At 38.5% G+C, this 270596-nt stretch overlaps 4 protein-coding genes, 2 long non-coding RNA genes and 1 pseudogene across 17 annotated transcripts; 4 read left to right on the top strand and 3 right to left on the bottom strand.

Moving 5' to 3' along the window:
- Window positions 1-2392: 2392 nt before the first annotated feature.
- LOC119621858 (uncharacterized) lies at window positions 2393-46310 on the top strand. 2 transcript variants are annotated; one of them, XR_012093455.1, is made up of 7 exons: window positions 2393-4204; window positions 4799-4973; window positions 5611-5729; window positions 25662-25889; window positions 26285-26315; window positions 29322-29509; window positions 45053-46310. It is a non-coding gene; the product is annotated as an uncharacterized lncRNA (long non-coding RNA). The 2 variants fall into 2 exon arrangements; XR_005238446.2 differs by having other exon boundaries at window positions 2393-4973.
- Window positions 46311-96723: 50413 nt separating this feature from the next.
- LOC103236291 (uncharacterized) lies at window positions 96724-98208 on the bottom strand (annotated as a pseudogene).
- Window positions 98209-110376: 12168 nt separating this feature from the next.
- Window positions 110377-119588, top strand: SCOC (short coiled-coil protein). Of its 8 annotated transcripts, none has more exons than XM_073017644.1 (5): window positions 110393-110483; window positions 110973-111085; window positions 116170-116241; window positions 116617-116700; window positions 118001-119588. In XM_073017644.1, exons 3-5 carry the CDS (start codon window positions 116220-116222, stop codon window positions 118141-118143), a joined length of 249 nt encoding a protein of 82 aa, XP_072873745.1. In that variant the 5' UTR covers window positions 110393-110483; window positions 110973-111085; window positions 116170-116219; the 3' UTR covers window positions 118144-119588. The 8 variants fall into 8 exon arrangements, with proteins under 8 accessions (XP_007998035.2, XP_037848207.1, XP_072873745.1 ...); XM_037992287.2 differs by having other exon boundaries at window positions 110407-110542; XM_073017645.1 differs by lacking the exon at window positions 116617-116700 and adding an exon at window positions 110703-110760 and having other exon boundaries at window positions 110444-110542.
- A 2727-nt stretch (window positions 119589-122315) lies between these two features.
- CLGN (calmegin) lies at window positions 122316-157987 on the bottom strand. 2 transcript variants are annotated; one of them, XM_007999845.3, is made up of 15 exons: window positions 157860-157987; window positions 149440-149592; window positions 147071-147144; window positions 146355-146413; window positions 142488-142629; window positions 138877-138958; window positions 137255-137447; window positions 135784-135973; window positions 133153-133266; window positions 132885-133035; window positions 130874-131089; window positions 129649-129774; window positions 129282-129441; window positions 127692-127792; window positions 122316-126353 (listed from the first exon to the last, which is right to left on the bottom strand). In XM_007999845.3, the coding sequence occupies exons 2-15, from the start codon at window positions 149581-149583 to the stop codon at window positions 126273-126275; spliced, it is 1833 nt and encodes a 610-aa protein (XP_007998036.1). In that variant the 5' UTR covers window positions 149584-149592; window positions 157860-157987; the 3' UTR covers window positions 122316-126272. The 2 variants fall into 2 exon arrangements, with proteins under 2 accessions (XP_007998036.1, XP_007998039.1); XM_007999848.3 differs by lacking the exon at window positions 157860-157987 and adding an exon at window positions 157725-157836.
- Window positions 157988-165309: 7322 nt separating this feature from the next.
- On the top strand, window positions 165310-183558 carry LOC103236296 (uncharacterized). Its single transcript, XR_498157.3, has 3 exons — window positions 165310-166576; window positions 168253-168364; window positions 181887-183558. It is a non-coding gene; the product is annotated as an uncharacterized lncRNA (long non-coding RNA).
- Window positions 171500-222597, bottom strand: MGAT4D (MGAT4 family member D). Its single transcript, XM_037992318.2, has 11 exons — window positions 222314-222597; window positions 211560-211718; window positions 208715-208852; window positions 204042-204175; window positions 201016-201062; window positions 196024-196137; window positions 193076-193151; window positions 190564-190678; window positions 186968-187098; window positions 181864-181971; window positions 171500-173553 (listed from the first exon to the last, which is right to left on the bottom strand). Exons 1-11 carry the CDS (start codon window positions 222405-222407, stop codon window positions 173545-173547), a joined length of 1125 nt encoding a protein of 374 aa, XP_037848246.1. The 5' UTR covers window positions 222408-222597; the 3' UTR covers window positions 171500-173544.
- Window positions 222598-240326: 17729 nt separating this feature from the next.
- Window positions 240327-270371, top strand: ELMOD2 (ELMO domain containing 2). 3 transcript variants are annotated; one of them, XM_007999850.3, is made up of 9 exons: window positions 240327-240449; window positions 241618-241768; window positions 243657-243685; window positions 252790-252887; window positions 254461-254590; window positions 257258-257391; window positions 259646-259714; window positions 260512-260645; window positions 266815-270371. In XM_007999850.3, the coding sequence occupies exons 2-9, from the start codon at window positions 241627-241629 to the stop codon at window positions 266958-266960; spliced, it is 882 nt and encodes a 293-aa protein (XP_007998041.1). In that variant the 5' UTR covers window positions 240327-240449; window positions 241618-241626; the 3' UTR covers window positions 266961-270371. The 3 variants fall into 3 exon arrangements, with proteins under 3 accessions (XP_007998041.1, XP_007998042.1, XP_007998043.1); XM_007999851.3 differs by having other exon boundaries at window positions 240328-240444; XM_007999852.3 differs by lacking the exon at window positions 240327-240449 and adding an exon at window positions 241123-241213.
- The last annotated feature ends 225 nt before the right edge of the window (window positions 270372-270596 follow it).

Consider the following 270596-nt stretch of genomic DNA (forward strand, 5'->3'; position numbering starts at 1 on the left):
GAAAGCAAACTCAGGAAGGGTCACAGAGGTGAGCTAAGAACCGAGCTCTGAGGACACTTTCCGGAGTCCGTGGACACGGTGTTGCTGGATTTTCATGCTTAGAAAGAGAAACAGGACAGAATAAGTCAACAGAGTCTTCTGTGATTGTCTGGAGGTCTTTTTCATGTTGTCAGAACCTAGACCTATCAGTAGGAAACAGGTTGAAAAGTCTCACAAATGCAGAGGCAAACAAAGCAAGGGAGTGGTAATTGTTTTCTTTTTTAAGAAACAGGGTCTCTTGCTGTTGCCCAGGCTGGAGTGTAGTGGTACAATCACTGTTCACTGCAGCCTGGAACTCCTGGGCTCAGGCAATTCTCCTGCCTCAGCCTCATGAGTAGCTGGGGCTATAGGCATGCACCACCATGCCCAGCTAATTTTAAAAACTTTTTTTAGAGATGGGGTCTCACCATGTTGCTCTGGCTGGTCTCGAACTTCCAGCTTCCAGTGATCATCCCTTCTCAGTCTCCTGAGTTGCTGGGAATTACAGGTGCCTGCCACCATGACTGGAAGGAAGCAGTGGTTAATGTGGGTTCTGGACTGCTTACTTTTGCCTCCCACCCCAATCTGCAACCTTGTTCTGTGACCTTAGGAAGTTACCTTGCCACTTTGTGCCTTGGTTTTCTTATGTGTGACAGGGAAATAATAATTGTACCTGGACCTTTATACATATAAAGCTCTTAGTTCCTAGCACTCTTAAGTTCCTCGCAGTTAGAATACATTCAAAAAGACTAGCTGAGAAACACTTGAGAGCATGGTTTCAATGCCCTTGAGGTCATTTTGGACATTTGCAGGGACTTCTTTTGGTTGTTACAAGGATAGGGGTACTACTATCATTTACTGGGTGGAGGCCAACAGAAACAACTCATCCTGTATCCCACATGACTTTTGAGTGTTCTCATCTGGGATGTACACATCCCGATAGGTGAAAAACCTAATATTATTGGAACTTAGAATCTAACTCAGTTTTTAAAAATTCCATGAGTTCTTTCTGCATTGTTTTCACATACACTGAATTTTGCATGATCATACCAATCAAGAAGAAGATTATACTCTGCTTTGTTTAGAGTGCTGTCAGGAGTGGTTCCCTACTTCAGAAAATCACCTCACTGATGACAAAAACAACGACCTGTCAGAGCTGCATTTGTAACTATTATGTTCCTAGGGCCTCTACGCATCTGTGAGGCCTCGTGACTTGATTGTGACTTCTAGCGTAGCTCTGCCTGGGCATATATATATATATATTGAAATGCGCATTATTTTATTATAAATATTGTTGTGTCTCTTTTATATCAGTTAGGGCATTGTGTTGATTTCTTTTTGAAATGTGTGAGGATGAGTTATGCATGTTAATTTTATTGAGGATATTAAAAAGTCATTATAAAAAGGAGGTGTTAGCTCTGATAGGTTTTTGGAGCTAAGCTCAGCGTAATCATAATGGTTGTAGCTCCCAAAAGTTGGTCCCTGAGTCAAGGAAATCAGAACCCAAAGAAAGGGTGTTTCACTTGCTCTCAGTTTGCCTCTGTTTTCTTTTAACCGGGTATTTAAATGCTTATGTGGTGGTCAGAGCATTTTGGTATATTGCTTGTATCTTCTGTTAAAAGAAAAACTTCAACTGCACTAAAATTAGAAGAGTTTAATTGAACAATGAACAATTTGCAGATCGGGCAGCCTCCTGAGCCACAATAGGCTCTGAGACTTCAGCGCAGCCACGTGGTAGAAGAGAATTTATGGACAGAAAAGGGAAAGTGACTTACAGAAAATGGAAGCGAGGTCCAGAAACAGCTGGATTGGTTATAGCTCAGCGTTTACCTTATTTGAACATGGTTTAAACGTTTGGCCACGTTTGATTGATCAAAACTTCATGATTGGCACAACAGTAGACTACGGTTTGTTTACACTTCCATGTAGGCTATAGTTCATGATGTACAGAGAAACCTTTAGCTTTAGGTTAAACTTGATTTAACACTACCCTCAATGATCTTGAAGTCTAGTTTCTGATTAAGATGTGGCCATCTGTCCCGTCTCTGTAGCACACTTAACTTCAAGAGGAAAGACCATCTTTTGTGCATGTGAACTCTTCTCTCTCCCACTGTGGGAGCTAGATCACACCAGAAAAGCCTCTTTCCAGGGCTTGGTGGAAAGACTGAGGCAACCAGGGCTGAAGGACCTACTTTGGCAAAGGTGCCCTCTGCTCTGTCCAGGGCTGTCTCCCCAGCTGAACGATGGTCTCAAGGGGTCCTGCTCTCTGCTGGGTAGGCCTGGTATAATTAATTCTGAGGCCCAATCTTTGATTTGATTGCTGTTAAGTCCTGTTGTTTGGGTAGGAGGAGCATCTATTTACTCCCTGACATGGCCACACAGGGAAATGGAGAAGTTGCAGAAAAACTTTGTGGGTAAGAATGTCATACCTAGAAGATGATTGTGTTGCCTGACAGCCATGGGGAAGATGGCAAGTAGAGTCAGCTTTCTTGGGGGTGTGAGTCAGTTTGGGCTGCTGTAACAAAAATATCATAGACTGGGTGGCTTATAAACAACAGAAATTTATTTCTCACAGGCCTGGCGGCTGGAAGTAGCAGATCAGGGTGCTAGTATGGTCATGTTCTGGTGAAGGCCCTTTTCTGTGTTGGTAGCTAAAAAGAGGGCTAAGAGCTCTCAGGACTCTCCTTTTTATAAGGGCACCCCAGAGAGTGAGGTGCTACACCTTTGTTACCTAATTATCTCCCAAAGGCTCCATTTCCTAATGCCATCACATTGGGGATTAGGAAGAACCTCAACATTAAATTCGAGAGGGCACAGTCAGTCTCTAACATGGGGATAGGGCCTGAGTTCAGTTTCTTGCTATTCATATATTAGAATATATTAGTAGTAAAGGTGTTAGAGTCTAGACTGACAAAATCAAGACAAAATAAAGAGCCATTAAATCTTTTAAGATTTAATCTATAATTAAGCTGTATTCAGAAATGTGCTGGTTCCCAAAGATTAAGTTTTCCTGTACTTTTCTAGGTACCAAAAGAAAATATAAAGGGAGGAAGGGAGAAAGAGAAAAAGTAAGGGAGGGAGGGACTCTTTGAGAAAAACTATTGATTAGTATTGAGGAGATCTATAAAGTCTCTGCATGGGACTGGTTGTATTTTCAAAGTTGTCCACAGCAATTTCTCTTACCCTTCAAGCTCTTCTGCAAAGAGGTGGAGTCTCCCTCCCTTCCCTCTTGAATGGGGCCTATCATGAGAGCCAAACACTATCTTCTGCTGGAAAAGAGAAAAGGATAGAATATTTCTGTGGTGAGAAAGAAGGTTATTTGATACTAAACCCAGACCACACCCACTAGAGCTGGAGTTCAGCTTACAGAAATGGATCTAAGATCAAGTCAAATCCGTAAAGACACTGGTGAGTCAGCGGGAACCACAGTGAGCTAAAGGTAGCACTGGGTGGGAGGCCGAAGGAGCGGGCTGACCGAGGCTGGAGATTTGATGGGAGTGGAGCCTTCATGAGGAAGGCTGGTATCCCACAAGGTTGCATCATCAGTGGCTTGAGACCTTTGAACCTGAGCTAGGGGTGGGTGTGTGCAGGGGCCTGGAGAGACTGCAGAGATCTGAGTGAGACCAGCTTTGCGGGGTTACTGGCAGTGCACATTCTGGCTTTGTGTTCCTGAGATCTGTTTCTTGCCCTTCCTCTACCCTGTTCTAAATCAAAGGGGCCTGACCCTTGTAGGTTGCTTTTCTAAGATCAGAGGATGATAGGAAGCACTGGATGGTGGAGGTAGAGAGGGAGAAACGAGGCCTTCTCCCCTCCTTCCCAGCTGCGTACCTCTCCCACTCCATTTGTTGCCAGACAGGTCCACTATGGTTCCAGCCTCCACTCAGTGACGCAGAGACTCCATGAGGCACCCTGAGCTCCGGGAACTCCGTCCTCCCTTTCCTCTGCCCTGCAGTGGTGTCAGCTTCCTGTCTTTGCAGTCTGGATTCCTCACCCCGCCCTGGCTGGCCTCTCAGCTCTTCCATCCCTTGTGTAATTGATCCCTGCATCAAAGTCCTGTTTGGAATTCTCTGGTGGTTTCTGTTTCCTGGTTAGATCCCGACTGATACACTGGCCTCGGTAGCTGGTCAGCTCTGATTCCTGGAAGAGAGCTGCTGAGAACCGGCCTGGGGAGGCCTTGCTGAAAGAGGTTTGTAGGGAAACAAGCTGACTTCAGGACAGCTCAGTGTGTGGCTTACTTGACCCCATTCTCTCCAGAACTACATAAGCTGTTATCTTAAGGGAGGGACTTTAATGGAGGAATTGATTTGGGATGGGGTGAAGGATTCACTAAAACAGAGGCATCAATGACACCAGAGAGCAGAGAAAGCTCATGTCCACTCAGTTTAGAAATAACCAAGTGTTCTGGTGGGGGCTCATGCGTCACTGAATTACTGTGGCATTCTTGGGCTCCATATCATGTTTGTATCTTGTGTCTGGTTCAAATAGAACAGAGAATAATGGAGTGAATGCCTCTAATTTAATATTCTTATATTTCCGTCACATCAAATTCCCACTAGGACAAATGTATACAAATGAATCATTATGATTTTTTTTCCCTTTTACCCTAGCTGAGCCACTTGGGCTTCTGCTAAGAAATGATGTTAAAAGTGATGAAAACAAAGCATAACATTATAATGTCATTTTAAAAAATAAAAGATTTCCAGGAGATCCTTTGTTGTGCAGGAAGAGCACGAGCTGCATGTTTAAATGACTTTTTGTTTTCCCTTTTGGATAATCACAGAGAGTAATGTAACCAAAATAATCTTGGACTGCTGCTGAGGTCATCATTTAGTTCCTGCTGACATGTTGTGCTGGTCACAGAGCACAGCATCTCAAAGGGAGTACAGCCCTGGAGACATGAGAGAAGGCGTCATTCAGACTGCTGGTGCTTCCCTTGGAGACAACAGGAGCATTGGGTTTGTATCTGGCTGTTCAGGCTCCCATCCCAACACTGGAGACACAAATGAGGAGCACACCTGTATCCCAGGCATTGTAGATTACAGTGGGAGAGAGAAATGCCAACCGGGACTGTGTCCTTGGGGGATGCGATTTTTCATGCTGTATAATGAACCTGCAGTAGGGAAGAGCATTTCATTGTGGGTTTTACTGCACTAGGCAATTCTGACAGGTATATGGATACTCATTCCAACTTACAGTCATAAGATGAAGATGGTCATGGGGAAGCTGCCTGGTTTCCAATGAAATATTGGGGAAGAGGATTCAATATCAAAAGTTCAGAACGGAGAACAGCAGAGTACAATTATAAAGCCCTAGGTCATTTGCTTATTTGTTTTATTCCCTTCACTAGATACAGTGCTACAATCACACATTATGGGATAGTTTAGAAATGTGGCCCACAAATTCTTTGACACTCCACCTGTGAAATGAGGGATTCATATCTCCTGCTCTTGAATCTGGGGAGAGGATGGGGGAAGCTTGTGAGTGTTTTGACGACCAATAGCATACAGTGAAACTGACCAAATGGGATTTCTGGGGCTGGATCATAAAAGGCCATGTAGCTTTCACCTTACTAACTGAAACACTCTTTCATAGAGCCCTAAGCTGCCATGTAAGGCATCTGACTACCTTGAAGCCACTACATTGGAAAGGTCAAGTGGAGGAGCTCCAGCTGACAGTCTCCATGGAGCCCAGCTTCGAGCCATCCCTGCAAGGTATCAGCCATATAAATGATTCAGCCCAGCTGCCAGTTGGGTGTCTTTGCACGACTTCCATCAATGCCTCATGAAACGGAAGATTGATCAGGCAAGCCTTGCCCAAATTCCTGACTCACAAAATCATGAGATATAGTAAAATGGTTGTTATTTTAAGCCACTAAGCATTTGTTATGGTTATGCAGCAATGGCTAACTAGATCATATTCCTAACTAGACAAGTTCCTAGTCTATTCACAAAGATACCTTTTTTCTTTTCTTTAGAGACAGGGTCTTGCTCTCTCACCCAGGGTGGAGTGCAGTGGCACCATCATAACTCACTGTAACCTTGACCTCCTGGGCTCAAGTGAGTCTCCCACCTCAGCCTCCCAAGTAGCTAGGACTACAGGTGCATAACCACAACACCTGGCTAATTTTTAAATTTTTTTGTAGAGACAAGGTCTTGCTAGCTTGCCCAGGCTGGTCCCCAACTCCTGGCCTCAATTTATCCTCCTGTCTTGGTCTCCCAAAGTTCTGGGATTACAGCTATGAACCACCATGCCTAGACTAGTCACAAACGTATCTTAATAGGTAGAGTTCACTATTTAGTAAGCTTTAATGTCAAATAGCCTTCAGCATCTTGTATTGAGTGCCTGCTGCGAGCCTCTTTGATATGAGGGATACAAGGTATAAGGTTTAGTTTCTGACCTAAAGGAACTGATAAAATAATAATTATGGGATACCATTTATTGAAGGATTACTATGATTAGGCTAATAATTCCCAAAGTGTGGTACCTAAACAATACATCAGCATCACATTGGAATTTGTTAGGGTTATTTATTTTCAATTTATGATTATTATTTTTTTAGAGACAGGGTCTTGCTCTGTCACCCAGGCTAGAATGCAGTGACGCAATCATAGCTCACTGCCGCCTCAACTTTCCAAGCTCAAGGGATCCTCCCACCTTAGCTTCCCTAGTAACTGGAACTGCAGGCACATGCCACCGTGCCTGGCTAATTTTTTAATTTTTTTTTTTCTAGAGATGGGGGTCTCACTATGTTGTCCAGGTTGGTCTTGGGATTGGATAGTTTGAATAATTTTAGCAGGCTCTGAGGCATAGGGTCTACCCCTCATTGGCCTGCTACCTGGCCCTGGCAGTGACAAGGACACAGGACTAGTGACCCAAATGTGATGAGAACCCAGAGAAAGGAGGTAATGTGTGGGTATGGGCTTTAGATTGGTTGGTTTGCATAGAAAGGCACATTCACAGATCAGTTGGTTACTATCTCTAGGAATTGGCCAGTTTTGGGAGCAGCAATCTCTCCAGGGTCAGCAAGGTCCCACACATCAGACAATTAGAATAAAAGACCTGTTTAATACAGGTAGATACACTTACCCTATATTTCAGATGGCAAAGCTGAAATCCCAAGAAGTAACCTGTTGTAAGTCATATCTTCACCAAGGGGAAGACCTAGATTTAAACCTGAGTCTGCTGGACCCCCCAAACCATGCTCTTACCAATGTGCTATTCTGCTTCTCATTGAGCTAATTAAGCATACATGTGGGCATCTATAATTGTATAAAAAGATAATTTACAGAGCAAATGAGGATGCTGAGTAATTTTTACAGAAAATAATTGCGCGAAGCAATGAGAAGGAGGAGGGATTGCTTGTAGTGGTCACAGAAGGCTTGTGGAAAAGGGTCATTCAGACTGCTGCTGTCCCCACTCAGAGACGATGGATGATGGGCATTGTGTTTGCTGGGTGGGTCTTGAAAGTTGGATAGAATGGGTCCGGGTAAAACCGGAGAGAAAGGACATTCTGAAAAGATGGGAATTGATGTGATCACAAGGCTTAAAGGCAGTAGTGTGCAAAGTCTGATGAAAACACCACGTGTTAATAGGCTGCCTTGGTTATTTGAAAGTAGATTAGGAGGAGAGAGATGGTGGATGCAGCTGGATGCCGCCTACTTTAATGAGCTAAATGCATCAGAAGCAGTGCATGGATGTGCAAAAGTTTGGCATTGTGGTCTAAATATCAAGAAAGTATCTCCATCTCAAAGTAGTGCCATAATCTAGGTGCCTGAGCTGGATAAAATGTAGAGTAAGAATCTAGCTGGGAATTTCCAGTTCGACATCTTGTGAGATAATACGTTAGGCTGGGAATCTGTGACCAACAGGGAGCACACAGACAAGGAAAGATCTTTCCATGTGGACTAAAAAGAGTGCCAAAGCTTTTAGGAAGTGAAATTGACAGCCATGCTTTGTTTAGATGTTTCTGAGCACTCATACTGTCCCAGGCAATGTGCTAGGGGATAGGGAGTTATACATCATTAGTCATCCTAATCAAACAGGTTCTCTGCCACTGAGGGACTAACAAAGTAGTGAGCTCACAATCTCTGCACACTAGAGAGAGCAGAGGAGGCGTCTGTGCAGTCCAGCCTTGGAAAGGTGGAACGAACAGGCGCCTGTCCATGTGGTGAAATTCCAGGAGGCACCCACAAAGATCCTGGCAGCACAAAGTCAACCCTCCTGTGGCTTAGCTTGCAAGTCTCCCACTTCTGTGGCAGGAGTCCACTTTCTATCATCACTTCTTTTTTTTTTTTTTTCTTTTTTTTTTTTTTTGAGACAGGGTCTTGCTCTGTCGCCCAGGCTGAAGTACAATGGTGTGATCATGGCTCATTGCAACCTTGACCTTCTCCCACCTCAGCCCCCACAAGTAACTGGGACTACAGGTGCTCACCACCATGCCCAGCTACCTTTAATTTTTTTTTTTTTTTAATAGACCAGGTCTTACTATGCTACCTAGGGTGGTCCCAAACTCTTAACGCTCAAGGAATTCTCCCACTTTGGACTTCCAAACTGTTGGGATTATAGGCGTGAGCCGCTGCGCCTAGCCTGTGTCATCACTTTCATACTTTAGTAGGGTCCAGATCACCAAGGGAGTTTAATAATGCACATTACTGGGTCCTACCCCTCACCAAAGATGCTGGTTCCCTGAATGATAAAAGAATACCACCTTAAATCCTCAATAACACCTTTAATACTTTTGTTATCAATTAATAACAGAGCAGCTGGCATTGATAAGAATTTAACTAGAATATAAGCTTCAGAAGGGCAGAAGTATTTGTCTATTTTGTTCACTGGTATGTCCACAGTGCCTGGCCATATTAGACACTTTAGTAGCTCTTTGTTGAATTTTGATTCTAAATGACAAAAACAAGTGAAGCATATTGAAACATAGGTGTGGAGGGCGCAGGGGAGGGGAAAAAAATAAGTCAAAAAGATGTGTCAACAAGAAGAAAGGGGTACTTTTAATATGGGAAGTGGAAAGATATTAAGTGCAAATTTGGCTTTTCCAAAGGTCTGCTCTATTTGGGTGGGGGAGAAAGCGGGGGAGGGGAAGCCTCAGGTCTTTACTCCTCTAAACTAAAATTATAAGTTGAATGATGCCTCCTAAACCATTGTTCTAAGAAATGTTCTGATTATGGAAAAACATCCATTCAGTGCCTTTCAAATTCTCCGAAGGCCCCTCTTTTCTTACTGTTTCTAACCTTCTGCCATGTTCAGAGAAAACAAACACCCAGCACTTCTGAGGTACAGGAATTCTCCGACGGGCCCACGTGCTCATTTTTATCGACGTTCCCCAGGTCACTGTTAATTCAGGCCCCAGCAACAGCTCAGGAATGCCCTGGCATCCCCGTAGCTCCTTCCTGAGGAGATGAGCAGGTCGGCTGGAAAGCACAATAGAATACAAAGGGAACAGATCTCAGAAAAGATGAAGGAGAAAAATCAGGACCCCTCACCAAGTTAAACAAACATCTGGACTGAAGGGCTGTGTAATCAGGTTTTATAAAATTATTTTCAATAGAAAATGATGTTTTACGCTATATCCATGAGGCATTTAGTTTTCAACACTAATTTCCCCCTGCATTCATATCCTTAGTTCTAATTCATTTCTCTGTTTATACATCTTCTTTGGAAAGATATTTTTTTTTACACACCTTTTTTTCTTTCTGATCATTTCTGTATTTGGCCTAATTTTCTCCTTTTGCTTTGGACCAGCAGTGTGTGGGCCGTAACAGGTAGACAGGAAAGCAGCTGGTCTCTTTAAAAGAACCAAGCAGATCACAAAATGTCTGTGAAATGAACATGTCTGCCTCAAGCTTCCCACTCTGACGGGGCTCAGTGCCGAGCTCTGATTTGCTCTGGTGAAAAAAAAAAAAATTCCCCTAATTTCACTGTCAAGATTTTGAGAAGCATTCTCATGGTTTTAAAGAGATTATTGCATAATTTGTTCATGTTTAAAGAATTATATTGTTAAATAAATTTAGCTCTCCAGATTCTAAATGACAAAAACAAGTGAAGTTACATCATTTGAATTATGAAGTGATAATGTCTTCCAATTCTGCCCCAATCAAAAGTGTAACAGTTTAAAGCTTATAATAATCATGTTCAAACATATTCAGATTATAATTACTTTTCTTCTGATAATGATAGCCCGTCTGATTGGATGATTACCTATTTGACTTTGATAAGTCTCAGAGGTCAAAAAAGGGATAATTGCAGACATCTGTTTTCTATGGAAAATATAATCTCAGAAAATAGTGTTTAAAGTGACATCTGCAAATATGTGTTTTAGAAAGAAACTCGTTGTACATTTAAAATCATAGGGAAAAGAAGCAATTCCTAAGCTACTATGTATCACACTGTCTTTGTAAATAGATGAACGAGTTTAACTTACTAGTATTCATGTATGCATAAGTAATTACAAGCAGGCATGATTATATTTTGTACAGGTAGAATTAGAAATAGACATAGATTATGGAAAGGAATTTGAAAGTGTTTACAATATGGAACGATAATGAAGACTTCCTCTTTACTTTTGTTTTAGTTCAATCTAGCCATATATAGGTGCAACCATTTTCTGGGTGGTTTTTTATTTCGAAACTGGAGCTGGAAGGTCTTGTTTCTTTGATTTCTTCTTGGAGATGACCTTCTCCAATTATGAGGGGGCTCCTGATGAAGGTAAAAGGTTCACTCATGGCTGCCATGCTTCTCTATGTAGAAGAGGTGCCAGTTTCTCTCTCGGCAGGTGCATCAGCTTCCCAACCTCTGAGAGAGATGCCAAGAACCTCTCCCTCCCTTCAGCCAGCAGCTGTGTTCTGCCGCAAAAAGGGAGAACTGTGTTTAATATTCCCTTCCATGCATGATAAAAATTCCTTGGCTTTAACTAATTAACTCAGAATCTTCTCTAATTCATGCAATACCTGGGTTATCACTTTTTCCAGATTCAGCTTCCTAAAATACAACTTTCACCCTAGCACTTCCCTTCTCAAAAGGCTTCAAGGTGTCTAAGGAAGGAATTCCAAGCTTCTTGGCAATTCATGATCTTTCACAATTTGACCTTAGCCTATTTTTTCTTATCTTTTTCTTCTACATAAAACTTTCCTCTTTTGTTAAATCTGCCTAATGCTAAAGGGTGTTAATCTTTCTTGCTTCTAGTCTCGATCTTTGGTGATTCTGGTACATTCACATGGGATTTTATCTTCCCCATCTCTGCTAATTAATCTTTTGTTGGTGGTGGTTGGTTGGTTTTTGCACCTCAGATGCGCTGAACAGTATATAACACAATTGTTGGTTCCTAACAAACTAGTATGATTGGTCCGTGCAAGTCTTCTTTTATATTTATCCATACATATTAAATTTTTACTCCAGTCTACCTTAAATCCTCTCATTTCAATAAGGTCTTTCCCTGTATACACCGATATAATGACCCTGTTAGGAGGGCTCTTTCTGTCTCTGAACTATTACAATGTTTATTGTGCAGTTTGTAGACGACCACTTGCATGAAACGTATCACATGCTGCCTGGTACCATCACTGTCTTTGCACATAGCTGCAACCAGTTAGTCATATCCTGCTATGCTGTTTGTCAGTGGCATGATCTCGGCTCACTGCAACCTATGCCTCCCAGGTTCAGGCGATTCTTCTGCCTCAGCCTCCCGAGTAGTTGGGACTACAGGTGCCACCATGCCTGGCTAATTTTTGTATTTTTTTGTTGTTGTTGAGACAGAGTCTCGCTCTGTTGCCCAAGCTGGAGTGCAGTGGTGCAATCTCAGCGCACTGCAAGCTCCGCCTCCTGGGTTCACCCCATTCTCCTGCCTCAGCCTCCTGAGTAGCTGGGACTACAGGCACCCACCACCACACCCATCTAATTTTTTGTATTTTTAGTAGAGATGGAGTTTCACCATGTTAGCCATCATGGTCTTGATCTCCTGACCTTGTGATCCACCTGCCTCAGCCTCCCAAAGTGCTGGGATTATAGGTGTAAGCCACCTTGCCTGGCCTAATTTTTGTATCTTTTAGTAGAGACGGGGTTTCACCATGTTGGCCAGGCTGGTCTCCAACTCCTGACCTCAAGTGATCCGCTCGCCTTGGCCTCCCAAAGTGCTGGGATTACAGGTGTGAGCCACTCTGCCTGGCCAAACTCTCCTAGGTTTTTGTTTGTTTTGTTTGTTTGAGACAGAGTCTCTGTTGCCCAGGCTCAGTGCTGTGGCACAGACTTGGCTCACTGCAACCCCTGCCTCCAGGGTTCAAGCAGTTCTCCCTGCCTCAGCCCCGTGACTAGCTGGGATTACAGGTGCCCACCACTGCGCCCAGCTAATATTTGCGTTTTTAGTAGAGACGGGGTTTCACCATGTTGGGGAGGCTGGTCTTGAACTCCTGGCCTCAGGTAATCCACCTGTCTCAGCCTCCCAAAGTTCTGGGATTACAGGCGTGAGCCACCTCGCCCAGCCAGTTTCCTAGTTTTAAAGCAAAAAGAACCATGTCTGGGAGTCCCCTCAGTCCCAGGCAAACTAGGATAGTTGGTCAGCTTAGTTAGAAGTCTCACAGACATATGAGGAGGGGCCATAGCTCAGAGGCAGAGTATTGGACTGCAGATCAAGAAGTCTCATGCACATATCAACAATGTAAATGCTAATATTACCCTCTCTCCTCATGGAGGTCTTTTAAGGATCACTTTTGCAAACTTAAACTGAATTTCTGTATATTTGATAGGGACTAAAAGAAAGTTCTTGTGAATTAGTCTGAATTTTAGGCTCTTCAGAATTTAATTTCAAAAAAGTATATTGTTATTCCCCCTAGTAAAAATTAGTAAGAGTTTGAAATGCAACTGGATTTCACTTCTCAGAGTGGGATTTCTCTTTTGTGAGCTTAAAGACACAGAGCTCAACAAAGACTCAAGCCTATGACCTACAGGCCAAGAGGGAATAGGGTAAGCCTATCACTTTCAGGTAGAGGCCACCCACAACTAGGCTGCAGAACCCCCTTCCCCCACTCTGTGAGTTGGGGGTAGGGGGAGCTGTTGTGAATCACCAAGTCTCTTTTGTGTAAAACCAGCTTCCTTGGGTCCTCTCAGAAATCTTTCATTAAAACTCTAAGAATTTTCCTATTCTCCATGCTATTCCATTTTTATTCCATTCCACGTCCATTGTTATGGAGGGAATATTTACTTGCTATTGAAGGAAGTCTTGTGGGATGTATAGTCAATAATTTCATCAAGGAGTAACTCATCTTTGTACTTTTGGTGGAAAAGGGAGGGAAAAAAGGTTCTCTTAAGTAGCTTATAAGCTTTTGAAGAATATGTACAAAGAGATATTTTTAGACAGACAAAGAGAGTATTATTTTCCAATTTTTAGTAAAAAGCAGAGTAAAAACAAACAAAGTCTGAAACAAAACAAAACAACAGGGACATGCCCAGAGAATGTGATGGTCATTGATTTCTGTATTAGTCACTTAACAAATACACACACAGAGGATGCATGTTTGTGTCTAGGGAAAGGTCCAAATGGAAATTATCCTGGATGTAACTTATATGATTAGAGATTTGTTGGCTCTTTCACTACCAAGGAGAGGAAGAAGAAGAAGGTAAAACAAATGCAAAAATAGGGAAACAAAGGTGGCAAAACTTCTAGCAAAAGCAAATCTTTGCCATAGTGGATTCTGGAAGCTTGAAACATTTGCAATTCACACAGTTCATGTAATTCTATGTGTATTTGCTTCTTCTGAGTTATCTAGGTGAACTAAGTATAGTTGGCTAAAGGTGTTGTCTTAGTTGCTCCTGTTGCTATAACAAAATACCACAGACTGGATAATTTATAAACAACAGAAATTTATTTATCACAGTTCTAGAGGCTGGGAAGCACAAGATCAAGGACTTGGATTCAAGATTTGGTGTCTAGTGTAAGCTCACACTCCTCTTCCAAGATGATGCCTTCTTGCTGTGTTCTCTCAGTGGAAAAGTGGAAGAGGGAGGCAGCTCTCTGAAGCCTTTTTTTTTTTTTTTTTTTTTTTGAGACGGAGTCTCACTCTGTCGCCCAGGCTGGAGTGCAGTGGCCGGATCTCAGCTCACTGCAAGCTCCGCCTCCCGGGTTTATGCATTCTCCTGCCTCAGCCTCCCGAGTAGCTGGGACTACAGGTGCCCGCCACCTCGCCTGGCTAGTTTTTTTTGTATTTTTTAGTAGAGACAGGGTTTCACCGTGTTAGCCAGGATGATCTCGATCTCCTGACCCCATGATCCGCCCGTCTCGGCCTCCCAAAGTGCTGGGATTACAGGCATGAGCCACCACACCCAGCCTCTGAAGGCTTTTTTATGAGGGCATTTATCCTTCACAAGGGTGGAGCCTTCATGACTTAGTCATCTCCCAGGGGCCCTCCTTCTAATACTAGCACTGTGTTGATTAGGTTTCAATGTATTCATTTTGGAGGGACACATATATTCAAATCATAGCAGGCGAGATTCCCTTTTATGCCAGGACATTGGCCTCCAGTTGACAACTATCTCCACTCCCTGCCATGCTGCCGGTCCAAATGATCATGATGTTTTGCCTAGGCAGCTGCAATCACTCCCCTGTATTCACTTTGCACCCCCCACCCCATCTGTTCTTTGTAGTACAAACAGAACCAATCATGTCGTCCTCCCCTTTCCTCTCCTTCTCCTTCTCCAGGGGTGAAGTACTCTGAGGTTAAAGACCAAGATCCTTAATATGCTCCTCAAGATCCTGTGTAGTTTGGCCCTACTTACCTTTCTACCTCATCTTGCACCAATCTCTCCCTGTTCCTCTGCACTTCACCCAGCCTCATGCAGTTCCTCACATTTTTCATGCTGCTTCTCACCACAGGACCTTTGCACATGCTGTTGTTGCCACCTGGAGAATATTCTCTCTCATTCTCCACTTTACTTAGTTCTTCTGTTCCTTTAGGGTGCAGTTCAAGCACATGAGCTCAGGAAAGCCTTTGCAGAGACCTATCCAGGTCAGATTCCTTTGTGACATATTCTTCTAAGTCCATGTTTGTTCCATCAAGAGAACTCGCATGGATATGTAATAGTATACTCATTTGTTTGTGATTAAGAAACTTCTATCACCAACTACAAGGGCCGTGAAAGCAGGGACTTTGTTTCTGCTTTGTATTTCATTCTCAGTGCTCATTGAAGTGATTGGCACATGGCAGCCACTAGTCAACTGCTTGGAATTTTTAAAAAGAATTTGTTTCAAGGACTATCCTTGTATAGTGAACATGCTAAATAATAAGTACTAGACTTGGAACATAGGAGGAAAATTTGAGCTTTGATTCTATTCTTGTGACTTTCTGGAAGATGTAACTTATTTGCCTTTGTTTCTACGTCTATAACCTAAGAATAAAAAGGTCTGCTGCCACCAGCTTCATTCCCTCAAATATGCTGTTCTCCCGTGATTCAGTGCATTTCACAGTATATTAGTTTAAACCTTAGGTGCTGTAACAAAGAGACCTAAAAATGCAGGGCTTAAACAAGACAGAACTTTATTTTTCTCTCTCTCCCATTTTTCTCTCTCCCAGGCCAGTATTCCAGGGTAGGTGTATTGGCTCAGTGATGTCAGCAACCCAGGCTTCTTGTATCTTCTTGCTCTGCCATCCTCAATATGTGGCTTCTCTCATGGGCCCAAGACGGATGCTCTAGCTTTCAACGTAGCAAATACATTTGAGTTATTGGGAAGGGAGAAAATAGAAGGGGAAAGTTGTTTATTTCCCTTTAAGGACGTGAACTGGAAGTTGCACATACTACTTCCAATTTCACTCCATTGGCAAGAGCTGAATCATATGACTACAGTGAGTTGCAAAGTACATTGTGTTGTGATTTTTTTGTTAGTTTGTTTTGAGACAGGGTCTAGCTTTGTTGCTCAGGCTGGAGTGCAGTGGCATGATCTCAGCTCACTGTAGCCTCAAACTCCTGGGTTCAAGTGATCCCCCCACCTCAGCCTCCCAAGTAGCTGGATTACAAGCATGCACTAGCATGCCCTGCTGATTTTTGTATTTGTATTTGCATTTTTTTGTAGAGACAGGGTTTTACTATGTTGTCCCAGCTGGTCTTGAACTCCTGGGCTCGAGGGATTCACCCACCTTGGCCTCCCAAAGTGCTGGGGTTACAGATGGGAGCCACCGCGCCTGGTCATGTTGTGATTTTTTACTGACCACTGTGTTTTCCCATTAGACTGGGTTTCTTGAGGTCAACAGTATTGTCTTGTTCCTCTTTATGCTTCTCTCTCCCTTTAGTGCCTACCTGAGAGCCTGCTACAGAGCAGTCCCTCAGTCACTGCTTATTTAATGAAGTAAATCAAACTTGGTGTGTGTCTAGAATAACTAAATGTTGGCAAGGCAGATGTTTGTCAAATGCCTGCATTTTCATGAACTCCTAAAAAGAGCTAATTAAGTCTTTTTGACTTGCTCTCTATGTATCACCTTATAAAATTCATCATGAAAACACATTGGACAGATTTTAACTGAGACCCACATATGGGCTTTAGGAAATGTGTTTTTCTGAGGAGACGCTTCATGAGATTTTTCAAAGTAATTTGTGACCTGAAAATGTTTAAGAACCCCTGACATGGATGTGGAGATTTGAGGGCTCCCAATACATTTGCAGAAATTCAGAATGGACAAATAAGGCAAAAGATGGAGACAGATGGAGGCCAAATTTCATCTATATTGCTACAAAAGTTGCTACTCAAGAAATGTGGCTTATATGTTTTGAGAAGTGGTCTTCCTGATATTGAATACTAGATTTATGCATATTTACTTACTCCACAGCACGCGGTGTAGGCATCTCGTCTCATCCTCTCTCTACAGGGGACAGAGTCTGTCCTGGAGCAGGCAAGCAGAGCGTGTCCCTCTGGGCAACTTGTTCCCCACAGAAGAAAAGAAGAGGAGGAAGAGGCGAGGTGGCACTCACCCAGGTTTTTCCCCCAGAAGTCCCCATCGTATTAGGTCACTCTTTCTTCCCTTAAATGAGGGAGAGGTGTGGGGAGAGAGGCCAGGAGTTTTATGTTAATGAGGCTCCTTCCACCTGGAGGGACACATCAGGTGTGGAGAAGAAGGGTTCTCCCTTAACAGTGAAGATGGAAAGACTGATTTCTGGTAATGAGTCCCTCATTTGTCCACAGAAAAATGAACAGGTTAGATGAAATAAGCTCCAAAGCCTTCCCCAGCCTCCACATATGGGAAACATTTCCAGTTCTAATACTCATGGCTTACATTTTTGATAGTTTGGGTTATGTGGGAAGCATATTTAGGCAGTGCTGTATTTCCTGCTTTGTGGCTTCAGTCTTTGTCATCCTGGGTCCCAGCTGGGAGCAGGTGCTGGGGAGCAGGTGGCCTTCCCCGTATCTCCAACTCAGGACCACCTGGGGCAGGGGGCGTGTGGAGTTTCACTTTAGCCTTCTCCCTGCTACCTCACCAGCTTACTTAGGAAAAGCAAGAGAAATGGGAAATGGGAGCTGGAAATGCAGCCAGTGAGCAATGGAAGAGCCTCTGGGGAACTCAAGGGGCAAGCGGGGGACATTAGTATCTCAGTGAAAATGCATTTTCCTGTTCTGAGGGCTCTCTAGAATGCATCTCATGTAAAAAGTGAGGAAATTGGGTATCCTATATACATATAAATAACACCCTTAATCATCATCGACCAAATAGGCTACACTGCTCCCTTATGTTTCAGGAAAGCAACCCGGGCATTCCCATGGCCTTTGGAGGGATTTTCCATGATTCTGTAAGTCCTTGAGTAATATTGAAGCTCTGTTATAACACCAAGCTACTTTTGCATTTATTTTCGTCTTAGGTTTGAACATTATTAGTTGTTTAAATTTTCATAGCATCCATGGTTCAGAAGAGTTCTGGGGAAGTCATTTAAATTCATCCTCCTGCAGGTCTCTTGGTAGGGCTGCAACTTGGCTAACAAAGACAAATGGCCTTCTATCTGATTCTGAAAGGTCTCCAGGGGAAGATTCCATAATGAACCACAGTAATCATGAATTGCTAACATGAATGTGCCCTACTTTAAGAAAACCTGACATGTGAAAGCCTATGTGGCAGGATAATTTATTGAGATACTAATCTGTGCTTTGTTCTCTGTAATTTACCTCCCCTGTCCCACCCCCATCCCCCATGAAGGTAGCCAGTTCTGTTTCCCTTCCCATGGAGGTGATAGAATTTACTTGTGCTATATTCCTTTTGCTTTATTAGACAGACGCGCAGAGAAACAGAACATGCTTGCCCACGTGCTAATTCTAAAGTCAAAGTCTAACTCCTCAAGTAGCAGTATAAGGAGGTGATGCTCCTTAGAGGATGCACCTCCACCTGATTCTTCATCGTCAGCTGTGTGTTCTTAGAAAATGGCTTTTATCTCTTTAACCTCTGTTTGATCATCTATAAAATGAAAGGTTGATTTAATGACATTCAGGTACCTCCCTGCTCTTGATTCTGTGGAATTATCAATCTCTTAAGCTCCGACTCCCAGGACAGCTGTGGAACATTTGCTTAAAGGCTTTGGAGTTGGGTGGCCAACTTCAGCAAAGGATATGCAATATTTGTGACAGGCTTATACAGAAATAAAATTTGCTCTTTGAAGTCACATTTAACTGGGCATCTTATATGTTATCTAGCAACCCTACTTGGGGTCACCTGCATTTGGGAGATGGAAGGCTGAGGTAGAAGAAGTTTGTTTCTTTTCATTGCCATCAAGATTGGATCTAGTATTCAAGAAACAGGTTTATATATTTTCTTTCTCTGTAAGCATGTCCATCTTATTTTTAAGTTTAGAGAATGGATGTCTTGGAATGAAAACTATCCTAGCACAATTTTCATTGAAATCTTCAAAATAAATATTTAACATGAAAAAAATAAATGAGATCTGCCCATTTTACTAAAAGCCAAATTTTCTATACCATATAAAAATTGGAGAGCAGACCAATGAACCCTAAAGCAAGAAGAGACCAACTGCTCAATTGATCAAAATGATAGAAGTTCTTCTACATCACCTCTCCCAGCGAGGGCATGACTGGTGTTACCGGTGGGAGTTATATTTTTCTCCTGTCCTCAACATTTCTATGACACAGGAAAGCAAATGGAGTCAAAGTTCTGATTACTTTTTCCTATAACACTACAAGCATTTTTTTAAAATGTCCTTCTGAACTCTCCATTTTAAATTTTGGAATTGCATTGAATGTCATCACACTATGATTTAAGGAAATCATCTGTGAATCAAAACAATCTTGATGATACAGGTTGGGCTCCCTGTGATTTCTTGACACAAAACAGGTCAGGATCTAAAACTGAATGTGGAAAGAAACATGATTTATATTTTGTCCAATTAGCCCATATATGACCTTCATGGGAAAGGAACATGGCCTTGGATAAAAAGACTCTCTCACTGATTTATCCCATTTTTAATCAAAGTAAGGTACCAACACATGCAGGATATAGTAATTCAGTCTCAAGATTAAATGCTGATAAAAATTTGCAGCAGTTTTAGCATCAAATATATGCTCACCCATAACAAGGAGGTCACTCTATTAGTGAGCAGGTCTGGGCACAAAAGTCCATTGTCCATTTGTCCACTTTGAATAATGTAGTGGAATCTAAAGCTTTGTGGACAAGAATGACTGACCCTGTAATGTCCTCGGTGCATCTGTACTTGAAGTGAGATTAACATAAGCATGATCTGCAGGAAATAGGTACCCTTTAAAGATACCTTCAGCTGTGTGTATGAGAGAGAGAGCGGGGCCACAGGGTGTGGTGGGGTAGGGGGAAAGAAGAGAGAACCTAAGAGACTGAGTGAAGGCAATTTACTTATCAATGTTCAGTTTTCCTAAATGTCAACTTGATCTCTCTCTTTTCGTACTTTACAGTTGAGAAATAGGTTTTGCATTTCACAGGAAAAAAAAAAATTGATTACTCTTAATTTCCTTTGTCAAGAGGTTTTGCTTTACTTGCATTCATAGGAAGGGCAAGTGGGAAGTATTTTGGGGCTATGAAAGAATGCCAGTGTGATGAGGCTAGGAAGTTTGTGGGCATGGTTCAGAACTCCGCTTCTCAGATCCATTTCAAAACAACTTAATATGCTCAAGTATTTTCTGAGGGGCAAGACTGTCCTACAGTATAGATTAAGTGGTCCAATTTTTTGCCTCTGGGAGAAGGAAAAAGATAATCCAAGTAGGTAGACAACTATTCAAAAGAAACATTTTATAGATGCTTAGCTTTGACAGTGTTCTGATGTTAAGCAGGGGTGGAGAGCGTGGTGCAGAGCTGCGCTCTGAAGCCTGGGGAAGCAGGGGCTGGGCTGAAAGCTGGGGAGAACTTAGATCAGATGTGATGCTGCCTAATCAAGGTTAAGACTTAGCCTGTTACCAGGGAGAAGAAGAAAGAGCCAGTGAACCTGACTACATAATTGCTATTTCTTTCAAAAAAAAAAAAAAAAAAAAAAAAAGATTGGGAAAAAGGGAGGAAGGAAAGGACAGGCTTAGACTCTGTAGGTTATTTCTGAATAATGGAAATATTTTTAAATTCTTGTTATAATTAATCAAATCTATGTTCTTTGGGAGTAGAAAACTAAATGAATGCATCATTAATGGCTTACTGTAAAGTACAATCATGCAAATGTAAGTCTCCTATTCATTCCAATTGAAAACTCTAATGATAATAGTTAACGTCTTGCACTGTCACTGTGTGCCAGCCATTGTGTCAAGAGCTTTCCGTGCATTATGTTCCTCACAACAGATGAGGAAACTGAGGCTCAGAGAATCGAGGCAAACTCATCACGTCTCAGTTTGTATATCAAGTAAACAAGAGTCGGGTCCCAAGGTCTTACTCCAAAATTGTGTTCAATAGCCATCATGTTGTATTTCTTCCTCTGCCTCCCTGCAATCGACATATCCTTGTAATCAGGAGCTGGTTTTTCTTAAGGAGCCAAAAGAGAGAAGAGATAATTTAGATGATAGGAGGAAAATTGTGGCAGAGCACATCTTTGTCACAAACAAGCCTTTGAAAATATCAGATGACTGAACTAAAATAAATGGAAGAGAGTGTACTTATTTGATGTGGGGTATGGTTTACTGCTATAGAAAACCAGCAATGGCCAAGGGACCAGTACCTCAAAGACGAAGACCAGTGACAGAGCTGGCAGGACAGGAGCTTTTGCTCACTGTATTCTAGGATGGGGTGGTAAAAGGCTAGGACACTTTGTAAGCATCTCTAGATTATAACTTTTGTCTTTTGGATTATGGAGATGCCAAGAGAAGCAGTACAGAAATAGGGCTTTTCACAATTTCAGGAGACACTTAAGTGAGAATGCAGCATTTCTCTTGTAATAAAGGTTAGGTAGGTTAGAAATCTCTTCCCCTTTTCAATGAACCAAGACATTGCTAAGTAGTTAGTACAGTGGCCATGTGTTTAACTGACACAGAGGGGAGAGCCGGACAGACTTGGTTTGCATCCGTGCATCTCTATGCAGGCATATCCTCCAATCTCCCAGACTCAGTTTCCTTATCTGCAGCATGGTGTTAGAATGCTTACACTGCTGGGCTGGGCATGGTGGCTTTCGTCTGTAATCCCAGCACTTTGGGTGGCCGAGGCTGCAGATCACCTGAGGTCAGCAGTTTGAGACCAGCCTGGTCAACAAGGCGAAACCCCATCTCTACTAAAAATACAAAAATTAGCCGGATGTGGTGGGCACCTATAATTCCAGGTGCTCGGGGGCTGAGACAGGAGAACTGCTTGAACCTGGGAGGTGGAGGTTGCAGTGAGCTGAGATTGAGTCACTGCACTCCAGCCTGGGTGACAGAGCGAGACTCTGTCTCAAAAAAAAAAAAAAAGAATGCTTACCTTGCTGGCTTGTTGTGAGGATCAGAGATCACATACAATTGTGGCTGGCATAGAGTAGGTACTTGATAAATGGTAGTTATTACCAGCCCACCGTTTTTACCAGGTAGGTGAAAGAAGGCTAAGCCAAGGAAGGGAAAAATGTTAAAGGCTGAAAAAAAAAAAAAAAAAAAAAACAGAGGGAGGGATAGGGTGGTGGCATCTGGCCTGCGAGCCCCGCTGTTGCCCCTCCCAAACTCTGTCCTTTTAACAAGCCATATGCAGCTTCCAACAGATGAGATCTGGTGTCTGCAAAGACAAAGCAGAGCCAAAAGGCGATGTAACATGAAATTATAGACTGCTTTTCCCTCTAATGAGCCAGCCCGCTCATTTAGAATGCAGTGCTGTTTGGAGCCCAGACTGGGCGGCATGTGCAGCCGTGCGCCCGCGCCGTTCCTCACGTGCACACGGGTGGCTTGAGCGCGCGAGCATGACTGCCAATATCACGGTTGGTTAGCTTCTGGCGCAATAGTGGGCGGTGTAGTGTGTGCAGGAGGCGGGGCGCTGGAGCCGCTGTCAAGGACGACTGTGGGAGTCACGCAGCCTCTAAGCTGCTTGGGAAATGGACTCTCATCAGTCAATACTCTCAAGATCTTGCTGAGTACAGAGGTACTTTGGGAGGGAAGTGAGAGAAAGAAGAGATACTAGCTTCCCCCAGAGGGCTTCCTGACTACCCAGCTGGAAGACCACACACACACCAGTAACACCTACTACATACACGCATCATGTGCACACGCCACACAGACCATGCATATACATGTACCATATACCACACATATGTACACACACGCTACACACATACCATGTGCACCTGCCACACAGACCATGTACATATAGATACCATAGATCACACATATGTACACACATGCTACACAGACACATCGTGTGCACATGCCACACAGACCATGCACATACATCTACCATACACCACACATATGCACACACACTACACACACATCATGTGCACATGCCACACAGACCATGCACATGCATATACCATATACCACACATATGTACACATGCTACACACATGTGCAATACCACACAGACTATGCACATACATATACCACATATCACACATATGTACACACACACACCAAACACATGGACACACATGCACATTACACACAGGCCACACCATATGTACACCACACACCACACTCATGTGCATACACTGTGTGTACCATGCGTGTAAACATACATACTCTATACATATACCACACACATAGACACACGTCATGCACATAACTGCCACACACAGACCACAGACATATGCATGCACACATATCACACCACATATGCACAACATATGTGCACACACTACATGCACCACATACGTGTGTGCACATGCATATCACACAGAGGGCACACATACCACATGAACACATACTGCATGCACCACACATGTACATACACCCCACGCTTTACACACATACCACACACATATGCCACATACAACACATATATACAGATCTATATTTATCACACACACACGCACATATCAATCCCATGCTGTACTCATGCACCACATACACACACTTTTACGTATAGATACCACATAGATATACTACACATGCATACAGATGACCTACACTCCACATCACACATCACACCTGCACACCCCATGTACATGCATGTGTCACACCCACAATTCTATACATACTATGTACATGTAGATAAACCCATCATAAAATACATACCTCCTACAGATCACATATATATGCATACATAAATATTACATGTCACACAAATATATATACCACACTTATACTGCACACTTGTACACACATGCAAACACCATGCAAATACCCCCCACAAAACACACACGTACACATCACACACATAAAAACACACTCCTATACACTACACGCATAAGTACACACCACACACACTACACACATACACAAAATCCTCCTATGCACACACACATATTCATACCACAAACATATATACACATGTACCACCCATGCCCCTGGCATATCACACATCACATACACACACATCATACACGTGCATACATAACACCAATTATATACACACAAAACACCACACAGCATACATGTATGTATACCACATATACATACATGTGCCCCTACACCCTACACACACATATACAAGTTACACACAAGTACACACACCACACACATCACCCTCATGCACATACCCCCTACACGTACCACACATGTTCACACAGTACATGTAAATACACACATAGTACACACATGTATCACACACATCTATATACCCCTCATACAAAACACACCCCCATACCACATACATACACAGCTCAACCACATACACATACCACACATACATCACATACATACACATGCCACACACCACACACCTGATCACACAACACACATGATGCACACACATGCAGAAATCTCTTCCACGTCCACACACATGACACATACACTCACTACTACACAACATACATGACCTCACACACAGCCCATAAACACAGATGCTAGCAGACACAAATGTGTCTTGCTGTGTCCCCTTGCAAAAGTGTATTCCTTTGGGGACCAGGACTCTAACATTGCAGAGCCTGGAGTTGTGGGGCAGGAAGTACCAATTGAACCAGTAGTCATAGATTTAAGGAGGGTCCCTGCTGCTTCCATTCATTGATTCCTGGACCCATGTACTTTTCCCACTGGGACACACCACCACAAAGGGGCCTCTGACTTAATGCACACACTGCGTCCTAGAGAATGATGTCCCATCCCCTCTGAGTCAGCATATCAGCTGCCCTTTTCGAGTGAGTTTTCAGGATTCCAAGGCTGGCTGTTTTTGGATGGTGTGACAGGTGATAGAGTGAGTGTGTCCCATGGCTCCACCCCCTCATTTGCTTCACTGTGAAGTGGGTCCCCTGTTGGATGCTGTATTACTTGAGATGTTGAGACTGTGGATCAGGGATACTGTAAACCCTTGGAGAGTGGTGCTGGCTGAGACTCTGTGGGCAGACAGGGCAAATTCATTTTGAGATTGGTACCCATACCTGTGGACTGCTGACTGTTCTAGGATAGCAGGGACCCAGTGTAAGTGACTTGTCATCACATGGTCCATTGGGCTCCTTAAGAACTACTGCCATTTCAGGGGCACTAGTTCCAACTAGTGCCAACAGGTTGTGCATTCAAAGGCAGCAGTATCCCGATCAGCCTTGTCAAGTGGAAGCCAGCAGTTTTGGGTCCATACACAGCCTCCATCTCTGTCCCTGTGGTGGTTCCATTCATGTGCTTCTCCTGCCAGCTCAGAGAAAGCTGATAGCAAAGACTGGCTAACAGCAGCTGGCTGCATCATTTTGTCTACTTGGTTGTTCAGTACCTCTTCTGTGAGGATTAAAAGTAACACCTATTACTTTCAGTGGGTATTAAAGTGTGGTGCAGCAATCTTGACACTTAATGCTCAATGCTATGTGTCCATTGACATGCCTCTCCCCCAGGACTCCCCACCAGTCTTTCTCCCAGGCTTCTGGCCAGCCCAGGAGTCTATATACAGTCGACCCCCTTATCTGTGGTTTTGCTTTCCATGGTTTCAGTGACCTGCAGTACCGTGCAATAAGATATTTTGAGAGACAATGTTCATATAACTTTTATTACAATATATTGTGATAATTGCTCTATTTTATTATTGGTTATAGTTGCTAATCTCTTACTATGCCTAATTTATAAATTCAACTTTATCATATATATATGTGAAGTTTGGTACTCTCTGCTGTTTCAGGCATCTTCGGAGGTCTTGGAACACATCCCCCAAGGATAAAGGGGACTACTGTATTCTCAGCTCAGGTCACAAAGTGGATGGTTAGGTGCACTGCTCACTGCTCACTGCTCTACCCATTGAGAAGTTTCCATTCTCTACTGTCTTTCAAGGCAACCCCCTGAATATGGCTGCATTTGTTCCAATGCAGTAATATGGACTGCATTTGTTCCAGCCCCTCTTCTTCAGAAGGTTTGTATCGTAAACGGCCTTGAAAGTTAGAGTTAGTGTCTCCCTCCAGAGCAAAGAGCAGGCATGCTTACTGCCCACTATAGAAGATTTGGGTTCCCCACGCTCAGGGCTACATTCCCCTACAATGTAGCCCACTGCATGTGCAGGTGTCACCTAGAATTTTTTTGCGTTGCTGTACAGGAATGAGAGCTCAGGGAACTGGTGTAAGAAAATGCTGATACTCTGGCTGCTGCGATTGTGCTGAGTAATAAAGTTCTTTGTCTCTGACCTTAAATCTTCTGCCAGCAGCCATACAACAGTGTCAGGATAACTTGTTAGCTTACAGGCAGGGTAAAATCTCAGACCCTTCACAGATCATAAACCAACCTTGGGCTTTCTCCTCTTTCTTTCTTCAGCTGGTCACGTGGGACACTCCTTCGACAAGAGGTAAGAGCTGGGGATAGTCGATGGAATTGTGGAGGGTGACAGGAGGATTTTTCTCCCTGTTCATGCAACTTACCCCATGCCTTTGGTTCCACTCATTTCCATCTTGCAATAGACTGCTGCTGAGCCTATGTGACCTCATGAATTGGCAGTTTCAAATGAACCTGGATTGAGTAGGGCGTAGTGGCTCATGCCTGTATTCCCAGCACCTGGGGAAGCCGAGGTGGGCAGATCACCTGAGGTCAGGAGTTCAACCAACCTGGCCAACACGGTGAAACCCTATCTCTACTAAAAATACAAAAATTAACCAGGCATGGTGGTGCGTGCCTGTAGTCTTAGCTACTTGGGAGGCTGAGGTGGGAGAATCACTTGAACCTGGGAGGCGAAGGTTGCGGTGAGCTGAGATCGGGCTGCTGTACTCCAACCTGGGAAACAGAGTGAGTGAGACTCTGTCTCAAAAACAAATAAACAAACAAACAAACAACCCCAGATCACAATGGACAGTCTGTATGCATGGTCACTTGATGTTCCATGGTCCAGCATTCCATTCTGAGCATTCCATGCTCAGAAACATGTGGGGGCTTTCTCAAAAAGCACATAATAATTTTGCTATAGATGGCATAACCTTGTTCCAGAACCCCAGAGGCCTGCATTATTGTTTTCTCATTGGGACTTGCCATAAACTCCATAGTATATCTTTTTTCTAATATTGGCTGTCCCAACACAATAGGGCTTGCTGGACCTTATGGCCTGAGTGGCAGGGCAGCTCGCCCCACAGCCTGGATCTGCTGCAGAGCCCATTCTTGCTCCTGGGCTTTCTGAAAGCTGGCAGTCTTCTGTGTCACCCAATATTCTTGAGTGTGGTATTGGTAGGTATGAAATGTGCTATCTCCAAAAGAAGCCAACGAGGCCTATCAGGTGCTGTGCTTCCTTTTATTGTGATAGGGGATGCAAGACATTTGTCTTTTACTTTAGAGATTATATTCTGGAGTCCTAAAGACTTCACGTGGTGGCAGCCTCCTGATTCTTCATATACTTTACCTTCTGCAGGGCATGTGTCTTCCCAAGGCCTCTGGTCTATAGCAACCTCTTATCATCTTGCCCAGTCAGCATGATGTCATCTTTGTAATGGCTCCATATGCCATTCTGCAGGATGTCCACAAGGTCCAGGTCTCCTGGGACTATATTATGGCAGAGGGTGAGTGAGTTTGAAAAGCACCAGAACAAAAACAAATTATAATCAATATCATTTCTTGGTCGCCAAATCAATGACCATGTACCATGTACCTGAGGCTTCTTAATATGTTCTGGGAATAAAATCACATCAGGCACTGCAGCTTTGATCAGGATTACTGCTTGACTAAGTGTGCAGTAGGCAATGGTCATTCTTCAGGATCCATCTGATTTCTCAACTCTATTGAGGGGGCTGTGATAATACTGCAGGTCTCCAGGTATCAACGCCAGCTCAGACCTTGTGTCTGATCATCCTCAAAATATATGATGAATTTCCTTTCCCCAGTGTGTGTAGTTTATTTAGGAAAGGACTAGAGAACTCATTATAGTTTATACTTGCCATGGTGTTATAGTGTCATTCTACTTGTGGATCCTGCCACCTCTTAGGTAAATGAGGCCCAGGTCTGAAAATCTTCTCAGACCTGGGAAATAGGTGAATGATGATGACTGTTTATTAGAAGGACCGCCCTCCGCCTCCTGCTCCTCTGTTCTTGCCTTCTTCTGATTGTGGCAGCATTCTCATTGACTGACCATCTCTGTCACCCCCCCAACTTATGTTCAACCACCTTGATCTTCCAGGGGTACTCTTCTGGTTCTTTTTTTTTTTTTTTTTTGAGACAGGGTCTTGCTCTGTCACCTAGGCTGGAGTACAGTGGTGCAATCTTGACTCACCGCAAACTTTGCCTTCTGGATTCAAGTGATTCTTGTGCCTCAGCCTCCCAAGTGGCTGGGGCTACAGGCGCGTGCCACCATGCCCAGCTAATTTTTGTACATTTAGTAGAGACAGGGCTTTGCCATGTTAGCCAGGCTGGTCTCGAACTCCTGACATCAAGTGATCCATCCACCTCGGACTCCCAGAGTGTTGGGATTACAGGCATGAGCCACTGTGCCTGACTGGTACTCTTCTGGTTCTTGATGGCTTATGCTAGCTAATTCTCACAGCTCTGTTGGGATATAATCTCCTTTTTCCTTATGAAACCCAACATATTCCTGACTGGAGTATGCTGAAATTTCATCTTAGTTATTGACCTGGAAGCCAGAATAAGAGATGGGACAATTTCTGAGGGGAGCACCTGTTACCTTGCTGAGGAGGGGATGTTGCTGTATCTTTCTGAATTGGAAAAATCCTAGTTCTTATTCTGGGGGAGCCACTTCTGAAAGCTCTGAGGCTTCAGAGGAATCTAGAGCAACAAAGCCCTTGGGACCATCCACCCCGATGTACCCATCCCAGTTTTTAGGGTCTCATGTTTCCCCAACTGGGACCCTGATTTCATAGGAGATCTGAATTAGTTTAAGCATCACTGGGGCTTTGAAACTGTAACTATCAGATTCCGAGTTGGCAGCTCAGCTGTGTCTGCTCTTCCAGTGCAGGAGAGAAGAGGCTTCCTATAAACTACCAGGAAGGTCCTCTGACTCCCACTCTTAGCTTTTATCTGTATGTCAACTGCTCTCAGTTTCTCACTATTCCCCTATAGGATACTTGTACTACTTAGTAGCAGCCAGCAAACTCCACTGTACGTGTAGCTTATGTGTTCCTCTTTCAGATGTCTGAGTCATTGCACATGCAAAGCCATTCTCCCCCAGCAGAATGTTTTCTCCCATGAAATCTTAAACAACTGGACTGCCACTAGGTGCCAGGGAATTACCGTACCCCGCATACCCCTCAAGATGGGCTCCTCCTTGTTGGGGAGGACCTGAGTAACCCAGTCGCAAAGCCTTATCTTTACGACCTGTTTCCTAACATCACTCCTGGTGTGTCCTGTGTCTTTTGAGCAGGGCATGCCAAGACAGGATTGGAGGTGTAAGCTATTTGTTGAGGTAGACTAAAAGAATAAGAGAGGAGCAGGAGCTGTCAGAGAGTCTTGAGACGGAAATGCCAGTCTGACACCTACTGAAGAAGAGACGGAAAGAAGTATTGGATAGGAAGAAAGGAAGGATTGCAATGGACCACAGTGCGGTTTTAGGTAAGTCTTGGCCAGGCCAATGGGAAGACCCAAAGCCATAGTTGCTGAGTAGAAAATTCCACATCAGTCAGGAATGGATGGTCCAGTACCCCTACCGTTCCCTGTCATTGGCTGGAAGCTCTCCAGAGAACCCCACAGTGTATCCAAAGGTGCAGCGGCTGAGGGCGGTCAATCAGCCATGTTCCTCACAGCAGATCCCCTTAAAAGGAGATCTGAGTGATCCACTTCCATGGCCACTGTGGCGATGGAACAACCCCATGTATAGGATTCATAGAGGCAGCCATCAAGGGGAGAGTAAAGCAGAGCCAGCGACTGGGGGCTCTTCAGAAAGGAAGGGGAAGATGTCCAGGCAGCAAAAGCTTAGGGTGAGGGTTCCCAGAAACCAACTTTTAACTTAGCTTTCCCCATTCAGCCATAACTTTTTACCGCTTTGCTAAGTTGGAAACAAGTTAAAGAAGGCCCTTTGGGTCCAAAACACATTAAAAAACAAAACACAGAGACACTTGTAACCAGGGCCTAAACTCAACACTGGCAGGTGTGGCAGCCACCATGGCATCCGAAGCGCCCATCATGCTGAGAGTGGCAGCCTCGGGGATGTCCCAGGCATGTCAGCCCAGGCCACTCACTTGGAATGCCATTTCCCTCCAACTTCCAGTGAATCTCTCCAGTGATGGACAGGAATGTGTGGAGGCAGAATAAGGTGGTGTCACTACCAAGGAAAGATATTGAGGAGGGGGCAGTAACCTGCATAATAATTCTCAGCTTACTTCTCATGGAAGTACCAGATGCCACTGTGGAAATTAAGTGATTCCTGAGCTAAGACATTATTGCTTCAGGGTGTGCCTAAGCATGAAAGTCCCCTGCATGCATGAATGCAATTCTCTATCTAAATACCCAACTCACTGTCAGGAAAAAATGGGCCCTAGTGAGTTTTCGTGGGTGCAAACAATTGTACCCAGCTGACCAACCGACTAAATGCTCCTATTCAAAGACTGGGAGGAAATGAGTACAAATATTGACAGCAGAAAATTTTAGTGGCCTGTGCTCTGTTTCTTAGGCTAGTGGAGACCGTTAAGGATTATTCTCCTCTCTAGGCCCACGTCTGGCCACTATGTTTCAAGTTCTAGGTTCATGGGATTTCAAGGTTAGAAAGGACCAGGTAAACCATGCCACCCAATCCAGCATGAGCTGAAATGTTGATGACACTGTCATGGAGAGGTACAGACCTGGTGATGACATCACATTTGCTTCCCTTTCTGCTGACCTGAAAACAGCTAAAAGTAGCTACTGGTTCATGCCCTGGCTCTCATAACTATTTCTTGTCCAAGGTTTTCTGTGTCCAAAAGGCTGTGATTTGAGGTTTTACACATTGTGTATAAGTGTAGTTATCATAATAAATTTGAAATCAAACCCCATACCAGGAATCGGCTGGTATACAGCTTAGGAAGTAGCCACACACCAGTTAAATAAAGCACAGTCAGGAAGCGTATCTTCTGTCAAGTAACCATGCAATTAATTTCAAAGTAAAAAAAAAAAAAATTGGATTATCTGTGTCGTGGCTTTCTTCATTAGTGCAGATAATTGGGAGACTTTAGTAGTATATTTCCTTCCTTCTTGAAGAAAATGCTTATAATATAATGATGGGGATCCCTCCCCTTCAGGTTTACACTTGGTGGGAGTTTGTAGGAGCTTACCTCTGATATCTTTAGTCTATAGGTAAGGGGTGAAATACCAGAAAAGGAACCATGGTTGCCTGGACCACGGGTTAAAAAAAGTCTCAGAAGGCCCATCAGCACGCCCCACCACTCCATGTGAACGTGACCTCTGCCGTACTTGGTCATGCGGAGGTTGGAGCCACACAGGGGTGTGCTTTCTAGAAGCCAGTTGTTAGGGTTGGGCTGGTCAAGTGAGATCTGACAATGGAGTAACAGAATAAATCCAAGCAGGAAAGCTCCTGGGGGCAAGGGCTGAGAGTCAGAAAGAACAGCAAGGAGAGAGGTGAGACCGCGTTGCCCCGCCTGCTGGCTGGGCTCAACTCAGGAGTTTCTTAAGTAGGGTCACAAGACCACCTGCGTAAAAATCACCTGGCGCTTATAAAACTGCAGGTGCCTGGGTCCCTGCCACAGACCTATTTACTCAAAATCTGTGGGAGCCAGGCCCAGGAATCTGCATTTTTAAAAGTTCCCTGGGTGATTCTTATGAGAATGAAGATTTCAGACTCACTGCTCCAGGCACATTGTTGCAGGGTCAATCTACAAGCCTAGGTGTGAATCATTATCTGGTTGTGACAGGCGCGTCACAGAGGGGTCTTCACAGCCCCCACTGGCATTAATATTCACAAAGATCAAATCCAAAATGGATTTAATGAACATGTTCTTAGTGAGAGATGCTGTTCGGAAACTCCAAACCAACAATGGGCAAAATCTCTGAAGGCAGAAAGCCTGAAAATAAGCCACAGTTATGTTTTCAGAACTGGTAAGGGTGGAGTGGCTGTCTTTTCTAGCTGGATGTGCTGAATAAGAACCATGCAAAACAAATACAGTTCCCCAGGGGCGCTGTGCATGATTTATTTCCAGATTTAATGAATGGCCACGTGCCTGGGTTAGTGGAAAATAACCCACAGACTGACTCATCCCTGAAAAGTGCAATGGAAAAGCCTCTCTCGCTGATGCCATTGAAGGACGCTGACCTGTTTCCACATCCTAATCTCCTGGTAAACCGGGTGACATAGTGGGTGAACGAGGTACGCAGGCTGCCTGCCTTGCCTCTGAGAACACAGTTTCTCGACATCCCCTGAAATGTCTATTGATCTGAGCACGTAGCTGATGTCAACACTGATTGTCTGAAGAGAGGTTACTCAATATCACAAGGTCACGATAAGAAAACAAACCTAATAATTCACTATCCCTGAACACAAAAGACTGGGCATTGTTTTCTTCCATCTTAACAGTATCTTTCTGTGGCTGCTGAGTGACTCTCCTCCTGTCACTGCCCTTGCTGTGGGATTTAGGTCTCACATTCGCTTTTATTTACCTATTTCTCTCCTGGCTTAACTTTTCAGATTCATGTCACAGCGAACACCTGCTTTATATGCTCTGTCCCTGCTGCAGTCTCACCGCATAAAAGGCTGATTTAACTCCTCAACAGAAAGCCCTAATTTCACAAGCCCTGGGACTTCTCTGAATCATATTTTCTGCCCTAAGTTAGGAGCACCATTTCTCCCATGAAATAATGTTTATTGGTGCTTAACTGATTGAATCGGCACCTGCCTCGCAGGTGTACTGTTGGGCTTCATGAATTCGTTGCTGTTTGCAAGGTTCTTGGAGAGACCTGGAGGGAATGTGCCGGAGAGGAGAGCATTCTGGTGACTGTGGGGGGGCGGGCACTGTTGTCAGTATCTGCTGCTGGAGCCCACGCAGCACTTAGAGATGAGTCACACAAAGCACTGCACCTCCCCGGGAAGGGCGGCCACCTCAAGGAGAAGCAGGTAGTTTTTCATAACATAGAGTCAGCTCTATCGTTATCTCTGGCTACTCAAAATTTTAAGGTGGACAAAGTTTGTGTTCAGAGCTACCACTCTCTTCATTTTTTGCATAGTATTTGGTCCTCTGATTCATTCATTCTCTCCTGCCCTCCCACACCCCTCCTTCTCCATCCTCTTTCTCCCTCCTTCCCTTGTGTAGGAAAAACATTTCTTGCTTGCACCCTGCTGTCAAAAAGCATTGGATAAACTGATGTATTAATATATCAAGGAATAAGTGACTAAGAAGGCGAACATTCCTCAATAGTATGTGTATGATCAAAGGAATATTTTATTTTATTTTATTTTATTTTATTTTATTTTATTTTATTTTATTTTATTTTTTGAGACAGAGTCTGCTCTGTTGCCTAGGCTGGAGTGCAGTGGCCTGATCTCGGCTCACTGCAAGCTCCGCCTCCCGGCTTCACACCATTCTCCTGCCTCAGCCTGCTGAGTAGCAGGGACTACAGGCACCCGCCACCATGCCCGGCTAATTTTTTGTGTTTTTAGTAGAAACAGGGTTTCACCGTGTTAGCCAGGATGGTCTTGATCTCCTGACTTCGTGATCCGCCCGCCTCGGCCTCCCAAAGTGCTAGGATTACAGGCGTGAGCCACTGCGCCTCGCCGGAAAATTTTAAATCAAAGGAAAAAAAACAATGTGATGCTGGAAATTCAAACACCAGCACAGAGGTGCAGGAGACAGTGGGGGGAAGGAGGCTCTCCATTGTTCCTGAAATTGCAAGACTCGTTAACTTCATTCTTGCCTTTTCTTTAAGGTTAATAGAAACCCCTGTTTCTTGGATCGCATGTCACAGGTATCAATTTCATTCCACATATTCAGATGTGTCTGAAATATAATTCTTTGTTTCCCTTTCTTTCTTTTTAAGCCTGCATTCCTCTGGGGTTGTAGAAATTCAATTTAAATTAATTTGGCTTCTCTCCCCACCCTCTCCCAGCCCCTTTCCTTGGGGTTGCATTTACATTTGGAGGCTTAGGCAGTGCCAGGTATTGGGAAGGGGACATCTGGTTCCCGGAATCGTTCGCCATCCATGCTGGCCTCCCCGGAGGTGTCCACCTTGCCATCTGGTCTTCAGTTATTGATTCACCAGGTGGCTGCTGAGTCATCCCTGGTTCCTGACCACAGGCTCTTCGCATCCAGCTCTCTCTCTCAGCTACTTCCAGGACTCTCCTGGGCACAGAGGTGTTATCTGTTTCTGCCACACAATTCTGGGCCTCAGAAATCTCCAAGAGACTGTCCAAAAGTCTTCCTCATTTCTTTGCCACCTGTATGAATCATACCAGTACCCCACACTAAGTCGGCACACAAGCATACCATTATTTTGTGGGATCATGTTGCATTCCTAGGCTCCAGCAGGGAACCCAGGAAAGTTCCTTCCTTCTGAAGACAGAACCAACCAAGGTGGGTAAGGAGGGCATCTGTCATTTCTCCCAACCAGTGACTCCTCTTTTCTCTAATTTTTTCCTGTGTTATCTTTCTTTAAGCCAAAAATGTGAAGTGACTGAATAGAGGGATGACCCAAGGGATGGAAGATAAAAGGTGGACAAGAACTGATTTTTAAAAATTTTAATTAATAAATTAATTCATTATTATTATTATTTTCTGAGACAGGGCTTTACTCTGTCACCCAGGCTGGAATGCAGTGGCACAATCATGGTTCACTGCAGCCTTGTCCTCCTGGGCCCAAGCGAGCCTCCCACTTCAGCCTCCTGAGTAGCTGAGACCACAAGTGCACACTGAAATGCCTAGCTAATTTTTTCTGTTTTTTTGTAGAGACAGGATCTCACTATGTTGCCCAGGCTGGTCTCAAGCTCCTAGCCTTGGACAGTCCTCTCACCTCAGCCTCCCAAAGCTCTGGGATTGCAGGCATAAGCCACCATGTCCAGCTTTTTTTTTTAATTTTTATTTTTTGTGGGTACACAGTAGGTGTGTATATTTATGGGTTACATGAGAAATTTTAATGTAGGCATGCAATGCATAATAATCAAGCAATTGATTTTATTTTAAAAATCCAGCAAACTTAAGAACACTGTGCTAGTCATTGTGAGGGATATAAAGTGTGGTAAAGCATAGGCCCTGTCTATGAGAAACATGCACAGAAATGTAGTGCTAAATGCCAACTCAGAAGTCATATGAATTCATAAGGAAAGAAAAATCAGTTCAGAATTACCCTCATACTTTACCATTCTTTTCTTTTTTCAGATTTTTTCTTTTAAAGAATTGGGACTGTTCAGCTGCCCCCTGGGAATTTCTTAAAGTGAGAAGCTAAATAGAACACTGGTCAGAGTCTGTATCAACAAATGTTACTATAGCTCAAATCTGTGATTTAACTGGAAATATCAAAGCTTTCCCATGGAATTTACTTACTTTGAGCAGTACTGGATTCAAATGAATTCTAAGACAACTAAAGCATTTGTATACCCCTCCCCTCTTAGAATGGTAACGTCATTTGCCTTTTTATTATTTATGAGCCTTTATTTCTAATATTAAAAATTTAGAGCAGTAGTCACACAATTTGGGAACTGATGTGGAAGGCAATGGTTGTAGTAGTGAGGGTGGGCAGGGCTGGCTGCTGCTATCATAGTCCAGCATCTCAGTGCCTTAGCACGACAATGCTTATTTTCCACCCACTTCACAGTCTTTTTTTCCCCCATAGTCACCTGGGGTCCACCCTCTGCCTTTAAAGCATGGCTGCCAGGTTCACCCTGGATATGAACACTAAGTCCACTAATGACGGTAAGAGAGTGTGCAAAATTGCATCACAGTCTTATAGGCCCAGCTTTGAGGTAATACACATTGTTCCTTCTCATTTTCAGTGGCCAGAACTCAGTCATATGGCTCTTCTAATTGAAGGGAGCTAGGAAATCTCATTGGCTGTGGGTCCTGGAGACAAAGGCCGCAGGTTTGATGAGCACATGGCATCATCTCCGCTTTATTTGTGAGCAAAATTCTCTAACTGCATAAGGCTTCCAGTGATTAAAGCTTTGCTAGCAAAGAACCAGATTTGTTTCATATCATAAAGACTGCTGGAGAGTCAGGGAGACATGGCCCTTCCCTCTGGCCTCCCTCACTTCCTCGCTCCCCTTCCTGATCTCAGTCTGCCCTCCTCAGGAGGATGGATCAGCAAGCCTAGAGCCTGCCTCTGCACACGCATGGCAGCTTTACAGGGTTCTTAGGAAAGCTGAGGCAATAGCAGTCACAGCCGGGCTTCTCCCCCAGGTACTCTCCAGTGCCCGACCTGTGCTGATGACAGCACATGAGTCATCAGCACTAAAGAATGCCAGCTGCATCACTGGAAATCGGCAGATTCTCAGAACAGCACTGGAGAGAAAGCCGGGTGGCTCTGCTGGGCATGTGGGGTGAAGAAGGAACTAAAACCTTCCGAGCATGTGGACAGAGGGCTGTCTGTGCCAGGAAAGTGTTTTGGTCTCTCTTGCATTGTTCAAGCCAAGCCCAGGCCCAGGAAAGCACTCACTTTGTTGATTGAAAGGGAATCCTTCTGAGACAGAAAATGTCAACAGTGCTGGTGGGAATTCTGCATCTGTTCTTTCATGTCTAAGTGGTTTTAAGGAAATGGATTAACCTGGTGGTTTCAGATGAAATATTATTTCCTGCCTTCAAGTACAACATGTGTATATGCAAGGCAGCCTTCTTCTGGAATGAGTCTCAGGACAGAGGGCTGGAACCTCCTCAGCGGCAGTGACATTGATATCCATGAATCAAGTGTGAGGAGCTGGTTGGTTTAGGCAGCCATCTTCTTACATAACATGCCTCAGAAAATGGGAGCCCAAGGAAGGGACCTTTGCCTCAACGAGCCAAACTTATAAAAAAGGAGCGAAGGTCATCAGCTCATGGTCCTGGGAGAAAGGCAGTGTTCACCCAAGAATGGGAGTGGTGGATGGAGAGTGACGGAAAGCTAACCTAGGATTTCAGATGGAGGCATGGTTGAAATCCTAGGAGGGAAGGATGAGAATCTGAGGCGGAATGTACAAGTGAAGGAACTCTGTTGTGCTTTCAGTTTTACTTCTAGTAAGTTCTAAACCAGTAAGGTGTCAGATTTTCCATTCCAGGGTCTTTCAGCAAAAAAACATGATCTGTCTTCAGTTGATCTCTGTGGAGTTAGGGGGAATGGGGTATATGAAATTTGAAAGTCTCTTCCCTCTGACACTTATATTCGTAAGCTGTACAAATATTAATTCCAACACACTCTTCACTGCTACATATAATTTCACAACCCTTTTATTCACCATAGAGGGTCAGGCTCTTAATTGCAGTATTCACCCCAGAGATGGCAGTGGTACCAGATGCTGGCTCCAGAGATTCATGCTGAAGTGTCTTCCAGAACACTGTAACCAACATTTCTGCTGGAGTCAGGTCAGAGTCCTGGAAACTTTCTTCTGGTAGGATTCTTGATCAGTCTTGCCTGGCTTAGAAAATCAGACAAGAGTCTGGGTCTCAGCTATGAAGTTACAAACAGTTACAGTTGAACATGCACATACTCAAAGTTTACATTTTCCACACACTGTTTCCCTGCCGTGGAATTATACAATCACTTTTTCTGAGGATTTATGTTTCTTTTTTAAAACGATGATTCTTATTATTGTTTGTTTGTTTGTCTTTTGGAGACAAGTTCTTGCTCTGTCGCCCCGGCTGGAGTACAGTGGTGCAATCTCGGCTCATTGCAGCCTTGTCCTCCCAGGCTCCGGCGATCCTCCCATCTTAGCCTCCCAAAAGTAGCTGGGACCACAGGTGCATGCCACCACATCCGACTAATTTTTATATTTTTTGCAGAGACAGGGTTTCGCCATGTTACCCAGGCTGGTCTCAAACTCCTGGGCTCAAGTGATTGGCCTTCCTGGGCCTCCCAAAGTGCTGGGATTACAGGCCTGAGCCCCAGCGCCCAGCCAGGATTTATATTTCTAAAAAGAAGCCTAATTGCCAAAAGCACAAGAAACATGCGTTTGATTTCTCACGTAATGATTTGAGTCAGCTTTCTTTTTTTTCAGATTATAAAACTGTGAGATAAGGTCGTTGCATCTCCTGCCCACAGAAAGTCAAAGGGGTCTTTGTCTTTTCATTCTTCCTACCCTCAACAATGATTTATTGTCGAAGACCTACTGCAGACCCAGGGATAAATTATACAAAGAAGGAGAGCCTTGTTGCCGAAAAGTATTAAAGATATAGTGATTTGAGATTCTTACCTTCAAAGAAGAGTTGAAGGAACCGAAGAAATTATCTGGAATTATGGATTTGATTTTTGGATGAACACTGAACTATTGTAAGACGTGGTAGAGTTAGTTGACAATCTGAGGCTTTCGTTCTCCCATTCATACATGGAACTTTAGGTAAAATGTACTAGAAATAAGCCAGATACTATTTCTAGTCCTGAAGTCATCCTGAATGGTGTCTTCAGAATGGATGTCATTCTCAATGATAATCAGGTGATTTGCTAAGATTAGAAGAGGAAACAAATCAGCTAAGCAAGGCTTATGTCATTCACAAGACACCAAAGTGAATATCAAGAACATTATCAAGGCAGGTGTTCCTATCTACGTATAGTGTTGTAAACCAGTAACAAAAGTAGACTGTATACAGAGTTACCCAGTTGAATATTTAAATGTATCCTTATTTGACTGTGCAATCACACAGCCAAATATATTCAAGGGCGGTTTATTTTATAAGAAAAAAAAAGTAAATGAAATGCTCAATGATGACATTAGCTCAATTTTATGTTTGAAAATTTACTTGCACCCAAGTGAGAAAATACAAAATTAAAGTTCTGACTGCAACAACAGTGGAACCTACTAACAAGGAGAGGCTGTGCCGCACATGCTGGGACTACATGGGGTGTGGGTCCTGAAACCTAGACCAGAGAATTGGCTGCAAATTTATTATTGCCCTTCACCTAGAGCTTAAAAACCAAAAAGCTTTCTCTAGGAGTTATGCAAACAGCCTTTATCTTGAGAGTTACACCCAGCAGTGCATCTTGGATGGCACCAACTGAAGGGTTTACAGAAAAAAAAGGTACTATTTGTTGAGTGTCCTGGTACTGGCTAGACTCATGTATGAATGTTACCTATGAATAATTTTATCTTTCTTTATCTCCTACCTCTGGCCTACCAAGACAACCCCATCAATTCAAAAAGATGAGACGATGCCTATGCGAGAATGGGAAAGTGGGACCTCAGGCCCTGTGGCCCTGCTGCCAACCTTGCTTGGTTATTGGAGCCCAGGGGTGACTAGAGAAGCCCCTGACCATGGTGACACTCAATACTTTTCAATGCCCATGGCTAGGATCCTGATCTATCTCTTTCCTTTATAGCTATCTAGAGCCTTGGGAATGCCTGGCATAGATTTTCCACATCCAAATCAGCCTAGAAAAACCCAGGTTCCTCTGTCCTTTCTATAGAAAGTTCTGAGTTCTTCAGTTCAGCTGGAGCTATGGGAACAATACTGGGAACTCTTACTTCCTTTGGGAAACGCCTGTGCAAATCCAGGTATAGGAAAATGGAACTCCGTATAGTGGAACAGAGTTTGAGGGCTGTTCAGTTAGAATTGCCCTGATGTGGCTTAGTCCCTTCCCACTATTTTCTGTTGTGCACTGTAGGGATATAGGTGATAAAGAAAACAAGCATTGCCGGTGCCACCTCTGTTACCTACATACGATTTACTCATTTAATCATTTATTCAACAAATTCTAATGGAAAGTCTATTATTGTGCTGTGCTAGCCTCTTTGGGACATTCAAAGATGGTTAAGACATGCTCTATACCCTAAAGTGAGCCATTGTATCATTTGAGAGATGACACACATACAACTATCCATCACATCAGCTAGATGTGAAGAGTGGTGCTTAGGGAGAAACCTAAGCACCATGGGTTTCAGATTCGAGGGGAGGCTTCAGAAAGAGAGTGATAGTTGAGCTAAGCCTGGAAAGGGAAGCAGATGACGCTGGGCACGGATAGCTACAAGACACTGGTGACAAGATGACAGTAGATCAAGAGCAAAAGCAGGTTTTTGTTGTTGTTGTTGTTGTTGTTGTTTTGTTCTGCAGGTAGTGGGAGGGTGAGGTAGCAGGTAGGAGGTGGGGGAGAGATATGGAGATAATGCCACTGATTCTGGACACGTTGATTTTGAAATTGTAGTTAGGTATCCTGGTAGGACTTTCCTGCAGGCCAAAAAAACAAAACAAAACCACAAAAATAGAAGACAGCAGAGTCTTGAGACATTTTAAACTTGGGATCATACATCTGTACAAAGAGGCCTGTTGTGATATTGGATGTTGCCTAGGAACTGGGGCTAAGCACTACAGTGAAGCAATTAACACTCTAAGCAACAGATACTAATGTCTTCATTACTTGCAGGCAGCCCATATTCCAGTACACAGGGAGAAACTCAGCCTGTTCTCTGCAGAGCTGCTGGGAAAGCTCAGAACTTTGGGGAAACTCTTAGCTAGATTAGAGCAGGAAGGCTGGTCTTTGGGAAGGGGATAATATTTGGGGCATTCTGGCGCAGTGTTCCCCATGACTAGAAACTGATTTGTCCCTTTAAACAAGCAAACCATCGAACCAACAAACCTAACCTGCCCTTTCTTCCTGATCCAGAACCGTTTTGAGGTTGACATAAGTACCCCTTTTCTCCTTTTGCTATCTGGTGGACTCCATCTTCTCAGAATGATGTAGACACGTGTTCTAACCCTTCTGTGATTTGTCCACTGCTGTGCTATTATAAGCATTATTGATCACACCATCCATTAGGGCACCATACACCATAAATAATTTATCTCTTCAGGCATGAGCTCGTCTCTGCCACAGATGCCATCAGCAAGAATCCCCTTCAGGAGGTTTGTTCTGAAGGAAAAACAACCGCATTGCAGATATAGTTTGAGCACACAAGGCCCAGGAAGAAATGAAAATAATGACTGAGCAAACCCTGTGCCTGGAGACTGCATTCTACTGGGGATGTTCTGTCAGAGGCAGAACAGGTCTGAGGGTTTTCAGACCAGCATTCCTCCTACAGAAAGCATGCTGTCTTGACAAATAGGTATATGCCTAGTCTTTCTAGCTGAGGAAGTTTGTTTCGGCAGCATGTCAATATTTGTTGAACATACTAGAGCAGTTCTAGATGTTATAATTGATGGGAACTGGAGGGACAGAGGAAGGGCAGGAACAGACAGCCAAAGAAATAGCAGACATTGTCTTATATCTGTATGGACCTTAAAATTCTATTGGCCAAACAGGAAAGCACATATAATCAAAACTGCAAGATCTCTGGCAAGAACAAACACATGAACAAAAGAAGGCAGGAGGATTTAAGCTCAGATTGCGCCTATAACTTGCTAACAGACTGTATAACAATAACAGTGCTCAGATTTTAGGCTTTAAGTTGGTTTGTCAAGGAGGAAGAGCCATATAGCTATATAGACAGAGAGGAAGGTAGGAGAGAGGTGGTCATAGGGGAGGACGATGAGTATGCAAAAGGCTGCAATTGGAAGCTCACGAATCACGGATGCCAGCAAACAGATTTCAGCTGGGGCAGAGGTTCCATGATGTAAAGCCAGAGAGTAACAAGTCAGCATTGTGGAAGGGAGCTGTTTTTTATGGCCTTCCCACACAACACTAGAGTCAGGGGAACCTTTCATAGGTAGAGAAGACCTGGGGAAAAATTCACCTTTTCTTCCTTTTTAAATCCTTCTTTCATGAGCTTCCTGGGACTTCCCTTCTACTGTAGGTTCTTGCAGAGAAAAAACAAACATTAAGCTCACTTATAATACATTTATATGCTAACAGTATTAGTCTGTACTCATGCTGCTAATAAAGACATACCTAAGACTGGGTAGTTTATAAAGGAAAAAGGTTTAATTGACTCACAGTTCCACATGGCTGGGGAGGCCTCACAATGATGGTGGAAGGCGAATGGGGAGCATAGTCACGACTTTCATGGTGGCAGGCAAGAGAGCTTGTGCAGGGGAACTCCCCTTTATAAAACCATCAGATCTCGTGAGATGTGTTCAGTGTCATGAGAACAGCACAGGAAAGACCCACCCCTTGATTCAATTACCTCTCATCAGGTCCCTCCCACAACAAGTGGGAATTAGGGGAGCTACAATTCAAGATGAGATTTGGGTGGGGATACAGTAAAACCATATCAGTACCCCTCTGAGTAAGTTAGGATGGAGACAAGAAAACAGCCCAAGTCAGGTAGTTCAATAAAGAAAATGAATAGGGAAACTAGCTACAAATGGGTTGTGAGAGCTGAAAAGCAAACAGGAGATGTAGAGGCAAAGATTAGCAATGGCAAGAACTAGAGGCATCAAGGAGATGCACCTTGACCAGTCGGACAACACTGGAGGCCTTGTGTGACCACAGGGGAAATGTGGACACTGCCAGAGACCCCCAGACAGAAAGAGGGGTGGAAATACTACCGCTTCTTTCTTTCCCCTGTCCTCTAATTCCTGCCAGGACTTCCCTTTGGCCTAACTCAACTGGAAGCCAGCTGGTCAGGACCCCTAGGAAGTGTGTTTGTAGGTATGAGCAGGAGAAGGTGGGGAATGATTGACATTCCCTTGCATAGTGTTTGTTGATGATTCTCAAAGAGAAGCAATGTTTGTCTCCAGTAACTAGATTTATAATGGTAGAATTAGGCATGAAGTGAGGCAATATTTGGGAGCGAGTTCTTCTTAGTGACTGCTGTGGTCTGAATGTTTGTGTCCTCCCAAATACATATGTTGAAACCTAGTCCCCAACATGGTGCAATTAAGAGATGGGGCCTTGGGAGGTGATTAATGGGGTCTGTGCTCTTACACAAGAGGCCCAGGAGATGTTGCTCATCTTTTCCACCAAACGAGGATGCAGCAAGAAGGGGCCATCTATGAAGCAGAGAGCAAGCCCTCACTAGACACCAAATCTGCTGGTGCCTTGATCTTGGACTTCCCAGCTTCCAGAATAGTTGCTTATACGTTTCTGTTGCCTATAATTACCCAGTCTAAGGTATTTTATTACAGCAGCCTAGTACAGTAACTCTGCAATTAACACTACTCAGTCCTCTGCTGATCTTCTGGTAGAGCATACTCTGCTAAAATCAGTGTGGTTCTGTAGGTAGGGAGTTGCCCAGATCTTCTCTGAGCAGTCTGAGGTTCCTTCCACCATGATTGCCTAAAGTTTAGCTCAGTGAAGAATCAGCAATCACTTGTCTTGACCCAAGAATACAAGAGCTAGGGGCTCAGTTAAAGCTCAGGAGGTGCTAATCAAAGTCTATGGTTTCTGCTTCTCTAACTCAGTCCTAGAGATGAAGGCTTATGGTCTAGAAAAGTCTACAGCCTCCCTTTCCTTACAAAGATCCTCTACTGTTGTTTATGAGCCCCTCTTGTTCCTCAGGGATCTTGCACATCCCAGAAGAACAATCTTGGCCTGTCTGAGTCTCTTAGGTTTGATCTAAGTAACAGATTCAACCACATATGAGTTCTATCAAGGCCGGATGGACACTCATGGATACTGGGTCTCTCACAGAAATCCTGTCTCCAAGGAGATGCTGTTTCATAACCTTTGGGGGTTGTATGCCTTTACATTAAATATTTCAAAAGTATTTCAAATGGTGGTCATGACAAGAGATGATAAAAAGAGGACAGGGAGATTCTATTTTATTTTATCCCAAGAAGCTAATGTTGATGTATATTGCATTGATTTAATATAGTTCACTTAATATGATTGATCAACCACAGGAAGATGGCCTTTATGAAGACATGGTTCTTACCCTTATGCCAATTTAGTCAGGGCTAAGAAGAGGGTGTCAGGTATGTGCTGGTGGTAGAGGCTGTGATAAGTTCAGGACTGTGCAGGCAGATCATTGCTTTCAGAGAGTGGGATATGATGACTGTGCTATTCATCTGTTTAGTGCTATTGCTGCAATTTGCTGGTTCTTAAACAGAGCTTTACAAAATAGGCTTGTTGTTAGGCCAGGCTGCTAATTGTGCTAGTAATTAAAAATTGGCAGTGCTGAGATTGGCCCATATTCCCTACCTCAAAACCTTCCAAGTCAGCGTTTGCCTTTCACAATGAGAAAAACACCTGCTATGTTTCCTCCACTCATTTTCTAGGACCTTCAAATGCTACTCAGTTGATGCTTTCACAGAGCCTGGAAGGATTTCTGGTGTTTCATTCAGAAAGACTGTATGTACACTGGAGAAAGCAGGACTATATATAGCCAGGGCCGAGCAGAGGGTGACCTCCGTGAATGCTCCAAGGAGCCAAGGGCATGACTGTGCTCATGGCCTCAGATCACCCTCCTGCCAAGATTCTTTGATGACACCAAGTTTTGCTAAGATTTTCTGGCTCTGGGAGCCCGTGTGTCGATTCTTGGAGGTTGAGAGCCACGTGGCAGCCTGCAGCTTGCCGGCTTGTCTGTGCATGCACACTCACGCACTCACATCCACTCAGAGTTGATGTGTCATCCTCCTATATTTATCCAGTTGCTGTTTCAGTGGCTCTGAGAAGTGTCTGGAGAAAAGCAAAGCTGCCTCCTCCTGCTATGCAAGCTGTCTGAGCTCCAGAGACGGGCTCTACTGTCTCGTTCTGTGTGTGTAGAGAAGGGGCATGCAGAGCATGGTTCCCAGAGTGCCTGGGTCACTGATGAGATGCCCTCTTTTCTCCCCCAGCCAGTCTAGAACTTACAGTTCAGGAGCAGGAAGCTTTGGCACTCTAGCCACAGCCCCAGTGTTTTTGCTTACGCCCAGTTAGGTCTAATCGGGAGGGCCATGATGTGAGTAGAATAAACATCTGGGTGCGGAGTTGGAGATGGCCAGGGCTCTGGGGTAAGAGAAAGTGGGAGCAATAGCTGCCGTAAGGAACAAGTATCTGGAAAGGTATCATTGAGCATAAGAGCTGAAAGGGATCATTGATACCATCTTCCCAAGACAGCTGCTTTACAGGTGAAGAAACTGAGGCCAAGTAGGTGAAGGGTCACGCAGCACCAGTGCTGATCCTGAAGTGTTGCACTTTTAATTCCAGAGCAGTGACTTTCCATGACCCTGTGCCCAGCAAGTGGAGCCTCACCTCACAACTGGCCATTGTCCGGCAAACATCCTGCAGAATGGAAGACCCAAAGACAACGTGCTGAAGACCAACCATGAGTCTCTGTCAGGGGAGCCACTGACAGGTGACAGGAAGTGTGCTGGAGAAGTGACTGCACTCAGGTCTCTGGCTTCTGCTGGGTCCCCTTCCAGCATAGCCTTGCCACCACTCTGTTGCTGAGGCATTGTCACATCCTGCACTCTGGCCACCTCCCAGGCACATCCTTTTACAGTCACCACTTTGTACTTTGTGGACAAGCACAGTACCCACAGAATGACTCACTCTAGAAAGATTCAAATAGATATATCCAAATAAATCTGGGCTTCTTTGCCATTCCTTAAAGCCTATTACCTCGTGATAACATATGCAAGAGAAAAACAAATACCATTCCAAATTCTTGAAGAATGATTAATATTTTGAAGCTTTCCTTGAACAGGAGTAAAAGAGAGTTACTCAGAAGTGCCTATCCAAACTTGCAACAAATCCACTTTTCCATTCCTGTCTCCACCAAACCCCACAGCTCATGGCAGCTACTGAAATTTCTCTTCTCTCTTTCAAAATCTCCAGCCTAAGGTGCCTCTCTTGACACTCCCTCTTTCCCTCGCTCTTGCTATCCTTGCCGAGTTCTAGATGTTTTCATTGCCTCCTTAGGAGGCTCCATGCCCTTTCCCATGTAGATCAAGTAAACCTCTCTTTACTTTCTCCCCATACTTTATCTTTTCTACCCATTTCTCTGACCAGCACACCAAAGGCGTCCAAAGGCATAGGAATTGGGCCACTGAAACAATAATCTTCCCTAAAATATGGTGAAGGGGATGATTGTAAATTCTTATGCTTTGTATTTAAAACAAATCTTCGTCACATAAAAATCCAAATCTGATTGATCTTCAACCAGTTGTACTTGGTTGGGTTGCTCCATTATTGAATTCCTACAGTGCTGGAAGTGATACAATATTAATTAAGGACTCTTTAAAGATGATGCTTCCTTATTTCAAATAGGCTTCCGCTGCCTATCAGCCAGGGGAAGTACCAGCTTCTCCCCTGGAGAACACTCTTCTTAGGATGTTATGGGTGCATTACCAGCTGCCTGTTGCCAGTGGGATTGGTGTCTCCTTTTTCACGAGGTTCCGGTCAAATCTTAAACAAATTCTGAAGAACAATAAACCCTTCAGGAACTTTCACTCTATGTGCAGTGTGTCTGTAAAGCAGGAACCAGTAGGCATAGAGCATTTGACATAATTTCTTGCATTGTAGGGAACCTTCTTTCTCCCTCTTGCGTTCCTGCTTTGGACCATATGATAGGAGTTTTCATTCTTTTGAAAGCATTGGGAAAAGTAGCTTCAGCCCCTCTCAGCCCTGTTCACTTTTCCCTGAGGGACTAGTCATGATTTAGTTGTCTGGTGAAGTGGGGAGTTTCTCCAGGCTCATGGGAAACTCTGCTCTTCCTGTCCCTTCTTCTTCAGATCTCCCCCCGAGGGTGGGTGTGTTTTGCTCGCCTTCTGTCTTGTGGGTGGCAGTCATGATGGGGCTAGGACCCAGCTCTGCTTCCAGGGCCAGGTCTCAAATCCTAGCTCTCACTTTGCTCCAATGTAGGGACATAGCAGACGCAGATGATGCAGCTGTTTTGCTCTGTGTGTGTGCTCTGTAGAGCCAACCCTTCCTTGGGTGAGATGTACCAAGTTTTAGACCTAGGGAAAAACATTAGAGAGTCTGCCTGTGCCACAGTTAACTCCTACTCTTCAATTCAACTTGTCCTTAATAAAACAGGTTTTTAGCCAGGCATGGTAGTGCACACCTGTAGTCCTAACTACTAACTACTTGGGAGGTTGAAGTGGGAGGATCACTTGAACCCAGGAGCTCAAGGCTGCAGTGAGCTATGATTGTGCTACTGTACTCTAGCCTGGGCAACAGAGTGAGACCCCTATCTCTTAAAAAAAAAAATCAGATTTTTTTAACCTTCACTTGTCTGATTTCTCCAATTGTTTCTCAGTAGCACTTGTGAAACCGTAGTATCTTCATTCAATTAACATAAAGTAATATTCAACTACCAATGCTGTAAATACCCCTAGGGAGGGAATACATTAACTCATAACCCCTTATGATGAGTGAACCTATGTCATGCAATTAGCATTATCCAGTCACCTACCATGAATGAGTTTAAAGCCAAGAAAAACAGCAGGATCATCCTAGATGAATTCTTAGGATGCTATCAAGGGTGGAGATGAGGACTCCACACCCCATGATACAACTTACAGTGTATTTTTATCTCAGTGCTTGGCAGACTGGGAAAATGCCCTCTTCCTCCTGGTGAGCCTGGATGTGTGTTGATACCAGCACAGTGGTGTGGAGAAGGGGGTGCCTTGGGGTCAGACTGCTTGAGTTCATCTTTTCTCTACCCCAACCATAAGACTTTGGGCTGCTTACTTAAACTCTTTTGGTCTTCCATTTCTTACCTGGGAAATTGAGATAATACCTAGTAGGATCATTGTGAAGAATAAAATGAAAGAATTGTATGGAGATCTTTGAACAATGCCTGACAAGTAGTCAGTGCTCAGTAAATGTCAGTGATTATTATGAATAGTAAGAAAATATTTTTCTGCCACCTAAAAATTTTCCTTGAGGACGCATCTTTAGAATGTGTCAGTGGGAAAGTATGCTGTCCTTTAAAAATAATTTTGTTTTGCAAACATTTTAGAACAAACACTTTTAGTGAGAAACAGCTATATTGCTTTCTGGCAAATATGAATTAGGATTTACTTGTTAAAAAATAGAAATACAACTTCTATTACTTTCTCCACCCATGCCATCTCCAGAAACATTTCTTAGCTACTTTAACCCAAAGACACACATCAGACCCAAGATCTAGTGACACCTGCTTCTGGAAGTTCTCCACACGGGCCCCTCAGTGGAGGCATTTCTAACTTTGAAATGAGCTGTGTGGTTCAAAAGCTCTATGCTTTCCAACAAGTAGATGATTGATAAGACTTTCTCGTTCACTGATCAAGCTTGGTAAAAAGGAAAAACAGGAACTAAAAATACCCTTTGTATTTGAACTGGGGGCACTGAAAGTACAAGGAGGCCAAGATTTACATAATTATGTATTTTATTTATTTATTTATTTATTTATTTTTGAGACAGGTCTAGCTCTGCTGCCAAGACTGGAGTGCAGTGATGCCATCATAGTTCATTGTAACCTTGAACTCCTGGGCTCAAGCAATTCTCCTACCTCAGTCTTGAGTAGATAGGACTATAGGTGTGCACCACCATGTCCGGCTAATTAGAAAAATATTTTTTTGTAGAGCTGGGGTCTTGGCATGTTGCACAAACTGGTCTTAAACTCCTGAGCGCAAGTGATCCTCCTGCCTCACTTGGCTGCTAAAGTCCTGGGATTACAGGTGTGAGCCATAGTGCCTTGTCCACATAATTGTATATTTAATTGGTAGTTTGAAGTAAAATTATCCTGAAATCTAGGTATTTTTGTTGTCACGTGTCATAAACTTGTAAATTATTGCTACAACAAGAATAGAATGCCTTTTTGCTGAATTTTTTTTTAAAAAACTCAACATTCTGGCCATTATACCATCTAGGAATTTTACAACCTATAGAACTATCAAGACAGAAATTAATTTGAAGGTCACATCAGCCTTCACATGAATTTTCTGTAAAATCGAGATGACATTTTACATGTTAACTAAGAAAAAGTGACATAATAAATGATGGTCATTTAGGTTCTGTTTCTCTTTTCCAGCTGGAAAGCCCATGTGAGAGGTACTTGAGGGAAACTCTCACTGAGTCAGTCCTCCACCTTTTCATGCCAGGGAATCCTGATGTTACTCAACGCATCATACATTGTACTTCTACTGAACAAATAAACTAAAAGTCACTAACCTGAAGCAAAAAGTTATCAGGCTGGAAATACGGATTTTTCTTTTTCTTTTTTTTTGAAACGGAGTTTTGCTCTTGTTGCCCAGGCTGGAGTGCAATGGCGCAATCTCTGCTCATTGCAACCTCTGCCTCCCGGGTTCTAGCGATTCTTGATTCTCCTGTCTCAGCCTCCCGAGTAGCTGGGATTACAGGCCCGTGCCACCACACCCAGCTAATTTTTGTATTTTTAATAGAGATGGTGTTTCTTCATATTGGTTAGGCTGGTCTTGAACTCCTGACCTCAGGTGATCTGCCCGCTTTAGCCTCCCAAAGTGCTGGGATTACAAGTGTGAGCCACTGCACCCAGTGGAAATATAGATTTTAAACTTAGCATATGAACGAATGTGGAGAGTAATAATGGCAGAAAATTGATATATTTTATTGCACATCTTCCATCTGCACCTAAGAGATAGAGGTCTCAGACCTAAGAGCCTAAGCTAGTGTCCTGGGTTAGACAGCTACTAAATTCAAGACCCTCTTGCTAATACACAAAGTAAAGCCAAGAGTAAAAGCAATAAAGTCATCATTTCATGAAAGAATCCAGTCCTTTTTTTTTTTTTTTTTTTTTTTAATGATTAAGAGAACATTTATTTAAGCAGGAATACAAACAGTTGGCCAGGCGTGGTGGCTCACACCTGTAATCCCAGCACTTTGGGAGGCTGAGGCGGGTGGATCACTTGAGGTCAGGAGTTCCAGACCAGCCTGGCCAACACAGCAAAACCCTGTCTTTACTAAAAATACAAAAAACTAGCCAGGTGTGGTGGCACTCGCCTGTAGTCCCGGCTACCTGGGAGGTGGAGATGTGAGAATTTCTTGAACCAGGAGGCTAAGGCTGCAGTGGGCAGAGATCACGCCACTGTATCCCAGCCTGGGTGACAGACTAAGACCCTGTCTAAAAACAAAAAAAAAAGAAAGAATGCGTATAGTCATCATTGCCGTTGCCAGACTTGACATGAGATGTTAAATGTTCAACCCAATTTTCCTTCCTGGATAAGTTTTTCTTTTCTATCCCTGTCAGTTTTGAAAACATAATGCTAGAAGAAGAGGGGCCCAATTCCACAGAGAGCTCCCAAGAGAGGGTTTTTGGGAGCGGGTCTGAAATCGGGATAGACACTTGCTGATCTTGCATAGGTCCAACAAATCAAGGCAGTATCTTGGATGAGCCCTTGGTGGTTAGGGTTGTTGTACTGAAGCAGTATTCCTGTGTAGGCCAGGCCCTTATGGCCAATCACTCAGCTTGTGCCCACTGGGTCTCCAGAGATATGTCATATTCAGCTGGGTCAAGGGTTGAGGGCAGAGTGGCCAGGCGCGATGGAGTATACTTTGGGAGCTACATCTTGGTGACCCAGCCCAGATTCTATTCTTTGTGTTCTTTTGGGATTCCAGTGCTTTCATGAGTAAGAATTCTCCCCGATAACAGAATCTTATATATTGGAAAATAGCAAAATATCCCAGGCAGATTCTCTCTTTTGCATATAAATCTTAAGGGGAGAGTGAAGCAAGAGTGGTAGACGTGGAAGTTGGCAGAGCAGCTAGCGAGGTGCACAGTGGAGACGCTAGCTTGGGGAGCAATGAGAAGTTGGCCTCAGAAGGCCATGAGATGTCTAGGGCCAGGAGTGCCACTGGGATCTGAGAGCCTGAACAACTATGGACGCCTCCCCCTACTCCCCAGTTCTCCACAAGGCGTGGTTGTGTAGCTGCTGAATGTTGCTTTCCATTTCCTCACTTTCTGGTATATTCTTACAATAACCCCCAACCACCAAATGGGTCTGTGTCCCTTGAACCCAAAAGAGTCTAACATTGGGTCACAGTTTCTATCAAGGATCTGAGGACTAGGGGCAATTTAGTGTCCCTATATGTTAGGACTCCCACTTAAAGAACTTGGTTTTTTGATCCCAACAAGTTCCCTGCAAAGAACTCTATATTCTCTCTCTTCAGTGAGTGAAATAATAAAAATGCAAATCTCTACTCGTCCCCTGTGTGTCAAAGACATTCCTTTTCAAGGAGGTTCATTCTGAAGTGACCTCTGAGTAACAGTACAAAGTAGTAGACAGTAGCTTAGGCATTTTCAAAGGAACGGGTATGCCTAACAGTGTCTAACATTTACTGTGTGGTTCTTTAGGCTCTGTACTGAATATACATTACCTAATCTAATTCTCACCACAACCCTTTCAGATGGGTATTGTCCTGTTCCCTGTTTATATTCTAGTAAGTGACTGGAGATCACCCAATTAGTTAAGTGGTAGAATTGGGGTTCAAATTTGGTTTTAACTGTAGAGCCTGAATTCTTAACCAATGCGCTATACTAGAAGCAAACTCTGAAAAACACATCTCATCCAATTTCTTGACAGGATATTTCTGTTCCCAGTAATTTATTCTATTAGCAGGTCCAAGTAGCTGAGCCTTTGGGCAACTCCCAGGCCTTTCTGCAGTGGCCTCCTGTGACCCCTGCACTGTCTGGTGGAACCAGGGTGTGTATTTTGTGTTCCACTCAAAAATCACAAGGGATAACCTGCCTCTCTCAGCTTGCTCTTTGAACGCTTTAACCCAGATTTTTCGAAGTCTCTACTTTTATCTGGTTCTTGCTTTTTGCTGCAATTTCCAAGGGATCCCTGCCTTCAGGCCTTTTTTCCACCCGGGGAGAGATGATGTGCTATCATATGATTTTATTAGATAAGAGAAATACACCCAACATGTGCTGTAGCTTTAAGATAGCAGGTTGCAGTGGCTTTTTCGGTGGTGAAACATTTCCAGAAATAAGAAAATAAGTCCCATCACCAGGTCTCTAGCTGTGTTTCTTCATACTGGCACCAGACAGAAGCTCTGGAAAATGGAACATATAATGTGTCATCCCCCAATGAGGCCTCATTGGCAGAAACACCAACAAAAAACACACAACTCTGTTATGATAATGTCAAGCATCTCTCATCAGTATGCCAGCTCCAGGGCCTCAGTCAACAGACATGAATGGAAGGATAGTGGTAATTCTCTCAATTGTTCACTTTGGGGACATTTTCATTCAGATGCTTATGTGTGTTTCACTTGATCCTTCTTACAACCTCAGTGGGAGGCTGGGTCAGAATGGGGACAGTTTCCCAAGCCAATAACGACTTCCTAGAAGGAAATCTAGGGATTTTTCTCTCTTAGCCACAGATTCACAAACATACCTATTCTTTAGTTGTCTGTAATGCCATTAACATCAATTATTTCAATCTATGTGTATAGCATTACATGTTTGAACATAGATATATTTGCTTTATATGCACCTTTGTGAGAACACACCTCTTGCTTAAAATAGTCAAATTGTGTCTTTGTTTTAGTGTCCTAATTGAAAAACATGCACATAGACCAAAAGAGGTGAACACAGATTCTCAGGGAAGGGGTGGAAAAAGGGAGTGAGTGTGTGGAGGGAGTCTTTTTCAGAATCACTTGGGGATTTATTCGAAGTGCCTTTCCCTTGCTGACCACCCCACTGCACCCCAGGAGGAATCATTACAGTTGAGGGCATGCTGAATCCCTCAGACACACTGGAGTGGAAAAATTCTTCACTTACTACAATATAAAATATTTTCAATGAAACTATGATAACTAGGTGCCTGGGAATGGATTACTTTTGTAGCAGGTATGATTCTCAGTCTACAAATTAAGTTATGCAAGCAATGCTAAATCTCTTTATTTTCCAGAAATCAATTAAATAATCTCTCCAGGCTCATGAGAAAATATAATCTGAGTCATTCTCCGGGCCTCCCTTCCCTTCTCAAGGTCATGTCAGTGCCCAGCATATTCTGCAGTGTGAAGGTGTATATGGAGACTCGGTGTTTTCGTCTGTTCCACAGGTTTCCACTAAGACTTACGTTGTCCATGATCTTAAGGGCTTTTCACGACTGCTGACATTTTGATGCTTCCAAGCCATGCCTAAGACAGGGGACTCTCTTGTAAGGTGACTTAGGGGTGTTGTTTGCCTAGATATTGCTTGCAACTCTTTCTCTATGGGTTCTTGTAAGGGAGGAGACCACCCCTCATACTGTTTTATGCCCAATTTCTGCTTCCAAAGAAAGAAGAAGTAAAAACTAAATGGCAGAAATGGATTCCACAGGCAGATAGCCTGGCACCACACCTGGGGCCTGGTAGTTAAAAATCAACCCCTGACCTAACTGCTTGTGTTATCTATAGATTTCAGACATTGTATGGAAAAGCATCATGAAAACCCCTGTCCTGTTCTGTTCCGTTCTGATTACTGGTGCATACAGCCCCCAGTCACGTACCCACTACTTGCTCTATCGATTACGACCCTGTCATGCGGACCCCCTTAGAGTTGTAAACCCTTAAAAGAGATAGGAATTGCTCACTCGGGGAGCTCGGTTTTTGAAACGTAAGTCTTGCTGATGCTCCCAGCCGAATAAAGCCTTTCCTTCTTTAACTCCGTATCTGAGGGGTTTTGTCTGCGGCTCATCCTGCTACACTTGCAGCATCTTTTCTTGTCTATTCCAAGGCCTCCCTTCATCTCCAGTTGTGGTGCAGGAACCTTTTTTCTACTCTAGGAAGCCTTCTATTCCTCCAGTTATCCTTTTTATTTCTTTTAACAAGTCTCCCATTTTTTCTTCTTTATTGTAAACCCTCTAAGTTTTACTGTGAGCTCAGGCTTCTGAAAACAAAGCCCAGAACTTCTTTTTTTTGAGACAGAGTTTCACTCTTGTTGCCCAGGCTGGAGTGCAATAGTGCAACCTTGGCTCACTGCAACCTCCACCTCCCAGGTTCAATTGATTATCCTGCCTCAGCCTCCTGAGGAGCTGGGATTACAGGCATGTGCTACCACACCTGGCTAATTTTGTATTTTTAGTAGAGACAGGGTTTCCCCATGTTGGTCAGGCTGGTCTCAAACTCCCGACATCAGGTGATCTGCCAACCTTGGCCTCAAAGTGCTGGGATTACAGGTGTGAGCCACTGTGCCTGGCCTAAAACCCAGAACTCCATGGAGTTCTTTCTGCTTTCTGTCCCACCACATAATTTCCTTGAGCCCATATGAAACACAGAGCCAGTTCCAAGTTTGACTGAGGGAAAGATACAGAAAAGAAAAAAAAAAATTACAATTTAGTGACCCCAAATTTCATTTTTTTTCTCATTTTTATATCATCTTTACTAGTGATTCTCAGTTCTAGTTTCCAAATATGCATAGAAAGATGGTTTGGGGCTGTTGCAAAAATTCTCTAAAACTTTCAAAATCAAGTTAATGCTGGAGAAATTTAAAATTCCAAAATAAATAATGGTTCTTGTAAAAGCTCAGAGATTTAAGAGGTTAGAAAAGTACTTCTCCCATTCTAACAATGAGAAAAAAACTAGATAAACTACAAAATTAACAACGTTTTTGAACCTATGGCAGAACTGATGTTATAGGCAAACAACTGTCTTAAAACCAAGAGAAACACAAGGGCCTGCCGGGAGAAACAGTATTCAAGCATACACTTACCTAGAACAGATGCTGCCAAATGCCATAAAAACCTGGTAAGGAGATTATGCTAGGGATGTTTAAAGAATTGCTAAAGGCCAAGTGTGAGCTCGTGTCAGAGGCATTTGAACCAGAGCAACTCCAAGGGGCTGGGTAAAATCAGGCTGAGACCTACTGGGCTGTGTTCCCAGATGCTTAGGCATTCTATGTCACAGGATGAGATAGGAGATCTGCACAAGATACGGGTCATAAAGACTTTGCTGATGAAACAGATTGCAGTAAAGAAGCCGGCTAAAACCCACCAAAACCAAGAGGGCCACAAGAGTAACCCCTGGTCGTCCTCACTGACACACTTTCACCAGCGCCATGACAGTTTACAAATGCCATGGCAACCTCAGGAAGTTACCCTATATGGTCTAAAAAGGGGAGACATGAATAACCCACCTCTTGTTTAGCACATCATCAAGAAATAACCATAAAAATGGGCAACCGGGCAGCCCTCCCTCGGGGCTGCTCTGTCTATGGAGTAGTCATTCTTTTATCCCTCTAATTTCTTAATAAACTTGCTTTCACTTTACTGTATGGACTTGCCCTAAATTCTTTCTTGCGCAAGATCCAAGAACCCTCTCTTAGAGTGTGGATCAGGACCGGTTTCTGGTAACACTAGCATGGCAGTGTGAAGTCCCGGAGTTTGCAGACATAGGAGGGTTCACACTCTCTTACAGTTTTTCCCTCCAAGAACAACAGGAGCTCACAGGGTAGATCAAGGAGAAGCCTCAGAAAATGTCCTCCAAGATGTTGGCTGGAGAAGGGAAACAGCAACCACTGCCCAAACACCATCCTGATACATTCCCTCCATCTTCCCTACCCAACAAAGCTTTAATCTGCAAAGGGAAGTCAGTCAAAACTGTACCCCTGGAAACTGACTGCAGCTAGGAGAGGAGAACATGAGGGAGAAGCAGCTTCACTTTGCGGGAGGGGCAGGAATATTTGTTAGGCCAGCACTACAGCTGGAAAAGTTGCAGGAGCCCCTGAGACCCAGGTTTTCAGTTTCTGCTAAGACTGACGCTTCATAAGAACATAAGAGATTGCCCCTCTCCCTCTCTTGGCCACCAAGCTAACAGGAGCTGCAGTGAAATATAGTTTGGAGAACTACATACAGACTCTCTCTGGAGGATAGTGCAAAGGGGAGACTCAAAACCAAGAGAAGAGACAGAAACAATATATCACTAGGGGAGTTTAAAGCTTCTGGAGCCCTGAGGGTAACCATAGCAATAACAAACTTCCAGTCCAACTCTGGACTAAATTAACACGAATTCCCACATTAAAAGTCTAGCAGAAGGAAAGGCATGCTCAGTTCCAAGCACAAAAATATTTACATAGTATCTACTGCCCTATATAACACATTTACCTTTCATCAACAAATCACATGGTACACAAAAAGGCAACAAAAAATACAGTTTGGAAAGGCAAAGTAATCATCAGAACCAGCCTCATAAACATGTTGGATTTATCAGGGAATTTTAAATAACTCTGACAAATATGTTAAAGACTAATGGAAAAGGTGGACAACATGCAAGATCAGATAGAAATTTCAGCAGAGAGATAGAAACAACAAGAAAGAATCAACTGAAAATGCTGGACATCAGAAACACAGTAGCAGATATGAAGACTATCTTTGATGGGCTTACCAGTAGACTTGATATAGTCAAGGAAATAATTAATGAAGTGGAATATAGGTCAATAAAATTTACTGAAACTGAAACACAAGGAGAATGGAGTATAAAAAAATAGAACAAAGTCTCCAAGAGCTATGGGACGATATTAGACAGTCTAACATATACATAATTTGAAATCCCAGAATGAGAAGAAAGAATAGGTAGAAGAAATGTTTAAGAAATAATTGCTGACAATTTTCTAATTACTGACAGACATTCTTATGTTCTGAATGTATCCCCCTCAGATTCATGTGTTAAAAACTCAATCCCTAATGCAACAATGTTGGGAGATGGGTCCTAAAGGGAGGTATTTAGATTACGAGGGCTCTGCCCTTGTGAAAGGATTAATGCTGCTATAAAAAAAGCTTGCAGGAGTAGGTTTGCTCCCTTCCACCTCCTGCCATGTGAGGATGCAGCAAGGAGGCCCTCACCAGATGCTAGCACCTTGATCTTGGACTTGCCAGCCTCCAGAACTGTGAGAAATAAATGTCTGTTTCCTTAAAATAAATTGTCTAGTCTGTGGTATTTTGTTATAGTAGCCTAAAACAGACTATGACAGAAATTGGTATGAGAGGATTGAGGTGTTGCTACAATAAATACCTACAAATGTGGAAGCAACTTTGTAACTGGGTAATGGGTAGAGAGGCTGAAACAGTTTTGGAGTGAATGCTGGAAAAAGCCTGTATTGCCATGACAATACATTAAGAGCATTGAGGGCGATTCTGGTGAGGGCTCAGAAGAAGAGAGGTGTAGGAAAATCTCCAGTCTTCTTAGAGGTTACTCAAGTGGTCATGAACAGAATGCTGGTAGAAGTATGGACAGTAAAGGCCATTCTGATGAGGTTGTACATGAAAATGAGGAACAAATATTGGAAGCTGGAGGAAAGGTCACCTATGTTACAAAGTGGCAAAGAACTTAGCTGAATTATGTTCACGTCCTAGAATTTTACGGAAAAGGCAGAACTTAAATGTGATGAACTAGGATATTTGGCAGAAGAAATCTCGAAGCTGAGAAGTGTTTTAGGATGCTAAGTGACTTCTCTTAATTGCTTATAGTAAAATGTGAGAAGAGAGAAACAATTTAAAGATGGAATTTACAATTAAAGGAAAAGCAGAACATAAACATTTGGAAAATCTCAGTCTGCCATGTAAAGAATAGGAAAACATGTTCAGGAAAGAAAATCACAGGTGTGGCCAAGTGACCATTTGATAAGGAAATTAGTAGGGATAGAAGGAATCCAGGTGCTACTCATCATGACAACAGGAGAATGGCCCTGAAGGCATTTTGGAGATCTTCGGAGGCCGCCATGCCCACCACAGGCCCAGACTGCTAGGCCTAGAAATATCATCAGAGTGATCAGATGAAAGGAAATAATATAGTACATAAAGAAATGCAATTGAAGTAGAAAAACTGTACATAAAATCAATGAAAGCAAAGCTGATTGATATAGTTTGGCTGTTTGTCCCCTCCAAATCTCATATTAAAATGTGATTCCCAGTATGATTCCCAGGGTTGGAGGTGGGGCTTGGTGGGAGGTGTTTGGGTCATAGGGCAGATCCCTCATGAATAGCTTGGTGCCCTCCCCACAGTAATGAGTTCACACGAGATCTGGTTGGTTAGAAAGGAGCCTGGCACTTCCTCCTCTGTCTTTGCTCCTGCTCTCACTATGTGACATGTGTGCTCCGCCTTCGCCTTCCACCATGAGTAAAAGCTTTCTCACCAGAAGCCAAGCAGATGCTGCTGCCATGCTTGCACAGCCTGCAGGATTGTGAGCCAAATAATCTCCTGTCTTTATAAATTACCCAGCCTCATGTATTCCTTTAGAGCAATTCAAATGGACTAATACATTGATTCTTTGATAAAGTCATAAAATTGATAAGTCACTGGTCAAGCTGGCTAAGAAAAAGAGAGTGAAGACACAATTTCTCAATATCAGGAATGCAACAACGGACATCACTACTGATCTCACAGATGTTAAAAAGATAATAAGAGAATAGTATAGACAACACTATGTCCATAAGTTCAACAATTTAGGTAAAATGAACCAATTGTTTGAAAGAGCCAATCCACCACAATTCACTTAAGAAAGATACCTAAGCTGGGGCTGAGCACAGTGGTTCATGCCTGTAATCCCAGCACTTTGGGAGGCTGAGGCAGGTGGATCATGAGGTCAGGAGATCGAGACCATCCTCGCTAACACAGTAAAACCCTGTCTCTACTAAAAATACAAAAAATTAGCTGGGCATGGTGATGGGTGCCTGTAGTCCCAGCTACTTGGGAGACTGAGGCAGGAGAATGGCATGAACCCAGGAGGTGGGGCTTGCAGTGAGCCGAGATTGTGCCACTGCCCTCCAGCCTGGGAGACAGAGCCAGACTCTGTCTCAAAAAAAAAAAAAAAAAAAAAAAAAAAAGAAAGATACCTAACCTGAATATTCCAATATTTATTAAAGAAATTGAAACTATAGTTTTAAAACTTCTAAAAGGGAAACTCCTAGTGTAGATGGTTTCACTGGTAAAATCTACAAAACACTTAAGCAAGAAATAATCCCAATTTTACATAATATCTTCCAGAATATAGAACATTTATGAATTCATCTGGTGAGGTCAGCATTATCCCAGGACTCAAACCAGCTTGCATATGGCCAAGAAAAGAAAACTATAGCCCAAGATACCTCAGGAAAATAAATGTAAAAAATGCTCAACAAAATATTAGCAAATCAAATCTTGCAATATATTAAAAGGATAGTATATAACCAATTGGGGTTTGTCTCAGATCCCAGGAAAGAAACTCTCGCTTAAATTTAAAAAATCAATCAATGTAATTCATTATATTATATACATTCATCTCAATAGAAACAAAAACAAAATCAATGAAATTCAACATCCGTTCATGATAAAAGTCTCAGAAAACTAGGAATAGAAGAGAACTTTCTTAACTTTATATAGGAAAGCTATGAAAAACCTACAACTAACATCATACTTAAGAGTAAAATACTGAATGTTTTACCCTCCAAAACTGGGAATAAAGCAAGGATGTCCTCTCTGACTATCCCTAATCAACACCAGACTGGAAGTCATAGCCAGTGAAGTAAGCCAAGAAAAACAAATAAACAGCATACAGCTTTGAAAGGAAAAAGATAAGACTGTCTTTAATTGAAGACAACATGGTTATCAATGTAGGCAATTCCAAAAATATACAAAACACTCCGAGAACTCATAAGTACATTTAAAAGGGTCAATATACAAAAACCAATCATATTCCTTATCACGCGCGTCCATGTAGAGAGACCACCAACAGGCTTTGTGTGAGCGACAAAGCTGTTTATTTCACCTGGGTGCAAGCGGGCTGAGTCCGAAAAGAGAGTCAGCAAAGGGTGGTGGGATTATCATTAGTTCTTATAGGTTTTGGGATAGGCGGTGGAGTTAGGAGCCATGTTTTGCCGGCAGGGGGTGGATCTCACAAAGTACATTCTCAAGGGTGGGGAGAATTACAAAGAACCTTCTTAAGGGTGGGGGAGATTACAAAGTACATTGATCAGTTAGGGTGGGGCAGAAACAAATCCCAATGGTGGAATGTCATCAGTTAAGGCTATTTCACTTCTTTTGTGGATCTTCAGTTGCTTCAGGCCATCTGGATGTATGCGTGCAGATCACAGGGATATGATGGGTTGGGCTCAGAGGCCTGACATTCCTATATTCCAGACGTGAATAGTTGTCATTTGATATTAAGAAACAAGATCATTTACAATTGCACTGAAAAAGTTAAGTACTTAGGTATAAGTCTATTAAAACATGTGCATGGTCTGTATGTTGAAAACGACCCTGATGAAAGATATTAAAGAAAAATCTAAACACATTGACAGACATACTGTGTTCATGATTTGGAAGCATTAATATTGTTAAGAGGCCGGTTCTCCCCAGTCTGATCTGTAGATTCCATGAAATCTCAATCAGAATCCAGTAAGCTTTTTATAGATGACGACAAGCTAATTTTTAAACTTATATAGAAAGGCAAAGGACCTAGAATAGCCAAAGCATGCTGAAAAAGAAAACAAAAGTTGGAGGATTCACACTCTAGGATTTCAAGACTTATTCAAAAGCTATACTAATCAAGACAGTATTGAATTAGCTAAAGGACAGACACATGGAGCAAGGGAACAGAAAAGAGAATTCATAAATAGATCCACAGAAATATTGTCAGCTGATTTTTAACAAAGCTACCAAGACAATGCAATGGACACAGGATAGTTTTTTAAAAAAATGATGCCAGAATAGTCCATTTGCAATAATGAATCTCCCTGTGCCTTAAACAAAAATTAACTAAAAATGGATAATAAACCTAAATGCAAAACATAAAACTATAAAATGTCTAAAAGAAAACATAGAAAATCTGTGTGCTCTTGGGTTTGGCAGTGGGTTGTTAGATACAACAATAAAAGCACAATCCATAAAAGAAAAAAACTGATACATTTGACTTTATCAAAATTTAAATCTTTGCTGTGCCAAAGATGCAGTTGAGAAAATAAAAAGACTGGCATAGAGACAAAGCACAGACTGGGAAAAAAGTTGCAAATCACATATTTGACAAAGACTTGTTTCCAGAGTGTATATATAATATGTTTCTCTCTATATATATACATACACACATATATATACACACACACAATGACATCTTAAAACTCAGCAATAATAAAGAAACAACCCAATCTTACAAACGGGCAAAAAATCTGAACAGATATTTCTTTAAGAAGATATCAGTGGCAAATAAATATAAAAGAGGTGTTCAGCATCATTTGTTATCAGAAAATGTAAATAAAAACCATAATGTGATAGAACTACATACCTATCTGAATTGCTAGAATAGAGAAAAACCTGGCAGTATGGTGAGATGCAGAGCAACAGGAACTCTCATTCATTGCTGTTGAGCATACTAAATAAATAGCACAACCAGGCTGGAAGACAATTTGGAAATTTCTTATAAAGTTAAACATATACTTCCCACGTGATCCAGAAATCCCAGTCCAAGGCATTTATCCAAATGAGTTGAAAACTTATGTTCATACAAAAACTCACATAAAAATGTGTATAATGACTTTATTCACAGTCATTCCAAACCAGAAACAGCTGCGATGTCCTTCAGTAGGTAATGGAATAATGAACTGTGATATATCCATACAGTGGGCTATTACTCAACAATAAAAATGAATGCATTATCGATTTACACAACAACACGGACCTTAAATGTATTCTGTAAGTGAAACAAGCCAGGCCCAAAATGCTATATATTGTATGATTACATTTTTATGACATCATGTAAAAGGCACAACTATAGGGATAGAAAACAGGTCAGTGGTTCAGTGGTTAGCAGGGTTGAGGGAAAGGGGAGAGGTTTTCTACAAAGGGACTGGATGAGGAGTAATTTTTAGTGTGATGAAACTGTTCTATACATTACTTGGGCAGGTGCATACCTGGCTCTATGCATTTTCAAACCCCATAGAACAGTAGTCTACAAAGAGTGAACTTTACTGTATGCAAATTGAAAAAAAAAAAAATCAATGAGGATGTTTGGGGGAGATCCCAACAGGAAACACAGAAAAAAGTTATTTGTTGAGCAGTAACTTTTAAAGAGCGCCAAAGAGTTAACCAAAACAAAACAAAAAAACAAAACAACAATAAATATAGTGTCTTGATTTCAAAGAAGTTCTTCACTTGTGTCCACTGCGGTGAATTCTGTCAGTGTGAGCACCTGAAAAGCAAGGCCTGTGTTTGTCTCCCTCTGTAGGCCCATGCTTTACAGTACAGCATTTCTCAAATGAGTTATATGCAGAACCCCTTACACTGTTAAGGAGAAAAAAACCTCCCATGGACTTCTAATGCTAAAGTCTTTTATCATCTTGTTTTAAGCATATGTTTAAACATACAAATATATAAATGCTTGTGTTTACAATTCTTATACACCTAGGAGACCATAACAAAATTATGAATTGGACACAAAGAACTGTAGCCCCAATAAAGCTCAATCTGATAACATTACATGGGTGAAACTCAATCACCGCTCACAATGTGACTGTGCTCCTGAGGCCTGTGTCCAGTCTTGGAAGTGGGCAGCCGTGATGACTGTTGGGACTCAAATGTTTCCGCCTTTATTCTCTCTTCTAATGATTACACAAGCATCATTTTCACAGCATACCCTGATATTGTATAGGATGGCTTGAAGAAGTTGAAAATCACTTCCCACATCAGCACCATCATAACTACTACTAGACCTTGTTGTGATTTTCTTGTTCCCACCTGCATCTAACCTGTGATAAACAAAATTTAGTTTATGTTAAATTTGGCCCTTGTCCTCTAAGGAAGGTTAAGTGTGAAGCCATCACAGTGTTGCTGATGAACACAATTTACCTCTGTTCAAAGAGCAAAGACTCTGTGCTTATGTGGGAAAGCTCTGCTGTCTTTGTCCTCAGTCTTTGCCTGCTTTAGCAAATTCTGATAGGAGGAAGATGCAAACACCACTCTCAGGTGGGATTTCAAAATCCTGCACCACCACACTGATCTGTTTTGGACTATTTGGAGCTCTCTAAGGTTACAATAATTCTTTCTACTATGCTTTCAGTACTGAAAAATAAATCACTTGTTAGTGGACAATTCAACCAGCAATTTAAATAGAAATATTTTGAAAAACATGCTTGACACATAGCCAGACATAGTGGCACATGCCTGTAGTCCTAGCTACTTCGGAGGTGGGGGCTTGATCCCAGGAGGTAAAGGGCAGCTTGGATAACATAGCAAGACAAAACATTTGTTTTGTTTGAAATGCTTGACAACTAATTATGTTGATTACCTATGATTTAGTGAAATTCATGCTGTAACAATGAACCGTCAAGTGTTCACTCTGGAGTAATCCAATGCTTTGCTGTATTCCATATGAAAATAAAACATGCCTTTGAATTTTTACAAGGGTGCAGTCAGCTTTTGTTTGAATCTGTGAGATGGCAAGTTTGGGGCTGGACTAGGACCATGTCAGGGAAAGAAGCTGCTTGGCATGTTTTTTTCTGTGGTGCTGAGCATTGCTGCTTGTTGGGCAGCTCAAAGGACAAGATATTCAAAGATCTCCCTGCCGGCAGGTGCCTCCAATGCCACACTTGAGAAGTGGACATGCATGAGCCGAGTCCTGGCAGCCACACTCACCAGCCACATAGTCCTTGGGGACATCACCAGACTCCTCGTGCTTCTGCTTCCTCACCAGTAATGGAAGAACAGTGGTGATGAGTTTTAAATGAGAAGATGCAGGGAACATGCTGAGAAGAAAGCTTAGCACACAGGACATGCTCTATCATGTTAACTCTTCTTACTGACACACTTAACATGTTGGATTACAGTCACCCATCTCCTATTTTTGCTTTAAACCTAGCTGGTCTATTAGTTCTTGAGGAGCAGGGACCACAACTTATTCCTCTCTGAATCCACAGTCCTGAGCATACAACATTCAATTGATGTGTTTTGAACTGAAGAAAGGGAATAGAATTGGAAAATTGTTCAAAAAAGAGCAAATTGATGAACACAACCAAGCAAGGGACAAAAATGAGTAATTTTCACTACAGAGTGTAGGATAGTAATATTTATGTGCCACCTTCAAGTCAACCTCTGTGCCCAACATTTTTTCATCTCAATGCGTTTAACAAATTATGCCTCACAGTTTCTTTGGGTACTGGCAGCAATTCTGTAATTACAAGTTGTTTTTCTGCTGCAAAATTGACCTGAATGCTAATAAGCAACACCAACTAAAAAAATTCTTACCCTGAAGTTCTGGAAATGGTTTTGATCTGGGTGTTGGATACATATTATGTATCTGTACTCTTATAATTTGCACACTTTATTGTTTGTATGTTATACCTCAATTAAACATTTTTAAAAGCCCTTTGACTATCAAGAGTGATTCCATCTGACACATGTCTACAAGATTGTCACTGCCACCCTGGCTATCCCTTCCTTTGGCACCTCCCAGCCTACTGCTCCCAAAAATGTCCTGTATCTACTTAGCTTGTAATCACAGGAAATCTCCTGTATGCACTTTGAATAGCAAAGCCCTCAAGGCTTCAAAAAGTTGAAGATTTTACAGAACTAGAAAAAAATCCTAAAATTCATATGGAACCAAAAAGAGCCCACAGAGCCAAAGTAAGACTAATCAAAAAGAACTAATCTTAAGGCATCGCATTACCTGACTTCAAACTATACTATAAGGCCACAGTCACCAGAACAGCATGGTATTGGTATAAAAATAGGCACATAGATAAGTGGAACAGAATAGAGAACCCAGAGATAAACCCAAATACGTACAGCCAACTGATCTTTGACAAAGCAAACAAAAACATAAATTGGGAAAAGGACACCCTATTCAACAAATCGTGCTGGGATAATCGGCACATGTTGGAGAATGAAACGATCCTCGTCTCTCACTTCATACAAAAATCAACTCAAGATGGCTCAAAGACTTAAATCTAAGACCTGAAACCATAAAGATTCTAGAAGATAACATTGTAGAAACCCTTTTAGACATTGGCTTAGAGAAAGACTTGATGACCAAGAACCCAAAAGCAAATGCAAAAAACACAAAAACAAATAGATGGGACTTAATTAAACTAAAACACTTCTGCACAGCCAAAGAAATAAGCAGAAGAGTTAACAGACAACCCATAGAGTGGGAGAAAATATTTGCAAACTATACATCTGACAAAGGACTAATCCAAAATTGACAAAGAACTCAAACCAATCAGCAAGAAAAAAACAAACAATCCTATCAAAAAGTGGGCCAAGGACATGAATAGACTATTCTCAAAAGAAGATATATAAATGGCCAACAAGCATGTGGGAAAATGCTCAATATCACTAATTATCAGGGAAATGCAAATCAAAACCACAATGTGATACCACCTCACTCCTGCAAGAATGGCCATAATCAAAAAATGAAAAAATAATAGATGTTGGCATGGATGTGGTGAGAAGGAAAACTTTTACACTGCTGGTGGAAATGTAAACTAGTACAGCCACTGTGGAAAACAGTGTGGAGTTTCCTTAAAGAGCTAAAAGTAGACCTACCATTTGATCCAGCAATCCTGCTACTACTACGTATCTACCCAGAGGAAAAGAAGTCATTATGCAAAAACGATACTTGCACATGCATGTTTATAGCAGCACAATTTGCAATTGCAAAAATATGGAACCAGCCCAAATGCCCATCAGTCAATGAGTGAATAAAGAAAGTGTGATACTTTCTTTTTACTCAGCCATAAGAAGAAATAATGGCATTTGCAGCAACCTGTATGGAATTGGAGAATACTATTCTAAGTGAAGTAACTCAGGAATGGAAAACCAAACATCCTATGTTCTCACTCATATGTAGGAGCTAAGCTATGAAGATACAAAGGCATAGGAATGATACGTTGGACTTTGCGGACTTGGGAGAAAGACAATTACTTTGTGTACAGTGTACACTGCTGGGGTGCTGGGTGCACTAAAATGTCAGAAATCACCACCAAACTACTTATTCATGTAATCAAACACCACTTGTTTCCCCAAAGACTTACTGAAATAAAAAAAAAAAAATTAAAAAGCAAAAACAAAATGCTGAAGCTTTTTGTTAAAGAGCACTTAAAATTAATGTTCCCATAATTTATCCACCAGAGGGAGCCAACAAAGCCACAATAATAGGAACATACTGACCTTAGTGAGCTACAAATCAAGATTTTCAGACAAGGGCTGCAGAGTTTAGACATAAGCAAGTATCAATTGCTTGGTTCAAGGAAGGCATGTGAAATTTTATTGAAGTCAGATTTAATTCATGGCTTTGTTTTCTCAATAGTAGACATGTTTCAATAGTAAGAGTCAAATGACTTTGAAAGTTTTAACACTAATAAATGCCTTGTAAGGATATAGACATGAAAGTAAGAATAACTCACCTTTAAAAAACACTTCACAGATTCTGAATAATTTTCAGTTGGAGAGTTGAGTGCCGGCAGTTCTCCTCGTTAACACAAGGATTTAATTGATAAATACAGTTCGTGCCCGTTGGGATGAAAAAAACAGCTTTTATCGCATCAATGCAGTGTATGGCTGGTATATATGCAAATTAGGAAAAGGCACACCTGGGAGGTTTAGGGCATGGTTTGGTGAGCAGAGCATGGGATGGATTTCAGACCCCACTTCCCCTTATCGGGCAGCTCTGTGCAAGGCTAATATCCATATGTGGCAGCCCTCAAGTCTGGGCAGTGGTGGCTCCAAGGGGATGCTTGGGAGAGTTTTTAATCCTTCCTCTCTCCAATTCTTTGATAAGGACAATAGCATTTTCTTAATTAATATAAAATGCATCTCCAAGACTAGTTACCCACCTGTCCTCTTCCAATCAGAATGTTGACCCAGGTTCTTCCTGCAGAAAAATTCTGGATTCACCACTGAACTATGAAAATAAGCATTCTCCATCCTGTTCTCCTCTGCTTCCAATCCACCCTGCTGGAAAAGAGTTGCTCATAGTTCCCAAGTGGCCTTTTGCTTTAGAGTTTCCATTTCCTGATCACTTCCCACTTCCTTATTTTTGTAGCCACTATCTTCATCAGATTTTCTGGCTGGTTAGAAACTGAAACCGGACATTCATTTAAATATCTTACATGGGATCATCCCTCGTCCTTACCTTGTTTGATCTGACCACTTAACACTGTTGATCACTCTGTCGTTTGGAGATAATTTCCTCATTTGGCTTTCAGAACATGGGTCTTGTGCTTCTCCCCCTTCCATATTGGCTGCTGCTTCTCAGTCTCCTGGTTTCATTCCTCCTCGTCCTTCTGATTTCTAAGTGCGGACAGCTACAAGGAAAAGGTGTCTATACCTTTGCCTAAATGATCTCATCTGTCCTGTGACTTTACACACCCTCATAGCTCTCAAGTTTATATCTCCCCTAGCTTCTGTCCTAAACTCCAGACTCATCTTCACCTGCTCACTGAACATTTCCATTTGGATGTTGTATTATCTCTTCTCACACTGCTTAAAGAAACATCTGAGACTGGGTAATTTCTAAAGAACAGAGGTTTAATTGGCTCACAGTTTCACAGGCTGTACAGGAAGCATGGCAGCATGTACTCTTGGGGCGGCCTCAGGGAGCTTTTACTCATGGTGGAAGGCAAAGCTGGAGCAAGCATCTTACATGGCAGGAGCAGGAGGAAGAGAGAGATAGGAGAGGTGCCACACACTTTAAAATGACTAGATCTCATGAGAACAGCACTAGCGGGATGGTGCTAAACCATTAGAAACCACCCCTACGATCCAACCACCTCCTACCAGGCTCCACCTCCAGCACTGGGGATTACATTTCAACATGAGATTTGGGTGGGGACACAGATCCAAACCATATCAGGTGTTTAAAGGCATCTTATACTAGACATGCCCAAAATCAAACTCTGAAGTTTCTCTTTCCATGTGTTTTTCTCATAGTCTTTCTCACCTGAGCTAATGATACCTCCCTTTTTAGTTGCTCATGCCAAAAACTCTGGAGTCATCTTTTTTTTTGAGAGGGAGTCTTGTTCTATCACCCAGGCTGGAGTGCAATGGCATGATCTCAGCTCGCTGCAACCTCTGCCTCCTGGGTTCAAGCTATTCTCCTGCCTCAGCCTCCCTAGTAGCTGGGACTACAGGCGCGTGCCACCACACCTAGCTAATTTTTGTATTTTTAGTAGAGACAGGTTTTCACCATGTTGGCCAAGATGGTCTTGATCTCTTGACCTGTTGATCTGCCTGCCTCGGCCTCCCAAAGTGCTGGGATTACAGGCATAAGCCACCGTGCCTGGCCTGGAGTCATCTTTGACTGATCTTTCTCTTACTCTCCACATTGGCAAATGCCTTTGGATCCAGATTTGAAATACGTCCAGAATTTGACTACTTCATACCACCTCAACAGTGGCCACTCAGGTCCAGATCACAGCACCATCTCTTGCCTGGATTACTGCAATAGTCTTCTAACCTCACTTCCCTGACTCTGCCTTCCCCCACCCCTCACCCTTTAACCAGTGTCTATTTTCTTCACTACAGATCAGAGTGATCCTGCTATAACCAGAAGTCAGATCATGCCTCTCCTCTGCATAACGTATCCCATCTCACAGATTGAAACCCAAGGAACTTAAAACGTCCTGTGAGGCTCTACGTGGTCAGTCCCTGATATATTTCCAAACAGCACTCAATCCTCCCTATTATAACACCTTATTTGGGCATGCCAAGCCTGTTCATGCCACCTCAAAGTCTTTGCACTTGCTAATCTCTCTGCCAGTGTTCTTCCTTCAGACGTCCTCGGGCTGGCTTCTTCAACTCCTTTAGTCTCTGCTCCAATGTCATTTCATCAGCTAGGCCTTCCTGACACGGTATATAAAATAACACCCACACTCCTGTTACTCTCTGTGTGCCTTACCCTGCAATGTTTTTCTTCATAGCACTTCTCTCCTCTCCATTGGATGTGTGTGTGTTTAGGTATACATACATGTGGTATATATATTTGTATAGAGATATAGTGTATATATTTGAATACAAATGTAGTATATATATTTGTGTATGTATGTCTATCTGTTTAATCATTGTCTGTCTTCTCTGCCAAAAATGTAAACTCTGTGATTAAAGTAGTTTCTTTCATTTATGTTATAACCTCAGTGCCTGGAACAATGCCTAGCACATAAATAATTGTTGAACAAATGTTGAATGAATCTAGGTAACTTACATACTGATTAAAAGTTACATACAATGTGTAAAATAAAATGTGTTAAGCTTTGCCTTAAAATTTTCTGTGTTGCCCAAGCAGAACTGGGCATCTTGGAAGGCATTTAAAGAAATACAGTGTTTACCCTGAAAGCACAGTGGATGCCACATGAATATTTGATAAATAGTGGAATGAAATCTGACATCTTGTTGCTGGAGTAGATGGCCTAAAGATAATTGGATAAAACAGGAAGCTACAAATCCACATCATTTAACCCCTTGTTGTTATGGTGAATTACAAAACATTATATATACTGCATTTTATTTTTACCAATTGCTGCCAAATTCACTTACTATTATTGTTAGTATTTTTAAGAGAAAGCATTTTGCTCTGTCACCAATACCGGAGTGCAGTGGTCATAGCTCACTGCAGCCTTGAACTCCTCGGTTCAAGTGATCCCCCTGTGAGTAGCTGGGACTACAGGCATGCCACCACGCCCCGTTAATTAAAAAAATCTTTTTTGTAGAGATAGTGTCTCACTGTGTTTCCCAGACTGGTCTCCAACTCCTAGGCTTAAGCAATCCTCCTGCCTTGGTGTGTGCTACCATGCCCAGCCAAATTATATTATTAAACAGAATGTTTATGCATTATCTGCCTATCTAAATAAGCATATTATGAATGTCATGCTTCATTATTGCTGATGCTGAAGAATTCAGACTGATGTCTTGTAAGAGAATATCCATCAGTAAAGTCAAGAATTGTGTTTCTATTTATCACTTTATTGCCAAAGCTAATTGCGTATGTAAAGATTGTTATCTTGATGTGAACTGTTAGCATATTAAAGTATATTTACTAAAATTGAATCCATAATTTAAATACACTTGTGAAAATAAAAAGGTAAATTCATTTAAAACAGAATATAATTAAGGGAAAATTTTAATTAAAAAAACACACTAATAGCGAAACTGTTTCTTTTTCCTAATTTTTATTTTATTGTGGTAGCAGCGCTTAACATGAAGTCTACTGTCTGAACAAATTTGTAAGTGTACAGTACCATGTTGTTAACTACAGGCACAATTTTATGCAGCCGTTCTCTAGAACTTATTCATCTTGCATAACTATAACTTTTTACCACAAAGCTACAGTAATCAAAACAGTGTGGCACTGGCATAAAGGTAGATGTATAGCCCAATGGACTAGAAATGAGATTCCAGAAGTAAACTCAAACATCTATGGCCAATTGACTTACAACAAGAATACTAAGACAATTAAATGTGATAAAAATACAAATTTTCTTCAATAAATGGATTTGGGGCAACTGGATATCCAAATGTAAAAGAATGAAGCTGCATCCCTACCTCTCACTCCTATATAAAAATTAATGCAAAAGAAATCAATAGCCTAAGTATAGGAGCTAAAACTATACAACTAGTAGAAGACAACAAAAGGGAAAATATTCACCATGGATAATTTAAATCCACAGATAATTCTCTACCTCAGTTAAAAGTGAGCCTCTTTTCCATTATAACTTTTGCTCAGTGAATATGGGGATGGCAGCAATGCTGACTAACTTTTCTTTTTTTTTTTTTTTTTAGATGGATAGTCTCGCTCTGTCGCCCAGGCTGGAATGCAGTGGTGAGATCTCAGCTCACTGCAACCTCTGCCTCCTGGGTTCAAGCAATTCTCCTGCCTCAGCCTCCCGAGTAGCTGGGATTACAGGTGTGCGCCACTATGCCTGGCTAATTTTTTGTATTTTTTTTAGTAGAGACAGGGTTCCACCATGCTGGCCAGGCTGGTCTCGAACTCCTGACCTTGTGATCCACCCATCTCAGCTTCCCAAAGTGCTGGGATTACAGGCGTGAGCTACCACGCCGAGCCGAGTTTTCTTTCTTTTCATTCCCTTATCCATTAGGATAGACACTTCATAAGAAATATCCTTGAAGAATATCAGAAAGAAGGTAAAGAATCAAGTGCTTAGTCAATCCTAACAAAACATAAAGTTGGCCATAAGTAATAAAAATAAAGCAAAATATATGCATTAAACCAAATATACCCTTTGGTTTATAAATTCTTTTACTAAGTCGATTAACTCTTCTCTTGCATCCTCTCCCTCATGTGATAATTTTATTATGAGTAGATAATGCAATGGTTAAGAGCAGACCCTACAGCTGTAGGGCATGAAGTCCAATCTTAGCTCCACTGCTTGCTTAGCTGCATGACATTTTGTCGCTTTTTAAACTCTCTACATGCCTCAGTTCCCTCATCTTTAAAATGGGAATAATATTAGTGCCTACCCATAGGACTGTCGCCTAGCACATAGTAGGCATTTTAAAAGTGTGTGCCATTATTTGTAGGACTGACAGAAAACGGATCAGCCACGAGAGGAATTTTTATGCTTCCTAAAATACTGGTCCATGATTATACACAGAGTTGCTAGAAAAAATAGCTCATTTGGTTGCCTTGAGTCTGTGCCTTGTAGACCTCCAACTACAGGGAGTGTAACTGATCAAGGACCTCAGCTACTGTGCTCTGAAATCTGTAACTACATTTGCACTGAGGTCTCACTTTCTGCCAACTGCTCCCAGCCAGTAACTAAGTGCTGCATGAAAACTAAGGGAGGCCATTTCTGAGAGATATGGGACTCCTCTTATGGTCAACTTTGGCTCAAGTATTCTTTGACATCCTTGTCAAAATTTCTTTATTCTGAAGATCAAGCTGGACCTTCCATTCCACTTTGTTTTCACTCCAGGTCAGACTTGCATCATGGTCTAATGTCCCTCCAACCTTTCTGCCTCACTCCCTATTTTATCTCATCCTTTTAATCCCATCTTGGTGTCTGATTCTTAGAGGACTTGAACTAATACAATCTAGCATTCAAACCTCTCTTAGATATGACATCCTATTTTCCACTGTATCTCCCACCTCTTATTTACCTGTATCTTATACTCTTGGTTTCTGGATGTGCCCAATGCCTTCCTGTCTCTGAGCTTTTGCCCATACTCCTTCACTGAGAAAGCACTCACTACCTGGCCATTTTTGCCTGTTGAATCCCACTTTTCATTGATCATGCATCTCAAATGTCCCCTTCTCTAAGCCTTTCAAGGTCCTGTCAGCTGCGTATATTTTTTCCCTTCTGTAAACCTCCAGCATTCTTGTTTTTGAACTCTTTTATAAGCTTATTAATAGCAAATAAATAAACCTCTGACTTTGAACCTCCAAAGTGCTCAGCTTATATAGAATAGGCACTCAGTATATGCAGAATATAATAATATAATTGAAAAATTAGGGGGAAGTCTATTCTAGTGAACTTAATTTTTAACTTTCAGGATTTCCAACAGCTCACATCCGTTCTGCTTGATACAGTAACAATGAACTTGCCTGAATTAAAAAAAAAAATTCTGTGTATCAAAGCACTTAGTGAAGAATGAAGCATGTAGTAACAATTTTAATATCTGCTTAAAGTGCTTCGTCGAATTTGGGTATTTTTTTACCCAAAGGATTGATTATTTGAAATTCTAAAATAGTGTTGCTTTGTGTCTGTATATGAATGTGAACTAGGTCACCTGGGTAAATAGTTGTAAAGAAATACTTCCTCCTCAAACAAAGGGTCCCTGCCTAAGGGCTAGAGAAGCCAACATCTCTTCTCTTGGGCTCAACTCCAGAAACACAAAAGGGAGACCTTGTTGTTTCAATGAACTTTTAAAGGATGAGGTGTCTGAACAGTAATATGAGAGAGTACTGATGAGCTCAATATATAATCTTATTTCTTCATATATGCCATATAGCGAATCTTATTTCTTTATATATGTACCAGACAGTTTCCATTTAATCCTCACAACAGACTTATCCTCATATTACAGGTAGAACATTGAGGCTCTGAGGGGTTGTGACTTACCCCCAGGTCATGCTGTGGTCATTGATACATCCTTGAGAAGTTTATCATGGGTATCCAAAAGATATGCTAATCATATAAAGTCCATTTCTTCCCTCAACCTTCTCCTTACGCTTTTTGGGCAATTTCCTTGCGCAATTCAGCCTAAGGAAACTTGAAGGCAGGGTTTGGCATCTAGCCAGAGTACAGCAGCCGTGCCAGCACAGCAGTCTCCGGTCAAGGGTTGTAAGTCTTTAACTTGGGTCTCCTACCACTTCCGGTTAAGAATGCAACACTCAGATAAGAACTTCTCAGGTGGAAAGCAGGAAGAGGGTGGATAGTGCAAGGTTCAGATAGCACCTGCTTGGACGTTCACTGATTAATAATTTAACAAGGGCGGTCACATGGGACAACTGCTGCTTTTCTCGGCCCTCATTTTTCTTACTAACAGGTCTGAAAATTGAACAAGATGGACGAGTCCAGGAAAGAGGAGGAGGAAGACAGCACGTTCACCGACATTTCTCTTGCAGATGACATAGGTAAGGAAGAAATGGATAAATTCTCAAACATACAATTCTGCAACTACTCAGTTTTTTAAAAATATAACTTTTATTATTTTCAGTATAATGATAAAGCATACTCATTGTAGAAAACTTGAAAAAATCTAGCTATGAAAGCAGGTTTTAATTAAGAGCTGTTTTTCTTTTCCTTTTAAATTAAGTGATAATTTTAAAGTTCCTGTCATCATATAACATATACTTTTTAAAATAAATAAAAACATAAAATATTCCTAAAAGTTCAGGAAACATGACCTCAAAGTTGCTACGAAAACAACCTATAATATCGCCATGTTTTGTTCAATTATAGTCAGTTTCTTTTCTATCATGTAAAATAATTGCATAATTTCTGAAAAATGAACTAGACTATGCTACAATTAGCATTAGGGATTATTGCAGAAAATGGCTGATTTTTTTTTTTTTTTTTTTTTTTTTTTGAGACGGAGTCTTGCTCTGTAGCCCGGGCTGGACTGCAGTGGCCGGATCTCAGCTCACTGCAAGCTCCGCCTCCCGGGTTTATGCCATTCTCCTGCCTCAGCCTCCGGAGTAGCTGGGACTACAGGCACCCGCCACCTCGCCCGGCTAGTTTTTTGTATTTTTAGTAGAGACGGGGTTTCACCGTGTTAGCCAGGATGGTCTCGATCTCCTGACCTCGTGATCCGCCCGTCTCGGCCTCCCAAAGTGCTGGGATTACAGGCTTGAGCCACCGCGCCCGGCCAAATGTCTGATTTTTAAGGCTAAAGTTTGCTGAATTCAACAAGAGAGAAGGAACCACGTGGGAGAGCAGTTCTACAATGCTGATGGAAAGGATAACCATGGTTCATTCAACATCTTGGAAAAAATAGACAGTGCTGAATTGCACAATGTTAACTGGATGGAAACACTTCAAACCTATAAGCACCCAAGTCCTTGGGGGTGTGCGGTGGGGGTGTGTGTGTGTGTGATGGTGGTTGTTTTCTATCCAAGTTCCTTTAGCACAATCATAGTATGAAGCCAGCAAGACTGCGGCTAAGCAATGGGGGTTACTAATTTTGATTAACAGAGAGCAAGAGCATGAATATTTAACATCAATTGCTCTTTCATACAGCCATGCTTCTCCACTTTCTCCCTAAATGCTTAGATTCAAAAAGCGTTTTTCTAAAGTGCAGCCAGACAATTAACACAAACCACCAGCTGGAGCTAAGCTTCCCTCCTGGCACTGCATAAACATGCTGGGGTCTTTGGAAATCAAAGAGGAGTATTTTCAGTCTTTATAAGGGAAGGAAAGGTACAAGGTACCCGGCTGTTGAAGAAATGGGATACCGCTGTCCTTAACATGCTCCCACCAGGGTGTTTTAGAAAACAGACAGAGCTGCAGAAGGCAGTGAAGGAAACAAAGACAGGGGGAAACCCATGTTTCTTAGCTTTGGGAGGTGAGATGAGCATGCGCATGGGGAGCCCTATATGCTGTGGGAAGATGCGGTTCATGTAGAAAGCTTGCTTGCTTGGAATGTGACTCAGCCCAGAATTTTTTCTGGGTGTGCTGAGCCTGAAAGTGGGGACTGTTGGTGGTGCCGGGCCTTTCTACAGCGACTCTCTGACACACCCCATGACACCCCTTCAACTCTCCTCTCCATGTCTCATCTTCTGCCACTTTCACACTTCCAGTGGAGGAAAGAGCAAGAGGACAGGGAATTTAAGTTCAGGTGTCCAGTACACTATTGGCACTGGTTTTGAGAGGGACTCCATTGGAGCTTATTGCTAATGGAGCATGGGTGTGTGGGCATGGGCACTGAAGAACTAGGAAAGAGTGAGCAATGCTCTCTGGTTGGTAGTGAGAGTGCCGGCAACCACACGAGAGGACCAATGTCTCCTTGCTCCCAATTGCCACTCCTTCTCCTTTGTTAGACCGAGTCAGAAAATCTCAGTGCACAAAAGGCCTTTGGAGCTGGTCCAGCATAATAACCAGTGGTGGACTCAGGAATTAGTGCTAATTTCTGCTGTTTCCATATTTCAAAATGGTAAATGGAAATTGTTCATATATTTGTGACAAAAATGTGCCAGTTAATCAAAACACCATGTTTCTTTGGCTTTTGGAGACAATTTTATTCATTTGACATGGTAACACTGGTTCGCCCTTGTTAATAAAACGTTCTTGGGCTTTGATAACTAAAAATAGGAAAACATATAATTATTTAAAAAAATGGAGCTTGTTTAGCAGACATCATTCATTCAAATTGTGGAATCCTTGCAAAAGTAGAGCATTAAAAAGGTATTGCTTATATTAAAAGAAAGTTTAACCCAGTTTCTTACTTTTCTTTCTATAATTACACATATGCATACATATGTGTACACACACATGTGTACATATATGTATATATATGTAAGGGAGGCCCAGAGAGTCTAAGTGCCTTGCCCAAGAGCACAGAGCCAATAAGAGGCAGAGCCAGACTACCTAGAAAGGAAGGATTTCTTAAACTCCTATGTTCAATAAATTCATACAGTCAACATTAAATGCAATGGTTTCAATACATTTGCTGGATTCCAGATACAATGCTATGTCCTTTTAACATCGTATTTAATCCTTACAGCATCATCGTGATATTATGGTCCTATTTTACAGATGATAAAACTGTAGCTCATATTTTTTTAGCAACTTGTTTAAGGCTTCTCCAGGAAATGATAGAGCCAAAATCCCAATCCAAGTCTCCTATGGTTGTGGACATTCCATCTGAGCACCCTTCTCATCTTACAGTTTCTGCATGGATATTGAGTGGAGGTGGCAGTGTTTGTTCATGCTGGGCTTTTTGGTAGTTTGTTGGAGCTGGATACCAGAGAAAACCTGGCACCTTTTCGTGAACTCTAAAAGCTGTAAGGATTTCAGGCCCTAATGGGTTGGCCTTGGTGATTATCCAGAAAGACATCGGCTACTGGATGCCAGCCGAGCGTGGTATTGGAAGCTGCTGGATACGGAGGCTCTCACACAAGGACCGATGATTTCTTTCTTTTTTTTTTTTTTATTATTATTATACTTTAAGTTCTAGGGTACATGTGCATAACGTGCAGGTTTGTTACATATGTATACTTGTGTCATGTTGCTGTGCTGCATCCATCAACTCGTCAGCACCCATCAACTCGTCATTTACATCAGGTATAACTCCCAATGCAATCCCTCCCCCACCGCCCCCCATGATAGGCCCCGGTGTGTGATGTTCCCCTTCCCGAGTCCAAGTGATCTCATTGTTCAGTTCCCACCTATGAGTGAGAACATGCGGTGTTTGGTTTTCTGTTCTTGTGATAGTTTGCTAAGAATGATGGTTTCCAATTGCATCCATGTCCCTACAAAGGACACAAACTCATCCTTTTTTATGGCTGCATAGTATTCCATGGTATATATGTGCCATATTTTCTTAATCCAGTCTGTCACTGATGGACATTTGGGTTGATTCCAAGTCTTTGCTATTGTGAATAGTGCCGCAATAAACATACGTGTGCATGTGTCTTTATAGCAGACATTTCTCAAAAGAAGACATTCATACAGCCAACAGACACATGAAAAAATGCTCATCATCACTGGCCATCAGAGAAATGCAAATCAAAACCACAATGAGATACCATCTCACACCAGTTAGAATGGTGATCATTAAAAAGTCAGGAAACAGGTGCTGGAGAGGATGTGGAGAAATAGGAACACTTTTACACTGTTGGTGGGATTGTAAACTAGTTCAACCATTATGGAGAACAGTATGGCGATTCCTCAAGGATCTAGAACTAGATGTACCATATGACCCAGCCATCCCATTACTGGGTATATACCCAAAGGACCGATCATTTCTAATTCTGAATAGAAAGGCCTTGAGTCCCCGGCACTGATTCCCGTGTGACTGGTCAGACCTGTCGCTGTCTCCTCTTACCCCCATCACCTCCCCCTTATACTGCTTCTTTTCTTATTCAGAGGAAGGCAAGAAGAAGGCAAGAGAAAGGAGAAGGAAGTTTTTACTAACTCTTGAAAAGGTTTGTTTGGGGAAAGGATTGAAGGCATTAGTCAAACTTTCATTTACTTTGAATTTTATTTATTTAAGTGATTCTACTTCCTGGTAGTATGGAGCAGTGAGAACAGGCAATGCCAGTAGTTACTCAAGTCACAAACCAGTTGTGCTTCATAAATGTATTTGTACGTGAGTTACATGGATTTCAGAACAAATGTCCCCAAAGACACAATACAAATGACAGGAATCCAGACCAGTCCATGCTGTCTAACCGCATGGCTCCCAAACTGTGTGCCAAGATGCTCTAGGGCACCGCAGCAAACTCACGAGGGTTCCATGAGGGCATCTCAACCTCTGTCAGACACTGAGAGGACTACTGGCTGGTGGTCATTCATTGTTTCACACTAGACTGAGCTACGTATCTTTCAATGACATCATCTCTTTCAATGCTGGATTTGCTGCAACTGCCTTGATAAAAAGCAAGTTCTGTATGAAAGTCAGCTGTAGAACAGGGAGTAAGGGTGGCAGTTTGAGAAGGCTGGAGAAGTTATGCAGTGCCCAACGGGTGCACACATCCCATAAGTAAGTGTGTTCCTTTAAGAATGAAATAAAAATATATCTTCTTTCAATTTGGGTATAGTAATTTTTTTAATGCCTACTAGGTTTTTAAGACATAACAATGTTAATAAGATGTTTGGATCTAAACACTTAATATATGGAACTGTTTGGTGTTTCTCTTGGCTTTGGAGCACTATGAAAAAAATTACTGAGACACTAAGGGCACCATAAACCAAAAGATAGTTTAGGAATCTCTGGTCTCAACTGTACTGTAGCTGAACTGGCCCAACTGCTGGGACCTTAGAGGTGGGAGCCATACAGTGCAGGACAAAAGACATTGGACGGCATTGATCTCTCCTTCCATCCTATGCTTCCGCTCCCCTGGCTTTGATGCCACCGCACAGCTCAGGTTCCTCTTCAGCCTCTTTCATCTATCATCTCAGGCTCTTTCGGGAACCTGTGTCCTCCAGCGTTTCCCCAAGACTGTCCTTGGCTACTGTTCTTTCTCTGGACACACTCTCTGGATGATCCTATCTACTCCTAGTTCCAGTCTCACCACCCGTTGCTATATCCCAGTGACTCTAAAACAGAAATTGCAAATTCAAACACCTTCAGGGCCAGGCAATGTGTATGTGGAAAAGAGGCAATGGTATATCATCATTTTTTCCACTACTTTTCTAAAACAAACTATTGACATTTCAATTCTGTTTTTAGTTTATCAAATTTTTCATCATGCATCTTTTACATATACCAGACACTGCTCTTACTATGGTTTATTTCACAACGGCATCTCAAGGTTAATTCTTTCAAGGACATGCTTTGTTTGCATGTTAAATTTATGGGAACATTCTTCATTTCTCACCATTTTCCTTAGGAGACACAGTCCTCTTGGACTAGATTTCATTTTCTACTTTTTTCTTATTTACTAAATACAAAAAAGATTTGTATATGTTTATGGTTTATGGTGTACATTATATATATATAATGTAGTGGAATGGCTACATATACATATTTTTTATATATATACATATATGTAGTGGAATGGCTAAATCAAGCTAATGAACATATAATTTACCTCACATAGTTATTTTTTTAGTGGTGAGAACACTTAAAATCTACTCTCTTTGAAATATTTAAGTATACAATACATTGTTTTTAACTATAGTTGCCATGATGTACGAAAGATCTCTTAAATTTATTCATCTTGTCAAATTGAAATTTTGTATCCTTTGGCCAACATCTCCGCAATATCCTCACCATCCAACCTCTGATAATCATCATTGTACTCTCCGCTTCCATGAGTTTGACTTTTTTACATTCTACATAGAAGTGAGATCACATAGTATTTGTCTTTCTGTGCCTGGCTAACATAATGTCTTCCAGGTTCATCTATGTTGTTACAAATGGCAAGATTTCCTTCTTTTTTAAGGCTGAATTTTTCCACTGTATGTATCACATTTTCTTTATTCATCTGTCGACAGGCATTTAGGTTGTTTCCGTATCTTGGCTATTGTGAATTATGCTGCAATGAATATGAGCATGCAGATACATTTTCAATATTCTCATTTCAAGTCCTTTGGATATATACCCAGTAGTGGGACTGCTGGATCATATGGCAGTTCTAGTTTTAATGTTTTGAGGAACCTCCACACTTTTCTATGGTAGCTGTACTAATGTACATTCCCACCAACAGTGTGCAAAGATTCCCTTTTCTCCACATCCTGGCCAACCCTTGTTATCTTTCATCACTTTGATAATAGACATCCTAACAGTTGGGAGATGTTATCTATTGTGGTTTTAATTTGCATTTCTCTGATGATTAGTGGTATTGAGCTCATTTTCATATACCCATTGGCCATTTGTATGTCTTCTTTTGAGAAACATCTATTTAGGCTCATTACCCATTTTTAAATTGGGGTATTTGTTTTCTTGCATTTTCCACTTTTGACTGAAGTAAGGGAACAACATAGTTTACTTTCCTCTTAACTCTGCAGTAAGAAAACAACAGAGCAATTGTGATGATAGAATGACAACCAACACCGAGCCTTGGGTCCAGCCAAGAGGGTTGAGGGTTGAGGCTCCCTGGAGAGCATGTGCCCGGCTGAAAAGGCAGAGCCGCTTTCTGTTTCTGGTTCACTATTGTCATGGAGGGATAGAAATGCAAATAAGTGGAAACTTTAAGAGACACTGGATATTTCATTTTTTTTGTACAATTTCCTGGTTTTTCCATGTTTTTCACCTAATCCTAATTTTAAAAACAATAGCACAGAGATCCAAACAAAGCACATCTGCAGGACAGATGTGACTGCAGAGGAAAACTATTTTCAGACTTCTGTTCTCGTATCTTATCACTTGTCTTCACCTCTCTTCTGAGTTTCTGATTCATAATCCAATTGCTTGCCTAGGTGTCTCCCAGGTGTCAAATAAATTTATCCTCTCACCCCAGTCTATTCCCACTCCTATATTCATAATTTTAATTAATGGCCCCACCATCCACCTAGTAACAAAAGCTAGAAATCATATGTCCTTCCTTCTTTCCCACAATCTGATCAATCGACGATTCTTGTTGACTTGACCTGGGAAATATTTCTGAAATAAATCTGGCCTTCTCCATCCCTGCCACCACCTCCCTCACCAGGTCCTTATTACCCCCAACATAAACCACAGCACCCACCTCCCAATGGTTTATCTTATTTCAAATTTTATCCCTTCAAATCTATCCTCCACAGTGGCCACATCACCACCTTTGCCTCTAGGGAACAGTTGCAGCCCCTGAAGGATGAAGTCCGATTCACTGAGCATAGCATTGAAGCACCTGGCTCTCCCTATCTTTTCAGTGTCATTTCCTGCCACACCATTTGAGCTCAGTAGGAGACACTTAATGTTCCCTCTACACAGTGCTTAGTTCATGCCTCTGGAAGCTGTGCTGCTTCTCACTTGGTCTGGAATAACACTATTCACCTTACTCTTTGTCTGGCCAATTCCTACTCACCCTTTCAGACCCCATTCAGGCAATGCCTCTCCAGGAAGCTTTCCCTGGTCTTCCCAGTTAGATTTCCTTTCTCCTCTCTGAGAACCCCTAACTTACCTCCATCTGCATTTTTTTTCATAGCATATGAACAGACTATTCAACAGACTGCGAGCTTCTAAAACACAGCCTGGGTTTTCAAATACCTGTATTCCCAGCACCTAGCACAAATCGAACGGCTTAACATCTTTTGATTAAAGAATTCTGATGGAAGTTGTGTGTGTTGGGATAAGTGCCGGTTTAGGCAGGTCAGCCCCTGGCTGAGAGTTGACTTCTAGGGTTGGCTTTCCTAAATGGTCTCTACTTTTTAGAGCTTCTTTTCTATCCACACTTCTGGGTAAGTTTAGTTCTGTTTTCAGAACGCATTTATTGAGCACCTACTGTCATATGCCAGGTAGTAGGCAGGACCTGGTTATTTGAAGAATTGGCACAGGGGAGTGTGGCAGGAAGGGCTTGAACTTAGAAGTCAGGAATGCCTGGATTTGAATCTGTTAGACTTTGTACAAGCTATCTACCATCCCTGAGCCTCCATTCCCTCAGCTGCAAAATGATCATAAGAATAAGTCTCAGAATTGTTTTGAAGATTAAATGAAATAATAAAGGTGGTGTCTTGAACTAGCCTGGCATAAAGTGAGTACTCAGTACATTTTCCTTCCTCCGCTGCCCATTTCAAGGAGCTCACACAAAAGTTTCTTAAAAGGCTCTGAGATCTGGGCCAGGCACAGTGGCTCATGCCTGTAATCCCAGCACTTTGGGAGGCTGAGGCCGGCAGATCGCCTGAGGTCAGGAGTTCGAGACCAGCTGGCCAACATGGTGAAACCCTGTCTCTACTAAAAATACAAAAAAAAAAAAAATTAGCTGAGCATGGTGCCAGTTGCCTGTAATCCCAGATACTTGGGAGGCTGAGGCAGGAGAATCGCTTGAACCTGGGAGGAGGAGGTTGCAGTGAGCCAAGATCGCGCCATTGCACTCCAGCCTGGGCGACAAGAGCGAGACTTTGTCTAAAAAAAAAAAAAAAAAAAAAAAAAAAAGAAGGCTCTGAGATGTGGCCACATCAGTTCTCATGGTAACGGCAGTGTCCTGTGGACATGGCACTGTAAGCTGGGACTGCCTGTTGACGTCCCCCTGATAAGGAAGGGGAGGTGGATATGAACGAACTCTTTATACAAGAGCACGATTCTTTTCTGATGAATATAATGAAGCCACTCTTTTCCCTCTTCATGCCAGCCCTCGCCGCCTCCCCGTCGATGTCCTTCCCGTCGCTCCTCTCCTTTATGCCTCAGCCTCCGTCCTGACTCTGCTCTCTAAAACCTCTCCTGAATAATATTCAAAGCTGTGTCTGCGTCTGCTTTTGGTGTCGGCCAATTAGCCCTCATTGTAAGGTTGTAATATGCTTCCCAGAGAAGTGGCACAATTGTTGTGTGCTTTTATTCAGTGATGCTTCCTACCACTATATGGAAAATGTAACAATACCCCCTCACGCCCTGCTGAAAGCAGCCCGGGTTTGAAAAGCTTTCAGAAGGCCATCTGCCGTCCCCTCAGCCAAGCAGAAGATCAGACACGAGGCCCTGCATTAGTTAGCACTCTAAGTAAAAGGTATCAAGGGTCTGTATTCCTTTTCATCTTATCCTCCATTATAATATGGGCTAAAGAAGGAAATAGACTTGTGGCTCCCCAGCTGAGAGAACACTGAGCCATAGCAGGAGTCTTGTCGGTGAAAAGGGAGCAGGCCTTTCTTTTCTGATATGAATGGAGCCAGTGTTTGCAGCCAGCGCCACGCTCCCAAGTGTCTGCCAAGCGACTATTGCCAGCTTTGCTGGGTTACACTGGACATCTTGGGAGACAACGGTGCAGATGAGAGTCCCAGAGTGGGGGCATGGTTAAATAAGTACACAAGGATGTGGCAAGTGCTGGCTGAGGGTGTTCTGGTCAGGACCAGAGAAACCCCTACCATCAGTGTCATTTCTCTTTACGCCCTCCAATGAATTTGGCTATGAATACTAATTTAAAAGATTATTCCCATATCCTTAAGGGTATCGAAAAAGATCATCTCTAGTATGTTGGAAATGTTGTTTTTAGTGAAATCAAACAAGTACATTAATTGCACCAGCAATGGCAAAAAGTTTCAGCAAATCTTAATTGGCATTTGGGATCTATATAAGTATGGATAATGCCATTGGCAGAGTAAAATATCTGTTCCTGTAAGCTAAAGATAATATGGACAGTGGCATTAGGAATACCTCCCCTGGACCAGCAAAATGCCTTAGAGACTGAGCATAAGAGATTCAATAAGAAAAAGGAGATTAACTCTGCTTCTCAGCAGCTTCTGGGAGTGGTATGGCTCTAGGGTCACTAATGTATTGCTAGAAATTGTAAGTGCTCTTTCTGCAGAAAAATCTTCAATCAGAAGAAATCCACTTAACTGAGACAAATGATCTAGCATAAAGCAAAAACTAGTTTTAGTAAACAAGCGTAAGAAATGTTATGTTAGCGTAGTATCTAATGTTTTCAGTAATCGAGAGTGTTCTCTAATTTTCTCAGCAAAGGATAAGTATTAATATTTTGACTCTTCCTTTCAAAGACAAAAACCATCCATTGGTTGCCTATATGTTTTTTTTCTTCATCATTAGAATAATCACAAACAAGGAGAGGGGGGCGTTAGAATTTTCTCATGTTAAATTTGTACAACATCCTTCACAGTTATGGTGAATTTTTTCCAGGGAGAAATCCAGAGGAGATCCTGAAAATCAGGGTGCATTTTATTAACCTGAGCTCGTGAGCTAATAAGATGCTGACCTGTCCCAGGTCTGCATTCCTGAAGAGGGGGCAAGGTGGCTGACACAGGGCCCTTCATTTCACAAAGGCCCCAGTTGGATGGGATCAGCTTTGGACACACTTTCCCTCACAGGCTTCCTGCCTGCTTGACTTGTTCAGAATTTCAGAGTCAAAGCCTGGTTTCCTTAGAGAACTTTAAGGTTCCTTTGGCCTTCAAAGATAGTCTGGGTGCAGAGAGAAGGAGGACATAGGCCCCAAAAGAACAGGACGAACCAGATGAATCAGCTTCTATTGGGCTCCACGAACCTAGAAATAAACATTTGAAATGATCCAAAAGCTTTATAAGTGACACTGCTGAAAGAATATATCCACCAATCACAGAATCAAAGTTATTGTAAAAGTTGTTCCAGAAAAAGGTGTTTTGCTTTCCTAGATAGGCTTTAGTATTCATTTTCTTTCTTTCTTTCTTATTTTTATTTTTTTTGAGACGGAGTCTCGGTCTGTTGCCAGGCTGGAGTGCAGTGGCATGATGTCGGCTCACTGCAACCTCCGCCTCCCGGGTTCAAGCCATTCTCCTGCCTCAGCCTGCTGAGTAGCTGGGATTACGGGTGCATGCCACCATGCCCAGCTAATTTTTTTTGTATTTTTCTAGAGACGGGGTTTCACCATGTTGGCCAGGGTGGTCTCGATCTCTTGACCTCGTGATCTGCCCGCCTCAGCCTCCCAAAAGTGCTGAGATTACAGGTGTAAGCCACCGTGCCCAGCCTAGAATTCATTTTCAGTCCTCAACAGTGGGAACATAAAAGACTCAGTGGTAGCTCACATGAATGGTCTGGAAGAACAGTGAGCCTCTCTTGCCGCCTTTCTGTTACAGTGACCTGGGTCTTCCCTCCACCAGCTTTCTTGGGATGCACACAGTCAACAGCAGGCTCTTTTCAGCCCTTACTCACTTTCTTCCCCATTTAATCATTGTTCCCTTCTTTCTCCATACACATGTTTCATTGTCAGCTTAATGACTTTAGCTCAGAGCGCTTGACTGTGCACATGCGTAGTTTTCATTGCTGGTAGTGTGACGTTAGTAAAAGTTGTTTGAAAAGCTTGTATTTTAAAACACATTCCTCTTTTCTTATCCCTCTTGAAAATCTTTACTACCTTTTCTTACCAGACAAAAGGCTCTACTATTATTTGTTCCTCCATGTGAATATTTTACTTTCATCTTCATTTGTGGTTACGAGGTTAGCTTCCTTTATAAAAATGTTTAGAAGATTTTTTTTTAACAATGTTTCTTATGATTCTTTTTTACTTTGGAATTTTAAATGACTTGAGCTTTGTGCTGGTACAGTGTTTCTCAACTGACACAGTGGATTCCTGTCCTTTCTGCTTTGAGCCCTTTACCATACTGTAAAAATGGAATTTCTGTAATAAAATGTTATAATTTGAGAGACTCTTTAGTTTGCAGTGACTGTTGACCCCTAAATGCTGCATTTCTCAGCCAGTGTCTCTCTGTGAAATATTTAGTGATTGTCAAGCATACAGTTGCCCTGGGAGAGCCTATATTTCAAGGAATTTCTCAAAGAACCCTTTTTTTTCCCTCCAGGCTATTTTTTATCAACACAAACAGTAACTCTTCTATTTGTCCATTTTGTAGGTTGGGACATTTATGCTTTTTCTGTAACGTGTAATCATTTGACTGTGAAAGGAATTAGACAAATTCATAACTAATTGATTATTTTTAAAAAGCAAACTGCATGCTCCAATGATTACACCCTTAAGGTTTTGTTTTTTTTTTTTTAAACCTTTTTGAGGGAGGCAGATTGATGCAGGAGTCGGAAAGAATGATTAATCAAATGTCATTCTAGTTTTCCTATAGATTCTCAATTCTGATGACAATTAGAAAATCAGTTGGTTTCTCTGGAAACCCTAGTTAACTATTTGGATACTATTTCTATCTAAAAAGCAACCCGTCATCACTTATCACAAATAAAACTAAGAGTCTCAAATGTTTGGAGTAACCCCACACTTTACTAACTAGTCATGTGTCTCTGTGATGGTTAATACTGAGTGTCAACTTGACTGGATTGAAGGAGACTAAGTAGTGATCCTGGGTGTGTCTGTGAGGGTGTTGGAAAGGAGATTAACATTTGAGTCAGTGGACTGGGAAAGCAGACCCACCCTTAATCTGGTGGTCACAATCTAATCAGCTGCCAGGGAATATAAAGCAGGCAGAAAAATGTAAGAAGGTGAGACTGGCCCAGCCTCCCAGCTTATACATCATATATATGTACAAAAAGCAATGATTTAGAACAATGATACCCTGACTAATACAGTCTCTTAGGTGAATAATGATAATACGCATTCATTAAAAACTTATTATATGCCAGGCACTGTGCTGAAAAATTTATATGCATTATCTCAATCCACACAAATATCATGCTATTGATATTTTCCCTGTTTTTCAGATTGAAAACTGGGCTCGGAAAGGTTTAGTACCTTGAACAATGCAGAGCTGGGATTCAAGCCCAGGTCTAGGTGACTTCAAAGCCTCTGTCAAATGACAATGCATCAGAATTGAAATAACTAGATAGATAGCATTTCTGCATTGTACTGACTAGGTAGAAGCAATAAGGTGCCTTCATTGCAGGTATTGAATAATGAAATATGGTCCTCTAGTTATGTTATGAGGTCATTGTTTCAAAAATGTAATCATAGAATCAGAGGGCAAGAAGAGCCCAGAGGCTCTCTACCAATATTGGAATATGCTCCGACCTGAAAGATAGAATATAAAATTGTATCTATGTTGTGATTACAACCATGCAAAAGTAATTTATATATATGGACTAGAATGGGAAGGGAACTTGGAAAAATGTATATATTAGTGTGAAGGGATTATAGGTTATTGGATTTTCATGTTATATTTATGCAATTTTTTTCATAAAAAATGAGATTAATACTAGAGTTTTTCTAATATATAGAACTGAGGTATTAATCCTAACATGGGTGATAATTTTCAGAAGCATGTGAAAATATAAGTGGTTGGATTATGGACATCTATCACAACATCACTATGGTGATGCATGTGAAAAGTTGTTTAGGAAAAATAAAATGTAGAAAGTGGCAAATTTAGCTACAGGATATTCAAGGCATGCATGGAGGGCGGAGAGTAAAGGAGACATGGCACAAATTGTAAATGCCACCCTTCAGCACAGTCATGTCTTTTGCATTTTATCCCTTATTTTGAAATAATCTCAAACTATAGAAAATTTTCAAGTAACCTAAAAAAGATTCTGTTTTGTTCCTAAGTTATTTGAAAGTTGCCAATGCTCTATCACTCCTAGATACATTAGTGTGTATTTCTTACAAACAAAGACTTTCTCCTTCGTAACCACAATACAACCAATAACATCAGGAAAATGGCATCCCTACATCACTCTCACCCAATCTTCAAAGCCCACTGAAGCTTCACCAGTTGTCTTGATGATATCCTTTACAAAAAGTATCAGTTTAAAATCATATGTTGCATGTAGCTGTCACGTCACTTTCATCTCCTTCAATCTGGAACACTTCCTCCATCTTTCCTTGACTTTCATAACTTTAAAAGATTATAGAGCAGTCATTGTGTAAAATGGTTCTCAGTTTGTGTTTTCTGATGTTTCCTCATGATCAATAAGTTTGGCAAGAATATAACAGAATGATACTGTCTTCTTCTCATTGCGTACTGTCAGGTGGTATATAATTTCTATTTCCCCTTTACCAGTGAGGTTTACTTTGAGCTCTTGATTACGGGTGGTGTCTGACTCATTTTTCCTTCAGTAATTAGCAAGTATTTTAGAGGGAGATATTTTGAGACTATATAAATATTTCATTTCACATCAGAGTATTTATTTATATCAGAATAGATTTACGTTTTCTCAATTTATTAAGTGAGTTATAATCCTCAGTATATCCTTAGAAAAGGAAAAAAGGAAGAGATACCTAGTACCTTAATATCTTTTATTTATTTATTTATTTATTTAGAGACAGGGTCTCACTCTGTTGCCCAAGCTGGAGTACAGTGGTGCAATCTCAGCTCACTGCAACTTTCCCCTCCCAGGTTCAAGCAATTTTCCTGCTTCAGCCTCTGGAGTAGCTGGGACTACAGGAGCCCACCTCCACACCTGGCTAATTTTTTTTTTTTTTTTTTTTTTTTTTTTTTTTTCAGTAGAGACAGGATTTCACCATGTTGGCCAGGCTGGTGTCAAACTCCTGACCTCAAGTGGTCCACCTGCTTCAGCCTCCAAAAGTTCTGGGATTATGGGTGTGAGCCACCGCACCCAGCCTTAAAATCTTTTATATATGGAAATCAGGTGTACAGAGATTCTATTCCTACTGCCTTGAATTATTCAAATTTACACTTATATTCACTTTATTTCTTCTCCAGTAAATTTGTCTTCAAATTTTTCTCCAGTAGAGATAGGGAAGGGCAATCAACGAGGAAAAGTGGAATATTCCTTTATCCATTCACCCATTACGTACCCAGCTGTCAGTTCAGTGCATCTGATTTGACTCTCAGGCTGGCACCTCCTGCAGTGAATGCCACTGGATGAAAGTGGGTATAGACAATGCATGTTCCCATTGCCATGTGGCTGGGCTCCTGAAGTTGTTAACCTTAATTTCCCTAAGGAGATAAGGTGTTTATAAACCAAACATTGATATTTTCACGTGGATCTCAAAGCCGGGGCTCAAATTAGGATTATGACCTTAAATTCTACATATCAGATATGCCACTTTGACAAAATGGTGACACAGATCAGAGCTGCCTTTGCCATCTTACTATACTACTTTTCCTGATCCATCGTAGTTGGTATTATTTTCATCATTCTAATAAAGAATGACGAATAGTAGCATCTTTAATTTGTTATACCCCACACCTTCTCTTTTTCTCCCCTTTTCCTCATTCCCTCAACAAACGTTTTATCCACTGTGTCCTTTGTTGTAATCTTGCCTCTGATCCTCTCTTGAGTGCTCTCTATGGCGTGTGTCGTCTTTCCATTGCTGTGTTCTGTCTTCCCTCCCTTCCTTTCTCTCTCTCTCACCTATGCACTCCTAATCCCTTTGGTTTCTCGCTCTGGTCTCAGGGCCTGACCTTTGCACTCTGCTCCTCTGTCCTTCCCCTGATTCACACTCCCTATTGTATTGATGGCCTACAGGTTTGGAGATAAAGCAACACCTCACTAATCTGAGTTGAATACTTTTTAAAAAAGTTTTAGCTTTATTATTTTAAGGAAAAGGAAAAGGAAGTCTTTGGCTCAGATAACTTTGAGTTTACGCACTTGTAATTTGCATTACCAGATAGTTACAATCATTGCTGCTAAATCCATTACCTGTTCACATACAAACATTGCTGCTAAGGCAAATATTTCACTGGTTTATTACCCATTTATAGAGTATTTTTCTTAGGAACACTGAGTAATGACTAAGTTTCCAAGCTCTAGAGTTGAAGTCCCTGCAGTCAAACCCTGGTTCAGGTTTGGTGTGGTAACATTGTGCAAACATCTCTGAACTTCAGTTTCCAGTTGACAACGCTACTGCGTGGCTGAGTTAGCCTATAGTGCCTCCCAGCTTTCTCAGCCTGGGTTCTGAGAGGGAACTAAGCCTTTCAAAGGTGTTCATTGTATGCAATGAATTAAATTATTTCCTTGCATCTAGAAAGGTACTGGTTATTAAACACCCTTGGGAGAATTCAGAAAGTGGTCACTCACATCCTTTTCTGTGTTCTGTGGTTCATTTGGGGAAATCTGGTCGAAAAACGCTAGGATTCTGAAATAGAAAATTCCCTTTGGAAAACTTCATAAAATTTACTTAGCCTTCTTAAAATAGAATCACCATTCCATTTTAATCACCATTCTATTAAATAGAATCACCATTTCAAGAAAGAGGAAGAACTTACATTTCTGTCACCTAGAATACCTATTCATTTGGACCAAGAACTCTGATTTATGAAAGTTGAACAGATTAACTGCAATTCCGCCAGTATTTAATATGTGTATGTTATTTTGCATTTTCATCCAGTGTTTGTTACCGAATGAGAGAAATGTCTTTAAGAAACTATTTGTTCTGTATGTTATTGCTGTGTAACAATTTACCCCACAAGTTAGTGTTGTAGAGTGACACCATTTTATTTTCCTCACTATTTTGTGACTCAGTGATTCGGGAAGGACTTAACTGAGCAGTTCTCCCTTAGGGGTCTCTCCTGCAGCTGCAGTCAGATGTAGGTGGGGGCTGCGGTCATCTGAAGTTAGACAGGCTGTGTAACCAAGGTGGCTCACTCACACAGCCACGGTGGAAGCTGGCTGCTGGCTGGGAGCTGAGCTGGAGCTGTCATTTCAAGCACCTACAGATGGTCTCTCCAGTACAGTGGTTTGGGGGGAATTGTATTTCTTCTTGGTGGCTAGTTTTCCCTAGAGCAAGTGTTCTAAGACTGACAAGGAAGGTTGTGTGTCCTTTTTATGACTGATCCTTAGAAGTCACACAGCGTCACTTCCATTACACTCTCCGGGTGGAAGCAGTCCCAAGCCTGTTCAGCTTCAAGGGGAAGGAACGTAGGAGAGGATGTCTATGAGGGCATGTCAAGGATTTGTGACTACTTAAAAAATCACCACAGCTGGACACAGATTATTTACATTCTTTCAAACGCAAAATACATTTACTCTCTCAAGACGCCCCAGAAGTCTCATCCAATATGACGTCAGACTCAGGCTGGAGACATGGGATCTAGATGCCCATGCAGATATGGGTGAGGCTCCTCAGGGATGGTCCTTCAGATGCTTTGTACTCTCTCTGAAGACCTGTGAATTAAAGGCTTCTCACACACCCAGGATACAATAGTGAGGGATAGGACAGCGTCCATACTTTTCCTCCGCATGGAACTCTAAACAAGATCCCATTTTCTCTTTAGTTGCTTGGCTCCTACTACCTGGCAGGCAGTGCACTAGAGTCAGAAGACTTTTTGTCGCCCCACTGTGGTGAGGCTTCAGGCAAGCCACTCGACTCCTCTGGATCTCATTTTCCACGTGTAATGAAATAAGACTGATAGATCCCTTGAGAACTCTTTCAGCTCAAAAGTTCTGTGATTCTGTGAAATGCTAAAATTGTACTACTTGGATATGAACAGACACAAATCATTGTGCATAATTAAGAACATTCCACAAGTAGAGAATGTTACTAAATAAAGGATAAAATTAAAGTATGAATTAATAAAGAGGTAAATTTTGTGGGAAATAGAAGCAGATTTTGAACCAATTTTGCCACTAGAGGTCACCAGTATACCATCTCAAAGAGAATAAATAGGCTTTTATCACTAACAGTTCCCTGTGTAGAACCCCTAAGTGGCATTCACGGTGTCTTTTTGTTTACTTGGAATATCTCCTGACAGTTGTCAGAGACGTATGTTATGATGAGGTGACTTCAGTGTCCCTCTAGGTGATGTTCCAGGTGTGCCTAATGTTCTGTAAGCGTGAAGAGCCACTACCGCAACAGTAAGGAACTAGGATTTTCTGCTTTCTCACTGGGATGCGATGAGGGGCAGGGAAATAACTTGATAGGAAGTAATATGAGCTCTGAGGCGAAAAGGCACTGTGGAAATCCAGTGTCATCCTTGAATGCGGCACAGACGTGTCAGCTTTTTTATGACACAGAGAAAGTACGGACTGGGAGCAGAGCACTTGTTTATTCAGCCAATGTCTGTGGACCTGCCTTCAGGCGCTGTGCTTGTCAGGGGCTACATTGATGCAGAAGATGCAGTTGCTACCGTCAAGGAATTTAAGAAATGAAATACAGGAGGTTTCTATTCAGATTCAATATTTTAATAAAAAATGTTTTTATTAATGGCCATTGACTTCTACTGATGCTTCTTGAATCTCCGGCTTATGTGGTTCTCTTCCTTTTTGAACTTTAGATATCCAACCAACATCTTCTGTGACATTCTGTAATATTTCCCTTAAGATACTGTATAAAGAAGGAGGAAGAAAAATCGGAATTTGACACAGAACTAAAGATTATTCCATTTAGAGGTTTTTGGGAGAAGCAGGCTGGGATGGGCCCTGAGTTTCGCTACATATTTTTGCTGGTATGCCAAGAGTACTGACACCCTGCCAGGCAACTTCTCTCAGATTTTCTTATTTTATCTTGTCGACAGACCTGTAGGATAAGCACTGTAATCACCATTTCTGCCAACGATCCCTTGCAGCATGGCAGTGGGTTTTTTTTTGTTTTTGTTTTTGTTCTTGGAAAGTGATGCTAAGAGTACACATTGGGCCTTTTACATCAAATCTAGAACTGACCGTCACATGAAAATGTTAAAATGCTGAGTTCAGTTGCGGCCAATGGTGCTTGTTAGGAAAAACTCTATTAAAATGTATTTTAGGCCAGCACAGTGGCTCACACTTGTGATCTCAACATTTTGGAAGGCCAAGGTGGGAGGATCGCTTGAGCTCAGGAGTTTGAGACCAGCCTGGGCAATATAGTGAGACCTCATCTCTACAAGAAATAAGATTAGCCAGGCATGGTTCTGTGCCTGTAGTCCCAGCTACTTGAGAGGCTGAGGCAAGAGAATCACTTGAGCCCAGGAGGTTGAGGCTGCAGTGAGCCATGATTGTGCTGCTGCACTCCAGCCTGGGTGACAAAGCGAGATCCTGTCTCTAAATAAATAAATAAAATAGTGTATTTTAACATAAAATTCTTTGGGTGGGAGAAACAATGCTCCAAGTGAAATTAATATCTTGAAACATAAAGAGTCATGGAGATCTCCTGTGAGTGACAAGAATGGATTCAGAATATCTCTGAGGACTATATCTATTTTCCCCCAAAATGAAAGCTACAGGATACTTTCTTATAATGTGCTTCATGTAGTACAAAAAGAAAATCTGCAAACTCCAGAACTCACAATTCTATAATAAAGAATGAGTTGCAAGGAATTCTGGGATCTTTCCATAACTTGAGGAGCTATTTCTAAGGCTTAAGGGGACTTGAACTTGATTTAAACTAGTTGTCATCAGCCTTTAGAGCAGACACTGAGATTGATTCTGAGCAGGACACAGTCACAGCCCGTATCCCTTAGTAGCAAGGCTTTCTTTAGCTTTCTGCCTTCACTGGAGAAGGAAAAAGAGAGCCTGGCCATATCTTTGCTTTACACTGGGGATGATTTGCTTCACTGCGATGAGTGTTACTAACTATACTGGCAATTATTAATTTTAAGCAATTGTTTTAAAACAAACTAAGACAGGCTGAAGACAGGCTTGTCGTCGTCTTCGTCGTCGTCGTCGTCGTCTTCTTCTTCTTCTTCTTTTCTTCTTCTTTTTTTTTTGTGACAGAGTCTCGCTCTGTTGTCCAGGCTGGAGTGCAGTAGTGTGATCTTGGCTCACTGCAACCTCCACCTCCTGGGTTCAAGCGATTCTCTTGCCTCAGCCTCCCAAGTAGCTGGGACTACAGGCCGAGCCACCGCACCTGGCTAATTTTTGTATTTTTAGTAGAGACAGGGTTTCACTATATTGGCCAAGTTGGTCTGCAACTCCTGACCTCAAGTGATCTGCTCACCTCAGCCACCCAAAGTGCTGGGATTACAGGCGTGAGCCACTGTGCCTGGCTGTTACTTCTTATTGTTGTAGAGTTTGGTCAAATAGTGGAAAAGAAAGGTTAGGGAGAGAGCTACAAAAATACTACTCGACTTATTTTAAAAATATTTCTGTTAATGGTCACCGACTTCTACCGATGCTTCTTTAATCTTCAGCTGGTGTGGATGCTTCCTTTTTAAACTTTAGATATCCAACCAACACTTTCTGAGACATTTTGTAGTATTTCCCTTAGGATACTGTATAAGGAAGGAGGAAGAAAAACAGGAGTTTGACACAGAACTAAAGATCATTCAACTTAGAGGTTTTTGGGAGAAGCACACTGGGATGGGCCCTGAGTGTCATTGCATATTCTTGCTGGTATGCCAAGAATACAGGCCCCAACCCAGGCTTTACTCAGGTATGTTTGCAGAGAGCAACTTTAAGCGATGAGGTAATGCCTCTCTGGTTAAAGAACAAGCTTGCTTACACTTGCCATAAAAGCCAGAGATTCCCCAAACTCAATGTTCCTCTCCTATATCATAACCCACTGCATGTGCAGGCATCTACAGGGGCCCTCTGCCTCATCCCTGTGGGACTTGGGAGACATAGGTAACAGCAACAAATCAGCACGAAGCTCATGATGAGCTGGGAGGAAGAGAGTCCTTGTACTCTGACCCAGACACCTCATGTCTTCCACCAGCATTCATGAAACAGGCAATCGTTAGCTTGCAAGTGCAGTTGACCTTTGAACAACATGGGTTTGAACTGCATGAGTCCACTTGCATGCATTTTTTTTAGTAAATATAATGGAAACGTTTTTGGAGATTGTGACAATTTGGAAAAATTCACAAACTTCATAGCTTAGAAATATATTAAAAGATTAGGTATGTCACAAATGCATAAACATATGTAGATTAGTATCTACATATGTGTTATTTATTACCATAAAATAGCACAAATTATAAAAAGTTAAAATTTATCAAAACTTATGCACATGCTTACAGACCACACATGGCACCATTTGCCGTTGAGAGAAATGTAAACAAATGTACAGATGCTGTATTAAATCATAAGTGCATAAAATTAACTATAGTACCTACTGTACTATTGTAATAATTTCACAGTCACTTCCTGTTGCTATCGCTGTGAGCTTAAGTGCTGTGAGTATCCACTTAAAATGCCATAGGACGCTAATCATCTCTGTGTGAGCAGTTCATCTCTCTGGTAAATTGCCTATTGCAGTAAAAAGTAATCTTTTTTGGTTCTCTAGTGATTTTCATTGTGTTTAGTGCAATACTGTAAACCTTGAATAACACCATGGCACCCATACAAAGTGCCACTGTGAATGCTGGAAGTGCTCCCAAGAAGCAGAGAAAATTCATGATATTACAAGGAAAAGTTGAATTGCTTGATATGTATTGTAGATTGAAGTCTGCAGCTGTGGTTGCCCATCATTTCAAGATAAATGAATTCAACTTAAGAATGATTGTAAAAAAAAAAAAAAGGAAATTCATGAAGCTATCACTGCAGCTACACCGGCAAGCATGAAAAACTTACACTTTTTGCAAAATACCTTTTTGTCTAGTATTGCAAATGCAGTTTTTCTGTGGGAATGCAGGATTCCTATAAGAAATGCATACCTATAAACTGTGATGTGGTTTGAGGAAAAGCAAAGTCATTATATGACAACTTAGAGCAAAAGGAAGGCAAAGGATATAAACCTGAAGAATTTAATGCCGGCAAAGGATGGTTTAATAATTTTAGGAAGAGGTTTGGCTTTAAAAATGTCAGGATAATGAAAGAAGAACCTTCTGCCAACCAAGAGAGAGCAGACAAGTTCCCAGATGCCATTAAGAAAATCTTTGAGACAGAATATCTGTCTAAACAGGTTTCTAATGCAGACCAAAGTGCCCTGTTCTGGAAAAAAGAATCCACAAAGGACATTTCTTAGTAAGGAAGACAAGATAGCACCAGGATTTAAGGCAGGAGGGGATAGGCTACCTCTACTGTTTTGTGCAAATGCAAGGAGGGGGGTTATGATCAGGACTGCCCTTATCTGTAAAGCTGCTCATCCCTGAGCCTTGAAGGGAAAAGAAGAACATCAGCTGCCAGTCTTATAGTTGTACAACATGAAGGCCCAGATAATGAGAACCCTTTTTCTGGATTGGATACATCAGTGCTTTGTCCCTGAAGTCAGGAATTACCTTGCCCATAGGGACTACCTTTAAATTTTTTTCTGATATTTGACAGTGCCTCTGGCCACCCAGAACCCCATGAATTCAACACTGAAGCTGTCAATGTGGTCTACTTGCCCCCAAAAACAATGTCTTTAATTCAGTTTCTAGATCCTTGGCTCCTAAGAATCTTTAAGCCTTATTACACAAGGTACTCAATGGAAATGATTGTCAATGCCATGGAAGAGAACTCTGATAGAGTATCATGACAGTCTGGAATGATAACACCATTGAAGATGTCATCGTTGTTATAAAAAGAAAGGTGTGGAGGTCATCAAGATTGAAATAATAAATTCATGCTGGAGAATACTATCCAGATATTGTGTATAACTTCACAGGATTTACCACAGAGCCAATCAAAGAAATAATGAACGATATTATGGCTATGGCAAAAAAAAAAAAAAAAAAAAAAAAAAAGTGAAAAGTGAAGGGTTTCAAGATCTGGATCTTGGAGAAATGTAACAGTTAATATACACCACACCAGAGGAATTAACAGAAGAAGATGTGGTAGAGATTGGTGCTTCCAAACCAGTGCCACTTGATGAGAAAGAAGACATAGAAAAGGCAGTGCCAGAAAACAAATTGGCGTTAGACAATCTGGCAGAGGGGTTCCAATTATTCAAGACTGCTTTTGACTTCTTGGACAAAAAGAATGACATGGACTCTTCTATGATGCAGGCACTGAAACTTCTTTGACACAGGCACTGAAACTAAAGCAGTGAAAGAAAGGTGTTACCATATAGAAACATTCTAAGAGAAATGAAAAGAAGCAAAAAGTCAGCCAGAAATTACAATGTATTTTCATAAAGTTTCACTGAGTGTCCTGACTCCCCCTCCTCCCTTTCCCTCCTCCATCTCTTCTGTCTCTGTTGCCCCTGTGTCAGGAAGACCAACCCCTTCTCTTCCTCCTTTTCCTCAACCTGTTCAATATGAAGATGAACAAGATGAAGATTTTTATGATGACCCAGTTCCATGTAATGAAAAGTAAATATATTTTATCTTCCTTATTACTTTCTTAATAACATTTTCTTTTCTCTAGCTTACTTTATTGTAAGAATACAATACACATACAAAATATGTGTTAACTGACTGTTTATGTTATTGGTAATGCTTCCAGTCAACATAGGTTATTAGCAATTACACTTTGGGGAAGTCAAAAGTTATACATGGATTTTCCATTGCACAGGGTATTTGCACCTCCTAAGCCCCACATTATTCAAGGGTCAGCTGTAGGATAACATCCCAGATCTTGACAAAAGCTGACAGAGGAACTCTATCAAGTTGATTATTTTTATCATAAATGGTTACTAGGGAAACAAAACTATAAGGTTCATGTTTGTATAATGCAATTTTTAAAATCCATAAGCAGTCTAGCATTTTAGAGCCTTTCTTGTAACTCGGGTGCCTCCTTTCCTTTCTTTCTTTCTTTTTTCCAAATAGAACTTTTATTACTTTTCTAATCACCTCTTTCTTGCCAAATGCTTTTGGAGCAGGTGCTTTCTGGGCTGGAGCTTTCTGACCCTTCTGAGCTTTTGGAGGCAGCGCTGCCTTCTGGCCTGTGGCTTTCTTGGCAGGAAACTTCTGAGCTGGAGATTTCTTGCCCGCAGTGGTTATCTTTTTGCTAGAACTTTAGCAGCAGCTGCAGCAGCAGTAGCACCCTTCACAGCAGGTGGTTTTTTGGGAGAAGCTTTCGGAGAGTTGTCTTTTGAAGCTTCTAACTTCATTCTTGATTATTCTGTTCCTCATTGCCTTTACAACTTTAAAATGATCAAAATCTGTCATCTCGGCTTTCCTTTCTCCGGCTTCAATCTTCTTGGCCCCATCGTGTGACTGTCCATTTTGTATTGATGTTTGCTTTCTGCCAGGCTTGTTGGACATACTTCTGGTGGGCACTGTGTGGAAACCTGAGGTTGGAATCAGTGAGCTGCTTGCACTTGAGAGGCATGGTCTGGCTGGGCGCGGTGGCTCACGCCTGTAATCCCAGCACTTTGGGAGGCTGAGGAGGGCAGATCATGAGGTCAGGAGATCGAGACCATCCTGGTTAACACCGTGAAACCCTGACTCTACAAAGAATACCAAAAAAAGAAAAAATAATAATAATTAGCTGGGCATGGTGGTGGGTGCCTGTAGTCCCAGCTACTTGGGAGGCTGAGGCTGGAGAATGGTGTGAACCCAGGAGGCAGAGCCTGCAGTGAGCTGAGATTGCGCCACTGCCCTCCAGCCTGGGAGACAGAGCCAGACTCTGTCTCAAAAAAAAAAAAAAAAAAAAAAAAAAAAAAAGAAAGGCATGGTCTGTCTCCTCACTTGAGTGCAAGGTGCATCAATCAAAGCCCTGTTCTGATCAATAACATCTACAGTTGCGACCAATTTTCCTGCACGAGGTCCAGAGGAGATGTAGTGCACACGACCAACCTCCACGAAGTGCCTGAACACCATGTTGGTGGCGTTTGGCAAGAAGGAAGAAGGCCAGGTGCATTCTTTTATAAAATATTAGTTATCAACCAGGCGTGGTGGCTCACGCATGTAATCTCAGCACTTTGGGAGGCCCAGGTGGGTGGATCACTTGAGGTCAGGAGTTCGAGACCAGCCTGACCAACATAGTGAAACCTCATCTCTACTAAAAATACAAAAATTACCTGGTTGTTGTGGCAGGCACCTGTAATCCCAGCTGCTCGGGAGGCTGAGGAGGAGAATCACTTGAACCCGGGAGGTGCAGGTTGCAGTGAGCCGAGATCGCACCACTGCACTCCAGCCTGGGTGACAGAGCAAGACCCTGCACACCAGTCTGGGTGACAGAGTAAGACCCTTTCTCATAAATAAATAAATAAATAAATAAATAAATAAAATTATTAGTTATCACTGTAACCCTGACTTCTATGCTCTTCAGAGAATTACTTTATGCTTGTTAAAAACAGAATCTCCTTTATCATTCCAGACACATATGATTAATCCTGATTTTAAAGCCAGATTTTTTTTTTTTTTTTTTTTTTTTTTTTGAGATGGAGTCTTGCTGTGTCGCCCAGGCTGGAGTGCAGTGGCGTGATCTCGGCTAACTACAGCCTCCACCTACTGGGTTCAAGCAGTTCTCCTGCCTCAGCCTCCCAAGTAACTGGGACTACAGGTGTGCACTGCCATGCCTTGCAAATTTTTGTATTTTTAGTAGAGACAGGGTTTCACCATGTTGGCCAGTATGGTCTTGATCTCCTGACCTCATGATCCACCCGCCTCGGCCTCCCAAAGATTACAGGCGTGAGCCACCGCGCCCAGCCTAAAGCCAGATTATTTTTATAAAATTTTAGTGAACATGTACCCAGCTGACATGACTGAAAATATAGATTCGTGTTTAGAGAATCACAGAATCACAAAATCACAAATGCTAGAATGAGGTGGCTCAATGACAACTCACTCAGGAAATACACTTTTAGAACCTGTGACAGGCAGCATGCCAAAAGCTGGATGGTCAGACACAATCTTACCAGCAAAGATTGACTCTTAAATCTGGGGAACCATTCACTCTAACTCACTGGTAGTGTTGTTTGATAAAGTTCTTAATGTTATTTTACACCATGTTAAGAAGCTAAATGAACTCTCTTCCAAGCCCTCACTTGAGGAAACAGGGGTGGACAGGAAAGTGACTAACTCCCCGCAGTCTGATGGTTAATTTCAAATATTTGAATGCTGCATAATATCTAGCTCACGATAGACACAGAACTAAACTTTTAAATGAGTAAAGAATGGAATGAATTGAATCTAGGCTGAGCCAGAGCAAGAACCCAGGTTTCTTCTTCTTCAAACCAATGTTTGTCACGTTGTTGGTAGATCTGAGTTTTCTGAACCAGTCATTTGCATACCAACATCATGATTTTTGCCACATTAAATTAACCATTTAATTAAAATCAGTTTTGAACCTAGCTTTATTCTAAGCAACATGTTAACATCTGTGAATTGATAATTAGTTGTATTATTCATATTTATTATAATAAAATAAATATGTAACTATTTTTAAAAATTCATCTTGTACAACCAGAGGTATAAATACCAATTCTGGGGGAAATGCTAATTTTAAAATATTATCTAGAGAAAAATAAGGACTGTAAACCAAAAAGTATCTGAGATAGGTCTCAATCAATTTAGAAGTTGATTTTGCCAAGGTTAAGGACATATGTGGAAGAAAAGAACACAGCATCAGAGAAACAGGCTGTGGTCTGTTCCTTTATCCAAGGATGACTTTGAGAGCTTCAGTATTTAAAGGGGAAAAGTGGGCTGGAGAGGGAAGAGCGAGGGTATAGTAATCTACATGTCGCAGGAGAAAAGGCGCAGGTAGGGGAATGGTGAATGACGTATTCATCTTGCGCGCAGCAAATCGGCACTTTACATGAGATAGGGTGAACATAGAGTAGCTACCTATAGAGATATTTAACCTTTTATCTGTAGTTATCTGCTTAAGAACAGAAGGAAAGGCAGTTTCTTGCATGACTCAGCTTTCAGCTTATTTTTTTTCCTTCTGGCAGAGTGAATTGGAGTCTTGAGTTTTTATTCTCCTTTCACAGCACTGAAACTGCACAGAATCATTCCTAACTATTTCCATTTTTATGATAAAGTCCAAAGGTTGATTCCATAAGGACCTTGAAATCCTTTGCAATTCTTGCTTGAGAAACTCTAAAAGTACATGGGTAATTTCTTACATTTTCTCTACCTATTGAACAAATAAATGAAAATGACTGATCAAATTTGTTTACTCTTGGTTATTATCAGAAATTATAATCTTGAGAAAAGTATACATGAACACCTTAATTTACCAAATAGCTATATGGTATACTGTTGAGTACAGTATACTAGTCTGTAGTATACAGTTACGTCTAGTTTTGAAATAGTTTTAACAAATAGGTTATATTCTTTACTCATCAAATTCAGAACAGCATTCTCCAATGAATTCAATAACCTTTCAAGTGAAAAAAATGAGTAAAAAAAAAATGTGAGTTCTTATTTAGGAATGAAATGAAACATGTTTTGCAAATTAATGAGCTTAAAGCATCAGAGAACACACCTGGTTATACTTGAAAGTTATCAAAAATGCTTCCATTTAGCATATTTCACCTTAAAATATCCACAGTATGTTTAGAACCCTCTAATTACTTAAGACAAAATAGCAGCTTGTATGTGCACAATGAGAGTGTGCCAGACTGGAACATCAAAAAGATCTTGGAAGTTCTCTGTTTCATTATTTATCATTTCTTCCCCCACATAATACATTGCCTCGTACAGGTTTCAATTAGGACTTCCCACATTCTCTATGAAAAAAATTTTAATTTTGTGCCTTTGTTTAGATGAACTATATTATCAATATTCACATAGTTCAGGTCACATGAATGTTCACCTTATAATTAAATATTCCGATGCAGTTTCAGTGGTTTCTATTTCTACTTATAGCCTTTCCGTATTCAGAAGAGGGATTTTTTTTTTCTTTTTCTTTTTTTCTTTTTTTTTTTTTTTGAGACGGAGTTTCGCTCTTGTTGCCGGGGCTGGAGTGCAATGGCGCCATCTCGGCTCGTTGCAACCTCCGCCTCCCGGATTCAAGCAATTCTCCTGCCTCAGCGTACCAAGTCTGAAAGCTGAAAATAAGCTGAAAGCTGAGTCATGCAAGAGCTGCCTTTCCTTCTGTTCCTAAGCAGATAGCTACAGATAAAAGGTTAAATATCTCCATAGGTAACTACTCTATGTTCACCCTATCTTATGTAAAGTGCCGATTTGCTGAGCGCAAGATGAATACATAATTCACGGTTCCCCTACCTGCGCCTTTTCTGAAATCCCTCCCAACGGATTACAGGCATGCACTATCACTTCCGACTAATTTTGTATTTTTAGTAGAGATGGGCTTCCACCATGTTGGTCAGGCTGGTCTTGAACTCCTGACCTCAGGTGATCTGCCCACCAAAGTGCTGGGATTAAAGGCGTGAGCCACCACGCCCGCCCAGAAGAGGGAATTTTTTTATGGCCAAGTAATTTTTAAAACCATTTTTACTGAAAAATATAATACAAATGTAGAACCTGTATAAAATAAATATGTAGTTTAATAAAATAAATATGTAGTTTAATGAATGCTTATTTCATGATCAGTTTGTCAAAATTTCAACTTTTTTTTTATACCCACTTACATGTACTATTCTTTTAGGCATCTTTTGGTCATTTCAAGGTGGGTTTCCCCCCCCCTAATCATTTAAGGCACATCTTAATGATCAGCAACACTGTTTTATCAAATTTGAACATCTTGTGAAAGATATATTACTTTCTAATCTTACAGTTATCTTTTTGTATGTTATCTTTTTTAGATAGAGTTTGTAAAGACTTATTTTAAAGTTTAAATTAGCAAACATAATTTGGTCTGGAATTTGAAAAAGGTAAACACTCTAAAATAACTATATCCTGTCTTATGGCAATCATTTTTTTGCATTTTAAAAATAGTTTTATCATCCAAAGGTGCATCCAAAATAAACCATAGGTTTTTCTGTCTATTTTTAAAATACGTATTTGTGAACCCAAAAGTATCTGAGACAGGTCTCAATCAATTTAGAAAGTTTATTTCACCAAGGTTAAGGATGTGCCCATAACACAGCCTTAGGAGGTCCTGATAATATGTTCCCAAGGTGATCGGGGTACAGCTTGCTTTTATACTTTTGAGGGAGACATAATACATCAGTCGATACACATTAGATGTACATTGGTTCCACCTGGAAAGGCAGGACAATGCAAAGTGGGGACTGCCAGCTTATAGGTAGATTTGAAAATTTTCTGATTGGCTATTGGTTGAAAGAGTTATTATCTAAAGACCTGGAATCAATAGAAAGGGATGTATGGGCTAAAATGATAAGGGATTATGAAGACCAAAGTTTTATCATGCAGATAAGCCTCTAGGTAGCAGGCTGCAGAGAGAATAGATTGTAAATGTTTCCTTTTTTTTTTTTTTTTGAGACGGAGTCTTGCTCTGTTGCCCAGGCTAGTCTTGGTTCACTGCAAGCTCCGTCTCCCAGGTTCAGGCCATTCTCCTGCCTCAGCCTCCCAAGTAGCTGGGACTAAAGGCGCCAGCCACCACGCCCAGCTATTTTTTTGTATTTTTAGTAGAGACGGAGTTTCACCGTGTTAGCCAGGATGGTCTTGATCTCCTGACCTTGTGATAGCCAAGATGGTCTTGATCTCCTGACCTTGTGATCCGCTCGCCTCAGCCTCCCAAAGTGCTGGGATTACAGGCTTGAGCCACCATGCCCAGCCAATTGTAAATGTTTCTTATCAGACTTCAGGTCTCTGTTGATGTTAATGCTGGTCGAGTTTTCCTGAATTCTAAAAGGGAGAAGGGTATAATGAGGCATGTCTGAACCCCTTCATATCATGGCCTGAACTAGCTTTTCAGGTTAACTTTGGAATGCCCTTGGTTGAGGGGTCCATTCAGATATTTGGGGGGGGGCTTATAATTTTATTTTTGGTTTACATATTTTAAATGTCTTTAATCTACAATTTTCCTTTCCACTTCTTTTCCCCCAGTGCAATTTATTTTTTCATTTTTAAAAAATTTTTTGTGGGTACATACTAGGTGTATATATTTATAGGGAAGTGCAATTTATTTGGTAAAGAAAAGGGTTTTGTTTGTTTTGTTTTTAAAATCTGTGTCCTGTAGTGTTTTTCATAGCTGGATTTTTTTTTTTTTTTTTTTTTTTTTTTTTTTTTTTTTTGAGATGGAGTCTCACTCTGTCACCAGGCTGGAGTGCAGTGGCATGATCTTGGCTCACTGCACCCTCCATCTCCTGGATTCAAGTGATTCTCTTGCCTCAGCCTCCCAAGTAGCTGGGATTACAGGTACCTACCACCACACCCAGCTAATTTTTGTATTTTTAGTAGAGATGAGTTTTTGCCATGTTGGCCAGGCTGGTCACCTGACCTAAGTGATCCCCCCACCTCAGCCTCTCAAAGTGGTGAGATTAGAGGTGTGAGCCACCACACCCAGCCTCATAGCTGGATTTTGATAATTTTATGCAGGTGGTAGATTTGACATATTTATCAGTTCTCTGTAATTCCTGTTAAATTGATAATTTATGGGCTTGATCAAGTCAGGCTTCAATTTTTTTTAATCAGACATTCACAGGTGATGGTATATTCATTTTCCATTAGAAAGTAAATGATATCTGTCTCTCTTTGTGATGTTAGTAACATTGATGCTCAGAGTCTAGATAACTGTTTCTAGTAATCTTTTTAACTATACCCCTCCCCCTAGGGCCTTTTTAAAAAAAATTTATTTATTATTATTATTATACTTTGAGTTCTAGGGTACATGTGCATAACGTGCAGGTTTGTTACATATGTATACTTGTGCCATGTTGGTGTGCTGCCCCATCAACTCGTCAGCACTCATCAACTCGTCATTTACATCAGGTATAACTCCCAATGCCATCCCTCCCCCCTCCCCCCTCCCCATGATAGGCCCCGGTGTGTGATGTTCCCCTTCCCCAGGGCCTTTTAATACATTTTCTTAATGAAACTTTTTCCCTATGAGATTGTCTTTTGCCATACTTGGAAAACGTTTATTTCTTCAAACATTTTTCAGTACAATACTATTTTTCCTTTCTTTCTGGGACTCTGATGACTCAAATGTTAGATCTTTTTTGGCCCTCAGATTCCTGAGGTTTTGTTCATTTTTTGTTTCAATAATTTTTCTCTCTGTTGTTCAGATTGGATAATTTCTACTGAAATTATCAAATTCACTAAATCCTCTTTCATCTCCATCCTGCCGCTGATTCTTTGTAGACAGTTTTAAATTTCATTAAAATTCAAAAATGTAATTAAATAATTATATTATTTTTCAGTTTAAAAATTTCCATTTGGTTTTTATTTATATCTTCTATTTATGTTATTCATACTTTCAATTATCATTTCTATCTTGGGATTTTTCTTTTTTTTTTTTTTTTTTTGAGACAGAGTCTCGCTCTGTGCCCCAGGCTGGAGTGCAGTGGCGTGATCTCGGCTCACTGCAAGCTCCGCCTTCCGGGTTTACGCCATTCTCCTGCCTCAGCCTCCCGGGTAGCTGGGACTACAGGCGCCCGCCACCTCGCCCGGCTAGTTTTCTTGTATTTTTAGTAGAGACGGGGTTTCACTGTGTTAGCCAGGATGGTCTCGATCTCCTGACCTCGTGATCCGCCCGCCTCGGCCTCCCAAAGTGCTGGGATTACAGGCTTGAGCCACCGCGCCCGGCCGATTTTTCATGATTGCTTACACAGGTAAGCAATCTGTGTAAGCAGCTTGTAACAGCTGCTTAAAATCATTTGCAGATAATTTTAACATTTGTGTTATCTCACTGTTGGTATTTGTTGTTACTCTCACGGGAATTGAGATTTGCATGGTTCTTCATAAGCAGAATAATTGTGAATTAGATCCTGAATATTCTGACTATTATGTTATAAGTCCCTGGGTCCTGTTTAAATGCTATGGAGAATGTTGATACTTTTAATTTAGTAGAAACATGAGTTGGTTAGGTTGAGGCTCCAAGTTCCAACCCACCTTCTTTGGGTGGTGGTTCTAAAGTAATTTCAATTTGGAGTCTTTGCAGTTATTTATTTTTATTTAATTCTAGCAATCCTAGTAACAGTTCAGTAAAGCAGGTATTATGATACTCATTTTACAAATAAAAAGATAGGTTTGAATTCAGACTATATTCACTAGTTTTATGATATTGGACAAGACTGTCTTTGATCCTTTATTTCCTACCTGTAAAATGGAATTGATAATACATAGCTGACTGGATGGTTTGAGGACTAAGTATAAAACAACACATGTAGCATACCTAGGGCATTGTAGACTCTGAAAAAATCATGGCTAGTTCTTGACGGTTATACTGAGTGTCAACTTGATTGGATTGAAGAATGCAAAGCACTGATCCTGGGTGTGTCTGTGAGGGTGTTGCCAAAGGAGATTAACATTTGAATCAGTGGGCTGGGAAAGGCAGATCCACTCTTAATCTTGGTGGGCACCATCTAATCAGCTGCCAGTGTGGCCAGGATATAAAGCAGGCAGAAAAACGTGAAAAGGCTAGATTGGCTTAGCCTCCCAGCCTACATCTTTCTCCCATGTTGGATGCTTCCTGTCCTCGAACATTTGGACCCCAAGTTCTTCAGTTTTTGGGACTTGGACTGGCTTCCTTTCACCTCAGCTTGCAGACAGCCTATTGTGGGACTTGTGATTGTGTGAGTTAATACTAAATAAATTCCCCTTTACACACATATATATATAAAATATATATATATGACTAATAGGATATATATATTCTACAAATATATATATCCTACAAATATATATATATATATATCCTATTAGTTCTGTCTCTCTAGAGAACCCTAATACACTAGTCTTCTCATTTTTTAAAAATGATCAATTTTATTGAGGAAAAATTAGTATCAAATGCACACATTTTAAGTTATGGAAGATGACTTTTGACATTCACATACACTGTGTAATCACCACACCAATCAGTCAAGATATTATAGGACATTTCCGTTGCCCCAAACAGTCCCATCATGCTCCTTTGAGTCAGCCCTCCTCTCAGCTTCCACCCCAGGCAATCACTGATCTGATTTCTGTCACAACTGATAAGGTTTATCTGCTCTAGAACTTTACATTAAGAAAACAATAAAGTCTGTACTTTTTGTATCTGGTTATTTTCATTCAACATAAATATTTTAGATTCACTTATTACCAACAAGTTTGTTCTTATGTATATCTCAGAAATTTATTCCTTTCTAATTGCTGGCTAGTATTTCTGTATTTTTGGAATGTTTTCCTATTATTGATTGAAATAGCTCTTAGATATTCTGAATTCAAGTCGTTTGTTAACGTATTGTGACTATTGTTTTTCTCAAGCCTGTGAATTATCTTTTCATTTTCATTATGATGTCTTATAGAGAGCAGAAAACCTCAACTTTTATGAAGTTCAATTATTTAAATTTTTTTAATATTGTTTTTTGTGACCCATCTCAAAAAATTTGGCCAACACCAAGGGGATGAAGGTTTTCTTCTCTGTCTTCTTCCAGAAGATTTATAATTTTGGCTTTTATGTTTTAGACTCTGGTCCATTTTGAATTAACATTTCTGTGTATACTGTGAGGTAGAGCTTGATATTCATTTTTCCTGCATATTGATATCAACTTGTTCCAGCAACACTTGTTGAAAATACTAATCTATCTATTCCCATGGAATTACCTCGGTACCACTGTGAAAACCTAAATTATCAAATTTATTGCCATAAGATTTTTCATAATATTCCTTTTAATGTCTTCAGTATCTATAATATGTCCCTGCTTTTATTCTTGATATTGGTTATTTGTGGTGCCCCTCTCCTTTTTTTTTCCTGGGTAAGTCTGCCTACAGTTTTAACATTTATTATTCCTTTAAAAGAACCGCCTTTTTGTTTTACTATTTTTTCTATGGTTTTATGATTTTCAATAGGATTGATTTTTTTGCTCTATATTATTTTCTCCCATGTGCTTGCTTTGAGTTTAATTTATTTTTCTTTTCCTAATATCTTAAAATGAATGCTTAGATTCTGGATTTGAAACCTTGTTTTCTCATATAAGCATTTAATGGTAAAAAAAAAAAAAAAAAAAAAAAAAAAATTCCCTCTAAGCACTACTTTAGCTGCATCCCACAACTTTTGATATGTTTACATTTTAGTTTAAAATTACTAATTTTTTTGTGTGTGACTTACCCTGTGACCCATGGTTTGTTTAGAAGTACATAGTTAGATTTCTAACTATTTGGGGATTTACAAATATCTTTCTGTTACTGATTTCTAGCTTAATTCCTTTCTGGTAGAGACAATAATTTTTATTATTTCAATTATTTTAAATTTGCTGAGATTTGTTTGATGATACACAGTGGAGTCTATTAAAGAAAGTGTGTTCTTCAGTTATTGGGTGGAATGTTCTACAAACGTCCATTAGGTCAAGTTGGCTGATAGGATTGTTCAGGTCTTCTATATCAATAGTTCAGAAATTTGCCAGCCTTTTTTCAAAATCAGCTTCTTAGCTTTCAAAAACACTAATGCCTGTATCTCACTCCTTAAGATTGTAATTTATTTTGAGGTGTGGTCTGTTCACTAGAATAATTAAAAGATTCCCAGGTGATTCTAATATACTGAAAAGTTTGGGACCTGAGTTCTGTATACTTAGATTTTCTGTATACTTGTTTTACAAATTGCAGAGCAGGAAGTAATGAACTGTTTGAATTCAATTAATTTTTGATTCATTGCTATTTTTTAGCACTGTGGTTAGGATTTTGTGTCTTCTTGATGAATATGCCCCTTTATCTAATTGTTTTAATGTTATTTTACCTAATTATTAGTGAAGGTAAACATTTTTTAAAAAATCTTTCTGGCCATTGAGTTTTCCTCTTCTGTAAGTGGCCTACTTATGTTATTTGAATATATTTATCTTGAGTTGTCTTTTTCTTATTGATGTGTCTGAATTCTTTATATTTTCAGAGTTTTACTATATTCTGCCAACCTGTGGCTTGTTTTTAACTTGATTAGAGATGGCTTCTCTTCTGTTCGTAAAACTTCTAAATTTTAAAATAATATTTTCCATCTTTCCTTAATGAATCATGCTGTTTCTTCCCTATGGTGATATCATAAAGACATATGCTTTTCTTCTAAAAGTTTAGAGTTTTGTTTCTCACATTTTGGGTCATTATTTCATTTGGAATTTAGTTTTATTTCTGTTGTATCAGGATCGAATTTCTTATTTTTATATAAATAGCCAATTTAACTAGAACCAATAAAATTTGTGTCTTCTATATCCTACGAACAGTTACTGTACTAATTTACGTTCCCAACAGTAATGAATAACAATTTTTTCCCACGACCTTAGAAACAGTTATTCCTCACCAGACATCTTTATTATATACCAAATTCCAGGTATCCTTTTTGTTTTTTCTAATTTTCTTTTTGTCTATTCTTATGTCAATACCAGTTTTTAAAAAGTTGCCTTAAAATAGAACTACCATATGATTCAGCACAAATTAATGCACACTTCTGGGTGTATATCCAAAAGAACTGAAAAGAGGGTCTCAAAGAGACATTTGCACAGCCATGTCCACAGCAGTATTATTCACAATAGCCAAAAGGAGGAAGCAACCTAAGTGTCCACTGATAGATGAATAAACAAAATGTGCTATAATGCACATAATAAATGATATATAGAACTATTCAGCCTTAAAAAGGAAGTTATGCAATATACTATAAAATGGATGAACCCTGAGGCATTATGCTAAATGAAATAAGCCAGTCACAAAAGGGCAAATTCTCTATCATTCCACTCACGTGAGGTACCTAGAGTAGTCAAACTGATAAACAGAAAGTAAGATGATTACTGCCAGAGGATGAGGGGAGTAGGAAATGAAGAGCTGCTGTTTAATAGGTAGAGTTTTAGTTTGGCAAGATGAAAAGAGAGATTGGTTCCGGAGACTGGTTGAACAACGATGTGGAATGTATCTGATACTACTAAGTTACAAATGGTTAAGATGGTAAATTTTATTCTATGTCTATTTCACTACAATTAAAAACATTTAAAAATACTATTCTAGCAAAAAGTTGCTTTAATAGTTTCTCTTGATCTTTGGTGTCCTGCAATTTCACCATTGCATAGAATTCTTTATATCAATCCTGCTCAAGAATAACTACTTCTTGAAACTGAAAATTCAAATAATCCACAATCTTGGAAAATTCTTAGTTATTACTCTTGGAATACTGCCTGCATCCATTCTCTCTAGTCTCTCTTTTTTGGCACTCCTATTAGATTTATGTTGGAGTTTTTTCATTTATTTAGCTCCTACACTGCATTCTAGTAAATGTCCTCAAATTGAGTATTGTAATCTCAGCCAAATGTACAGTTCTCAAAACACTGAATGGAAAATCTCTTTATATAGCTCTTAAAATGATTAAGGCGATGTGTCAGCAAACTGTGCCAGAAGTAAAAAGTCAAGAAACAGGGAGACATAAGGCTTGTCTCTACAGTTCAGGAGACTGTGCCAAAGCCAAAATAATAATGCATTGCTGTGGATGTCTGCTTTGTACTCAACGAATATTAAAGCAGGATGCCTCTTTGTGTCAACTGCTAGATTACGATGAGCAGTGTCACGAAGAACACTCTACACTTGATACCGTATGTGTGACCTTGAGCAAGAAACGTATTCACGCTCAGGCTTCAGTTCCTTTCTGTGGGTTGCTGTGAGGCTCCAACGGGGTAAGGTGAGCAAAAATGCTATGCCTCAGTACCACTAGGGTATTTTCTCAGTTCTAAAATATTAAGTGGCCACGCACTACAGATTTAATAATAGTTTGGGAGGAGGGGCGTGAGAAGAGGAACATTCCACTAGCGCAACTATAAGCTTTCCGATTTCGGAAATAAGAAAAATACGAAAAAGTCTGCTTTTAGAATTGAGGAACCACGGTGTCGCGTTGACTTTCTCTGCTCGGTTCGCAAACACTCTTTTCTTGAACTTGAATGACTTCTCTGTCGCTCAGACCAACCTCTCTCCTGATTTTCCACACTGGGATTCTCACTCCAATTCTCAAGGTTTCCTAAGAGACACGATGAACACCTGGGCGGTGTAGCTTCCTTCTTTACTGTCATTGGCTGTCGCTCGTCCAGGTCCCGCCCACAGCGACCTCAATTCTGATTGGATGTCAGTGTCCTTTTGTGATGGTAAAGCTGGATCCCGGTGCTTTGAGATTGGACGACTTGGGGGAGGCGGGCAGCTAATGCGCAGGCGTCTTTCCTTGAGTCGGGATTGGCGGGCGGGGTGCCGGGACGGGGCGGGATTCTTCTCACGCACATTCTGTGGGCGTAGTGGGCGGAGCTGCCGGCGTCAGTTGGTTCAAGTGTCCCGGCCTGAGGTGTCTGCTTGATCCCTCCCTCTCCCGGCGCCTCAAGCGGAAGGTGAGGGCCGTCCTGGGCAGCAGAGGGCTTGGCCCCAGGCGACTAGAGCTACAGCCTCGGTACCTTCGACGGCCTGGAGGGCGGGGCGGGCTGGACGCGGCCCTGCGCACCGGGGGCCTGGGAGGAGCGGTCTTGGGCCTGGGCGTCTGGTGGGCGGCGGAGGCCTGGCTCCCTGCAGAACCCCTGCGCAACCTCTTTTTCTGCTGTTTTCGTTGTCAGGCCCAGGCGTTCTTTGGGAGAAGGGCCTCTCGCGGTCCCTGACGCAGACATCGTGCAGGTTTCTCCCCGCAGGTCCTGGGTCGGGAGCCGCTTTGCAGCCCCCGGCTCTGGAATTGGACTGCGGGAGTGGCGTTTGGGTGGAATGGGACCTGGCTCTCCTGGACCTGCCCGTGGCTGCTTGCTCTGCGAGAGCCTGAGAGTTGGGAGGGGAGGCCAAGGTGGGGAAGGAGCCTAGTGAGCCATAAAATAAGGATTGGAACGTCTTTCCAGGCGGCGAAAGCGGCACCTGGGTGTGTTGGTGAATCGTCTTCTCCCCAGAGTCCTGCTGAACAAGTTTTGGGAAGTAAGGTTTGGAAAGGAGAAAGAGGATACATTCCTGAAAGGCAAGGCTTCTGTTATACAATGTGTCAACCTCAGACTATTACGCAACAATAAGGACAGATGCCATTCCAGGTGTTCCCAACACGCTGTCTATGCCCGAGGACCCAAAGCTATGCCCATGTATTCTGGTACCTGTATCCCTGATTAAAATCAGTGTAGCTAGCCATCCTCTGAAGAGTATAGCTTCCGTTTAAATCCTCATTTGGCCAAACAATTCCTTGGTCTTGTGGAATTTGAAACTGGATTATTTAACCAGGACAAGTCAAAGCAGAACTTGAACAGAGCTGAACAGACAAATTATGTTGAAGTTGATGTAGCCTAAAGGGAATGGGGTTTATCGTGATTTGGTTAGTAAAGATTTCAGAGGGGTTTGACATCAGTGGTAGCAAAATGTTTGGCAAACTTAAGATTAGGGCCATATTAAAGTTTCTTCCATTGCATAATGGAAAAAGCGTGGACTGTGAAGTTAGACCTGTGTTCAAATTCTTGGTAGAGACGTTGGCTGTGAAACCTCTGAAACAGCCTTTCTGAAATTTAGTGTCCATATCCGTAAATTGCAGTTTCCTTCTGTTGATTTGATGAAATAACATATGCAAAGCATTTAGCACATTAATGCACGAAGATATTATTTTAGCCGTCTTACTAGTTCTCTAGTATGACAGATGGTGAAATCAATTTTAGATGCAGAAAAGTTGAGTGATGAAGATGGACGGATATTAGGAAAAGGTCTCAAAATCTGCAGTCTCAGATGTGACAACAGCTGTGGTGGAATGGTGGAAAAAACACTTGGGCATTTGTTGTAGTCTTGGCCCTGTTGCTGACTACTTCTGTGGTCTTCAGTAAGCCATTGTTGTCTTTGGTCTTGATTTATCTGTAAAATGAAGCAGCTGGACCAGATGGTTTTCTTTAAATTCTTTTTGTTGCCCAAATGAGAGCTAAAAGGTAGAGAAGATAATAGCAGACATCTATTGAATACCTACTATGTACTAGGTACTGTTGCAAACACCTTGTATCCACTAATTCTCACAACAAACGCATGAGATACGTATGGTTATTATCCACATTTTACAAATGGGGAAACTTAAGGCCGAGGTGTTAACCTTGCCCAAGGTTCCAGAGCTTATAAATTGCAGAGCTAGGATTTGAATCCAGGTAATCTGAGTTCATGTTGTTAATCATCGTGCCAAACTGCCTCTCGAGGAGAGTGATATTGTGAATATTGTATATTATTAGAGATACTATAAAAGAAGATAGGGGAATAATTGGTAAGATGCTCGTCTTTGGTCACAGGTGTGTGTGCATGGCAAAAATTATTAAATGCATCTTGTCCTAATGTTTGCCACATTTCCTGGTTTGTATTCTCTCTCTGCGTTCTGCCTCCTGGACTTAAATAATCAAAAAATAATTCTAGATTCCCTTCCACTGACCAAGGCTAGATACCCAAATTTACTGTGATTTTTGAGAAACCTTTAAAAGGTCTGACCTAGGCATACATCAGAGCTGAAGAATCTCAGCGAACCATATCCATTTCTGGGTTACGGTGATTTAGGATAGGCACAGCAGCCTCAGCACCCCAAATTCATTTCAGTGTTCCCATGCTTCAGCAGACTTGGTCTGAATTTTCTCGTTTTTCATCAGATTTGTGTTTATATGTAGGAGTAGAAGGAGTTGAAAGTGAACTTTTAAGAGCATATTTGACATGGAATTAGATTGATGTTATAGCAACTATAGGTAAAAAAGGATTTTATAGTTGAAAAGGTTGAAAAACTCAGTATTAAGTACCTATTATGATGTAGTACTGTGTTAAATGTAGACTTTGGGCAGTTTGAGGATCAATACTATTTTAAAAGAAAAAATCCGTGGCTAAAATACTTTGACATAAAGAACTCAGCAAGTCTTTTGATCCCATATGTAAAACAAATCAGTTTATTGCCCTAAATCTACTGAAAGACTTTGAATATATATTATTACAATAGTAGCATTTTGAGGTGGGTCTGTTTGATCTCATCACAATAAAATACAATTGCTTCTTGTTCTTTTGTTGTGGAGAGGCAGCAGGTAATGCTGTGGTCCACTGTACTAAAGAGTAATGCCCTTATGCCCAGGGCTGCCAGAAACAGTGGGCAGGTTTTGCACTGTACAGCACTTGGGGTGCAATCTTACATAGACTGGTGTGAATTGTACTCTCTTATGTTGTATATCCTATAGCACTGTTCTTGTGGCACTACTTTTGTGCTCCCGCCTTCGCCCCAATCTTGAGTGTGAGAGTAATTTTTCCTTTAATAAGCCCTCTCCACCCTGTTTTTCTGCTTCTAATTTTCTTTCACTTTTTAAGATGAAGTCACTGTTGCTAAACCACGCATAGGTTTTCTATTGTTTGGATTATATGTGGTCAGAATTTCAGAAACTGGCTTCTTTTTCTTTATCTCTTATATTGGTGAGTTTGGAACACTTGTGCTTTTGCAGACTTTTTGGTTTAATTTAAATATTAGTCTGAAACATAAGCAAAAGAAGACTTCCCAATCACTCTATTATATCTGACTTCAAAATCAGCTGTGTCATTCTCTGATTATCTGTTGTTTTGGCTTGTATATCTTATAACTCTTAGCTATCATGAAAATTTGTTCCAGCTGTAGCCTTAAAAGCACTGGCTATGAGAAATTTGAAGCACCTTTAATTTATTATTTAGCAAATACAGTTGCCAAATTGCAGCTTACTCCTGCTGAGCACTCCCATGATCACTTTTGCTTTTGGTTGTTGCCTCTCTCATCTCACTCAGACCTCTTTCAGCCAGATCAGTGGTTGAAATGGTTTGAAAAGAGAGCGACTGGAGCACCTGGTTACAAGTGTGCTTCTCTGTCAGGGAAATGTCAAATCAAGGTTTCACTAACACTCTTCCTCTTCAATTATAAGAGACATGTTGATTCAATGGAGAGGAATACTTTTTGGAGTGTGGTCTTTAAATACTACAGTAGGTCGAATAACTTTAAAAAAAAAGAATTATTGGAAACATTTTAATAATCTGAAATGCAGAGAACCTGAGAAACCATGTGAGAAAGAGGTCGGGCAGAGCAACTTTAAGTGCGGTTTTAGATAAGGGGAAAGATGCTAGAAGACTTGGAGTCGCTTTATTCAGCATCATTAATTGTATACCATTTGTAGTTAATTATTTAATAAATGTTATGCAAGGGATATTACATATTTTTTTCTTTTTTTTTTTCTGAGACGAGACTCGCTCTGTCGCCCAGGCTGGAGTGCAGTAGTGTGATCTGCAAGCTCCGCCTCCCAGGTTCACGCCATTCTCCTGCCTCAGCCTCCCCGGTAGCTGGGACTACAGGGGCCCACCACCACGCCCAGCTAATTTTATTTTGTATTTTTAGTAGAAATGGGGTTTCACCATGTTAGCCAGGGTGGTCTCCATCTCCTGACCTCATGATCTGCCCGCCTTGGCCTCCCAAAGTGCTGGGATTACAGGCGTGAGCCACTGTGCCCAGCGCTACATATTTTTTTCTAGACTAGTGAGTGCTATCTTACTTGAACTATAAACTTGAAGTTTGTGTATATGTACACTGGGCACTTTAATTTGAAGTTCTTGTTAGTATCTGAAATGTAACAAGATTTATGTAGATGTTCACTGGGCATTTTCAAATTTCGTGTTAGTATCTGTAGTATAACAAGATTTGTATTAACAGAAGCTGTGAGAGAATGTGTAATACACTGATACCTCTTTATTGTGATTCTAGTTCTAGTATGTAGATATCCTTATTTAATAGGTCTGCTTTCTACTGTTTAAGATATGGAGGCATAACAATGCCTTGGGCATAGAAGATATTCAATAAATACTTGTTGAAAGAAAAACACTGACAAGTCTAGGTCGATTCAATGTAGTAGATTAGATTGGGTAACAAATCTGTTTTCAGTGATAATCTGGTAACATTATTTACTATATTTTGAACACATTGAATGAAATGATTGTTAGCAATGGAGCAGAACATGTTTTATAGAAATTTTTTGTTCTAATATTTAGAAGTGTTTATTGGAATAATAAAATGTTAGTATTTATTTACTTATTTACATCCTGATTAGTCTGTTTTGATTTTACCCTGACTAGGAGCTGATGAATGGACATTTTTTCATTTATTCTATATTACTATTTTAGATGGTCTAAATAGTAATTTTTCTTTTGAATTTTATTTGTAAAATATTAAACAGTATATGTAAAGCAATACTTTAATGAAGAATATTTGAAAAAAATTTTGTCCTCATCCATACCATCATCCTTAATATCAGAGCATTTTTTCATTTTCATGTTTTTATGCATATTTATGTATATTTCATATAATTTACATCAGTGAATATACAATTTTATACACATTGTTTCATGTACTATAGTCATAATTATTTTCAGTAGCCACTCTATTAGAAATTATAACTGTACTCAGGAGGCTGAGGAGGGAGGATTGCTTGAGTCCAGGAGTTTAATACAGACTGGGCAACATAGCGAGACCCCCATTTCTAAATAAATAAATAAATAAAAATATATCTTCTTAAAAAGAAAATCACAACTGTAATTTGCCAGACTTTGAGTGGGCAGTTATGTTGCTTCTGAGACTTGGTTGTAAATAAGATTGAAGTGATTTTTATGTATATAACTTTCTTTGCATTATTGTCCTTAGCCTAAATTTCCAAGAATAAAATACTTAGTTAAAAAATATTTAAATATTTTTATGAATCTTATTATCATATTGCTTTCCAGAAAGAGTACATATTTAACAGTTGTGTCCAATGTTTGCGTATTTGTTTTTCTGTAACTCTTTGCTAGTATTGATCATTACCTCCTTTAAAAAATAATTATACCGTGGTATTTATGTATTTTTTGATTATCAAGAAGCTTAACATTTTCTCTCACTCAAACTATTTATATCCTTTGCTTATTTACCTATTAGGCATTTATTTTATTCTTAAAAATAGTAAAGCATATGAAAAGTCCTGCTATGTCATATTTAACAAAATCATCCTCCTTTGAAAAACAGGCTTATATTTTATTGCTGTGTGTATCTATATTTCTAAATTTTTCTTATTGTAGACCATTCATCAAGGATTTTGTATCCAAGGCACAAAAGTTTGTTGCCCAAGATGATGAATGCTGACATGGATGGTATGTTCTTCATTTTCTTTTTTGTATACTCCTGGTTTTGTGGATGTTTTGCTTTATTAAGCAATGGAAAGGGCAGAGAAACAATGTTTAGAAGAGTTGGATCTTGGCTAATTCCTTATTTATATCTCATCTAGTGTCAGAAAGGACCAACCAAAGCAGCTTTCATTCCTTAGCTATGAGAGGTTGGCAAGTTATTTTTATCTTCTTTACCTTGGTGTCCTTATCTGCAGTTTGGGGATACAACATTTTATATCACAGGGCTCTTGTATAAGTCAAGTAAGAATGAATATAAAACATTTTGCAGATTTTTAAGTGCTACCCTACACAATAGTACCTAATGTTAATTAATAGTAAATTTGAACCTTTATATTACAGCAGTTGATGCTGAAAATCAGGTGGAACTGGAGGAAAAAACAAGACTTATTAATCAAGTGTTGGAACTCCAACACACACTTGAAGGTTAGCTTGCATTTTGTAGTTTATTTGAATGACAGCCAATTAATTGAACTTGTAAGCATTTATATTGCTAAATTTTGTTAGAATGTATAATTTTTTAAAAGAATGAACTTCAAAGTTTATATATATATGATCTTCCTGCTTTGGTAGTTTAAAGAACAGATACACTTCAGTCAAGTCAAATGGTGTTATTATGCTTCCCTCTTTAAAGCCTAACATAATGCTGGCTAGTGTGAGACTCCCTTTTAAGTCCCCACAATGTGTTACTAAGTCCGCTTTAATAAAACTTGTTTTAAAGTAGAAACAATGTATTAGCCTTGGAGATTAAAAAGGAATTTACCTGAATTTTTTCATTTTCTAAGTCTTGCATAAAATTAATACTAACACTGAAACATCTTTTGAGTTTTAATAAAATTAAGAGGTTGTGTTTTTGGTGCCACAGTGAGCAGATCATGTCCTCAGAACCTCCCACTGACTTACATTTTACAGAGTTAATAAACGTCATCTGTGACTTCCCTATTAGCTTGCTTTCTTTTTTTTTTCTTTTTTTTTTGAGATGGAGTTTCACTCCTGTCGCTCAGGTTGGAGGGCAATGGCGCAATCTCATCTCCCTGCAACCTCTGCCTCCTGTGTTCAAGCGATTCTCCTGTCTCAGCCTCCTGAGTAGCTGAGATTACAGGTGCCTGCCACCACGCCTGGCTAATTTTTTGTATTTTTAGTAGAGACAGGGTTTCACTGTGTTGGCCAGGCTGGTCTCAAACTCCTGACCTCATGATCCACCCGCCTTGGCTTCCCAAAGTGCTGGGATAACAGGCGTGAGCCACCATGCCCAGCCAGAATTAACTTCTTATATGATCATCAGGAACTGCATGTGTTGAATGTCTTGATAATGTTACAAGATGATCAGTTGCTTGGAAACTGACTGCCTGTATTCAGTATATGAATTCAATTGTGTTAACCTGATATATATCTTAAACATTTCTAGTAAAGATCTTATGGTTTTATGTTGATAAGACATAAAATGTGAACCAGAATTCACATTTTAAAAACAAAGTCTTTTTTGAAAATTAACTACCCAACATTAATGCTATTTACAAAGAATAACATTTAGCCTAATGTGAAGTATTTTTAGGAATTTGTCTACTAATTTGCACTCAGTTTGTTTACCTTGCTGTCTCTAAAATCTGAATTCTTAAAATTTAAGGATTGTGTTACCTCTTTTAAGAATGAATCCTAAGAATTTTGTAATACGGAATCATTGTCATTGTTATATTGATAATGGGCATTTTTATTTTTTATAAAGATCTCTCCGCAAGAGTAGATGCAGTTAAGGAAGAAAATCTGAAGCTAAAATCAGAAAACCAAGTTCTTGGACAATATATAGAAAACCTCATGTCAGCTTCTAGTGTTTTTCAAACAACTGACACAAAAAGCAAAAGAAAGTAAGGGATTGACACCCTTCTGTTTTATGGAATTGCTGCTGATCATTTTTTCTTTAAAACTTGGATAGATTCCAAAAGTTACAGTACCTTTGTGGCTTCATTGAATATTTATGAAGAAAATGTCAGATGTAGACAAAAATAACACAATAACAGGAGGCTTCCATAAGTTTGTGTATTATGTTAGTCTATGAAAACGTGCAAATGTATTGTAGAGACTTTATATTAGAATTGCATATATTTATGAAACTTAAAGATGAATGTTTTATCAAATTTGTAGGTTTAGCACTGTCTTTTATTATAGGATTAGTAAGATATAGAAGAAAATAACCACCATGTTGTGAAAAAGTGACCAAAATCATGTACTAAATGCACAGCTTTATGTACCCTGTCCACCATCTTGTGCCTCTTTTCCATTTGCCTCTTCCTTCCTATTTCCCTTCCCTTAAGGAAAAAAATTGGTGTCACATTTGTAAAAGTAATTTTAATAGTTAATCATCTCTGAGAGTAACCTGTATTTTCATTGTTGAAACTTAACCAAAATAAGATACTGTCTCAGCTAGGGTTTGTCATTTGTGTATTTAGTATTAAGATAGGAATGCTAGTGTCTCTTTAATTAATTGGAAATAGATGGAGGCTAAAAATGAAGGTTTTTCTTTGAAACTGAATTAACTTGAGAAATTTGTTGTTAAAAACTTCTTTTTGCACAAAATAACTCATTTTGTATTATCTGAAAATATATAATTTCTGGTCATGTGTATGTTTAAAATAGAAAATTTTGAGGAAAAATGGAAATAGGGTGGAAAAGTACTTGGTAAACAGTAGTAACCAACTTCAAATATTTTCACTCCAGATTTGTGTTTTCTCTGGCACAGAGTAGATCTTTTGGGAAATATATATGATTAAGTTTGACTACCCTTGTGTAAGCCACATCTGGATGAGAACAGTTACAAAGAGTTTGGTCTCTAAGTTGATTCGTACCCAGCAGGTCAACTTTTGCAAAATTCCGTAACAGTGTGTTAGTATTAGAATAGTGAATAAAATGGGAGTTTTACATGTATACTTATTATCTTGCTCAGTATTTTATCTCACTTGTTCTAGAATTTTCTGTAAACCTGCTACTGGGTTTGAAGAGTTTTAGTCATCCTTTAACAATTTTTAAAAATTTAGCTTGTAGATTCCATTTGGTAAGGAAATCAGTAATGGAAGTAATGCTAAAATCTTATAATATGAAAAGAGATCCACTAATATAGCTTATGGTTATTTGATTTGGGCTACTTTTAATCATGGAATAATCTTATGTATTGGTGTAAGAGTTGATGAATGACTTTAGCTGTGTGAATATATAATAGTGAAACTGCAAACATTTTGCATCTCTTTTGTGACCTAATTTACAGACATTTAAATTGTGTTGCAGTTCTGCTTTGCTGTTTAATAAAAAGCTATTTCAGAGGTTGTGTGTGTTTTGATATAGTTACCTAAGTAAATGGGGTATTTAGGTTTAGTGGTGTATCCAGGGTTGTTCAATGCCATAGAATAGTGTATCTTATTTAAGTACACAGTTACTGATTATTTAGGGGAATAACATTTTTATTAATAAAACTGTAACTGGTTATCAATATAAATATCATAGACTATTAAACATTAATTTAGAGAACAAAAGCAAAGCACTCAAAGGATCCAAGATCTCCAGGGAAAAAGGAAGTTGTATTTTTTAGGGTAGGCTAAGCTACTTTAGCAAGAGACCCAGTGATAAAGAATATAAATACAGAAGTTTCTCTCCCAACCAGTGGTTCCAAGGTCAGCATTGCAGGCTAGCAGCCCTTGTTCACACAGTTACTCAGGGACTTTGGCTGAGGATGGTGCTGCCATTTTAAATCATGGCTTTCAAGTCACTCTAGTGATTACTCATCTAATTTGCAGGAAAAGACCATGGAAGTGTACATATGCAAGGTTTTATGGGCTGTGCCTGGAAATGGTTCATATATCTTCTTATATTCCAGTGGTGTGGAGACTTAGTTACATCTAGATACAAGAGGAGCTGAGAAATGTAGTCCATGGCTGGGAAGCCATATTCCAGCTATAAATACAAGATTTTGGTGGCCACTAGCAGCCTCAGCCACAGCTCTTGTGCTGCTAAGTATCTTCCCTTACATAGAGAGTAATCCCTCTTCATCCAGCTAGTGATTCAGCTCACAATCTCTATTAAAAGTCCATCCCTTTAGATGTGGCTTCTAACAGTCTGACAATCTCTAAACTGATAGACAAATTATTTGCTCTCACCCTTACTGCTGCCCATTTATAATGTAGTGGGGACAGGATGGCCAAATAAAAAGTCTCAATTTGGAAAATGGAATAAAGGGAAACATGCAAAAATTGTGGAATGCTCCTGGGAGATGTATGAAGATTTTGTCCCTAGTAGTGGAGAAGTACTTTGATTCGACTATGATTCTGATCTCTGGCAGGGGACTCCCTTGTTCGTTGAACTCCATGGTTTCCCCTCTGGAAATTTACTCCCTATCCATTTTCTATGGCTACCTTGGAAGTAGAGGTTGGGTGTTCACTCCCTGGGAATTGTGAAGACAGTCCACTTCCTGCTGGTGTGAACTTGGTGCCCATTTTAAGGCCAAGCTCATGTTTCTTGGGAATATGAGTCTCTTAAAAACTCAAGCCTTTTTATCAATATGCTCCTGATTCCATATGCCACGGAACCACAACCAAGCTTTTGACCAAATTCTCAAAGTATGTATTATTTTTGCCTTTCTTTAATGGAGGCTATCTTGAGATCAACTGAAAAGAAGATTGCACTGGGAATGTTACATGCAGATCATCACTGCAAGGCTGGGTTCCTCTGGCTTAACAATTGGTAGAGAAGTCTTCATGGGCTTTCCCCCAATCTCCCACACCTCAAAAATAATTTTGAACCTTTGCTGCTATTCAGACTTCAGAAACAATTGGCTTACTTTTGTGAGGTTCCTTGTATCTGAACTTGGTCTATTCCCTTCCATCTCTGCATGAAAATGTCAAAATTTTTTGATAACCTTGCTGAAGGCAAGGAATAGCCAATTCATTTAACATTCTGTCTTTTTCCAACTAGAGCTATCAGCTTAGTAGGTGTCAAAATATATCCCCACTGCTTGTCATGTTAATGGTAAGCTAATGCTATATACTTAGTTTTTGCTATGCAATACTTCAGGATAATTTCTTCATTAGAAATATAAGTGGTACACAGTGTGCACAGGGACTGTGTCCAGCTTCTGGAAAAGACTCGACCAAATTTTAGACAGGCTCCTTTGAGCCCTCTTCTTCACTAGTCCAGTTTTAGCAGAAATCCTGCTAAATCAGTTTAGAGAGAATCTCATCCTCAGTAACATGATCATCAACCTGGACTGTCTCTGGCAAGAATCATCCTACTCTTGATGTCCCCACTTAGTAATTTTCCATACACTGACCTCATCACTACTCATTGACTATAAATCCTCAGCTGTATTTGCTGTGTTAGTTGAGCCCGGTTTCTTTCCCTTATTGGATGATGGTCTTAACACATACAGTCCTGAGTAGTCTTCTTTACTGCTTTAACAAGTGTCAGAATGGTTTTTTCTTTAGTACTTCCTAGCTTACATGCTGGTAGAATAATATTTGGTAGGGAAAAATCAGCATACTCCTTGTTATGGACTGAATGTGTCCTCCCAAAATTCTTAGGTTGAAATCCTGACCCCAAGGTGATTAGGAAGTGGGGCCTTTGGGAGATAATTAGGTAATGAGGGTGAAGCCCTCGTGAATGGGATTGTGTCCTTATGCAAAGAGACCTCAGAGATTTCTCTTTCTGCCACATAGAAGACAGCAGTCTGCATCCTGGGAGAGGGCCCTCAACGCTGATCTCAGACTTCCAGCCTCCAAAACTGAGAAATACATTTGTTGTTTACAAGCCACCCAGTCTATATTTTATTATAGCATCCCAAATAGTTCAAGACACCCATTTTCCCCACTGTTTCCCAGGAGGAATTTCCCCAATATTGACACTGCCATTCTATGCAAAATGTGTCCTCTTTATATTCCCTTTGGACTCACAGCAGGTTACTACAAATCACAGTTCCTCGTCTGAAACTTGCAGGGCCAGATGTTTTAGAATTTGGAATTTTTCAGATTTTATAAAATATTGTGACTCAGACACCAATATGGTTTGGCACAACACGTATAATTAAGTATATTAACATTTCTGCAGCAAAATGAGTATTAAAGTAGGATAAAGAAAGACTATATATATATAAAATCTTGCTGAGCAAGTCAGGCTCAGCTACCAGGTGAGTTTTGTTACCAAAATGCTGGGAAAAACCTTTCACTTTTCAGAGATTTCTGGTTATGGAATTGTAGCAACAAAACCTTTTGTAGAAAAGTAACCAAAATCATGTATGCATTTAGTTCCAACCAGTTAATATCGTATCTCTATTCCTGTCCCTATTCCCTGTGATCTAGTCCCTTTTGTAAAAGAAAAATGATAGTTGAATTATAAAATCTAAAATTAATTTTATGGTCCAAAGAAAAGCGAAATTGTTCCTAACTTTAGAATGTAAAGCCATTCTTTACTTTGCCCAATAAAAATTTTGTTTTTCCCTGAACACTCTGTGGTGGCTGTCATCAGATTCTTCAATGTGCATGTAACCAAAATTATTACCAGTGGATACCAGAGATTAGTTGTTAAGAGCATTTGTAAATCATGAAAGAACAGATAATGTGAAGATATGAAAGGTTAAGAATTGGAAGAGACTTAATTCCTTCTTACTCTTATCAGAAAACTAGCTGCAGTTTATTTCACTGGAATCAGAGATTAATGGTATTTAAAAGACAAATTTACAAGGCTAGGTGTGGTGGCTCACACCTGTATTCCCAGCTCTTTGGGACACCAAAGCAAGGGGATTCCTTGGAGCCTAGGATCTTGAGACCAGCCTGAACAACATAGTGAGACCGTGTCTCTCCAAAAAAAAAATTTTTTTTTTAATTAGCCAGGCATGGTGGTACTTGCCTGTAGTCCCAGCTACTCGGGAGACTGAAGCGGGAAGATTGTTTGATCCCAGGAGTTCAAAGCTGCAGTGAGTTACGGTACCACTGCACTCTAGCCTGAGTGACAGAGTGAGACTCTGACTCCTCAAAAAACAAAAACAAAACAAAAAAGGCACATTTACTGTAACAAGGACTTTATGTTGGCCGTTAGCCTTTGGACCTATGAAAGGGTGGGTTGAGAGATAACAGAAGCTGAAGTTGTACATTCATTGTAATCAATTTTATAATGTATCTTGTTTTAAAATGTATACATTATAGATGGCTTATCAAGTGCTATTAAAACTTGGAAATACCCCCAAATTTTACCAAAAAGTATTCATTTAACAAACACAAAATATGTGATAACTACGTTGGGTGGTAAAAGCCCATTTTTCCAGTTGTCATGTTGCCCATCTTCTCTAAAACTACCCTACTTTTCCATGCATTCTCTTTCCCATCAATTTGCCTCATATCTGACCTTTCAGAATAAGGGATAATTTTATTTCCAAAACTCAGCTCTCATACTATGGAAATACATGGGAGTTATATACTTTTGAGGGGGGAGAAATTGTTGAAATGTATGCAGAAACTCTTTTATGTTTTAATAAATCACATATAAAAGATTTAATTATCTTACTTTAGCCATCTTATAATCTTTAAATCCTGCTAAAGTTAGAACATATAGCCACAATTAAAAAGAGAACAAAACATTGTTCACAGATGCCTAGAGTGTAATGTATTTATGTTTTAACTATTCTGAATAGTTTCTACTGAAGACAAAACCATTTAGGGACTAGAATTCTGAAATTTTAAAATACATTAAATTCATTTCTAGTGGTTCATTTTAACATGTAAGCAGTTCCATCATGTTTCTCCTCCAAATGTGGTCTGATAGCTCAAAAAGACTAATTCTAGAAACATGATGTTTTCTTGGAGAAATGATTAATGGAAGCAAGACCATCAGTAAAAAATATTCAAGAAAAGGGACGTTACTTTACACTGATAAAGTTTAAAAGCCTCTGAAAAGGCAAACTAAAATAAAGAAAAGCAAAATACACTATTTTTCTCCTTTATGGATAAGATGTAAGTCATTTTGAACAATAAAGTCAGATTAGGGAGTAAAAGGAAAAAGCCATTTGATTATTAAGAAAGACTGTCTATTGCATGGATATAGCACAGGTTATACATTAGAGTTTTAGTTTTGTTAAACCTGTCAGTTACGGTACATCCACAAAGGAGTATGTGCACAGGATTTAGCAGTGATTTGGCAAATTCAGTTGCTCAAATTTTACCACTGCAAGCTCATGGAGTTTAACCAAACAAATGAATCTGCAACCAAGAAAGTAAACAAAACAAAACAAAAAAAACCCCAAGCTTTAAAGAGTCTTTAGAGAAAAATGTTCACATGCAAGAATCTTGCCAGGCAAGAAGGTTTTCATTAAATTAAAAAAGAAGTTATCTCCCGAAGTAGTGGTTTACCTTCAGAAATATTCTCATCTAGGGTTATTACACTCCAAATGCAAGGTGAGCTAGAGAGGGAGAATGCTTGCAAGATGTGTGCAGTTCATAGTAAATAAATACAAAGTATGGCTAAATACTATGTATTAAGATTTTCTACCACCAATTTATAGAAGTTCAGAGTATAACAATGGAGTAAATAACTTATTTTCTTTCTCAATTCACTCTTTGAAGTAAGGAGTGAATAGTATTAGTGGCTATGTTTGGCTTCCTTCAGTAAAAGCAGAAGCTAGAGACTTATTTTCCTTATTCATAAGTTCTAAATTTACCTACTGGGGAAGGAGTTGTATGAGAACCTATAATAGTTTAGGGCTTGCCTAAAGATGGGGTATGTGTACGTCTATGAAGGAATCCAAAATCCTACCTAACATGTGGAAAGTTCTCTAGGTAGTTAGTATTCAAGTAGTTCTGTGGTCTCAAAGATTTAGATCCTCTTCCAAAGAGTCTAAACCTGTTACCCAGACATAAGAATTTCATAAATAAAATATTTTAAATGGAACAACACAACTCCATTTTAATATAGTCCAGTGACATGGTAACTGATTTAAAAAGAAGAGCAATAATAATACTTGCTCCTATCTACCTCAGTGGCAGCTTTGAAGCTATTCATAGATGAGATGACAGACTTAAAATAGACTGAAACTTGTCAGGAAAAAAGAAAAAAGATAAAAATACAAAAGCATTCCAACCCCACTGGAAACAAGAAAAAAAAATATAAAAACATGATGGATTGAAATCAGCCATTAGAATCTCTTAGTAATAAGGAAAATAATATAAAGCTTCCCCAACAATAACCTGTTAAATAGGGTATTAAGGATGAAAAGATATTTAAATTTTATTTTCAATAGCAATGTATGCATAAGAAATTTTGTGAATGGGCTACTCTGGCATAAAGCAACTATAAAAACTTGAAAAAAAATCTGTACATCATTTTGTTTTGATAAAACCCATTATCTTTGTATTCAAATGTAAAATATGCTACAATATAATCCAGTGATTTTATGAACAAGGCACCTCTTTAAAGGAATCTATAATTTAAGCGAACAACTGACCATAACTATAATTTGACACAAACTATGTAAATGTGGGTCATATACAACACTTTCAATTGTTGATAGAATCAAACAACCATACAGAAACTTTATTGCATTGAGCTCTGTACAACAGAACACATGCTCATTTTTATTATAGAACCTACCAGTTATATTGTTGTATAGCCATTTAAGTGGAAATTCCAATAACTGATTTTTTCCAACAGCAATGAAGCTGCTACATATTATTTTGTTCTGTACAAACCAAAACTATCTCCAAACAACTAAAACTGTGTAACTTCTAATGGTATTAATCTCTTAGATCCGATATGTAATGTGCCACTTTTATTCTAAATTCAAAGACCAGGTAACTTCAAAGATGCTTTTTTTTCCCTCTGAAATGAAGGACTAAAATAAATGTCTGAAAGAAAAATGTTGCTAGATATTAGAAACAGGATGTGCATAGATTGATTAAAGTTCAAGTCTGGCATGCTGATTTTAGAATGCCAAACATCCCTCTCAGGAATTAAAAATACTTGAATCTAGTTTAGTCCTTTCGTACTCTTCTTTTGCGTACTGACTTCATTGGCCCATCTCCAGATCCTGTGCTCTCATCTGCTTCTTTCATCTAGAAAAAATAATTATGAAAAGGTTTCTTTTAGTATAACAAGTAACTAGTAGATAGTAGTAAACAATATATTTATTATTATCTAAAATATATGTGCTATCAATCAAGTGCTATTATGAAGGTATTATATGAAATAAAGTTACAGTTATTTCTCAAGGCTATACAAAAATCGATGTATTCTAGCTCACTGAGACATACACATAAAAAGACAGAAAGACTGAAAGATGTAATTAAGATATTTCTGAAGGTACACAAAGTATTTTGTAACATAAATGTAAATAGAATACATATTCAAGTAAATGACTGCAGGTATTATTTTAAGAAAGTCACAGCAGAAACAATGATTATTTAAACCTTGGCTCTGGAAGAAATTGTCTTCACCTAGGTCTCCCTAAATATGGATATTCATACTAGATAATGGTCCCCAAAGTCCCTATAAAAACTCAGAGGGCAGGAAGATCAGCAGCCAGTATGTGTACTGATTGAACATTAGGAAAGACTTAACAATAACTGCAAATTTATTTGGAGGATTTCTTCAAATAGATAAAATACAAAATTTAATCACATGCAACAGCAGGCAGAACTATACTTTTATCCTACCTACGTGGTTGAAATGTAATGTTAGCATGGTGACTCTGTGTGGTAAGGTTATGTAGCTCTTTAAGGGCCAGAGAAAACTGGTTTTTGGTTTATGCTGGGTTAAAAAAAAGAAAAAGAAAAAGAAAAAAGAAAGCTCTGGCTCTAATTATACTCTGGATTTCTCATTCCATAATAACTTACAAAAAAAAAAAAAAAAAAAAAAAGCATTGTGCAAAGTTCCATTTTGTATCAGGACACAAAACAGGGTAGACTGATAGGGGTGGGGGAAATTCATTAAAGATTTGAGAAAAATACCCTATTAGGCAGATAGTACTCAACTACCCAGTGAATGAATATTTCAAAACATGAGAGTAAAATGTTGAGACATTAAGGATGTTTTACAACAGCTACAAAAATTATAATAATGACAATTATCTTTTAAATATTCAAACAATGTGTTTATTATGCTTTTCAACAGAATTTCAATGAGAAAGTCATAATTTTGGATACATATATTCTATCTTCATATTTTGTAAGTCACAGGCTTGCTCTATACTGTTTTATTAGGCATTGAGACAATATAAATTATAGTATTTGTCTTTCCTTCCTTATGGATATGTTTTAAAAACAATATAGAGGCTCTTATAAAAGCTGAGAGAAATATGGCAAAAATTCTTTCATAAACCAGATTGGTGCTTTTATTGAAAGAACTTTTTATGGATAACAACTATACATAGAAACCAGTTTATTTTCTGTTACCTCATCCTCTGATCCAGACTTATTTGATTTATTACGTCCTTCTTGCCCTTCTATGATTTCGATTTCTTCTTCACTCTTTTCCTCAGGTTCACTTTCCTCTTCTAGAATACAGATTTTATTAAAAGCAAAGACTCAATAAATTAGAATTTTGCTACTGAAAAGTATTAAGTACAATAAAGGGGATTTATTTAAATTCCAAGATTTATTCCAAGATTTAGAAGAAACTTCTTCCATTCAAAATTTTAAAAATTATAAATACTCATTATATTGTCATATTTTATAAATGAATCATCATATTTGAGTTGGGGGACAAGTTTTAAAAACTTCTTAAGCATTCAATCTGTATGTAATATGAAAACCAAAAAATAATCATCTTTCCTGTGTTCCTGTCTCGGGAAATACTTCCTTTAATTTTTGGTGATCTTTTAATCTTCAATATGTTATTTACTTATGTTTGTTCTCTGTGGACATAATCAGGCATTTTTTCAGTTACTGACCCTCCTTAGGATTCCATTTAGCAGAACCTCCAACTTTTGTCATCATTGTTAACCAAAAGATATTAAGCATGTCCTAGGAGCTATATAAAGTAAAAACTCCTACCCCACCAAGAATGGGCTTTGGGGAAAGGGAAGTTGAAAAATCAACTCTACTTCTTCCATGTAGTTCCAGTGTGGGACTACATGTATAGGTGAAAGTACCTTTATACAAGCAGGCCCTTCTGATACTTAAATGTCCTCTAAATAAGGTTGATCCAGACATCAATATACTAAGCACTAAGAAGTTACAAAAATAAGGCTGAAAACTTACAACCTGAAGTATTTGTTGTTTCAGATACCCATCCTAATAAATACATGTACATGCATTTATACATGTATATGTGTGTATATATATACACTGTCTCTTAAAAAAATAGACACACATGTGTTTTTAAGTCAACTGTTTCATCAAGTGAGTTAAACATTGTGCTTCAAGACATTTGACTTGGGACACTGGGCAAATCAACAGTTTTATTTTTACCTCATGTAAGGAGGTCTCAGTGGAGAGCCACCAAATGGTGACTTCAGTTCTAACATCTTCAAGAGTTTAATATGGGATGGGAAGGGGATATAGGTTCAGCAATCCTTTCAGAAAATTAATTAAATTATTTATTCTATATGGTAAGCATCTGATTAACAATAGCCATTGGAAGACTTGGTGTTGATTTTGTTGCTGCAATCACCTGCTTTATATCTATTTCTTTTCTATAGAAGCCATTATATATAACCTCTATCACCCTCCATCTCATCTTCTACACTCCCAGAGCCAAGAAACATCCTTGCAAAAAGCTATGGCCTATGGGATTCATAACTGCTAGGCTCTGAAGCAACTGAACACTATTTAAATCTCCTTCTTCCTAGAACACAAAAAGTATAAACAGGGTGACTGCTCAGATGACTATTACTCCTTCTTGCCATAGTCACATATTCTTGGGAGATTCAGATGTATAAACTTGATAATAAACAAGTGTTAACACCTAGTTATTTCAAGGCAATATACTGTTTTATGAGCTTTACCCAGGGTCTCCATTATAAATCACTCTCATTGTCTTACCTTTTTCAAGCATTTCACCATCACTTTGCTTTTTTTCCTCTTCCAGGTCCATCGGTTTTTCCAGGGCTGCTTTTTCTTCCTTTCCTTCTTGCTCTAGTATTCCTTTTGTTTGTGGTATACATATGTCGGTTTTTTTATACTCTGTATCTTTATATTTCTTCTGTGGTAGTTAACATATTTTTACTAAAGGCAGAGTGCTATTTTGAAAAAGTTTTTTTTTTTTGCAATAATTGATAACATACATAATGAAAGTAAAACTTATGAGACATTTAGTTTATTACTCTTAAGAATCACTTGCTCAATTTATAGAACTCCTAAACAATAAGAAATTTGGGGGAAAAAGTTGAAGGAAATCAATTTTCTTTACCTTTACTTTTCTTGGCCAACAAAATGAAGTAATTAATGCTATTGGCACTCCTGCTGTTATGAGATAAATCAACCAAAGCCATGGGTGCCCTTCAGCAGCTGCCATTAACTGTTTTAATACACCAGGCTATAGATGAGATAAGCACAAAAATGCAATTCAAATTTTACAAACCTTTACTGGGTAACACAAGATACAAAAAACTTATTTACTCAGGCATTTTACATTAACGAGTGATGAACTTGTAAGTAAGTTTCATTTTCCCACCTTATACTTTGTAAAGTCTAATTTAATTATTAGCATGCATCACTGAGTGAGACTTGATAGCAGAAGATATGTTATGACAAAAATGGAAACTTCTAACATACTAGCAAGAAAAATGGTAATTTTCCTTTTTGGTAAATTTCAGAATAGAACTACCTTTTATGGATGTATTACCTGGTTTATTTGAAGTGATCATTCATTCTGTACTTTTAAAGAACTTATTAAAATCATACCTCAGAATTGTTTTCTTTTTTATATAAACACATGTCACATACAAGACCCTCAATAAGGATATTATTTCTCTTATTAAAATAAAATTTAAAAAATCAAATGTTTTAGGTACAAGAGGTTCAAAACGAGAATCCCTCTTTACCTACTCTTTTGAAGGTTTTTCGCTAGTGACCCAAGGAACCAAATGTAAGGTAAGAATTTTTCTTTATAGCAACTGAATTTAAAGATATATTTTCTAAGATGCAGTGTGTTGAAATATTTAGCTTAACCTTTTCTAAACAGTGTCAAAGATTTCGGGAAAAAACTGGAACAGAATTTAATAATGTTAAAATATAAATTATTTGTACATTCCTCTAACTAAAAAATAGTTAAAATAAATAAACAGTAATATTTAGATTATCATTATCACTTAGGTCTTGAATTGGCAAGATGACAAAGATATTAAGTAATCTTCTTCTATAAACAGTAAATAAGCATTAAATCCCATTAGAGATATTATAATTCAATGAATAAAATGAGGACTTACATATGCATATGTAGTTCATAATGAAGTAACATAAAAAGCAAAATATTTTATCTGCATAAACTTATTCAAACACATTTCCTTGGCATTTAGTAATTATTGCACATTTATTTGCCTTTAAAAGAGCCATTTGAATAACCTACAACCAAGACCAAATCTTACTATCATTATTCATAGTTATATCACTACTGCTATTGGTCAACACCATACCTCATTAGCATTTGCTATCATTATTTTCCATCTCCAACCATCTGCAGCCCAGTGATCTGCTACTTCCTTTTCCGAACAGATAATAAAATTATCAAAGTAGATATCAGAGGTCATAGACCAAAGCTCTAAACCAAGAGCACTAAAAGAAGTCAGAAGAAATGGATGATCATCTTCGAAATAATCTGGATTAGGAATTTTTCGAGGACTCCAGATTCCCTGGAAGAAAAAGTAATTGAAGACATTTTCAAATAAAATAACTTCATTATAAATGCTGCTTAATAAATAGCTGCTGTTGAATGAAATTCACAATGCTAACTGGAAAAAAGAAAACTTTAACTGATATTAATTCATTAGTAACATACTGGAAATAAAATCTTGTTTCTTTTTGCTGTGTACACGATGTTTCCTATGAGGGATAATGATTTTAAATTCTGCAAAAAAAGGAAAAGGGAAAATCCAACATAAACAGAAATGTGAATAAATTTCACAATTTGTCTATTTTAGACAAATTTTTAGATTTAGTAAAATTCATTGCAAAATGTTACTCAAGTTGTCCAAATCAGAAAGATTATTGTATAGCAAAAATGGAGTTACTCCATTTAACATATACCCATGACAGATATCATTAATCAGGTATGGTTGAATCTCAGCACAACTACTCAACATAAAATTTCCATTAGATCTTAAATGATTAAACTGTCAATTAAATCAAATACATTCAACAATATCATTGCTCATTGAGTCACTCCGCCATCACATGTATGTATTCTGGACCAGGCACTATGCCAAATGATGGAGACATACATGGTTCTTGTATTAGGGAGTTTAAAGTAGAATAAAAGAGACAGACATTAAACAATATTTACCAAAAGAAATATTTTGTGTTAAATGCTTTTAATAAAAACTCAGTGAGTAATTAGAATATGAAACTGTATATATATATAATGTTAGAACGTGTCCATAAATAATTACAAAGATAAAACTAGAGGGTTAAGTGGATAACATAGAAACTTTTAATATAAAAAGCTAAGTACACTCAAAAGATGTCTGATTGATATCAGAAAAAAATCAGGGCCGGGCTCGGTGGCTTACTTCTCTAACCCGAGCACTTTGGGAGGCCGAGGTGGGCAGATCACGAGGTCAGGAGTTAAGGAGACCAGTCTGGCCAACATGGTGAAATCCCGTCTCCACTAAAAATACAAAAATTAGCCAGGTGTGCTGGGGCGCACCTGTAATCTCAGCTACTTGGGAGGCTGAAGCAGGAGAATCGCTTGAGCCCGGGAGGCAGAGGTTGCAGTGAGCCAAGATCGCACCAGGGGTTTTTTTTTTTTCCTTTTTTTTCTTTTTCTTTCTTTTTTTTTTTTTTTTCTGAGTCTTACTCTGTTGCCAGGCTGGAGTGCAGTGGCGCGATCTCAGCTCACTGCAATCTCCACCTCCAGGGTTCAAGAGATTCCCCTGCCTCAGCCTCCCGAGTAGCTGGGACTACAGGTGTGCACCACCACGCCCGGCTAATTTTTTGTATTTTTAGTGGAGACGGGGTTTCATCATGTTGGCCAGGGTGGTCTCCATCTCCTGACCTCATGATCCGCCCGCCTCAGACTCCCAAAGTGCTGGGATTACAGGCGTGAGCCACTGTGCCCGGCCAAAAATCAGAATTTTAATAATACTAAAGAATAAGTACACTAATTAAGCACAGGCATTAATTACTAAAATGTACAATGTGTGTCTATTTGATCAGAATTTACTTCTTATATTTACTTCTAAAATAGAAGTTTATTTCAAAGTGAACATCAACTGATAATTCAGGAAGAATATAGTACGAAGTGATTTATTTCCCCAGAAAATTAAATAATTGATGCTCTACTTTTAAAATATAAATTAGTTGGGGTCTATTTTCTCTGACATCTTAAAAATGAAACTTCCAAAAGTTAACGTAGATAATTAGATATTTAAACAGAAAAGATCACAACCTTTTTAACTTCACTAAAGAATTGGAACAAGCGGTTGTTACCTGGTAGTTAGGATTATCGACCAGTGGAGGTCTCCATACTCCTTTGTATTTTGGGTTATCTATCATGGGAGGTTTCCACTCACCACACCCAATCCGACATGCTGGATTAAGAATCTGAGGTGCCTCCCATTCTCCATCCATGTCTTCATTCCTTAGGATATTAAAGCAAATACAGTAACCTCAAGTCTCAGATCAGTCATATAAACTAGTAACAAAAATGCATGTAAGAAACATTTAAAATCGACATTTGAAGATGAAAAGTGCTTACCAGTCATCAGGTTTTTCAGCATTAGGATCAGGGATAAATTTTGGTTCATCATCAAGCCAGCCAGCAGGTTTAACAGCACTTGAATCTTCTATTTGGGCAGGTTCACTTTCATCCCTGTAAATACAATGTTTTATATTAATTACTAATTGTTCAAAAAGTTTAAAAATGCATATGTTACAACACTCAGAAGGTACCACATAAAAGTATTTCCCTCCCTTTTGTTTGTGCCTGTTATTTGTCCTCATCTACCACCCACCTAAATCTTCTGCTAACTTGCCAATTTTTGGTACATATTCCCCGTTGTGCTCTATGCATACATGCACACATGTATACATTCTTTTTTTATACAAATGATAGCATTCTATACATAATATATTAGACCTTGCTTTTGTTACTTAAAAACTCATTCATCAAATATATATTGCATGCTTACTATGTGTCAAGACTGTTCTAGGAGCTCCATTATTATTATTGTTTTTTCACTTGAGATGGAGTCTCACTCTTGTTGCCCAGGCTGGATTGCAATAGTGCGACCTTGGCTCACTGCAACCTCTGCCTTCTGGGTTCAAGCAATTTTCCTGCCTTAGCCTCCAGAGTAGCTGGGATTACAGGCACTTGCCACCACGCCCAGCTAAGTTTTTGTATTTTTAGTAGAGAGAGCCACCATGCTCATGCCTGGCTGGAGCATATATATATATATATATATATATGCTCAAAGATAGACACATATATATATATGGCTTCATTCTTAACAGCTGCATAGTTTTCTACTTGAGGATATACCATAATTTATTTAGCTTATGTCCTCTTGGAGGACATTTAGTGTTTCCAAAATTTTACTATTATTAATACAAACAATGCTATAGTGAATGTCCTAGAATATATGCCATTTCTTACCTGTGAAAATATAATTGTTAAGATTATAGACATTTTAAATTTTGATAGTAGCATCCAAATTACTTTCTATAATGGTTACACTCCATTTCCAGTTCTACCAGCAGCATGCAAAAGTACTTATTTTCTCCTGTCTTTGTGAAGAGTGTTACCAAACTTCTTGATTTTTGCCCATGTGATAGGTGAAAATTGGTATCTCACTGAACTTTGAATGTACATTTAGTAGCATAAGTGATATATAAAAACTATTTTTTCTTAGCTCATCACCTTTATATTAAGAAATTAGCTCTCTGTCAGCTATATGATTGAAAATAATTTTTCCTGGTTCTTGTGTGTTTTTTGAAATAGTTTAGGGAGGGTTTTTTTTTTGTTTGTTTGTTTTTTGCAATATATACAAATCACTTATTTTCATGTAGTTGAACTTATTTTTAAAGGATTTTTGGATTTTATATTTGGAAAGTTCTTCCCTATTCCAATATAATTTTTAAAATCCCGCTTATTTAATTCTAGTATTTTCATTTTAAAAACAACACTCAGGCTGGTGTGGTGGCTCACACCTGTAGTCCCAGCACTTTGGGAGGCTGAGGTGGGCGGATCACGAGATCAGGAATTTCAGACCAGCCTGACTAACATGGTGAAACCCCATCTCTACTACAAATACAAAAATTAGCCGGGCGTGGTGGTGCACGCCTGTAATCCCAGCTACTCAAGAGGCTGAGGCAGGAGAATTGCTTGAACCCAGAGGCAGAGGCTGTAGTGAACTGAGATCGCATCATTGCACTCCAGCCTGGGTGACAGAGTGAGACTCCGTCTCAAACAAAAACAAAAACAAAAACAAAACACTTAGTAAATTCTAAAGTATGTAAACATAAAGTACTGAACTACTAATATAATTTTCATCATTACAGAAAGATAGACATTTTAAACAAGAGGCCACTTCATGATTTTCCAAATGAATTACAAAATAAACAGAAAAAATGAACTCTACAAATGTACAGATTTGTGTTTGCCTGATATCAATGTCATCTTGAGTCTCTGAGTGCTCAGAGCAACCAAAAGTTAAAACTTAATGGAGCATTTCTTTTAGTACTTTGTAAAACAAATTCTAACACATTTCAACAATCAGAATGAGGCAGTTATATGTGGTTTCTCTCATTTAAGGGCAAACGTACTTTTTTTTTTTGAGATACAGTCTCGCTCTGTCGCCAGGCTGGAGTGCAGTGGCACGACCTTGGCTCATTGCAGCCTCTGCCTTCCAGGTTCAAGCAATTCTCCTGCTTCAGCCTCCCAAGTAGCTGGGATTACAGGCACCCGCCACCATGCCCAGCTAATTTTTGTGTTTTTAGTAGAGCCGGGGTTTTGCCATGTTGGCCAAGCTGGTTTCGAACTCCTAACCTTAGGTGATCTGCCCACCTCGGCCTCTCACATACGTACAATAAAGATCAAACTAGGACTGAAAATTAAAGCACTGGTATTTTGGATTTATGAACTTTTTTATCCACAGCAATGAAAACATAAAAAATTGAAAAATGCAACATCATTATCAATAGAAATAAAAAAATATTAACAGGGAGGGAAGTGTAAAATCTATTTTAGAATATATTTCACCCAAAATACTAAACATAAGTACTTCTGATGTTTAAAACAATAAACTTCATTGGTTGTAAACTTCACTTACATGTTGTTTCATTACCCAGTTATGCCAAATAATGCTTTGCTACCGAATTATGTGCTTACCAGTCTTCTGGTTTGACGGCAGAAGGATCAGGAATTTTTGCTCTTTCATCCCATTCTTCAGGTTTTTTGTCACTGGGATCTTCAATTTCTTTGGGAGGGTTGATAGGAGGAACCACATCCTCGAGGAGGCTTCCTTTGTTTACAACTGTTTGATCAACTAACACCTCAAATGTGTCATCTGGATTCATCACTAAGGACAAATTTAAATATATTATAGTTATCATTTTGATGTACACTTTAAAGATAATCTTCTAAATAATGTAACTACCCTTAACTCCATGGGTAAAGCTTTTTTCCCAACCAGAAACAGAGGAATAACCAATGTAGTAAACCAAAATATTCTAAAATCACCAGATATATTTCCTAAATAAAGATAAAATTTTGTTTTAAACTGCATTTTTTACAATAAAATGCTCCATTACTTCTCAAATAAAGAATAATACCAAATAGCTCTGTTCTGGGACTCATAACAAGTCAGCTTCACTCTTTTATAGTTACAAGATACAAGCTAATCTTTTTCAGCATTTAATTTTTTTGATACAATCTTAAAGTGTTATAACACAAACAATTCATTTATTCTGTTCTAGTTATATTTTCTCATTATTTCTACAGTTTACTTGGTGTTCCCCAAAATGCTGTTTTATTTTTCAATTATTTCATAAAGATGCTTATTATATCACATCTGATATTGAAGATGAAATGGGCATTGCCCTAGCAGACAAAATGAATGTTTCTACAACTGCAGCATTTAGGGAAACAGATTGAAATACTTTAATCTTGGGTGGAGTTGAGACGTGAGAAAGGAAGCCGATAGGGCCATTTCAAAATGTCCTATTAGGTTCCAATATGCTCTGATTTTGATAGTGGCCCAACAGAGCTCTACAGACATTATACTTGAGAATGGGAGAAACAACTCCTTATAATGTCCCTCACCCCCATAGCTATGCAAATTCCTATTTACCTAAGTATATTAATATATGGCTGCTCAATGCTTTTCCTTTCGAAGTACATGCCACAACCAACACGAGGTAGAACATAACAATAATCACAACTACCTACAGGATAAAGTCTAAACTTTTTAGTCTGGCATTAAGGGCGTCTTCCTTTTTATTTTCTAGTTTTCTGTTCTTACAGCACCACTGTCACAACGTCTAAAATGTCCTTTCACCCTACTGTCTTCCACATTCTATCTGTACTTCAAGATGAGCTCAAATATAATCTTTCCTAGCTTTGTTCCAAGTCTCTAAGCTGGAAGTAATATTGCTTGTGAACTCTTAGCTGTGCCTTATCTCTCTTTCTTATATGGCACTTTATTTTCTACCTGTGCTGTCATTATACATGTCCTATTTTCTGAAAAAGATAAGCTCCTTCAGGATGGGGTGCATGTTTGTTTTCTCGTAAAGCACTTGCCATGAATATATCAATAGTCAGCAAATATTTTTGAATACATGAATGAATTGAAAGGGTATACCAAGGGTATAAAGATGAGTCTTCCTGTCTGTAAAGAACTTTTTAAGGTCTACATCTGGAGGTTTGGCATGTTTCTCTTCAAAAACTCCAGTTTTGGGATGTTTATGTCTGAAGATAAAATGAAGTTTATAATCTTCTCCGCATTTATCTGGTCCAAACATAATGATATAGGATGTTCTATCATAAAAGTTTTCCTTCAAAGAGAGATGAGTGTTGGCATTAGTCCAGAATCAAAGAGTATTTAATGAATTTCTGTATTCTATCCAATGGGTAGAGTTTACAAAAATATATTAAATGATAATTCACCAAAGAGCTAGCTATTTAATACAAGTGACAATAAAGGACGTGGAAAAACGACAAATTTTACTTGAATATAGATTTTTTAAAGTACACACTACTTCCTGAAGATGTAGGAAAGAAGCTGAAAATACTCTAGCAACATCATAATATGCTTCAATTCTCTATGTAAATCTATATTACTAATATTTTATTGAGAGAATTGGGCATTAGAGGAAAGCATATTTATGGCCTTAAGACTAAAATTGTTACCCATTACTATTATTTAGGAAGATATCAGAAAATGACCCTCTGAGGACAAGATGAAGAGAGATTTATTCAGACATAAAAACAGACAGGGGGACATGCATTTCTCTTTATTTGGCATGGCACAGTGGTTAACAGCATGGGGTATGGAGTCAGATACTGGGGTCCAAATCCTATCACTGCCACTTAAACTAGCTGTATGTCACCATAAGTCAATTTTTTAAAGCTCTCTGTACCTCCATTTCATCACCTCTGAAGTATGGAGATGATAGTAATACCTACCTTACAAGAGTTCTCTGAGAATTAAGTGAATTAATCAGATAAAGTGCTTATAGAAATACTCAGCATTAGATTTTTTTGTCATCCTACCTTCAAGTGTTCATCTAAAACAAGAGCTTCAACATATACTACAATGGTCTCTCCTTCACTTGATCCTAATAATAATGAGTAGTATATGAAAAAGTCTTCCATCCACATTTCATAGCTTATGTACAGACATGTGTTCTGAAAAACATACCCCTGATGTCTCATCTATTGTATTTCTGTTATATGCAGAAAGTCTGAAACAGCCATTTACAGGAGAAGGCTATAAGAAATATCCCCAACCTTCCAATGTTCCTAATACAACCTCTTAGAAGTATAAAGCTACTTCATCATGAAAAGTTTTAAAAATTAGTTACTTTCTATGGGTTACTAACCCCTTTTAATTTGGTTCTTTGGCCATTTTGTTTCACTGCTTTACTTTGTTATACTTCTCTAAACAAACGAGTCTTATTCTGTGAAGAAAATAACTCTAAGCTATATTTCAAAAGAATTTATAAGTACCACGAAGTTTTTGTCCTACAGACATGGTAAACTTTTTCATGTCTGTAAAGATTATAAAATTGATGCCTTCAAGTAACACAGCTTTTTATAAAACTTGAAGGCAAATTGTAAGAGCTATATAAATTCACATTGAAAAAAGATATCTACAGTTCTTTTCAATTTCAGTTGAAGATAAAAATGTTCACTTTTATCAACTGTTCCTTAAAAATACTTATTAACTTTAATAAGGTTTTCTTAAATATTAAAATATCATACCAGAATCAAATCATCAGTGTCTGCTAGGAGTTTAATGTATGCACCTCCACAATCAATACCATCTTGAAAATTTACTTCATATCTGAATAAAGGGAAAAAGAACCGTGCTACTGATAAATAAAAATTACTAATTGCTCTTTAAAATCCAATGTTATTATTTTCAATTCATGTAAGTATAAATTTTTTTACATTATCAGAAAGCTCATATAAAGCATATCTACAACCTATAGGAAATAAGCAAAACAGTTTTCTACTACTGTAATACAAGACACACCATTAAAATATTAAAAATAGAATGATTACAATCAACTGCAGACAAACTAATCAATTTGTTTAAATTTTTTTCCATCAAAACTGATAAATTAAGAATAAGATACTGTGACTAAAACTACAACAGGAGATTTCAAATTCTGACAAGGTAGGCACTATACTTATACTTTATAAACTGAAAAAACAAAGGCCATAAGAACCACAGCTACAGCAAGATTTCTAAGAAATTGCTAATGATCTTAGATACCTAGAGTTCACTACACCTTACCATGTTAAATAAGTTGTACATTTAATTAAATAGGTCCAGCAAAGAGATTCATAATCTCAATCAATAAGCTGGCTTTCAGACCTAAATAGCCAGGAGATATGGGAAATTTTCACTGTTTAGTATAACAGCTAAAAGAATGAACATGAGAGTCTCTTACGAATTTACAACACAGTGTAATTCTCAGCAAAGTTTTTTAAAATGTATTGGTAATTTTTAAACGGAAATAGCCTTGCTACAGCAATGAGGCATAGACTTACTGAAGAGATTTTTTTTTTTTGGTTAAATTAATGAATTATATGTGACAGAAATCAATGAGGAAATGGTTGTCAAACAGTAAAAACAAAAAAGGTTATGATTTCATTAAATGAATGAAAACAAAAAGACATGAAAACTAGAGAAACAACCAGAAATGATGATCATTTTAATAAAGGATTATAGTTGTAAATGTTTCTGAAGAAATTTAGTGACAAGAAGGTAAAACATGATAGCATACAAAATTTTAACAATTTGAACTCAATTGGTGTACCTATTTTGTATTTAAAAACAGAGGAAACAAAATTTTAAGTACCTCTGATTTGAAAGGGGTGATTTTCCCCTATACTTTGTTCCATGCTTTATTTCTTAAGCTATCTACAACAGTGGCTACATGCATGTACTTTAAAGACAAAATGACCTGAGAGTTATTCTTGATTCTGTCATTTACTCTAGTGACTCCTTGGGTAAGGGCAAGTCATTTAAGCTCTAAGTCTCTATTTGCTCATCTATAATATGCAGACATGGCCCATACTTACACCTTAAAGGATTGTTATGATGATTAAAGGATATTATGCCCCATGAGGGGCAAATACATGTTCAAATGCTTCTATGATAATCAGAAGGAAGGTATTCTTTTGTTCTTTTTCATTTTTTAAATAGAAGACAGTTTGTTTTCCTCAAAGTCTTCTCTTTATTTTAATCAATAGCTGACAAAATTTTGTTTTTCATGGAATTTAAGTATTTGAAGACTATAAGTAGAAGACATGGTGCATGATATGACTTAAAGGTCAATGTTTTCAGGAAAAAAATTAAAAAGATTTTGCTTTATAATAGGTTATCTGAGGACAGAGCATTCTGTAAAAAGGTAAGAACTGGAAAAAATGTTTTGTACAGTGGCTTCATAAGTGTGAACATAGTTTCATTGCTCCATTATGCCTAGATTCAATCACTTTGTCCATTTCTTACACTGTAAACTTTCAGAGTTTTCAAATAATTAACTTTTACCTAGTATAAATGATTCACAATGGATTAGAGGATCAACAAAATGTTTATCATACAGCTTGACTGCTGCTAAACTTCCAGTCACAGGAAAACCAAGGACATATGCATAGTATATGGTAACCTTAATTTCTTTAGAGTATCATTTCTCAAATTGTACCATGAAATAGCAGTTATTGTTAGGTGGGAGAATAAACTTATGTGATCAAACGTGTTTGGGAAACACAGTAGTAATGCTGAAAACAGGTTTTCATGTGCAGAACTTCTCAGTCTTTAATAAGCTAACATACTTCCTTTTATAAATTTAAATTTAAATTTTATTTATTTATTTAGAGATAGTCTTGCTCTGTTGCCCATTTACTCAGGCTGCAGTGTAGTGGCGTGATCTCGGCTCACTGCAAGCCCTGCCTCCTGGGTTCATGCCATTCTCTTGCCTCAGCCTCCCGAGTAACTGGGACTACAGGCACCCACCACCATGCCCAGCTAATTTTTTGTATTTTTAGTAGAGACGGGGTTTCACCATGTTAGACAGGATGGTCTTGATCTCCTGACCTCATGATCCACCTACCTTGGCCTCCCAAAGTGCTGGGATTACAGGTGTGAACCACCATGCCAGGCCTTTACTTCGTATTTTTTTAAGTTAGGATATTCTTCATCTTATTCATATATACTAACATGTACACGATTTGGGAAAAGCAGCTTTATAGTAAAGTTATGTTGTAAATCAGCATTTATAGCATTTAATATAAATCTCTTCATTTTATTTACCCCATTTCATTTTATCAATATTAAGAGGAGACAAACATTCACTCTCCTTTGAATTGTTTTTAAACATGAAAGACTGCTATTCAATTCTTGGTCCTCCTTTTTTTTTTCTTTTTTTCTTTTTTTTGAGGCAAGATCTCATCTGTCACCCAGGCTGCAATGCATTGGTGTGACCTTGGCTCACTGCAGCCTCGACTTCCTGGGCTTAGGTGATCCTCCCACCTCAGCCTCCAGATTAGTTGGACTACAGTTGGGCACCACCATGCCTGGCTAATTTTTTAAATTTTTTGTAGAGCTGGGGTTTTGCCATGTTGCCCAAGTTGGTCTTAAACTCCTGGGCTCAAGCTATCTGCCCACCTAGGCCTCCCAAAGTGCTGGGATTATACACATGAGGCACCATGCCAGGCATAATGAGAAGGTGGAGAGGTTGAAGGAAAGGATTATCTATAAGAATGTGACCTTTAAAAGGGGTCCATGCTTGAAAGACACTGGTATTCATAAACATTTATTTTTGAAATAAACTTTCTGCCTTTGAATCTTATCACTGGTTTAATAGCAATATTTATGATTCTAGTCTGAATATATTAAGTTTAATATTTTGATAAGAAGTAATTTTAAGAGTAAAACAAAAACGGTGATTTTTACTATGCATTATATAGTTTATGGCAGCAGAATTGTATATATTACAGTATATATCACATAATTTTTAAATTTTTTTAAGAGAGCCAAACTATTTACTCTTCATTTAGTCAATACAAGACTCAGACCAAAGGAAATACACTGCTTAATAGCCCACATACAATTCCTTGAAAAAATATAAATATTAGTTCTAGGCCATAAGAATGGTTGATCTTTGTATAATTTTATCATTTACCTGCTTTTCATTAAAGACACGGGTATGTTTGTGCGTATATGCACATTTGTGTATTTAACTAAGTGAAACAGAAAAGGAAGATCTAGATTTTTACATCCATTTTCAAAATACAAGCTATATTCAGAAGCCAAAGCTAATACAAAATTCAGAAAAAGTATTCCAAAATATAGCAACACTTACTGAACTATCAAGGGTTTATCAGCAAAAATGAAGGGTTTTGCTAATACAGCAGATATTGCATGATGCTTTGCTCTAGATTTTAATACCAGTCCTCTGTCACCAGGTACCTGGTTTTCTTTCAACTCTTCAATTTCCCATCTTCCTAAAAAAATAAAGCAAAGCAAATTAAACTAAAACAGAAAACACCGACCTAAGAATTATTCATCAGCAGTTGTGAGCAATAATTTTTTCCAGGAAGGCTGACTTGGGAAAAATAAAAATTTTAAATCAGGAAATATCTTCAACTATATATGTATGCCTGCTCATTTATCTTTTTTTTTTCTATCAAGGAATTATTTCATTTTCTTAACTAAAATTGTGAAAACTAATAGCAAACACTATAGTGTCTAATTAAGTCACTCTTAAAGCTGAATTAGTTTGGTTTTTCTATGAAAGAGTTTTTTAATCAATGAAATGTGGTTTGTCTCAATATGGTCAATATTGTATTTTTAAAATGACGTATTTATAACTGCATATGACACAAAGAGCATCCTTAACACAAAATGAGTAGTCTATTTATTTTGAAATGCATAATACTCATCAGCTACTTTTCTTAGTTGCAGCAGTCACTGTAAAGATTTAAAGTTCATTTTGAAAACTGCATGCTTAATTCACACAAACCCTTCTCAGGCTACACTAATCAGTTCTCAGAACTTTTGGCCAGGAAGGCAGCAAAGCACCGCATAAGCACTAAGCTATAATAAGGCAAAACTGAGTTAGGCCTTCTCTGGTTTACAATTTTCCATGTTAAGATCAGGACATTCCTGAAATTAGATTATGGGCCACATACAATGCAAAGCTAGGTGGGCTACCTGTAGCCCAAAAGTTAGGTGTTGGACTTTACTCCTTTACCGGTTTTAGAATAGAAAATCGACTCATATTAATTTGTGTAAAATCTTGTGTTTTGAAAATTATAGGTATTGCCTATTCCAAGAAAATTCAATTCAGCAAAAACTGGCCATTTTCCAGTATTGTGTCAACTCAAAATATTCATTAATGAGCATTTGTGAATTACAAATGCTCTTATATCCTTTTGTTTTCTTTCTAAGAAAAATAATGCAAGAACCAGACACAGTCTTATAAATCAAAGAGGGGTAATTTTTGGTCTATAATTGTACATACATTTTTAGACTTTTAAAAATGTGTGTGTTTTTATTAAGTTTCCAAGTTTCTTTTCTTCACCACCCCCCCTGCCCCCCAATTTGGTCATATTATTTTTTTTTGAAAAAGATAAATGTACTTGGTTTCTTTCTCTCACATTGACGGTGAATTGTATTATCACTAACTTGTAGTTTGCCCCTCGCCTGCTATAAAGGTCTTATTTTAAGAACTAACAACTTTATCTGGAAGTCCTAGCCAGAGCAATCTGGCAAGAGAAAGAAATAAAGGACATATAAATTGGAAATGAGGAAGTCAAGCTATCACTGTTTGCTAATGATATGATCGCATACCTAGAAAACCCTAAAGACTCATCCAATAGACTACTAGACTTGATAAATGAATTCAATAAAAGTCTCAGGTTACAAAATCAATGTACACAAATCAGTAGTACTGCTACATAGCAACAACGACCAAACTGAAAATCAAATCAAGAACTCAATAACTTTTACAATAGCTGCAAAAAAAAAAAAAAGAAAAAAAGAAAAAACTCCCTAGGAATATTCCTAACAGAGGTGAAAGATCTATATAAGGAGAACTATAAAACACTGCTGAAAAAAAATCATAGATGACACAAACAAATGGAAACACATCCCATGCTCATGGACTGGAAGAATCAATATCATGAAAATGATCATTCTGCAGAAAGCCATCTATAGATTCAATGCAATTCCTGTCAAAATACCAACAACATTTTTCACAGAATTAGGGAAAAAATCCAAAAGTTCATATGGAACCAAAAAAGAGCCTGAAGAGCCAAAGTAATCCTAAGCAAAAAGAACAAATCTGGAGGTATCACAGTACCTGACTTCAAATTATACAAGGACATATTATCAAAACAGCATGGTAATGGTCTCAAGTACACACACAGACCACTGGAACAGAATAGAGAACCAGAAATAAAGCAAAATACTTATAACTAACTGATCTTTGACCAAGCATACAAAAACATAAATTAGGGAAAGGACACCCTATTTAATAAATGGTACTGAGAAAACTGGCAAGCCACATGTGGAAGAATGAAACTGGACCCTTACCTGTCACCTTATACAAAAATCAACTCAAGATGGATTAAAGACTTAAACCTAAGATCTGAAACCATAAAAATTCTAGAACACCAGAAAAACTCTTCTAGACATTGACTTAGGCAAAAAATTCAGGACCAAGAACCTAAAAGCAAATGCAACAAAAACGAAAATAAATAAATGGGACCTAATTAAACTAAAAAACTGCTGCACAGCAAAAGAAATAATCATCAGAGTAAACAGACAACCCACAGAGTGGGAGAAAATATTAATAACTTGTGAATCTCACAAAGGACTAGTATCCAGAATCAAGAGACTCAAACAAATCAGTAAGAAAAAAATTAATCCCATCAAAAAGTAGGCAAATGACATAAATAGACATTTCTCAAAAGAAGATATAGAAATGGCCAATGAACATGTTTAGAAAATGCTCAACATCACTAATCATCAAGGAAATGCAAATTAAAACCACAATGAGATACTACATTACCCCTGTAAGAATGGCCATTATTCAAAAGTCAAAAAACAATTGGCATGGATGTGGTGAAAAGGGAACATTTATACACTGCTGGTGCAATGTAAATTAATATAGTCTCTATGGAAAACAGCATGGAGATTTATTAAAAAACTGAAAGCAGATCTACTGTTTTTCCAGCAATCCCACTACTGCTTCTACTGCCTTTTCTGTGCATATGAGGTGGTGTCCTTTTTGGACTAGATAAGCATATAGACATATATACACATACACACATATATATATGTGTGTGTGTGTGTATGCACAGGGGATTTGCTGGGATGGCGAACACAATGCAAAGGAAGACATGCAGGTATGACCTTTATCTTACACTAAACAGAAACTATGAAAAGGAATCAGACAGCTGACATCCAACATGCTATCTATTTTGCTGTTGTGATGTAACTGCTTATTGGGGTCTGAGCGCAAGGTCACATGTTTATGAGTATGAGGTCCTCTGAAAAAGAAGACATTACCACTATCAGTCACTGTGAGAAGATCACAGTGTTATCACTGTGATCGTGATTCAGCATATAACAATCAAGGAGGCTGGTTTTTAGATCACAAAGAAGAAAATATTTGGTCATACTCTAGGGTAGTCCTGTTACGGAAGACAATATGACCCCTGCCTATAGGACATTTCTTTCTAGAGCTAAGACTGAAGATAATCCTATTAGACACCCTATGATAATGGATATAGGCCTGGAGATGAGGATTCCAGAAGTAGCCACATATCTTGTAGCTCTCATTAGTTATCCTCTGCTTTTTACTTGCTAGGAGAATCTTACCATAAATTATAATTTGATCTACGTGTGTCTAGGCTTGAGATGAAACCATAGAGACAACAGTAGCCTGGGAAATACTGCTTCAGGAAACGCAAAAGACTAACCAGCAGTAGAATGAAAATTCAACTGTTCAGTTAGAAAACTAGATTAACTGGCTTAAGAGTGAGATTTTCAGAAATAGCGAAGGGATTTTCAGAAATATTGAAGAGGGACAAGATAAAAGACTGAACATTTTATTGCGAGGCAGCATGGGGGACTCCAGCCAACACAATGTAACAAAAATATAATCTCAAAGGTTAGTGAACTCCAGGCCATATCGGTTATATCTAATACTTAAATATTTTACCATCGTATATCGAAATCTCCTCATCCATGTCATCTTTCTTTGCTTTTGATAAGACCCATCTGTAAATAAAGTTGAACATACATATATGTCATTAACAATAAAATCAGCAACTTATAGATATAATGCATACAAAAATACAACAAATTATCACCCAATACAGTCACTTTTCATTCAACAATAAATTCATACTTAGATGCTAAATAAGGATGCCTTCACCACATAATCCTGGAGGACTAGAGTTAAACTGAATTTGGAATCTATAATTTACTAACTGTATGATCACAGGTAAGGTACAAGAAGCCTCGGTTTCTTTACTTGTAAAATGGGGATTAAATATGGTAATTATCTATTTTTTTAGGACATCTGACACATAATAATCATTTTAATATTAACTTTTGTTTTTCCCATTATTGTAGTAGAACTGTACTCATATTTGTCATCTGAACTTAAAGAGTGTTAATATCTGTCCTACAGAATGAATAAATATGATAAATTTCATCTTTACATTCAGAATTAGTATATTTTCTTTGAATAAATAACTATTCAAATTAAACATTCTATCAATTACAAAAATATACTAAGTACTGATTTACATTGTCAATTAAACTACTTTAAATTTTTTTTTAGATCTGTAATAGAGGTAATTTTCACAGGTCAAAACCTAATAACTTCAAAAAAGCTAATAAATCAAAACATTCTCTTGAATGAATACTCACCCAGCCAACCTTCCACTATCAAAAGTTTCTGCAAAATATACTTCTCCTATAGGTTGAGGTGTCTTATATTTAATCTAGAAAAGAGATTTTCCAAGTCTAAAGTTATTCATTTTCACAAATATTTCAATTAAATAATCTTCCTAGTGAAGAATATAGTATGCAATGCACATACAGGTAATACAGATATAAGGTGACAAACTCATACCTGTACAAAACTTTGTATCCTAGTAATGATAAGGTACAAGAAAATATAAGAAATACCATGATGACAAAAATACTATACATACAAACAGTGGATACACTGACCCCTTCTAACACAGAAGGAACAAAGGGACTCTGACAAGTGACAATATTTATGAATAAAACTCTTTGGGAGCAAAGGAAATAGCATAATAAAAAGCATATAAGATGTAGAGCTTAGTAAGCACATAGGCTTTTAAAATTAACTCTTAAGTTTTACTGTTAGGTACCCTAAAATATAATAATATAATTTTACAAGATTAGGAACCCAGAGAATGAAAAGATTCTGTGGAGATAGCATTGCAAAACAATGATCAACAAAGCATTGTTTCAAGTGCCTTTGAAGTGTTAGCTGTTAGGGTGGCAATAATGATGACGGTGGCAGTGGTATTACTGGTGATATAGTGGCTCCTTTAATTCTTATAATATTCCTATGGGGGAAGTACCATTAGTGCCCACTTTATATATGATGAAACTGGGACAGACAAAGTAACTTGCTTACTGCTGTCCAGTTAGATAATTGTAGGACTTATATATAAAGCCAAAACTGTCTGGCTCCAAAGCTCATACATTTTTACTACATGATACAGAATTTACCAACAAAATAATTTAAAAGAGTAAAGACTGATAAACTATCAAAAGATAATTTAAACTGAGGACCAATAAATAAAAATTTGCCCACAGTAATAGGTTAGTCTGGATCCTCTCAGAATCAGCTTGTTGTGATTGTATCTGTATGACTAGTGAGATTTCTTCCATTAGGCTTTAGGGAAAAGGGTGCAGAAATACTTTTTCTATTTTCACTGTCCCTATCCCACCCTGATAGTAAAACACTCCTTGTCTATTTAAGGGAGTAAAATCGGTAATTACACAAAATTCCACATAATTACTGACAGGGTCAAGATTCAGCTACCTAAACTGCCAATCTTCTATGAAGTTTACTGAATTACAACTTTACTGTTCTCTGTATTTTTATAGATTGACAAAATGGGCAACGGTGTCACAAGAGACTTCTTTCTGATAGGCCACCCCTAAAATCAGTTTATTTTACCCTTTATTTATACTTCACCCTATGTAGATTACTCATGCTATAAAATTAGCAGCATCAAAAATAATTCTTTCCCACTTCTTATCATATTCTCAAAGTATCACCAAATAAGTCAAGAGTGGTAGTTACCTGTCAATTTCTTTGAAGTATTAATATTAACCTTCAAAGATCCTGTGGTAACTGTATCTAAGTCAGTAATTATTAATACTTAGAGTACTTACTTTCTGCAGATTATAGAACTAGGCTTAAAAAAGTTGTCCTTACAGAGCTTAAATTTAACAGGGGAAACATACTATTCACCTTAGACAGTGAAATAACACATTTGCAAATGAAAAATTCTTAATAAGAGGAAATGAAGTAAAGAAGTCTGTAACAACTACATATTATTCCCTTTGGCCCTTCAAACAGTAGCTGGCACAATACAATTAATGCTTTCTCACCATCAAAAATATTTCTGATTATCACAAGGTTAGATATGAATATTTCTCAATGTAAAAGCTCTTATGTATCATCAAGGTATACAAAAATTCCTGCAATTTCTCAGACTCCTGTTAATCACTACTTCAAAATACATGTTTTAACAATGCTGAGACAGAAACACGAGTCAGGTTTACCAAATGCTCACCCCCCACCATCACTTCCTTTTCTAATTCATCCTCCTTCCTGGCATTTTCTTTTCTCAGAGAAATAAAGACAAATACTTTACTTCTTGAAGAATTGCAAATTATATGGCCTTTTATTTGAAAAGATCTAGCAGTGTCAGAAATATGAATAAAAACCTTACTACTAGCTTAGTTCTCTGTAATCAGTGACAAATTCCTGTTTTGATAGTAAAAACCTCACCCATATTTATTTGTTTAAGAAACTGTGCTAGGTGTTTCTTTTGCTAGGCCATGAACAAATTTCTGAAGTACGTGGGCTCTCTAAAAAATAAAGTAATAAGACGCTTAGAAAAAAATCAATGTTTTTCTATCTGTCTTTAAAATGAAGACTACTAGAACTGAAATGAATCATCAGAGGTCTATCACTTCATTGTACTATGTAAAGGAACAATTTATGACTCATTTCTCAATAACCATACCTCTGAGGAAAGTTCACCTTCATTAACATCAATTTCTTCTGAATTTTCTTCTAAGTCTTCCATCTCGACATCATCATCCATAAATTCTGCATTAATTGAGATGAACAGAAGACCCAAGCATAGCCAAAAGGCTTGGAAACGCATATTGATTATCTGTGAAATTAAAAGTAATTAGTGAAAATAAAACAAAGTTGTGAAAATAAGTGTTAAGTATATGTAGAAATAAATAATTTCTCCATAATAGCTCCTTTATTCTAGGATGGCTTTTAAAACAAATCACTGACAAAATTATTTAAAATATGCTTTGGGCAAGTGAAAATACAAACTTGAAATCTTTTAGGAAACAGATTCTATAGCTGCAGGCCTTTGTCCAAAAACAAAGAGCCAACGGCACAAAATCTAAAGATAAAGACGATAGTAATTATCAAACACAAATAATATGTAGACCTCTTTAAAAGAAAAAGTATCATGATTCCTAAATGTTCACTGAAATTGTTTTTATTATAATGTTGCTTATATAAACATAAAATGGAAATTTTATAATTATAAAACCAAAATACATTTATATCTAAATGCTGAAAAAAGATACAAAAAATGTTTTATCACAAATTTAATGTGGTAGTGTTTTACTAAAATCAAATCACAGTCAAAAGATCAAACAAATATAAGGTTTATTGTAATCAGGTAGACTGCTATAGAGAAAGTTCTTTTGCATTTATAATTCCTATAATTTCATGATTACATAATTACTTATATATTTATGGACAAAGATAACACAAAAATGATGGATGCTGTCATTAATTAGGAGACTTTGATCTCTCTAAATCACAAAAGAGGTATAACTGGGATAGGAAGTAAATGTAAAGGGATCAATTTGACACAATGAAATAGGCTTATTTCCTTAATTTCCTAGTTATTGGCACAGAAATTTATATATCTGCAAATTGCTTATTAATTGTGAACTCTAAAAGCTTCATTATTCTAAAAGTCTAAGATCCTTCCATGTTATGTAGTAAAAGGTACTTTACTTGACTTGCTATTAATCATTTTTGAGCAAAATAAAAATGCATAAACAGTAGCAATAATGAACATTAATATAACTTTAGACCTATATCCTCTCTTTCAAATGAATATACACTTTAGGTTCCAAATAATTAATTTGTTGAAAAAATACATTCTAAGTGCTTTGTTTGAGCTCTGGTGTATTGGGCTGCCAAAGAAGAGTTAAGAGGAAGTCAAGCAGGCAGTGCTCTATCTGGAACTCTACTCTTGATTCAACCAGAACACCCCAATTTCATTTGTATTCTATATTATGGTTTTTCCTGACTTTTCCTTAGAAATAGTTGCCAATGCTTCAGAAAAAAGTTCAGAAAACACTTTATCTTGAAAGTTTGTTTCTTCTTTAAAATTCTATGGTCTTATATTTATATAATATAACTAGCTAATTTAATCTTTGCAGCCCAGGACATGAATAGAGTAGGTACTATTCCCAATTGACAAAACAAAACCAGAGATTTTTAAAGAACTGCAATCAGTTACAAGGCATCCTGTAGACAATGCAGTTCTATTGTTTTTATTTGTTCTTTTCTTTTAAAAAAAATCAGAAATACAGACTTCATACTTTCTGTGTAATGCTGCAGTATCCTATCATTTTTCAGTGCTGCACCAGCTGACAATCGAGAATTAGATCATGAAATTCACAGTATTGAAGTCTATCTCAAAATGGTGCCAACATGTTATCAGTTCCAAACAAAACTATGAGGTTTGTCACATGTCATTTCTTAGAGAGAGGTATGCTACTGACAAGTCTGTTCTGAAACTCTGAGAGGCCAGATGCTGGGGTAATACTACAAGAAAATGAAGTAGTTAATTTATGCATTTAAAATTGTTTTAAATCGCATGCTAAAATATATTCTCATTGTTGTACAACTAATTTCCTAAACTTTCTTCGTGCTCTAAAACTAAAACTCTATACACATTTAACAACTCCCCACTACCCCGTCCCTCCAGCCCCTGGAAACCACCTTTCTGATATCTATCTCTATGATTTTGACTACTCTAAGTACTGCATATAAGTGGAATCATACAGTATCGGTCTTTCTGTGACTGGCTTATTTTACTTAGCATAACGCCCTCAAGCTTCATCCATGTTGTAGCATGTATCAAATTTCCTTACTTTTTAAAGCTGGACAGTATTCTATTGCATGTATATACCACATTTTGTTTATACATCCATCCGTCAGTGGACACTTGGGTTGCTTCCACCTGTTAGCTGTTGTGAATAATCCTACAATGAATATGGGTATACAAATAACTCTTTGAGACCTTGTTTTCAATTATTTTGAGTATATACCCATAAGTTGAATTGCTGGGTCATATGATAATTCTATTTTTTTTTTTGAATCCTCATACTGTTTTCCATAGTGGCTTTACCATTTTACATTCCCACCAACAAGGCACAAGGGTTCCAATTTCTACACATCCTTGCCGACATTTATTCAAAATTATGTATTTTTTTTTTTTGATAGTAGCCATTCTAATAGGTCCTAATATGGGGCATCACATTGTGGTTTGATATGCATTTCCCTGATGATTAGTGATACTGAGCATCTTTTCATGTGCTTGTTGGCTATTTATATATCTTCAAGGGAAACATGTCTATTCAAGTCCTTTGCCTATTTAAAAAATCAAGTTTTGTTCTTGTTTTGAGTTGTAGGAGTTCTTAGAAATTCTGGATACTGACCCTTTATCAAATACATGATTAGCAAATATTTTATCCCATTGCATAGGTTTTTCATTCTGTTGTGTTCTTTGATGCACAGAACTTTTTAATGTATTTTACAATTTATTCGAGTTAATTTTTGTCTGTGATTTAAGGTAAGGTTACAACCTCATTCTTTTGCATGTGGATAGCTAGTTTCCCCAATATTATCTCATGAGAAAACTGTTCTTTCTCACAAAATGGTCTTGGCACTTTAAGAAAATATTTGAACATATATGTGAGAATTTATTTCTAGGCTCTTTATTGTATCCCATTGATATATATGTCTGTCTTTATGCCAATCTCACACTGATTTGATTGCTATAGCTTTGTAATAAGTTTTGAAACATCGAGATATGAGATTTCCAAACTTTTTCTTTCCCGAGATTGTTCTGGCTAGTTGGGGTCCCTTGAGATTCTAAATGAATTTTACTCTTCCTGCAAAAAGGGCTATTAGGATTATGATAGGGATTGCACTGAATCTGTGGATTACTTTGGGTTGTGTTTCTATTTTATTAAGTCTTCTAATCCCAATGAACATAATGTCTTTCCACTGATTAATATTTGTTTCTTAATTTCTTTCAGCATTTCATAGTTTTTCATGTACAAGTATTTTACTTCCTTGATTAAATTTGTTCCTAAGTATTTTATTCTTTTTGATGTTGTTATAAGTGGAATTGTTTTCTTAATTTCCTTTTCATTGTTAGGATACAGAAGTGCAGCTAATTTTTGTGTGCTAATTTTTTTACCCTGCAACTTTAGTGAATTCATTTGTTTGTTTTTTGAGATGGGGTCTCACTCTGTTACCCAGGCTGGAGTGCAGTGGCACCATCATGGCTCACTGCAGCCTTGCACTCCTGGATTCAGGTGATCCTTCACTTCAGCCTCTAGAGTAGCTGGGACTACAGGCAAGCATCACCATGCCCAGCTAATGTTCTGTATTTTTATGTAGAGATGGTTTTTGCCATGTTGCACAGGCTGGTCTTAAACTCCTAGACTCAAACGATCTGCCTACCTTGGCCTCCAAAAGTGCTGGGACTACAGGCATGAGCCACCATGCATGGCCTTCATTTATTATTTCTAACAGATTTTTGTATTGTGTTTGTGATATCTTACGTACAAGATCATGTTATCTGCTGAGATAACTTTACTTCTTCCTTTTCAATTCGAATGTCTTTTTTCTTTTTTTTTCTTCCCTAATTTCTCTGGCATGGGAGAGTGGAAAAAGCAGGCATCCTTGTCTTATTCTAGATCTTAAAGGAAAAGCTTTCAGTCTTTCACCATTTAGTCTGATGTTAACTGTGGGCTTTTCATATATGGCCTTTACTATGTTGAGGTGGTTTCCTTCTATTCCTAGTGTACTGAGCGTTTTTTTACTATGAAAGAGTGTTGAATCATGTGAAATACTTTTTCTGCATGAATAAAGATGGTCATGTGTTCTCCCCTCTCTACATTGTTAATGTGGCATATTACATTGATTTTCTTAGGTTAAATCATCCTTGAATTTTAGGAATAAGTCCAACATGGTCATAGTATACAACTCTTTTAATATGCTGCTGACTTTTGTTGTCAAGTATTTTGTTAAGAATTTCTGCATCAATAACCATCTGGAATATTGCTCTGTAGTTTTCTTGTAGTGTCTTTGGCTTTGATAACAGGGTTATGCTGGCTTCATAGAATGAATCTGGAAGTGTTTACTCCTCTTCAATATTTTGGAAAAATTTGAGGAGAACTGGTGTTAATTCTTCTTTCAATGTTTGGTAGAACTCACCAGTGAAGTCACCTGGTCCTGGGCTTTTATCTGCTGGGAAGTTTTTGTTTACTGATTCAATCTCCTTACCAGTTATAGGTTTGTTCAGATTTTCTACTTCTTCATGATTAATCTTGATAGGGTGTGTGTTTCTAATAATGTATCCATTTAATCTAGATTATCCAATTTGTTGCCATACAATCCTTCAGCGTATTCTCTTATAATCCCTCTTATTTCTGTAGAATCAGATGTAGTGTCCTTTCATTACCAATTTTAGTTATTTGAGTCTTCTCTCATTTTTCTTAATCCAACTGAAGGTTTGTTATTTTTTGTTGTTGTTGTTGACCTTTTCGAAGAATTAACTCTTGATTTCACTTGTTTTCTCTCTTGTTTTTCTATTTTCCATTTTGTTTCTCTCTGCTCTAATCTTTATTATTTCTCTCTTTCTTCTAACTTTTGGGTTTCATTTCATCTCTTTCTAATTCCTCAAGGTGTAAGTTAGGTTGTTAACTTGAGATCTTTTGTCTTTCATGTAAGTGTTTACAGCTATAAATTTCCCTTTTAACACTGCTTTCACTGTATCCCGTAAGTTTTGGTATCTTTTGTTCTTAATTTTCATTTGTCTCAAGATATTTTTCTAACTTTCCTTAAGACTTCTTTGGCTCATTGTTCAAGAGTGTGCTGTTTAATTTCCACATATCTGTGAATTTTTCTTGTTTTCCTTCTACTATTGGTTTCTAGTTTCTTTCCTTTGTGTTCAGAAAACTTACTTTGTATGATTTCAATCTTTTAAAATTCATTAAGACTTGTTTTATGGTCTAATATGGTCTATCCTGGAGAATGTTCCATGCGCAGTTAAGAAAAATGTGTGTTCTGCTATTGTTGGGTACAGTGCTGTCCATATGTTTATTACGTTGAGTTGGCTTGTGGTGTTATCTATTTCTTTATTGATCTGTATGGTTGTTCTAAATTATGCAATTTTAGTACAGCAAGAATTTGTTTATATGGTATAGGGTAGAACATTTAGTGCTAATGTCACCCTCTTCCCTCCTTATAAATTAAAAGGTAGCATGCCCAGGGTTCCAAGCTTCTTATGTATTCCTCACTCCATGAGGCTTGCTGAGATCACTAAATATCAGTTGTGCCTTCATAAGAAGGGAGGCACTAAAGAACTGCATCCTTCTGCACCAACACGTATCTTTGATCTCATGTATGTTCTCTGCACTGCTTCTGTGCTAGTTCAATAACAAATTGAAGCACAAGTAACTTTATCCATGAATGAGATACCATTCTTCCCAATCTTTGAAATCTAGATCAAGTAGTCTGGTCTACTTTAAATAATTACACCAATATTACCTAAAAACCCTACTGGATCTCCACTACCACCCCCAAATTACAAATTATAAAGTGCAGCTCATGTACTGGTATTGAAGTAAAGCTCACTGTCACATCAAAGGTAAGTAGGGCACACAAAGAAAAGACAATCACAGGATATGTAATATCTGTTGTAAAATGTGGGAGAAATTGCTGGCTGATCAACAGGGTAATTTCCTTGGCACTAGATGTGACCAGGTAACTGAATTCCAGCCAATAGAATGTAAAATAGAAGACCCTGTATGCCACTGTCAGCCCTTGCCCGTAAAAACTTCCCACAATTATGATTTATAATTCTTTATGATCTTTCCCCATCTGGTTTGATGCAAGTAATTTTGAAAATCATGGTTGAAAATGGCAGAATTACAAGGTAGAAAGTTGCAGAATCCCTGAATCATTACTTGGAGGAGAGCCATTTTATTAGAGTTTATCAGAGAAACAGAATCAATAGTGTGTGTGTGTGTGTGTGTGTGTGTGTGTGTGTACATACAGGCATACCTCATTTTACTGCACTTTGATTTATTGCATTTTTCACAAATTGAAGGTTTCTGGCAACGCTGCATTGAACAAGTCTACAGTTGCCATTTTTCCAACACTATGGTCACTTTATGTTTCTGACACATTTTTGTTTCTTTTTTTTTTCCTGAGATGAAGTCTTGCTCTGTCACCCACGCTGGAGTGCAGTGACACAATCTCGGCTCACTACAACCTCTGCCTCTTGGGTTCAAGGGATTCTCCTGTCTCAGCCTCCTGAGTAGCTGGGATTACAGGCATGCACCACCATGCCTGGCTAACTTTTGTATTTTTAGTAGAGACAGGGTTTCACCATATTGGTCAGGCTGGTCTCGAACTCCTAACCTCAGGTGATCCGGCCGCCTTGGCCTCCCAAAGTGCTGGGATTACAGGCGTAAGCCACAGCGCCCAGCCTTCTTTCATTCTCAACACACCTATTTAACACACTTCTGTACATGCTATTTCTTATAACTGCGATGCCTTTCTGCTGTTACTCAGTTTTAATGGCTGACTGAGGATGGGACCAACACTGGCATATCCCAGAAGCGGTGTTTGACAATCACCTATTATTTAAAGTTTTAGTTTTCATGTGGCGTCAGGAATGCAACGCAGAATGATAGAATAAAAAGTACACTGAACATGGCACCACCGCACCAAGTTTCTAGTTTTATTATTAAAAAGGGAAGTGATTAAAACTGCTCTGCACCTGTTTTCTCATTTGTGACATGAACTAGACAATCCAAAGATTCTTTAAAGTTCATAATTCTAGTTTTCTATTTAAAAACACCAATATTTATTAGGTACTTAGTACTACAGCTAACTTACAACACTGTTCAATTTCCAGACAGATGTATCAACATATTTACATCATTTACACACAGTAATTAACCTTATCAACTAGCTAAGACAGAGAGTACAGAATATCTTGTTCTGAGGATTTGGGGATGAGATCTAAATGTGACTGGAAGATCAAACCAATACGACGTGAAGGCCAAACTCCAAACTGAAAACAGGTCAAACTCTCAATGACCCAAATGAGGGCTACCTCGAGTGATGTCGACATTTGTAAAGCAAGCAAAATCATCAGACGAGATTGGGATTTTGCCTGCTTTTAAGCAACAAAAAGTTTCTATGTTAATGAACCCTCTTCTAATTTGAGACTTCTTCCCGAGGCCACATTATTTACCTTTTCTCTCCTAGTCCTGAGCTTTGGTTGCCATTTGCTTTTAACTCCCAAGCAAATACCTCCTCCTTGTTGCTTGGGCAGCTGCTATAAATAAAATCAGCGAAAGTGTCTGATTGATGGTACACAGGCCTGGGGCGATAATGAGTTTAGTAATTAGGGCCTCTCTGGATTCAACCCAGCCCTTTCGCCCGCCCCCCCGGCGGCGCACACTGGGCTCCGCGCGGGTATCCAGGGAGGGGCCGACAGTCCCTGGCCCCACCGCGTTGAAGTGGGGGGTCCCTTCGCTTCCACAGAGGTGGAGACGGCGATAGTCGAGCCTATTTTGGTCTCGTTTGGGTTTCTGTGAGGAGCAGTCAGCGAAGTGAGCAGCGCCCGGACGCGCCCCGGGCCCCCTCCACAACCCTTGGGAGAGCGCCCCGGGGCTCGAGCGTGGAACGGGGCCGCAATGGCAACCGCTGGGATAACGGCCTCGGCTCCCGGTGGCTCCTCAAGCCAGCAGGGGAGGCCGTCTGGGCTGGGAACCTAGCTGTCCCGGCACCCGTCCGCCCCAGCCCGGGCGCAGCAGGTGGACGCGGCGGTGCAGGAGACACAAAAGGACCCAGGTGGAACCGACCCCCTGCGTCCATCCACGGGGCCGCCAGAGCCCAGTCAAGACCCTAGCTCGCTGCAGCCCCATCGCCAGACTCAACATCCACCCTCACCTGGCCCCGACCGGTTCAGCCCTCTGGCGGCAAAATAACTGGGTGCCTGGGGAAGCAGCAATGATCCGCTTCCTCACCCCAATCCGCGCGCAAAGGGCAGCGGGACAGCGGGAACGCGGCCTGCTGCTCACGCACCTCTCTTATGGCCTGTTTTCGGCAGTAACAGCCCAGATGTCCGAGTCGCTGCCACTTGGTCCCCGCGTCTCTTCAGACCTATCCCGCTGGCTGCCGCCCAGCAGCGACTACTAACTGCGCATGCGCGTGCGGCGGCAGGCGAGAGGCGGTGGCTGTCCCAGGCGCGTGCTGCGCGCTCCTGCTCCGAGGGGCTCAACCGCCTCCAGGGGGAGCCGCGCAGCGAGCCTGTGCCGCCGCCGGCAGGTTGTGAAGTGAACCCTGCTCCCGGGTTAGCTGAGGAGGAATTCCTCCTGCAAGTCCGAAGACTTTTCCTCTGAGAGCCCGCCCTCTCTGCAGACCGTGCGGTTCTACCTCCTGTTGCTCAATGCTTGGGTCCTGAATTTCATGTAAATCATATTTATGAACAACGTCCAGTAATAAGCGCAGCAAGATTAGGGCTCTAGGCTTTCTCTAGAGTTCTAGATGTTAACAGATCTGCGGTCGTGGTGATTAATAAGGAGCTTTCCTGTCTAGTGTGTGTATATGACAAATACAGATATGTTAAGTGTTAATAAATACATTGTATATAAAACAATACGTTCTTTTTCTCTCCAACAACACTATTAATAAGAGCTGCTAACATTTATTGTGTTCATTGTGCTCTAAGGGGCTTACATTCATTGTTTAACCTTCATAGCAACCCAGGTGATGAAACTGATGATAACTTGCTTGAAGCTACACAACCCGTAAACAGTGGAAACGATGTAAATCAGGTCTGTCTCTCCCAGAGCCTGCAGTTTCAATCACATTGAAATAAAACTACAGCATAAACGCAGTGTTCAATCACAAGCTGCTTTGCCTTTTATATATTGGATCATTCAGCTTTTACTACTTATATTTTATAGTAAATCTTGACTTTGAATTTGGTATAATAACAATTTAATTTTATCAGAAGATTAATTAATAACGTTTGATTGACTTGTGAGACTAACACCTTTGTTGAAGAGTCTCAGTCTTGAGGGGTTGGTGGCATTCCATGCACACCGTATCATTACTGGCTGGGGTCAAGATCACTGAGTTTTTTTTTTCACATTGCTTCGCTAATTAAGACCAGCATTTCTAAACTTTTGACTTTGTCACCTCTGGGAGAGTGTTTGGATAGTGTTAAAATTTACTGGTTAAACAAACATTTGAGATACTTTGTAACAATATTATACCCTTTCTTTCTTTCTTCCATCCTGACTTCTATTATTCAACATACTTCTGTGGCCCATAACAAATACACTTGAACTGCTAGAGAAGGATTTTTTAAAGGATCCATTCAAAGTTTGCAGTGAAGAAGCTGAAAACTAAAAATGTAAGAATAGTGAATTTTTGCAAGATTTAGTAGTATCTTCTTGGTCACATAGTACTCAAAACCTTGAGAATTTTTTTTTAATTTTTTTAAATTTTTTACTCTTTGGCTGCTACATTCACTGCCTCCATAAATTAAACTCTATCTCCATAAAATCATCTAAAAGAGGTCCTCACCCCCTTCAGCTCCTGTGCTATTTCTCTAGATTTTCACTCCTTTAGAAACTGTTGCTCAGAGTTGTCTAACTAGTTGCCCCCCTTCAGAGCCTCCCACCTACACTTCATAGTTGAATCCTCAGCTCATTCAATAGTTTCCAATGACCATTACCCACAGAATGAAATCTAATCTCTTACCTTGAAATTTAAGGCCTTAACATATTTCCAAAATTATCTGCCACTTATTGAAAGGATGATTGAATATAATATTTATAATTTTGTTTAATAGGCAACTTTTCATCAGAATAATACAGTGTGATAATAATGTCAAAGAATAATGTGAAAATGAGACCAGGGTATGACTTTTTGAGCATGAGGTAGTGTTTAATAATACAAGGGGAGGAGTCTCAGAAGATAATGCTGAATGGTAGAGTTGTGAAGTGTTCTGACACATCAAAGTTGAAGAGAGATTTGGGAAGAGACCAAGGCGATGTAATCAAGATTGGAGGGACCAGAGTAATCAGAAATCTAGAAAAACATAAAAAGCAGGAAAGGTGACGTGGCATGGTGACTCATGCATGTAATCCCAGCTCTTTGAGAGGCTGAGGCAGGTAGATCGCTTGAGCTGAGCTGCCTGAGACCAGCCTGGTCAACATGATGAAACCCCATCTCTACAAAAAATACAACAAAAATTAGCTGGGCATGGTGGTGCATGCCTGTAGTCCTAGCTACTTGGGAAGCTGAGGTGAGAATGGCTTGAGCCCAGGAGGCAGAGGTTGCAGTTAGCCCAGATAGTGCCACTGCACTCCAGCCTGGATGACACAGTGAGACCTTGTCTCAAACAAAACAAACAAACAGAAAAAGGCAGAAAGTTTCATGCTACTTAATGGAACGGAGTGATGTCCTGTTGGAAGCCTGTTTTGTAATCAAAATCAGAGCGGTGTTTTATTAATGGTCTACTATGTGCAAGTTGCTATATGCAATTGACCCACAGGTATCATCCTTATTTTACTTATAAGGAAATAGACCCCAATCAGTTACGTAACTTATTCACACAGGCCTTAAGATGTAGAGTGAGGATTCAAAGCTTGTGCTCGTTCCACAACACCTTGCCACTTGAAAAATGCAGAATATAGGAAATGCCTCTGATTCTCAGGATTAAAGAACTATGTAGAACGAAGTTTTAACTCAAATACAATGAGTGGACTCAGAGCCTAGATAATTCAAATAATACTTTAAAATGTTTGTATAGTTTCATATATTTAGAAATGTGCTTTTTAATGGTGCAGAGAATAGAGAAAAGGAAACAAGTATTCCACAAGTATTTCCAGTGGGTTGATTTTTATTTTTAAGGTGTATAATTATGTCTATGGCAGAAAATAATCTTTTCTTTCTTATATTTATACTTATATTCTGAGATTTTTTCCCTCATTGCTTTAACAAAAATATCAAACAATAGTAAATAATAGTAATGACAATAGTCATCGTTGTTTTGTTCCTGGCTTTTCCCAGAATTCGTCTGGTTAAACTATATAGTTGGCAGAATGAGCCCATGCTGAATTTTTATCTTGTGTCTCAAGATAAAGTCCCCCAGAAATGCTACCTGACTTCAGGATTTATAGAATGATATACAGTCATAGTTATCAAAGAGTTATCAAAGAGTATTAGTATCAAGGCAAATCAATGGGACAGAATAGATTCTATATGGACTTACATGTGTATGTATTATGGCCTGGATATGGTTGCTTTGTCCCAACTAAAACTCATGTTGAAGTTTGGTCCCCAGTGTGGCAGTGCTGGAAAGTGGGGCCTAATGGGAGGTGTTTGGGTCATGAAGGTCCTGTCCTTGTAGGTGGCTTGATGCCATTGCAGTAGTGAGTGAGTTCTTGCTCTGACAAGACTGGATTCATTCCCATGAGAATGGCTTGTTATAAAGCTAGATGCCCCTCAGGATTTTCCCTCTTTGCATGCTCTGCTTCCCCTTTGACCTTCTCTGCCATCTTTTGGCCAAGCACAAAAGCCTCACCACAAGCCAGAGCCATGTCCTTGAACTTCCCAGCCAGTCAAACTGTGAGCTAAATAAACCTCTTTTCTTTATAAATTACCCAGTCCCAGGTATTCTGTTATAGCAACACAAAACAGACTAAGACAGTGTGGACAACTGGTTTTCAACATAGGTACACATGCAGTTGGTAGAGAAAGAATAGTCTTTTCAACAAATTGTGGTGGTACAATTGAATTTTCACATGTAATAAGTAAATTTTTCAATCCATACCACACAGCATATATAACAAAAGACACTAGCAGCAATTTCCCCTTGCCTTAGATATTTGTGGAACTTTGAACTTGAGGGAGATGATTTAGGGTATCTGGTGTAAAAAATTTCTAAGCAGCAAAGCACTCAAAAGGTGACATGGGTGTTATTAGAGGCATTCAGTTTTAAAAGGGAAACAGAGGATAAAAGTTTTGAAAATTTGCAGCCTGATAATGTGAGAGAAATGAAAATCCCCACTGCAGAAATTTTCATAAGTAACAAGAAGCCAAATGTTAATCCATAAGACAATGGGGAAAATATCTCCATGGCATGTCAGAGGTCTTCATGTAAGTCCCTCCCATCACAGGCCCAGAGACTTAGGAGGAAAAGAGTTTTGTGGGCTGGGCCCAGGGCCCCCCTGCTCTGTGCAGCCTAGGGACTTGGTGGTCTGTGTTCCAGCTGCTCCAGCCATGGCTAAAAGGAGTCAAGGTGCAGCTCAGGCTGTTGCTTCAGAGGGTGGAAGCCCCAAGCCTTGCAGCTTCCAGGTGGTGTTGAGACTGTGGGTACACAGAAGTTGAGAATTAAGATTTAGGAACCTCTACCTACATTTCATAGGATGTATGGAAATGCCTGGATGCCCAGGCAGAAGTTTGCTGTAGGGTCAGGGGCCTCATGGAAAACCTCTGCTAGGGCAGTGACGAAGGGAAATGTGGGGCCAGAACCCCCACAGAGAGTCCTTGTGGGGCACCACCTAGTGGAACTGTGAGAAGGAGGGCCACCATCCTCCAGACCCCAGAATGGTAGATCCACTGACAGCTTGCACTGTGCACCAGGAAAAGCTGCAGACACTCAACACCAGCCTGTGAAAGCACCTGGAGGGAGGCTATACTCTGCAAAGCCACAGGGATGCAGCTGCTGAAGACCATGGGAACCCACCCCTTGCATCAGCGTGACCTGGATATGAGACGTGGAGTCAGAGGAGATCATTTTGGAGCTTTATGATTTGACTGCCCTGCTGGATTTCAGACTTGCATGGGGCTTGTAGCCCCTTTGTTTTGGCCAATTTCTCCCATTTGGAATGGCTATATTTACCCAATGCCTGTACTCCCATTGTATCTAGGAAGCAACTAACTTGTTTTTGATTTTACAGGCTCATAGGTGGAAGGGACTTGCCTTGTCTCAGATGGGACTTTGGACTGTGGAATTCTGAGTTAATGTTGAAATGAGTTAAGACTTTGAGGGACTATTGCGAAGGCATGATTGGTTTTGAAATGTGAGGACATGAGATTTTGGAGGGGGTGGAGCGGAATGATATGGTTTGGCTGTGTCCCCACCTAAATCGCATCTTGAATTGTAACTCCGACAATTCCCAAGCCTCATGGGAAGAACCTGGCGGGAGGTAATTGAATCATAGGGGTGGGTCTTTCCTATGCTGTTCTTGTGATAGTGAATAAGTCTCATGAGATCTGATGGTTTAAAAAAAAAACAGGATTTTCTTGCACAAACTCTCTTCTCTTGTCTGCCACCATGTGAGGTGTGACTTTAACCTTCTGCCATGATTGTGAGGTCTCTCCAGCTACGTGGAACTGTAAGTCCATTAAACCTCTTTCTATTGTAAATTGCCTAGTCTTGGTTATGTCTTTATCAGCAGCATGAAAATGGACTAATAAATATATAAACCAGTGGGGTCATCTGGGTCTACATTTGGGGTGGAAAGATTTAGAGCTGGGTTTTCTACCATTTTACACACACACACACACACACACACACAAACACACACTATTTTAATGGAAATAGAGACCTAAACTTTAAAAATTATAGAAGTTTTATAATATAATTTATGGGACTATATGCTTGATGTGGGTAGGTAGGTTGTTTCAAACAATATAAAAAGTGCAAAAGTCATAAAAGAAATTATTAATATATTTGACTATCTCAAAGTTGAAAACTTTATGTCAAGAGACAATATAAAATAAGTTTAAGACAAAAGACTTTCTGAAAAAAGTAATTTTCCCATATACGACAAACTATTAATATTTGGTTTGGGAGTTTAATTAGGTTCCTGCATGTGTTTTAATAACCTCACATTTAAATGAAGAAGAAGAAGACAAATAGTTCATTAAAAAATCAGGAAAGATATAAATATGTGAGAAAATTTAAACCCTACTTGCAATTAGAGAAAGGCAAACTAAGACTATAACAAAATACTGCTTTCACTAGACTGGCAACAATTTCAAAGCTCACTAATAGCAAGGCTTGGGAAAACTGCTGCTTTCAAACACTACTCTTGAGGATACAAGTTGATATGGCAATTCTGGTGGCAATTTGGCATTATCTGTTAACATTAAAAATGTTCATACCCTTTGAGTCAGCAATACCAGTTCTGATTATATTTAAAGTAGGAAAAAGTCTCTATGCTCAAGTAGGCACACAGAAGAGTGTTCATTGAAACACTGCTGTAACACTAAAAAAAAATTAAATAGTAATGGATCAATTTCTGCATTAGAGAAGGAAATGCTAAATAAATTATGCCTATTCATATTTTGGAATATTGTGTTGATGTTGAAAAGAAAGAATTAAATCCATGTTGGTGACACAGAAAAAAATTAAGTAACAAATATTGAGTGAAAAATCAACTGACATTTTAACCAAAGGCTTTTAAAAATCCAAAGCAATACCACATATTTTAATAAGTACATATGTATGTAAATGCATAGGAAAAGATACGGTAGTATTCATGCCAAATTGAAATCAGAAATAATTTCTGGGAAAAGGACTAGGATTTTGGTTGGTTGTCAGGTAGAACTTTTGCCTGGCTGGTAACAGTTTTTTTTTTTTTTTTTTTTTTTGGTAATAACAAGGATATATTTATGCATTAATTGTACAATTAAATAAATAACATTAAAATTATCATAGTATAATATTGTTCTTTACTTGAAATGAATTTCCTATTTTTATTTTTCAGTAGTTTTTAATGGTTAGAAATGAGTGTTGAATTCCAGTACATGCTTTTTCAACCCATGTTGAGATTATTAATACACAAATTTCCTACATTTGAAACAATCTTGCATTTGGGGAATAAAGACAACTTCTACGGTCTGAATGTTTATGTCGCTTCAAAATTTGTATGCTGAAATCCTAACCCCCACAGTCTGGTATCAGGAGGCCAGAACTTTAGGAGTTGGTAAGGTCATGAGAGTAAGGCCCCATGGACTCTCTTTCCCCTGCCATTATATAAAGACACCGTGAGAAGGTGCCATCTTTTGAGGAGCCAATCCCTCACCAGACACCAAATCTACCAGCACTTTGATCTTGAACATCCCAGCCTCTAGAACTGTGAGAAATACATTTTTGTGGTTTAGAAGCCACCTAGTCTACGGCATTTTGTTATAGCAGCCAAACGGAATAAGACACCAACCTTTTCATAACTGATTATTCCATCATTTTGTTTCTCAGTTCTATTTATGAAGAGTTTCTTTAGCCTTTTAACATATGTATCCATAATTGAGATAGTCTATAATTTTTCTTGCCTGAATCTGGTAACAGAATTAAGTTTATTTTATATAATGAATTAGGAAGTTTTAAGAATTCTCTCATGCTCTGGAATCATTTATATAGTATGAAATTTTATATTGTTTTTTGAAATTTTGAAAAGTTTAACTAGTATAAATTTATGGGCTTTTGGTGGATTGGTTCATTGAATTTTCCTGAGTTATTACTTATTTCTTCAGATTTTCCACTTTCTGCTATATAATTTTAAATACTTTTTTCCAAAAAACCATTCATTCAATGAGATATTCAAAGTTGCTGGATGCACGTTTGTAGTAAGGGAAGCCTGTTTTCTTGAGGAAGGAGCCTACAACATCAATAGTCGTGTATATTATGATTCTTTCCCCATATTTTCCCCAGAGCAACCAAGGAGACTATGCACTAGCTGAAGGGAAATATCCAGACCTTCTAGAGTTTTTAAAATACTGTTTCTGAACTGACACTAATTCCTAAAGACTCCAAGCACCATCATGTACTTCTGTTCAGCTTGCAAATTTATGGCGGTCACATGCTAGATGGAGTCTTGGCCTAAGTCCCCATGCCAAAGGAGTCCAGTGAAGTCACAGCCCCCTACCTGTAGTATTTATCTAGTTCCAGAATATGTATTAGGGCTAAATATATGCAGTAACTAACAGAGTCCCTCATGTTTGTTCCCTGCTCCATGGAGTGAGGGCTATGACAAGATATCACCTCATGAGAAACAAGTTGCTGTACTCTGGGCCACCCCCCCAAAAAGAAAGAGACACAACACTTGGCAGGCCTCCTCAGATTTGGGATATGACATACACCACATTTGGACAGCTTGCTAGGACACATTTCCTGGGTATCTATAAAACTGCCAGATTTGACTGGGGCCTATAAGTTGCCACAGGTTCAGACTACAGAAGGAGTGTCCCTACTACTTGGGCCTCATGACTCAGGAGATTCAGTGGCATCAGAAGTGTAAATGGCCGATAAAGACATGGTGAGGAATTTCTGGTAAGTTCTAATAGGAGGATCACAGAACATACCACTAGGATTTTGCAGTAAGAGATGCTCTCTTCTGCTGACAACAATTCTCCATTTGAAAAGCAACTCCTGGTGTACTACTGGATCTTGATAAATACTGAATGCTTGCCCGTAAGACATAAAGTGGCCTGAATTGAGGTAATCTGATTCACCAAGTCACAAAATTGGAGAGATGTGATCATGTCTAGGAAGCATAACAAAACTGCATATGCTGGTGGCTCGGATTCACACGGCTCTTTATTGTTTCTCTCTCACTCTGCAGCTATGGCCTGATGAAGAGGCCTCTATGACCAGTCAACAACGAAGGAAAAAGTACCACCTGATTTGTGGATGGATCTGTCCTGCCATATTTGTAGCAGTGAGAAGTGGACAGTTGCTACATTACAGCCCCACTCGAGGAAGTCCTGGAGAGACAGGGGTGAGCTGAAATCATTCCAGTGGGCAGCCTTAATGTAGATCTTCACTAATATGGGGACTAGCAGATAGACTGGCTGACCTGGGATGTAGAAAGAACAAGAATGATATACTGATGGCGAGGCAGGTTGTAAGAGGTTTGTGGATGGGTTTCTTGGAGGGGGCACAGAGTGTGAAGATACGTATGTTGCACATAAAGCCCCCCTACAGGTATCCATTGAGGAAGTTCTTAAAATCCAGATGGATAAGAATATCCACATCAGCCTCTTTGGTCATCAATGGAAGCTCAAAGGCCCCATATAGAAAGTGATCATGGAGGCATGGATTTAATAAAATGGGCTCTAATTCACAAGGGTGATCTAGCTACCAGTGTAACTGAATTCTTAACCTGTCAACAGCAGAGACCAATGCGGAACTCTTGCTGGAATTATCTTTTATGGGGATCAGGCAGATGTCTGGCAGTATTTTGAGTATCTGGAATTCTTTCATGATGGAAGAAGCAGCTATTTTTCCTCACAAGGAGAAATACACATTCTGATTGTGGATTTGTCTATTCCCTTTCTGCCAGAGCTACCATTTGTGAACTTACAGAATGTCTCATCCATTGCCATGGTAGCCCACACAATATGGCTTCCAACAAGAAATACATATTATAAGGAGGAACTGCAATAATGGTCTCACCCCCATGGATTCACTAGTCTGACTATGTACCACATCACCTAAAAGAAGTTGCCTTGTTAGAATCATGGAATGGCTTTTGGAAGACTCAGTATGGCTCCTCACGAAAATAACATCTGGGAGATTGGGGTGCTGGTCTACTGGATTTGCTGTGTCTTAATCTAGTGACCAATGTAGGAAACAAGGGTGAGGGGAAAGTGTTCCAATTACGTTACAACATATCCTCTCCTGAACACAATTTTTGTTCTTTTCCTCATGACTTTCAGCTCAGTGGGTTTGAAGGTCCTAGTGCTCCAGGGAGGAACGCTTTGGGAAGGGAACAGTCATAGTTCCATTAAACTAGAATCTGAGGCTGTTTCTTAACAGTCTGTACTGCTTAACCAGTAGGCAGGAAAGAAAGTTAGTGTACAGTGTGATTGATCTTGATTACCAAGGAGAAATTAGGTTTCCGTTACAAAATGGGGGCAATAGAGAACTATATCTAAAACCCAGCACTTCTTAGTAAGTCCTTACTCAACGGTATTGATCAATGGAAGATACGTCCACCAAGGACCCAAATTCTACAGGAAGAAAAGTTGAGTCACACCAATTTTCATACTATCCCTTCCATTCAAGAATCGGGAGAGGGTAAGAGGACCATAAAAGAGTTATCAAAGAAGGAAGTTTGAAAATCAACCCAGGACTCATCACAAACCTCAGAATGGGTCTCGTGATCTGTTTACTTTGGCTTCCTTTTTTTTTTCCCTTTGCTACTTTTGTGGAAGCACAGGTGGTAGCTAAGATTTTAGGTTTCAGGTAAGAGTATAACTGACTTGGCATCACCTCATAATGATATGTTACTGGGGATTTTGTGTGAATACATTTTTCACCAGGGCAAGATATATGAACAAGAATATATGCTAACAAAGGGGGTGAAATATGCTAGATATTTTCCGTTTGCCCCACTATATGCCACTATATGTAGTCTCTATCCTCTTTCACTTTGCTCTGTGAGCCATGCAGGTGGCCTTTATGGACAACATTAATGGTTTCTGTGGAGTCAGTCAATGAAAGGCATTGACAAGAAACTGGAGGAAGGAAGGATGAAGCTTTTCACTAGGCTTCCTCTCTAGTGGTAAGTACACCAATGCCGTCACATATGGTTCTTTTCATTGAAGATCACTTACAGGCTTTTTCCTATACCACTAGATTCTAATGTAATTGGCACACAGAGGTAAAAGAAAGCATCAAGGAAAAGCTTCTCCCTAAGAAGCTTTCATGAGGACATTTTTGCCTTTTACATTGGGACCCTGCTTTCCTTTCTGCTTGCTTCCGCTCCTGACCTTCCTTGTTTGCGGCTATCATTAAATCAGCCAAGTCCTACTCTTGCTTCTAGTCTTGGCGTTTTAGCTCAGAAAGTGAGCTAAACAGATCATTAACCTGACCCATTGATGTGAAAATTTGTAAAACTCCAAGTTTGTGATGTATGTTTAATTCTTATTCTCAGTTTGGAATGTTGTTTCAGAGGGTACCTATTTATCTATTTTAATGAATATATTAATAAGAATTCAGAGTGGAAGACTCATGTACTTTTATTTGCTTCTTACTAGAAGTATTAACAAACATTTATTGAGCATCTTCTGTGTCTTAGGCAGTGTGCAAAAATTTTGACTGACAAACACATGGCTCCTGCTTTCAAATAGCTAATAATGTAGTTAGGGAAATAGACAAATAACCAAATATCTATAATATATGAGAAATTATATAATAGTAGCATAGACAAAATGTTATGGGAACATAAAGTATGTTGTTATTCATTCTTCCTAAATGAAGAAAGCTTCATCAAAGAAGTGCCATTAGAACTGTGTGACAAAGGCACAGGAAATGGACATTCTGGCTATCATGGTCACAGCATGAGGTATTCAGAGAATGGAAACTAGTCCATTGTAGTTAGATGTAGAGGGCATGAAAGTGAATGTCAGAAAATAATTCTGGAATAGTACATTGGGGCCAGTTTATTAAGGAGCTTGAATGTCAAGGCAGATAATTAAACTGTATTCTTCAGATAGAACCGTCAGATTATTTTAAACAGCAGAGTGACAGGATTAACCCTAAATTTCAGGAAAATATTTAGTAGCAATGTGACATATTGAGTGGCATGCAATTTGATGACTTTTGATATATATACCCCCAAGAAACACTACAAAAAATAATGAACATATTAATCACCCCCAAATTTTCCTTGCCCCCATCCCTAAGCAATCACAGATTTGTTTGCTGTCATTATTGATTAGATTGCCATTTGTAGAATTATATATAGATGAAACTATATAGATGTACTCTGTTTTGTCTGGCTTCTTTCAGTCAGCATAATGATTCTGGGATCCATGAATGTGTTTGTGTGCATCGATAGTTTGCTCCTTTTTATTGTTCGGTAGTATTCCACCATACAGATACGAAACTGTTTATACATCCATCTCTTAATAGACATTTGGATTGTTTTTAGTTTTTGGCTGTTATAAAGATGCTGATATGGCTGAAATGTGTGTCCCCTCCATATTTCATGTTGAGATGTGATTCCAGTGTTGGAGGTGGGGCCGAGTGGGAGGTAACTGGATCATGGTGGCAGATCCCTGATGAATGGTTTAGCACTATCTCCTTTGTGATAAGTGAGTTCTCAGTTAGTTCATGTGAGTTATGGTTGTTTAAGAGTCTGGGACCTCCCCATTCTCACTCTCTTGCTCTTGCTCTCACCATGTGACATGCTGGCTCCCCTTCACCTTCTGCTATGATTGTGAACTTTCTGAGGCCCTCATCAGGAGCTGAGCAGATGTTGGTGCCATGTTTATACAGCCTGCAGAACCATGAGCCAATTAAACCTATTTTATTTATAAATTACCCAGTCTCAGATATTCCTTTATAGTAATACAAAAAAAGGCCTAATACAGAGTTATTTAAGTCTCTTGAATAACTAGGAGTGGAATGGCTGGGATGTTTTGTAGATACACGGAATTGTATCTTTTTTTATTCCCACAAGCAGTGTATAAGAGTGTTTATTTCCACATGTTAAGAACAAATTCATTGCAATTTTCTTTACTTTTTTATAGGAAATAAGTTGAACTTTTTCAAAGGCTTTTTAAACATCTGTGGAGGTAACCATGTGATTTTTCTTCTTAGTCCTATTAGTATTGTGCACTCTAATAGTGGGTTTCCTAACAGAGTCCTAACAGGTTCTTGCATTCTTCGTATAAATATCAAGTCATGGTGTGGTGTTTTTTGTTTGTTTGTTTGTTTGTTTTTTTTTTTTTTTTTTTTTTTTTTTTTTTTTTTTTTTTTTTTTTTTTTTAGTGTTGCTAGGGAATCTATTTCTAAATCGTATTTTGGATTTTTGCATCAGTTGTCATAAATGATGTTGCTCTATACTTTTCTTTTTTTGTGCTACCATTACTATGATTAGGTACTGATGTTATATTTACATCATTAAAATAATTTGAGAATTTTCCTTATTTGCCATGCTCTGAAACAATTTAAAAATATTGGGACTATTTGGTCTTTAAAAGTTGGGTTGAATTTCCCTGTGCAGTCATCTGGATCTGGTGTCTCTTTGTGATCATTTGTTTTTTCTCGATAATTTTCTCTATTTCTTCTATGAAAATTGGTTAGTTTAAGCTTTCTGCCTCTTCTGGCATTAATTTTGGTAAACTGTTTTCTAAGAAATTATACATTTTATCTGGGCTTATAGAAAGAAGACTAACATCAGCACAACAAAAATCTGTCAGCTTATATAAATTTTCTCATAATTCATCACCTGAACTACCACTAAAATGAACACAGTGTCTAAAAACGTAAAACAAGACTATTTTTTAAAAAAGGAAACATAAAGAGATGTGTTCCCATGGGAATGCCTGCCCAGATTTATCTTGGTAAATTTGTTCACAATTGTCACAATCCTACCACAGGGTGAAAGTTCTTTGCAAGAATACACAATTAACTCTGAGACATTTTTACACACCTATGTTAGTAGAGGGTATCTCTTTCTCCTCTACCCAAGAGTGGAGCCACATTGACTATTTCTATTAATTACTAATTATTAGTAGTAATATTTGTACACTGCTATTTACTCATATAGTCAATAACAAATAATACAGATGTTCTTGGCTTTTTTATCTCAATACTGGAGAGAAATTTTGGCAATAGAGATAATTTTACTTATATCTCTAATGTTTGCAGAGCTTCTATTCGCTTCAAAAGTTGTTTTACGAAAAAAGATTTCAGGAGAATCTGGTTTCTAAAACTTATTTATTATACATCATCATTTGTCTTCATGTAGGTTTGAAGAAGAGTGATTTTTAATGAAGCAAAATCAGCATAAATGCTATAAAACAAATGCTCAAACCAACCAATGAAGCACTGTTTGCTCTGCTCTACTCCATGTTACGTGTCTGGGGTTCTCCAAATCTCCCCTTCCTCGTGTATCTCAGACTAATGACCATGGTGGTAAATGAGATCCTCCAAACATCCACATTTGCAAACAGCAGGGGTGAGGATGGAAGTTAGGGGACATCTCTTCTGGCTACATTAGAAATATTTTCTAGAAATACTTTGTGCTGACCACCCAAACACTCTTAATCATGAATAATTTCTTCAGGGACTGTGGTAATTGGTTTGGACTTTTAAGGCTGTCTTTAACTTTCTTCTCCCTTGTTTCTTCTAGCATCTTTCACTCTCACTGTATCTCAGTCAGGGTTCAAATGCCTCTGAGCACTGCAGCAGCATTCCCTTGGAATCATCTCAGCTTTCTCTTGACATTCAGTAGAATGTTGGAAAGGCTTTTTATATATTTATCCCAGCTTATGGTGCCAATCGCTTAGGTATTTTGTTCTAGTCTTCAACAGGATAAGAAGTCCAAGTAAGCACCTTTTCAAGGAATGTTGCTCTTTTCAAGAAATACTATTCTGGGACTTTGTTTCAATTCTTCATATTATCTGGGACTATGCTCTGGCAGATTTAACTTCCAAAGTTCAAAATTTAAGTCAAATTTTAAATCTTTGTAACATACATACAATATCTTATTTTCTTCTCAAAAGTGAGAATGAAATGGAGACACAGAAATAGTTCATCTTTCATATTCTCTTTATAAATTGGTATCTGATACAGTTCACACCGAGGCGAATGTGTGAGATCTTGGCACTCAAGAATAAGGCAACGGTGTGAAATGAAGAATTTCACAATATTTGATTAAAGGATAACAAATATCTCTTATTATTGCTCAAAATAAATAATATCTTATAAAATAACATCAAGAAGAAAAATAGATTTTAATGGGCCCCTGTAAGAAACTGATGGATCAACCATGTAGAAATTAGTAAGGAGTGAAAAGATTTCAACGACCAAATTAAAAAACCTGATATAAGAGAATCTTGTACTCAATAGATAGGAATATTTTTAAAAGATATTTTTAAAGCACAAAACCAACACTTTTAAAAACAAATGAATATAACATGTTTAAAAGGGAGTATACAGAAACTATACATTCTTTCCAAAGTCATGTGGAACATAAGGATTCACAACATTTCTCAAAATTTTATCACATAGATAAAGTTCTATAACCACTATGCAAGTAATTTAGAAATTAACAATAAAAGATGGAGAAACCAATATATTTGGGAAAAAAACTCGCAAATAATCTGTGTGTTAAGAAGACAATAATGAGAGAAACTATGAAATCTTTAGAACTAAATGACTATCAAAATACATATGTATCAAGATGTTTGATAATCAGTTCAAATGGCACATAGGGATAAGTGTGTAGTTTTAAATGCATTTATTAAAAGATAAGAAGACATTGTGGCATTGTCAGATCCAGGCTTGTTTAAATTTGTGCTTTCTATTTCTTTATTTTCTTTATTTTCTTTGTGTTGTAACAAAACGGGTAACAGCATATACCAATTCACCCAAAACTTCTCTGCGACAATAGCAAGCTTTCGAACTTTTAACTATTTATTGAAATTATGTGATGGTCTCACTATTGGAGTCAATAAAGTATGGTTCTTAATTAAAAAAAAAAATCTCCCCTGCCTTTAGTATTTTTAAATTAAATTGCGATAGGGTAAAAGCAATATAAATCAATGTTCTATTTTTTTCTTGACGTAAGAAGTCATTTAGTACTTTCAAGTCTACTAGTTTATTCATTGTTTACTTATCTGCTAGATAATTATGTATTTTTATTACTACAAGTTCTGAAACATGCCATTAGAAATCAAGGTTATCTGAGGTTCCAGGTATTATGGAGTTTCTTCTTATGCTTCTTTATCTTCATATTTTCTGAAGTAAAAATAAAAAATATAACATATAGAAATAATATATTAATTCATAAAGATGAAATTATTTTCACAATTTCTTAATCATATTATCTCCTTATTGTATCCTCTTTGACACCACCCACGCTTTTAGTATAGGGAAGGTAACTTTATATTGGGAGAAGATAAGATTCTTAAGATGTATTAGACAATGCCAATTTTAATACTCTCATGCTGTTAAAATGATTGAAAACAGATTTCCATCTGTGGGATTCCAGGGAAATCTTTATAGTCAGACTATCATTACAGCCAACAAGGCATTGTAGGTAATGTACAAATAGTTTAACTCATTTATTTGATTTTTATAACATAAAATAAAAATATAGAAAAGATTTAGGGTAATTTAAAGTGAAAACACAATAATCCTTTAATAATAATATATAAGAAAAAGCCAGAGATTAAATATAAAATAAGGACTGAAGAAATTCTGCTTTTAATATAAGATTATATGGATACTACATATCATATGAAATGAGTTTTGAATTTCTTGTTACTAAAAGGGGAAAAAAACCCACACAAAACCAAAGAAATCATGACAGTTTTTTGAGAAATATCTTTTCCTAGCATCAAATTCTAAAAGAGAATTGTTGCATGTATTTTCACATAAAAGAGAATCATAAAACTTTAAATAACAGTTTTGAAGAAAATGCAAAAATGTCATACAGTATTAATATATCATCCTTTAATAAAAGTCAAGGGCAGCCGGGCGTGGTGGCTCACGCCTGCAATGCCAGCACTTTGGGAGGCTGAGGCGGGTGGATCACGAGGTCAAGAGATCGAGACCACCCTGGCTAACATGGTGAAACCCCGTCTCTACTAAAAATACAAAAAAAAAAAAATTAGCCAGGTGTGGTGGCGGGCACCTGTAGTCCCAGCTACTGGGGAGGCTGAGGCAGGAGAATGGCGTGAACCCGGGAGGCGGAGCTTGCAATGAGGTGAGATGGCAGCACTACACTCCAGCCTGGGCGACTGAGCAAGACTCCATCTCAAAAAAATAAATAAATAAAAATAAAATAAAAATAAAAGTCAAGTGCATGACCTTAAGTAGTAATTCAGTTAAAACTTTTTTTTTTTTTAACTTTTATTTTAGGCTCAGGGGTACATGTGTAGGCTTGTTATATAGGTAAATTTTTGTCACAGGGGTTTGGTGTACAGCTTATTTTGCTAACCAGGTACTAAGCATAGTAACTGATAGTTATTTTTCCTGATCCTTTCCCTCTTCCTACCATCTTCCCTCAAGTAAGCCCCAGTATCTGTTGTTCACCTCTCTGTGTCCATGCGATTCTCATCATTTAGCTCCTATTTATAGGTGAGAACATGCAGTATTTGGATTTATCTTCCTGTGTTAGTTTACTAACAATAATGGCCTCCAGCGGCATCCATGTGCCTGCAAAGGACATGATCTTGTTCTTTTTTATGGCTATGCAGTATTCTGTGGTGCATGTGTACCACATTTTCCTTATCCACTCTATTGCTGATGGGCATTTAGGTTGATTCTGTGTCTTTGCTATTGTGAATAGAGGAACATATGTGTGCATGTGTGTTTATGGTAGAACAATTTGTATTCCTTTGGGTATATATCCAGTAATGGGATTGTTGGGTCAAATGATAGTTCTGTTTTTAGTTCTTTGAGGAATTGCCACACTGCTTTCCATGATGGTTGAACTAATTTACACTCTGCACTGTGTAAGTGTTCTCTTTTCTCTGCAACCTCACTAGCATCTTTGATTTTTTTGCCTTTTTTTTTTTTTTTTTTTTTTTTTTGATATGGAGTTCTGCTTGCCTAGGCTGGAGTACAATGGTGCAATCTTGGCCCACTGCAACCTCTGCCTCCCAGGTTCAAGCAATTCTCCAGCCTTGGCCTCTGGAGTAGCTGGAATTATAGGCACCTGCCACTACACCCAGCTAATGTTTGTAGTTTTTTTAGTAGAGACGGGGTTTCACCATGTTGGCCAGGCTGGTCTTGAACTCCTGACCTCAGGTGATTCGCCCACCTCGGCCTCCCAAAGTGCTGGGATTACAGGCGTGAGCCACCATGCCCAACCCTATTTTTGACTTTTTAATGATAACCATTCTGACTGGTGTGAGATGGTATCTCACTGTGGTTTGGGTTTGGTTTGCATTTCTCTAATGCTTAGTGATACTGAGCATTTTTTTCATATGCTTCTTGGCTGCATGTATGTCTTCTTCTAAAAATCATCTGTTTGTGTTTTTTGCCCACTTTTTAATGGGGTTGTTTTTTGTTTGTAACTTTGAGTTCTTTACAGATCCTGGATATTAGACCTTTGTCAAATACATAGTTTTTAAAAATATTTTCTCCCATTCTGTAGGTTGTCTGTTTACTCTGTTGATAGTTTGTTTTGCTATATAGAAGCTCTTTAATTAGATCTGATGTGTCAATTTTTGTTTTTATTGCAATTCTTTTTGGAATCTTCATCATAAGATCTTTATCAGTTCCTGTGTCCAGAATGGTATTTCCTAGGTTATCTTTCAGGGTTTTCATAATTTCAGGTTTTATATTTAAGGCTTTAATCCAACTTGAGCTGATTTTTATATATGGTGTAAGGAAGGGGTCCAGTTTCAATCTTCTGCATGGGCCAGTCAGTTATCCCAGCACCATTTATTGAATAGGAAGTCTTTTCCCCCATTGCTTGCTTTTGTCAGCTTTGTTAAAGATCAGATGATGTAGATGTGTGGCATTATTTCTGGGCTCTCTATTTTGTTTAATTGGTTTATGTGTCTGTTTTTGTTCCAGTACCACTGAAAGCCTATCATGTGGTTTTTGTCTTTAGTTTTGCTTATGTGACAAATCACATTTATTGATTTATGTGTATTGAACCAATCTTGCATACCAGGGATAAAGCTTACTTGATTGTGGTGAGTTAGCTTTTCGATGTGTTGCTGGATTTGGTTTGCTGGGTTTTTGTTGAGGATTTTTGCGTTGATGTTCTTTGAAGATATGGGCCTGAATTTTTTGTTGTTGTTGTCTCTGCCAGGTTTTGGTATCAGGATGATGTTAGCCTCACAGAATGACTTAGGGAGGAGTACCTACTTTTCAATTTTTTGGAATCGTTTCTGTCGGAATGGTACCAGGTCTTCTCTGCACACCTAATAGAATTTGGCTGTGAATCTGTCTGGGCTTTTTTGGCTCAGTAGGCTATTTATTACTGATTAAATTTTGGAGTTTGTTATTGGTCTATTCAGGGATTCACTTTTTTCCTGGCTCAGTCTTGGGAGGGTGTATGTGTCCAGGAATTCGTCCACTTCTAGATTTTCTAGTTTGTGTGCATAGAGGTGTTCATAGTAGTCTCTTATGATTATTTGTATTTCTGTAGAGTCAGTGGTAATGTCTCCTTTGTCATTTCTAATTGTGCTTATTTGAATCTTTTCTCTTTTCTTCATTATTACAATTAAGCTAGTGGTCCATATGTCTTATTAATTTCTTCGAAGAACCAACTCCTGGACTCATTGATCTTTTGAATGGTTTTTCGTGTCTCAGTCTCCTTCAGTTCAGCTCTGATTTTGGTTACTTCTTGTATTCTGCTAGCTTTGGAGTTGGTTTGCTGTGGCTTCTCTAGTTTTTTTGTTTGTTTGTTTGTTTGTTTTTTAGCTGTGATGTTAGATTGTTAATTTGAGATCTTTCTAGCTTTTTGATGTGGGTATATAGTGTTATAAATTTCCCTCTTAACACTGCCTTAGCTGTGTCCCAGAAATTCTGGAATGTTTTACCTTTGTCCTCATTAGTTTCAAAGAACTTCTTAATTTCTGCTTTCATTATTTACCCAAAAGTCATTCAGGAGTAGGTTGTTTAATTTCCATGTAATTGTTTGGTTTTGAGCAATTTTCTTAGTCTTCATTTCTATTTTTATTGTACTTGGTCTGAGAGCATGGTTGGTATGATTTTGAGGTTTTGTTTTGCATTTGCTGAGGATTGTTTTATGTCCAATTTTGTGGTCAGTTTTAGAGTATGTGCCATGTGGTTATCAGAAGAATGTATATCCTGTTGTTTTGGGGCAGAGAGTTCTGTAGGTGTATGTTAGGTTCATTTGGTCGAGTGTTGAGTTTAGGTCCTAAATATGTTTTGTTAATTTTCTGCCATGATGATCTGTGTAATACTGTCAGTGGGGTATTAAAGTCTCCCACTATTATGTGTGGCTGTCTACATCTCTTTGTAGGTCTCTGAGAGCTTGCTTTATGAATCTGGGTGCTCCTGAGTTGGGTGTATATATATTTTGGATAGTTAGCTCTTCTTGTTGAATTGAACCCTTTACCATTATGTAATCCCTTCTTTGTCTTCTCTGATGTTGTTTTAAAGTCTGTTTGGTCTCAAATTACAATTGCAATCCTTGCCTTTTTTCTGATTTCCATTTGTTGGTAGATTTTTCTCCATCCCTTTATTTTGAGCTTTTAAGAGTCACTGCATGTGAGATGGATTTCTTGAAGATAGCATACCAATCTCTTGAAGACTTGCTTTTTTATCCAGCTTGCCACTCTGTCTTTTAAGTGAGGCATTTAGCCTATTTACATTCAAGATTAGTATTAATATGTGTGCATTTGAGCTTGTCATTGTGTTGTTAGCTGCTTACTACGCAAACCTGTTTGTGTGGTTGCTTTATAATGTCACTGGTTTATGTACTTAAACATGTTTTTGCATTGGCTGGTAACAGTCCTTCCTTTCCATATTTAGTGCTCCTTTCAGGAGGTTTTGTAAGGCAGGTCTGGTGGTAATGAATTCTCTCAGCATTTACTTGTCTGAAAAGGATCTTATTTCTCCTTTGCTTAGGAAGCTTAGTTTGGCTGGATATGAAATTCTTGGTTGAAAATTTTTTTCTTTTAGAATGCTGAATATAGGCCTCCAATCTCTTCTGGCTTGCAGGGTTTCAACTGAGAGGTCTACTGTTCGCCTAATGGGATTCCCTTTATAGGTTATCTGCCCTTTCTCTCTGGCTGCCTTTAACATTCTTTCTTTCATTTTGACCTCTGTAAATCAGATAATTATGTGTCTTGCGGATGATCTTCTAGTATCTTGCAGGGATTCTCTGGATTTCCTGAATTTGAATGTTGTCCTCTCTAGCAAGGGTGGAGAAGCTTTCATTGGCAATATTCTGAAATAAATTTTCCAAGTTGTCAGCTTTCCAACCCTGTCTTATTCAGTGATGCTAGTGATTCATAGATTTGGCCTGTTTACATAATCTCATATTTCTGGGAGATTTGTTTATTCTTTTTCACTCTTTTTGTTTATTTTGACTATATTATTTCAGGAAGGCAAGCTTCAAGCTCTGAGATTCTTTCCTCAACTTGGTCTATTCTACTGTTAATACTTGCAAGTGCATTAGGATATTCTTGTAGTGTGTTTTTCAGCTCTATCAGGTCAGATTATTTGTTATACTGGCTATTTTATCTGTCAGTTCCTGTATTGTTATATTTTGATTCTTAGATTCATTGGATCAAGTATCTGCCAGTTCCTGTATTGTTATGTTTTGATTCTTAGATTCATTGGATCAAGTATCAACGTTCTCCTGAATCTTGAAGATCTTAATTTCTATCCATATCCTGAATTTTATTTCTGTCATTTCAGCCATCTCAGCCTGATTAAGAGCCTTTGCTAGAGAACTAGTGTGGTCATTTGCAGGACAGAAGACACACTGATCATTTGAGTTGCTGGAGTTCTCGTGCTGATCCTTTCTTCTCTGTGTGTGGTATTCTTTTCAGTTAAAGCATTTTTATGGGAAGTATCCTTCTACTCCCTGTCCCTTCATCACCTCCAACTAGGCTTGTCAGATTTAGCAACAACTACTACAACAACAAAACAAATGAGACATACATGAAAAAAAAATTGTTTAACTGAAATTCAAAGTCAATTGGGTGTCCTGTATTTTATCTGGCAACCTTAATTACAGTACATTTAAACAATTGGCCCTATGCCCAGTGCACTGTAATAAATAGAAAATGACTTTTTGTATACAATGGAGAGGTAGAAAATTATAGAAATACACACTATTAACTTATCAACTAAGAAAAATCTTTCTTTTAAGTATTTTATTGGAATTTTCAGAAAGTATGGTTTTGTTAACCAGTTTGGAAATATGTTAGTTGTTTCCAAAAGAAAATTTTATGTTTATCATAGACCTAGAATATGAAATGATAAACAGCATTTAAACTTACAATCTAGGCAAATTTCAAAAAATTTAAAAATTAAGAAAGTTCATCACTAAAAAGGCATATTTTTGTTTTATTAAATTATTATTTTTTGAACTACAAGCTGGATGACTAGAGATAAATAAAGTTATTTTTCTGCTTAATAAAATTGTAGAAAATTTATCTTACAATTTAAAAAGTTTTATCATGGCTGGGCACGGTGGCTCACGCCTGTAATCCCAGCACTTTGGGAGGCCGAGACGGGCGGATCACGAGGTCAGGAGATCCAGACCATCCTGGCTAACACGGTGAAACCCCATCTCTACTAAAAATACAAAAAAACTAGCTGGGCGAGGTGGCGGGCGCCTGTAGTCCCAGCTACTGGGGAGGCTGAGGCAGGAGAATGGCGTGAACCTGGGAGGTGGAGCTTGCAGTGAGCCGAGATCGCGCCACTGCACTCCAGCCTGGGCGACAGAGTGAGACTACTTCTCAAAAAAAAACAAGTTTTATCATAAGGGTAAAAGAAAATTTAACTGGTTAAAGAACAAATTTTACCTAAAAGTTTTTAAAAAAGACTTAAAGAAATGAATATTAAGGGAAACACAGTAGTAAAAGTTGAACATTCATAGAATGTAATTTAAAATAAAATTAATAAATATCTGATAATTGTCTATATATTTATATCAATTTTCTTATACTTACCACTTTATTGAAGGATTAGTATTTTAAAATATGATGTAGTCTCTTAAGAAATTTGATAGTCTAATCCTTATTATGCCATTATTTCCAAAGAATGATTTTGATACTTTTTAAAGAAGCTTTAGAAGCATGAAACTCCTAATAATAGACATCCTGTTAAAAATTTTAAAAATAATTTGAATATAAACACATTTGACATATTATTAAATTGTTATTGAATTCTATTTTGTGTGGTATGAGGTATAAAAAAGGAAAAAAGCCAGCATTAAAACATCAAAATATGAATGTTCGTGTCTACATTTCCTTAATATGCCATGAATTTACAAAGGTGAGGTTAAAATATCATATCTGGCCAAAAAATATAATGAAAGAATCCCATTATAATAGCGTCAAAAAAGAGAATGGTATAGACCAATTTATTTCTGCATCGTATCTACAACTGTATATTCTGATGGTGTGACTTTTTGCACAAAGATTCACAACAGTTACATTTTCATTGTTCCAGGCACATATTTGTCTTGTTTGGCACATTTTCTTTGTTGGATTCCACTTTGCTTGATAGCTACAGCTAACATTTACTGACTTCACATTATGTTCTAGGCATGGTTCCAAATCATGCATTACAATACACAAAGCAGAAAAAGCAGAAAGAGGGCGAGTCATGAATGATGGGAAGATGTATATGTCTATTTCTCATTCAATTGACAAAGGATTAAAGCAAGCATTTCTTTCATAGTGTAAAGACACTAAGGGTAGAGGTGTCGAGGGTGGAAGAAATCTTAAGGATCATTTAAACTCTTCGAAGCTTTTATAGATGAAGAAAGCTCAGAGGAGTGTTAGAGCTTGCCCAGTATCATATATGTACTCCCTAGTTCACCAGGACTGAAAATTAGGTGCTTTGACCTTGAAATCTTTGTTTCTTCTACTACACTAAGGGGCTGAGTCAATTATCAATAATATTGTATCTGAAAATGATGCAAAATTTTAAAAATGACTAAAATCCAAGCAATGCTAAATTTTTCTTCATCTGGTAAAACAGAGGTCTGAAATAAAAATTCTGATACATTTAAATTAAATAGTAGAGGGATTTTATTTTTGAAATATTATAGTATAATTTTGAATTTTAGACTAAAATAGTGAATTTTATTATAATTTTCAAAGCACTTTTTTAGTCTTCTTTGAATTGCACAACTGGGAACAGTAAGGCGAAATAGTTTATGTAGGCTGAATTCTTCTTACCATGATAGATAACTCGGGGCTTTAAAAGATGATTGCTTAATTTATAAATGTTCTTCACAACATACAGTTCTACCATAAGATGAATTCTGCTTAAGCAACCATATTTTATAGTCTCTTATGTCACCACTCTTTTTCTAAATAGTATTTTATAAGTTTATAAAATATTGTATGTTACTAAAGTTACATTTCAAAATCTTACTTTTTCATATTGTTCTTTTCCAGGGAATGATGAATGTATACCAACATGCTGGAAAAGAGAAGGTTTATACCGAATACGTATTTGCTTCTTTCGTTTTATACAGTTTCCCTGTGGAAAAAGAGAAACAACAATCTTCTGTAAAAACCCAGATATTGCTTTGTATTGTGTTTGCTGAGGGTAGAATTTTTATATATTAGTTTTTGCTAGAGTTCTATTTTCATATTTAAAAATATAAACAAAATATTTAATTCTTAGCTTTTTCTTCAAAAGAATAGAGCAAAGGAATTGGGGTAAAAAAAATTTTCGTTACAACATGTATTTGCATGAACTCTATCTTAGAAAACCAGGTTAGTGTTGTACCAACTATATTTCCTCTCTTTCTTTTAATTATAATAACTCAAATAAAATGCTTGGTATTTTTCTATCCATATCTGTCAGACTACAGTATTCTTTCACTTCCCATATTCATTGACTAATTTCTTTATTGAATTATATCACCTCAATTTCTTCTTAGAGAGTAAAAATGTGATATTAAAACAAAGAACCAATTTATAGTCAATGAAGAATAATCTGGATAATTTTCTCAAAAATGAAAATAAGAAGGATGACCTATAGAACCACTCCTATTAAAAACAAACATTTGAAGGCTGGGCACAGTGGCTCATGCCTGTAATCCCAGCACTTTGGGAGGCTGAGGTGGGAGGATTGCTCAGGAGTTTGAGACCAGCTTGGGCAATATAGTGAGACTCCATTTTTAAAAAACAAAAACAAAAACAAAACGAACAATAAAAACCCCACAAACATTTGAAATAATTATGATCACTGAGAATTATTTTATAGATTTCTATACATAGAAGATTCAGAAAAATAAATCTAAAATTTATATATATAGTAATTTTTTTACATAACAGGTTTATTTAGATGCATTTCTACCCAGTACTAACACATAGGAAATATGGTCTAGAGTTAATTTAATTTGAAATAAAATTAGCATCAGATAAAATGAGTTTAGCATATAAAATAATGGCTCGGTAAATACACCCTCAAAACAACCTGTTGATAAAGCTGAGCTTATTTCATATTGCCGTAAGGACAGTCATTACTTTTATGGAGTCTGGATAGTGTCTGTTCAAATCTTTTGCCCTTTTTAAAATTGAGTTGTTTGTTTTGAGAGTTCTATACATATACTGAATACATGTCCTTTGTCGGATATGGAATTTACAAATATTTTCTCCTAGTCTGTGGTGTCTTACCGTCCTCTTAACGGTACCTGTTTGCAGCACAAAAATTTTTAATTTTGATAAGGTCCAATTTATGAATTTTTAAAAATGCTTTTAGTGCCATTTAAAAAAAAATTTCACCCAGTCCTAGGTCCTGAACATTTTTTTCTATATTTTCTTCCAAGAGTTTTAGTGTTTAGATAGATGATTTTTTGTGTTTAGATAGATGATTTATTTTGAAATAATGTTTGTATAAAGTGTGAGGTTTAGGTTGCAGTATGGTTGAGAGATAGGGCACCAGTTGATCCAGTAAATATTTGTGATAAGATTATTCTTTCTCCATTGAATTACATACACTTCTTTGTAAAATATCAGTTGGTTATATTTTGTGGGCCTATTTCTGGACTCTATTCTGCTCCATGGACCTTTATGTTTATCCTTTTGCCAATAAAGGTGGCTTGTCTTGAATACTGTAGCTTTTTCGTAAGCTTTCAGATTGAATAATGTGATTTTCCCAACTTTATTCTGCTTTTTCAAAATTATTTTAGTTGATTTATTTCCTTTGTCTTCTCTTAAAAATTCTAGAGTCAGTTTTGGTAGAATACCTACCAAAAAATTCCTGCTGGGATTTTGATTAGAATTGTGTTAAATCCATAGACCAATTTGGGGAACATTCATACCTTTACTAGGTTGAGCCTCCCAATCTATGATCATGGTATGTCTCTCTGTCCCTTTCATTAGCATTTTAAGGTGTCCAGCATATAGACAATGTACATATTTTGTTAAATGTATACACATACAGATACATAAACATTTTATATATAATATTTTTTAAATATTGTAAGTAATTTTGAAATGTTGGTGAGACCGTTTTTCTCTTTGTCCCCACCCAAATTTCATGTCAAACTGTAGTTCTTACATTTCAGGGGAGGGAGTTGGTGGGAGGTGATTGGATCATATGTGTAAATTTCCCCCATGCTGTTCTCATGATGGTGAGTGAGTTCTCATGAGATCTATTGGTTTTATGTGTGGCAATTACCCCCTGGCTTTCTCTCACCTGCTGCTATGTAAGACGTCCCTTGTTTCCCTTCACCTTCTGTCATGATTGTAAGTTTTCTGAGGCCTCCCTAGCCATTCAGAACTGTGAGTCAATTAAGCCTCTTTTCATTATAAACGACCCAGTCTCAGGTAGTTCTTTATAGCAGTGTGAAAATGGACTAATACATTTGGTTTTCAACGTTTCATTGCTATTTTGAGGAAAAATGATGGATTTTTGTGTGTATAGACCTTGTATCTTGCAACTTTGCTCAAACTCATTTATCAGTTCTAGGATATGTGTGTGTGTGTGTGTGTGTGTGTATTCTTTGTGATTTGCTGCATAGACAATCATGGCATTTGCTTTTCAATTCGTGTGCCTTTATTTTTCCCTTTATTGCACTGCTTTGAGCTTCCAGTAAAAGGCTGAATAGGAGTGGTGAGGATGGACATGGTTACTTTTTTCTTAATCTTAGAGAGAAAGCATCCAGTTTTCAACAATTAAACATGAAGTTGGCTATGGGATTTCCCTAAATGCTCTTTAACATGTCAGAGAAGTTTCTTTCTATTCCTAATTGGCTGGGAGTTTTTATTATGTATGAATTTTGAATTTCATCAAATGATTTTTCTGTATCAGTTGATATTATCATGTGGCTTTTCTTCTTTAGAATCTTAAATTGGTGGGTTACGCTGTATGATTTTCAAACATTAAACCAGTCTTGTATTCATAGGATAAATACCAATTAGTATGGTATTTTTCTTTTTACATATTGCTAGATTCAATTCACTGTTACTTGGAAGATTTTTCTGTCTGTATATTTGGGGGATATTTGGTCTTGGTTTCCTTTTTTGCTCTGTTTTCGTCTGGTTTTCATGTCATAATGCCGACCTCATGAAAAGAATTGGGATGTACCCTTTCCTCTTCTATTTTGGATAAGATATTATATACAATTGTTATTATTTCGTCTCCATTAGTAGAATACACCTTTAAACCCTTTGGATGTGGAAATTTCCTTTTGAGGATTTAAAAATAATAATTTAATTTCTTTAGTAGATATAGGACTACTCAGGTTACCAATTTCATGTTGGATGAGTTTTGGTAGTTTACAATTTTTGATGGATTTCATTTTCAAGTTGCTCTTTGAATATGCAAGGAAGTGCCTGCAGTATTCCCTTATTATCCTTTTGGTATCTGTGGAGTATGTTGCGGAACTCCCACTTTCTTTCTAATGTTGATAAGCTGTAATTTTTTGTCACTTTTATTAGAAACTTAGCAGTTTTATTGCTTTTTTAAAAAAAATTACCTTTTGGTTTTATTGGTTTTCTCTGTTATTTTTATGCTTTTAATTTTCTGTTTTCTTTTATTATTATTATTTTCTTCCCTCTCTTCCTTTACCTTTTATTTTGCCCTTCTTTTTCTAGTTTGTTAATGTGGAAGTTGAGATTATGAATGTGAGATCTTTATTCTCTTCTGAGATACAGATTTAAGTCTATAAGCTTTCTCTCTAAGCAGTGCTTTAGCTGCATTCCAGAAATGTTGAAACACTGTATTTTCATTCATTTCAAAGACTTGTCTAATTTCCTTTAAAACTTCTTCCTTCATCTAGGGCTTATTGAGAAGTGTGTATGTTTATGTTGCTGATTTCTAATTTGATTCCATTGTGGTACAAGAACATACATTTAAAAATTATTTCAATTTAAATTTGTTAAGCTTTGTTTTATGATCCAAGATGTGGCTATTTTGGTGAATGTTGTATCTGTTTTTTTTTTTTTTTAGAGAATGTATTTCTTACTGTTATTGGATGTAGTGGTTTTTAACTGCCAATTAAATCCAGTTGACAGATGGTGATGTTCAGTTCTTTTATCTCCTTGCTGGTTTTCTGCCTATCAGTTCTGCTGATTACTGAGAAAGAGAAGAGTTGAAATCTCCAACTGTAATTGTAGATCAATGTATTTTTTCTTTAAGTTCTGTCAGTTTTTGCTTCATGTATTTCAAGACTCTGTTGTCTTCTTGGTAAATTAACCCTTTTATTATATATAATATCTTTCTCGATACCTAGACTGTTTTTTTTCCTTTGCTTTTAAGTTTATTCTGATATTAATATAGCTACTATAAGCTGGACGTTGTGGCTCACCCCTGTAATCCCAGCACTTTTGGAGGACAAGGTGGGCTGATGGTTTGAGCCTAGGAGCTTGAGACCAGCCTGGGCAACATGGCGAAAGCCTGTCTCTGCATAAAATACAAAAATTAGCTGGGCATGGTGGCATGCACCTATAGTCCCAGTTACTAAGGAGGCTGAGGTGGGAGGATCACCTGAGCCCAGGGAGGTTGAGGTCGCAGTGAGCTGTGATTGTGCCACTGCAATCCAGCCTGGGCTACAGAATGAGTCTCAATAAATAACTAAATAGCTACTACTGCAAATCTCCTTTGATTTGTGTTTGTATGGTATGTATTTTTTTCATCCACAGTTTTAACCTATCTATAATATTTGAACTGAATATTGACTTTAGTGGTGGCATCATTTAAAAAATTGACTCTGACAAACTCTTAATAGTGTACTTTAATCATTTATATTAATGTAAGTATTGGCATGTTTGAATTTATGTCTACCATTTTTTTCTGTTTGTTCACTCTGTTTTTGATCCTCTGTTTCAACTTTTCACTACATTTTAGGGGTCTCTCATTACTTCATTTAACAGGTAGAAAGATCAAAATTGGGGATATTAGAAATTTAAAATATTGATGTATTTATCAGATTTGGTTTGGTAAACAAACTTTAGGTAATTACATTAGATAGATAATATTTTTCCTAAAATATTTTTTATTCGTAAAGTAAATAAATACTCACAAGATCTTCTCCTGTGTCACACACCTTTATCTGAAAAATGTCATTCAGGAGCCAGTCTATGGGTTTCTCTTTGTAGAACATTAAAAAAAACCGTACAAAGTGAGTTAAGTCCTCAGATCTAAACAGCTTTCCTATGGGAAAAAATATAATTAGATGCAAATAATTCATATATAGTTGTTCATTCCTTTAACATGGGAAAAAAGCAAAAGTTATTAAAATTTAAATATGTCCCATTCCTTAGCACTAAAGATTAAAGCACTACTGAAGTTGGACAATGATAAAATTGAACACTATATCTGCTTAAGTATCAAGAATTACCACATCTGAAGGAGAATATAAGCAGGTTTAGAATAGTCAATACTCTCAGGAAATCAATTGTGATAACTAATGTGGATCGATTGCCTAAATCAAGTGAAAGATAAGTGAATAGAATGAAACATATAGGCGCTGTAATCTTTTACTTAATTTCGTACAAACTGTATTTTTTACCTGATTTTTGTAGCACTTTATTAATCTACCACATTTTTCATTTTTAGTACTTAATTTTATTAAAGTACTCTCTTATTTCAATATTTGAGAATTATTTTAACAGGATGCTATTTTTTTTTATATTTGTTTTTTTGTTTTTTTTTTTTTTTTTTGAGACGGAGTCTTGCTCTGTCGCCCAGGCTGGGGTGCAGTGGCCGGATCTCAGCTCACTGCAAGCTCCGCCTCCCGAGTTTATGCCATTCTCCTGCCTCAGCCTCCCGAGTAGCTGGGACTACAGGCGCCCGCCACCTCGCCCGGCTAGTTTTTTGTATTTTTTTTTAGTAGAGACGGGGTTTCACCGTGTTAGCCAGGATGGTCTCGATCTCCTGACCTCGTGATCCGCCCGTCTCGGCCTCCCAAAGTGCTGGGATTACAGGTTGGAGCCACCGCGCCTGGCCTGTATTTGTTATTCTTAAATATTTACTATATTTTAAAATATTATTCCATTAGGTCTAATAATTTTTTTCTAATATGCTGCATCTTTAATTTTAAAATGAAGTTGAAGGGATAAGATTCAGGTACATATTCACTTCAAAGTAAATAATGTAAAATACATCTAATGATTTGATAAATATGAAAGTAGGATGTAAGCATGCTTCATTCTTCACTAGGACTTCAGTTTATACGGGTCACTTACTAAAATGTATAATTGTATTTTAATGTTTTGCACCCATTTGTATAATGACCAAAGCAAGTGATTTAATGATGTATAAAATAGCCGATTCAATTCCTAACCTGCTGTCACCATGCTGTAAAATTCTAGTTGGCAAGCTCATATTTTTAGCAAATAATGAATAACCGAATTATGATAACTAAAAGCAAACTTTTGTAAGTTTAAGCTTGAATAAGATCTGGCATCCTGTAAATAGTACACCTTGTTCAATGTGCTCTTGTGATCAGAATGTAAGTATTCTCTATGTGTCTCCTACTTGACTTCGCTGAGAAAGATAAATTTTTTTGAGAATTTTAAATTCTCAGACTAATCCATCAGCAAGATTATTTTGTCTCCATGCTTTTCACTGGGTATTATTGTTAACAAAAATTTTCCTTCTTATTTTAAAAAAGGCTGAGGAAAAACATTTGGGCCCTTAAAATTTTACAGAAAACATGAAACACAAAAGTCATCGAGTGAGTATATGAAAAACAGATGGACCTCACCAGCAATCCCAGAAATGCTTTATACTGAGAATGGCAAATATATGCATATAATAATAGATAAAACCAAGTGTTGTCAAGCATATGGGGAAGCACGAACTTTTACGCACTGCTTATGAAAGCATAAACCGCCAGGCGCGGTGGCTCACGCCTGTAATCCCAGCACTTCGGGAGGCCGAGGTGGGCGGATCACAAGGTCAGGAGATTGAGACCACGGTGAAATCCCGTCTCTACTAAAAATACAAAAAAAAAAAAAAAAAAAAAAAAATTAGCCGGGCGCGGTGGCGGGCGCCTGTAGTCCCAGCTACTCAGGAGGCTGAGGCAGGAGAATGGTGTGAACCCGGGAGGCGGAGCTTGCAGTGAGCCAAGATCGCGCTACTGCACTCCAGCCTGGGTGACAGAGCGAGACCCCGTCTCAAAAAAAAAAAAAAAAAAAAAAAAAAAAAAAAAAAAAAAAAAAAGAAAGCATAAACCATATAACCAATCTGTAAAGCAATCGGCAGTACTTAGAGCTATGTGAATCCTCAGCGGTCCACTCCAGGGGACATATACGTCACTTCATTTTTTCATGGTAGTAGAACATTGGAAGCAATTAAGGTCTGCCACTCAGGAAATAGATAAACCAAATGTGAGTGATAAGTGATAAGTCACTTCTTTCAAAGTTCTTTGGTGAGTGGTCACTGTGCATCCAGTATTTAGTCCACTTGTAGACAGCAAAATGTGTGGTTGTCTTGCCTTGCCTTCTGGTGATAAATCCACATGACATTTAACAAAAGTAGGTCATCAAAAGAAGGGACTGACTGGATGACAGATGAAAGCACAGAAAGTGAACGCTGGAAGTGAATTTGGATGTGACTATAAGACAGCTGATCGTGGGATTGTTGATGTAAAGAAATTAAAAGCAGGTTACAGTTTTATATGCATGACCTCTATGTGCAAAACTGGTAGTCCTCACTGCACAATTCTGAATGCAGAAATTTCAGTGGCCATCATTATGCAGCACTTACGCAACAGTAAAAAAACCAATAAACTAAATGAACATAAAAAAATGCTGATAGTTTAGAAATCAAGTTTTGAGGACAAAAATATAAGGAATAGGAATATACAAATATGAAAAGCATCAAATAATTTACATGGATATTGTATATTTATAAATGTATTTTGAACATATTAGAGTGAACAATATATTGAAGAATGGCAGGAAGTGGGTGTAGGGATTGGGAATGAAAGAAAAGAATAAATAAGGAAGAGTTCCTGCATGAATCAATAACGTCATGTACCATAAAATGAGGAGTATGGTAACTTAACTTGGGGCCTTGAGGTTCAAAGGAAAGAAAAAAGCATGGAAGTGAAGAAAGAAAAATTGAAGAATTTGAAAGGAAAATCTATGGAAGAATAGTAAAAAAAAAAAAAAAAAAAATCTCTTTATGGGCACAGTATTTGGAAATTTTCTGCGGTGGATATAATTCCTCTTATGTTTTTACATTTTTTAAGACTGCCAGCTTTAGCATACTGGAAATTGCAGCAGCTGAGTTAAAATCCCTTTCTCTACAATTTTAATTATCTGAGTTTCAGTACTCTTATAAAGCAGAGAAAAGTGCGTCTTAGCCACTGAGCTAACATGTGTGCCAGACTCACAGCAAGCACTTAATAAATGGTAACTCTTTTATGCTTCTATAACTTAAGTGTCTAAATGTCAATTTTATCTCTCTAGAAAAAAGTTTGGTTTAAGAAAACACATTATCTGGAATTCAGGTACTTGTATCTGATTATACTGTTAAGATATTCATATCTTTATAAAAATCATGCCATTCTTTTTCCTTTAGTAATAAACAAACTGATAAACTCTTTTAAATGTTTTAAATTATTGTGTGCTAAAAAACTTGATCCAACAAAGTAGATCTATTGCTTACCTATGAATCCAAGCATTGAAAACTCAATAAAAAACCAATTATTTGAACTGATGTTACCTACAAAATCTGTTATTTTTGTAAAGTACATCTCTTTAGCTATGATATCATCTTCTAGCTGAAAAAAAAACCCCAAAAGACATTAGTACCTTCGACGCTTTCATTGAGTAAGCTACATTAACTTGAAAATAAAAAATACAATAGAATATACTGAAGAAAATGTTTTTTATAAAATAATAATTTTATTTCAGTTTCAATCAATTGAAGGTATTTACAGGTATTTACAGTTAGTTGATCTCCTTTTTTTTTTTTTTTTTTTTTTTTGACAGGGTCTCACTCCATTACCCAGGCTGGAGTGCACTGGCATGACTGCAGGCACGTGCCGCCTGCCTAATTTTTATATTATTTGTAGAGATAGGGTTTTACCATGTTGCCCAGGCTGGTTTCGAATTCCTGGGCTCAAGTAATCCTCCTGCCTTGGCCTCCCAACTCCTGGGCTCAAGTGAGCCTCCTGCCTTGGCCTCCTAAAGTGCCGAGATTACAGGTATGAGACACCATACCCTGCTCCATGTTTGATTCTGAGATTAACCAGACAAGAAATTATCTGTTTCTTTCCTAAATACTAAACATCCCATCTAAATCCCTCTTTGAAAGAGTCTCTTTATCTAACTCCACTTTCATCCTCACAAATACTTCAGTTTCTAGTTTAGAACTGTCTTAGTCCATTTGAGCTGTTATAACAAGATACCATATGATGGGTAGTTTATAAACAACAAATAGTCCTGGAGCCTGGGAAGGCCAAGAACAAAGTGCTAGCAGGCTTATGTCTGCTGAGGGCCCATTCCTCATACATGATGGCTTCCACTGTATCCCCACCCAGTAAAAGGGGCCAGCTAGCTCTCTGAGGTCTCTTTTACAAGGGCACTAATCCCATTTATGAGGCTCTGCCTGCATAATCTAATTGCCTCCCACAGGCTCCACTTCCAAATACTATCACCTTGGGGGTAAGAATTTTAACATATTAATTTTGGGAGGGAGGCCAGGAGCTGTGGCTCACGCCTATAGTCCCGGCACTTTGGGAGGCTGAGGCAGGCAGATTGCTTGAGCCCAGGAGTTCGAGACCAGCCAGGGCAACATGTCTAAACCCTGCCTATGTAAAAACTACAAAAAATTAGTCGAGTGTGGTGATGTGCACCTGTAGTCCCAGCTACTTAAGGCTTCAGTGAGCCATGATTGTGCCACTTCACTCCGACCTGGGCGACAGAGCGAGACATTGTCTCAAGAACAAAACAAAACAAAAACGAAACGTTGGGAGGCTTTGGGAGAGATGCGAACATTGAGCCCATAGTTAAGACGAAGGAGCTTCACGCTCCTGATGAAAGGTGCCACGTTCTAGCTCCAGATATTGTGACTGACAAAGTAGTTCCCAGCAAAGAGAAGACAAAAAGCAACCGGCTCTCTCACCCACAACTTCACAACTAGCTGGTTAGAGTCATGGTGTAAGCCTAAAAATATCCTCCATAAGAAAGAGAGGGCAATGGAAATGAGCTTTCTTTTTTATTTAATATATATTATGCATAATCTGTAGACGAAGAGAGCCTCATAAGTAACAAAGAAAAATGTGGCCGTCCTCAGGCACACTATGAGGACACAGAATAGAACTGTGGTGTTTCAAATTGGGAAGAGTACATTGGCTGGATCTTGTGTTTTCATGACATTGCCACTAACTAGGAATCAAAAGGGACCTTTTTTTTTTTAAATTCCAATAAAAGAAAAGACCTTGCTTTAGGCGTTTCTCTAACTTTCTCTCTAGTCTAGAACTCTCTTCTGCAAATTCTTCCAATAAGTGCACATTGTCTATGTAGTGAGGTCCATACTTACTATTTAGAAACACAACATTATTATTTAACAATGTACAAGGATTTAGAAGGTACAAACTATATATAATTGATTCACTTTTACAAATACAGTAGACACTGAGAACTGTGTTACTCATAAAGTATGAGTAAATTTAGGGTAGCAATGATACGTGTATATACAATGTCTGACAAATGCTCAAAATGCATTTGCTTAATCTAGTAAAACTGTAAGCCAAGAAACAAATACAGGCGCTACAATTTCTTTTTTTTTTTGAGATTTTCTTTTCAGTTTGCTTCAGGTAACTATACTTTTCTCTATAACCGTGAACCTAGTAAGAATATTCATATATAGTCAATTTTAAACTTCCTTTGCCTTTTTATTATAGTGAGTATTTTCTATTTTCTGAGTATAAAGTATGGTGGAGGAACACAATGAGGAAGAAGAAATTATACGAAGGAGGGAGAAAGTAACACTTTCAATTTAAATTATATCTATCTACAGATATAATTGGTGTGTACATATATATGTGTGTGTGTATATATATATATAAAATTGATTATATATGAATATTCTTACCAGGTTCACGGTATATATATACACACACACACACACACACATATATATACACACACACATACACACCCCAATTTCTTACCTGTAAATAATACTTGGCCTTGGGTTGGGCATACAGCATCAAAATGCAAAAATCCAATACTTGCTTGATTCGCCAACTAAAGGTAATCAATAAGATCTGTTAATATTTGTCATTATTATTTAATTTTTATTTATAAGAATATTAATTTAAAACTCTTTGGCAATTTACTAACAGAGTACTAGCTACAATTAAGTAATTAATTTTACTTAATTAATTTCAATTATGTAAAATTGAATATACTTATACTAAAAAGTTTTCCATCTTTATTCAACGAACAGTGTCTATCATTGCTAAATGAGGATAAGCACAACCCATTTGTTTTACATTTTTATCTAGGTAAGTTTTGATCTAGATAATAGTGTTAATATTCTTTCTGATTTTAGGTCTTGTTTAAATGAAAGTATAAAGAAACTTTATTCTTTTTTCAGTGTCTCTTCTAATAGCTTTCTTTAATGATTCTATCATCCAAGAGTTTTCTCCCCAATTCTTAGGGTTAACTATCTGCTACAGAGTATTAATATTTCTTTTTATGGGTCTTTAAACCATTTCCCCTAAGTCTTATCCCTCGGTTTACTCGGAAGGGAAAGGTTGCTTTTTTTGTTTTTATTTTGAAAGTAGTCTCCACAAGCCTCTGGAACTCTTCATGGCCTCTTGAAGAAACCCAATGTAACTCCCTTCACAAGTTGACTTTATGTTTGGCCACACATTGCCCCAACTCTCCCAATCCTAGGGAATGGAGTAATTATATGAATTACTACTCTCCAGCTGATTGATTGTGGCCAGATTTGGGGCAATTTGAACTCTAGGGAGTCAAATATTTTGAATGATAACTGAAAAGAATTAGAGAATTACAGAAAAAAATGGCAGATACGAGACAGGACTAATGTGCATCTCCTGCTTGGCCAGGCAGAACAGTGCCTGGAGACGCACATTGTGAAAGTTTGCTCCAAGAAACACTGCAGGAACATACCAGGAAAACCTAAAGAATTCACAAACCCTTTGAAAGAACTGACTTGACACTGCAAACTCCATGAGATGGCAGAAAAACTGCGAGTTCCCAAAGTGTAAGGGGGGAAATGTTGGCCTCCATACACACATCCCCACTGGGGAACCTGAAAATTCAGATCACAGGAGAAGGATTTAACCTTACTCTAGTAGAGCTGAAATGGATTTAGGGAGCCAAGAGAAATATAAAAGTAGAAGCAGTGGGAAGAGCCCTGTAGGCACCCCTCGTCCCCAGCTCCAGACCAGGGACGTCATTCCTGGCCTTATCTCACAGAGTTCCTTGGGGAAGGGAAGGCAGCCAGTGAATTGGGGATGGGCCACAGGGTGAAGGAAATTCCTAGCTGAACTTTGTAATAATTTTGACTGAGCACAAATTTTCTTGAGCATAATCTGTAGGCAGGGTGAATGAGGAGTGCAGATATGAGCACAGAAGCCACTGCCGAAGGTGTGGGCAGGCAGGGAGGGGTGAGGCATGAGAGCCCTGCTTGCTTTCTTAGTGGGGAGGCTTGTAGCCTGGGGCAAGGGCTCATCCCTGCTCATAGGGCTGCCTGGATATAAATTCACCAAAGCAACTTTATTCTCATACAAAGCTAGATACCAGGCCAGGTCCTGAATATACAAACAGCAGTACCCAAAGTCATTCTTGCCCTTCTGAGTCTCATAACCGCCTATGAAAATAGTAATAATAATAATAAAAATAATAAAATTACAATAATTGGATAAGTGCTATATGAAGATATCAACAATGTTGGCTATCTTACAGTAAGTTTTCAAAGATGTGGAAAGGGTAGAAGAGCATGCCACTTAATTTTAGGGCACAGAGAGCTGACAGAAAAAAGTTGATGATTGCAAGGTTGGCAGAGACCAGATCATGAATGACATTTTATGATATGTGGGAAACTTTGGACTTGATCTCATATGAGAAAATATTCTTCTGGGTATAGCGTGAAGAATGGATTGTAAGAGAGGCTAGGTTAGGCTAGGATTAGGGACTCTGTAATGGTGAAGGCCTGAACTAAATCCAACCCAATGGAAGGAGGATGAGAGGGATAATGTGTAGAGAGATTTTAAAAAAGAAACAACGACAGAGATATAAAAGGCTGAAGGAAAAACAAGGATCCAGGATGACTTCCAGCTTTGTGACTTTAAAAACTGGGCATAATGTGGACCACTAATTAAAAGCAAAACAAAACACTTAAAAGATTACTAGATTCTGACACACTATTTATAATTTTAAAACAAAAGAAGACTAATCAGTTTCCTGGGATAAGGCCTTTTTCTAATTTCTGGCATGTCTTTTTCTTTATTAAGTTTCGAGGGACCAAATTATTACATTTCCCATAATACCTACCACACTAACACCCCAAATTATAATCCTTTGTATGTGTATGGAGCTTTTAATTTTTTAAGATTCTTTCATAAATATATTTTATTCTCATAATGACTCTTGCAATAATGCAATGTAGGTGTCATTATATACACTAGAAAGTTAGGAAAGCTAAGGGAAAAAAAGGTGAAACTACCTGCCTATAATGACCAGCAAACAGAACAGCTGGGACTAGAATCCAGCTGTAATGATTTATAATCACAGGCTCCCCCCCTCCTCATTATGCTTTACTAATTATCGTCTATAAACGTGAACACAGACCATCAGTGGTGTGCTGGTAAATATTTAACAACTGACTTGGGGGTGGAGGGATGGACATCTTGCTTTGTAGCCTTTGCCCATTTTCATGGTGTAAATATTCCTACTGTGGTTCATGCTATCAACTTGATGTTATTGAACACAGAGTTGGGAAGTGATGCACAAAATTGGGTCTTGCAAACCAGTAGGAGCCAGCTCCAGATGACCGTGTCTTAAATAGTTTCTAGTATGAGTTGATTCCAAGATTTTATCAGATGAAATTAGTTATTTAAGGCTACTATTTTCTAATATGACATACCTGGCTAATTTTTGTGAGGCCTCAGCTAACTGCTTGGCATTTAACATACTTGAGTATAAAAAGGCAGGTATTGAAATGACCTCTAAGGATCCAGACCTCACTTGCCTTTTGAATCTATAAATAGAAGTAAATGTAGACTTATAATTGAATATTTAATTTTCCAGAATAATATACTTAAAAATAATTTTCTTATGCATGTTTACATAGTATTTGATTTGAATTATATCACATGTTGATACACGATACCAGTATCATAAAACTAGCCAAAGGATGTTTTCTATAAATTAATAACAGACATATTAAAATACACAACGTAAAATCAGTTTCTTCTTATAAAAATGACAGGTACTTTGACTTTTTAAAGTTTCCAGTCAGATGTGTACTGTGACATTTGAAACAACTAGGCTCATGGGTTGTGATAACACAGTCACTGTGAGACAGCAAGAACATTAGATCATTTTTAAATGCATAATTTTGAATTGAATAAGAGTCCCACTGAATAGCAATGTGGCTCCTGAGACTAGATTATTACAGCAAGCAAGGATTTAGTCAGACTCTCGTCCACAACTCATTGGAGGACTATGTATACTCTTTAGCATCTTTGTTTTTAAACGTTAATGTTGAGAGACCAACAAGGACATCAATAAACTACATAAAATATGATTCACAAAAATTCAAATATAAATCTTGTACCATCAAGGTAAAGGATGGGAAATCAAGTAGAAAATTTTAAATGGTCTTCCTTTAGAGATATGTGATTTTAAATGAGATTGGAATTTAGGCATTACATTATTCATTAACATGTTAAAAGTTCAAGGAAATGTTTATTTTGTACTACGTAAAAAATTTAAAAGGTTACAGTTTTATATGCATAATCTCCATTATGTGCAAAATAGGCAGTCCTTGCTTTGCACAATTCTGAATGCATAAATTTCAGTTACTGTGTTTTTGTTAAATAACACCAGTCTCCTGCAACAACACTGTAGTCATGATATATTGTGAATAATTGTGTAAAGTACAAACTTCACTGCTAGCTCTTTAGTGCACAAATCACTATATAAATAGCAGATGCACATCATCATTAGTGACTAATTGGATCACTTCTTTCAAAGTCTTTTGGTGACTGGTCTCTGTACGTCTGCTATTTAGTTCACTTGTTGACAGCAAAACGTGTGGTTGCCTTGCCTTGCCTCCCAGTGATAGGCCTACATGATATTTAACAAAAGTAGGTCATCCAAAGAGGGAAGTGGCTGACAGATGAAAGTGCAGAAAGTGAATGCTGGAAGTGAATTTGGATGTGCTATAAAAGAGCTGATCACGGGAACATTGACACCTCCTCTGTCTGAGAGACTCTAGAGATGCAACAAAGGGAACTTAGTGAAGGTGAACTTAAATGACAAATAAGAAAAATGGTTGTGGTGAAATTATGTCACATAGGAAATGATGCTGCTGAAAAACTTCACATTAAAGGAACTCTCAGAGATATTTCATGACACTGAAAACGCAAATGATAAAATGCTGTAACTGATCCAAACTTAGAAAGGAATATAACAATTTGCTGAAGCATAGAAAAGACATTTGCTCAGTGTTTTAAGTTCTATGATAAGAAAAAGGCAAGGACCATTTAAACGACTCTTGATAAAATTTTTAAAAGAAATCAAATACTTTAATACTCAATAATTTTAATGTTTTAAGTTACAGTGTAATAAATTAGCTTAACAATATTTTAAAGTTTTCTATGTATTTATAGTTGACAGAAAGTAATGTTTTAACACATGTTTAAATGTCATGGAACAATTGTGATTTTTTTCCCATTGTTAATATTGGCTTGCATGGTTTAAACTTGCACAATCATTTTTATGGCCCCACGCTATCTTGCAAATCAAGGATTGCCTGAGCATGTATAAAGACACACAAACACAAATGGAAGAAAGCTCATGTTTTATAACGGGTATGTATCATGAAAATGGGGTTGGAGTAGTATACTGTGCTAGAGATAATATATGGGTATTAGACGTAGAAAAGTCTCTGTACCAATTTTGCTTCTTTTACTTCCTAACTTCGAGCAAGTAATTTATTTTTTCTGATCTTTAATTTCCTCATCTATAAAACTGGAATAGCAACTTAAAAACTTTGGGGGGAAAGAACTGTTCAAAATACATGCTGGAATTCTTCCAGGCTCTACACATTAGTGGAAAGGTTTCCGGCCATTTATTTTGGTGGGAGTGTAAGTGGAGGAGTGAAAGGGATGAAAGTCTTACCAGCTGCCCTCTGATTTTATGATATATCAAATGAAAAGATTTTTAAAAAATGAATTCTAATATGTTCCTTGGGGAATAGAAAATACTAGTATGGAAAAAAAGAATGGAGAGTTTGGTTGGTTGTTTTGTGGTAAAAGTTAGTAACATGATATCTAAATTTTCAAATGAATTTGTGTAACTTTCAACTACAAGATCTCGTGCAGCAATTTAGTAGTGGTAAAGGGAAATGACATCAAGTTGCAGCATACACAATCATCAAGAAGTTTAGATTACAGAAATACACGAATTTTGATCTCTAGAAAATTCCATCCAAAGTCCAAAAAGCACCAAAAGATACAACAATTTCTACTTTGATGATATAATTTCCCAGTCACGATGGAGAGAAAGATTCAAGTCTTGGTTTTATTCAATCTGTTTTAAGCAAGAGACTCGAAATTTTGTGTGTTGACACCTTTCTAGGACTCTAAAACTTTTATAGCTTGTTAGGTTATTTATATACAGCATCAAAAGCCCTTGACTTAATTATACGAGAATTGCTAGTTTCCAATGACTGGAGAAAATAATATAACTCTAGGTTGTTGCCATTGAAAATGAATGATTTTACCTTATAGTCATACAAGAGTAGAAATCTTACAACTCTATAGGTTTATGTAAAGTACATAGTTATATACAGTTTCATATAAGGTTATATACAAACATAGATGGGTCCTTTAAAAATTATATTTTCAATTTAGGACTAATCCAAAAATAGAACAATTTCTCATTAACCTAATGAGAAGATCTAGGAAAAGGGTTTTTAGCTAAATTAAATAGGCAAAAGTTGAGACACGTAAATTTAAAGTTATATGTCTATATTATCTTAATGTTTTAAATTAAATATTCACTAACGTGTTAATTTTAAATTATTGCTTTATTCTACTTTCACAAAAATAATTTTATTCCAACTGTTTATTCTGCATTGGTATTATCAATATAATTATCACCTCTAGAATCACTTTTTGAATCACCTGACATAGTTTTCCAGTATCCTTGATTTTCAATTCTAATTACAATACAGCAATTTCTAAAACCAGTGACATTGTCTCTGAAAATTTTGTAGCAAATCAGAACTATTCTCATGCATTAGGTAATGTTTTCATTGGAGATCTTTACAAGTAACCACATACTCTAATTTTTTTAAGTGATCTTCAAAAGGCTTACAATGATGTAGTCATATACCCAGGAATCGTTTTACACCTTTGCCTTCTTTTTAATTGATTATGTCAGGAGTCTCCTATAATAATACCAAACTAGCACAGATTGAGGCCACTTCAGGATAATGTGTCTTCTCTAAATAGTAGTTTATTATTCAGAATAGAGCAAAATAACCGAGAAGGCATCCTTGACTAGGAGAAGATTTTAAGGGTTCAAGTATAAGGTAACTTTTTTCCTGGGGAGCCTTTCAGGGGAAATACGAGATGTGTATGGTGTTTTATTTAGTCTTTATTTAATCCCTCTCCCTTCACATAAATCACCTATTTCAAGCCTTCACTACCGTAAGTTCCTTCACTGTCAACAAATCCCTCCTTCTCAACACAGGGACTTACCTCCTTCACAGAGAAAAGAAAAATCTTTAAAAAAGGAATTTTAAGGTGATTACACTGTCTTTTCCCCAACAAATTAATTTTTCTACTCTTTTACCTGCTCTCGTCTCCTCTCTGGTCTCATTCCTGTCTAAAGTTCCCTCCGCCTGAGTCTCCAGTTCCCTCCTGCCTTGCTTCATCAGCCCCTCCTTTCTTTACTACAGCACAAGTAAAAACTCCAGGTGCTTCCACCTCAAAACCTCCCAAACAGTATTTGTCTCCCTCAAGACAGTGATAGTTTTCTTCCTATCAGCTGAACTTACTGACAATAGTCTGCATTCAATTCTTTAAATATGTATTATAAAAACTACCAAACATCCACAAAAATAGAAATAAAATGGGTGCTGTTTTTTTTTTAGTAGAGACAGGGTTTGGCCATGTTGCCCAGGCTGATCTCGAACTCTTGGGCTCAAGCAATCCACCCACCTCGGCCTCTCAAAGTGCTGGCCTTACAGGTGTGAGTCACCATGCCTGGCCCTCCTTTTCCTTTCCTTTCTCCTTCCTTCCTTCCTCCCTCCCTCCCTCCCTCCCTCCCTCCCTCCCTCCCTTCCTTCCTTCCTTCCTTCCTTCCTTCCTTCCTTCCTTCCTTCCTTCCTTCCCTCCTTCCTTCCTTTCTTCCTTCCCTCTCTGTCTCCTTTTCGTTTCTTTTTCAAGTTGTATCACCCATTTGAACATAGGATTTGGGAGGCAGGGTCCATTCTACAGCATCTTGCTTGATAAAGAGTTTCATATTGGTTAATCCGCATGTGTTTCCACTGCTTATGGCTGAAGAAGATTATAAGCAGAAGTGGTGAAGTAACTTCATACAGTAAAGGATACAGGAGTGTTTTAAAAATAACTCAATAGGCTTCTCTCATACTAATGGTTATCATGCAGGATAAACAGTATAACATGAAAAATATAAATTCTAATTGGTAGATATCCAACAAAATTGGGGAAAACCATTAAGCCATACTTCATTACAGCTTAGAAAGGACTACAGGTTCTTTCTGCACAGCTATACTCATTAAAAGGAATATGATCACTAAGAAAATAATTATACAATTGGACAGAAAAAAAGACAGAAAAATGAAAGTGGCTAATTAAAAAATATATCAGACAGTACTTACTTTCTTGTAATCATTTTAACAACAGAATGTAAATAATCTTCATTACTCTAAAAATGAGAAACAATATTTTACTGATACTAAGCATGTCTCATAGTTCTATTAATACAACATTTTTTGCTATATATAAATCTAATTTGTGTGTGAAATGTTATTATATACTAATAATTTTAGTGTTTTCGGTTTCTATTAAAAGATTTAAAAATATCCATGTTCTCAAAAAATTTGACTTGAATACAGGAAATATTTCATTCTTCTCCCTTTGCCACAATGTGAAATATTACAATCCAAAATTTACCCTTAAAAATTTACCCTTAAAATTGTATACCCTTTAGATATATAAGATTACATAAAATATTATATATCTAAAGATGTTTTGGTCTAAAAATGGTCATCTGTGAATGGCTTATTTCAAAGAACTACTCTTTTTGAAAACTACTCTTCATTTCCTCAGTATTATAGGACAATAAGCTTACTTCAAAATTACGTCATATTTCTCCAGACAGTATTACTCAGCTTGATTCCCATTTACCTTTCTGACAATAAACTTTGTGGGCCTGCTCTTCATTGAACAGTGTGCTAGATTAGATGACAGACTCCTGCAAAAAGCTTTTGATGGTTTACCCTCTTGGGATAATTTTTTAAAAAGTAACATGGCATTTACAAGATGTAGCCTCAGGGCCCATAAGCATTTCCAATATAAAATTTTGAAAATATTTTCAACAATGACAGTTCTATTGTTGAATCCGAGTACTCTGAAAGGCAACTCTGGATGTATGTACTCAAGTTTCTTGTTTAAAAATATCAGACATGATGTAGATAAATCTATTATAGTACTGGAGGCTCTTAACCATAAATTGAATCACTGGCTATTTGTCACACACTGAAACATATTATATTTTAAACACAGCATCAAAGTCATATTTTGTAAGCATTTTATATTCCATTTAAAAATCTTCCTCCAATGTTTTATTACAAATGTAAACATTTTAGACAGACATGTGTTGTGCTAACAGCAAGGAAATAAAGATTCTAATATAAAAAATGAGGAAATAGGATGAAACATTTTGGAGATTATGTGCATGCTTTCTTTTAATATTAATAAATTAAACCTGGATGCAATGACTTGAATCTTTCATTTCTATTTTTCTAATAGTTCTTCTATTGCTTGTTTTGTTTAGAGTTTTTTGTGCATTCAAAGACATCTTTATTATAGAAAATTCAAGCAATAGCAAAAAGAATAAAGAGAAGACAACAAAGATTTCTCTTAATCCCAGCATTTAGAGATAACCATTATTTATATTAATGATACATTTACATAATTCCAAAGTTTGCTCATTTTCTGTTTTCTTCATATGTTTCATTTGTTTCTGTGTATTTTTCCCCACCCTCCATCTTTTCCTTCCTTCCTTCATTCCTATTTTATATAGATAACATTATGTTAAACGTGATGCTTTACAGCTTTTCTTCACTTAACAATAGGACGTGAACATCACTTTATATCAGTGAGTATAGATATTCATTCTTCTTTCAATGCCTACAGAGTATTACATTGTAGAGATATATAACAAGGTATTTTATCAGCCTCTTATGGGTAGATATTTTGTTTGTTTCTAATATTATGCTTTCATAACACAACGGTGCACTGAAAATCCTTGAAATAATTATATGTTGAGCACTTACTCTGTGCCACACATCATTCTAAGTACTTTCAATATATTAGCTAATTTCATCCCCCAACAACCCTATGACATAGGCAATATGATTATCACAATTTTAGGGATAAAGGAAAGTGAGGCATAGAGAAGTTAAGTAAGTTGCTCAAGTTCACTGATTGGGTAGTAGAGAAGCTGGCATTTTAACCTTGGTCATCTAAATCCAGAGTCTGTTCTCAACTTCCACACTATACTGCCATATTTTTGCTGGGTTTTTGTTTGTTTGTTTTTTGAGACAGGGTCTCGCTCTGTAGCCCAGGCTGGAGTGCAGTGGTGCAATCACGGCTGACTACAGGCTCTATCTCCTGGGCTCAAATGATTCTCCTGCTGCAACCTCCCAAGTAGCTGGGACTACAGTTGTACACCATCATATCTATTTATTAATTTTGTTTTTCAGTAGAGATGGGGATCTCGCTATGTTGCCCAGGCTGATTTCAGACTCCTGAGCTCAAGTGATCTTCCTGCCTCAGCACCCCAAAGTGCTGGGATTACAGGCATGAATCCCAACCATTTTTCCTGTTTTTATACACTTGCCTGATTATTTCCTTAGGATAAGTTCCCAGAATTTGAATTCCTGAGATAAAGTATATATACATTTAAATTTAACACAGGTTGCCAAATTTATCTCCAAAAAGTCTTATGGTGCTGACATTCACACAGTACTTTATAGTTTTAAATGGTGTTAGGAACAAAGTGGAAATCTCTGGAGCCATTAAAGAGACCTAGGCTTGAATCTGCTCTATTAATTACTGCGCAAGTTACTGACCTTCTTTAAGCTCTAGGTCCATTATCCCTAAAATCAGGACAGTAATACTTACTTCACAGGGATGTAATACAGGTTATAAATGTCTATAAAAATCATCTACAATCTCTCAAGCATAAGAAAGTCTCTAATCATAACTGTTGTTACTTAATACAAATTATCTCTTGATTCATATATGAACCTCTTATTGGACTGGGCACATTTTATTACTAGCATCGATTTTAATAATTTTAATTTTGTTTGTAAATATAACTTCTGAGTCACATAGTAGTCAGGGATTCTATATTAAATGCAATTAAAATTTAGCAATCTTATATTTCCCACATGAAGCCATTATGTTTTCTTTTTAGATTTACATGTTTAATTCCTTCTCGGCAGTATTGAAGAAGTATTAAGTATATTGTCTGGGATCCAAAAAAAGGCATCTATGGGTTGCTTTTTAAAATTAAGAAAACAGTTTTCAACATGGTACAATGATTATTACCATTGAGGAAGGGAATTTGGAGACCACAGGGTGAGAGTAAGGAGAGCTCCTTATTTTGTATACATACATCTGCGACCGAGACAATCACTACAGAATCCTTCTCTTCGGAGAGCGTCATCCTGGAGACAACAGAGGTCAGTGTCTGTCTCAAGTAACTATAATTTCCTCTATTAACAGTGGAAATACCCAGCGCAAAAGAAACTGTGGACATAGGAGTATGAAATCATCATTCCGTACCACAGAGAAAAACACAGTTTAGCATGCATTCTATGCTTATTCCTATGTTTGGGTTAGTCTTATGGTAATAAAATGAGTGCTTGAAACTGTATTACAAAAATAATCCAAACTGTGTTAATTTTTATCACATATTTCATTTTCTTTTTGAGGAAATTTGCAGTGGATTGTTAGTAAAAGCACTAAATAGACTCCAAGACGTTCTCATATTAAAAGGTTTTGGTGTCGCGAAAATAAAACTAACCACTTTCCACTTACTATAGCTTCATCTAACTGGGTATAAAAAGTCCTATATTGGTAGATTCTCTCTTCTTTTCCTAACAAGGCACTGGGACTCAAAACAGGAAAAAATCACTATGAAATATTTTCATCTGTGAAAAAAATGTATGAAGTAATTTCTAAATGATTTGATGGAATGAATCCATACCTCTAAGTAACTTTTGTTGCCCAAGAATAACTGGAGCACTAAAGCTCCAAGATGTACACATCTTGGATGTACGGGTGCAGCTAAGATTGAAGCTACCAATCCTAACTATACCAGTGCCTGGCCGTATGGGCTTAGGCAAGATATACAACCTCTCCAGCCTGACGTCCCCAACTTTAAGATAGGGATAAGGACTTCCAGAATGGCTAAGTGAGAAGCTCAGAAAATCCTCTTTCTAGAAAGCAGTAATAAAACTGGAAAAAAAAAAAAAAAAAAAAAAGGTCAAAACAGTCATTTCAGTGCCCTGATAAACTGAGAAGTATTTATTTTAAAAAAACCATGGAACTTTGGAAGGAACAGCAGGAATCAGTGTTTCCCTGATTGCCACTGAGTTTGAACATATTTTCATATGTTTATTGGCTTTTTTTTTTTTTCTTTGAGATGGAGTCTCACTCTGTCGCCCAGGCTGGAGTGCAGTGGCGCAATGTCAGCTCACTGCAACCTCCACCTCCCAGGTTCAAGCTATTTTCCTGCCTCAGTCTCCTGAGTAGCTAGGATTACAGGCGTGCACCACCATGCCTGGCTAACTTTTGTAGTTTCAGTAGAGACAGAGTTTCACCGTGTTGACCAGGCTGGTCTCAGACTCCTGACCTCAAGTGATCTGCCCACCTCGGCCTCCCAAAGTGCTGGGATTACTGGCATGTGCCACCGTGCAGGGCTACTTATTGGCTTTTGGATATTCTCTTTTGTAAAATCTTTGTTTAAGCTCTTGCCCATTTCTCTAATGAGTTGCCTGCATTTTTCTTGTTGATTGTATTGATACTCCTTATATATTCTGAATACGAGCCCCTTGTCAGTTATATGTGTTATTGTTAAATATTATCTCCCACTCTTGGTTCCCTTTTCTTTGTTTTGCCCCCTGATGAAGAGAAATTCTTAATTTTTATGTAGTGCAATTTGTCACCCATTTTCTTTATTGTTTGGGTTTTCTGGGTCTTATTGAGAAATCTTTGCTTATCTTCAGGTCATAAAGACATTCTCCTGAGTGATTTTCTAATCGTTTATTGTTTGCCTTTCATATTTAGAGCTGCAATCCACCTGGAATTGATTTTTATGGATAGGTTGAGGCAGGAATCAAGTTTCAAGCTGTAAGCTACAGTATAAAGGCAATTCCTGGAATGGCTTCCTATGTCTTACAATGCATTTACAAGAGTTTAAAAGACTCTTAGTGACCTGGTCCTGATCTATCCCTTTTTTTCAACTACCTACACTTTTCGAATTGACCAAATACCACTCTTACCTCGAAGTCTTTGCACACGCCATTCTTTTTGCCTAGAATACTCTTCTTCGTCTAGTTTCCTTTGATAATTCTACTTATTTCTCAGGATTCAACTAAATATTAGTCATTTGATCACAAATTGTTACTTAATCCTTTCACCAGCTATGCATTCTTACCTTATCTTTCATAGTACTCATCACCCCTTTGGTTGTTACTCATTCCTATCTAGAACGTCAGCTTGGTGACAGCAGAGACACCTTCATGTGTGCTTACATTATAAATCCAGCACTAACATAAAGACTGCCACATGGTAATGATAATAAGTTGAAAATGAACAAACAATAAATGGGCAAGCCCCTTTATTATTTGGCCTGTGTCCATGGTCTTGCTACTTATACCCTCCAGCCCCAATTGTGCATGCAAGACACACATCCTTTCTAGGCCTTCTTGCCACCTGACTTTTGCACATTTCTTTTCCTCTGTCTAGATGACCACCCTCTACTTTCCGCTGTCCACTGCCCACCACTTTCTTACTTAGTCTATTCCAATTCTTTTACCCTTTGTGTCGCTTATATGACACTTCTTCCAGAAAGCATAGCATAGGATTTTGGCTCCACCCTGGTATTTCCCTTATCACAGCACTAGTCGCTTTATATTATAATTACCTTGTCATTTGTCTGTATGAAGGTGGGGTCTATGTCTTGTTCACCCCATATCCCAGGGCCTAAGAAGTGCCCAGAACAGTGTAGAAGCTTATTAAATGAGGAGACATGGAAGAATTCACAGAGAAGTTGTCATTTAAGCTGAAAAGTCATGTTGGATAAGGGAGTCACATTACAAATCAGTTTGGTTTGCCAGAGGAGGTATGTTCATTATAGGCAGTGGTTAGCACATGCAGAATATATGAAGCTTGTCCTATCTGTTCTCACAGAGCTTGGCCTATCTGTGAGAACTGCAAGTGGTTTGTGGTTTCTGGAAAGGAGAGGCATGGCAGAGACTGAGATTTGAAAGATATAGTCTTTTGTGCATATACCCTGCCAAGGGGCTAACTTCACCTCATGTGCACTGAGGGTCTACTGAAGGATCTTAAGCAAGAGTCAAGTATGATCGGTGATGAATTTTACTAACATATCTTTGAGGAAAGTATGAAGAATGGATTGACTTTGGTGATACCAAAATCACGAGAGAAATTACAAATATGTTTCCATAAACCAGGCAAAAAATGATGACGGGCTCAATAAAAAATAGTTATAGAGGGGCTTCAGAAGGCAGAAATTATCTGAGATCTATTCAGAATACAGAATAAACAAGACTGATGATGGATTTCCTAGTAGACCTTGCCACAGGCTTCAATCCTCTTACATATGTTTCATGTGTTAGGAGTTTTTTAGTTGCCTATAACAGAATCTTCCTTAAATTGCTTCTGGTAATTGAGAAAAGCCACCAAAAGGGCCTCAAAACAAGGATAAATATATACATCATGATGGAAGATCAGGAAATAGTTGGGGAATTAGAAAATTTTTCTGGATTTAACACAGCTCCGATAACTGGATTACCTCAACCCTCCAACTCCCTATACAAGAAGGTCTATTGCTTCTCCCAAACACCACCCTGTCTCTCCCTCCTTCCTTTCACTCTGTGTCATGGGCTTCCACTTACATTTGATGATGCTTATGCAAGGCTATGCTTATTCTTGGTATCTAATATCTTATTACTTCTATGCATTGTTCTTCTTGCTTGTGTCTTTCAACTTTTCGTCATCCTACAAACTGTAGCTTTTGCACTTTCTCATACATTCACACACACGTATGCATGTATTTGTATATACAGGTAAAGAGTTTTACAAGTATGAACTCAAGAAGTTTCTTAATTTCTCTAAGCCTCAGTTTTTTCAGGTGTAAAAAGAGATGACAATAATAGGCCCTATTGCATTGGATTGTGAAGATTAAATGAGATAATGTAAGAAAACATAGAACTCAGTAAGTGGAACACAGAATGCAGTAGATAAACGAGGTCATCAGAGGCATATGATACAAAACAACACTACTTATTCCTATGGAACTGTCTAGAGCAGAAGTCAGCAAACTTTTTTTTTTTTAAATAAAGGGGCAGATAGTAAGCATTTTTGGCTGTTGGGTTATACCATCTCTGTTGCAACTACTCAACTCTGCCACTGGAGCACAAAAGCAGATATAGACAAGTAAATGGATAAGCATAACTATGTTCCAACGAAACTGTGTGTTAAAACATGGAGCTAATGGGCCTGGCCTAGAGCGACTCACTCACTGGAATGAGTGAGGTTTATAGGAATGGCAGGTATCCTGAGGCTTAGCTTAATATTCCTGCTTCAAACTCCAAAGCTTCTTGTCTTGTATACCTGGTGAACCTGAACTTATGTGTCAAGGCTTACCTCAAGCATCACCTGTTCTATAAAGCTATTACTGACCTTGGTCTCCAGAAAGATTGGGAAATAGGAAAATAACCAGGTAAGCATAGATTTACCAAAACCAAGGAGAAAAAATTTGCCAGACATTTGGCATATGCTTAGTTATATTTGACTTATATTTCTTATTTTCAAAGCATTTGCATTACGCTAAATTTGAATTTAAGTCACCAAATGTTTATGAAACTATTATTTTCTGCCAGACAATATACTGACTTCCAGTAATCCAAATTAATGCCAGATAGGCTGGTAGTCTGCGTATCAATCTAATATATTAATGGGTTACATCTTAAAACTTAAAAGTATGTCCCCAAAGATCAAAATACCTGTATTTAATTTTCCAGTTCTAAGTTTTCTTACCACCAGTTTTCCCTTTGCCAATGATTACATCAGGATAAATTCTGCCTTCTTTCCTTATATGAGGAAAAAAGAACTTTAAGTCTTCAAATGTATTAGATATTGTTTCATTTTTATTTAATATGTCTGCTTTCTGTGCAACTGAAAGAAAAAAAAATAATGCTTCTGAGTATATGATTATAAGGATTTTTCTCCCTCTGGAATAATTTTTTTAAAGGTGTGTTAATAAACTCACAGATTCATTTAGCATTCAATATATAAAATAAATACTCCAAAATGTAAATTGTCAAAATAATAATGCTAAAAATAAAGCTCAACTACTATTGATTCATATTTATTTATAAAGTAATATTTAATTTAAGCCTAGAATTATAAGATACACGGAGGACAATAGAACTGTCAGTTCCAAATGAAAAAAGTGTAACTAAAACATGCTGTAATTGGTTTATTCTACTACTTTGATTAATATCACTTTATTAAATTTATATCTTTACACCTTTGCTTTGTAGCCCCTAAAATTTAATGACTGTATTTGTAACCTTCATTAGAATTTGCTTCTACAATTTTGAAAAAGAAAATGTTAGAGGACGCACATTGCCCAATTTTAATTCATAATAAATAACAATGTAGTAAAAACAGTGTCATATAAAAAAATAGATATATAAACAATGGAACAGACCATAGAATACAGAAGTAAGTTCACAAAAATATGGTTGACTGACTTAAGACAAAGTTGCAAAGGTAACTGAACGCAGAAAAGACAGTTGATAAAGGTATTTGAACACTTGGACATCTATGTGGAAAAAACTGAACATTGACTTGTTTTTTATGCTGTTTATAAAAATTAACTTAAAAAGTTCATAGACATAAACGTAAAACATAAACCTATGAATTTTTAAAAAAGAAAAACAAAAAAGAAAACCTTCATGACCCTGAGATAGGTAAAGAGATCTTAGATACAATATAACAACACAAAAAACAAAATACATAAAAGAAAAATTCACAAATTAGACTTCATCAAAAATTAAAAATGCTTGCCCCTGAAAGCATCATAAAGAGAATGAAAGAGTGTCACCAACTGGAAGAAAGTATTTCTAAGTCACATATCCATCTGATATGTATCCAGGATAATGTGTAGCACTCTCTTAAAACTCAGTGAGAAAACAAAATCACCCAATTAAAGAAACTGGCAAAACAGGAGTTTGAGAACGGCATGAGCAACATAGCAAAACCCCCATCTCTAAACACACACACACACACACACACACACACACACACACACACACACACACACAGTGGGGCATAGTGGCATGTGCCTGGAGTCCCAGCTATTCAGGAAGCTGAGGTGGGAGGATCCCTTGAGCTCAGAGGTGAAGGCTGCGGTGAGCCATGATTGTGCCATTGCATTCCCCATTTGAATGGACATTTCACCAAAGAAGACATCTGGATGGCAAATAGTAAAAATGTTCAACATCATTAGTTTCTGGGAAATGCAACATAAAGCTATGAGATATCATGGCGTTAGAATGGGTATAATAGGACAGGCATGGTCCCGTAATTCAGCACTTTGGAAGGCTGAGGTGGGAGGCTTGCTTGAGGCCAGGAGTCCAAGATCAGCCTGGGCAACATAGAGAGACCTCATCTCTACAAAAAATAAAATTAGCCAGGTGTGGTAGCACATGACTGTAGTCCTAGCTACTTGGGAGACTGAGATAGGAGGATTGCTTGGGCCCAGGAGGTGGAGGCTGCAGTGAGCCATGATTGCTCCATTGCCCTCCAGCTTGGGCAACAGAGCAAGAGCCTATTTTTAAAAAATGGCTATAATAAACTGGAGTGACTAAAACTCTCATACATTGCTGGAGGGAGTGAAAAATGGTATAGCCACTCTGTAAAACAGTATGGCAGTTTCTTATAAAGTTGAACATATACTTACCTATGCCCTATCAATCCTACTTCTACATATTAATTCTAAAAAAATTAAAACTTATCTTCATACCAAACACATATCATGAATGCTTATAGGAACATCTATTTTTAATTGCCCAAACCTGAAAACAACCCAAATGCCGTTCAATTGGTGAGAGGATAAACAATATGTCCATTGAACATTGATACAATGAAATCTACTCAGCACTAAAAACAGAACAATTGGTCACAGGACAAGTTGGGTGAATTCTATGCTAAGTGATAGAAGCAAGTTTCAAAGGGTTACGCATTGTTTGATTGCATTTGTATGGCTTCTGGAAAAGGCAAAGCAATAAGAACAGAGATCTAATCAGTGGTTGCCAGGGATTAAGAGTAGGGGGAGGACTGGAGTACAAAGGGGATGCACAAGGCAGGAATTTTTGTCCTGGAGAAATGGAAAGCCACTGAAGGTTTATATGAGAAAAATTAGCTGTATGTTACTAGTCACTCAGATAAAGCCGGAAGGTTGCCTGACTAATGTAGCAGAAATGATGATAGAAAATGTGGACAAATTTTTGAGATAGATAGAATGGTGAACCAACCAGGATTGCTTATTACTGACATGGAAGTATGCAAGAGGCAGAGGGAGGGGTCAGAGATGATCCTCAGGTTTCTGGTTGCATCTATTGAATGGTTCGTGAATGGTGGTGCAATTCACAGAGCCGGAAAGCACAGGAGACTACTTCCTGGTCGAGATGAGAGAAAGTAGGTCAGTGATATCTCTTACCTGATTTTTGCATGTCTCACAATAAAAGAACCAGTACTGATTTAGTTAAGTTTGTAGAGAGAAGATGCCCTAAAATCATAAGACATTGAATCTACATTTCCAAAAACAAAACAAAACAAACAAATCACAATATACAAAAAAAAAATCAACACAAACCTAAGTTTCCTGACAAATTTTCTCTCTTTGTAATTTCATACTTTATTCGATTCAAAACTTTCATCATCTCTTGGCTATTTTTTTCAGTTTTGTTTCTTAAGTGTAGCATATTTTCTTTAAACTCCAAAATATGGTTTCTACAATTAATTAATCGATTATCTGCAATGAAAATATATGTATATATTTGTACATGTAGCAATGGTGTCACACAATTTTCTATAATAGATAAGAATGTAAAATACAAGTTTCAATATAGTTATATATAGTACTATATATGTATTATATGTATATATATATACAATATACATATAGTATATACTACATGTGTAAATACATGCATAGGTACAAATATAAAAGACTGGAAAGAAAGAACAAAATGTTAAATATAGTGATATGCAGAAGGTGGGGTTATCAATGATTTTTTGCTTTATTACTCTGTGCTCTTCTTTTTTTTTCCAAATTTTCCGTGGTGTGCGTATATCAGATTTGTATTAGAGTGTAATCCCATTAACCCCCCAAAAATACATCTAAGAAATTATATGAAGAAAATTATGAGGAATATGTACACATATTTGAACTAAGGATATTTAACATAGGCCATAGTATTTAGCAATTTTTTTTTAAAATTGGAAACGACCAAAGTGCCCAACAGTAGGAAATTTGCTAAATAAATTACAGAATATTCTTTTAAGAGTTCTGATGGCTCTGATGTCAAATCATGTATAATATGTTTAATATTTGTGTTATCTGGTGAAAATTACTTAATTTCTTTTGCCTCTGCTCCTTTTGGTGTAAATGCATACATAAAAATCCCTGCCTCAGAGCTGTTGTGAAGAGATGTAATGATGATGCACATAAACTAAAGTTTCAGGATACAAAATCAACAGTAGAGTTTCTATCCACTAACAACAAGCTATCCAGGAAAGAAATCTATTAAACCACCCCATTTACAATGGCAACAATAAAATACTTAGGAATAAATTTAATTAAGGAGGTGAAAGAGCAGTGCACTGAAAACTATATAATCTGGGTGAAAGAAATTGAATACACAAATAAATGGAAAGATATCACATGTTCATGGATTAGAAGAATATTGTTAAAATGTCTATACTACCAAAACAATTGACAGATTCAATGCAATCCCTTTAAAAATTCCAATTACATTTTTCACAGAAACAGAAAAAGAAACCCTGCAATTCATATGAAACCACAAAAGACCCCAAAAAGCCAAAACAATCTTGAATGAAAAGAATAAAGCTGGAGACATCACACTGCTTGACTTCAAAATACATTGCAAAGCTATGATAATCAAAACAGCATGGTACTGGCATAATAAGCGACACATAGACCAATAGAACAAAATAGGGAAACCAGAAATAAATTCATGCATTTACAGTAACTTGATCTTTGACAAAGTTGCCAAGAACGCACAACAGGGAAAGAACAGTGTCTTCAATAAAACTGTGTTGAGAAAACTAGATATCCACATGCAGAAGAATGAAGTTAGATCTTTATTTTAACCCACATACAAAATCAACTAAAAATGGATGAAATGCTTAAGTGTAAGACCTGAAACTGTAAGATTAATAGAAGAAAACATTAGGAAAAAGCTTCATGACCTTGGTCTGAGCAATGATTTTTCAGATATGACTCCAAAATCACAAACAACAAAAAACAAAATAAATGAATGGGATTACATCAAGTTAAACAAGCTTATGCACAGCAAAGTAAACAATTAACAGAGTGAAGAGACAACATGGATTGAAAATATTTCAACCCAAGAGACAATCTATGGGTTCAAATTTGTCCAGTGGGAGAAAATATTTGCAAACCATACATCTGATAAGAGGTTAATATCTAAAATATGTAAGAAACTCAAACACTCAATAACAAACAAACAAAAAAAGTAAAACATCAGCAAAAGATTTGAATAGATATTTGTCAAAACAAGACAAACAAATGGCCATGTATATAGAAAAGTGCTTGATACCACAAATCATCAGCGAAATGCAAATTAAAACAATGAGTTACCACCTCACACCTGTTAGAAAGGCTATCATCAGAGACAAAAGGTGAGAATATGGAGAGAAAGAAACTCTTGCACATTGTTGGCAGGAATATAAATTGGTGTAGCCATTATGGAACACAGTATGGAGGCTCCTTAAAAAATTAAAAATAGAAATGCATAATGCAGCAATCCCACTGTTGGGTATGTATTCAAAGGAAATAAAGTCTGTATGTTGGATGGATGTTATGGTTCACACCTGTAAACCCAGCACTTTGGGAGATCAAAGTGAGAGAACTGCTTGAGCTCAGGAGTTCAAGGCCGCAGTGGAGCCATGATTGTACCACTGCACTCCAGCCTGAGCAACAGGGCTAGACTCTGTCTCAAAAAAAAAAAAAAAAAAAAAAAAAAGGCAATGGTGATACATTTGGGTTGAAACATTTAATATTTTTTCATTCATCTGCTTTGTCTGAACCAGAGTGCACAAGTGGATAGCCTGTGGCAAAAATTGGATAATTCCTCTCCCCTGCTCCAAACCCTCCAAAATATTTCTCGTCACACTTAAAAAAATAACCAAAGTCCTTACCATGACCCACAAAGCCCTGTGTGATCAGTCCTTGAGTTCCTCCCTGGTCTAATTTCCTACCCTTCCTGCCTCACTGTGAGGGAGCCCAGCATCACCCACACTGGCCTCCTTGCTCTTCCTCACGTGAACCAAACACTCTCCCACCTTAGGGCTTTGGCTTTTGCAATGTTCTCAGCACTGAATGCTCTTCCCCCATATCCTTTCATTGTTTTATTACATATCCTGTTGTGGCAGGAGGTCCCTAATTTCATTCAGTTTTCTGCTAAGACATTACCACCTCAGGGAAGCCCACCCTGCCATCCTTTGTAAGATAGCACACCCCTCTCCTTCCCTTATTCTTTTTTTTTTTTTTTTAAATACTTTAAGTTCTGGGGTACATGTGCAGAAGGTGCAGGTTTGTTACATAGGTATACATGTGCTGCAACCATCAATCCGTCATCTACATTAGGTATTTCTCCTAATGCTATCCCTCCCCTGGCCACCCATCCCCCTGACAGGCCCCGGTGTGTGATGCTCCCCTCCCTGTGTCCATGTGTTCTCATTGTTCAAATCACTTATCACCACCTGACTTCATATTATGTATTGACTGCTTTGATGTTTCACTCCAGAGATTTCTAGAATGTAAACTTGAGAGCAGCAAGAACTTTTTACTACTAAATTCCAACTATCTGAAACAGTGACTTGCATGTAGCTCTTATATGAATATTTGCTTAATGAATAAATAAATTAACGAAATGAATGGACTTGTCAGTATAAGAACTAATTTTAGTGATTCTTAAACTGAATCATGCTTTAATCAAAAGAACTGCACCTATCCAGACAAGCTTTAAACATTCATATTGTAGATACTATTTGAAGATGTTTACAAACCTCAGAGGGGGATGTAGTTTAAGCCCATGATATTAGGGTTTCCCAGGTAATGTTCTCTTTGCAAAATGGATTGTGTGTTCTGAGTTGATATATCATGGGTGATGCAACCTATGTGGGAATTCTACATTGTAGGTCAGTCCCTAGGGATCAATTTAGTAAACACGAAAAGAAAGTTTTCTCTAGAGGAAGCAGTATTTACAGCAACAACCATAAACAAATGTTAAAGGACATAATCTCTAATCTTAGATCTGCTTTTTGTACATTTTTCCCTGGTAATTCATTCATCAATATTCTATTTAAAATACTGAAATTACTTGCATATTTACTCAGGTATTTAGTGAGGATGAAATGTTATAACACTGTTTTGCAAAGGTTTGAAATAAACAATAATGAGATGCTTTGAGTCAACTGGGCATCTCTGTAGTGAAACTGTGAAAACAAACACCAGTTCAAGTGTGCAGTGGGTGAATGTGACTTCTGCACATTAAAAATAGGTTCCAGGCTAGATCCTAAGTGCCACTGCTTTGTGCCTCTCACAGCAAGGCTCCAAGGCATTGTGTTCCAGTAGAAATAAAATGCAAGCCACATCTGTAATTTAAAATTTTCTAGTAGTCACATTTTAAAAAATAAAAAGAAACAAATGAAACAAGTGAAAGTAATTTTAAACAATGTATTTTATTTAATACGATATATCCAAAATGTCTCGACATAAAAGTAAACAATGGGCTATTTCACATTTTTGTACTAAATATTCTAAATCCTGCATGCATTTTACACTCACAGCACATCTCAATTCAGATGCTAACTTTTAATAATTATAGTGAAATGTAATCCTACCAAAACAGTACAGTTTTGCTTAATGGAGAAATACTTTGCACAATTTCAGTTATTAAATGTAGACTCAAACTAGTTAAAATAAAATAAAAACGCAGTTTCTCAGTTGCACTCACTAGCTGCACTTCAGGGGCCTCAAAGCCACCTGACTATCACGCTGGATGGCATAAGTCCCCAGCATCAGCTATGAGCTTGTTAGAAATGCAGTATCTCAGGCCCCACGCCAGACCTACTAAGCCAGATTGTGCTATTTAATAAGATTCCCAGTTGACTGCTATGCACATTAAAATTTGAGAAAGACTGTGGCAGACTACTTTCATGGTTTTCTCTTTATCATCATTGATACTACCATAGTTCAAGCTTTATTGCCTTTAGCTGTACTATTATAATTGCCTCTTAATTGGTCTCTCACCTCCAATCCCTGATGAATCTTCTGGAAACACTGCTCAAAGACTATAAATAGTTCCCTGAGTACTTACTTGCCTTGGTCTACCAGGTCCTATACAACATAGCCATGAACGTGACTTGACCTCACTTCATTCACTAAACACCTCCAGTAACAAGCAGCATGCTGAGATTTCTATTCTTCCATTACATACTTGCCATGTGCTATGTGGTAGGTAAATAAACATGAATAAAACCTGGTTCCTGCTCTAAATTAAATTGATACGAATAAAATCTGGCTCCTGACAATCAGGCTGCAAGGAATGTGGGAATGGTGCATATTTTTAAACTGTACTAATTATAATATATTGTTAAAATGGAATTATTCTCAAAGTGCCACAGGCACAGGAAGGCAGGAATGATTAATTCTTAAGGAGAACTGAGGAGTAGGGGAGGTGGAGACGGTTTCAGAGAAGAAGGAAGACTTGAGAACTTGTCTGCACAGAAGCTGGCCTACAGCAGAAAGAAGGGAAGGGCATTCCAGCCTCAGAAAAACACACTGTAAGTGCATAGAGTGTGAAATGGTATGGTACGTGATATAGTTTGAATGTATGTCCCCACCAAATCTCATGTTGAATTGTAATCCCCAATGCGGGAGGTATTTGAGTCATGGGGAAAGATGATCCCTTATGGCTTGGTGCTATCCGCATGATAGTGAGTTCTACTGGGATCTGGTTAAGTGTGTGGCACCTCCCTGCCACTCTCTCTCACTCCTGCTTTTGCCACGGGACATGCCTGCCTGCAGCCTAGCCTTCTGCTATGAGTAAAAGCTCCTTGAGGCCTTCCCAGAAGTCGAGCTTATGTCGGCACCATGTTTGTAGGGCCTGCAGAACCAGGAGCCAATTAAACCTCTTTTCTTTATAAATTACCCAGTCTCAGATATTTCTTTATAGCAATGCAAGAATGGCCTACTACAGTTTATCTTGGGGAACGTATGTAAGTCACTCAGGGGGTAGATAGAAGGGCAAAAGGTATAATGTTAAAGCATTGGTTGGTCACTTTAAATTTGTTATTAGTTTACTTGTACCCAATGTAGTTCCAAATAAAGAATATCTAAGGCAATTACTAGAAGATGAAACTAAAAACATAAAGGACATTTCAGATTACTCCCCCCATATATGCTTTGCAATAATCAAATCAAACTATGTACTAAGCCCTTTAAATTCTCTCTGAGTGGCTCCTGTATGCATTAGGTTTTATTGTGAAATATATTAGATATTACAAAGAGTATATAAGACAGTTTAAAGGATAATAATAAAAATGAACATCTTAGCCTTAGATATTCTACCTGTTTCCTTCCCAGATCCAATTCTCCTTCCTCCCTAGCCCCAGATAAGCAGAATCCTGAATTTCGTATTAATCATGTATTGCTTTCCTTTACAGTTTTACTATTTTTGCAAGCTGACTTACACTTGGCTTTATACATTAGTAAATAAAACTCTGTACTTGCTTTTTAAGCTCAATTTATGCTTTTGAGATTTATTTATATTGATGACTCAAGCTGTAGTTTATTCATTTTCATGGATGTAAAATGTTCCAGTGTTCTGAATATACCACAACATGTTTGTCTCTTCTATTGTTGGTAACAATTATAAGAAATGCTATCAAGAACATTCTGGTACATATCTCCTAGTAAACATGTTCAAGAGCTTCCCTAGGATATATCTGGTGGTAGAGCCATTATTTAAAATATTTAGCCACATGTATGGTACAGGTGCTGATCAGGAAGAACAGACACTGGCCATAAACCATTGATAAGGCTGTACACTAATTTCAACCCTACCAGTAGTGGAATTCCTAAGACATAGGAAAGGCATATTTTTCATAACAGACGTGACTGAATGTATACTCCTCCAAGGGAAGTTTGAATTCCCAAAGCTCCATATTCTCACTAAGTGTTTAATTTCCTAATTGAAGGAACAGAGTAGCATGAACTGGTAACTCATGTTTCAAACTTGCATTTTCTTGATTGCTAGTGGTTTTTCCATGTATATTCAACATTTATGTTGCACTTTGTTTTAGAGTCTACTTTGCTGGTATTAATATAACCACAAGACCAGCCCAAACTGGACCTACTTTGTTGAAAAATGTCCAGTTAGCTTGTAGGTGTAACAGAGCCAAAAACTGCAATTCATACAGCCTGGGCAAGTGCAATAGCAAAAACTTTGACCTCCAACCACACCCAGAACCAGTGAATCCTCCCTCTGAATCAAGAAGCCTGGGATATGACCAGAACCTGAATGCTGGAACTCTTTCAGATGTGAGGGGTTTGTTGGCCCAGAAGATCTGGAGCTGAAATTTGCCTCAACATACCTTACCATCAATGGCCAGATTGGAAGCCCTCCAATTAGACCCTGCCAAGCTAACGTTCCTAAATCTTTTCCCTTGTCCTATGATCCCTTAAAACTTGGCCCAGACCCAATAAAAGACACAGATTTGAGTCTGAGTCTTATTTTCTTGCTGGCTGGTTTTGCAAAAACAAAACAAAACAAAAAAAATTCTTTTCTCAAAAGTCATTGTTAAAGTTACTGGCTTCTGTATGCATTGGACCATGGGCCCATTTGCTTGATAACATAATATAGCTACATCAACTTTATTTTGGTTTGGGTTTGTGGGTATTTTTCTATCCTTTTTCTTCCAAAATTTCTGTCTTTAAAATTCAAATATGTCTCTTTTAGTAATCATCAAGTTGAATTTTGTCGTATATCCAATCAGGAAATATTTTAATTTCTTTTTTGGCACACTTAATGCAATTAGTGATATAGTTGTGTTATTTTACTTTATTTTAGTGGTTCAACTAGATACTTCAACATGAATCCTCAATTTAATAGTCGAATTCCAATTCTTACAATCTCACTTCTCAATAGTTCTACAAGTCTAGTGCAATTTAACTCCATTTTCTCTCTCTTAACTTTTCTTGTAATTGCTGATGTGCATTGTTGTTGTACATATATTTTAAATTCCACAAGACATTTCAATTATTCTCTGAAATAACCCACATTTGGACCTTGGATTCTGCTGACTTACCGCTGCATCTAGGAGCTCCTCCTCTGTCCCACGGACAGTAATAACAATCTATTGGCATATTCCCACAAGGTCATACACATTGGTGAAACCCTTCCCCAACTGGATGGGGATGAGGGTGTTTTCCCTCCATCAAGGGAAGAGAGAAAGATCTCCAGGAAATAAAGTTGGGTGCTCTAGGATGAGCCCTCTTGTCACTCATTCAGGGGCTGAAGAACATTTTTACCCTGAAAATTGTGGAACTGCTAGACCTACCAAAATTCTCATGCCGCCAGATGAAAAGAGGCAGGAGAAAGAAAGAGATGCGACTAAGCCAAGAGCGGGATCATATGAAGTAGCCTGCAGGCATGCAGCTTGAAGCGGCAAAGACATATGAGTCAGCTGTGGCTCAAGTGAATATTGCAGGCCATCTGCAAGAGGGTCTTCTGCCAGGCAGAAGATTCCCAGCACCAAGGGGCTGTGGCAAAGGCAGAGGTAGGGAGGAAGAATTCAAGCAGGGGATGGATATCCCTTCAGGGAATAGATAGCAGAGACACCACAGCAGGTGCTCAGAAGCAGCCACAAACTACCCCTACAAGAGCATTAGGTGTCTGCCACATCCAAGTGTCTTCCAGAGAAATTCATGGAAGAAAACCTCTGCCCCCCCAGCTCTTTCCCACCCTAGTACCACAAGGGAAGCACAAGAAAGGAGGAAGGGGGTGCAGCAGACTGTTTCTCCAAAGATGACCTCCAGGTCAAATAGTATTGTGCACTTTGACCTTCCCAGTCACTCATGAAGAAGTCAATTTCTCTACCTTCTTGAATCTGGGTTCACCCTGTGACTGCTTTCACTACAGTAATATAGAGCAAAAGCAATGGAGTACTAGTTTGGGGTATAACCTTTAACTGGCTTGGCAGTTTCCACTTCCTGCCTTTTAAAAGGTAGTTGCCTTGTGGGGGCGGAAAAAGGTATCATTTTGCTAAGACCACAATGTTGTGAGGAACAAACCCAAGCCATGAGGAGAGGCTTTGGAGGATGCACCACTGCGTGGGGAGAGGAGAGAGAGATGCCAGAGCTGTGAGGGAAAAAGACTTCTTAGTAGTAGAGTCTTCAGCTCCAAATGTCCCAGTTGACACCACCTTGGATTATAGACAAACTGCCCAGTAGAGCTCTTCGTGAACTCCTGATTACTAAATCAAGAGTTTTTAAAAAGAGATTGTTCGAGGTCAGATCGAGACCATCCTGGCCAATATGGTGAAACCTCGTCTTTACTAAAAATACAAGAATTAGTTGGGCATGGAGGCACGTACCTGTAGTCCCAGCTACTCAGGAGGCTCAGGCAGGAGAACTGCTTGAACCTGGAGGCGGAGGTCGCAGCGAGCCGAGATCGCGCCACTGCACTCCAACCTGGAGTGGTATTTAATGGCATTAAAACTTCTGATGTTAACATTCTAAATTACCTTCCAAAATTACTAGACTGGGTGCGGTGACTCATGCCTGTAATCCCAGCACTTTGGGAGGCAGAGGTGGGTGGATAACCTGAGGTTAGGAGTTTGTGACCAGGCTGACCAACTTGGTGAAACCCCATCTCTACTAAAAATACAAAAATTATCCAGGCGTGGTGGCACATGCCTGCAATCCCAGCTACTCAGGAGACTGAAGCACGAGAATCGCTTGAACCTGGGAGGCTGAGGTTGCAGTGCAGTGAGGCGAGATCGCGCCACTACACTCCGGCCTGGGCAACAAGAGCGAAACTCCACCTAAAAAAAAAATTACTATAAAACTTTACATTTTGCTTTCTAATTACAAGAAATCATTTATTTTTTGTTATAAATGTGCTTATTGTTCATTGTGCTAAAATAAATAAAAAGACATTAGGATAATGTTCTTTATAGAAAATGAAGAGGAGGGAAACTTTGTCAAATGACTATAAAGATGAGTAGACATATTATAATGCAGATAAATTAATATACATTCCTTATCTTTGAAACAAGCAGGATATAGAATATTTTGTGTATATGAGGATAAAATCTAGTCTTAGCTGGAGAGCTAAAACATGAAGCCACTCCCAAACTTCAACCTCAGCACTCTTGCCAAGATTACCTTGTGTGCACTTAAGTCACACATGTGTAAATAAATGAAAATTTAACTGAAAACAATGTAAGAGCAATCGTGGAATGCTGGGATCATAATTTACAGGATTCCTAAGTCTTAAACTGAGAAATTCAACTACTTGAACGATAAAATTTTACACCGCGGACAACTAGGGTTGAAAGATCAAGTATAGGATGCCTGGTTAAATTTGAAACTAAAATAAAAAAGATATAAATATTTTAGAATAATTATGTCCCATGCATTTTTTATACCAATATATAATTGTTTATCTGAAATTGAAATTAAACTGGGCAACCTGTACTTTTGTTTCCTAAATTGGCACTTCTATAGGCCAGGCGAAATTACATCTTGAGTGTGTGGGAGCGGAACGCAGGCCGGCGGTCCATCGGAGAAGTCCAGACTGTGGGCCGGCGCTGTAGGCGGTCAGTGACATCCCTCTCCTTTCTACCACCTCTTTCCAGCTATGCAAAAAACACTCCAGGGAGGAGGGAGGCATGAAGCGTGGCCTGATGATGTAACCTGGACCACAAAGGAGGAAAGATGCGGAAAGACGCTGGCTGTATAAGAGCAGTTCTTGGGGTCAGACAGTTATAGTTTCGAGAAGGAAGAACAGGAGAGGGGAAAAGCAGGGCACAGATGGGGCCCTTGAACCTTTGAGGAAAAGGGAGCGGTGGGGAGCCCGGGCCAGATCCGTTAGCGCGCGCGCAGGCCGGTTACAGCCCAGCCACCGCTGACCGGAACGTGGGCACCGACGCGGGCCTCCCAGTGGCAGCGCAGGCGGCCACCGCCAGCTTCCCGCATCGCCCCCGCACCCGCCCACCCCGCCCCGCCGGCATCCCTGCGGCCGGGAAGCCCCCGAGGCGGGAAAGGAGGCGGGAGGAGGGCCCGCCGCTTACTGGTTTGAGTTATCCTGTAGATGCAGAAACAAGAGAAGCTGAAAAGCGCGACGGCGACCAGGGTGATCAGCAAGTTCACCTGCTTGGTCCTCATGGCGCTGACCTGGCTGCGGGAGGCCGGCGGGTGGAGGCGGCGAGCAGTGCCCGGGACCGGGTTGAGCGCGCAGAGTCCCCTTCCCGCGGTGCCGCGTGGGTCCCCAGCACACCGCCCTGGGAAGCCGCCTTCCCGCAGAACTTCTGCACCCTTTGCTTCTTGCTCTAGGGCTCAGCGCGTGCTATAAACCGCTGCCAGGTCGTTAAAAGCGATAAACTAGGGAAAGCACCCCATTGCCTGGCACGTGGTGGGTGCGCAGTACCTGTTGGTGACTTTCCTCGAGTAGCTTATCAAACTTTTACCCAAGCTGAGAAACACTAGAACATCAGTAGCATGAGACTCTATGGACTCCTTGATCTCTCCCCTCTAATCTCTCCTCTCATTGAGGACTCACTGGCAGTCTGGTTATAAACATTCTACTTCAAATCAGCCCTGCAGGTTGGAAGGGCTCGCGTCTGTCCCCTTGAGAGGGAAGAAAGATTTGAAGATACACCAGCCTGAGGATGCCATTACAGCCTACGTGTTCTCATGTGCTAATGGCTAGGAGCTGTGACTTTCCATGGGCGGGGACCCAGCCAGATCTCAAAATAAGGAGCCAGGAGAAAGAGACACCTCAACTATGTTCTCCTTCACCGCTCCAGTCTGTTGCCGGTGCTTGCCTTTGACTGAACTCTACTGAAAACGGGAAGACAAGAAAGTTCAGCTTGATGTACTAGATGGTCCAAACTTGGCTTCTAGGCTGTGGAGCAGGTTGGAGAAAACGTAGGGAAGATTAGGGTGGAAGAAGGAAGCTATTCAGCACAAAGAGATGTCTCCACACTCAGCATTTCACTGCCTTCTTACCTGAGGTCCAGTTTTGCATATTCAGTTGCCTACCCAGCCCTTCAGCTTGAATGTCCCACATCAGCTTCAAGATGTCCAAACTTCCTCACCAAGCTATTAATAGCTGTTTTCCCAGAGTCCCTTGATTTTATCAGTGGCATCATAGTTCTTCTTACAATCATTTTGACTCTGGTTCATTATATCTCATTATTTATAAAATCTTTACTTACCTAAAGGATTGTGTTTCTGTTGCCACTTACTATCCCCAATATTCAGATGATCACAGTGATATTCAAACTGGTCTCACTGTCTGCAGGATCTACCCTCTGCAGTCCACACTTCAGTACCAGATAATCTTCCTAGTTCACCACAGTCAGCTGTTATTGTTGTTTACATAGCTCCACTTCTCCTGAATGAAAAAGGCCCCTCTCAATCAGGCCCCTCACTGCTTTCTCATCTCCCAGCGTGCCCTTACATGCCTCTGGCTCCTGCCAGATTCTTTTTTCAATCCTACTCTGAACATGTCATGTTCACTTCTCTCCTTCTGTGCCTTTTCTCTTTATGTCTGCCCCCTGCCCACAATGTCCAGTGTCCTCTCTGACCACTGAAATCTTTTCTACATCTTCAGGTCTCATGTTTCATCTGTTTCATGAATCAAAACCTGGCTACAGCAGACCACTCTGACTTCCCCTTCTCTGAATTTCTTTAGTATGTAGGGCAGGGATGTTCAATCTTTTGGCTTCCCTGGGCCACACTGGAAGAATTGCCTTGGGCCACAAATAAAATACACTAACACTAATGATAGCTGATGAGCTAAAACACACACACACACACACACACACACACACACACACACACCCCTCACAATATTTTGAGAAAGTTTACCAATTTGGTTTGGGCCACATTCGAAGCCGTCTTGAGCTCCATGCTGCCTGCCAGCCATGGGTTGGACAAGGTGATGTAAGGTCTCTGCCTTTCATTTTGATATGTATCCCTAGGTACTTGTGGATAGGAGCTTCCAAAATGATCCTAAGTTACACCCATGGTTGAGGGAGAAATATATTCAAAGCAGATTGAATTATTGGTAGTTGTCCTAAGAAATGTAATTACACGTGTTAGCATCAATGGTTGTGGAGGTCTAGGGAAGGATAGTTGTGGTAGATGCCTGAGAAAAGAGGGTTCCCATATTCCTTTGCTGTGTAGTCATGCATGATAGACAAGCTCTAAAAAGACCTGGCTGTGGGCAGAAGCTGACGTCCCATTTCTACAAGGGAGCATGGGAAACAGAAGGAAAAGCTGCTTAAGAATTAATCCTCCCAACAAAGTTTCAGTTAGACAGGAGGAATAAGTTCCACTGATCTCTTGCACAGCATAGTTACTATAGTCAATTATAATGTATTGTACATTTCAAAAGTCCTAAAAGAGTGGACTTGAAATGTTCTCACCACAAGAAATAAGTACGTGACATCATGGATATGTTAATTAGCCCGATTTGATCAATGCACAATATATACATGCAGTAAAACTTCACACTATACCCCATACATATATATAATTGTTGTCAATTAAAAATAAAGAAATTTCTAAAAAAGAACTAATGCCATCAAGTAAACAATAAATAATTGAAACAAGGTGGCACACATAATGCTGGTAGGGTCAGTACAGTGGGAACCAAACAAAATTTTAGTAAGCTTAATCATCTCGATAGCTTACAAGGCCAATGTTGTATTAAGGAAAAACTGCAATGTAAATAGGTTTACTAGGACAAGTACATATACCTAAAAAAAGAAAGTTCTGGGATCATTTCCACTGCTAAGTTGAGGAAAATTAATTTAACAATCAAGAGCTTCTGGTTATTAAATCTTTCTAAGTAGCTTCTGAGTGTCAATAGATTTTCTAATTGCTTCTGAGTGTCAATAGATTTTCACTGGTATCAGAGGGAGAAAACCAGGAGAATTATCTAAAGCTAGTGCCTTAATTTATCCACATAGTCCATCTCTGTTGGAAAACCTGAAGAGACCATGGTGCTAAGCACAGAAGAATAATTAATCAAACCACTGAGACTTTATGTGACAAAACTCTTTAAATGCAGAGACACTATAATTGGATCAATATTTTTAGATCCAAAAGGTGGAAAGGAAAGCTTACTGGTTTTAAAAACTTTTGTACGTTTAGCATTTTAATATGAACTATATACCATTATAAGTCAAATCTTTATAACTATTTAATACAAATCACAAATCGAAATAAACACATTTTCTTCATATTTGTTATTTATTTGCTTCCTAACTTTGATTCAAACATATCAGCAACTAATTAGTTAATACCTGCTCCAGGAACAACTAAACTCCTAAACCTCCATGTCTTAATAGAGTTTTTTTTTTTTTTTTTTTTCCTAGCTCAAGTAATATCTAATCCCAGAGTTTCCGGTTGGTTTGTAGCTTTCCATGTGATCAATCTGAGGCACAGCCCCTTCCATTTTGTTGCTTCCCCTCTTCTCCAGGGTTTAGAAATCCTCTTCATTCCAATAGAGGATTAGGAGAAAGCATGTGGAGGAGAAAGTCTGACCAGAATTGACACAACCTAATTCTGCTCAAATTCTATTGGTGAGAAAACTAGAGGCAAAAGAAGTGGAAACTAGTTCCTGGTTGGCTAGCTGCTTCCCCTCCACACTCTACCACATGAGCCGATCACAAACATTCAGTGGTCAGCCATCCATCTCTGATACATCACCTTAACTGAAACCAAATGATAATGTTTCTCAAAACATCCATCGCCCTCTTTCCCAAATAAGTCAATTACTAGTTTCTGGATTCAAGAAATTAGTATAACTAAGGAGTACAGTGCTATTATAAAGGAAAATAGAATGTCCATATTAAATATGTAACTATTTTTTACACTGTGTTTGAAGGTAAACAGTGCCATCATTCACCAGCAACATAGTGTTGGGAAGAGTTTTTAATCCTCCCTAAATTTGGGTTCAGTAAGAGGGGATGGATAATATCTGTTCAAGTTGGCAGAGATTAAATAACATTCATAATAACTTAGCAATGGAATACTATTTGGCCATAAAAAACAATGAAATCATATCATTTGCAACAACATGGATGGAACCAGAGGTCATTGTGTTAAGTGAAATAAGCCAGACACACAGAAAGACAAATATCCATGTTTTCACTCAAATGTGGAAGCTAGAAAAGTTGATTTCATGGAGGCAGAGAGTAGAATGATAGATACCAGAGGCTGGAAATGGTAAGGAGGATGAAGTGAGGTTGGTTAATGGGTACAAACATACAGTTACATAGAAGGAATAAGTTCTAATATTTGATAGCAGAGTAGGGTGACTATAGTTAAAAATTGTGTATTGCGTGTTTCAAAATAGAAGACATGAAATGTTCCCAATATATAGAAATGATACATACTTGTGATGAATACCCTAAATACCCTGACTTGATCATTACACATTCTATACATGTAACAAGATACCACAAGTACTCCATAAATACGTACAAGTATTCTGTATCAAATATATATACATATGATGCAGCACACACACACACACACACACGTACATACACAACTACGTTGGGAGGAAAAGGCAAAATGTTAACACTGTTTAATTTTTTAAAAAATGAACTTAGCATACACATACTTCTTGTCCTAATATAAGTGCTCAATATGTTTTTGTTCTTTTTTCCTCTGTTGCTATTCACACAAAGCAGTTATAATTTTCTCATTTACTTTATTACTTCTTCTACAGCAGACTACCTGTTCAAAAATCCTTCTGTGATTCCTTCTGAAAAATAAAAAGTGTTATCCTAGAATCCTGGGTCTTCCATAGACTGGTTCCATCTGTCTTTCCAGCTGCATATTCCTCTGTTGCAGTACTCAAAAGTTCTACTCTGCTCAAATTCACTAAATACCACGTTTTCAAAATTCAGAAAAGCACTTTCCTCTCACATTTTAAGGTTTTTGAAATCAGAATGTGTCTTCCAATCAATGTTTACATTTAACATATTTCTTCTTCTTTTTCCCCAAAAACAAAAACAAAAAAATCTGATACTCAACCAATGGGTCAATGGTTTGTCTATGAGCCAGGACACATGATATTTATTGAGCATCTACTCTGTGCCAATCATAGAATGAGGTGCTGGGGATATAAATATTCACCTGCTGGTTCTTGACTTCAGCTTCCTCTTTATGCTCAAATGTGGACTGCACTGCAAACACATTCATATTCCTGCCTATCAAAACTAGTCGGGACTGAGCTGAAATGGAACTTCCTCCATGAAGTGTTTTTTGAACTCCTATAGCACTTGGACCCTTTCTCAGAGCCCTCAATCTGCATTATATATAATTGTTATACCCATGTTTTATTTCCTCTACCATGTTATGAACCCCTAGAAGACAGAGATCATGACATTTTCCTTCCTTCTTTTCTTTTTTTTTTAGAGATGGAGTCTTGCTCTGTCACCCAGGCTGGAGTTCAGTGGCGCAATCTCGGCTCACTGCAATCTTTGCCTCCAGGGTTCAAACGATTCTCATGCCTCAGCCTCCTGAGTAGCTGGGACTACAGGCACGTGCCACTATACCTGGCTAATTTTTGTATTTTTATTAGAGATGGGGTTTCACCATTTTGGCCAGGCTGCTCTCAAACTTGTGACCTCAAGTGATCCGCCCGCCCCGGCCTCCCAAAGCGCTGGGATTACTGGTGTGAGCCACCGTGCCTGGCTGACATTTTCATACCGTATTCCACACTACATATTTCAAGGTGCTTTACAGATCAAAGGTATTGATTGAAACACAAACCTCCACCTACAATCAACCTACCTACGACCAGTTAAGCCAACAGTAAATTTTAGTCCAGGAAATCCAGATAGACAATGCAGCAGCATCCTCAAAGACCTTCAGAATTCTCCTTTGTGATGTTTGTCTAAATTAATGTTACATCCAGTCCATGGGAAGTTGAGAACTGCCAGGCTAAAGATAAATATTTGCTAAAATAATAGAAATGGAAAGAGTATCCTCTGAGGATATTATCAGTGTTACAAATACCCATCAAGGCTTCTTTAGTCAACCTTAATCTAAATGGTGATCTCATAACTATTATTAGCACAGAAAAGTAAACTTAGTGGAGACAGATCTTTCTAGTGTCATCTATATGCAGGATCCTGAAGGTGAAAACAACCTGAAAGACAATGACTTTGGACAGCCATTCTTCTCAAATTTCAGCATGCATAAGAATCACCTTGTTAAACACAAGGTGATGACTGGGCCCACTCTCAGAATTTCTGATTCAGTAAGTTAAGGTTGCGGCCCCAAAATGGGCATTTCTAACAGGTCTCACATGCTATTAATACAGCTGGTCCCGGAGCACACTTTGAGAATCTCTGCACAATAGCATTCCATAGAATCACAGATCAGACCTAGAAAAACATTTCATTATATCCCTTGGACATCATATTCTGGAAGTGAATAATATTTACAAAAATTTATCTCTGCTATCCTTGGACATACCAAGACTGGCCTGATTAGCTGAAAAAAGACACAGTAATTTTAGAGGCATCAGATTCTAGGATTGTCCCCTGAATTGAAAGGCTGAGCTGCAGACAAAAGGAGGATGCCCCTTCCAGCCAGCAGAACCTATGATCCAACAACTGGATGAACAGAAACAGGAATAGGGTACAGACCAGTAATAAGCATCAGAGCGTCCAACAGAGAGTGACACGAACTGATTTTTTTTTTTTTTTTTTTGGACAGAGTCTCACTCTGTCATCCAGGCTGGAGTACAGTGGTGCGATCCTGGCTCACTGCAACCTCCGCCTCCCAGGTTCAAGTGATTCTCCTGCCTCTCAGTGTGCTGGGTAGCTGGGATTACAGGTGCATGCCACCACACCAGGCTAATTTTTGTATTTTTATTAGAGATGGGGTTTCATCACGTTGGTCAGGTTGGTCTCGAACTCCTGACCTCATGATCCACCTGCCTTGGCCTCCCAAAGTGCTGAGATTACAGGCATGAGCCACCGTGCCTGGCCCTGATGTGGTCTTTTAACTGTCCTTCCTGCTGTAACATGACTTTGGTTTTTCTTAGGGGAACTGTGGTAGTTAGCTAACAATTCTTCCCATCTCTGTATGCTGCTCCTCCCATGAAGAGGTGAAGTCTCTGTGCCGACCTTAAAATTTGCCTTGATGAATAGATATTATCAGAAGAGATGTTCTGGGACTCCTGAACCAGGCTTTAAGAGGCCTGGAAACTTTTGCATCTTCCTTCTTGGAGCCCAACTGTCATGCTTTGAAGAAGTCCAAGCCAAACTACTGACTGATTAGAATCTTCTTGGAGAGGAGCACTGTGATGAGAGGTCAACCTGACTACTCCAGCACCAGCCAAGCTCCAACTGAATGCAGTTGTGTGGGAGACCTCCAGAGAAACCAGCAGGAAAACTGCCTACCTGAGCTCAGCAAACCCACCTACTTATAAGAAATTGTTATTTGGGGCCACAATGTATGGAATGGTTTGTTTTGCAGCAACAGGTGAGTGATAGAGGAACTAATGCCCTCTCTGCCAACTTTATGCAGAAAGGGTTCACATACAACCCAGCTCTGACCAAGCATCATAGTCTCTGACCCTTTACACAGAGATTAGTTCAGCACTTGACTCATATCAGCCAAAGGTGGCTCAATTATGAGACCTTTCAATCTAGACCGGGAGTTTCTAGGGCCATCTTGCCTATAGGAAGGGAGAACTTGCCAGAGGGTAATGCTGACTAGGGTGGAAGCAGCTCTGAAGGATTTCATTTGATTACCTACCCAATCCAGTCATGCCAAGATCTATATTAATCTATGGTTATTTTAGTTGCATGAGTCAATGCATTTCTTTCATCAATTAAATCAGCTTGAGGTAAGGTTTCTATAGGTTGTAACTGAAAGACTTCTGACTAATACGGGGAACCTAGCAGGTAAGTAAAGGACGGTAATAGAGAATCTAGAAATAACAGACAACTTGGAGATTCAGCTAGGTGCAGCCAGCACCAGGAAGAAACAAACACACGCAATTTCCAGCAACATTGGCATTCTGAAGTAAGACATCAGGCCCCAGGATCACTGAGTATAGTTATATGAGTTGTGTCCTACCAAAGGGGCCCTGAAGGAGGGCTAAGGTGAAGGCTAAAGATCGGCACTTGCTCCAAATGAACTGTGGTGCAGGACTGTGTCTGTTTAGAATAAGGAGTGCATCTTTTTTAGATTAACAAAACAGCATTGTGTAGGCTGAAGCCTCAACTGTCCCTGGAGGCAATGGGAGAAGCCCAAGGCACAGTCCTGCTCCCAGTGACGGCTAGGAAAACACATAGAGTACCTAGAAAAGAACTAGAAAAAGAAGCATAACTCATAAATCACAACTGAAAAAACAGTGCCAATCTGCTACCATTCAGGCAGGGGTTCAGGGATCCTGTGTCACAGTTTTTCTCTAGCTTACCCATACAGAATTTTCAGGCCAAACATGTAAATCAGCCTCAATTTGATTTGGGAGGAGAACAGTTCTGAAGGTTTATTCCATCATCAACCATGATGTGGCTTTCCACCTGAGCCACAGGTGTATTATTCTCTCACCTGGAGACACTCTAGGGGGCTCAGAGTGACAGTACCTTCCCCAGCGTCATCATTTATTTGTTCTCCTGTTTTCTTTCTCTTAATATTTCACCTTTTTTCCCATTTATCACCTGTCAGAACATAGATGTGGTCTGCCAGGCAGGGGCCTCTGGTTCAGACATACTGTCAATCCATAAAGAAGATAGCAGTAGGAAACGTGCCAGGGCCTTGCCTTTTGTCAGTTCTTGGGAAGAAGTGGCAGGGCTGCCTCAGTCAAGTACAACATAGCTATATTCCCACTACATGGGGTGAGTGGAAAAGTGGGTGTACTTATAGCCAATCCTTGTTTGGCCACATGATATGAAGTCACTACCCAGCATGGGGGTTCCCTGAAAAATATGTACATGTATGTTCAAAGCAATAGAAGTTTTGTCTTGGGCAGCAATTTTTTCTTGCACTGGATCACCCAAATGCAAGAGAGACAGAGAGAGAGAGAGAGAGAGTTCTAGTAGAGCAGCATCCTCCATCTCTTCCCTCCTCTAGCACTAAAAAGCCTTTTTAAATCTGTTTCTCCCTTACTTCCCCTCATATGTGGACAGAGCACACAGTCACCTGAAGGAGCCAGCCAGCTGTTCACATCCTGTGTTTTATACTGTATTTTCAATAATAAATATTTCAATTATCTGTTCTCATATCAATTTGACAGTTACTCCATCGGTGGAATATGATATTGACATGTCCATATCATGTTAGGATACTTTCTGGGGAGGAGGGCTACTTCTGCACAGTGGCTACATAGAGTACCTTCTTTAGTACAGTGAGATGTATGATAGGGAACCAAATGGCTGTATAATACACTGTTCCAAGTCCTTGATAGTGTTTGTGTCCAAGATGACATATGCATTAAACTTATTGGAATCCTCTGGTGGGGGGGGGGAGGCGCTACAAGTAGTAATCCTATATAGTTCACTGGCCCATTCTGTGCCCAGGAGATTTTCCCAAATGGCATTTTTAAATGGCTATTTTTGGGTTAGCATTCATTCATGTCTTGCCATATTAGTGGCTTAGGTAAGGAATAGGTGGAATATATAACTATTTCACACATTCGTGCATGGCTTTGGCACCACCATGCCTACTTACATTGCCAAGGAGACTACTTCTAGGGAACGGCAGGTGATCATCTTCACATTTTATTTACCTTTTGAATTGATTTGATTCTTATCGTGGGCATCTGTTCGACCCACTATCATCCTTCCTTGGGAATCCCACAGGGCCTTCCACAGTCAAATCCCCTGCACTGGGGTATTCTTAATGTTAACCTATCAAGATTCTCAGATTCCTGGGCCTGGTGGCTCATGCCTATAATCCTGGCTACTTGAGAGGCTGAGGTGGGAGGAGTGCTCGAGCCCAGGAGTTCAGGGCTATAGTGAGTTATGATTGTGTCACTGTACTCCACTCTGGGTGACAGAGAAAGACAACATTTCTTTAAAAAACAAAAACAAAACAAAAAAACAAATTCCTGACCACATAGCTAGACTATTGGTTACTATCTGACTCTGTAAATATCCAAACATTGCTCTGAGGTAAAAAATGAAGCGATTCTTCCTCCACTGTCATGAACATTGCTCTCAACTCAGTCCACTGCATGAACTTACCTTGTGTTGTCTGACTGAGTTTTTACCAGGCATAGGCAAAGATAAGCAGACTTTTATATTGGCATCCCTGCTATACAGAAACTCTCATGGATAAACCAAGAAACTTGTTCTATTTGGTGGAGAGTCATGAGGTTTAGATCATTCAGCAACAGAAGGAGTCTCCCAATTAGTTTTAACGCAAGAATGCTACCTGCTCACGTATGAATTATAACTCCCCAGAGATACCTCTCATGACAGGAATTCTTTTGAAAATCGTGTTGTGCAGATTCCTCTTTATTACAACCTAATTTTTATATCACTTGTGATATAATAGGTAGTTCAAGTCTTAATATAATTTGATGGTCTTAAGTTATGGGGACTGTTTTCAGCGGAGTCCAGTAGCATGCCGGCAAATGGGCTCTCTAGCCCCATTATCAGGAACTTCTTGAGTCAAAAAAGTCTCAGTGGCTGCCACAAGGCGGTTTGCACGTACTGTATTCCAGTGTCAGAAACTTCTAAAATCATGTGTGAATGTGCTAGAATCCTAAGGTCCCACTAGCATACTTGGGTTACTGCCCATTACAAATTTTCACAGCTTGTCAAACTGTCCCTCAAGATATTGTGTCTTCTTTTTATTGGCAGGGTCCTAAAGGGAACATAATACTGTTTGTGGAATATCTCTGGTGGCCCAAAGCTATGTTCAGAAATTTTACGGATTGGGCTAAACTCAGACTCTCAGCTGGATTGATGAACCATTCTACTACTCTTATTCGCCACTGTAGCCCTCGACTCTCTTTGGGTTTTTTCCTCAAAGCAGGAAATCATCATAGTATCATCAATATAATGAATTAACTTCATTTTGATGATGATAATGTTGAAATCTAATCTCACCAAATTGTAGCAGTGAGTTGGAGCAGTTGGAGATCCTTGGGGAAGGACCCTAAAGATATATTACATTCCTTCGCATGTACAAGCAAACCGTGCTTGACTTCTCTCTGAGTGAGATCAAAAGGATAGCATTAGCCTAATCTAGCACACACAAAAAACAGTCATATTTATCTTGCTGTACCTCTTGTACAGCTTGTACGATGCCTAGCACAACAGACACTTGTTTAAACCATGGGAACTACCTTGTTTAAATCATGATAGTTAACTGTTCTCTCCAAAGCCTGCTCTTTTTCTCCTGGGTCACATAGGATTAATAGAAAGCATTAGTGGGGATTAGCACTTTCCCTCCCATTGTTTCTTAATGAAAGATAAGGTTTCTTGTGTCCTTCCAGAATCTGACACTGCCTGATTATTTACTACAAAGGAGGGTTGGTGTGAGTCTCAGGGCTTCCATATTGCCTGACTAATTAAAAGCAAGTGGAGGGCAGATTTCTCTATCTTTTAAAGACATTTTTCTTGGCTTTAAGCTGGTAAGGACAAGATCTTTCATCACATCCATTCTCATTACATATCCAGGTGTAGACCAAAAATAAAATTCTAAGCCCCTGCAAGCAACTGAACGGACCCCTCCTCTTGGCCAAGGGAATGTCAAAGAAACCTGAAAAACTGGGGGCGGAGCAAGATGGCCGAATAGGAACAGCTCCAGTCTCCAGCTCCCAGTGCGAGCAACACAGAAGACAGGTGATTTCTGCATTTTCAACTGAGGTACTGGGTTCATCTCACTAGGGAGTGCCGGACAATCGGTGCTGGTCAGCTGCTGCAGCCCGACCAGCGAGAGCTGAAGCAGGGTGAGGCATCACCTCACCTGGGAAGCACAAGGGGAAAGGGAATCCCTTTTCCTAGCCAGGGGAACTGAGACACGCAACACCTGGAAAATTGGGTAACTCCCACCCCAATACTGTGCTTTACCAAGGGTCTTAGCAAACGGGCACACCAGGAGATTATATCCCACACCTGGCCAGGAGGGTCCCACACCCAAGGAGCCTCCCTCATTGCTAGCACAGCAGTCTGCAATCTAACGGCAAGGCAGCAGCGAGGCTGGGGGAGGGGCGCCCGCCATTGCTGAGGCTTAAGTAGGTAAACAAAGCCGCTGAGAAGTTCGAACTGGGTGGAGCTCACAGCAGCTCAAGGAGGCCTGCCTGTCTCTGTAGACTCCACCTCTGGGGACAGGGCACAGCTAAACAACAACAACAACAACAACAAAGCAGCAGAAACCTCTGCAGACGCAAATGACTCTGTCTGGCAGCTTTGAAGAGAGCAGTGGATCTCCCAACACGGAGGTTGAGATCTGAGAATGGACAGACTGCCTGCTCAACTGGGTCCCTGACCCCTGAGTAGCCTAATTGGGAGACATCCCCCACTAGGGGCAGACCGATACTCCACACCTCACACCTCACACAGTGGAGTACACCCCTGAGAGGAAGCTTCCAAAGCAAGAATCAGACAGATACACTCGCTGTTCAGCAATATTCTATCTTCTGCAGCCTCTGCTGCTGATACCCAGGCAAACAGGGTCTAGAGTGGACCTCAAGCAATCTCCAACAGACCTACAGCTGAGGGTCCTGACTGTTAGAAGGAAAACTAACAACCAGGAAGGACACCCACACCAAAACCCCATCAGTACGTCACCATCATCAAAGACCAGAGGCAGATAAAACCACAAAGATGGGGAAAAAGCAGGGCAGAAAAGCTGGAAATTCAAAAAATAAGAGCGCATCTCCCCCTCCAAAGGAACGCAGCTCATCACCAGCAACGGATCAAAGCTGGACAGAGAATGACTTTGACGAGATGAGAGAAGAAGGCTTCAGTCCATCAAACTTCTCAGAGCTAAAGGAGGAATTACGTACCCAGCGCAAAGAAACTAAAAATCTTGAAAAAAGAGTGGAAGAATTGATAACTAGAATAATTAATGCAGACAAGGCCATAAACGAACTGACAGAGATGAAAACGATGACACGAGAAATACGTGACAAATGCACAAGCTTCAGTAACCGTCTCGATCAACTGGAAGAAAGAGTATCAGCAATTGAGGGTCAAATGAATGAAATGAAGCGAGAAGAGAAATCTAAAGAAAAAAGAAGAAAAAGAAATGAACAAAGCCTGCAAGAAGTATGGGATTATGTAAAAAGACCAAATCTACATCTGATTGGGGTGCCTGAAAGTGAGGGGGAAATGGAACCAAGTTGGAAAATTCTCTTCAGGATATCATCCAGGAGAACTTCCCCAACCTAGTAGGGCAGGCCAACATTCAAATTCAGGAAATACAGAGAACACCACAAAGATACTCCTTGAGAAGAGCAACTCCAAGACACATCATTGCCAGATTCACCAAAGTTGAAATGAAGGAAAAAATCTTAAGGGCAGCCAGAGAGAAAGGTCGGGTTACCCACAAAGGGAAGCCCATCAGACTAACAGCAGATCTCTCAGCAGAAACTCTCCAAGCCAGAAGAGAGTGGGGGCCAATATTCAACATTCTTAAAGAAAAGAATTTTAAACCCAGAATTTTATATCCAGCCAAACTAAGTTGGCACACTAATATGGCACAAGTATACATACGTAACAAACCTGCACATTATGCACATGTACCCTAGAACTTAAAGTATTAAAAAAAAAAAAAAAAAGACACCTGAAAAACTAGTTAAGCTCACGATGGGAAGTGGGGGTCAAACAGCCCTCATTATACCCTCGTCCTTTGGAATTCAGGCACAACTAATCAGCATTAATATTAAAACCGAGATCTTAAGACTGAAAAAGCAGACTGTTTGTAGCAGAACGATACCAAATTCCAACCTTACTCTAGTATAGCATCACACAACAGATATAGCAGGCCCTGGAAGTATCAAAGTATTTTACCCCAAAATATTTGGAGATGGCCCTGCAAAGTTGATTCTTATGGATAAATTTGCGATCTGTAGAGAAGCCCCTTCCCTTTCCAGGTGTTTTTCTGATCCTAAAGATATTAGCTGAGAGTCTAGCACCTTTTAAATGTCTAAATAGAAAACATTTGCCATCTATTGCCTCTAAGGGTGGCCACATATGAGATTTCATCTACATAATAAGAACCTTGGTCTCCACAACCCTTATCTTAAAGCAGACACTCCTTTCTGTTGATTCCAGGTCTTTAGATAATAACTCAACTCTTTCAAGCAATTACCAATAAGAAAATCTTTGAATCTACCTATGACCTATAAGTCCTTCCCCACCACAACTTCAAATTTTCCCACGTTTCTGGACCAAGCCAATATATACCTGACATGTATTGATTGATGTCTTTTGTCTCCCTAAAATGTATAAAATCAAGTTGTAACCCAGCGACTTTGGGTATATGTTCTCAGACCTCCTGGGGGTATGTCACAGGTGATGGTCCTCACATGTGGCTCAGAATAAATATCTTCAAATATTTTACTGAGTTTGGCTTTCCATCAACACAGGTAAAGGCAGGAATTTCATTTTTGTTTTTTATTTCTTTATCTGTAGCTTCATAGTGATTCTGGTGCTATCTACTGTAATATTTTGATATGCTCTAAACTTTCCTTTCATACCTTAATATTGTCTTTTTATTCCCCTGCTATTATGGTAGACTTTACACCATCATTATGGTACATCCGATAATTCCAAAAAGGGTTTTCACTATCCTCTGCCACTCAACATTAACTTGTAACATACAACCTTGGACCCTCCCAACCAGGGGTCATATGAAGATTTCTTCTCTCTCAAGTTTTTCTTTTTATTTTTTTCTTTTTATTTTTTTTAGACAGGGTTTCATTCTGCTGCCCAGGCTAGAGTGCAGTGGTGCCATCATGGATCACTGTAGCCTTGACTTCTCAGGCTCAAGTGATCCCACCTTAGCCTCTTGAGTAGCTGGGGCTACAGATGCGCACCACCACACCTGACAACTTTTTTCTATTTTTTGTAGAGAAGAGTTCTCACTAGGCTGGTAGTGAACTCCTGAGCTCTAATAATCTTCCTGCCTCAGCCTCTCAAAGTGCTGGGATTATAGACATGTGCCACTGTGCCCATCCTTCCCTCGTTATTTATCCTCTTACCCACAACCTTAATAGACAAGTTAAAATCATTACCCTGTGCTAAATACACTTTATTTTCCTATTTTTTTCATCATTGCTACCTTTAAACTCCTCCAGGCTGGGATAATTGGAACAGATCTGATAGGGTAGCTTAGGTGAGGTGGATACAGGAGCTAGAGTAGGTTTCCCTTCTCTAAGCTATTGTTAATGTGCTGTCAAACCCTTTGTAGGGATCCTGTCAATTTCTTCCTTCTCTATTCCCTCCCCTCACTTGCCCTTCAAAACATTTTTAAAGATCATTCTACCTGATTCAATGTTTATTTCTCTTATTCTGGTCAGTATCTTCACCCCAGCCCATTAGCTTTCTTCTGAACAGCTTAAACTTTCTTTTTATTTATAAAGCCCATTATCAGTAGCTGTGAGAACAAATCTGCTTTGGCATTCTGCATATTCGAATCCTTGTTTTCTCACTAAAAGTAACCTACTGGGAACATATGCATGAGGGATTCCCCCTAATCACAATGTCTATAATAGTGCGGGGCAGAGGCATAGGGAAGCTCAACACTAATCATCATAAAACCAAGCAGGGTTGCCACTGCCCTTTATATTTTTAATGCTTCCACAGAAGCAACAGTTTCACTGTTAACAAAATGGATATAAAGTTTTCCTTTTCCATATAAATTCAAGGTATTTCAGACATCACACACTCCCAAAGGGGCGCTGATATTTAATTTGGGTCTTCTGTGGATCAAATACTGAACACTGTGACAAGTCGATGATTAGCAGTCATACCAGAGAACTCTTTCCATTAAGTAGTTTCTAAAATCAACAGTTCCATGGCTGTTTAGCCTGAGAATCCAAGAAAGCAGAGATTCCTCAGTACTACTAAAAAATATAACCAAATTTCATTCCACTGTTGCCTTTGGTTTGTATATAGGTGTATCTGATAAGGCCAGGTAGATGCACACAGGTTGAGAGACCTAGGGACCTAACCTGTGAGAAGGTCCCACTTTCTCCATGAAACCAGAATCTTAATCTTAGGATATGATTAGCCTTTAGCTAGCCACAAGAAAGAAGAAAACCAAAGAGAATAAGAAATAGAGATGGGCAATCTTTCCTGAGAAACAGGATTGGTTTAATGTATCTGCCAGTTACATGCAAGGGAATTAGTGGAAAAGGGAAGAGGCAAAAGGTATGCATAAGAAATTTTAATGTACAGTGACCCTGCTTACAATAAATGCAGCTTAATCAATTTCTCAGGTTCTGACAAAACATATTAGCATTTTCTTCTCTTGGGGAAAGACATAAATGGAAGTAGGCCAACAGGCAACAGGGAAACAACGAGGAGAGAGTTCCTCTACAGCACTGCCTACACTCAATATAGCACTTTGAAAAGGCAAAATGATTACATATAGAATTATCTCACCTTCTACTATGTAAAAGTTTGTGTAATAATGGAGAATCTCCTGAAATAGAAGTTAGTTTACATCTCAATTTGCCAAATCGGCTGTGCACTTTGCCTTTCTAAATCTTTTAATCTACAATTTAAAAAAATTACATTAGATGATAGTTATAAGTTCTCTTTAAGATTTAAGATTCCATGATTTTACTAATATAGTGTCTATCCAGACTTCATTACAAGTTCATTGTTTGTACAGGACAGGGATGATGGCTTATGCACCCTGCACATGGCTAGTGTTCTGCAATTCGTCCATTGTTTAAATGCCAGTTGAGATGTGGGAAAGTGTGTATCACTTGCTTCAATTCAAGGAGCTGGAACGAATATACATATGTACACTTGCATATAATATTTTTGGAATTAGAAATAAAGTAATACTGGTTGTTTCTGAGCAAGGTGACTGAGGTATCAGGAGTTTTGGGTGGATGGGAAAATTTGTTTTCAATATCAGCTGTCCTTTGTATTTACATTCGACTCTCCCCCTTGCTCTTTCTCCTCCAGCCACCCCGACCTTCTTGCTGTTCCTCCATTTCAAAAACGCTCCCAACTCAAGGTCTTTGCACTTGTCATTCTGGTGCCTGGTGCACTCTCCCTCCAGATACTCCCACAGTGAACTCCCTTACTTCATTCAATGAGACCCAAATGCTACGTTAATACTGAGACTTCCCTGACCACACTGTATGTAATGACTTCCCCCACAGACTCCCCATGACCCCTTAGCTAACAACCCTTAACATTTAGTAGCATCTGACGTACTGAATGTTTGCCTGTTTGTTTAGTGTTTGACTGCCTTTTGGAACACTGCCTGTGCTAACAATTAACAAATACTTGTTGAATTAAGAAACTTACTGTTTGAGATTTTTAAAAAGTAATCACGAAATTACTTTTTCAACAAAAACAACCAGTTAGGGAATAAACATTTGATAAATTAACTTTTAGATCTATAGTATTATAGGATAAAGTCCAAACTTCTTTTCTCAACACACGGACTTTCCTCATCTGCCACGTATTGACCACAGTCAAGTAACCCGTTCCCTTTCCTCCTGCATAAAGCGGGGCTATTCATAATTACTTCACAAAATTAAGATTCAATGCAGATGAAAGCGCTTTTGTAACCAACGCACTGTAAGTTACCATAAGCACAGGGTTTCTTCCGCGCTTGGAGCCTAGGAATAGTACATGGTGTCAACCTGCGCTAATGACCTGAGGTTTAAGGACAGGAAAATCTCCAGTGCAGCGCTAGCAGACACTACTCTGGCGCGGGGCGGGGCTCCTTACCACCGTTCCCAGGGAAACTGTCCGGGTGTCCCTAGTCTCTGAGCCAGTGCGCCGGGGCCACTCAGCTCAACCTCTCTCCTGCGCTAGCAATAGGTGGAGCGCCGGCCAATCGGAAGAGGCCGGAGGGGCGGGGCGGGCAGTGGCCCTGGGAAGGCGGGTCCGCGGCCTCGCTCCCTGACTTCCGGGTCGCGGTGCTAGCAGGCAGAGTTCCGTCGTTTCCGTTGCCGGCTGTTTGCAGTGGGGAAACCGAGGCAGCTCCTGCTCCCCCTAGTTCTTCCGCTCCTGTGAGGTGGCTGCTGTTTCTTTTCCTCTTGCCCCGCGCTGCATCGGTGCGGCTGCGCTGAGAGTGCGCGGGCTCGCGAGCCCCGCGGGGTTCTGCGGGAACCCGGGGGCGCCTGGGCCGGCGGGTCTTTGTGCGAGCCCTGCCCTCCCATTCGCGGGCGGCGCGCGAGGGGGGTCGGCGCAGCGACGCCCCGAGCCTTGGGGTGCTCAGGCGCCGCTAGTCGTGCATCCCTTCTGCTCGGCAGTTCTGCGCTTTTGTCCTAATGAGCGCGGACTAGATGGCTTGGTTTTCAAGATAATGATCAACCCAGCTGTGATGTGTGCTGTTTTCTGCACTGACCTGCGGCGACTTCGAATTTGACAGCCCCTCCTCAGGCCCTAGTCCAGAGATGACGTGTCTGTGGGAATGTTTAAGGCAGGAAGGAGACGAGCAATTTTGTTTTTAAGTATCTCCCTCTCACGAGTATCTCCCTGACTTTTTCATTTAGAAGCTGAAGAATTTTCTTAAGACATAAGATACAGTTGTATCGAGTGTGTACTTAAAAAAAAAAAAGCAAAAAAAACTTGTTAGTATTTCTGCCCTTGACCTCTTGAATGGAAAGTCAAGAATGAGCTAAGGTGTTATATACTCCGTGTTCAACGTGTATACTTAAGTTTATAAGCCATATGTAGTGTTTTTATTTGCTGGCATCACCTGACTGGGACAGTTGCAACGAATTTTCCACATGGGATAAGAAGAGCGTGTTCTATAAAAACAATTCTGATGTTTTGGTATATAGTTTAATTGTTGATTAGTTGGGGTCCTCTTGATCTTGAACTGTTGAACCCTAATTCTCAAAGAATGGGAAATTTGGAAACTAAGATATGAAACAATTATTTAGCAAACCATTCTGTTATTCTTTCAAGCCATTGAATGGTTTGACTACGTCGTGTGAATTTTCGTTTTGAAAAAGTGATAAATTGGCCATTGAATCATCCATCATTTAATTAATGTAAGCGGTATATATTACACCTGCCATTGTTTTTAGATGTCTAATTAAACACTATCACAAAACAGACACAATGAAATAATAGATACATAATTTGAGATTTGATCAGTTGTATAAACTAATTTTTAAAATTTTAAAATTCAGTTTAAGGTCATTAAGCTTGTCTTGTATATTTCCCTCCTCCAGGAAAAAAAAATGTTTATTTCTTTGTGGGAGTTCTTCTATGGGCACTTTTTCCGATTTTGGATGAAATGGCTATTACGACAGATGACTGGGAAGTGTGAATTGCAGCGAATATTTGATACCTATGTAGGTGCACAAAGGACACACAGGATAGGTAATGTTATTCGAAAAAGAAAAAGTGCTAATAAAAGTTTAACTGAATATTTTTCTCAGTACTCACAGTGACAGATGTATTTCTTGTGTATCCTGACAAGTCACTTAAACTGAATTTCATAAGCTTTGAAATCCTGCTTTGACTCCTTCAGCTCTAAAATTGTATGAATTTATAGAAAAAGTGATTGTTGAGTTGCTTTTCTGTGGAAAGAATTATCTTCTTTGGCTCCTGAAGTTTATCAGTTATTCCTTAGATTATAGTTGCAACCTATTTTCTGGTGAAAAATTTCTATACTTATATAATCCCTTTGCAATTTTCACTCATATGATGGGATGAGTGCCTCAGTCTAGATCCATTTTTATACTTAGCATCCTTCATCAGTCTTTTACTTTCTTACTGTTACTTATGAAAGGCCAGTAATTAGGTATCCAGTGGTCTCTAGGAAAGACTTTTAGACTCATTCTCACTGTCCAATACCATAGCCAATAGCCACATTATATTGAGCATTTGAAATATGGCTAGTCTAAATTGAGATGTGCTGTAAGTGTAAAATATAAACTGTATGTCAAAGACTTACAAGAAAATGTAAAAAAATTTCAGTAATTGTTTATATTCTCTATATGTTGAAATGGTAATATTTTGGGTATGTTGGGTTAAAAATATATTAAAATTTTATGTTTCTTTTTACTTTAATGTGGCCATAGAGAATTTTAAAGTACACAAATGGGTCACAATTTGGGTTGTGTTATATTTCTGTTGAACAGTGTTGCTCTGGTACCTTCTAAAATACATCAGTTTTCAGTGCTTCAGTGAAAATTTTACTCTAAAATTTGAACATAGATGAGTAAGAACTGTGGTTTGAAGTCGCTTCTTTTCAGCCAGGGTAAGGAAGAGCAGGGAAGTGCTCTAGCTCATGCTCTCTATGTTAAACAGAAAATTGTGAAATAGCCAGATTTCCTTTTGTGTTAATCAAGTGTGCTTCGACCGAGAAATCAACCCCTGTCAGGTTGAGAGAGTGGAGTATTGGCAATTGGAACCTGTATCCAAAACAACATCGGAAGAATGAGACAGAAGCTGCCTCAGGGCAACTGGTTGATGAAGTTTAATTACTTTCCTAGTTTTCTTACAACTTCGTGGCTGACTTAAATTATTGCTGCTCTTTTAACTTGCCCTTTTGACTACTCAAAAGAGCAAAGTACATCTTGATAAGAAATCTCTTCAGGCAGTATGGGTTGGTGTTTTAGAGTGTGGGGGAAGAATATATATAAAGGCATTTGTTTGTGGCAAAAGCATTTTTCTTATATTTTTCAAATTGCTGAGAAAAGAAGATTATTCGTAAATGTGCCAGAAATTTTTTTAAATAGACCAATAAAAATGTTCCTGTCGTTCTTGATATAGAAACCAGGAATGGAGAAGCTATTTGTCTGGTGACAGAAGGGTTGACCAGATAATCTGAAGTTCTTGCTCCTTTGTTGTACGATTTAGTTGCTGTCACCTCAAATGTAAACGCTCAGGCTAACAAATGAAAATGCAGTAGAGAGCACTCTCATTGTAGTCTTAAGATGAGTTTCTGGGACCTGAGCTACTGTGACGCAATCATGGGTGAGTTTGCAGTGGTTAGTAGACACTTCGGGGTCTAAACAGAAACAGATGACCCCAAGTAATGAGGTTGGTGTCCCCTCTTTGGATAGATATGTTGTGTTTGGTTGAGTTTTTTATACTGTAAGATTAAATTTTAAAATGCTTGCTGTTATGTAGAAATTATATCTCCTGGCACTATTAGTTTATTACTGGTTTGATATTTTTACTGGTTGTTTATTATAACTAGTTGTTATTCACAAACAGCATTCAATGGTAACATCTTTTTTTTTTTTTTTTGTCATTTCAGAAAATTCCTTGACATACTCCAAGAATAAGGTAGGATAACATAAAGGTGGTAACTCTAGAAAACTTAACTTGGACATATTTTTTCTTAAAAAAATAAAAAGTGCTCTGCTAGAAGAGTGTTTTCTATAAGAAGCGTTGAGTGAAATTTTCCCCCTTTAGAGGTAATATTCTGTTTTCAAATGTTTCTCTATGTATGTGTGTTTTTCATGTGTGTTTCAAAGAAAATACTTGAATAATTTGTCCTGTTCTGAGGTTTTACTTGTTTATTTTGCTTTAAGAGTTGATAGCTTTTGGGAAAGCAGGGCCTTAGGAGGAAAGTTGTCTTTTAGACAGTTTCCTCCGGATAGGTTATGTGAGAGAAAAGCAACTTAGGATAATAGAGAAAACCCTGGGTTGTGTACCTTCTGAGCTCAAATAAGTCATAATTCATGCTATGTATTAGTCAGCTTTTGCTGTGTAACAAACTATTATAAAATCTCAGAGGCATAAAATGATAGTTGTTTCTTGCTCATATGTCTATGGGTCAGCTGGAGAAGCCTTACTTCAGGCTGAGGCCAAGTTCCTGTTTATTCCATTCGTCTCATCTGGGACTCAGGTCGGGGGTTAACAGGTACCTGGTGAGTGTTTTCACCATGAGTAACTGAAGGCCTGACCACACAAACATATTTTAAGTTTCTTTGTGTCATGTCTGTTAGCAACCCGTTAGTTAAAACAAGTTACGTGGCCAAGCACAAGTTGAGGGGTGGAGGAATGTGATATGCCCACCATAAGGCTGTGGTAGGGAGTAGGTTGTATAATTCAATTACAGGGTAATAAAAAATTGGGACCAGTAATTCAGTCTACCACGTGCTGTTACTTCCCTATTGTAGTTCACAGTTTTGTCTACACGTAGATTATTTGGTGTGGCAAGGATAGAATATGGGTCATCTAGACCATTGTTTGAAATCCCATAATAGAACACAACCAGTATTAAACAATAATAGGAATAGAATAGAAAATATTTAGAAACCATTGGTCATAATATGGTTAAATATATTTTAGGAATTTTTTATACTATTATAATTATTTTAAATATTTCTGTGTACATCTGTGTGTATTTTAGACATCCACATGAATGTTTGTTCTTAGCCATAATGTAAAATGTGGCTCAAGGTCAAAAATGTTGCTTTGCTACTGTCTAGTAATATGAATCGTGCCAGAAATAAAATAGACCTTCTTGAGAGTTGCAAGCATATCTATTATGTTCTGAAGAGTAATCTTTAAAATAGGTACTTTTTTAATGATTTAGTTATACTCTTTAAGAATGGTCTATGTAAGAATAACTCATATATAAGTGAATATTTGGGGGAAGAGTCCAGAGTTACACTCCTTTGTTCAGAATTGTTAGAGAGTGATTAATGTATTTTTGAAAATGAGGATACGGAGGTCCTGACAGCTAACAAGTTGCTGGTTCTCAACATTTATTTATACCTTATCTATTTATATAGTTCCTTTGTTTGAAACATAGGATGCAGTTTCCCAAAGTAACAATATTATAAATTGTAGCAGATGCACTTGGGGAGGTGTTATATTTCAGGTCCGTTACAAGAGTAGTTCTTAAATTAAGGATGAATCAAAATCTTCTAGAGGCCTGTTAAAACACAGAGTATTGGGCCCCACCCCCAGAATTTCTGATCTGGTTCTGATTGCATTTCTAACATGTTCCCAGGTGATACTGCTGCAGCTGTTCCTGCTGCTGGGGGCAGTGTCTTGAGGCACTAATAGCATATTAGTATGCTGTCTCGGAACTATTGTGGATCATAACTGCTTTAACTTTGTTTCGATAGGAAACTGTGTGCATTTTTCAAACTGACCTTAAACAAGTTGGTTTGGAACTATTTGGGTGCTGAACCCTCTAGAATGGATTGTTCTGTGAAACCTGTTTTCTTTAAGTCTCGATGTTGTAAAGAGAGTAAAACCATAACTGAGCTCTTTATATTATACCCACAATCCCCAGCTTCCAACCCTAATTTTTCAGTAGTGTATTCCTTCAAATACCTTGACATCTCTCAGCCTGGAAGTTGACCAACACTGCCACTGCTGTCTACTAAAACTCTTATCTGGTCCCCTTCATGGCTCTCTGACTTTACTACTATTCTTGCCTTGCGCACCAGTCATCACCACTGTGCTGCCTGTTATTTTACAAACACATTGGCATGCTTCTGGTTTATGACCTTTGCACCAGGTCTTCTGTTTAACTAGGATTATCTTCTTCTGCTTAAAAGCTTAGCTCACTTCTTCATTTTCACGTTTTTCCTCAGTTATGACATTGTCTATGAGATTTTCCATGACCATTCTCTACTTAAGGGTATCCTCTTGTCTCTGTTTATGATCCCCTTTCCTTAGTTGTTTCACCATAGCACAGACCATCACTAGCATACCAAATATTTTACTTATTTATTTTTCCATTCCTGAAAAGAAAAAGGCATTGTTTGGGTTTTGTTTTGTTTTGTTCACTGATGTTTTTCTAGTACCTGAAACAGTGCCTGGATTGTGATACGGACTCTGAATATGTATTGAGTGAATGAATGAATAAATGAGAAAAATAAGAGGTTAAGGAATAATAAGTAAATGAAAATTTACTTTTTTCAGAATAGAGTGTGTAGTGTTTCTTTTGTTTGCTAATTTACTGCAGAGGTTCTGGAACTGGGTACCCAGTATCACATCTATCAGTGTAATTGTTAGTACTGCATTTGTAACAACAGTTTTGGTCACAGAATGTATTAATGGGATTGTATGTGTGGTAAAATCATGGCAAGCTTAAGTGGAACAGTACATAAGACGCTATATTTAAGAACTCCAGTGCCTTGGTCAAATCCATTCAAGGATTTGAATGACTACCGTATGTTCAATATTCAACCAGGGTCTTTGGGATATTCAAAAGATATACAAAAGAAGACTGAAATTGAATGTAATTGTAAATAAAGGTTTAGAGAAGCAAGAGGTAAATGTGGACTAGAGTGTTTGGGGATTTTAAAGTAGTGGTTACAAGTTAAAGAAAAATAAAATGTTCTTTTTTTTTTTTAACACAGAGTCTGGCTCTGTTGCCCAGGCTGGAGCGCAGTGGTGCAATCTCGCCTCACTGCAAGCTCCGCCTCCTGGGTCCACGCCATTCTCCTGCCTCAGCCTCCCGACTAGCTGGGACTACAGGTGCCTGCCACCATGCCCGGCTAATTTTTTGCATCTTTTGTAGAGATGGAGTTTGACCGTGTTAGCCAGGATGGTCTCCATCTCCTGACCTCGTGATCCGCCCACCTCTGCCTCCCAAAGTGCTGGGATTACAGGCGTGAGCGACTGCGCCTGGCCTAAAACTTTCATTATTTTTTACCTCTGTTGCTTGCTGTAAAAAGTTCACTTGAAAAGTAAACATTAAAATTGTATTCTTATAACTTCATTATTCAAAAATAGAAATTGCTAATAGCACGTTGGAGGGCATCCTGCAAAGAGAATGGTCAACAAATGGGTAAATACTGAAATTAAATCACTTATGCTTTATTCTTTTAAAGTTTTAAATCTAAGATAAACTTTCCAATAAACAGAAGTAGCTTTATCAATTTAAAAATATAATTTATGTGTGTGTTGCACCTAATTTGTACATTCCATTTACTTTGTAGGGTAAATGTATTTCTCATTTTGTGATACTTTGGTTTACCTAATTACATTTTTACACTACGAAAAAGTCGGGGTTCAAATCCTGATATTATCAATTAGCAGTTGTTTGACTTTGTGCAAGTTACTTATTTGCTCATTCTAAAAGCTATTCATACCCACATAGTTGTTTTGAAATTAGAGATACTACTATGAAAACAGTCTAAGAGAATGCCCAATACTTGGTAAGTATTCAACAAATAGTGGTTACTAATAATATTAATGATAATAGAATTAAGCCAATATATACCATAATCATTTTAGAAGTTTGATATTCATGAAAACCTCTTTGGTACTTCAGATTACTTAGCATTACCAATGATTGCTGTGAATAAAAGTGATTTTAATCTATTCAGAGTGATTCCCTAAAATAGTGATCTTGGAGTATGATCCTGTTGGGTTGTGAACTGTTCCACAGTATGCATTCTTTCTTTGTTAAAAATTGAGTCTTATTTGCTTATATTTTAGAGTAAGGACTATTTATCAATTAGATATTAAGGGTTACTAAACTTTGGGATTTATAAACAAAAATTAATAACTTACTAGAATCTGAGGAGTCTAATTCAATATTCTGCTAAGAAGTCTGGCTCCCATGCAATATATGACAATGTAGCAAAGCTCCATGTACTTATGCGTACACAGGCATTTGAATTTCTGAAAGTTAGGGAGGAATACTTTGGCAATCTATTAGTGTTTTTGGTGGCTGTCTTTGTATTGCAGCTGCCATCTTAGGTTTTAAATAATAATAACGTAGCTGTTCGATAGTTGAATAATAAATAAGTTTTATGACATTAGTTTTCTTTTAATGCTATAGTGATGCACATTTGCATTTTTGGGCCTCTACTTTTCCATTACAGCCTATAGTCATTCAAAGTATAATAAGGGGATTCTATGAGCAACTTTATGCCAGTAAATTGTTCCAGTTTACATGAAATGGACAAAGTCCTTGAAAAACAACTTACTAAAACTAACGCAAAAAGAAATAAAAAATCTAAATAGTCATGTACTTAATAAAGAAATAGAAGCTGCAATTTAAAATTTTTTCACAAATCTCCAATCTTGGCTTCACTAGTGAAGTGTTAAACATTTAAGGAAGAAGAAATAATACCACTATTACATTAGCTCCTAGGAAACAGAATAGAAAGAAACACATTTTATGGGGCCAGTATCATCTTGATACTAAAGCCAGAGATAGACAATATAATATATGAAAATTACAGTTCAATGTCCTTCATGAATATAGGTGCAAAAGTCCTTAAAAGAATGCTAGCAAATTGATCCCAGTGATACATAAAAAGGATAACATGTCATGTTGAGGTTTTTTTTTTTACTTTAAGTTCTAGGGTACATGTGCACAACGTGCAGGTTTGTTACATATGTATACATGTGCCATGTTGGTGTGCTACACCCATTAACTCGTCATTTACATTAGGTATTTCTCCTAATGCAATCCCTCCCCCTTCCCCCCACCCCAACACAGGTCCCTGTGTGTGATGTTCCCCTTCCTGTGTCCAGTGTTCTCATTGTTCAAGTCCCACCTATGAGTGAGAACATGTGGTGTTTGGTTTTTTGTCCTTGCGATAATTTGCTGAGAATGATGGTTTCCAGCTTCATCCATGTCCCTTACAAAGGACATGAACTCATCCTTTTTTATGGCTGCATAGTATTCCATGGTGTATATGTGCCACATTTTCTTAATCCATTCTATCATTGATGGACATTTGGGTTGGTTCCAAGTCTTTGCAATTGTGAATAGTGCCACAACGAACATACATGTGCATGTGTCTTTATAGCAGCATGATTTATAATCCTTTGGGTATATACCCAGTAATGGGATGGTGGGTCAAATGGTATTTCTAGTTCTAGATCCTTGAGGAATCGCCACATTGTCTTCCACAATGGTTGAACTAGTTTTTTGGTATGGAGCCTCGCTCTGTTGACCAGGCTAGTGTGCAGTGGCATGATCATGGCTCACGGCAACCTCCACCTCCCGAGTTCAAGCAATTCTCTTATCTCAGCCTTTCAAGTAGCTGGGATTGCAGGTGCACACCAGCATGCCTGGCTAATTTTTGTAGTTTTAGCAGAGACAGGGTTTTACCATTTCCCAGGCTGGTCTCAAACTCCTGACCTCAGGTGATCCGCCCGCCTCTGCCTCTCAGAGTGCTGGGATTATAGGCATGAGCCATCGCACCCGGCCCGTCATGTTGAGTTTTTAGAATCAATGTATGTAATTTACCACATTAACAGAGTAAATCAGAGAAATATGAACATTTCAACAGATACTGAAAAACTGTTTTGACAGAATTCAGTGCCAATTCATGATTAAAAAATCTCAACTAGATAAAGAAGGAACTTTCTCAACCTATGAAAGGCTGTGAAAAACATGCAGCTAACATGATACATAACATTGAATTATTGAATGCTCTCCACATTCAACTGAGAAGAAGACAAATAGATGTACTCTCTCTGCTTTGATTCAGCATCATACTAGAGATCCTAAGTAGTGCAGTAAGGAAAGAAGAAGCAATATAAGACATAATGATTGGAAAGAAATAAATTATATTAACAGATGACATTGTGAATGTAGAAAATCTTAAGAAATCTACAAAAACTACTGGCATTATTAGTAAATGAATTTAATAGTATTATAGAACACGGTATACTACTGTATGTTAGCAACAAACTTTTGGAAAATAAAGAACAGTACCACTTACAAAAGCATCCAGAAAACATAAAATATTCAGGGCTAAATTTAGTGAAAGATACATAAGACTTCTGCACTAAAACTCCCAGAGAAGATTGCTGAGAAAGATGAAAATGGAACCATACATTGTATTCATCCATTGGAGGTCTCAGTATTATTAAGATGTTAATTCCCAAATTGATTTATGGATTCAATGCAGTTCCAGTAAAAACCCCTGCAGACTACTTTTGAAGATTGTGACAAGCTCATTCTAAAGTTTATAAAGAAATGGAAGGGACCTAGAATAGCCCACATAATCTTCTAAAAGGACCAACACTACCTGACTTTAAGACTTTCTAGTCAAAAGTTGAATATAACAGATGAGAGACCAGAAATTGGCCACACCTAATATGTCATATAATTTTTAACAAGGGTATCAAAGCAATTCAATGAGGAGAAGAAAGTCTTTTCAATAAATAGTGCTGGAACAACTGGGTGTATATAGGGGAAAAAACAAACCTCAGCTTCAATCTCTTACCATACACGAAAACTAATTTAATATGGACATTAGACCTATGTTTAAGCTAAAACTTTAAGTTTCTGAAAGCAAGCATAGGAGAGTATCTTCCACCTTGGGTTATGCTACCACTTAAAAAAATTGAAAAGTTAAATTTCATCAAAATAAAACTACTTATCAAAGATATCTTTAAGGAAAGGAGTAGGCAGGCCACAGACCGACAATGTATTTGCAGCATATTTTTCTGATAAGGGACTTGTAGCTAGTAAAGCACTTTTATAAGTCAGTAATAAAAAGGCAACAGAATTTTTAGTGGACAAGAGCCTTGAACAGTCAGTTGACAAAGGTGTATATATATATGTGTGTGTGTGTGTGTATACACACTTGGAAAATTGCTCAGCATTATTAGTCGTCAGGGAAGTGCAAATTAAAGTCACAATGAGAGGACACTAAAAGTTACCTAAATGAAATAGACTAACAACACAGATGTTACAAACACCAGTTGGAGTATAAGATGATATTATCACTTTGGAAGGTGGTTTTGGCAATTTCATTGAAAGTTAAACACATACTGCCCTATATCTTAGTAATTTCACTCTTAGGTGTCTAAGAAATGAGAATATATATTTATCAAAAGTATAATAAAGTGTGATCCCAAACTGGGAACAATGCAAATTTCCAGTACCAGGAGAATGAATAAGCAAATTGAGGTATATTCATGCAATACAACTCAACAATTAAAAGGGACAAATTACAGATATGAGAAAGAATGTGGATTTGAGTAAGAATGTGGATGAATTCTAGAAACGTTAATTGAACAAAAGCCAGACACAAAAGAGTACATACTTTGATTCCATTTATGTGCACACAGCTAAGCTATGGTGGTAGAAATCAGAACAGTGGTTGCTTCTTGAAGGAAGAATGGATTGAAAAGGGGCGTAAAGGAACTTTCTGGGATGATAGAAATGTTCTGTATCATAGTAGGGAAGTGGATTATCTGGATGTATGTATTCATCAAAACAGATCAAATAACATTTGTGCCTTTCACTGTATTTAAATTATAAATCAATTTTTTTAAAAGTAATGGAATAGTGTATACAGGAAAGAGTATTTGCTTAGAAACTAGATGTGGTTTCTCTTCTTAACTCTGCCCTACATTTATGTATGCCTTGGGCGAGTTCATTCAATCAATCATTTGTTCATAATATATGTAATGAAGTTTTGAGCATATAATCAGTAATGTGCTATGCTAGATGCTCAAGATATAAGAGTAAATAAGAGAGACAAAAGCTGGTAGAGAACATAGAGAAACAAAATATGGTGTGGTCAGTGCTCTCTAACTGAAGTATGACTGTGAAAAGAAGTAGGTAACTCTAGGGCTGGGGAAGGCTTCGCAGAGGAGGTGACATTGAACTGGATTTTTAATATTTTAGGAGTTTGTAATACATGCAGAAGGTATGGCTTTTGCCTTGACTACACATGGCGAAAGTAGTCCTTTTACCATTGCTGGTATTTAAGCTTCAACACTCTTCCTGTACCCATATTATCTCAGGATTGGACAAACTAGACTTTGTTGACCACATCTGTATCTTTACTGATTGTTATTAATAGATCTTTGACCATTTTCTTCTCAGCTTTTACTTTTATCTGGGGAAATCTGTTTCTTTCTCTCTGTCTCGCCTTGGGGTATATCTAAACTACGGACTCTATTTTTATTTTTCTTACCAGTTTTGATTCGAAGTCTTAGTTTGCGAACTGTTCTTCAGTATGCACAGTAAATTCCTACAGTTCAAATTTGATCTGATTTTGTTTTTGTCAATGCCAGTTTGTTGCCAGTGGTGATCTCTGGAGACAAGATTATGAGATTCAACTCTTTTCTGCATTTAATTTTTTAAACTTATGCATTCAAGATTTTTTAACATTTTTATTATGTAATTAAAATATCTACTTCATAAACACTATGGTGGCAGCTCATTTGCTAAGAACTCGTCAGCTGAGAACCTGTTGACTCAGTTGAGGAAGCCTTCCTCTGATACATCATGTTGCTGTTCTTTTATTATAAAACTATATATATATATATATATATGAGGTTAGCCCTAGAGAAATTTTGAAATAAACTGGTTGCAACAAACTGGGTTTATTTTGCATTTTCAATATCTACTTTGTAAGGTTGATTAAATGCCTCAAAACTGTGTCTTTTTCAGCTACAAAGAATTTTTCTCATTTGGCTTTCTTTCACATAAATAGGTTTTACAGAAGGCGACACGTGTTGTTCAGAGTGAAGTGGACAAATGTGTAGACGATATTATGAAGGAAAAGAATATTAACCCTGAGAAGGATGCCAGGTGTGCTTTTTGTACATTATTATTTTTTTATTATGCAGTCATAACCTGTGAAGTATCGCAATCACACACTGTTGTAACACTCTAGAGCTGAAGGGTTTGTGGAGATCATCTGATTCAGTGTTCTCACTTCACAAGAGGAGCAGTCGAGATCCAGAGAGGACAGTGATAGAATCAGTACTAGAACCTGTATCTCTTGGTTTCCAATCCAGAACTAATGCCAGTATATCATCTGCCTTCTTCAAGGTGTCTTACCATGACTTTCCCAAGGTTAATAACTTTGGCTACTATGTCTTTTGAAATACAGTTCCTATATCCTCTAGTAAAATCCTCCCAGGCTCCTCCATTCTGAGTTAGATTCATTGCTGTGGCATCTCATAGTTCTATCATACCATGTAACCCATTGTACTATAGTCATTGATTAACTCTTGTCCTTCCCCCTGTAAATTCTAAGTTCCATAAGAAGAGGACTTATCCCATTTCTGTGTTCCCAGCACTGGTATGTTGACATAGTATTTCATATTTTTTCCTTCATTCGGCATTTTCTATGTGAATATAGAGGAAGGAACAATTTATTTCAGCTGAGACGAGGAAGGGTCTAGGAGGGAACTGTGAGGATAGTTCCACCTAAGAGGTGGCATTTACGCTGGACCTTCATGAGTGGGTAGGGGAGCAGTGCCAGCAAGGCACAGAGACATAGAACTATTAATACTTTTGTATCTGGAATGATAGGGAGTTATTTGTAGCTGGATCATTGAATATGATCAGAGTAGTGGCTGGAGAAATGAGTGAAATGCTAGATTGATACATCACAGAGTCTTGTATGCCATACTGAAGGATGTAGATGTTGTCCTCTGGTTTTTAAGCAAACAAGCTACATTTTTAGATATGTATTTTAGGAAGATGGAGAGTAGATTTGATGATGTGGGAGGCTGGCAGAAGGAGTAAACAAGAGGAAACTTGAGTCATTCAGGCAAGAAATGACAAAGGCATAAATACAGTAGGAGAAAGAGTGCTATGAGGATTGCTTTGTTCAGAGCTAGAAAGGATTAGGGTATGGGGATCTTTGGACACATTATGATGGAGAGAGGCAGGTCAGAACTTGGAGTGTTGTAGCTTGGGGAACTAATGGGTAGCGATGTCATTAATAGATCTAGAGACTAAAGAAGAAGCATGTTTCTGTAGGGAAGAGAAGCAGTTGTATTTAGAGCTGAGATAAACTGTTGTGGAGCTATTTGTTTTATATATACTTGGAAATTTAAGTCTACTGGTGGTATCTGGCAATAAGGATTTAGGAATGTATAGGATTGCCCAGAGAAAACATGAAGAGAAAAGCCTTCACAAATCCTTACAGTTGTGAAGTTTGCCATTCCTACCATATCTTGCCCTCTTTCTAGGCCTTGTATCCTATATAATTCTTTGCATAATGTTTTGTGTTTAAGGAGGCCTTTGGTGGGTCTTATGTTAAACTGAAAGCCAGGAAATGCTTTCTAAATAGATTTACGAACCCCAAGCTATGAAAGACTTTATTGTGATAAGAAGGTATGCTTTTTAAAAATAATTTTATTATTTTTAGTTTTAAAATCTGCATGAAGATGTGCTTACTTCAGATAACTGGTTATAAACAGCTCTATTTGGATGTAGAAAGTGTGAGGAAAAGGCCATATGATTCTGATAACCTACAACATGAAGAGCTACTCATGAAGGTAAATTTCTGTTTTCTTTATGTGGAGTTGTTGAACACTAGAAAAATAAATCAGGCTTCAGCTAAGTAAAGTCTGTGCAAATTCTAGAGGCTTATATGGCTAGGCTTATATGGTTTCTTTGCCCTTAGAGAATTTTATTATGCTGGATTTCATTGATATGGAAAGATTTTTAGTTAGCTGTTTTTATAATTTTCTGATAAGCATTATTATAAATATATAATGAATATGTTTTTATGAATAAATATATTCAAATAAATTTTATTTTAATGTTTTTAATTCTGAAATTAAAACCTATAGAGATCTTTTCAACCAAAAAGTATATGTCTACAAGTTTCAGATTTTTCGCCTACTTTTTATACAAACTGCTCATATAAGTTACACATTTTTTTAGCTACTTACAAATTGAAAACATGCATATCCCTTTTCAGATTATTATGTCCAATCTTTTGGGACTTACAGAATGTTAATTGCCAAGTAATGCCACAAAAGATTTAAACTTTATGAAAGTAAAAATTATTTACTTAGAGTTTTTCTATTTCTTATTTCTAAAGTCTAAATGCATAAAGCCAATGAGGTGCCAAAATTAAAGAGTAATAGACCTAGAGTAAACTTTACAGATCATCTAGACTAGTCTCTTTGTTTGAGGGATGAAGATTCTAAGGACCAGGGAGATGAAGCGATTTGCTTTAGTCCTAGAATGATAGGGACTGGAACACAGCTGAATCTCCTGCCCATCCTCTACACCTATTCCAATTTTATTTGAAAATGGTTAAAGAAAGTAGCACATTGCACTTGGAATTAGGAGTTCTGTGGAAACAAACATTGATACTATCTAAGTAACACTAAGCAATACAAGTTTAAAAACAATAAAGGATTTTTTTGCTTTTCAGGAAAAGTGTATTTTGTTAAATGAGGATAATACAAATATGTGTCTCAACGGGTTATTGTATGGATGAGTTTTTATATTTAAAGTGTTTAAAATAGTACCTGGCACTTACTGAGGATTAACTGCTATTTCTGTCCCCATTGTCATCGTTATTCCCTTCATGTTAGGCCCTTGCTACACAATACCGTTCCTTTTGAGGGAAAAAAGTACAAGTCCTAGCCCTCTAGTCCAAGGAATTTTACCTTGGTGCTTCATGGTGAAATTCAGTTCTACACTACACATACTCAGCAGTCTACACTACACATATTCAGCAGTTCTACACTACACATGCTCAGCAGGGTAAAGAGCTGTGTAATCCGTCTTGCTTTAAGTGTAGTCCAAGGACCACCTTTACTAGAGTTAACTAGTGTTCAGTATGTAGATTCCAAAGTTCCACCTTAGACTTACAAAAATTACAATCTCTAGGAATGGAACCCAGAAATTCAATATTCATGCATATTAAATTTTTAATACTAGTGTTTCTATACTGTGGCTCTCACCACATCACTGAGACCTTATCATTGGCATGATCAAACTCCTTGCAGAATTCATGGAGAGAGGCTAATGTAAGCAAGTCACACGTGTTGGTAATAAAAGTAGTGACCAGGTAAACCTAATCTAATGCTTGGATTTAGCTTCAGAGCCAGTCTTGACCCTGTTTTAAAACACGGTCACAAGTCTTCACATTTTATTTTAGGTAACAGAATACTCCTTTCATTAGGGGTCCTTATTCAACAATGCCTGAAATGGTAATGAAATGGGAAAAAATGCAAGTATTTCTGTTTTGCAAATTTTCACAGACCTTTTTTAGTCAACTTCTGTGTCTTTCATTTGATGGCTTGTATTGAATTTAAACAATAAATTTTCTTTATTTTGCATTGATTAGTTTGTTGGTATGTAATATTTGATAGCTGGTTTTGTTGTTGTTGTTGTTGTTTTTGAGATGGAGTCTCACTCTGTCACCCAGGCTGGAGTGCAGTGGTGCGATCTCGGCTCACTGCAAGCTCCGCCTCCCAGGTTCACGCCATTCTTCTGCCTCAGCCTCCCGAGTAGCTGGGACTACAGCTGCCTGCCACCACGCCTGGCTAATTGTTTGTATTTTTAGTAGAGACAGGATTTCACCATGTTAGCCAGGATGGTCTTGATCTCCTGACCTCGTGATCCGCCCACCTTGGCCTACCAAAGTGCTAGGATTACAGGCGTGAGCCACCACACCCGGCTTGATAGTTGTTCTTAAATCCTCATCCTTAAAGATATTTATTTAAAACCAAATCATATTTTTTTAAACTGAAAATCTGTAAAACAAGTTGGAATGCTATCAGTATCATTTCTTCATCCTCTTCTGTCTTAGACCTATTTTCACTCTGATTAAGCACTATTAACCCACCATTATAATAGAGCCTATTTAACTATACGGTATCTGAAGCAAGGGCTAAGTTCCTAAAATACTGTGTCCTTCTCAAGCAAGCAGTTTACCAGTTCTGGGCATATCTGTATTAATTAGTAAATAAAGACGTCTCATTGTTTTATATTTTTGTGTATTATTTGTTTTCAAAATCTGTTCTTTATACTAGTCTTTTTAATGGGAATAAATGTGCTGCATGTTTTAGGATAATTGAAAAATGTTCTAAAGTCTTTGCTTAACCTATGATTTTTCTACAAAAGTTATTTGATAGCATTAAATTACTAGTTATAAGCTATGAGAAAGAAAATGTCTTAATAATGGAAATATGTTTGTACAGCTTTGGAATCTTCTAATGCCCACGAAGAAGTTAAATGCTAGAATCTCCAAGCAGTGGGCTGAAATTGGTTTCCAGGGTGATGATCCCAAGACAGACTTCCGAGGCATGGGCATACTTGGATTAATCAATCTTGTGTAAGTGAAAGTGAACTTTCTTTTCTTCCCTAAATGAAATTACATGTAATCTCTGATCTAGTTACTTCTAGTAAGAAGTGATCTAGTTGATTCATACTATCTCTGAATTTTAATAACTGCAGTGCTGGAAGTATTTGCTAATGTGTTGGCAACAATATGAAGATATTGGAGGCCAGGCACATGGCTCAGGCCTGTAATCCCAGCACTTTGGGAGGCTGAGGCCAGAGGATCACTTGAGGCCGGAAGTTTGAGACCAATCTGAGCAACATAGTGAGACCCTGTCTCTACAAAAATAATTAGCCAGGCATGGTGGCATTTGCCTGTAGTCCAGCCACTTGGGAGGCTGAGGCAGAAGGACTGCCTGAGCCCAGGAATTCAAGTTTACAGTGGGTCATGATTGTGCCACCTCCAGTCTGAGTGACAGAGCAAGACCCTGTCTTTAAAAAAAAAAAAAAAAGACATTGGTGGAAATATACTTGTGTTTGTGATTTCTTTACTTACCAATGCTTTCCTCTCCTTTTTCTTTCTGATCTCCATTCTGATACTTCTTAAAGAATTATGTATCCTCCTACTGCCTTTATTCACTTGCTTTTTCTCTCTGGGCTCCCTGATTCTATTTTGGCAAATATAACCAGGTAAGGTGATAATAAAGTCTCTTTACTCTTTACATATATTCTTCACCACCTGTGACAACTTACCTACCTGCATTCCTGACTTTGTATAGACTACCATACGAACTTTCTCTCCTTTATCTTCTTTAATACTTATGATTAGCTACATGTATGAAACCCCAAATATGTAACTCAAGTCACAATTGATAGCCAAAACTATTCTAGAAGATGGCCTGGAAGATTAATTTCCTCCCATAAGGATATGCAAATGTACAAATTGTAGTGTTTGGGTCTGTCCATGAAATTGTGATTTTATAGACTACGAAATGTCTAGAATGGGAAGGCTAGGCTATTAAAGTTTGGATAATTCTTATTGTGAAAAAATCCTGAAATTGGCTAAATTAGGTTAATTTTGATGTTTTTTCTTATTGTGTATATATGTTTATTTTTCACCATTTGATACTGCTAAGACAGGTTAACTAAATTCAGGAAGGAAATTAAAAGTTGTTCTATATTACAGATTGAATATTTTAAGAGTAGTTTGACTATTAATGCAATGCTGAATTATTACAAAAATGAAATATAGTCAACTGAAGGCATTTTAGAGTCAATCTAGGGATAAAGTAGAAAAATTAGAGTACTTAGGAAAGCATTGCATTAAGCAAGACTTTTGAAACTGTTTTAGTGTTTACAGATCCCTTAGGGAATCTGATGAAAGCTTTGTATACTCTCTCCCTGGGAAACATATACACAGAAAAAGTTGTCCGTAATGTAAGATGGTTCCTGGATTCCCTTTCATTCATAAATTATCATTAATTCATGGACTTCTAAGTTAACAGCCCCTGGTGTAATGGGTTGAAAATTAGAGCCAGTGAAGAAATAAGGAAGTTTATATTAATACTCTGTAGAAGAATAAAGAGGGAAGAGTTAATTAGAAATTTCTATGCTTTATGAAAATGTCAATGATTTTGTCCCCTAAAATGTAAAACCATGGACATTTATTTTTTATTTTTATCTTCATATGAGCATTGTATGTGTGTGTCTATCATTTAGAGGTGATCCTAGGGTTAAATAGATTTGGTATAGGCCAAAAGGATGTATGTGCCTACAAATAGATAGTTCCATATCCATCTCTCTTGTACTACTACTACTTCTGTTTTATAGCTAGTATTTTAGTTAGATGATTGATGAAGCAAAAGATTGTTGATTCCCTTCTGATTGCACTGAAAATGGCACTAAACAACACAGACTTAAATTGTAGTGGAAGGAACGAACCTAGGTGAAAGGAAGAGTGTCCTAACAGGTACATATTGACTCTTCTATAGAACTAGAACCAGCAAAGAAACAAAAATAACTCAGTTTTGTTTTTTTTTTTTTTTAAGGTAGTCTCTTTTTATATTATCTATTTATTAAAGTACTTTACAGTCTTGTCAGCGACCTATATTCTGTACTACATAGGCCTGATAGCTAGGAAATTTTGACTGAGAAGCACTTGTGAATCACTGAAGTGATTTGAGACAGATATCAGGATACTCATGGCAATACTAGAACTATCATTTTGACAGTAGCTTTTTAAATTGGTTCTGGATATCTTATATTTGAATGGCGTACATTCCTGTGATTATTTTTCTTACACTTTTTAGGTATTTCAGTGAAAATTACACTAGTGAAGCTCATCAGATTCTTTCCCGTTCAAATCATCCAAAACTAGGGTAAGCTGGGTATATTAAAGAAACTGCAATCTCTCACATTTATAATGCTTAGATGATTAATGAATTTGAAAGTATATCAAGATATTTCTTAAAATGAAGTATTTAATAAGAACTTTATAAAGAATATTACATGATACATTATTTTTAAGGATAAATGTGATTGTAAACCAATTTTGTATGTATTTCAATATATTTTTATCACAAGATATAGTTTATCTATACAATGGAGATAAGGGCCCTTATAAAATCTTTTTGAGAAATAGATTTGAAGACAGGCAGAGGAAATAGTTTGGAAAAATAATAGGAAAATGGGAAATAGCTTTGAAAATTATAAAGTGAAATGCAAACTGAGGTAGTTTTATTAGCCTTACCATTATTTTTTAAAATATTCTGATAGTATCTAATCTTTGAAAAAGCATAGTAACAATGTTAGATCATAAAAATAAGTACCCTGATAATGGAGAAGAAAATGTCAGATTATCCAGTGTATTTTAGGAATCAGTGAGATTTGGTGTCTGTAGTCCCCCGACCCCTTTTTTATTTAAGAATTTTAGTTTTAGATACCATGTGAACAGAGCTTTATTTTTATTCCTTAGATTATATCCAGAAAAATATACAGGCTTTAAAAGTAAAAATGTTAAATTCTTTCTAGTATATTTTTCTTACCATGTAGAGATTATCATAAAAGCAATACTGTGTTAAACCTGAAGTCATTTTCTACTAATTCCTAACGTAATTTTAATTTATTTTATGAGTTATTCGGCTAGCTGGTGTAACTGGTAATGTTTCTGACATAGGTATTCTTATGCAATAGTTGGAATCAATCTTACAGAGATGGCTTATAGCTTACTGAAGAGTGAAGCTTTGAAGTTTCATCTCTATAACTTTGTTCCTGGTATACCAACAATGGAACACTTTCATCAGTTTTATTGTGAGTATTAAAATGAGTTAAAACTAGATCTAAGATAATTCTTAAACCACTAGGAATGTATAACATATATTTTAATCTGTTGCCTCTATGAAGTATATAACTTGTGTTTATCATTTTATTACTTAGGGTCTTTGAAAAACAAGAAAATAGTGGAAGATGAGTCCCCAAGAGTATTCTGTACTTCAGTTTTTATATTTGCTGATTATGAAAGGCAGTATTTCACATGTAGACACATCTAAGATTCATGTAATTTTTCTTTAAGCATTCATTTTCCAGCTAACTACAAAATATATTTTCCCTCTTGGATGCTGGTTAATGAATGCTGTTAAGGACAGGACAGACCATTTGCAGATTATTTTATTATTTTTGGAAGGAAATTTAATTTAGAGGAACTTTTCACCTCCACCTGCCTTGAATTTCAAGGCCAGATTTTCTTGTGGTAGGTCAGAGATACTAAGTAACTGTTCCTAAAGCTGTCTTTACTTCTCTGTTCCATTCACTTTTAGTGATAATATTTGAATACTGAAGGTTTAATTGAATGAATCCATCTTCTGAAGCTATTGTTCAGAAGCAAAGAACTCAAATCTAGTTTTTCTTCACATACTACTTTTCTTGATCTTTTTCTGTCTTTAGAATGTCATTTGCATGTTAGTAGCATATAAGAAACTACTTAGATAATAGGTGGCCAAATCATAATTTCTTCATCTCCATTGTTGAAAATATCATCCATGTCTCTTTTTCGCAGAACCTTTCCTGCCTTTACTTACACCCTAATTCCAGTTTTGTCTGCATCTTAACTTTCTCTTGCATGTGTCTGTTTCTTTCCGTCCCCATTGTAACTGTACAATATCAGGCCTTTGTTACTAGGTTACTGTAATAGCCTTTGGCGGTCTGTTTATGGTAACACTCTTCTATTTCTTCTCCACATTGAAAGTATAGTTATTTAAAATGAAAATCTCATCATTTTACTCCACTGCCAAAAATTCTTCGAAGGATTCCCATTATAAGGCCCTACGTAATCTGAACCTTGGTAACCTCTCCAGATTCATCTTTTGCCATATACCAGCCCCCCTCACACCCCTACAAACTCTATAGTGGAGGCATCCCAGTCTTCTTTTTAGTTGCTCAGATATATTATGCTCTCTCTTGACTCTGTGCCTTTGCAAGTGACATTCGCTTGGCCTGAACACTATTCCAGCTCCCTCTGTTCTTTCCAAGTGATGCCTTCTCATCTTCCAAATCTCAGTTTAGACGTGCTCTTCTCGGGGAAGTTTATTCGTTTACTGTGTGTTAGGTGTTGTTCTAGGCCCTGGGGATATAGCAGAGAAGACAAAGTCACTGAATTCAGTGAGGAGCTGTCATCTTCAGAATCAAAATTTCCCCCTAATGCAGTGTCCACCTCCAGATACTACTTCATTTCTCTGCTCCCTTTCTTCAGGAAACTTTTTCAATAATTGCTGTTTTTCATTTCTTCATCTCCAGTTTTTATCTAATTCCAATTTAGTTTCTCTCTCCATGACTGCTCACACTGATTTTTCTCAAACACCAAGTTTTTTTGCTGCCTAATACCATTGCCATGTTTTTTCTTCATGTTATTTGTTCCTTTTAGTGGCACTGGGCATAAATGACCACACGTTTCTTCTGGAAACATTATCGTGACTTTTCTGATGCCACATTCTCCTGGCTTTTCTCCTGCACCACAGGAATTCCTGTAGACATCCACTACCTTACTAGATGTAGGAGCACCTCAGGGCCCAGCCTGTGCCCACTCCTCTCTTTAGCCCACATACTTTTCCTAAGTGATACCATCTGGTCCCTTGCTTGAAATGCCAAATGTGCATTAAATGCCAAAATATATATCTTCAGCCCAACCTCTACTTTAACCCCAGCACTGTATGTACAGATCCTTTTTCTCCCTTAATGGATAAGGATAAAGAATCATATGGGCATGCTTACACAAAGTAGGAGCCAATGCAGCATGTCTTTAAATGGAAGGACAGGTTTCAGGTCCCTAAGGACAGCATTGATGATTCTACCCAAGTGTACTGAAGATTTCTGGCAGGCATGAGATGCTTTCCTTTACCATTCCAAAGTGTTGTCGCTGGGACTTTGCTAACTTGCCTCTATTTTTTTTTTTTTTTTTTTTAGATGAAATATATCCCTTGTTCATTAGCTACCTGTTGAACATAAATATAAAAACAATTTAAAAACTCCCCAAACAATTAAGCAGTTTCCCGTATCTCAATATATACAGGAAGGTGGTAGGTTAGAAAGCGGTACAAAATGACCTCTGTGTAGTAGTTTTCCCCTAAAGACCAGGGAACTTGAGGATCTGTGGGAACTGTTGCTCTCCAGCACCCTCACACCATCTCGGCTGGCTCCTCTATAGGAAGGACATTAAAGTGTAATATCTGAGGTAGAAAAGTCATTGTAGAACCCTTTCAGTTGCCTCCTGTCAGCTCAATCTATCGAGCTATATAGATCATCCTGGAAACAGTGAAGCTTATGGTTTTCAATTATTTTGAGACATTAAAATGCACATACACATATACCTATGTACCTTTTAAGCAGAAGTTTCCCAAAAACTTGATTTTCATACCCGTTACCATTGGAAGTTTCACATCTTAAGTAAGGTTCTGCTTTTCTTCTTAGGAGGAACGTATTCTAACTAGAATAATAACTTGAAATCTTGTCTTTTGAATGTGCATACTTTTTTTGTTAGAGGAGTGGGATCAATTGGTTTGCACAAATTAGTTCCAAGGTCATAGTTTCTCTCCAGAAGGAAGAACAGTTAAGAGATTAGTTTCCACATTTTTTGTTTCCCTACGATCTGCCTTCATCTCCCCCTTTGCTTTTGATCTCTCTGCCTTTGTTTTAATGCGTCCTGTGTAGGAAGGGCTGGAAACATTGGTAGGTTAGCTTTTTAGCACCATTGTCATCTTGTACGTCCAAACTGTGAGCAGGTATCTGCCATGATTGTGGAAAGTTACTGACCACCATTCCAGCAGGAGGGCTTAGGATTTGGGGACCTCTGTCTTCTGTATATTCCTGTCTAGGATGTCTCCATTCTAGTTTTGTAGGGCCACAATTTTAGCTGGACTTCTGGTTTGGTGGTTCCAAAAAAAACCAAATAGTAACACCTCAAATTTATATAACAAGGAAGTTATGCCTCAGTAACAACTTTATTGAGGTATAATTTATATACCATAGAATTTACCCATTTTAAAATTACACTTAAATGGATTTTAATGAGCTAAATTGGGTAGCCATCATCATCATCCACTTTTAGAACATTTTCATCACCCCAGTGAGATGCAAGTTTACAGTTAATCCCCCTTCCTATGGTTTTCTTATCCTTAACCTCTGCAGTAAATACATGCAGGGAATTTCAGGTTTAGACATTTCATATGGCAATTTCTACAGAGTCTAAGTGTTCCAAACATCTGGACTCAAAAGGACAAAATATGTGCATCATGGAAAACAGCTCTGTTCCATCACTTTTGGCAAAGCTTTGGGGGTCTTATGCCAAGGATGGCCCTGCCAGTTTCCTAGAATTTCAGTATTTTTTCCTGTGGTTTCCTGATGTCACATTAAATCACTTTAGCTATTATAGTCTCCGTTCTTCAAGTTAGTCTTTCTCTGACACTGATTTATATTATAGGTCAACAGCCTCACTCTGAAGCATGAAGTTCCTAGTGCTTTAACTTGAGCATTTTGTTCCAGGCCCATGTAGTCATTTGAATGGGCCACATTACTGACAGTAATGAAAAAGCAATTTAAAGGACATAAGAATGGTAAATATCTAAAACATAATAACCAGATATACCAAAACAAATGGTATGGCCATGAAATTTGGATGGCTATCTCCGTTATCATACTATGCAGAACATTAATCTCTAAATGTATTTATTGTACATCCCTAACAGTGTATGGGGGATAGAGATAGCAGATGGTATTTCTTCAGAGGCTTCATTTCTTGATATTACTTGTATATCATGGTTGACAAAAATCTGTTTTATCATATATTGAGAATAATCCAAAAATCTTTCTTAAACTGGCCTTCTTATGAAATGATATTTCAGTGTTGGAATATGATGATTTTAACCATTAATGTTTGCTTTATGACCAATATTATTAAAATAGGATTTCCATTTTTTTCATAGTAGGCAATCATGATAGTCTAGCCACCCTTTTGTGTAAAGTCATTGGCTTTTGCAACAGAGACCACTTACAAACTGTGTGATTTGGGGCACATCATTTAACTTCTCTGCACCTCTGTTTCCTTTTGGTAGAGTGGGAATAACAACATAGTACTTGCATCCTAGGGCTGCTCTGACAATATATGAGCATTTAGTGAGCACTGTAGAAATATTTGAAAAAATAATTCAATAAATACATTTGATTACATACAAAGTAGGACTGGGGTGGTTTTATTTTTTATTTTTTGTTTTACTTTTTAACAGCTTTATTAAAGTATATGGTAAACACATATTATATAACATATGATAAACTGCACATATTTAAATATGTATGATTTGATAAGTCTTAACATATGTATACACCTGTGAAACCATCTCCATGATCCAAATGGTGAATATAATCATCACCTCTGAAAGTTTTTATGTGCTCCTTGGTAATCCATGCCTCTTGCCCCTCCCCCTACCATCCTAGGTACCACTTTTTTTTTGTCACTATAGAGGAGTTTGCATTTATTTTCTAGAATTGTATTTAAGTGAAATCATGCAGTTTTTACTCATTTTGGTCTGGTTTCTTTCTGCATAATTTGTTATGTGTATTAATAGCTTTTTTTACTTGTTACTTTTTTAAATTGACAAATTAGCTCATTTATTTTTATTGCTGAGCAATATTCCATGATATGCTACACATTGTTTATGTACTTGTTGATAGATATTTTGATGCTGGGTGGTTTTAAATTCACGTTTAAGTTTACGTGTGTGTGTGTGTATATAAACAAGTTCAGTTTCATGAAATACCTTTAACATTTTGGGGGTTGGCCGGGCGCGTTGGCTCAAGCCTGTAATCCCAGCACTTTGGGAGGCCGAGACGGGCGGATCACGAGGTCAGGAGATCGAGACCATCCTGGCTAACACGGTGAAACCCCATCTCTACTGAAAAATACAAAACAACTAGCCGGGCGAGGTGGCGGGCGCCTGTAGTCCCAGCTACTTGGGAGGCTGAGGCAGGAGAATGGCGTGAACCCGGGAGGCGGAGCTTGCAGTGAGCCGGGATCGCGCCACTGCACTCCAGCCTGGGCGACAGAGCGAGACTCCGTCTCAAAAAAAAAAAAAAAAAAAAAAACATTTTGGGGGTTAATTTGGCTACCATAATGACGATATTGAAAGCCAAAAATTTGGAAAGCTGATTTAGAGTGGATTTTTTTTTTTTAAAGAGAAGATGCTGATAGCTCATTGAAAAAAAGTAGAAATAGCTCTTAGATTTAGAAATCAAGAATTAAGTAGGAAATAGCTTTCCTACACTTTAGCCTTATCCAACATTTTCTCATTACTTGCATTTTTGTGCTTCAGAGGTTTCTCGGGAAACTTCTCAAGGTATCTTTTGAAAGTACTACACCTTTTTTTTTTTTTTTTTTCGAGATAGGGTCTCACTCTGTCACCCAAGCTGGAGTGCAGTGGTGCAATAATGGCTCACAGAAGCCCTGACCTCCTGGGCTCAAGTGATCCCTTCACCTCAGCCTCCCAAGTAGCTGGGACAACAGGCGCATCCCACCATGCCTGGCTAATTTGTGTACTTTTTGCAGATATGGGGTTTTGCCATATTGTCCAGGCTGGTCTCTTAAGTCCTGGCCTCAAGCGATCTGCCCACCTCAGCCTCTGAAAGTGCTGAGAGTTCAGGCATGAGTCACTGTCCCGGCTGAAAGTCCTGCATCTTTTAAGCTTGAGGGACGTTGTTGATTTTTGAGACCAATAGTAAATGCACACTAAATCGTTTATTGAAATTGCTGTTCATTTTGAACATACAGAAACATTTCTTATTTAGTTCCTCAGGCCTCTAATAGTTTTGAGATTACTTTTGATTATTGTATTCTAATATGGAATTTAAAGGATGGTTATATACTTTGTAAAAATGAGATGGTTTGAATGTGATTCCAACATTGAGGACTAAATATTTTGTTTTTCTTTAACTGTAGGTTATCTTGTCTATGAATTTGACAAGTTTTGGTTTGAAGAAGAACCAGAAAGCATTATGTATTTCAACTTGTATAGAGAGAAGTTTCATGAAAAGATTAAAGGACTTCTACTGGATTGTAATGTAGCACTTACTTTAAAAGTATAAATCATCCACTGTATCTTCTATTTCTACCACATTTTGCACATTCAACAGAATTTATATGTTGTAATAGGAATTATCTGATCAATTACACTCTTATATATAATTTCCTACAAAAATATTTCAGAAATTCTATTTAAGAAAGCTAGTGGACAATCAGTGTATGTTTACAATTGTTTATACACTGTTCTCCAAAGGTACCTTATCCTTCCAAAGATCCCCTCTGTAGAGTCATGCGAGCTACAGTTTGGAACTTGGGACTTAGCCCGTTGGTGTAAAAGTATAAATCAGGTATTTGTATTAAATTGGTTGATTAAAATGTGTAAAATCAATTTTCATTTTTATGTGTTGTGGGATCAAGTTGGTATCTTTTTTCAAAGCTCTTTAAGGTTTTTTTTTTGGTTTTTAGTTTGGAAATGGCTGTTTTTAATTTTGTCTGATTTTTATTTCTAGGGTAATTAACAGGAAGAGTGTTTCTTTATGATTTTCTTTGTTTGCATCTTAATTACATGTCATAATGTTGCTTCATTAGTAGCAAACAGAGTAGAGATACGGCAGAGAGAATAAAGAATTATAGCCTCCTTTTGGGTTTCTGTGATTATTGAGCATAACTGATGAGAGAATGACAGTATTGGTGACTAGCTTTTTTGTTTTTAAATAACACACTTTAAAATGCCACAGTGTTATTTGAAAGCTTAAAGGCATTTTCTCATCTTCAGTATTTGCTTTTTATCAGTTGTAGAAAAGAACCTTAATGTTTTCTTCTCTAGCTATGTATGTTTATGAAACTGCTTTACTTGTGTATGAAAGATCTCCACCTATGTATGTTTATGAAAAGAGATGTATTTGCCAAGAAAATCTTGATTATATAAAAAACAAAAAGATTATAAAAGACAGTTTTTATTTAAATAAAACTGTCTTTGAAACTTAAGAAAGTTTGTTTTAAAAAAAATCTCAGTTAAACATCATTGGTTTATTTGACTTACTGTTAACTCTTGCTTCTCTTTGACTCCATGGTGTTTTTAGATAACGATGTATGAACTTTATGTTAACGGTTTGTGGGATACTAAAATAACTTGAAGATGACATGATGACTGTGCATTTTATATAGTTTTATTCTCCTAAAATCTCAGGAGGGCAGCAAGTGCTGTCAAGGATTATATAGTGATGAGATTCTTATGGGAATGATTTCTTCTTGGTGTGTTTTACACATTTGTACTGATAGCAAAACTAAAGTTTAAAGCAGGAAAGTTTAAGTTCTCCTTAAATCCTACAGAAACCAACCTTTTGAAGACATAATTTCATCTAAAACATGATGATATTTAGCACACCTTTTAATGTGGGTGTATATCAAGTGTTTAAGGACTGGCTCGTATATAATAGAGCAAGACTAGAGACTTTTTAAGTATTTGCTCATGTCTGTTGACCTTTCTCTTTCAAACTTGTTAAAGAGAAGAGTGGTAAGACATATCCAATTGGAAAATAAGACGCAGTGTTGTATAGCACATACATTTAAAGTGCATGCGTTAAAATTAGTTTCTCAATAAGATAAAATTATTTTAAAATTTTAGTTCCTTTTATTACAATAGTGGCAATTTAGCTTTTCAGTATTACAGGAATTTAAAAATTGGTTTCTTGTAGGGGACATCTCAACTTTGGGAATGTCTTCACTTAATTTTTAAAAAATATTTTCATGCTTTATTGTCCAGCTATATGATACATCGCAAAATCCTGACAAGTTCATTGTATTAAGGTATTAACTATTACATGGAAAGCAATTCTGTTCATCTTTTGATGTTTGTGCTGAAAATGCTTATCTTTGTATTTTGATCCTCCAACAGCAGAGAACTTGAACTGATTTAAGCCTTTGTCAGTATACTTAAGAATGCTTTAAGTATGGAAGGGGAAAATTTTAAGTAATTATTTTCCCTTCTAGGAAGAAAAACTATGATGATGTTAAGAAAATGTCGGTATAAAGTTTGCTCAATAATATGTTCTTTAAATCCACCTCCATATATACGTTATAAGTATCATTCTATTTTTGCTTAAAATAATCTGCATCCATTTCAGATAGTTTTACAGCAAATTGATCTAAAAGCCACTATTAAATTCTAGGTTTGAGTCTAGAAGCCAAGCAAAATGTCACCAATGTCAGTTGTAAATTAGAATGCAACATGGGCCTTCAGACTCTTGATAGTGATATACATGAAAACAGAAATATAATTGTGTCTACCTTCCTACTTTCCCTTTTGACATATGTAGTTGGAATTTTATGTAGTCTTAAAATCCATATTTAGAATCTTACCTATTTCTATAATGATTAGTAAAATGCCAAAGTAGTGATAGAATATTGTGGTATTGAAATAGCCAAAAAATTATGTTAGTTTTAGCATCAAAAAGGTAAATAAATGTTGAAATGAATTTTTGTATGTGCCAGATTGAAGAGAGTGTGTCAGTGACAGGAAGTAGTCTAAAAAATTAATAGTCATGGTTTTAATAGGGTCTGAAAGACAATCTTTAAAGAAATGGGAGAAATCAGGGGGTATCAGTGAACCTATACCAACCTCTCTTTGTACATAAGTATGATGATGTAGCTAGATGTAAAAATCAGTGTCTTACTGGCACCATTTACAGTTTAGAAAACAATCTTTTTCTTAAAAATTCCCATCTGATTCGTATTTTTAGGAGCTACTTGGATTTGTATGTATTTTTTCTACGTGAAAATATATGTACTCTTCACTTTTGTTCCAGTATTATAATTGCTCATGCACTCTTTCTCCCCTTTGAGAACCTTCAGTGAAATATAAGTTCATCAAAGATTTGCTCAAAGGAGAAGCATCACATGAGTATGAAAAATAGATGCTTGCAGCTAGAACAGAAAAGGTTACACATGATCATGACACAGAAGATAGGAGGTTTGACTTGGAGGGCCATAATGTTTATTATCTTTCTTGAAATAATGGGGACCAGCAGCTGTTTTCTCAGGATAAATGGTCTACCCTACTTCTCCATGAACAGGTGTGGGGAGGCTTACTTTCCATTTTCATATTTATACACCTCTCTACAAAAGCAATTTTTAATGAAGATTAGTGGAATTGTTAAAAATCTGAGAGGAATCATGAGTGGAGGTGTTTGGGGTTTTTTTCTGTATTCAGTTTTTGATGAGAAAAGTTTTAAATGTAGTACAGGTAAGACCCAACTACTACCTTACTATTATAGGATGATTCTGTGTTTCTGTTAAAGTATTCAAGTAGCTTTCTCTGGGGGAAAAGTACCACTTGGACACTTAAAGGAATTGGGATTTTTGTCTACTTTGGATAAGGCAGTTGACTTCTTAAGTAAAAGCAATAGTGTAAAATGTCATTTTGTTTGGAATGTTAAGTGAGCAAATAAAAAAACATGTTGAAATTGTTATAAGCCTTTCTGTTGATACCTCTTTTTTTCCATATTCCCTCATTTAGTCATTCATGCTCATTAAACATTTTTCTTATTTTTCTTATGTTGCTATAGGTAAATCAGAATATATAGAAAAAAGTTTTGATTTTCTTGACTTTTTAACTGCTAATTACCTATTTACAATGTTGAATGAGAAACAAGTGGTTATGAGACTGAAAATGTCCTCTATTTAAAAAGAAGCCACCA

This window comes from Chlorocebus sabaeus, chromosome 7 (assembly GCF_047675955.1).
Source record: "Chlorocebus sabaeus isolate Y175 chromosome 7, mChlSab1.0.hap1, whole genome shotgun sequence".
Taxonomy (NCBI): domain Eukaryota; kingdom Metazoa; phylum Chordata; class Mammalia; order Primates; family Cercopithecidae; genus Chlorocebus; species Chlorocebus sabaeus.

What these genes read in the sequence shown, in the direction of transcription:
- CLGN (XM_007999845.3), bottom strand. Translation starts at nt 149,583, where the DNA reads ATGCGTTTCCAAGCCTTTTGGCTATGCTTGGGTCTTCTGTTCATCTCA. An exon ending in TCGATAATCCTAACTACCAG is followed by an intron (nt 131,090 to 132,884) that starts GTAACAACCGCT and finishes TTTTTCTTCCAG; the next exon opens with GGAATCTGGAGTCCTCGAAA. An exon ending in TGGTGAAATGCTTGAAAAAG is followed by an intron (nt 127,793 to 129,281) that starts GTAAGACAATGA and finishes TCTGTATTCTAG; the next exon opens with AAGAGGAAAGTGAACCTGAG.
- SCOC (XM_007999844.3), top strand. Translation starts at nt 116,220, where the DNA reads ATGATGAATGCTGACATGGATG. An exon ending in GATGAATGCTGACATGGATG is followed by an intron (nt 116,242 to 116,616) that starts GTATGTTCTTCA and finishes TTTATATTACAG; the next exon opens with CAGTTGATGCTGAAAATCAG. An exon ending in ACTCCAACACACACTTGAAG is followed by an intron (nt 116,701 to 118,000) that starts GTTAGCTTGCAT and finishes TTTTTTATAAAG; the next exon opens with ATCTCTCCGCAAGAGTAGAT.
- ELMOD2 (XM_007999850.3), top strand. Translation starts at nt 241,627, where the DNA reads ATGTTTATTTCTTTGTGGGAGTTCTTCTATGGGCACTTTTTCCGATTT. An exon ending in TGACATACTCCAAGAATAAG is followed by an intron (nt 243,686 to 252,789) that starts GTAGGATAACAT and finishes TCACATAAATAG; the next exon opens with GTTTTACAGAAGGCGACACG. An exon ending in AACCCTGAGAAGGATGCCAG is followed by an intron (nt 252,888 to 254,460) that starts GTGTGCTTTTTG and finishes TATTATTTTTAG; the next exon opens with TTTTAAAATCTGCATGAAGA.
- MGAT4D (XM_037992318.2), bottom strand. Translation starts at nt 222,407, where the DNA reads ATGAGGACCAAGCAGGTGAACTTGCTGATCACCCTGGTCGCCGTCGCG. An exon ending in CTACAGGATAACTCAAACCA is followed by an intron (nt 211,719 to 222,313) that starts GTAAGCGGCGGG and finishes TTTTCATTGCAG; the next exon opens with ATAATCGATTAATTAATTGT. An exon ending in TGATTGTCTCGGTCGCAGAT is followed by an intron (nt 201,063 to 204,041) that starts GTATGTATACAA and finishes TCTCATTTTTAG; the next exon opens with AGTAATGAAGATTATTTACA.